Source organism: Ceratocystis lukuohia (assembly GCF_044167205.1).
Source record: "Ceratocystis lukuohia strain C4212 chromosome Unknown Supercontig6_pilon, whole genome shotgun sequence".
Classification (NCBI taxonomy): domain Eukaryota; kingdom Fungi; phylum Ascomycota; class Sordariomycetes; order Microascales; family Ceratocystidaceae; genus Ceratocystis; species Ceratocystis lukuohia.
In genome coordinates this window covers 1,473,988-1,746,943 of record NW_027263525.1, presented here as the reverse complement: position 1 = coordinate 1,746,943, position 272,956 = coordinate 1,473,988, and the positions used below count along the sequence as shown (strand labels likewise).

Below are 272,956 nucleotides of genomic sequence, written 5' to 3'. Positions count from 1 at the left end.
GGTCATCAAAGTCGTTGAGGTCGGCTGTGGAGAGAATAAGTATCTGGATTAGAAACAGTGTTCTTTTTTTAATGAAGCGTATTTAAACGAGCAAGCCATACCGTCATCGGGATCAATCATGTCATCGTCATCAATCGTGGGCTCTTCATAGAGCTTCTTGTTGCTATTCGGCGGGGCCATCGTGGATGTCTGGGGTCTGAAAAAGATGTTGGTGTGGCCGGAAGCTAGTCGAATTAGGTATCTGTTTCTTATCTTAACGGCGGTCGTAGTTTGGCCACTAGTGTTTCCCAAGCAAACGAAGATCTAGTTGAGAAACCCAGAGCAAAGAACACGTTGGTGAGCTTGAAAAAATACACAATTGAAAATAAGAAAATAGTGCCAGTTGTTATCGACCCAGTGTGTATGGAGCGATTAAAAAGAGGGCGAAGGCAAAAAAGATGACAAGCTCTACTAGAGAGAATAGACAGCTGGATCTCGAGCTTTGTGATGAAAGAGCGAAGGACACAAGATGTCGATTAGCTACAATCAAGATGTGTTGAAGCGAGACAAGGAATCTGGAGTAGAGATCCATAGAGCTGCATAATCCATTAACCCATACAGTGTATATTCAGCATAGTGCGTACTCTTTGCACTGTGTGTGTATTAACCCTTAGAGGATTTAGCCGAATGTGCAACAATGCTCCATGCACAATAAATCTGCAGCACTTTTTCCTCATTTCTTTTTTTCAGAATGCGCACTAGCACTGGCCTACTAATTACAGCTGCTTCAAATGGGCTGAAAGGCCAAACGAAGACTGATATAAATGTAACCTTTCTGTTCAACCTTGAAGCACATTAGATAGGACAGTAAGTTCCAGTGATTCGCCCTCCAGGGGCATTTGTTGCTATTGGTTTAATAAAAGGAACGGAGAAAGAAAGAAAATGAGAAGACCTCCCACAAATTACCATCCCAGTCATCTGGTAATTCTCCTGCCATAATGCTGTTCCACTGCTGGGTCAAAGTCGTCGCCTTCACGCCCTATATGTTGTGATTGGAGGGGGCGGAATGTGTACATTTCCTCGGGGGCATCATATGAATCATAAGACGGACTAATGCGGTGATCAGAGCTGTATGGACTTGCGGGAAGGGCATGACTGAGATCCGACGGCGGTCTTGGTGGTTGTGCAGTCGGTATTGGAGGTCGTGCCCGGCGGATTACAACGCCAACTCCATCTGATGTGCATGAAATTACCGCTTCAATCTCCACTGGTTGAAATTGGCGGGGGCTGCTTCGCTGATGGCGGCCAGCACGGGAAATCCATGATGGCTCCCCCTCGGCTTCTATAGCGTCTAGAACTTGGGGAATGGTGGAGGATGGATTGATAGAGGTAGGTGGGGGATAAGAGGTTGCTGGTCGTCGGGACCCATGCTGTACACAGCGTCGTTTTGGAGAAGGGGAAGACTCGTGTTTAATTGGCGCCGAGTTGCTGCTGCTTCCGCAACGGTTGTGTAAGGGCATGTTGTCCTCGATAGATCGGCGAATAGCCTGCCTTTCATGGCTATAGCCGTCATATCTGTAGTCGTCATATTCGTAGTCATGGTAGTCATTATCATCATAGTTGTTGTATTGGCCGTAGCCATCTCCGTAGTCACTTTCGTCGTCAGCTACCCGAGGATCTTGGTACCAGAAGCGGAGATATGCGAGCGAGTCATTTGCCTTGGCATTTTCAAGACAGGTAATTGACTCGGGTCTACAACTGCGATGAACTAAGTCGTAGAAGCTTTTATCTGAGATTTCAGATGACGAAATTCCAAGTATATCGAACACTGAATCTGTAGCAAACATGATGGCTGATGTGCAGGTGAATCGATTGAGAATGAGAAAAGCTCTGGGCTCTCGATCCATGGGCGGCATCTTGTACTTGGGAGATAGTTGCTCAAGCATATGGTACATTGGATCTCTGGACGAGCACTTGAAGAGCTGTCGGATACGAGGCGCATCTTGCGCGCGGCCTGTCAACCTGCGGTTAGCAAAGCTGGGATTTCGCGGGTGTCGAGGGTTGTGCGGGCCCACTTACGCTCACTCCTGACGTTGTGTTCATAACGGCCAACACGAGATACTAATACATCTTGAACGATGGTGAAAGAGCATTCACACCTAATATAATCTCCCCCTTTCGTGAGAAGATACAAGGTGTGCAGAACTGTGGCTTTGTCAAGCAGGGCAGCTCGGCTGTAGATACGCCGGGCGGCCTCTTGTTCAGCGGGATGAATGAAGTCAAAGACGGATCTATGTTTGGCTTCTTCTGGAGTATAACCAAGAATTTCATAAACGGATTCTGTGGCGAAGATGACTCTGCACTTATCGGTGAGATCTACATAAAAATAATTAGCAATGCAGACTGTCACGTGAAGATCGTTTTTGTGAGACATGACGCCGATATTTAGAGGGAGGAAGATGGGGGGGAAAGCTATGCATGGATGGTACCGGGATAAGGGCATACCGTTCATGGTCATGAATGTGACCTCCATCTTGAGAAGGCTTGGCGCATCAGGATGTACGCGACTTGGGAAACAAGAGGAGTAGTGTGGCACGGAGATTAAGAAAGAGGCGGTAGGATCATAAGCTATGAACGGTGATATCGGGAATCAAATGGGGGGGGGGGGGGGAAGATGGCGAGAAGTGAAAATATGTGTGCGACGCAGAAACAAAGAAGGAATATATAGAACTAAACGAGGGCTAAAAGAGCAAGAGAACTGGCGGATTCCAAAGCAGAAACCAGCCAATTCGCGGACGAAAAGAAAAGAGAGGAGAAAAGAAGAAGAAAATGAGGGCTCGGACAACCGAGCTGCACGGACCGGCGGGGTGGATGGTAGGTGAGAGTAACGGACTTGGCCGGATGGCGAGAACGCGAAGAGGATAAAGAAAGTTGAATGCCTGAGCTGCAAAGAGGCACTAATAGCTGAAAGTGGAAAATGAGAAGAAGAAAAGAAGGGGTGTTAGGAACAAAGATATGATATAGTGATAAAAATATTGCGCTGGAGGAGAGAGGGATTGAGAATTTAGGCAATATTAATACCGCCTCAGCGGGTAGAAATGGGGAGGGGGGGGGGCTTGATTTGATACTGGTAGAGAAGACGAACGGACGGACTTGCTTTTCGTTATATGTGCAACCTCGGGCCGCATGCATGCAACAAGGCAAAGAAGGGAAGCAAAAGAATAAAACACGGTAAAGAGGGGAAGAAGAACAAAGCGTGCAAGTGTTCGTTGAATCTGTAAGTAAAGCAGATATTGTTGGCAATCCCAATCAAGAGTGTTTTGGCGTTGGGTGAAGGAGGCGTGCGGCAGTAGCACTACATATAAGCCCCGAAAATGATAGGCGAGCTGGTGACTTCGAGTGCTTTTTTATTTTTATTTTTTCTTGTTGCTTTCTTTACCTCGTCTATTTTATATATTTTCTTGGCCGGCCTGGGTCTCTATGTGCATGTACGTATATATATATATATATATTTGTAACAAGACGACGGAGAGGGGAGTGTTCGTTTCTTGTATAGTGTGCGTGTGAGGAGTGAAGCGTATTTGAAAGCCGTCAGTCACACCACAGAAACAAAGAAGGGGGGTGAGGGTAAATGTGAACGATAAGTGGCCCATCACTATAGGTCTTTAGGTGAGTTATGAGTGAGACAAAGAGAGAGAGAGAGAGAGAGGCACAAGCGAGAAGGAGTTGAAGAGGATAATAGCCCACCCCCACCCATCCAGAGCAAAGAAATCTAAGCATTAAATAAGCCGGGGGTAGGCACTAAACAAGCAAGCATGAACGAAGGCAGGCATAGCTGGAGTCATGCGAATAGAAGACTAAGTAAGGGTGTAGTACGACAACGACATCGCCAGATGTGAGAGAAAACAAGGGCAGGCAGGGCGCACTTCAGGCTAGCCTTGCAGGGAAGATGGGGAGGCGGTATTAGTGGTCAGAAGGCTTAGGCTGGCTCATCCATCTTGTTAGCGAGGTAGTAGTATTGTGGTATTAAATAGTAGTATGGAGTGCTGTATGATAGCTTTGTAAGGTCTAGCTAGGTCTGTTTAGGTCTAGGCCTGGGCAACCCTGTTATGGCTATTATGGGTACTGGCGATATCGCAACCCACAGGCCGCAAACACACTGACCAACGGATCCGCAGAATGTGCCAATCATGACTCTCTCGCCCATTTTCCCGCACAGCTCAGGCTCACTCAGGTGGACTGCACGATAGCGATAGCCAGAGGGAAAAAGCATAAGAGGAGCAACATAAGGGAAAAATCGAGCAAACCTGACAAGCCTACGAAGAGTTTGGAGTCGGGATTGGAGAGTAAAACGGGAGGGGGAGAGAGGAGGGGCAACGAGAAAAGAGAGACGGATTGGGATGGGGTTGAGCTTTGGCTGGTGGCATGTATGTAAGCAAGGCGACTGGCATGGGGTTGTAGTTGGGCGTGTTTGCTGGAGGGCTTGACTGCAGGAGTGTAGTATAGGCGAACGCGGGCAATAAAAAGCAGCTACTATGTGCAAGCTACGGGGAAGGCCTCTATTGAGAGACGGGGCGAGATAATAGACAAAAGAACGGCAAAGGGTTGGACCTACCTTGAGCTTGAGCTTGGGCTTTGGCTTGGGCCCAAAGTCAATCTGTTGATTTCAAATTTCCCTTTTTTTGAGTGTGGACGGACGGGCTGCAAAGCAGGCAGGAGATTCGAGAGAGAAATATGCAGACACGGCCTAAGTCACTGGATTCAGCAAAACGCCGAGCGGCCAGACAGGCATTAGCGGTAGCCACAGCGGAATGAATGAGTGAAATGCAATGGTGGGATGGTGGGATGGTGGGATGGAATTGGTCGATGGATGGCCAGCCAAGTCGTCATGGTCATGGTGAGGGGTCGGAGCAGCACTGCCCCCAGCTGAAGGGTGGAAGGCCACAAAAAATGGGGTGCTATAGAACGGAGGGAGTATGGAAAAGCCGAACAAGAGACGTGGATAGAGATGCCAGAGAGGGCGAGAGGGCGAGAGAGCGAGGGAGAGGGGAGGAAAATAGGAGAGGGCATGATAGAGGGAAAAGGAGGGCTTCCCTGCCTTGCTGCAGTGTCAAGGGCAAGGCAAGGAAGGAAGCACCTGTAAATTTAGTGAAACACGCCCTGATGACATGCGCTTCTTGGGGGGATAGATTCAAGCCCTTTGGCTGCTGTAGACAGGCAAGTTCGGCTGAGACTCCGGTGTGGCGTTGTGGCCTTTTTTTGTGTATTGTAGCGGCTGTGGTTTTCAACTGTCGTGTTCTTTCCATTTTCTGCTCTATGCCTTTTCGGTTTTCTCTTTTTTTTTTTTTTTTTTTTTTTTTTTCTTTTTTTTCTTCTTTTTTCCCCCCTCTCAGTCGAGTTGCTTTTCTCGTTCTTGTTGTCCCTTTGCTGTCTGTCTCTCGTTTGTGGAGTTTTGAGAAAAGAAAATGCGGCCAATGAGAGGCATAGACAGAACAGAATCTAGACTCTTAAAGGGGTGGCACAGAAGGCGATGGAAACAGAGCCGACATGGACAAGCGTGCGAGGTTGCGTGGAGATGTGTGTTAGAAAGGAAGGCGCGGGATAGGAAGGGAAACAGCTTGCGTATTCTTGTCTGCGGATGTTTCGTTTTCGGTGAGCATGGGGAGGGGGCTCTAACGGGGCGGAATCCCTCTCGTAGGTGGAACGGGACAGAAACAAAGCCTAAACTCAAAACTCAAAAACTCAACGCAGACAGGATCCAGCGGCCTGGCCAGGCTGCGGCGGCGATGCATTATGTGCTTGATGTATTGTGTTATGTGTTCTGGTGTTGATGTGTGATGTTTGGTTACTTCTTTGCTTGTCTTGGGCGTGGGAGGGGCTTGGTGCAACTCCAATGTGGAAGGCCAAGCCAAGGAGCCAAGGAGCGAAAGAACACAGCGCCGGCAGACCAAGGAAGGCGGAACCTGGGTAAAAGAGGCGAAGGTCTCGCCCCCTCCTCCTTGGACCTCCCTGGCCAGGAGTTAGTAGTTGGTGGCAGTTGCACAACGCTAATAACGCTAATTCTACGGAGGGCTCAGAGAGCAAAAAGCAGGCCAAGGCCAAGACCCAACAACAATGCAATCGAAAAAGGACAGAAAAGAAAAGACAATAAAATGGCTCCTACTTGAATTCGCCGTTACCGAGACTACAGCCCCTACCTTACGTGCGTAACGTGATATATGTACATAGCGCTGGTATAACTACCTGCTCGTATGTATATGAAGGAGGAAGGACTGACTTACAAAATAGGAAATACTGGATAGTTACATGCGGACATTGATGGATGGCTGGCTGTGTCTCGCATGTACTTATTTTTGCCAATATAAGCATGTGCGTAGCATGTACAATGTACAATGCCTATCTAAGACGGGCTCTTGCTTGATTTGTTTTGCAGACATACTGTACCTACTCGCATACATATGTCAATATATGTAGTGTCCAATGTAACTCTGTAGTAGCCAGCTACCAGTTCTTGACCTATACTTGATTTTCTGTTTCTCAAGCTTTGATTCGCGCTTTTTTTCCTTTTTTTCATTTTTTTTTTCCCGGTGATCTTCCAACTGAGGGGAAAGTTGCGTCCAAAGCTCGGGTTTCAAAGCCCACCCAGTCTACTTCACTGTAACCAAGCATCTCATTCCCAGCCCCAACAACATCTAACACAGACACAGGTCATCACAAAGTTAGCATGCATATGCCTTTGATCTTCGTTTCCACAAAGATGCCGATACGATACAAGCACTTTCCTGCAGACGCCGAGAATACCATGAACACCGCTCTCTCACCGCCGCTAGTGGCCTTCCAAAAACCAGCCACATATCAAGCCATAAAGCTGCTACTATATAATTCTTCACGCTGCCTAGCTGCCTGACAGGTCATAAACGACAAGAATTATCTCAGCCTTGGGTAACCTCCTAATGCAGACCTCCTTCTGATCCCCCTTCATCCCTCCACCCCTTCACCCCTTCCCTCCAAGCATCCAACAACGTCACTGTCTGTTATATGCCTGTATTTCTAAACATTTCTCCAGACCATCCGGAGTTGTGGATCTTGCAGGTTTTCAAAGAGGCTGTGAGCAGCGGCAGAAGCGTGGACAGTTCATACTTCACGCATCGTTGATAAGCGATCTCCCTGCTGCGAAGAAAATCAGTGCGTGTCTTGTTCTTGTTCTTCCTTCGTCTTCGGATGTTTTCTCCGTGCAGGCCTAGGCTGTGTTGCCCCCCTGCAATTACTCGTCATTACCCCCACCCCAATTCACGATGATTGTTTTGCTATTTGTCCAGAGCCAAGCCTACATATCCTGACCCCGAAGTCCAGAATAGGCCTACGCCGGTACTGGCGTATTGATTTGTGCTTAGCTGTGGGAACGCCGGCACTTGGATATGTAAGTCAAGTCTGCCTAGGATACCAAGACAAGACCACACCCTTGCAATGCTCCACATCGGCTGTCGATTCTTGCTTGATGCGGCTTTATGCTAGCAACAATCTGGACAGACTGAATAAGGCTGCTCATTTCGAAAAAGACAGACTTGTCACCCCAATCCCTGCTAGATTTTCATACACGCCCCCCTCTTTGTTACTTTGGTGGTGTGGGCCGAGGTGGTGTGGCGCTGTGTTCTATGGCCATCATCGCATCATAGGTTACAAAAGTTTGTTGCAGAAAAAAAACCGACTGCACAATGCCAATGCCAACAACGGATTGTCAAGGCAAAGTGCCTGACTTGTTTCAAGACAACTTGTGATAGTGTCATGGGTACGCGCAATAATAGGTGAGTGTGAGTTGTTGGGTTTTGATGTCGGGATTTTCAAGCAGGCTACACAGTGTGCATCATGGTTGTTGAACACAGCCTGTTCTGGAATAACAGGCAAGTGGAATCACTGACTTCTCACGAAGCTTGAAGCTTGTTCTTTTGTTGTTCCGATACAAAAGCCTTTTGGGACTGTGGCCAAGGCTGTGGCCGCGACCACAGGGTTCTTTCGTTGGTGGAACTTTGCCATTGTCATGCCCTTCTTCCCGGACACGTACACACACGGACACATACACTAAGCCATATGCATATGTGCATGGGCACAGCCAACAGAACACATACGCAGTACTTGTATATGCATGATAAATTCTTCCTTATTTGCCGTATAGCCGTTACTTTTTCTTCCCCTTCCTTACGGCTACTTGCGTCATACGCCGTCTTTATATCCTGTTCCTCTGATGATGGCTGGCTAACGTTTCGGGGGTTGTTTAGCACGGCCGCCAATATGCATACTTGCGCCGTACCATTCACGAGCCTCAGTCATGTAACTCCGTAGAGAATGTTCCACTGCTTCATAGAGTTTACGCAGAGTATTTGTCCAGCAGTGTGTTTATTCGGGATGTTTTACCTGTTCTACAAAGAAGTAAGACAACATTTACTGCCGAAAATGGGGTTGAATGACTTGAACCTGGACCTATTGACGTCTACAGGGATCATCACCAAGACCAAACAACGCCGGGATAGCCCTCTGCAAGATTGAGTATGGGTTTTCGGCGAGAGACGGCCAACTATTGTTACTGTTGATATTGAATTATTTCACGTCTATCTACTAATTTTTCGCAATACGACAACAGGTGACCAACTTGACTTGGCTTGACTTGAACGAGCAGAATGTCAACTGCTGCCGAACTTGAGTTTGAATAGTTGGGCTTGAACTTGTATATATTTAACGCCTACGGGAACGCTGTTTGTCTGAATCTCTTAACGCCCAACTACTGCTTTTCCACGCAAATATGATGGCGTATTCTGAACGCAAGCGGCCTGGAGGATGCCGTCCTCCGACATCACTTACGGACAGTCAGCCGTTGTAGGTGAGTGTCGGCTTCAAGGGGCTTCTCTGGCTTTTTAGGGTCTGGCTTTGCAATCTGGAGGCTTTTCCACCAGATGTTGCCCGAGGGCTTCTCTGCTAGGCAAGGTTTTAGGATTGGCTAGCTGTTGTTTTTTGGTTTATGGCGCCCTGCCTGTTTAGTAGGCTAATAGCTGTCAATCTACAGTACTGCCCCTAGCAGAGTGGAATGGAAAACTTGGGTTGTGAGCAACCTGAGACTAGCCGCCGTACTTCTGCATTCACGTGGTTGAGCCGCACGTGATACTCTTCAAAATCGCTGTGTCCGGAGCGCGCTGCCAGGGTTCGGGAGACCGTACCTCTGTGTAGCCCCTTCATCCACCCGATGTCATATAGTTTTGGGTGGTTCAGTGCTCCACCGAGATGTCTGATCTTCGGGCAGTTGTCTTTGATCCAGTAGTAGAAGTCTGCTTTGAAGGCCGCGTTATTGCGTCTTTTCGCTGCTGTCAGTGACATTGCCGCCCTTGGAGCCAAAAGGTTTGCAAACCGCTTTAGCTAGCTGGTCGACCCACATATTCAAAGCAATATAGCAGCTACTCCGGATTGTCTCAAACGGCCAGCTACCGCCGAAGCTCCCCTAGCCCAATGGTAGGGCGTCAGACTTCTAATCTGAAGGTTGCGGGTTCGAGTCCCGCGGGGAGTTCACTATACGGATCGCGATACGTGATGTTATTTTTTTTTTACCCACTTCCACGATCTTGAGCCTAAGCTTTAACCTGAATTTTGTGGGGACACTCACAGTCTACTCCGATGGCTCGAAAGACGCGGATGGAAACACAGGGGCAGGATGGGTCGCCACCACAAACGGAGCTACCCTGGAACCAGGACACAAAGCTCTAGGCAAATGGGTGGAGGTGGCAGATGCAGATGCATATGGAGCCTGCGAGGCAACTGAGCGGGCTGTAGCACACATGGACGTCCAGGAAATCTGGATTTGTCTAGACAACCAAGGAATAGTCGATCGACTACGCAACCCGGACATCATTGACGAAACGAAACGGAGCCTGAACATATGGAAGAGCAAGAGTGACAGGAGACGCGTCCAAGTGCTCTGGGTCCCAGGAAATGAACACGCTGATGCACAAGCCAAGCTTGGATGCCTCGGATCCAACCGCGAGCCCCGCGTCAGCCTGGCAGGGGCACAAAGGTGAAAGAGAAATCAACTGCGCACAGAGTACAAAGAGTGGTGGAAAGAGCAGGAGTGATACCGTCCACTTGATGTATCCCCTGCGGCCCCCCCTTTTCGAGCGCCGAGTTATAAGAACTGGGACACATCCTGGCAACCAGGACGGGGCATGGAGACTTTGATTAATGCCGTGACCTCTTCAATCACCAGTGTCTACGCAAGTGCACCCACTGCAACCAACCAAAGGAACGGGGAGACCTACGGACGTGCAGCATCTTTCCAGGGCCGCCAAGCCAAAGATTTACGGACAAGTTACTGAAAAACACAAAAGCAGCAAAGTGCGTTGCTGGCGGGCTACATCGGAACTTGAAGCACTTATAGCTGAGGTGAGAATTGCAACCCGCACATACACAGAACACGGCTGCACGCAGTGAAAACGAAAAGAAGAGAAGGAGGAGAAAGGGGACCGAGAGGGGCGGCTAGGTGAGGAAGAATGGAAGAGAGGCAAGAGCGGGAGGAGATGTCGAAGGGACTCTGAAGCGAGGTTGGAGGGCCTTTCTCCCTCCTAACGTCCAGGGTCTACTTTAAAATGCGGCAACCGCTTCGCCGAACAGAGAACAAAACCGACGTACTCCTCCAGGGCCAACACCCTAGGCCTTCTTAGACCACACTACTATATAGACAGGGCGCCACAAGCCAAAAACACTAGGTAACCAATCCTGGGAACCTTCCAGCAGGGAAGCCCTCGGGCAACGTCTAGCGGAGAAGACTCCTGGCCGCAAGGCCGGACCCTAAAAAGTCATAGGAGTAGATTGAAGAAGACGCACACCTGCAACTGCTGACTGCCCGGAAGGGGCGTCGGAGGACGACTTCTTCTTACCCCTTTTGCGCCCAGAACATGCCGTTGTTTTTCTGTGGAAAACCAGCAGGTAGATGTTAAATAATACAAACAAACAAAATTAACTTGAATTTATTTAACTTCTGTGGGAGTCATCAAAATCAAAAGACACCGGGCTGCCCACCGGACAGAATTAGCTCTCTGCAATTTTCTAACGTTATGGATATCAAAGCCGCCAAACTAAGCACAGAGGTAAGAGAGTCTATTATCTAAAAAAGCAAAATTAATCAAAGAAATACAAACAACAGTTCAAGTCTCCAAGGGACATCAGGTATAGGCATAAGCCCATTCAATGATCTCCAACGATAGTGGAGCCAGGCCCAGAGTCACTCCCGGAACTACTACGATGAAGTTGGTGCCTAACTACTGGGGCCGGAGCCGGAGCTGCGACCTGGGCTGGAGCTGATGTCAAGACATCGTTGCTGATGGGAATGGCCTTTTCCTCATCAGCAGAGCCTGGGAGTTCTTCAGGATCAATGTATGCATATTTAGAATGAGCGCGAATGCGAGCACCATACACCCAGAATAGAAATGGAATTAAGCAGCAGGCCAAGGATATGAAAGCCAAAAGGGATGATGCCCACTGATACCCGAGACGATCGTACATTTGGCGCGTAAAGAGGACACAGCTAGCACCCCAAAGAGACCGAATGAAGGTCTTTGCGGCAAGCACAGATGCTGCTTGGTGTTGGTATGAGTCAACAAGATAGTTGTTAGCAGAGTTGTAGAGGAAAATGAAGCCAAAGCCGACAGGGAAACCACCAAGTGCGGGACCAGCCCATGAGAGACGTGGGTAGGATGACCAGGCAAATATAAACAAGCCTATGGGAATGAACCAGCACGCGCACATCATGGGGATCAGACGAACCTCGGCCGGTGGGCGGCCATTGTACTTTTGCATCAGCTTGAGATAGTGCTTGTTGACCAGTGGCGAGCAACAGGCCGAAAGCATCACACCTACGGCCAGGGGGATAAACATCAATCCTGTCTTGCCGTTGGAATAACCTTTGCCCTTCCCGTACACAATCGGAAAGGCAATGAAGAACATGTACAAAAGACCGTAAAGAACTGACATATAAAGAGAGATTAGCAGCACAATGAGCTCCCCAAACAACAGACGGAAAGGCCGCAGGATGAAGATGATTAGAGTCTCGCCGATAGGCCGCTTATCTAGCTCCTGCTCAGTGACCCACTCTTGACTGCCCGTCTGTTTTCGTAATCTGTCGGCGCGGCGAGCCAGAATAGTTGGCGTGTACGTTTCAGGCACGGTGAAAGTGATGAGAATCCAAATGACAGCAGCCAGGATAATTTGGATATAGTATAGCCAGCGCCAAGAGGTGCCGTCGTACAGATAGCCACCGACAAGCGGGCCAATCGCGGGACCGAGAAATGGGGCGGCAGAAAAGGCGGCCATGGGGACGGCCCGCTCCTCGTTCTTCCACATGTCTGCTAGAGTGCCACCAACAAGAGTCATAGGGGCTGAGAAGGCGATGCCGTCAATCGCACGGCATACAATGAGAGTGGTGATGTTGGTGGCAACGGCACAGGGGATAATGAAGATGACGGCGATAAAAAGAGTGATACCACTATATAAAGTATAGAAGTTAGTAAGAGTATGTGGGTGATTCTTAATGGTTGCGGTGCCTTACTAGACAATACGGCGACCGTATATTTCAGATAGAGGGGCAAACACCATAGGTCCTAGAGGTGCATGAGTTGTTAGAAACGGACAGACGCAGACCTAGATACAACCATGGCAACTTACCAACGCCGAATCCAACCACAAACACGGTAATTGTCAGCAGCGCCACTTCGTCGCTCACATCGAACCGCTGTTTAACGCCGGAAATGCCTGGCGTAATAACTGACGACGAAAACGCAACAACAAAACATGTCACTGCCACTACCATGGTGCAGTACCATTTGAATGCCTTGCTCCAGTTTTTGGGGTTCTCAGGGTCATTAGGCTCAAAAGCCACTAGCTTGTAACGCTTGCCACTAGTACCGGGTATAACAGGGCCAGGAAGCTGGCCTTTGAGCACTTCGCGTCGGTATTCATCGAGGTTGGCATCTACCGATACCGTGCGGTACGGCAGATTAGGGTCGTTTTGCGGATCGTAGATCTGCTTTGTAGCAGTAGATCGTAGCGTATGCAATGAGTGGCGTGTGGCATGGGACCCGCGTGAGGTGGAAGGGCCAAGACGAGACCCAGACATAGGAGATGGGTCGGGGTTGTCCTCCAGATCAGCGACGGGGCCATGTGTATGAGAGGCGGACTCCATCGTGTATGATATATGGCTAAGAAATAAAAAGAAATGGACTATATGCAACAGAAAGACGTATATAATTTAGGAGCCAAGGAAAACATTGGCGTCACAACAACAGTGAAGTAGATGAATAGGTATACGATGGTCTGACGAGTAACACAGCCCAGCCCCCGCCTCTAATAGAAGACGGGCGGGCCATCCCCAACTATTTATCCACGACAGGCTAGAGACACTCGTCATATATTTCTTCTTGCATCTAGATACTGACTTACCAGAAACGGCAAGTTGTGGGCGTTGATGCCGATCCAACCACGGCCAGGCATCACCCTCCACACCAAAAGGGGTTCTTGTTATTGTTGTTGTATCGGGCAGATTTCGGCTAGCCGGAGAAGGCCTTGTCTTGTATACACAGATACACAAGCCCACAATAGCAAGATTAGAGCCAGAAGCCGGCGGGAATCTAGAATGTTGTCCGACGTCAAAGTGAGGAAGGGCGCTGGATATAACCCGGATTTTACCTACGTCTTTCCACCCTTAAGCCTGGCCTCAAAAAAAGAGGCTGGCTAGCCGGCAGAGCGGGCATTTCCCTTCTTGTTGGGTGCCCCCCCTCCCCCGTGTTCGGCCTAGTATCGAATTGTTAGCGCAAAGTCCCTTTCAATTGTCTCTCCGAGCAAATGCCATGAGACCGTGGCCAACTTCGGGCTTTATCGGGGGTTCGGACGGGAAGGCATAACCTTAATGGCGAGCTAGCGTCTGGGCCCTTTTTGCCTGCCTGATTTGTTTTGCATGACAGCGGAAACTCGTCCTCTGCTAAAATGCGTATGAAGGGACAAAGGGTAATTCTCAGCTCAAGGTCGTAGCTGAGATGCGTTACTCAAGAATAGTTGTAGCTCCTCAAGGGATGCTGATATCTCGTGATTTTCCACATTAAGAGACAGAAAATGCCAGATACGGATACTAGTAGGGAAGCATGGACAAAAGAAGCAGTTGCCCTAGCAGTTCGATCCGAGGACACATCGCCTTCTCCTGTTACTTTGAATGTATAGGGAAAGAGCCCGTTCTTCTTCGGCAGTAAGAATTACTAGATCAGATCAGTCTCTTTCGCCTCTGTGGCGGTTATTGCTTTGTATAGCCGATCCTTGTTTGGCCCTAACCCTAATGAGACATGCAATTTACTTTACTTCTACCCCCATGATCGAGTGTCTCGTGATGGTCGAGTGTATTTTGCAGCCAGTCACATCTTGGCTCCGTGATTTTAGTAACGTTCTTTCTAACAAGGTAGCCCTTTACGATCTTGGAAGCACCGATGCTATACACAAGCGCAAACTCTTGGAGAGGTTGCTCCTCATAGTCTCCCAGATCTGACGCTGATTTAGTAGTGCTTCTAGTGGATTCTCGTCTTGGCAGCTGTGTTAGCCTAGAGCTAAGTTGTCACGATGAGTATTTTCTACATTATCACCCGGCAACAGAGGTCCTTTAGTTCATGGCTTCCCAGGATTGGTCTGAGGCTTTGTGCCGTCCCGAATGTTGCAGCGAGAGAAGACATCGTGGCCAACTTGCGTGATGACCGGAACCGCCAGGATTCTGCCAGTCTTGCTCAGACAAACTACAGCAACCGCGTTTTAGTTTTCTTACAAGTTAGGCTTGTCGAGGGTACCCTAGATGTTGTTGGCCGTGCGAATAGTGGCTACAGAGATCATATAGGAAACAATGGGCTACACAAGGCCTGAACGTGTTCAGCGTTAGAGCAGCTGGCCTATACTGCCTTCAGAGCAACTCCCGAGCGGCCAGCAGTTGTCGACGCACATACATTTCGACAGCAGCAAGATTTGCTGCTTTGGTGTTTCTCGGAAGCTTGCCTGCCAGTACTTGGATCTATGACCTTAGCAATGCTTTGCATGTCCATCGATGGCCTCGTTCTTTGAGCTGATTGCAGGCCTTGCACCTAGGTGGGAAGCTGTGTTACAATTGCCTACAGTACTTATAGAAGCCTCAATCCCTGGCTCTGGCCTCCGGGGCATGTTCTGGCTCTGTTCTTGTGAGGCTCTTGTATCGGAAATGCGGAAAGAGGACTTGGTGGGAATACTAGCTCTGGGCAGAAGATATCTTTACTACTCTTTCTACCCTTCCTTATAGTAGAGGCGCGATAGGCCCTTTCTCCTGTGTAGCTAATGTGGTGTTATGCCATCAATCCTTGACACACGAGCTTTGCTTGAGTGTTCAATAGCGAGCTGCCTTGTAAGTCAAGCTGGTCTTCCAATCGTCTCATCTACATAGTCTCTTAGGACTCGACTTGCCTCACTCACAGTTCCCTGTGGTCGTAGACGCCGGATGCCGGCCAACTAAAGTCGGCTATAATGTCCGATAAGGGCCGTATTTTTCCAACATACGACCATAGCCTGTGGAAAATACGGGGTCCCGTCTGCTCCCCCTTAGTCAAGCCACAGAGCGCCGAACCAGTAGTATGGTGGGTGACCACATGCGAATCCTCGGTGTTGTATGTCAGTTGTTTCTTTTTTGCACTCTCATGATGTGAAAACATTCTCTATGGAAGGCGATATCTCACAAATCTTCCAACATACGACCATAGCTTGTAGAAAGCACGGGATCCCGTCCGCTCTCCCCTAGTTAACCTACAAAGCGCTGGACTAGTACTACGGTGGGTGACCACGTGGGAATCCCCAGTGTTGTATGTCTTTTTTTTCAGCTCTCTTTTTGTTGCGCTTTTGAATGTGGCCTTAGATAGCCTAAAGCAGCATGAGATCTCACAGTCGGCGCACTCGAAACCCTGGAGCTTCTTGAAGAGATCTATCATGACGAGCATGCAGAGGATTGGCGAGGCTAGTGAGCCTTGAAGTAGACTACTCCCTACCTTTCTTTCCATTGGGAGTCCTCCATCTACAGATGGGCTCACCTACCTGTCCACTTACAGAGGAACTATGGCCATCTTTGGCTTCTCAGTCTGGCTACTAGCCTTTCCTTCTTGGCCGCGTCAAAGGCGCCCTTGATATTGAAGGTGACTATTGATGTGACCTTCTTCAGCTTTGACTTTCGCCGAGGCTAGCTTCTCCCAGAGTCTTGCTTTCGGATTAGCTTCCTACTTCACCTCCATCCAGCCACCAGTTGGGTGTCGGTGTCTAGGAGGGCTTCGGCCTTTTCCCGTGGTGTTTTCTTTGTACCACCGTTCTGAGTTAACGAGGGGGGTCCTCCAGCCGAGCCTGGCTTCCCAACTCGGTTAACCGTTTGAGCACGTCGGCAGCTTCCGTCATGTTCTCAATGGTCTGCTTCCATAGCCCCCATTTTGCCGATCTTATCTCCACTTGGAACACCCTCCTCTTTGTCTTGTACACCTAAAAGCACGTGTTGATGGAACTTCCCTCTTCGGCTCTCCGCCACGCCGAACTCATCTCTGACCGCAGCCGCACATCGCGAGTTCCACCACCTTTTGCCCGTGCCTTTGCCTAGAGCTTTGGGTGCTGCCTTGTCGAGTGCGCTAGCCATTGCTTTGATCAGGTTAGCTGCGAGTTGTTCGATGTCGTCCTCCCTTAGGGGTTCTCTTGCGTGTATAGAGTTGCTTTCTCTTGCGCAGGCTTTTGTGAACTTCTCTGTGTCAAGTCTGTTCATGTTGCATCAGGTGGCCTAGCTGCGTTGTCGATATGTATGTCGTCGATTGAAGGCTATATTCGGCATCTAGATTTGATTTGATTTGGATTTCTTTAACGTCTACTGGAATCACTGAGATCAAACGACGGAGATATTCAGCATCTATTTTTTTTTTTTTTTCGACGCAAATTCATCGCCACCATTATAATCCCAACTATAGCACGATTCACTGTAGGCAACGTGCCTGAGTGGTTAAAGGGTATGACTAGAAATCATATGGGTTCGCCCTCACAGGTTCGAATCCTGTCGTTGTCGAAAATTAACTTTTTGTCCCCATCTCATGATGGGGAGGGAGTCTTTTGTAACTATAGTCTCGATTTCAACTAATCTTTTCATTTTTTTTTCCCTCTAGTTATCAGTACAGTCTCTAACGTCTTACGGAGAAGGCTCCTGGCCGCAAGGCTGGACCCTCAAAAGTCATAGGAGTACTTCGAAGAAGACGCACACCTGCAACTGCTGACTGCCCAGAGGAAAGGTCGGAGGACGACATCTTCTTACTCCCCTTCCATCCAGAACATGCCGTCGTATTGCTGTGGAAAACCAGTAAGTAGACGTTAAAAAATACATACATACATACAGTATAGTCTCTATTACCCATCTACTCCGCCATCTTCTTCGCTGCAATCTTCTCCTCCAGTTCCTTGACATGAGCCTCGATTTTAGCTGCCTGCCATGGCCATGCAACCACATATAAGAACGGGCGAAGGTCATGGCGGTTGTCATCTGGGTTATAAGAAGACAAGTGTATGCTGGGAGTCAGCACAGTGGCCTTATGGCGATTCATAGCATAGAAGCGATAGAAGCGCAGCACACGGGCAGCAATCTCACGCGGCCCAAAACCTGGCCGCTCTTTCCACTCGCTCAACAAGCGCAGGTAACAGCTCCATGGTCCCAGGCGGTGCACGTTGCGCATGATTCCGAATATGCTGAGCTCGGCATAAGTCAGACCCATTTCGCCTTCGGACTCATCACTTTGCACACCAGCAGACAGTGGGAGGAGCTCGGCACTGGGCGTGGCCTCGATAAAGCTCTGATAATTTTGTCAGCATTCATTACTGCTCTCAAAGCTATGGCGCGAACAATATTCAAGAGCAAAGGACTTACTGAAACTAGCGGCATCTCCCATGTCTTCTGAACCCACCGCAAAAAGTCTTTGGCATCGTTCTTAGATACACTGCCCAACGGGGAGATATCAGCAGATGAGCAGTCGTACTTGGTTAGGTACCCACGCAGAGCCTCGTCGACATTGGCTGAACTGAGAACAAGCATGCTTGCCCCAGCACGCTTGGTGTTTCTAGAAGTAGTCGATAGAGCCGCCAGTTCGTAGGCCACGATCATACGGTTACGGGCTTGAATGTTTTGCTTGGCAAGGTTTTCCTATAACATAATTAGCCATGTGAACCAGGGATAAAAATGGTTAAACGAGATCAAGCAGGCGACTTACCGCTCTCGAGCCCCCGTGCACAGAAAACTTAGGCTTGAAGTCAAGAGCCTGATGGATAATTTCTTCGTGTGCCGCAACGGCATTGTCAATCTTGATCTCAGAGTGGATACAACCAATGGTCTCCGCCAAATGTCTTGCTCTCAAGCGAGTCTCATCACTACTGTGCTCGGTGCCCATGTAGCAGGTGTGTAGGACTCTGGACATAATTTCTTGTGCAGTTGTTGGCATGAAGTCTGGCTCGCCAGTAACCCGTCTCAAATCTTCCAGCGTCACAGTCTCGCCGTTCTGGATACTCTTCAATACCACCTTAGCCATTCCATAGACGAATAAAGCCACAGTAGCACTGTCCAGGCCGCCCGAGAGAGCGAGGAAGTAGCCAGGAGAATTGGTGCGTGACAGGTACTGCCACAAGTAGACGGCTTCAGCCATATGCATCTCTTCCATGGGATCTAGGAGCCGCAGGGCCTGAGAATGGGTCTTGTGCAGCTCATCTGAGAGATAGATTTCGTCGGCATGGCGGGCAAGCTTTAGATCGCACTCAACACGCGGGATATCCGGTTGTTCAGCTCCCTGGACATTGCGTGAGCAGCTAGCACGGAAGCTGCGCACTTCCTCGATATCAATAGTAGCAGTGATGACATCTACGGGGCGCTATTGAAACAAGATTTAACTATTAGTTTCATTTGTCCATTCAGTACTTTTATTCCAATGGGTTGGGTCAAGCTTACAAGAGAGTACTGGTCACTTTGGGCAAGAACTCCGCCGTTGCAGATGACCATTGAGGAGCCATCAAACATCATACGGGCATCCCCATCTAAAGTATAGTTAGGACCAAATAATCAGGGACGCAATAGAAAGGATGAAGCGAAAACATACCAACGCCGCTAGCATTGGCGTAAACATAGACGCCACCGAGTTTCCGGGTCGAGTTGGTGATAAGATTCAAGCGAGTCTCCAACTTGCGCAGCTCGGCATGCGAAGCACTTGAGTTAAGGACAATCTCAACGCCATTCAGCCCCATGTAGGTGGAAGGGTTAAGGGGCTATATGTATTTGTCAGAAAAGGGTCTTTCGCACTCATTCACTACAACCGTTCCATGCCACTTACAGTAAATAGCTCTTCACAAGTCTCGCAGCCAATAGCAGTATCGGGAGTTGAAAGCACAACATCACCAATGGGAACGCTAGTTTGGCCGGTGACATCGCGAATGATGGTCTCCAGGTAGTACTTCTCCGTAGTGCGAGGCTTGACCCAAGCAGTGAAGTGGCGAGTTTCGCGGTACAGGCCGTCGTTAGCAAGTGACATTTTCGGCCGGATAAGGAAGATCTTTTTGTACGTGCAGAAGACGCGACAGTTATAGCGGCTGCATTTTGTTAGAACAGATACGCAACAGCAGCAAGTAAAAACAGTAGCACTAGAATGTCGAGGATAACTTGCACATTGCGGTGACGCACGCCCAGACCAAGATCGATCAGCATATCCTTGCAAATGGGGTCCGAAATGATCTCTGCAACAACCTCCCAGCTATGGAGGAAGGTGTCTCCCTAGTAGCAGTATTAGCCAGTGGCACCAAAAACACAACAGCAGACGAAGTTTCTTGTACCTCAAGATGATGATCCAGACATCCATAGCCAGGCACTTCCTATCAGGGCATTAGTCAACTTGCTTGAAACGAGTTAGGATATACTTAGCAGTGAGGTTGCCGTACCAGTTCGGGGCCAGTACGAAGAAGAGCGCCCTTTTCCTTGGCAAGACGGATAGAGTCGAGAATGCGAGCTTTGTTTCCCTATACCCAGCAGTCTGTTAGTAAAAATATGAACATGGCGATAAACCAGACATTTCCTGGTAGCTGCAGTACTAGAGCGGAACGCATACTCCAAAGTCCAGAGGGACGCTGGGCAAAGTTGCAGCTGCGACTGTGATAAACGACATGACGATTGATGAAACAGCAGATGATCTTTTGTCTCAAAACAAATAGAGAGTTGGAGCTTAGTCAAATTCCGCGGTTCTTAAGAATACAGCGCAAGTAGAGTCAACTTTTGGCAACGAGTGGGGTTACTATTCAAAATAAACCCTAAACATAGACCCTAAGAAGCAAAGATACAATTGTTCAGCTCCAGGACTGAATAGAAAACTTATGGTTGGTATAAAATAGAGAAACTACACGGGCCCATGAGTTTTTACAGGCCAAGGGATCTTCGAGTGTCCCTCCAGCGACCGTTCCGCATCGGATCAAGAACTTCCAATTTCCCGATAAGCCCAGCGAGCTCGACTTTTTCTTCACTCAGAAGGGCGCGGCCTTGGATTTTAGACTTGTAAGGGATGTACTCTAACAAGGCCTCGTAAATCCACTTGATATCCGTATAATCCTCTGCGAGATCTTGTATGAACTCTAGCACTTCATCAACTATAGCGTTTGCATCTTCGGACAAGAGCGAGGGAACGAATGACTTATTGGGATCCGAGGAGATCACGTTCGACATGAGAAACTGGTGGTAGTACCAGAGAGACTGGTCCTCAGGTCCGACATTGAGAGCGTTGTGCACCAACTCAAGTTCTATGCGAGAGATTTTGCTAGATTAGCTCGCGTGCCTTGTTTAAACTTGTCACAAAATATGCTTCCTACCTTGGTTAAAAAGATTTTTGCGATCCTCGCTGGTCGCTGCGCGTTCTATCAAAATGCGAGGGATCAATGTAGCGCGACGATGCCACGCAGAAAAGTTGGAAAGATCTGTGTTGATTTTCTCCGTGGTATAGCTAAACTCTGCTTGCGCCATGCTTGACCCGAGAAGCTCTGAGCTTTCGAGTCGTTCAGTGAGCTTTTGACGATACCCCCAGGCATGGAAGTTACGGCAATCGCGTAGCAGCATCTTGCTATCTAGAGCAAGTTCTTCTTCCCATATGGCACGCGCCATCTTAGCAGGGAGTCTCTTGATAGTCTGCTCTAGAGCCCAGACGCGATGATCCCAAATCCAATAGCATTTGGGATGGTTCATGAGCAGCGGAATGGTAAAGAGGAGCTCGGTTTTGAGGATTTCGAGGTCCTGGTTGTGAGCGGCTGTTGGCTTGTCAACTGTTGTACCAGGCTTCCAAGTCGGCGGGGATTCGGGGCTGCATTGGGTCTCGTGGGACGAAGAACTGGAGAAGCCGGCGGTAGAGGGCGATGTTGTGAGAGTCGGCAATGAATTCGGCGATTCCATCGAGGAGGAGGAGCCATCCGACAGTACGGATAATAAGCTCGAGGTTATGCATCGCCGGCGCACGTTCCATATTGTGTAATACTCAGGATTGAGACGAATAAGGCGAGTTGTGTGATCAAACGTGTCGGGCGAAAAGTCTTGGGCTTGGGCCTAAGGAACCTCATCAAGGGCGAGAATTAAAATCACGGGACACATGCATGTATATATAGCTGACCATGTGATGTTCAGGTGGACGGACTTGGCGAGAGGGTTTTTTCATACAAGGTAAACAAAGGGAGGGTAGTCCGTGCAGCATGCATGTCTCAGTCATCATTGAACAAGATCTTGGAGAAAATGAAAGAATTGGGGGGATCAGGGAACGGAAGCATAGGGGAAGTACGATGACATCAGACCCTAAAAGCTAGTGACAAATACAGGAGACGGCCGGGGTTAAGGGTTTGGTCAGGGACAACAACCTACCCGTGAGCGAATCTCTCCCTCAAGCTTATGGTACTTGTCGATCTTTTTGAGATCTTCCTGGCGTTGTTGTTCAGTTCGGACATGAACTGAGCGAATTATGCCGTGCTACTTGAGGAAAGATGATGGTCAAGTTAGAATGGTAGGACACAAATATGAGCAGGTTGGGAAGAAGAGTGAGAATTGAATGGCAAGCCTACCGAGGCCATAGCTGTCGGTCGATATTACGAAGAGTAGAGGAAGAGGAAAAGCGTAGTGGAAGAGAAAAAAAATGATGCAAATCCAAGGCTAGAGACTGGGGGCGCGTAGTTGCAGTGTAAAATAACAATAACAACACAAATAAGCGCTGGTGGCGATGCAGGCAAGAAGAGTACACTAATGAGAAGACGTGTTGATAAGGCTGAATGGCAGAAACGGCCATTTACTAAGGAGTTTCGGTTATTGGTAAAAAGAGCTAGTACATGTCACTAAACTGCAACTATTAGATGGAGTCGTTTGAGCACTCTAACGTTCGCCAATCTTCATTTACATCCACACCCAATCATGGAACGCTTTGCGCAAAGTCAAGCTAGGCTAACGTAAAAATGCGGCAATCTAGTAGATCTATCGTTCACCATATAAACCAAAAATTACGCAACCGCAAAGCAAAAGAAACAAAAGAAAATAAAGTATCAGAAGCAGCCTCTAATCTAGTTTGGCTACCTTCATGAGGCCGTAGCCCAGTGTCAAGACCACCGTTAAAGAGATAATTGAGCTGGGCACGCCTCTGCTGATGAAATGCTTCACCTGCAGGTATCGCTGACCGGTAGCATCTTCCTTCATGATGGCAGCTATAATAATAATTGTTAGTATATGTGTATATGTACACGTATATTGACCGGGGTGAAGATGTCAAACTTACTCATATTGGGGAAGCCGCTTGTAGGTAGGCCCATGGCTGCACTGCACATCAAGACGCCGGCCATGACTAGTAGATTAGGAGCAGGAGTGTCCATCTCAATACCGACGTCGTAGACTAGAGGAAGCACAATCAGCGCAGCTACGGTATGGCTGATGAACGTGGCAATTATTAGTATCAGGGTGGAGAAGACAGCAAGCACACCATATAGGCTCATGTCTTCAACACCCTCGGAAACTAGGTGGGCTACCGTGTCTAGCAGACCAGATGACTTCACTGCCTTGCCCAGAGACAGGCCTCCAGCAGCGAGAATGATTATTGTCCACGGAAAGTTGTTGAAATCTTCCTTGGTCAGGATGCCAATGCCAAAGAATAGAACAATGGGGATAATGGCAATGACGCCCATGTCACCAAACAAAGGCTCCAGGCTCTTACTAGCACACCATAGACCAATGGTACACATGGTAACAATTGCAACGAACCACTGCACCCCGGTGAAGCTCTCACGCATCGAGCGAATGGGGCTGATGGTGGTGTTCTTGCCAGGGTTAAAGGACGCGATAAGAAGAACCCAAATCAGCAGAATTGACGCGATACCAACAGGAATAACAATGAAGAACCATTGGATCCATGTAGGCTCTGGCTGCATAATGCCCATGGCTACTACGTTCTGCGGCGATGCAATAGGAGAGAGCATGCCGCCAATGTTGGAGGACAGCGCAATGCCCATGATGACGGCCTTGGACATGTTGGAGTCCGAGGGCAGTGTACGAAGCATCGGCTCGATGATAGAGAAGCACAGCACAGGAGCAGCAACATTGCTAATCAACATAGAGGCAAAAGCCGCAACAAACATATTGGCCAGAAGCACAGTGCTAGGTTTGGTGCCAGCCTTGCTAAGGACAAAAGTTGCTAGACGCTTATCAATCGCACATTTGGACAGCGCAGCAGCCAGGGCAAAGCCTCCTAGAAGAAGCATGATAACAGGCGTCCACATAGCAGAGAAAATGTACGAGGTTGTTTCCTTGGCTGGGAGGCGGCGGTGCGTGCCATCGTCCGCCAGCACCACACGGAGAATGACGCATAGGAACGGAATCATGAGAGAAGTAACAAATAACGGAATAGCCTCGGTAGCCCACAACACTGAAACAAAAACTAGCATGGCAAGGCAATTTTGCTGCTCAGGCTTTTCCATGATAGGAATGATTAACAGGGCTGCGAACAAGAAGATGGACACAAGTAGGGTAACCATGGTGCTGCTGAAAAGCCACGCAGGTAGCTGATAGCGACCGAATGGTGTGCGCAGCTGTTTCCTAGTTGGCGTTTTGTCATCATCGCCCTGCAAACGCCGGCTTGCGGCGTCAGGGCCTAGTAGAGTTTTGCCGAGACTGGCCGCCTCAGCACGACGTTCCATACCAATCATGTCTCGCCAAACTGTGTTGCGCTCCCAGACAACATGCTCGCGTAGGTGGGAACGTAGATCCTTGCGTGCGAGGTCGATGTTACTCTTGGTAACAATCTCAGCATATGCTTCCTCCATACGACGGATGCGCGTTTCTAGTGCCTCTAGTGCCTCAGGGCGAAAGGGATATGCTGGCTCAACGGTACTGGCCATGTATTGTTCACGCAGTTTCTTGTCCAGGATCTTATCGAACTTTTTGAGAACTTTGCGGAAACCAGTCTTGTTGAGTTGCACGTAAGACTTGAGCTCGCACAGTTGCACATACAAACTAATGATGCGCTTCTTGAGGAGGATTCCCGACGAATAGAGATAGCTTCGCTCGTTGGATTCGTCCATGGTGGTGCTCATGCGGCGCCATGAGCGTGTAATTTCAGTAGAGGCTGTGATATCGGTGCCGGTATGCATGGATGAGTGCATTGCATTTGCAGGAGCTGTGCGACGACGACCGAGGCTTAGACGAGATTTGTTCAAGCCAGTGGTTTCATCATCCGAGTCACGCTCATCCGAGTCTTCAGCAGCGTAGTCATCTTGGGAGCGAAGGCTGCCCACACTACCGGTGCGGGGACGGCGGCGGTCATTATCAGTGGGGTTTCGAGCATCTTCAAGTTGGTCAGCAGCCTCTTGGTCGTAGTTGTCGGCATCGTGTAGCACCTGGCTCATTTCATCGTCGAGTTCGCCTTCCTTGGCGACAAAGAAGGACGAGATCTTCTCAAGCTCGACATCGAGGGCGCGAGTGAACACGACCTCGGGATCTTCGCGTGAAATCAGGGGCCGCGATTCGGCATCACCGCCACTTGCTAGATGGGTGCTTTTTTCGAGGGAGTAGATGCTATGGGGTAGACAGTGTCAGTACCGGATGCATGTCGGAGTCAAAGCTATAGAGATAGGAGACCAACAGTTTTTTCAGGTTACTGTAAGCGATGTAATGACTGCTCCAATCAGGTACAGCATTGAACTGGATACTGTGAGAGAACCTCATTTCGTCCTGCTGTAGAAGCCGTTGCCTTTTGTCGCGTCGTTTTTGTTCTCGAAGAGCCTCCTGGGCTGAGCGTTGAAATTCTAATGGTGCAAGTTCAATGTCGTCGGTGTGGGTATAGTCGCTCCCTCCTCCAAGATGCGAAGTGGAAGCAGCAACAGTGCTCGAGCGTGCGGGCGGCGTGGTCGACGATATGACTGTAGAGGAGGGGCCTGAAGAGCGAGGTAGGGACGGAATGGTGAATTTTGAAAGATGAAGAAATAAATAAAACGGAGAACTGCTTGATTGATAGGGTGATAGATTGAGGGGTTAGTTGATTAAGAGCGAGAGCCCGCCAAGTTGGATAAATGTGGGAGGAAAGAAGTCAGTGCTAGACTGTGCCCAAGCTTAAAAGTTGTGTACATCAGCTTCGCCCCCATCTAGTAGCCTACGAGCTTTTTAGCTTTCTGGAGGTTGACGATAACGGACAAGATAATGAGCAGGGGCCACTAATGGGTCGTAAACTTGTGACTGTCAGACCAATCAGTGACATGTTTTCAGTGGAGCTAGGGGCTTTTTTTTTAATGACTAAGCAAAGACGGCCCCGTGACTTTGGGTAGTGTGTAGTGTAGAGCCTCACATCTTCAAGTCTTGGCAAGAACAAGTGTTGTTACAACTGCGAGGCACAAAATTAGAAACACTAACATCAACTAGCGAATTTGCGTCTGTGCATAAAATGGCACAAGGGCGCTTGAGATTCAAGCCCCTTCAGCGATGAGCCTCTAGTTTTGACTTAGTCTGGATTTTTGGAAGCTGGCCTAGAGCCGTGTGCAACCAAGATATAGCTCAAAATAGGCTAATAAATGGGTTTTGTGGAGACGGGCTGGGCTCCCGCATGCAGAATATAGGAAGTACTTCCTCTTCAATCGCATATATGCATATCACAAGTAAATATTCATGTAAGCGTGCTTGCTGCAGTTTTACAAGAGTAACATTGATAGAGTGTTTTTCTCTATACGTATCTCTATCCTTTCTTATTCCGCTCTCAGTATTTATTCCCCTCTGACTTTAATTACAAATATTAACATGAAACATAGAAGAGAGACGCTCATGTGCTCAGCATTTGGTGTGTGGCGTTGTTCCGGTAGGTCTCATTAGTTGCCATTAGCTCATCGTGAGTTCCCCGAGCGACAACCGCGCCCCTCTCAATCATTAGAATCACATCGGCCTTACGGACGGTGTGAAGACGGTGTGTAATAGCAATAACAGTGATCCCTGCCGATGCCTTGTCGATACTGTCCTGCAAAACACGCTCGCTCTCGGCATCAAGGGCCGAGGTAGACTCATCTAATAGTAGAAGGCGGGGCTTTCGGACAAGAGCGCGGGCAATGGCTAGACGCTGCCTTTGGCCACCCGACAGACGCGAGCCGTTGGGCCCACACTCGGTATCATAGCCATCGGGCAAAGCCATTATGGTCTCGTGCATATTGGCCAACTTGCAAGCAATGATGATATCTTCTTGCTTAGCTTCGGTTCCAGGTCTAGCACCCAAACCGACATTGAAACGAATGGTGCCATCAAATAGGGTTGGGTCCTGGGGTACGATCGCAGTATCACTGCGGAAAGTAACATCATCTCTTGAGATTTCTTTTTCACCCAGAGTGATGCTACCAGACGTGCAAGAATACATGCGTTGGACAAGCGACATGATGGTTGACTTTCCGGCTCCGGATGGACCTACAAGACCGCAAAATTGGCCAGCCTCAATACGGAACGAAGTGTCATCAAGAATCTTGATGTCAGGGCGAGCGGGGTACGAGAAAGAGACATGTTGGAATTCAACACTCACTCCCCTGTGACGACTACCCTCAAGGGTAAGGGTTTTTTCGCCAGTAGCAATGTGTGACTCCTCATCTGGATCTTCTCTGGAGTTGTCTATGCTTAGATTGCGGTCTAGGTTGCGTGCGGATTTGCAATCTGTTGATCCCATGTCAATAATCCTGATAAGACGGGAGGCTGCAGAGCGAGCACGTGAAACTTCGGGAGCTAAAGCAAACATCTGACCCCATAGCTGGGCACCCACAAGCATGGCAATTAGAATAATGAAAAATTCAGCTTGGGTGGCATGGCCGGCAATGATCTGCTTGGCCCCCCACCAGTACGCAAAAGCATAAATGATGTTGCCAAGAGAGTTGGCTAGAGCTAGCCAGATGTTCGCGAAAGCCGCCGCAGCAAAAATTCCTTTGCGAGGCTCATCTAGAGCACGGCGGTAGGACCCGAGAATCTCCTGATCTAGGGATAGTGCCGACACGGTTTTTATAGAGTTGACGGCTTCGACCGAAATGGCCACAGCACTGCTAAATGCACCGGCATAACGCATTTCGTACTTTGCAAGTTCGCGATATTGTAGAATACCGGCCCCCAGCATAAGTGGGATCACAACAAGACAGACCAGGGCAATCCTCCAGTTCACGATGTGTGACAGGATAATGGCAAAGACCAGGTTGACAAACACGGCAAAGCCTTGGCCCATGATAGAGCCACTGAACCCGCCTAAAGCTGACGTATCCTTGGTGATGAGCGATAGTAAAGTAGAGGGGGAGCGGTCCTCGGACTCATGGAAGTCCATGCCCTGCTCAAATAATGACCGGAAAGCCAAGACTCGAACGCGGAAGAGCAGCTTCTCAGCCACATATCCGAAGGCAGACCACGAGACAAGATTGGCAAAGAATTCGATCACGGCTAGCATAAACATCATACCGCCAAATAGACGGCCAGTGTCTCTGATATAATCAGGCTCATGACAAGGGCTTAGACGGCCAACCGTGTTGCCAAAGATAATGCCTGCGCCAGAGAACACACTACCGACTAAAGTTGCTGCAAAGAAGGCAATTAACAGCCACATGATGTCGGGACGAATGAGGCTGAAGAGGCGTTTGAGTACAGTGCCAAAAGAGAGCTGCTCATCGAGCTGCAGTTTCTTGATGACCTCTTCTTCTTGGTCAGCCTGGGATTTGATAGAGATCTTGGAGGTTGCTAGATTAAGCCCGTTCGTGGACTTTGCCTGTGCCATTTCGTCATTACTTAGGTCAAGACTTGAAGAGTTTTTGATAGATGTCTTGTCATTGGATTCATCGCTAGATTCTTCGCGACTGATATCTTGTAGGTGGACCATCTTGGAATATAAACCACCTTGAGCCATGAGCTGAGAATGAGTGCCCTGCTCCTGAATCTGGCCATCCTTAAGAAAGACAATGTTATCCGCCTTTTTGATAGTAGATAGGCGATGAGCAATAGAGATGATGGTGCGTCCACCTTGAGCGACTCGGTCAATGGAGGCTTGAATGCGTTGCTCAGACTCAGAGTCTAGTGACGCTGTAGCCTCATCAAGGATGAGAATCTTGGGATTACGGATCAAAGCCCGAGCCAAGGCAAGTCTCTGGCGTTGACCACCAGAGATCAAGCCGCCCGAGGACCCGACATTAGTACCATAGTTGTCCTGCAGGTGATCAATAAAGGCGGAAGCATCAGCCATGTCAGTGGCATCTTTGACAAGGCCTGCAATAATAGCAGTATTGACACTAATAGCCTTGGCTGCAGTCATCATGTCTTCGCCTTGACAAATCTTGTCTGCAAGAGCCTTGAGGTTGGTCCCTAGTAAGGTTTCCTGGAGAGCTTTGTGCTCGGGACGCGGCGAGTTGACAAGGCCAAGGGCAATATTTTCTAAAATGGAGCGGCCAAGTAGCGATGGCTCCTGCTGTACTATGCTGAACATGCTTCGAAGGCTGCGCAAGCTCACGCAGCGCAGATCACGACCATCAAAGGTGGCAGAGCCACTAGTAGGGTCATACAGCCGGACCATGAGGCTAACAAGCGACGACTTGCCACTTCCAGATGGGCCAACAATAGCTGTGTGCTTTCCACTTGGGCATGAAAGCGAGAGGCCGCGGAGAGCTGGGTTGTCGGGCCGGGAGGGGTAGGAAAAGACGATGTTGTTAAATTCCAAGGCTCCAGGACTGTCAACAGATAGATCATCGAGAGACTCGTCGTCGCCATTGATCTTGCATTCATGCTCAATATCCTCAACAAGGCGGTCAAAAGCCCCAGCAGCAGCTCCAAAAACAGGTAGAAGAGGCGCGATCTGGCCGAGAACAATGCAAGCATCGACAAGAATAAATACAACCGAGTAGATCTGCCCCACGGACGAGCCCGAAGTCTTACCGGCAACTGTATCCGCGATCTTCATTGCGCCCTTCCAGTAGGCTAGCGCATTGGCCGAGTAGGCAATAAAGTACAGCAGGCCAGCCTGAATGGCACTAGCTACTGCCTTTTTAATACCCGCCTTTTGCGCAGCTAGAGTGCTGGCAGCGAACTTGCTCTCCAGACGCGGCGCCGCCCCAAAGGCTTGAACTACGGCAGCATGAGATAGTGCTTCTGACGCAATCGACGCTGCTTTGGCTAGAGCCTCAGACATGGAAACAGCAAACTTTTGCGTGTACTTGGACCCGAAGAAGCCCATTAGCAAAAAGGCTGGCAATGCTGAAACAAGCATACCAGCAATCTCGGGGTCGCGTGTGAATGCCACAACATAAGCAGCTACGAAAAAGGACAGGCTGCCGGTAAACAGGCCAACCTTCTCACTTGTCCCGGTCTGGATAGTCTGAATATCGTTGTTAAGCTTGGATGAGACTTCGCCAGCTGGTCGTGTGTCAAAGAACTCGGCATCCTTACGCAGAAGCGCAGCAAAGTACCGGTCGCGAATACGATGGGACAGTCTTTGGCTGAAGAGAGACCACGATACAGCATAGATGTAGATGAGAAGGAGGCCTGCAGAGGCAGCGCATAAAAGGAGCACTACCTTGTCGTTAACTTGGTCTTGATACCGGTCCTTGGCCTGTTGCAACTCAAGACTACTGCTGCTGCTGCTGCTGTTTGAGTCATTGCGGGCACATGTCATATCACTCATGTCGTCTATGAGTTCGCCAAAAAGGATAGCCATCAGGGGCATTGGTATGCCGGCAGCAATAGAGCTAAAGAAGCCGGTAATGAGGAGGAAGATGTCGAACCATGTTGGGTTGGAGTATAACAGGAGCCGAAAGTAAGAGAGACCCGAGAACTTCTTTTGAGGCGGTATCTACCATACGAAAAACAGGTCAATAAAGATTGTAAATGGACGAGCAGATTTGAGGCAGCTACTTACTATGGCTACAGACGTTGCTGTGTCCTTCCCCTGGTCAGCTGCATTAGATGCAGGCGATCTTGATCGCCTTGATGCCATAATCTGAACGTTCGTCACAGTTTCGTGTAGAATCTAAAGCTACAACAGTGGAATATGACTCTGGCTCTTCATAAAGCCCCAAGAACTTGAAAAGGGGAAAAAGAACAAAGGTTGTATGACAAGATAGTTATCAGATCTTTTTAGCTAGGGCACAAAGGCTGGCTAATCAGATGGCTCTTGTCAAAGAGGGAAAGCAAAAGAGCAAGGAAAAAGCAGGGGGAACAAACAGCTGGTGGTATGTTTCTAGCTTGTCTAGAACTTCGTTAGTAGGCTGCAGCCAAAACAGACCTTAGCTCCAAGCCCAGCGATGGTCCTCCTCCTTTGGACCGGGTCCTAGCCTGGTTCGCTTGTCCTAGCATTCTCTCACTGCCATGTTAAATGCTGTTACATTTCTGGCGTCCTTTTGCACTGCGACTTCGGGCCGGGCGAACTCAAGGGAACAGAATGTCCGTAGTTAATATCAAAGTTTGATCAGATAATTTGCCTTGGCATTTTGTCACAAGCCAAGCTAGCAGGCAAGCTCATCCTTCACCTAGCCAAGCTAACAGTCACATCAAAGTTCCAGCTAGGATGGAACTGAGGTTGAGTAGACTTTAGTGGAGTAAATGAAGGCCGGGTGTCAATTCGAAGTGCCGGGGACCCCTCCGATGTGGTATCGAAACTGGGGCAAACGTAAGAAATGGACCGGCTAACTGCTTCTTTAGGCAGCTACCCTAAACGGTAAGGTTGCAGAGCTGTCATTGATCCTACACCAGGCACGAGCGGGAAAAAGACTTGGCAAGAGCTTTTTTGTACCACTTGCTCTATTTGGGAAGCTGCCCCGTGTCAAATCTAAGGGAAAGAATCCTTTTGCCTCGGTGTCAGCATGGGCTGACACAAGTGGCAGGAGCTCTGATGCTGACCGACCAATCACGCTTTCCCGACGGATCTGATAATTTTTGCCTAGGGGGGAGGGGGGAGAGAGTGAGGAGAAAGGGCCTGTTATTCATTCAATGCATTTTTCTTTCGTTTATTATAGGCCCGAGCCGAGCTGCTAATTATGCTATGCCTATCTGGGACACAGTAGCCAGCGTTGAATTAGATAAACGCATACGACGACGAAGGAAAATAGGAGATGTGTTTAGGCTTGGACGACCCATCAGGATCCGAGTCCAGGCTTCTAAGTAACTTTGTTCCATGTCGCTATGAGCCCTAACCTCGGGCAATCACTCATCATCCTGCTACGTTTATCCCATTTGTTCATTTTACTTTTGCTGTGCAGCACCGGTCTCGCAGTCCTTTCGTTGCCCGACCACCCCGTAGGACTAATTATTCCCTGCGTCTCCGGTCTCAGTACTTTTCCGTTTTGCTCCTTTCAACACTCCTGTCCCCTTTCTCTCTCGGGTGTTGCCTCTTTGCCCTCAGATCTCCGGACTCATCATACTCATACTCACACTTGTGCTGCAAACATGCCCGCTTTGATTCGCCCTGCTACTCGCGTTCTGGTTGTTGGTGGCTCTTATGCTGGCCTCTCGGCTACGGTCAATCTGCTTGATCTTGCGAGTGGCCTACAACCCCGTATTGGCCATTCCGAGTACAAGCACCACCCCGAGGCCAAGACCCTACCCATTGAAATCACCATCGTAGACGAGCGTGACGGCTTTTGTGAGTGCCGAGAGCCTAGAAAACTGCCTTGAGAAAAGCTTACTACTAACACCTATTGCAGTCCATCTCATTGGTGGTCCCCTCGCATTTGCATCTACTAAGTTTGCCGAAAGGTTCTGGGTCAAGTTCGCAGATATACCAGATATTCAGCGGCCAAATGTGCGCTTTATCCACGGTAGCGTGCAAAAGATCGACCCAGCGCAGAAGAAGGCCACGATTTTAGAGCACCTAGCGCAAAAGCCCCGCCAGGAGAACTATGACTACGTACTGTGCTCATCTGGCCTGCGTCGTCGCTTCCCGAGCGTGCCACTTAGTCTCACCCGTGAAGAGTATCTGGAAGAGGCTCAGGGTCAAATTTCTCGGTCGACAAAAGCACCCAAGGGCGTGCTTGTCGTTGGTGGAGGTAAGCAAAAGAGCAAAGAAAGAAAAGGAGAATCACCAAATATCTGGTAAGTTGGCGAGCTGGCTTGCTAACCCTCTCTTCTTTATAGGTGCCGTTGGTATTGAAATGGCTGCAGAGCTCAAATCGGTTCAGCCCGATGTCAAGGTCTGGCTTGCACATTCTAGGACTAAGCTATTGTCTGCTGAGGCTCTCTGCGATGCAGCCAAGGACGCATCGTTAGATCTGCTGCGCGAAAGCGGCGTCGAGCCCTTGATGGAGCACCGCTTAGAAAGCGTCAAGGAGACAACAGGAGCGGACGGGTCTGTCACCAAAGAAGTCACCTTCACAAATGGCCACAAGCTGGAGGTCAGTGAGGTTATTATGGCTTTATCCAGCCCAACAGCGACCTCCAGCTATTTACCCAGCAGTGCAGTGAACTCTGAGGGGTACATAAAGATTGAGCCCAGCCTGTGCTTCGTAGAAGACACGCCCAATCATAAGTCACACTTTGCCCTGGGCGATATCGCACAGTGGAGCGGTATCAAACGCTGTGGCGGCGCGATGCACATGGGGTACCACGCTGCCTACAACGTGCACCAATCTATCTTGGCCGATATATTCCCAGACTACAAGCCCGAGTTCAACAACCTGGACGAATTTCCTCCTGTTATTGGCTTAGCTGTCGGGAAAAAGGCACTGGCGACCGGCGGGCCAGATGACGTCAAGTTTGGTGAAGATGTGATGGAGATGTACTTTCGGGACGATCTTGGCTTTAGCATCTGCTGGGACTATATGGGACTTGGTGGTAGGGTAACTAAGAATAAAGAGAATTAGGTTGTCGTATAAGAGAACTGCAAGCAAAAGGGGCGGCTACCATAAGAAGAAAGATTAAGTAGATTGCTGGCTCTAGCTCTCCAACAACACCCAACACTTGGTCTAATACTCAATATCCAAGACTTCAATGCTGGTCTTTATGATAGGCTAACCTTGCACTTTTTGGCCAACACTTTGATATCCCTGCTCCCTACAGCTTAGCCACAAGCCCAATACGCATTCCACCCACAACCTTCTCGTTCTCTCCCAGCGGGCAAATCTGGAAGAAGCGCTCGCGCGAGCACTTGACAAAAGCACTGCGCTTATGAGGCAGGTCCACAAACTTTTCTATGCCAAAGCCATGCATCAAGTCGTATGCTACTACCGTATTGTTGGTTTCCTTGGGCTCGCCCACTACAAACCGCGTACGGCAGTCATCCAGGAACAAAAAGTGCATCAGCGAGCTCCACCATGCACTCACACGATGTGGCCCACGGAATCTCACGTCGCCGACGAGTGAGTGGCGGCCACGATCATAGTCGTCAGCAGTGTAGTAGGCACCTAGGCGATCCTCCTATGAAAATATGCATTAGATGAGCGGTATTCTTGGAAGAAGTTGAGGGAAACTTCATGTGCACATACCTTGCCCCAATAGATTTCAAAGTACGCAAAGCATGTGTCGTCAAAGCGTGCTAGCACCGAGAATTGATGCGGGTCTTCGTCTATCCGACGTAGATACTCTCTATGCTCGTCTAATGTACCTGTTTCGTTCCAGCCTTGTGAAACACGTGGATCGTTCTGCCATTCATGGAACAGCTTCAAATGCTCTGCATTATGGTAGTCGATTGCTATCATGGAAAAGTTTTCCTTCAGATGAGGGATGTAGCGCGAGTATACTACCGTTCCTGGGACTGGCTTGGAGGGCCGCAGAGGATGCCAAGCTTGCTGATAGCACTGGGGGTTGAAAGGGTCGCCCGCAGATGTCACTGTCATGGTGTGCTGCAGTGGTGTTGTCGGGAAAGTATCTAGTGCGAGCCCCTCGCGAGCTAGTGACTCGGATGGCGTCCACACCGATCGCGGGCCAAACGGCGATCCCGCACCCTGCCAGAACATGCTGCGCAGAACCAGCAATGTGGTATGGCTAGTACTTGCGCTGTCGCTTTCAGAGCCACCCACCTGTTGCGGATGGTCGACCGCCAGCGCTACAGCCTTTACTTGAGCACATAGCACTGATGCACCATTGCCCTGCAGAACAAGACGAAAATGCTCGACGCTTGGCCGGATGGTAAATAGCACATAGACAGCCAGCCATAGCTGGGCCATGGACGGCGGCGATGAAGCAGACCAGGAGACAGTGCTCAAAGGCGACCGGCAAGCCCGTGCCCAGGCGCTGTTGTTGGAGCCGACAGGTGTCTCGCTACTCTTAAGCTCAGTGAAATTGCTAAGGCGGATGTCGGAACGGACGACTGGAGCCGGCAGGGCAGACTTGGGTGCATCTGTCTCGTCGATGGCATATTGGCTATCAGAGGTCTCGCGAAGCGTATATGCAGAGAGGTACGGATGTGGCAGAGCCAGAATCGGAGAGCCAGTGGCCGCAGTTGAGAGCGAGAGTTGCTGCGTAGAAGGTGCCATAGTGGGGAGAAGCGCCTGGCGATTGGGACTGACTGCGAAAAGGGCAAATAAGCAGCGATGATTTTTTGAGGAGAGAGAATAGATAGCCAGTTACTTTTGTTTTTGACTCGGCGTCTGTGTTAGTGGCTTTGACGTGCTGTCATATTAACACCAGGTACAGCTACTATTGGTACCCACTTCGAGATTCCTTCCAGTTGCCTGTTACAAATCATGCAAATCCTACAAAAAACATGCAAGCATTGTAGTAATGACCAAGGCTCTCCTACGGAATTCCGAGCCCGTCGTATATCCGGGAAGGCTTCGTCAAATGCAATAGCTCCATGATAGCTGTGGACTTGGGTCTCTTATAGTGTTGTTTAGATGTTTCTTGCCGGACTGAATCAGGTTCTTCCACCAACTACGCGCATACGTATCGCAAGTTTATCCGGTATTCTTCCGGCCGGTCAGGGGTCATCACCCATTCGCTTCTGCATTTGGCAAGTGGGGTGAAATGGGCTTGACCCATAAAATTACAGAGGTACTCGAGATCCTACGCTAATATTAGCCAACGTACCCTGTCCTTCGCGTCAGGCGGGATGGGACTGGTGAACAGGAAATATTGGCTATATTTTATATACAACAGTCTCGGGCACTATATTAGCTCCACCAGGCCTATCCAGCCCCTAGCCAACTCACTCACTACACGACGGTTCCTTTGACCTGTTTGTAGTCCTTCACGTTGTAGTCTCGCCAGACAGCAACACAAATAATGGAAAAGGCCAAGACGGCTGATGTAACTATGAGCATCACGCGCTGGGTGCTGCGTTAAGAAGGCGCAGTTAGCATAGTCTACATGAATTAAAAAAAGGGAAAAAAGAAAGAAAAAAAATCGGCATCAGAATGACTTACTCAGCATAAGCTTTCTCGATGGCATCTCGGGCTGCAGACCCTACGTGGTAGCTTTTTTGCACCGCTATGCTGCCAACAATCTTGGCTAATTCAGGTTTGACTTCGTCGGGCAGGTAATCCTGTAGCTTCTGGGGAAATGTATGTTGCCAAATCGCCGAGGCTATCGTCGATCCAACAGCGCCACCCAGACTAGCAAACATAGCCTCTACAGCCAAAATGATGGCGATTTGTTGATGCGAGACCGCGGCCATGACGGCCATTTCTTTCGTGATGACGAGAGTGCCGCCAGAAAGCGCAATAAGAATCTGGCACATGCACACGTAGCCAATATTAACTCCAGGCTGTCGGAATTTGATCATGAGTGACACACCAAGGATAGTTGATGGCACGCCGAAATACAGAGCAAGCCCCCTGAAGCGGCCGGTCTTGCGGATTATAACACCCGTGACAATTGACCAAAGACACGATCCAATCGTAAAAATATTGGAAACGTAATTCGCCTGAACAACATCCAAATTGTTGACGACCTGCAGAAACGACGAGAAGTACGAGTTCCAGATGTAAAAGCAAGCCATGAGAATGGCAGAAAGCGCAAACGCGCCCACTATGGTGCGGTCCTTGAAAAAAGAGTACGGGATGTACTTGACGGGAGCGTAAAATACTTCATATATCACGAATATTCCTGTCAAGGCGCTGCCTACGGCGAGCATGGCAATGATCAGGGGCGAGTGCCAGCCCTCTCGTTGGCGGGTATAAAGATTGAAAGGCAAAAGGAGCAGCGCCGAGCCTGTTACAATCAAAACCAGGCCAACGACATCAAAATCTATCAAGTAGCCTTTAATCCTTTCCCACCGGGCTCGAGTGTTAGGCCTCACGGGGACAAGGCCGGCTTCTTTGGCTGTCTTGAGCTTGCGCCACATGAGAACAAACAACGGCATGGTGATTGCGGGTGTAATAACAGCAAATACGCCGTATGCCCAGCGCCAGCCAGGCCCTCCTAGAAATGCATCTGCTACAAAGCCGCCAACAAAAGTAGTGATCAGATACGGCGATGTAGAAAAGGCAAACATCAAGGACCGGTTCTTGAGTGCCGAAGTATCAGCAATGAAGATGTTGAGAGTATACGAGAGGCCATTGTAGCCCACCCAATAAAATACTTGGCCGGCTGCAAACATTCCCACTCCGTTACAAGCCGCCATTGTCATCAGACCAATGGTCAGCGTAGCCACAGAAATGGCGTATCCCTGGGGCCGGCCCCATGTGTCCAGCACTTTTGCCAAGGTTGGTTTCAAGAGTCCGCTGAGCAGTGACGAGACCACAGTTGTTGCAGCAGTAAGGGAATGGGCTGAGAAGTCAGACGTAACCCAAGCAAGGAGATTACCGGTGGTTGTCTGCTGAAGGGTGTCTACCAAGTAAATGAACCAAATCAAGGCATACGCAATCTTGAGATCACGAATAGTCCAGATCATTGTCACAGCTTCAACTCCGGCAACTCCTGCTGGAAGATCGGCAGTGGCCGCGCGTTCCTCTTCTATTGGCAACAGCCCGTGCTGCTGAGAGCTTCCGGCACTTTGGCCGCCGCCCAGATTCTCAGTTCCATAATCTGTCTTCTGATGCCGCGGACTATAATGTAGGATAGGCGCCCTATCAGACATCCTCACAGAGCGGCACAGAAGCAAGGTCGGTAACTAAATGATGTGGTGATAATGCTGCTATGGGGAGAAAAGCAAAACGCTGAGCTGCAACTGCGATACAATCGATACAGCTATAGAAGCAAAACGAATCTGTCAATGCTCAGGATTGCAAATAATCGCTCACTGAAAGTAGGCAGCCCCAAGACTTGGCAGGGAAACAAAGAGGGCAAGAGTGGCCTGACAACAAGGTAACTACCAAGATGAATTTCACCAAAAAATACAAAGAAAAACAAGAATAAAACGCAGTGGGCAGTACAGGAAAAGTCACAACCATAAAACTCGCAGAAAAGACAGATAATCACTCTCATCTGCTGCAGATAAATCTGCGCAGGAGTTGCAGCCTCGGAAGCCCGACATCCTCTTGGGCTCTTGGGCCTCTAAAACGGTTAAAATGTTCGTTGTGCGCGTTTCTATAGAGGGGATCAAAGCTTTTCTTATCAGATCCTGGGGTGGTACAGTAAGGTGAAACATATTGTGCAAGGACCCATTTTTCATAATATTGACTCCATCTTAGTTGTGCATGCACAAACTACTACGCTCTGTTTTTTCTCTCACAGCTTGGATACTGGTTTGCCCTTCGCCCTCCGCACCAGTTCGGTTCCTAGGGCCGCCATCTCGAATTTGCGCACCTTTCCGCTGCCAGTCAGCGGCACTTCTTTTGGTATCCCGTTTTGACCCAACCAAAACACGTGACTTGGAGCTTTGTGCTTGCCAAGCCGCGTCCGCACCCAGCCACGAATCTCATCCTGGGACGGAGCCGCCTTCCCTACGCTCTCCTCGATCTCGAGAAAGGCGCCAACTACTTCGCCATAGTGGTCGTCCTTGATGCCGACAACAATGGCCCGCGAAATAGCCGGGTGATCCATCAGTCGCTCCTCGATCTCAAGCGGGTAAATGTTTTCACCCCCTCGAATAATGATGTCCTTGAAGCGACCTGTAATCGTGCAGTAGCCATCCTTGTCAAACATGGCTTCGTCGCCCGTGTGCAGCCACAATGTTCCAGCGACATCGCGCACCATACATTCATTCGTTTTGGCCGAGTTGTTCCAGTAGCCTGTCTGCAGCTGGTAGCCAGCCATGCACAGCTCGCCACGCTGGCCGATAGGCACTATTTTCCCGTCATGGTCAACGATCTTGGCCATGGCATGCGGCATCAGAGTCCCCACTGTGGTCAGCCGCTTGCTGAGGGCATCGTCGGTGAAGGCATTGAAACAGGTTGGCGATGCTTCGGTTAGCCCGTAGCTACTAGTGAACTCGGTCATTCCGAGAATGCTGACCAGCTTCTCCATCAAGTACCGCGGTACCGGCGCCCCAGCGATAATGCCAGTTCGCAGGCGTGGCTTAAATCCATCTGGCCGGGGCAGCGACAGCAGAGTGTCGAACATGGCTGGCACGCCATGAATGGCTGTGCATGCTTCATCTGTGATTGCTTTCAAAGTGGCAGTGGGATTGAACACCTCTGCTGGATAAACAATCTTAGCTCCATGAGTAACCACACTGAGAAGCCCCAGAACAAGCCCGAAACAGTGGAAAAGGGGAGGGGGGCAGCACAGAATGTCATCAGGGGTGAGTCTCATTCTATCACCAATGAAGCGTGCGTTGTTGACAAGATTGCTAGGTGCTGTTAGATGCAAAAAGGCGCTGGGAATAATGGAAGCAAACGGGGTGCATTTCTACTTACTGATGCGTCAATGTTGCAGCTTTTGGATGGCCTGTTGTGCCACTGGTAAACTGCATGTTGGCGACTTGATGAGGCAGAACCTTGGAAGCGACTCTGACAAGACGCCGGTGATCTTTCGTTTTGCTTTTCTCAACCAGCTCCTTGTATGTGGGGTACCTTTCATCTTTGGCACCGCGTAGCATGATCACAGCCGGTGCGTTTACAGTGTTATCCAACTCAGTGAGCAGCTTTGCGTTGCTCACATGACCTATCTTGCGCGTGGTGAAGAAGACTTTGCATTCTTTTTTTTTTTTCGCCGCATTAGCACTACTTTACTTGGTACCGTTGAATAATAGTGCTGGACTCACCAGAGAAACTCAGACCATACATTGCTTCGGTAGAAGTGTATGTGTTGTTTAGAATCACAAGTACGGCACCGATTTTGCATGCCCCGAAGAATACGGCAGCATATTCCTCGCAGTTTCCCGCCATAATCCCCACTCTATCGCCAACGCCAATACCCATATCCAGAAGAGCTTGGGCAATCAAACAGCTTTGGCGATTGAGGTCGTGGTAGGTCCATCTTGCTCCAGTCCATGGTATCACCAGACACTCCCTGTTGCCATACTGGTAGCCCTGGAGCTCGAGGAGATCGCCCAAAGTAAGGTCTACCAACGGGACATCCGTTGGGCCGTACAAAACTGATAGCATCTGGCGCTGGGTGGACGGCGCAGGCGTATCAATGCGTGTCTGAGTAGCCATTAGAAAGATCTGTGCTGTGGTATCTGTAATGCGGTCTTGCAATAGGTAAACAACGAGAAATCTCGTAGGTGGAGGCGAGGCGTCAAGCTAATTTCAATCAGGCCGGACAGCCTCCTCTTGTTAGGGCAGAAAGCATTAGATGCAGTAAGAGCTAAAGCTGTACAAGAAACAGGCCCCTTTCTGTTCTCTTAAAAGATCTGATAAAAAGTGAATAAACGTACGTATGCCCGTACCCGGGCCGCCTTCCACATGCAGTTAGAAGTACCTTCGGATATAATTTAGCCTTCGTTAAGTAGATAGAAAAGCTTGTGACATTTGACAAGTTCTTGGCGATTGATAAATTCGATAAAAGGTTCAGAATTATCTGATCATCAGATAATCAGTGGAATTGATTAAAAGATTGATAATGATGATCAAATCTGATAAAAAGTTATTATGGTGTGCCCCGCCTGCCACATTTGGATAGCGCTATGTGCTAATTTGGCCGCTGCACAGCTGCTACAATTTTATTGCGTTTTCAGGACCAATGATTATTTCACAACGCACGCAAGCAACAATAAAGTCGATAAATCCGAGAGTCAAACACGAGGTGTAGAAAGCATCATGTAGCCAAGACAAGCTTAAAATCGATGACGTCTCCTTCAAGCTTGCGGCCTGCAAGTCTAGAAGCATTGACAAATTTATGGCTAGGCCGTGCGTACCACGACCGCCGGACTGGACCGTACGCTGGAAGGCTAGTTGATTGCTGAAACTCTCGGCCTCTCTCCCTGGAGGCTTTTCCTAATAAAAAACCCTTCCTCGGCCTATCCCTATTCAGGCACTAAATGCTACATTTCTCGGAGGCATGTAAGACATGGCTTAGTTGGTTTTCGTGATCTTACACAGCCAACATTCAAGGAAGGCGCTAAATTTCCAGGAAAGTAGTACTGTAACTCTTTCCTTTCCTGGAGCCTTCATGGAAAAGATAATATTCGTAGTAGTTACCTGCAGGAGCACGAGGCAAGTATTTTCCCAACATCAGCAAATCTCCTGCGTATCTCAACCAGATTCATCATCTCAACCCGTGGCATCCAACATGTCCAAGCTCTGGCAAAAGCCATCATCTGGTCTTGTTGGTAGCAAGGCTGGCTAACTGGCAAGTTGTTCTTCACTCTTCATGTCCCCCTCCCCTTCCCCTCCTCCCATCTTAATCTAATTTCCCTTCGCCATCATCGACGCGAAGTTCGTGATGTGTATGGACTGCTCCAATTTTATCTGATCAAAGCAAGAACTATTGCAGGCGGGGATTTCACCTTTACCTCAAATCCTGCTTTCTTCCTCCCTCCCAATCCTCGAGGTCTCAGGGTCGGACTAGCCTTGGCACCTGGGCTAGCAGCACCTCGGTCGCAGCACCTCGGTCGCAGCACCTTGGTCATATTCGCACCCGTCCACGCTTTGGGCAGTGTTGCTCTATTGAGAAACATGTACTTTTCGGTCCAGGCTGGCCAGGGACCTGGCTCCCGAAATCGGGGCTTGCCAAGCCAAGGAAACGGCATCTGTAGTAGACTTGGCCCGAATATGCCTAATCCCAGCATTGCCCCTCCTTCCAGCGGGTAGTCCAATGTCGACCATTCGCTATCCCTATGGATGTCTTCGCATTCGATGGATGGTCTACCAAAAGAGACAAAGAGATGGTCTGAGCTAGAAAGATTCTATCTACTCTCTAGCCGCCGCCAACCCCGCCCTTCCAAGCTGTCTCCAGTTCTACCAGCAACCAAGTAAGCCCCTCCTATACCCTAGGAGCCTCATAGGCGCTTTCTTGTGTTTAAAGCTCCAGATACCAGGCTCCCCCTAGACCCGGACTTCCAGAGCAGATGTCCAGTCATTCATCCTGACTACATACTACTCAGGCATATTAACCTGTGTAGTTGGTGCCTTTTTGCCCCTCCGGACCCTTTTCCTTCTACCTTGCTTTTTCCTTGCGAGCTGTTCTCTGTATTTAATACCGCTCTTATCTTATTCACCAATCTTTCATCTTTCGCCGAGTTTCACGCCTCTTTGTCAACTACCGTCTTTCTTTCCCCTCGCTTCACAATGGTGTCAGCTTGTGACGTCGAAGCCCGCGGTAGTAGTGCTACCTTTGAGCATTCTCAAGCAAGCTTATACATAAACTACGATGCCTCTGTCTCTGACCTTCGCCCTCGCTTTCTCTTGGCATGGCTCATAGCCTTTTGTTTTGACAGAGACTCGGCTCTCCCCTACATCACATTCGAAACTGCGTCACAGCTCAATGACGCCAAAACACAAGAGGTTGTGCCCTCAACCATCATTGACCTCCCCCCCAACGCTTCCCTAGCTTCGTGCTTGAAGGACCTAGAACAGAAACTTAGTCCCAGTCACCAGTCTTCCACGCTTCCTGTCCCCAAGACCATTGTCTTCTATGAATCTACAGTGGACCACGACCAAGCTAAAAGTTCAGTGAGTTTCAGTCAAAACCCTCAGTATGGAGCCAGAACTCACATGTTTCTATCATTCTAGTGGACTTATCAGCTCCAAATTTCGCCTGACCCACGTTGTGCCTCCATGTCTTTAGTTTCCCAGTCGCGAAACCCCGCCTTAACACCTCAAGCCAGTGATCGCCGCCTCCAGGCTTTCTCTAATGTTCTCAGCGACATTCTCAACGCTTACACTACCAGCACTGTCATTAGCTCGATACGTGCACGCTCCGCTGACTTAGACCTCGTCTGGAATTGGAACAAAATCGTTCCCCAAACAGCCACTCGATGTATGCATGATGTCATCAGTGAGAAAGCCAAGGCCTGGCCTAGCAGTGTTGCTATAGAGTCGTGGGATGGCAACTGGACTTACGCCGAAGTCGACTCACTCTCCACACGCCTTGCTTTCATCCTGTTGCAAAATGGCGTGCGCTCAGGGGATGTCATTCCTCTTTGCTTTGAGAAATGCAAGTGGACTATCATCGCAGTGCTTGCCGTCATGAAGTCCGGAGCCGCCTTTTCACTCACCGATCCCACACAGCCTGAAGGCCGTCTACGGACAATTGTCGAACAAACCCACGCCAAACAGATCATTGTGTCTTACCAGCAGGCCGAGTTAGGTGTCAAAATCTCTAAAAATGCCAAGGTCATTGTGCTGGACACAGCCCTGCTTCTGGCCCCTTCTCTCTCAATGGCCACCTTACCCAAGGTACCGCCAACAACACCCATGTACGTTATTTTCACATCCGGCAGTACGGGGAAGCCCAAGGGCGTCATCGTTTCCCATGAAAACTATGCAAGTGGTGCGCTTCCTCGAATCAACCAGATAAATTACCAATCTTCGTCACGTGTCTTTGACTTCGCGTCGTATGCCTTTGATGTCAGCATCGACTGCATGATTTGCACCTTGTCAGCTGGCGGCTGTCTGTGTATCCCCACTGATGCTGAGCGCATGAATGACTTGAGCGGCGCCATTCGCAAGGCACATGCTAATATGGCCCATATGACTCCCTCTGTTGCCCGGGTTTTAGATCCCGACATCATCCCATCTCTCGACGTCTTGGGCCTTGGTGGCGAGGCTATATCTCCCAGCGACGCTGCTAGCTGGAGTGAGCATGCGAGCATCATAATTGCCTATGGTCCCTCGGAGTGCACTGTCGGATGTACCATCAACAATACAGTCAGTGCCGACTGCACCAATCTAGGGTACGGCGTTGGAGGCGTTATGTGGATCGTCGATGCCAACGACCATGAACAACTCATGCCTGTGGGAGAAGTTGGCGAGCTTGTTGTCGAGGGTCCTGTGGTTGGCCTAGGATATCTCAATGAGCCTGAAAAAACAGCTCATGTCTTTATTGATGCGCCTGGATGGCTGAAAAGGGGCTACAAAGGCGTCCAGGGCCGGCATGGCAAACTATACAAGACTGGTGATCTCGTCAAGTATGACCCAAGCAACAACGGCTCCATTGTGTTTGTAGGTCGCAAAGATCAGCAGGTCAAGCTGAGAGGTCAAAGAGTCGAGCTTGCTGAAGTCGAGTTTCACCTCCGCAAGGCAATGCCCCAGGGCATCAAACTCGCCGCTGAAGTGATCAAACCTGGCGGTACTGACCCGATCCTCGTGGCCTTTTTAGAATCCAAGGTTGATACTACCAATGCCAGCCCACCCCCTAAATCGTCGTCTGCGTTGGCACCCCTCTTCTCGGGGTTTACAGCCCTCGTTAGTCAGGCGATCATTGACGTAGATAAAAACATGGGCGTCGACGTGCCTCGGTACATGGTACCCGCTACCTTTATTCCGCTATACAACCTGCCCTCGTTAGTGTCCGGCAAGATCGATCGCAAGAAGCTCCGGGAAATAGGTGGCAATATGACCCGCGATCAGCTAGCGAGTCTCCGTGTTTCAAGAACCAATATCAGCAGCCAAGAGATCAGTGTTGAAGCGGCCCCTGAAACGGCAATGGAGGAGAAGCTGCTTATTCTCTGGAAGACTCTCCTCGGCCCAAAAGTCAAGGTCAGCCTGTATGACAATTTCATGAGTCTAGGCGGCGACTCTCTGAAAGCCATGAAACTCGTCGGCCTCGCTCGTGAAAACGGCATCCAGCTCAACATTTCGACCATCTTTCAGTATCCCACGCTCAAGGAAATGGCCTCCCACGCTCAATTCGCCGCTGATAATGCACCTGAAAAGAAAGAAGTGCCCCCCTTCTCTCTACTCAGTCCCGGTCTCGACGTAGCCTCGGCACAGCTGCAAGCTTCTGAGCTATGCGGTATTCCCATGCACGAGATTGCTGACATCTACCCCTGCTCACCTCTACAGGAGGGCCTTATGGCCCTGACGGCAAAGTTTAGGGATGCATTCGTTGCCCAGCGTGTTGTCGAGCTCGAAAGCGATGAAGTGGCGGCTAGGGTGGTCAGTGCCTTCAACGAGGCCACAAAATCCAGCGATATCTTGCGCACTCGTATTGTCCAGCTTCCGAGTGAGGGCCTGGTACAAGTTGTTCTCAAAGGAGAAGTTGAGTGGACTCTTTCCACTACCCAGCTACACGAGTATCTATCCTTGGATCGCGACGACCACATGGATCTTGGCAAGGCTCTAGTTCGCTATGCCATCATCACTAATAACGGCCGCAAGTACTTTGTCCTGTCGATGCATCACGCTCTCTATGACGGTTGGTCTATGCCACTTGTCATCGACCGTATCAATCGTGCCTACGATGGTCTTGACACCACTCGTCCATCTTCTTTCAAGGATTTTATTGCCTATCTCCGCGGTATTGACCGCTCATCCAGCGAGCAGTTTTGGAAGGGCCGGTTAGACGGAGCCACAGGACCACAGTTCCCTGCGCTTCCCTACCCGTCATATCAAGTGCAGTCTGACTGTCTACTAGAGCAATATGTCACTCTTGGCAACAGGCTGCCAACAATCACAACTGCCACTGTGGTTCGGGGAGCCTGGGCTCTAATCGCTAGCCGCTACTCGGGCTCTTCGGATGTCGTTCTTGGCGAAACTCTTACTGGTCGTAATGCTCATATTGACGGCGTCGAGGATATCGAAGGCCCTATGATTACAACCGTTCCTGTGCGTATCCAGGTTCAGCTTCAAGCTTCTGTCATGGACTATCTTAGCAGTATTCAAGCCGCAGCTACTGAGCAAATCCCCCATGAGCACTTTGGTCTCCAAAACATCCGTCGTGTCAGTCCCGATGCTTTGCAAGCTTGTGAGCTTCGCACGGGCTTGGTAATGCACCCGAGCATCGGAGATGCTTCCGAAGTTGACGCTTCCCGTTCTCTCTACCCAGCAAACCGCTTAATGCCAGCTAGCGAATCTGAGGCCGCTCGAGAGTCTCTCAAATTCAACACGTTCTCCCTAATGCTGGTTTGCTCACTAGATCCTGAGGGCTTCTTGGTCATGGCTAGCTTTGATCAGAAGACAGTTTGCTCTAAAGTTCTAGCTAGAGCCCTACGTCAATTTTCTCATGTCGCCAAACAAATGGTCGAGTGTAGTGACAAATCTCTTGAGGATATTCAGTTTCTGATGGATGAGGACATTTCAGAGCTCAGCAGCCTCAGCAAGACTGCTGCTTCTACCATTGCCTCTGCTTATCCCAATGTCGAGGCCGCGTGGGTTGTTGACCCTACGGATAGTTCCCGCCTTCTTGCACTCGGTGGCGTTGGCGAGCTTGTCGTTCAGATCTCTAGTGGTTTAAGTGAAAATATGGAAGGCTTCGGGGCAGCCCAGTTGAAGCAAATAAACACGCCACAATCCATTCTCAGCCTGAGCCCTGAGGCTGCTAAAACGGTTTACGAGACTGGAAAGCTAGCCACCATTGATGAAAAGGGTCAGATAGTTCTGAAGGGCAACAAGAATCAGTCCTCTATCTCCGCTATGCTGCCCAAGACAGTCTCAAAAAGCAAATCTGTTTCTGTCACCTCGTATAAACAGCTCAAACTGCGCAAGCTGTGGGCAGGCGTGCTCGGGATGCCAGAGGACAAAATTAGTCTCGGTGACAGTTTCTTCCAACTGGGCGGTGACTCAATCACGGCCATGAAGCTAGTTTCAGAAGCGCGTTTATCTGGCATCACTTTGACTGTGGCCAAGATGTTCCAAAGCCGCACTCTCTACGACATGGCCAACGCTATGGAAGAGCTCCAAGCCAACGAGACAAGATCCAAAGCAACTATTCCTTTCGTGCTAATCCCTAAAGAAGACCTAGGTGAAATCAAGGCCTCCGCTCAGCAGTCTCTCCGCGGCAGCCAACACAGCAATATCACAGACATTATCCCTGCTCGTCCACTTCAGGAGATTGCCGTCGATGGTACAGTCCATTTTCCGCGATTCTCGGCTCGTTACGAGATGATGTACTTTGATCGCCCTCTAGATACCAATAAGATGGCCATTTCCTGTAACGAGCTAGTCAGGCGTAACGAAATTCTACGCACGGTATTTTTCCGTGATGCTAAAAAGAAGTGCTATGGAGCTGTCCTCGACAAGATCGATGTGCCGATTTTGTACCACGATGTTGACGAACAGTTCGATCTCAAAGACTTCTGCCATGATCTGTGCAAGATAGATGTCCGGTCACCCATGCCTCACGGGTCTTCGTTTGTCAAGTGGTTCCTCATCCAAGCTTACAATACTGACGGTGAGCAAACAAAAAGCGCACTCATCTTCCGCGTCTCTCACGCCCAATACGATGAGATTTGCCTGCCGCTTCTCCTGCGCGAGCTGGCTGCGCTCTACCAAAACCAGCCCACGCCGCAGCTCCTCCCATTTTCCGCCTTCGCCAACCATGTTATCAGAACAATTCCCGACAGCATGCCATATTGGCGTGATCTGCTCCGGGGCTCAGAGCCGACTGTTCTCAGACCAGACACTCCACTGGTTCGACGCAACCACTACTGCATTGAGCGCGAATATGACATATCCGGTCGTCCAGCCGAAATCACCACTGCTTCTATCCCAACAGCCGCCTGGGCCCTGTGTCTTGCACGCATGCTAGGTAAGCGTGACGTAGTCTTTGGTGAGGTTGTGTCCGGACGTAACACTGCATTTCCCCATGCAGATACAGTAGTTGGCCCAACATGGCAGTATGTGCCAACGCGAATCAAGTTTACGCCCTCCATGACAGCTCTAGATCTGTTGCAGCTTGTGCAGGACCAACATATGGCCACCTCGGCACATGAGGGTGTAGGTATTACAGAGCTGACCCGTGATGGTTGCTGGCCTGCCTCGGCGGAATGGTTCGACACTGTTGTGCACCAAGATGTGGAACACGTAGACAGTCTTGGGTTGGTCAATGGTCTTGGAGGCAGGACAGAGACCCTTTATCTGCACGAAGAGCCGTTGAGAGAGTGGAAGATCCAAGCCTTCCCTAAAGGCAACAAGATGGTTATTGAAGTTGTCACGTTTGAGTCCTGGAAGGAGACAGCCGCCGAGCTGCTAGATCACATGCAAGATATTTTTGCAAGACTACTTGGCCAGGCCACGGGGCCCTTGTTTCCTGAGGATCTCACTGCAACTAGCGACCCAAAGCATCTTGGTGAAATACCGTCTGCCACCGACACCGCTGTCCGTTCTCACTCCCCCACCACACCCGACTCTGAGACCTCTTCTCAATACGACGGCCCGCCTACACCCTCCAACGAATACGACCAACCTCCCATCCGCATCCACGTGCCCCAAGACTCCATCTCCCCCATTTCTATTAAAACAGCTCCCTCTGACTGCTCACCAGCAGACACGCCACCCATCATGGCATCCGTCCCAAAGGTCAATGGTAACACGCCAGATATCGCCCATGGCTTGAGTGCGGCACAAAGCTCTCTAATCCATGCTCTAGAAAGAAAACTAGCTCAGTATGACGAGGTCAATCGCGAGCTTCGGGAACGGGTAGAGAAGGCCGAAGCAGCGATGGAAGAGATGCGGATGGAGTTTGAGGTGTTGAAAGCCAAGCTTACTTGAGGGGGAGGATACAATTTCTTTTATTTTTCTGTTCTTTGTTCTTTTTTCCTTTCCTTTCACCGTCTTGCTCTTCATTGGCTTTTTCCTAGTATATTCTCATTATTTCCCTATTTATCGTCAACTTAACCAACCCTTAAAAATGGGAAAGCCCCCCCTCCCCTCGGCTTTAACTTCTCACGAAGACTAGCAGTAGTGTTGGCTATAGTAACAAAATACAGTTCAAATTGCAATCAGTTCTTGTTCTGCCAAGGCCTCTCTAGCTCCATGCTTCCATATCTACAGCATCACTGCTCTTCGGCCTCTCAACAGAAGCACTAACCATGGCGAAGTGGTCTTGTGCATCTCCTTATATAAGAGCATCTTAATAATGTCTGTATCCTGGTTGGTCGGTTGTTCTAAGCAGCAACTGCTTAGCATGTTCAGATGCGATGCCTGTCTTACAACACTTGCAGCTTTCTGCCATTACCTACGCCAAGTGCTAGTGACGGTCGGTGTCTCGAAAGGGAAAGAGCGCAAATTAGAGGAAAAACCCCTTCATTCTAGAGGGAAGGCTCTATTCTGAGTTTTCTCAAGTTTATGATTGCATTAGACCATCTACGCCCTAACCTGATTCTTATTCTTGAGGCTACGTTCCACAAGGAACTTCAAGGCACTTGCCCAACACTTCAATAAATGAGATAGAATTAATTCATGCTAGAATATCGCCAAGTGCTACAGGCAGTAAGGGTGAGGCTATTCACATGCATGCAGGAGAATATCTGCTATGCTGCTTGCCACCTACAAATAGCTTGACTGACTCACTGCGATAACCTGTCCCTCTCCTTCACATGGAAAAGGTAATGTTTTTATGCCGCTCAGATCTAACAACGGGCTTGATCCCTCATAAACCAAAGAAAAATAAATCCAACACATTGCGACGGCATTGGCATAGTCCACACGTTAATTACATACCGACCGCCGTATGGGAACATTTTCTGTCTGTTTGACAAAAACCCTCTCTTCTCTTGCCTTCTCCAATAAATACCCTGGTTTCATAATCTGAGCTCCTCTCTTCTCCCCCATACTTTTGTTCTCCCTTCCCTACAGAAAAGGGTAAGAAAAACCCCAAGCCCCCGTTCAGTGGCTTCCGTTACAACCCGTCTCCTACGAAGCTTGGATCGCCAGGTCATCAATCCAACAGAAGTAAAAATCAAGAATGTATTATTACAAACGACAAAAAGAGAAAAGTACCAATGCATGTAAAATTTAATAAGTAGCAGAGCATATAATAATGTAAAGAAGCAAAAGCAGTAGGTGTTCAGTAGTTCCAGAGAAAATGAATACATGTCTTGGTCTCGCTGCGAGGAACTCGGACTATAAAGAAGTCGAGGCAGACAAGACAGATTTGGGGGAAGAGATAAGAGAAGACAGGAAGCGGGATAAGTACTGGAGAGTTTGGCCGCTCCTCCAACTTGGATATCAAAAAAAAGCAAAAAACCAAAGTCAACAAATGAGAAAAGAAGAGAAAATGAGGAGAGGCAAAGAGCAAAAAAAGAGGGTTTCTACTACTCGGCCGCACTGCCACCTAGGCCTAGTACTTTTTGAATGCCTCTCCGGAACCCCTTTGACACACCTGCACCCTCCTCTTCTCGTGTAAGGAAGCCAAAGCTGCGCCTTCTTGGGTTTGATGCCGCCGCCGTTGTCTTGCTGCTGCGCGCTGGTGCTGGAGAGGGAGGAGGCGCTGTCTTAGGTGGCCATTCGCCGTCACGCATCCACCCAGCCACGCAAGCCGGCAACATGTCTGACAGATTTATGGGACAGCTGGGCGTCATGGATTGAATGATAGTCCGATCGTAAAGAGCAAGGTATAGCTTAGGGCTGATGGATGCACGCATAGGATTTTGCGGCGGTAGGAGCGGCGGAGCAACTGGGAGAAGTGTCTCAACCGGATATATCTCATGTTTAGAGTCCGACTGATCGATCTTGGTGTTGCCGGCAGCGCTTGTGGAATGTGATTCGTTGGTGTCAATTGAGGCTTTAGATGTGGAATTGACAGCGACATCAGAATCGCTATTTATCGAGGTTGCGTTGGTAGATGTGGGGGAGCCAGCCGAGGCAGTACTATGAACTGAATGGCGGAAGAACAGCCGACGAGGCGAGCGGGGAGAAGTCGAGGGCGATGTAGCATCGGCGATAGGTAGAGTTGTAGTTTTTGGCCTCAAGCGTGCGACTTTGGCGCATGTCCATTTATTACGCCGGATTTCAAAACAGGCAAGGCCTTGGTTCCATTTCATCTCCTCCTTGAGAGCTTTACGGCGGCGTTCCTTGTTCAATAATATGATTTCATGTGGGGAAGCAGACTCAAGCAATTCTGGGCTAATGGGCTCCAGGACTGAATCGATTGAGGATAATTCAGAGTCCCACTCGAGTCTAGGCTTGAACCGAGTCTCATCCTCAGTCATGACGGAATATACTGACTCATTGTCATCATCGTCACTAGAATATTCATTTTCTGAAGCGGAGTCGGCTTCTTCGCCAGAATCACGTATGGCAGGGTTAGCGGCGCTTGCAGGCTGTCCTTCTCGTCTTTTAAGTACCTGCGCAAGGGATGTAGTGGCAGCTGGTTCAGACACAGCAGGATCGTGGTAACGAACTTCAGTTACGGCACCATTGACGACTTTCCGACGTACAACAACTGGCAGCGCTGGTACATCTGTGCGAGTCCAGGCAAACTCCCAATCGTTCTTCACATTCTTGGCCAGATACTTGCGAATAGCCTCTCGCTGCTTGCTTTTGTCACGGGAAAGCAAGTTGGGATCAAAATCTTGAGCAGAGGCATCGTTGGGAGTGGCAGTTGAAGACTGGCTGCTCCTCACTTTAGACAAAGTCGCCCTCCGAGAGCGATAAAGCTCTGTAAAAATCATGTTGGATGCAGATGTAGGGGTTGCACCAGATAAAGAAATGTCGAAATCGTTGTTAACCGGGGCAGGAGGCGCAGGATGGTCAAATGAGTTGAATTCCTTGGGTTGGTAGAATTCAGGCTTTAAGGTAAGAAGCTGTGGTTCGGGAATATGTTGAGGGTGGGGATACAAGCCTTTTTTTGAATCAAGAGGAGGACAAGAAGAGGAAGAAAAAGAAATGGGAGGAAAAGAAGTCAAGGATGTAGAAGTAGTAGGATGAGAAGTCGAAGGCTGGTCCTTCGTCTTATTATCACTGTTTTGGGAGTTGTGTGCGCCAGCGCCAACAGCGGCAGTGGCAGCGTCTGTGCTAGTCGTACCCCTAATAAGAGCAAGAGTGTCTAGCTCTTGAGTTTCTGGCGAAATTCCTTCTGTTGTTGTATTAGCTTTAGATGCTACCATATGTGGGGGGTATAGTGGCAGGCGGTCACAGCGGAGGCTTTCGCAATCGCAATGCCCTTGTCTTTGTCTCTTCTTGAGGCCCTAGGTGATGGCAAAGACAACAAATCTGTTTCTTTTCCCTTTGGGATGGTATAGTGGCAAGGATCAAAAACAGAGAGCCCGGTGAGGTTATAGGCCATGAGCCAGGCCCGGGCAGGGTACATGGGAAAGATGGTAACCTTGGTTTTAGATTTTTTTTTTTTTGGAGAGGAAAGAGGAATGGGCGCGTGCATACAATAGAAAGACAAAAGAGATGGAGTAAAAGGAAGAGGGCCAGACAACCAGTGAGGAGGGGAGGGGAGATAAGAGGCAAAAAGAATGAGTGCAAAAAGAGCGAATAACTCTCTCAAGACAATGCGGACCTCATTCCCCTTTGGGCCACCTCACTATGAAATAGAGTGATGAAGAGCAACTGATCGAAAATGAGAGCGTGTAAGTGTACTTCAGGACAAATACAGAGCAAAGGGTAAAGGTAAAAGAGGGATAGGGCAAGAATCATCTGACACTTTGATCTGAGGTTATGTAGAGGAAGCCAAGGTTTACACGACATGTCAAGCCCAAAAGCACAACCAAGGCAAGACAGGGCAAAACCAGGCAAAAAGAGAAATAAGTGGAGGCTGGTTATGGAAAAGATCAGGGGCCTTTGGCTGGGCGGGCGGGGCCCAAGACCGATGGTTTGATGTAACTAGGCTCGCCTCATACGATGCCACCACACCATCGAAGACCTAAGGCATAGGCTAAATAACAAAACGAAACACTTGTAGGCAGGTTAGGTGTACATTGAACTGAGAAGGAGGAGGGTTTTCGCGGAGCAGATTGGGAAGAGATGTTTTGGCACGAAGTTAGACCATGTCTATAACGCCTCCTAGGTCGAAAAAGCAAAATACCGCCCGCCTAAGAAGGCATAGTACTATAAAAATAAGAGCAAAAAAGGAGAGACAACAAAAGCAAAGACGGACGATGGCTGAGAAGGGCACAAGCCACTTAACTTGCCACTTATCTTTCAGCCAGGCTGTTCTTAGCCTGTTCACCGACTTGCACTTGCTTTTGTCGAAACTTTTTGTTTCCATGGATAAAGGGAAAAATGATGGACAAGAATTGCTCACCAACTAAGGTAATACTTGCAGAGTTGGAGAGAAGGGTATATAGGTAAAACACGCAAATATGGGGAAGGAGAGGAGCACATATCACAGATTGGACCTACCGCCTCGGTTCAAAATTTCCCTATGCACAGGCACAGATTCAGACTTAGGTCTAGAAGATCTAAGTTTGGTGTTCTCAACCCTTGCTGTCTGCCCCAGATTTTGGCTTCTGGCCTGGTCCGGCTTCTGGCCCGGGCATGGCTGGATCCCAAAGCCGGGCATGGCAGTAGAGGCAACAGTTGATACTATGACTGTCTATGTTTTGGTATGTCAAGGTTCAAGATAAACCACGACTTAAGAAACAAAAGCGGGCCGCAATAGTGTCGAAAACGGTATGCAGCGAGGCAAGTTAATAGATGCTTGTTAGCGATGAACGGTGGATGATTCTGGAAGCAAACTCCCAGTTGTCGTTTCAGTTTTTTGGTGCCTAAAAAATCGACTATCGTTTCGTTTTAATAATGAACTGTCAAGTAATAAGGGAGCCAAGTTAGTATAATTAAAAGCAACACGGTCATCTTGTCTACGACTTGTGGTTGCAAGTCTTGGACATGAGATCTCTGACGCCCGTGACCCCAATGCTTAATTCCCCAGACTTCATGTAATGTCCAAGAGGTAGTCGTGGTAATAAATAGTGCTGGTGGCAGTCTGGGTACAATGCAGTAGGTGACAGGCGGAGGACCCCCAATCCTTCCCCTCAGTCCTTGCCCACCCCCCCCCCCCAATATCCTACAACTACAGCTATTGCAAGCATAAGTGTAGTACAACAATCAGTGGCCATTTTCCGTTTCTTTCACGCTATTGGGCCAAGTCACGATTGGAATATCGCATTGATGGCCGGGGGCGGGGGAGAAGCCAAAACATGCGAGCGCGGGGAAGACGACAAGATAGGCAAGGAACAAGTAGGGCTTAGTCTAAGCTGGAATGGAGCATAACAGAGCAATAAACGAGAAGTGGGCCACATGACAGCGTCATTCCGCAAGTCCTTGTGGCCTCACCCTTGAAAGGGAACTGGGTTTCTGGGCGTTGGGATAATATTTCTTACCGTGCTACTGCATTAAGCAAGCGCAGCAGATCCAAACAGATAAGCTAATCCGTTTCTGTATTGTAGTATGACCAAAGAGATACAAAGCAGTCAAATTAGACCGTAGAATAATAAATGGGGTGTAAAAAAGATACACTCTGACAGACAGGAAATTGAAATGCAATGGAGTCCTCGTTGCCGTCGTCCAGCGATGGCAAACGTGGTGATGTGTAGTCGGTGATGTGTAGTCGATTGGCCGATCTCAGTACAAAGACTTGGATGGATGGTTTGGACTGGAGATGACAAGGCCTCCAAACGAAGATTTATAGGGTCATGAGAATGAGGATGTGCGTCGTAAAAGGGCAAATCGCACAATGGGCTGATCAAAAGATAATATTGTTATGTATGACGTCGTTAGTTAGAATCCAGTTGCTGGAAATAAATGTTGCAGAGAGCAAAAAGCTTGAGTGAAAAATGTAGAAGAGGGGAAAATAAAAGGAGGGCTTTGTAGACAAAGGCAAGAAGTAAAGGAGGGCGGGCTAAGCGTTTGCACGAAAAAAAAATTAAGCGGCAGAAAAACGGTGATGGAAAGCAATTGCAGAGAAACAAAGAGAAGGGATGATGATCTGGGTGAAGCCGTGTCATGGGTCCCTTCCAGATAGTCAGCTCCCTCTATCTTAAGTACTTTCCAGAGACGGTAAAACTTTTCACTGCGCAGCCTTTTGTGGGACTTGAGAGATCGTGCATTCTAGGGTTGTGCACAAACCCTGGCTCGGGATTTTCACTGGTGCTGGTCATGACAAGTACATCATCAAAGAGTATTGCAGTTATGCCACTTCACACTATGTCACAACTTCCAATGGCCTGCTTCTTAATCCTCACAACTGTATAATCGCTATGCTTTCTGTTTGAACCATGTAGTTCTATGCAAACAGTCGGGAGGTGCTAAACGCCGAAATCTAAGTGAAGTGACACGAGAAGAAGTATGCGTCAATGTATCAAACGCTAGGAACCGCATAAAGAGAGACACCATGGCATCAAAGAAAACGTACCATTTAGGCGAAAGGAAGGGCAAGGCTCACTGGAGTGATAAATAGCGAGAATAAGTAAGACGAATAGCATGCTCAATTGCTGCAAGGAACGAGCAAAAACGGGATTGGAAACGCAATAATTCAAATAAAAGGCTAAGTTGAAGAAGATGCTGCTATACTGGATGAAAGAATGTTTCTAGGGTGTGTAATGAAACAGACATAAAGCTTCTCTCAGCCCACAGAGCCTCCTCTGTCTTCATCTCACGTGTGCTTCTTCTCAAGGACATTCTTAGGAAAGAAAGGAAAAGACTAGGAAAAACAATGTACTGAATAAATAACAGTCGTAAGTCATTTTCAACCGCCATCTCAAGCAATCTCCTCAATCATCTTGCTTGAAGCAGAAGATGACGGCTTCATCGTATCCTTAAACGCTTCATTCAGTGGACTCTCCAGCATCTGATTCGGTACAGATACAGTAATTCCTACCTTGGAGCTCACCCATCTGATCATTCTGGGATCAGGCCGCCTTGCCTCTGCTTCCGCTAGCTCTTCTTCTGCTGTCTTGACCCTCTTGTTTGTCTTTGGTGCCTGCTTTTTCAGCAGTTTATTGATTGTTTCCATCTAGGGGATGATCGGCTGTGTTAATGCAAATGTGCAAGTAGATATAGGCGGGCCTTATCCAAGCATTAGTAGACATACCTTGACCTCCTCGTTACGCTTGTCGCTTAGATTGCGACGACGTCGGGCCATCTCAGTGCGGCGCATTGATAACTCCTCGGCAGTGAAATGCTTCTTCACTTGCACCTCTGTAGTCAAATATTAATAAAGACTCGCTTTCAACATCCCATGCTCAGCACACAAACTTACCATCAGATAGTTTCATAAATAGGCCATCTTCATCAGCGAAACGCGCTCGCTGCCGCTTTGTCATGCGCGACAGATCGTTCGGATCGCCTCTACTCATGTCCATATCATCATCACTGTCGATTTCATCGTCCTCCTCAGCATCATTTCCACGTCCCATTACCGTCGCATCAACATCGTCGTCCTCCTCGCCTTCAGCATCCTCATCAACGCTCTCGTAGCCAAAGTTTGTTGAGTCCATGTTTGGGTCGCTAAGCTCATCATCATCGTCGTCATCGTCATCGTCTTGTGTACGAGATGTCGTCTTAAGGATGCCCTTGGGTGCAGGCTTTGATGCCTTTCTTGAAGTGGGAACAGGTGTCGACATGTCAATATCGCCGTCAGCATCGGCATCGGCATCAAGATCATCTTCATCTTCACCTTCGGCATTAATGTCATCGTCGTCATCTTCAGTAGAGTCGACTACGTAATTCTTTTTGCCGCCGCGATTCCTTTTTCCCTCAATAATGTCACCACCGGCATAGGGGTTAATAGCGCCACGGCCAGCACCACGGCGAGATTTCCCAGAGGGCGACGAGGAATATGATTCGACCATTTCAATAGTGCTTGCCTTAGATGAGAGAACCGCTTATATAGACGAGGGGTACCAGAGCTCGCGTATTTTTCAGGGGCGATACAATCTCAATAGGAGCATCCAATTGAAGATATTCCGGTCTCCAATAGAGCAGATGATAAATCAAACTATGGGTTAATGTTAGTAAAGGCCTTAATGGTTCCAAGATGAGACTACACTCCATAGAGTACAAAGTACATCTTACAATATAAAGTCGCAATGATGAAAATTTTACCAAATAAAAGTATATGATGGCGCTTTCGGCGAGAGGCAGGTCTTTAAGAGGAATTATGAAGGCAAGACCCGATGGCCAATATTGCGATCTTTCTGATTGAATTCAACGTTTACTGATTACCCAGCGCGCCTGAAGCTGGCGATTCCAAACAAAGAACAAGGACAGTATTCACGTGACTATCTGAGCGTGGGTAACCCTAAGAGATGCTTTCCTGCGAATACTTAACGCTTTAGACAATCACTACAATCTTGAATAATGAATAAAGTTGTACCAGAAAGCGCTCATCATGGACTGTAATTAGTCTTTATTTTTACTCTGTAAAATGCTTAGACTGAAGTCAACTCAACGAGCCGAGGTTGAAGATCGGATCGCTCCTAGATGAGGTCATAACCTAGTAAATACAAACCCTAATCAGGCAAGTCAACAACCTGACCGTGTCCAATGAATAAAACAACAAAGTCTAGCTCTATTTTTCTCTTATTTCCAAGTCAAGCCACTACTATGAATCCCCACGACGAGCACAAAGCACCTCAAGCGATCACGCAACCACTAACTGGTACGGATAACGATACTCCTGATGTGGCATCTAATGCGCCTGTAGTAGAACAGGATGAGACTACCCTTCTGGAGACTGCACGCCGATTCCTTAACAGTGATCTTGTGAAGGACGCGACACAAGAAAGAAAAACAGAATTTCTTCGCTCCAAGGGTCTCAATGAAGAACAGATAAACTTTTTGCTAGCAGGCGACACAGCCATGGAAGCCCTACCTGATAATGTGAGTCGTATGGGTAGCTCTCGCGCGTGATCTAAGAGAGGTTAGCTAATGTTTATATGCTTGCAGAAGCCATCTGAAGAGCATGCGGCTGAGATCGAGGTTATGGCTGAGTCGAAGGCCGTACGCCAGCCTGAATCTGAATCCACATCAGATGCTACAATCGACTCCACCGAAGAATACGAACAATCAGTTACCGAAGACACCCAGCCCTCATATACGATTCCCGTAGAAACATATTCTGAATTCTTCACTTCGCCCCCACAACGCGAGCCCCTACTCTCTACCAGAACTCTCCTTAACACTTTGTATGCCTTCACAGGCCTCTCAGTCCTGGTATGCGGCACTAGCAAGTACACTGTGCAGCCTATGATCGCTGCCACCACCGATGCGCGTACCGACCTGCACAAAACCGCGTCGCGGAACCTTGATGATCTTGTGCGTCTTCTTGAGAAAAGTGTTTCACACGTGCCTGAAGGCGCGTCATCTACTACTACCGTTGCTCTTGCCGGAGATACTATGAGCGATGTTGATGACCCTGCCGAACTATTTAGTCGTGACATGGGCACACAGACCAGCACACCTGTAGGTCACAGTCCTGCGACAGCATCAACAGTAGCGGGCAGCAATAACATGATAGGGCTCGGGCTGGAGTCTGGGTCATCAACAGCATTGGTCTCTCTCGAGCCGGTTATTCAAACACAGCTAAAGAAAATTGCACGTGTGTCCGATATGTCGGAAGACCTGGCAGAACTGGGTGATCAGGAAACCGGCATCGCGCGCGATTTATGGCAAGAAATGACGGACTTTGAGCAGCGCATTGAGGACATGCAGTCATCACTGGACGACAACAGCCTGGGCATCCGTGGTCATTATGGATACACTGTTGGTGTAAAGAAGCAAAACGATGAGATGCAAAGTGCGCGGGACAACATTCGCAAGTTGAAGGGCATATTGTTGAGCTCGAGAAACTTTCCGATGGCGACAAGATGAGTGTATGGAAAGTAGAGATCTTTGCATGGACGGTGTGTTGAATCAGTAGTAGTGACTAGAGGGGTATATTTATATATGTATGTATGCAGAAATGTAAAGAAGGTCTTTATATAACGTAATTAAGATACGTTAATATTTCCATGTTCCATCAGTTTGGCTAAAGTCTTGCAGGGTCATTTCACCATCACGACCTCTACCTATGTCTCCCCCTTTTTCCTATTAAAAATACCAAGATTCTTGAAGGCCTGCCCCCAGGACAATACCATGATGTGGCTATAATCCCTTTGTTCATAACGTAGAGACTTATACCAAACTGTCGTTGGCATGAATAGATATTTGAATACAGAATTCCTCCCTTTTTTTTGTACCGCTTCAGTAACGGCATCGTAGAAGTGATTACGATACTCTGTTGAAGTCCCATCGGATTCAAGTGGTGGTGGAGGGTGCACAACCATGTACTGGGGCTTGTTGGTAGGGGGCATGGAAGGCTCGGGGCCGGTCTTTGTGGCCGTAAATGAATCGGCGATTGATGGTGGTTGCGCATTCGAGTCCTGGACTTTGATAAAACCTGCTTGCTTCAGCTGGGCGGGAGAGCTTGGAAGAAACTCAATAGGCCGTTCCATAGCATTCTCGATAGTGAGAAGAGTAGCATCAATAGGCAAGCCGTGATAATGACTGGGCAAGTTGAAGCCTGTGATCCAAACAGACTCAATGTAAGTGCCCTGGCCCTTTATGGCTGCTTGATCTTTAAGGAATTCAATGAACTGTTGATGAGCATTATCCAAGTCTGAGATAAATAGTTCCTCTGTTTGCCTCTTTGGTAGTAAGTAGGCGTTGGGGTCCCATATGATAATTTCATGGCCACCATCCTCCGAGTGAGAATGTAGCCAGCGTGATGGGTGTGCTGGGCGATAGATGCCGATCCATGGCTTATTAGGGGTAAACTTCGAGGTACCCGAGTCCAATTTTGCAGGAGTATAAAACATGCCAGCGTATGCTCTTTTTTTCCAGTTAAATGGGCGCAAAAACTTAAACCATCCGTTAAATGTTGTAGAGTAGTCGGCCCAAGGATCATCGAATTGATTGCTGGTTTCTATATTGTAGCAGGCAACAGGCTTATGATACAACAGTAAGAAACTGTCGCGATTTTTATCATGAAGCTTTTCAAGGTACCTATGAATTGTTGCTCCTCGATCATTAGGGAGAAGTCTACTATTAAAGGCTCTTGGCCCGGTTGGAGGCCCTGTTGGTGCATCAGCCATCTCTTGATCATCCAAAGACCGGAGAGCAGTGAGGGACGAGGACTCATAAATGGTATTGGGGGTTGATTTTGACGGGGATTTGAAGTCAACAGGAGGTAGCACAACATGGGTGAAAGACCTGCGATCTGTTTCATGTGTAGCTAAAACAAAAAACTCGCGATGGCGGTCAATATTCAAAATGGACCAAGTAGAGAACCAATTGATCAGACTTTGCTCATCATATGGATGTATGAGATCTGGAGCGACAACTACCTTGGAGCCACATAGATCGTCTTCAGGATGAATGCCTTCTTCTGTGAGCTCACATAGAAGCTCCCAGGCCCTATATCTATCTTGTCTCACATTATTGGTAATTCCATCTTGAGCGGCTAGTTCCAGCATTAGATCAGTTACCCCGGCAGGAACAACGATCCGGTAGGCCCAGTCATCAGATGACTTATCCTTAAACCACTGGAGCAGGGGAACGAAGCGATGAGTCTTGAACAAAATGAAGGTGGGGGTTACGAGAATTGCGGCTCCTCGTTCAAGGATAGGAGTCATTGATAGCTTTGCAGGAGAAGAGCGGATACCCGGCTCAGTGGTGGACGGAACCAAGGGAAAGAGTTGGCTGGCGTCACTAAAGGACCAAAAATTGATGGCACTGTTGTTAGTGGCTAGCAACACAAACATGGTTGGCACGTGGCGAATGAGAGAAAGGGCGTTGTCGTGGATGACCAAAGTTCCGCACTTTGCCTCTCGTCTGAAGATGTCCATGTGTCCTGGTTGTTGAGACGTTAGGATTCGGCACTTGGGATTACATTCTCTTAGCCAGCTGCAAAAGGCACTCATCATGTCTATCTTGGAAGGGGGGAAGACAAGATAGAAGGCATGGGAGGTATGAGGATCTGACGCATTCGTAGGTAGAAGCCTCTGATAGTCAAATGAAAAAAGTCGTTCGTATACAAGTTTGCGTTCATGGAATTTAGGGTCTGGCACTGGATCGATAGGCAGCATGGGAGGCACGGCTTCTGGTTCTATCTCAAAGATGAAATAGTAAAGGCTAGCGTCGGTGCCAGTAGGCTGTTCTAGGCCAAAGCTTCCGAGCCTCATTACCTGGCAGTGCGACGGGTATATTACTACGAAATACCGGCCTTGGAACGAAACGGCGCAGAAAGCCCCTATTCGTAGACGTTGGGCAACATTTTCTAGAACGTCAGGAGTGGAGGTAGATGTGATGGCCCCTGATGAAAGGTGAGTTTCACTGCGCCATATATATTGAATTTGCTTCTGGAGAGCTTGAATAGAGCATAGGTGGGAAAACTCAAGGCCGGAAAGGGCGTTGAATGCTTCAAACCATCCAGGGACAAGGGCGGTGTTGACGCCTGAAAACAAAGCTTCTATAGGTTGACTAGATGGAAATACTGGGGAGTCGTTTCGAAAAACTACGTGTTTTTTGATGGAAACCACAGATGGAAGCACGGTAGAATGAGCATGTTCCTTCTGGAGAGTAGACTGGAGCCGGATCGAAGACCTGGGATTAAGAGCCTGGCGATGGCGAGGGATGTTCTGAACAGACTTAGTTGCTTCTCCTTTGGCATCCACGGCGTGGGTGGATTCGCAGTCCCAAGTGTGTGGATTCCTGTCGAAGCGAACCATCTTTTCAAATGAACCTGACTGGCTCATGAGCACTACGTTGTCGTTTGTGTCGACTACTGTGGTCTCGGAGTCAAGTTTGGGGTGGGTTGATCCAACAGAATGACTATCGGCAAGCCCGGTTTCTTGGATTTGCGAGATCTCGAATAGCTGGATGCTTTCAACAGGTGCTCGATCCCGGCGCTTCTTCATGATAATTTTTCTAGAAGTTTCACGAGATGACTCTGAAGCTGCCGAGGTAAGCCGCGTGTCGCCATGTGGGGTGGTAGGTGAAGGCGCATCTGGACTAGTCATAGAGATGCTCGACCGCTTCTTTTGCGGGAGCCTCCCTGAGGTGAAGATGTTGCCACCCGCCTTGGTGGCATGGTCGGCATTTGCATGCTCTGCTTCCGTGGCTGTTGCTGCTGTCTTGGAAGTCATGGAGGCAGATCTTCTTCTGGCTAAGGGTTGTGATAACACCTTGGGGAGGAAGGGAGACTTGGGCTTGGGCTTAGACTTGACGATGCCACAGCCGCTAGGTGATTTAGAGGCGATAGCCTTGGCCGGAGCAGTTTTTTTGGAGGGAGAAGGGAAGGGCCTTGTAATAGAGGTGATGGTTTTTTTGAGGGCAGGGGGCTTATCAGATAAAGTTCTGGGGGCAGTTTTGGGTATAGTTTCAACTTTGGTTCTGGGGGTAGCCCTGGCTGTATATCTGGGCGTAACGTTAACTACGTCTTCATGTGCAGATTTAGGAGCAACATGTGGCGTAATTTTTGGAGCAGGCTTCAATGTACATGTAGGAGCAGATTTCTGAATAGATGCACACGACGGTGTATTAGAACTGAAGCAGAAAGCCTTAGTTTCCGCTGTAGGCTGTGATGGGCCCTTGATCAATTTATCGTTAAGCGAGCGGATTTGTGGGTGACCCTGTTGTTTGGTGGCTAAGAGGGAGCGACTTTGTGGTTTTTGCACTGCTCCATGCAAGGTAGAGGTTGAGGATAAGGTAGCCGATGATTTCGGAGGTCGAGTAACGATAGCTGTATGACGTTTTGGGCCCGGCTGCCGTGGGTCTCGGAGAACTTTGGGAAGAGCAAATGATGGGATTACCCTGGGCAGATTTTTTTGGCCCAATGTAATTTGTGTGCCATGGGTGGTGCGTTTTGCCAATTGAGAAGGAGGTTTGGAAGGAAGCCCATAATTTCCTTCGCGGCTTCCATATTGGGCATTCTTGGTGCTGTACATCGTTAATGATGAGATATTAGAGATTAAGATGCACAGAAAAAAAGGCAGTGACGGAGGATGCAGCGCCCCGAAGTACATGTATATATACACACAAAACTACATGATTTAATGATTCTGATATTCAAAGCAATTGTTCAGTAGCGCCATGGAAATCAGTTTGCCATTTGTCACTAGCAAACGGACGGCGGGGTGGGTCAACAGATCAAATAGGTCTCTGTTTGTCCTATGTCGTTCATCGCAATTCTGAGCGACGGACATGTAGTGCGAGCATGCGAGCATATTTTCCTATTTGCATTGTCACATACGGGGGGAGAGCATGGTTGTCTAGCATGTTCGAGCTTCGAGCCCATTGTCGCCTGAGACATAGATGTCAACACCATGGAATGGAGAGCACCGAAGGTATCGAAGGCATGGAGAGCGTTGATGGCTTGATATCAATGGGTTTACAAGATTGGCTTGCTAGCTCGTGGTAGGCGCCCAGCTTAATGCGTCGCATCAATTCGATTGTTTCGTTTCGGATCCAATCAGGCTGCCGTCTTGTGCTGTGCATTCCAGCACTTTTAAGTGAAAAGTCAGGATGTTTATCCAATACCGACGCACGTGATGCTGCACACACGTGATTCTGTTGGTGCTATTGTGGTAGACTTGTATAGTGGTTGCGATGGCGGCAGTTTTGAGTATCAATCTAGCAGCTAGTCTACGCTTTTATCAAGCCCATCGATTTAGTTTCATTTCCTTTATTATACCTGTCCAGTGTGTTGTTGTTGTTGTTGTTGCTGTTGACAGCTAGTAACCCCTCCATTGATCACCCCTCTTTTTATCTTTGGCTTAGGCTTAATCAAGGATTTTCCACACCTCGTAGCGCTGTTCTCTTAGCTCCAGGCCCTGCTGTTTCAATGCTTTAGTGCATCTGGTCACTGTAATGCACTAGCTAGGGGTCCACAACAGCTAAACTATGGCAGGCAACAGGCATAGCTTAACTTTCTTCTGCCTTGTGATGGGCCTGTCCTGCTGCTTATCCCCTTCCCTCCCATTCCTTTGGCTCCCAAAGCTACCAACTGGGCTGGTCTTGGTCTGGCCCACTCCACTCACTCTCACTATCTTGCAATCCGTCCTTCTTGTCATGTGTCGCCAACAAGAACCAAAACGTATCTGATTCTCTCTACATAATTTTCCATCGTTTTTTTTGCCCCGTTGCATTCTGCGCCGCCGAAACCTTCACCATCGCCTTTCATTTATCGCTTGTTTCATTCCATTTCGCACTCATTTCCATTATCCTTCTTCTAAACAATCATTCACCATGGCTAACGACGAGTATGATGTACGTGGCGCTGCTGTTCTTTCCTGTCCTGTCTTGTTCTATCCTATATCTGCCCCTGAAGTGCATGACGGCGAAAGTTGTTGATGTCGTCTTGACCATAACTGAGACAGGCTTTCCTTTTCCTTTTATTGAGATCCTGTGCTAACTTCTGGCGCTTTTATCGTGGTTGAACAGTTTCTATTCAAAGGTTGATATCCCACCCCCTCCCTCATCCCCCCATCGATCTTCACACAAATTGTCGTCGCCACTGGCCAATGAGCCCCTCGTTATAGCTATTCCCTGTCGCCCTTATGCTCCGAACTTTTCATAATGATGTCTCTATTCTAACTATGCTGCTCTCTCTCTCTTCAACCAAATAGTTGTCCTGATTGGAGACTCTGGTGTCGGAAAGTCCAATCTGTTGAGCAGATTCACCCGCAACGAGTTCAACCTTGATTCCAAATCCACCATCGGTGTCGAGTTCGCAACGCGTTCCATCCAGGTTGACTCCAAAACTATCAAAGCTCAGATTTGGGATACTGCTGGCCAGGAGCGGTACCGTGCCATTACTTCTGCCTACTATCGCGGAGCTGTCGGAGCTCTTCTCGTGTACGATATCAGCAAGCACCAGACCTATGAGAACGTTACTCGGTGGCTCAAGGAGCTGAGAGATCATGCCGACGCCAACATCGTAATCATGCTCGTCGGAAACAAGAGCGATCTGCGACACCTCAGAGCCGTGCCTACTGAGGAAGCCAAGGCTTTTGCTAGTATGTTTACCATTTCTTTTCTTGGCCTCACTTCCCCCTCCTCCCCCCCCTTTTCATTTTTCTCATCGCCCGTTATTCACTCAAGTTAATATTGACCCCTCTCTTTGTAGGCGAAAACCACCTGTCTTTCATTGAGACCTCCGCCCTCGACGCCAGCAACGTCGAGCTTGCTTTCCAGAACATTCTGACCGGTATGTGACACCATGTTTCAACAACTGTTTGGCGCCCGTTCATAGCCTGCTCAGGTACAAAGTTGCATTTTATTAACACAGTCGTGCACAGAGATCTACCGCATTGTCTCCAGCAAAGCCCTGGACAGCGGCGAAGGTGCACAGGCAACTATCGGTGCTGGCACCAACATTTCGCTGAGCAAGCCTGCGGACGATGCCAGCACAAAGAGCGGCTGCTGCTAAATTCCTTATTTCTTTTCTTGCTGTCCCTCGTATTATCTTGTCTCGTCCCTTTCTTTCTGCGTCTTGTTTCCCTCTTCCCCCTCTCTTACACTCATGCGTTATGCTTTGATATGCTGCTATTCATGAAGTTCTCGGACACTTCGCTTTTTGCCGCTGTGCCCATGTTTTTTCTTTTCTACCGGCTTTGGGATGTGCGCAGGGCAGCCTCGTGAAGTTGATACTTATTGCTAACTAATGCGAGCTGGTGCCCGTCGGCAAATTTGTTGTCTTGTCTCTTTCGTTTCAATTGCTATTCTTTTAGATGCCTTTATTTTCCTTGGTTTGCTGTTATCTGTGTCCTTGGTTCTATGGGCTATAAACGTATAGCCCCTAAACTAGTCGTTATGTACGGCTCTATCTTTATCTTTTGTCTACGAAGATGTAGCTCGCCTTGCGCGGCAGTTATTTTTGCATTGTGATTGAGGGGGATTGTCACCATTGGTTTCTAAGGAGCAAACAACACGGCCATCGTAACCTTATGCCTTGACCTAGATGCTGGAGGGAAGAGGAGGAGGGGGGGCTTTTCTCTTTGGTTGCGAGCTCATCAACGAAAATATTTCAAAGCAATATCTCTCGTAAATTCGGATTTGCGGTGAAACAAAGCGACACTTGGCCGGTCCAACTACTTATAGACGATTAGTTGGCAGATGGCTGGATGTTATTGGTCCTGGCCTGCCTATTTGGTCCTGGCCTGCCTATTAGATGGCGATAACGGATATAACGATATCAACTTATGGCCTTGCATCTTGCTGGCGTAGTACTTCTTTGTTCCTCTTCCCTCCCCACCCCTCCCCCCTCTGTGAAATCTAATTGAATATATACATAGTAGTGCATTATTAAAAAAAATTGGCTTGGACGTAAATTTCCTCAAGGCCATCGTCAACAACAGCTCTTCGATGTGATCATATGTCTTTATACTTTTGACTTTTGATCTCCACATCGATAAGCCCTATCTTATCAGATAACAGAACATCCTTCCTCCATTGCCCAAAAATTTCCCTAGGCGAAAAAATAGTTGAGCACCTATCCATCACGAACCATTGACCAAACAAACTTTGCATTTAACAGACAGCCTCTACACATCAGAGTCTCTTTTGGCTGGCGCTGCTTATAGCTCTTCTTTTATACTCCTGTTTCTTCCACGCTGCTCTTACATAGCCTTCTCTCTGATAATACTTATAATGGCTGCTGTCTACAAATCTATTGCCAAGGCGAACGGTACCGAGGGGAAACCCGAAGTTTCCAGCACCGGACCCCGCAAGAACAAGCAGAGAGTCTTAGTTCTGTCATCACGTGGCGTGACTTACAGGTGTGTATCAGCCCGTAACAAAACCGGCGCATTTGATTTTCAATGAGCGCATCAAGATTGCACTAGTGAACCTCAAACTAACTGCGCTCTAATCGACTCATTCAGACATCGTCACCTCCTCAATGATCTTGCGCAAATGATGCCTCATGCCCGGAAAGACGTCAAATTCGATTCTAAGTCCAAGCTGTACCAGCTGAACGAGCTGGCTGAGCTATACAACTGCAACAATGTTTTCTTCTTCGAAGCCCGCAAGGCCAAGGACCTCTACTGCTGGTTCAGCAAGATTCCCAACGGCCCAACTGTGAAGATGCACATCCAGAGTCGTACGTTTCTCTCTTCTCTGTCTTCTATGGCCAAGGCTGCCTTTTGGCCTCGTTCAAATATCCCTCTACTAACACAATCGTGCGCCCTTTTGCTGCTTTTAGTGTACACCATGGAAGAGCTCCGCTTCACCGGAAACTGCCTGAAGGGCTCCCGTCCCATCCTATCCTTTGACTCCGCTTTCGAGAACGAGCCTCACCTCCGCCTGATTCGCGAACTCATGTTCCACACCTTTGGCGTGCCGGAAGGCGCACGCAAGTCGAAGCCCTTTGTCGATCATGTGATGGGCTTCAGCTATGTTGACGGCAAGATCTGGGTTCGCACATACCAGATTAATGAGATTGAGGCTGGCAAGCTTGCGGCTGATGGTGCCGAAGAGACGGTCAAGAAGACAACCAAGAAACATACGGGTATGCCTGGTTTGAACACTGATGTTCAGCTAGTCGAGATCGGCCCCCGCTTTGTCATGACCCCTATCATCATACAGGAGGGCTCGTTCGGCGGTCCTATCATCTACGAGAACAAGGAGTTCGTGTCGCCAAACCAGGTGCGTTCAGACTTGCGCAAGGCGCGATCTGCTAAGCACAACACCCGTATCGACAAAGCCCAGGAGCGGCAGTCCAAGAAGAAAGACCTTGGGCTGCGCTCCGACGGCCCCGCCCAGAAGAAGGATGCTCTAGACAAGCGCGAGTTGTTTGCATAGACACGACAAGAAAGAAGGAAAGTAGCAAGAAAAGGACGATAGAGTCTGGCTATGTTTGCGTCATCAGTTTGCCGGCGTCAAGGGATTGATTTCTTTTTGGGATAGGAAATAATTGTATGCATTTTGTGTTTAGTTTGTCCTTTGTCTGGTCTATCCTATGTCTGTTGGTCTTTGGTGTTGGTTTACCGTACAGTACGTGTCTAAGCGCTGATTTCACTGTGCAATTCCTGGTCTCCGAAATAACACCGTACACCGCAGGCCCATCTCCTACAAAGATGTCAAGAATCGATGCCATATTATGGCTCTTGGCTAAACACCGTAGTGCATATATATTTACATGGAGGCACCAGCTAACTTGAACTATTTCGTACGTTTAGCCGTTAAGAAAGCCTATTTCCCACAATAAAATCAAGAAGGGTGGCATGGTATGCAGGCAGACCATCTGTGATACCCTTGTAAAAGGAACCCAGACTTTGTATCTTAAGCTTGCAAGATTTGAAAGATGGATTGGTGGTAGGCAAATTCAATTGAAGTAGATATACGAACAGACTTACTTCTCTCTCGCCGTCTCACTGTCTACTGCGCAATCTCAATCTTGAAGTTTATATTTGTGTTGGCTCAGGTGCAGACAGTGTGCATCACCTATAAATTATAGGGCTATGATGCTGAGTTACAGGGCCTGTCAAATTACCACTAAGGGTTGTCCTGTATCCAAATCATCCTTTCAACTCGTCAAGCTCTCTTAAATACAAGTCCTCCAAGGTAGTCTTTTTAATTTCTTCTCTCTACAACATCACCAGAACTCGCTCCAGGACAGGTTAAGCCCTGTAAGATAGATATAGTGCTCGCTGTAAGTTCCCATCTCACTTTTACCAAACTTCCCTGCCTTTGTGCACAAATGTATATGGGTGGCCTTGGTTCAGCCTCGTCGCAAACACCTATTTGTCTGTGAATACTGGGCGCGTGGGATAAAAGGCCGAGTAAGCCTCAGTTGCAGATATCTTATTGTCCTGCTAGCCCGTTTAGTGCCCTTCCGTTAGCATGCGGGACATTTGTATGCTTATTGTATAATGTTGAAAATACCGGCTAACACTACACACCTAGATCCCCTCCATGACTGCTTGTGGCTACAGACCCAGTGTTGATAGGTAACCCATCCAAGTAAAAGAGCACCACGGCAGCTCCTGGTCCGTGTCTTCCTTTTACCCACTGCGCGCACAACGTGGGCCCTGTGACAAGCAAGCCTCGTAAAGGAAGAGTTATGGACAACTACGTCAAAGGGGATGTCGACCACCCTATGAGCATGGGCGATGAGCCGGCCTCTACTTCCAATGGCTACAGCCGTCAGACTTCTCGGGAAACCACAGATTTTGATAGTACAACCGACTCAGCTGTAAATGATGACGACTTAACCCTCCTAGTCGGAAGCTCGCTAAAGCAAGTTGTCAGACGCGGCCTACTGCCCACAGGGTGCTGCTACGACGATCGCATGAAGTTACACGTTAATGCTGACTGGAGTCCGCACCCGCATCACCCGGAGGATCCACGGCGCATTGAAGAAATCTTCAACACTTTCAAGAAAAACGGCCTCATTTACACAGGCCCACCAGAGAGGCTACCCGAGATCTTGCGGGACAACCCCACGCGCTATATGTGGCGCATCCCCGCACGCGAAGCGCGCCAGGACGAGATTCTACTGGCGCATCAACCAGCACACTATGCCTTCGTCAAGAGTCTCACATCCAAGAGCTACGCAGAGCTGCGGCGTTTGACCAAAGAGATGGATCAGGGTCGAACATCGCTGTATGTTGGTAGCATGTCGTATTATGCAGCGCTTTTGTCTGCAGGCGGTGCAATCGAGACCCTCAAGCACGTTGTTGAAGGTCGCTTGCGCAACGCCTTTGCTGTCATTCGGCCCCCGGGTCATCATGCCGAGAAAGACGAGCCCATGGGCTTCTGTTTTTTCAATAACGTGCCCGTGGCCGTGCGTCTCTGCCAAATGGACTACCCCGAAACGTGTCGCAAAGTCATGATTTTAGATTGGGATGTACACCATGGCAATGGCATTCAGAATATCTTTTATGAGGATCCGAACGTCCTTTACGTGTCTCTCCATGTCTATGAAAACGGTACCTTTTACCCTGGGAAACCCAAAGATGGCGTTCCCGATGGCGGCCTCAGCAACTGTGGTAGAGGGCCTGGTATAGGCCGTAATGTCAACATTGGCTGGCATTCCCAGGGCATGGGCGACGGCGAATACATGGCAGCCTTCCAGCGCATCATTATGCCAATTGCACGAGAGTTCAACCCTGACCTAGTAGTGATTTCAGCCGGGTTCGACGCTGCCGATGGTGATGAGCTAGGCGGCTGCTTTGTCACGCCGGCTTGCTATGCCCATATGACTCATATGCTTATGTCCTTGGCTGAGGGCAAGGTTGCTGTTTGCCTTGAAGGCGGCTACAATCTCAAGGCCATCTCAATCTCAGCACTATCAGTTGCTCGTACACTAATGGGCGAGCCACCGCCGCGCATAGAAATCCCTCGAATCAACAAAGAGGCATCACGGGTACTAGCCAAGGTCCAGTCGTACCAGGCACAGTACTGGGATTGCATGAGGCCGGGAATCGTTAATATCCGTGACGATGTGTCAAAGCTCAACGCTTCACGACTCCATGATGTAGTCCGGAATCACCAGAGACAACACTTGCAGCAGAAGCACCAGATGGTTCCTCTCTATATCCACCGCGAAAATATGTCACATGTGTTCGAAAACCAAGTTCTAGTGACGCCAAGATTGAGCGACGCGAAACGCTTATTGTTTATAATTCACGATCCGTAAGGCATAAGCATATAGCTAACTTATTACACGAGCTGCCGCTTACTAACTTAACTATAGCCCCCAGCTTCTTGCACAACCCGATGTAGATGATAGCATTATTGAATCTCATAATGCTTGGGTAGTACGACTCCCCACTTTCCCTCATATTTCAGTGCTTCGAGCTTGCTAGCTGACTTCACACTATACTACAGGTCGACGAGCTCGCTCAGTACATTGATTGGGCCATTGAAAACGGATTTGGTGTCATGGATATCAATATCCCTGGCTACATTGCAAAAGACGATGTCCGTAAATCCACCAAAACAACTGCAGCGTGTCACACATCTAACATGATAACAGGAGCAACAAGAGGCTTTTATGCCTAGAGTCGCCGAAAGAGTCCTGGAAAGCGAAATGAACGATCTAGTCTGCTACATTTGGGACAATTACTTGCAGTTATACGACCAATGTGATGAAATATTCCTCATGGGAGTAGGCAACGCATATCTCGGCATCAGAACACTTTTGACCGGCCGTGGTAAGTATAGCCATTAGTTCAGCTACAGCAAAGTCCCTTTATGCTAACACTTCTTCTCCCACTCACCCCAGTTGACTGCAAGGAGCGCATCTCGGGAGTTGTCAACTTCGTCACTGGGACACTCAAAGCAGTCAAGTCGGACGTTGATGAGGGCCTTTCAGCCTGGTACAAGGAGAACTCGCGCATCTACGTCGGTGCCGACCATGCGTGCTGGAACGATGAGATGCTTAAACGCAAGGTCACCAAGCGTCGCTTTGGGACGGTTATTGAAAGCAAGATGAATGGCCTAAACCACATGCTGCATGAACACGCAAAAGAGGCCCAGGAATGGATCATGGAGCGGGTGGAAGTGGCAGGGGAGACAACAGAAGACGACAATATGCTACAAGATTAGGGCTCAAGAGGGAGACAGACCGGCGGGATACAGGGTTACAATAGGGCATGTTCAAGCTACTTGTGCAACACTCCTCGCAGCTTCTTTATGGCGTCACAGCAGCTGTGACTTCTTCTACAGATATTGTTAGAAACAAACAATTGAAGGCAGCTTTCAACGCTTGCCACACACTAACCTTTCCAACAATTGTGTAATGTTGTTTTTGCTATGCTTGCTGTTGCATTTCCATCGCATGTCGTCCCTCGCCTGGGTTGCACACAAAGTTAATAAAGGTCACGTGACTACGAGACCCGCGTTTTCGCTTTGTCGCGCCTTGACCTAAAAAACAAGCCAAGCCGTCAACCTTGTTTCGAGCAACTGCCTTGCGATTTTGATGAGTGGACTTTTAATTCTTTTTTTTTACATTTGCCTCAATTCCCCCAAATTTCGAAGCCTTTTTGTTTCCAAGGCACTTTCATTCTTAGGTCTTCATATTTATCGACGTTCTTCCAGTAACGCCTTCTAATTGAGATCAAAACTATTGCTTCGAATTAATTATCACTTTTTTTTTTCTTGGTTGTTTAGAATTCACAAGCAATTGTCCCGCCAGCCACCCATCATCCGCCGATATTGCGCTGTATCTTTGGCATCAAATCTCGACGTTGCTTGTTCTTTGCCTAACAGACATCGGGTCTTAGTCTTATCGCTCGGCTTCCTAAATTTATTATTGTTATGATGGACCGAGACCGGGACCGGGATAGAGATCGCGACTCTCGCAGTCGGAGGTACGTACCCTCCTGTCCCCTCATTTTGTCTTCATATTTCAAGACTGGTGCTGCCAGCCTTGTGGCCCAGCCGACCTAATATGTCTCGAAAGCCAGTGACAATCAAATCATCGCAAGCTCTTATCTAATTGGCAATAATTCATAGATACGATGACGGCGAAGTTAAAATGTATGGTGCTGGCGAATCATGGCGACCATTCAACAGAGATCGCTCGCCTAGGCGACCGAGAAGTCCAGTTCGTGATCGCGATCGCGACAGAGCACCGCTAGCCAGTGAACGACTGAGCGACCGCGATCGCCTGCCGAGAAGCCCAAGGCCCTACCGTAGTCCTCGCCCACGCAGCCCTCCCCATGTTGCCTCAGACAGCTACGTTCCAGGACGATCTCCGCGTCAGCACAGTTCGCGTAGCAATGATCGCTTCCGGAGGGATCGCTCACGAGGCGACATGCGAGATCGAGATAGATCCCGAGACAGATGTGACTGGAGGCGCAGGGACCGTACCAGGACGCCCCCGCCTCCTCGACGATTTTCTCCTAGGCGCGCCTCAGTCCACCGTAGAGTCTCTAGATCGCCACCGCTACGAGAAGAACATGATCGTCCCGAGAGAGGTAGAACTCCCCCCAGGCGAGACTGGGACCGCGACATGCAACGTGATAGGGACCGCCTACCCTTGCGGGACAGAGATCGCGAACGAGACAAAAACCGTGATATCCCGGCCCCCCCGTCAAGTGTTTCTGACAGAGATAGAGACCAACCACCACGCGACCTCATCAGGGATCAGCCACCTCCTCGCCCAACAGACCGTAATATTGATCGGGACAGAGAACGCGATAGAGACAGAGGCCGGGATTGGGGCCGTGGCCATTTTCGTGGCAGGGATGACCCTCCCCGATTTGATCCTAGGGATAGTCCTAACATCAACATTGGACGCCCCCGTCGGTCTCGTTCTCCACCCAGCACGGCTGACCGGACGCCCATGCGAGCTCGTTCTCCCAGAGCCTTAGCTTCCTCACCGGTTTACAGGGCCCGGTCCCGTAGTCCGATAGCCCGTGGTGGCGGCGGTGGCAGTCGGATGACGGCTCCATTCCGCCCTCGGTCTCGCGACCACAAACCCAACTTCAATTTCAACACCCCCAACGGCCGACGATCTCCGTCACGTTCTCGTCCACGTTCAAGAGGATCTGCTGATTCTCGACGATCCAGCAGAACAAGATTAGATCGCCGCTCTAGTGTAGCACGCTCTCCGGGGATATCCCGACAACAATCACGCGATCACTCTCCTCGGCACACCCAAACGAACCGCCCTACATCGAACGATATTTCTAGTCAAGATACACACATGCCCTCTCCCAATCGAGGCTCCATCAATTACCGCAATCCCACTAGTACTTCAACCAACCGTCTGCCGCTCGGCTCTTCTAACACTGGTGGTGGCCGATCCGTCTCGCCCCATAGCCGCCAACATCCGCCCTCAAACAGAGACCTTAACAGCACCTCTAATCCTCCTCCTGCTGGCCCTCGTGGCTATATCCCGCCACCCAACCGAGGGACCTACCCACCCCGAAACTCTCGCCAATCATGGGGACCCAACCAAGGCAACGGTCGCCATGGCATCTCCAGCACCTCGGGCAGTTCACACAGCACGCCACTTAGCTCTAGCGCAGTTCCCATAGGTCCACGTAACGGTCCACCCTCGGGTGGCGGCAACAATGGCAGCGCCACAACTTCCAGTCAACAAAGGCCGTTCAACCCCCCTAACGGGCCAAAGTTGACACTAGCACAGACTCATCTCGCTGCACTAATACCCATAATTCCTGGGGGCAAGCTAGATCCTGCACATACAGCCATTTCATTATACAGCGTAACACGTGAGCAGGAGCCTACCATGCGTAAACTTAAAGAGGAGGAAGAGAGACTTCGCGATGACTTGCGTATCAAGCAGGAGCGGCTGCGCAAGAGCTTGATGGTCTGGGATAAAATGGATCGCGAGTCCAAGGCATGTGCTATTCGCACAGATGAAGCCAGGCGGAGCTTGGAGAAGCTAGCAGATGGAGAAAGTTCGGGGCCTGCGTTCTAGAGCAACCTGTGCTCTAAAGCAAGAGGAGTTGAACAAGAAGACAACCAGGTATCGCGAATGTTGAGTGAACGCATCCCACTAAACTAGGGCAGGGGTGTATCTGAATGGTTAGTTCGAAAGAAGGTTTTTGGTAGTTAATGATATCCCGCTGGGCGCACACATGTCCTAGATTTACTTTGCACCTGGCATTTCCTCTTATTCCAAGGTTGTACGCGCGGCGCGTGTATGTGCAACAAAAAAAGACCCGTGAGTTTTATTTCTCTCAGTTGTCCAAATTATTAATCAATATAGATAGATAACTACAAATGTCACAAAGAAAAAAAAAAAAAGCCCCCAGAAAAAAAACGAAATGTAAAGGAAAACCAATAAGAAGACAGGAAAATATGACGATCCTACAGCAGTACTCTTCCTACTTACTCCACGTAATCGCTGTCAAAGTTGTCAAAGTCATCATGCATCCACTCATCAATGAAGTCTTCCATGCCCAGGATTCGCTCGGAAGGCTTCATGTTATCAACCATAAAGTCTATAGTGTGCACTTGTCGGGTGGCTGGCAGCTTCTGCAGCTGGCCGTAGATGTCCAGGCGTGTCTTTCGGAAGAACTCCGAATTTTTGTCATGTGAAATCCATTCCGGATTGTCAATGTCAAGTTTCTGATAAGCCCATTCCGCCATTTCTCTTATCACATCTTCCTTATGGCTTGAGCCAATCGTGCTACCGAATTCATCATCGGTGACGTCATGGGCTGAAGACAAGCTTGAGTCACTTTCGCTATCGAGTTCCGAATATTGCTTTTTTCTTCTACTTTGGCCGTCTGCCATGTTTTGGCAAGGGTTAGACATGCCCTTTTCTCTGCCCATCTCCACAAGATCGGTCAATTTAATAATCTGCCCTCCTTCACGTCGTGCAGCTGCCGCACGCGAACGCGTCATTTTTGCAGGAGAGCTACTATTAGATGAGGAGCTTGACGAGTGGTTGCATGAAGAGTGGGTCGAAAGAATGCTCGATTCTTCGGCATCATTGCTCCGGAATAATGCTTTGTATTGGGCAAGCGAAGAGTAGGGAAGAGGCGGGTCAACCTCACGCTCAAAGACATGTCTTAGAACGTCATGCCACCTTTCTCGGAAACACGCACGATCACGCCAAACCGAGTCCATTGTGATCCTAAGATTTATTCGACGGAGGTCTGGCACTCTATGAGCAGAAGCCACGAGATCAACCAAGATAGACTCAATATCTTCCATCCTGATGCCTCTTATAGGAGACAACTCAAGGACTCTAAGTTTCTTGGGCCAGCTGATAGGATGAGAGGGAAGCCATTCTCCAAACTCCGGGTCTGCATGTGCGCTGAAAGGCCAATACCTCACTATGCGGTCCTCTTCCCCAGAAAAGGAGCCATAGAACTCTTCAAAGTCCGGGCAGCATTGAGCAATGCTACCAAAAACACGCAAGGTCAGGCCTATATTATCACGTAGCTTCAGAGTTTTCAATGAATGTCCACGCAACTTGAGGTATTCCTCGAAATCCACACTTTCTACCAAGCTTTTGGTAATTGAAAGATGCCAAAGCTGCGATGGAAGATGAACCAAGAATTCGCGGGTGGAAGCGCAACGGTCTAAGGTTAGGGTACGGAGATTTTTAAGTGCTAAAATCAAGCTATTTATCTGGATGAAGGGGGGGTGCTGAACAGGCGTCGAATCAGACAAGTCTAGCCAAGCGGACGGGATGCCCTCAAGGTGCAAGGTTGTGAGATCGCGAAGAGGGCCTACAGTGTGCATTTCATAGGCTTTTTCAAAGCTGGATGTTTGGGATTCGCTTTCTTCGCCTTCCTTTGGTTCTTTATCCAGGAAAATGGACCTGTAAAGAACAGCCACATTCCATCGCCAAGTATTGAGTTGATGGATGGCCATTTTCCGATCAGTCACTCGTTTGACCAAGTTCGTATTGAGATCCTTGGGATATCTGCACTTATCAAACAAGACTGGGTCCTCAGGGAAGGCAATATCAATCTCGGTGAGCCGTGGAAAAACGGTGAGAAGCGAAGAAACCCCCTCCAACGACTGGGTCTGCAGGGGCCCAATGCGGAGACTACGGGTCATGGAGATGCGGTGGTGCATTTTGTTTTCCAATGTGTTCATATTTTCTGGTGATGGGAGTCCAAGAGTCGACATCAGACGAGCGCCTACACGGGGACTGCTGATCCACGGATGAGACCAGATGACTTTGTTGACACCATATGCAAAGGATTTGCAAACAGTGGCTGCATTCAAGAGCCACGATATATTTACCACGTCCTTTTCGTTGACTGAAGCGTGATACAAAATAAATGCCCAGCAATCAAGCATAGGCTCGTTGTCCCAAACCAGCTCCTTCTCTCGAGCAGAGCTAGGAGGGCTATATTCTGCCGCATCTTCAATAAAGCTATCGGCATTGGCAAAGCCCTTAGACCGATGCTGCTGAGAAGAGTGGTCCGGAAGCATACGCATTTTCCGACGTTTTGCTGTACTTCGAGTTTGGCGCCGGGTGCATCGTTTGTCGCCAGAACGCTTTTTTTTGGTATGTTGTTCTTGTTGTGATTCAAAGACTACAGCGACAGCAGCGGCATGGCTCCGGGCACGGGTCCGTTCAAGCTGAGGAAGGATTTCTTCTGGATCGACCTCAGGACTTACACGGGCAGCATGGGCAGCAGCACTAATGGCAGCTATACGAGCAGAGCGCCTACCAGACATACTAGGTCCGAAAAAGTTCTTGGCGGAAAAAAGGGGACGGATATGCACTCGTATTGACGTTTTCGTTCAAACCTTCAAGTGTTTGCCAGACGGCCTATTACACGTCACTTTTCGGCAGAAGGCAGGCAGAAGGGCAGTGGCATTAGGAGGAAAGAGAAAAAAGCGAAGAAGACAGAGTTTGTGTGATTTTAGAGGCGAAAATTAGAAAAGCGGAGGATCATGAAAATTTGCACAGGATGTTCACGATGATTCGTGCATTTGTGCTGAGAAATCGGGCGATAGACAATGAAAAAGATGGCGTCTTTGATGGTGGATCACAATAGACATCAAGGCAAGTCTCATGCTGGGAAAAAGGGAGGAAAAAAGAGACCAGTAGCAAAAGAAGATGGGATAGAAATTTTGAAAATTATTTTGTGCGCGTATGACAAAGCAAACGCAGGTTGGCGTAAATGGTAAGAACTTGATTTTAGTTTAGGAATTTGATATTTGAATGACCCCAACAGCTTGTTTTAAGAAGCGGGAATCTTAAGCTTCGTGATAAACGGAGCACATCATGAAGGCTAGAAAAAGAGCGGGGCACTGCGGCTATGCGGCTATGTGCAGACATGCGTAACCCTAGATAATGTGACCACTAAGGGTCTACAATAGTGTCTAAAAACGCCATGAACACTCACAACGCGTCACTGTAGGTTACACACGGCGCGCAAACAAAGCCGGCAAGAAATTATCACCAATTTATAGTGGAGTTATGGCAGTATGCTCTGCTGGCCCTGTGTTTCGTTGTTCGCTGTCCTTTTAAAGCCTTGCAACTAAGCATATCATCCCTACAAGTTAAGCTGCGGCCTTTTTATTGGATTCGTCTTTTTTGCTCTATTTCGATGCATATCATTTCTTCATCTGCTCTCTTTTAGTGCTTTTCTGTTCAATGTTTCTTTCCCCCAATGCAGCTCCAGACCGCCTTGAGCTCCCATATCTCAGTCGCTCGCTCAGGCGAATGTTTAAAATGCATTCTAGACATGAAAGCCAAAGACTTCGGTCTGGAGATAGAGAATCTGCAAGAAAACGTTCGACAATGAGTGTCACCAGAAGCTCTTCGCTCGCTACGGATGGTGGTTCATTGACTATGTACGCTGAGCGGGGGCTTAGAATCCATATTACACGCATTGTAGCTACATCAGGGCCATCACATGCCTTAGACAATCCATTGCCTGCCCCGTCTACACCTATTGAATCTACTAAGGCTCAAGTCAAGCTGAGGATTCTAGATTGCTCGTCTGAGAAGCCCGAAGAGCTCATCACCAAGCCTCTAGAGTGCTTGGTCCTGACTCATCAGTCCAAGGACACAGCCGCACAAAAAGAGCCGGAAAACATGATCGTGCAACTAGGCAAGATATTTATTCCCGAAAAAGAGCTTTCAACCTTTCTGCCTAGCGGCTCTTTTGGGCTGTGTCGAAGATACCGCCTCGATGTATACATAAGCGCATCGTGCAGCAATATCTGGCCGCCTGCTGGTATACTCAGTGGGGATAGTTCTAGGGCCTCAAATCCGAAACGGTTTTCATTTATTGCTAGCCGCATTGATTTGTTCTCCCGGGGTCTCCAACATCGCACTATGTACGGCTATGATTATGAAAGGCCCGCTGCTAAAACCCAGTATCGTCTTGAGGTTGACCTGCAATGGTCGCTGTCTTCTGTCCGTCCGGTAGCACCCTCGGGAAATATCACTGTGCCACCTTCTTTAGCTATGTCTGGTACAACGGCTAGGCCCCTGGGAAACGAGTTGGAGAGCCCATCCCAACAAAGACCCGCTAGTTCAGCCATATGGACAAGCGCGACTTCAGCTCCTACTTTGCACAGCCAACTGGCTCTGTCGCAACCTCCCACTATACCTCTGAGCTACCCAGCATCAGCTCTAGGGATAAGTTCAGGCACAGGCACAGGCACAGGCACGGGCATAAGCGCAAATACAGATACAAATATAAGCACAAGTACAAGCACAAGTACAAGCACAAGTACAAGTACAAGTGCAATTGCGACAAGTACCACAAGTACGGGCACAAGCACAAGCGCGGGTGTAGGCGCAAGCGCAAGCGCAAGCGCAGGTGCAAACATAAACACTATTGCAAAAAGAACTAGCATTACACCCGTGGCCCAATTTACTTCCCCATCATGCGGATCATCGGTGAGACCTGAGACAAAACCTCTGAACCCCGCTCTCGTTAATCCAGGTCTTCACGCGGAGGCACATGATCTTACTGAACCTAAATCAGTATCGCTTGACGATCGTGACGCTGCACGACGTGCTTCTTCAAGTGAAGAGGCCACCTCTACTTTTCAGGCCACAGCTACAGACTCAGGCTCAGACCCAGACCCAGACCCAGACCCAGACCCAGACCCAGACCCAGACCCAGACCCAGACCCAGACCCAGATTCATTTCAGCATGTCCCTCATATCGGCCACCTACCACAAGATGTCTGCATGAATCGCGAAAGCTCTTGCGACAGCGAGGAGCCCAGCCAGCGCAGACTGCGCGAGAGGAAGCAAATTTCTACTTATAACCTCAAGCAGCTTTCTAGCTGGCGCTTCTACGAAAGCACGTTGACAACAAGCGACTCTAATTCCATCGTAGCCTCGAAGCCTAAGAGGCCCCAAAAGACGCCTGCAATTGGGACGGGCATGGTCAAGTACTACTTCGATCACTGCTGGGTTTCCCGTGACCGTTTTCGCTGTTTGCCTTGTGGAAACCCCCACATGTCGCTGGACAGCCTATTGCAGCATTTACAATCGAGTCACAAGAATGTAGAATTCCATTTAAATACACAATCAAAATTGAAGGAAACCCCGGATAGCGATTCAGGGACTCCGCCCAAGATTTATATCCGGCCGTTGCCTCGACTTTTAGACGAGTCGGCCCAGCACAAGGCATCACTACTTACTAACCCCGGATTCATAACTCCTATGACTGACGTCGAGCCTTTGGTATGTTTCAATCCTCTAGAATCTCAATCGCCCCCAAAGCTTGCAGCCCAAACTGACGTGTGAGTCGTAGTCACTTCCACCCGAAGCTCTAGAAACCTTGACTGTGCCCAAAAATGGCTTTCCCATGTATGATCACATAACACACAAAGAGCTCACTCCTGGGACCCAGCACATCCAACACCGGCTAGACAAATCATGGCTAATCCACCGCCACCAATGTGCATTGAGCGACTACACCGACATCACCGGCGCTGAAAAGGCCTACATTATCGCCTGGAGCACCTATTCTCTCGCCCACGACACCACACGCGCCACTGTTGCATGTGTCTGGCTGTCCTTCCTACACGACCATCTTGCCTGGCTCATTTCATCGCGTGACCTCATGTATCAGGTGATGCATCATGCCAGCACGCTAACAGCCTGTGACGTGCTTGATATGGACACACACGATGCCGCTCTCCGCTTGGTCCAGCAGGCCTGGGATTCCTGGACGGCCAAGACCGTTGGGATGACCCCGAAGCAGGAATGTCGTGCACTTGATGATGCCGCCATGCTGAATCCTGTGAGTGCTGCTCATTCGCCCCAGTCAACACTGCTTTGTACTGTGTGTGCAACGCAAATTCTGGCGGGCGCATGGGTTGTTAGGTGTGTTGGCTCGCTTTGCAACAAGGAGTTTCATGGCCGCTGTTTAAAGGAGAAGGGCGAGAGGGGGCTGTTCTCGCAAGTGTGGAGATGCGACGAGTGCAAGAAAGTTTAGAATATTGAGGTATACCAAAATCAAAGCTATAGGTGTGACGTGTGGAGTGTTGTGATATATGGACAGTAGTACTACATTACGCCCGGTATAGATAGAATAGATGAAAATAGAAGCAAAGGAAAATGAACTAAGGCAAAGCAAAGCACAAAAGAAACAAAAAAGAAACCCCAGCCCTTTCTAGCTCCAAAACTCCGGAAACCAACAAGCCCAAGCCAGGCTCAAACAAACAAAAAACGAGGACGAAAAGCAACCAGAGCGAGGAAGGGCCTGTCCTGTACTAGCAGTAGTTCATCCCTTTCCTCTGTGCTATCCCAGTCTAGCAACAACCCGCCCCCTCTTCTTGCATGCGTACATCTCTCCCTCACTTTTTCTCGCCGGGAGTCTTTTCCTTGGCTCCTGTTTCTAAAACCGGTACTTGGCCGTTTTCTTCTTCTCCTGCCTCTCCTCATCAACCTTCAAACGCTTCCGTGATTCTTGCGCAATCATATCTGCAATATCGTCATCATTGCCGCCAGGCCCCCCCCGCCATTGGGCACCAATGCCTTCACGGGCTGAACTCTCGGCAAACTTACGCTGTAATTCGTCCTTGCCTAGGCCGCCACCAGCTGCCAAGGCATCAACATCGATGGCCACATCAACATCACCCGGCTTCTTGCGCTTGCGCGTCTCGTCGTCCACGCCCAGCATAGGGTGTGCACGAGCTGCATTGAGATCGTACGTTCGCTCACTGCCAAAGAGGCCAGTAGCACCAGCCCCCGATACGCGCTGTTCTGGAAGCACAGTATAAGCCGAACGTGGCCCTGAATGTTCCTCAGTTTCAATGCCGCGACGTGTCTTGCGTAGGTCCATTTCACCGGCAATGGACGTTTCGACGCCGGTACCATAGTCGGCTGGCGCATTAGTGGCATACCCGCTGGGGGATTCAATGCCCGAGGGTGAAGCAACATCATTCTCGTCTTCATCGTCTGAATCCTCCTCTTCGTCTGAGTCCTCGTCGTCCTCTTCCTCTTCGCGAGGCTGAAGTTCTCCCCAAACTGCGCGATCAATGGCTTCGGGCGCCGCAAGAGCCAGCTGCTTCCCGTTCATGTCCGTCAGACCGTAAACATCACCGCCATATAGCGGGCGGTTATGCTCGTCAACAGGCACTTTGCCCCATTGACCTGGCAGGAAGCCCCAGGAGCCCCCAGGTGGCGGTGGCGCATTCAGACCGGGGATCTTGAGAGTAGGATAAGAGGGCGGTGGGCCAACACGTTGCTGGTTTATAAGCCACGGTGGCGGTGCGCCTGGAGGCATGCCGAGTGCTTCCTTAGTCTCATCACTCAACTCGCCAGGCCGGAAACTATGATAGTCTACCTCTAGCTCCTTGCCCTCATAGTAGACCTCTCCAAAGCGCGTAAGCTCGGGCTTTTCTTGAAAGCGGAAAAAGGCATCATACAGCTTTTGATAATCAATATCCAGTCTACCCATTTTAGGCTGCACACGCTCGCGCTGCTTCTGTTTGAGGGATTGTGCATCCTGCTTTTCTAGTACGGCATCGCGCATCTCCGTGATGCCAGTTTCGGCGATAAATTTTGGCAGGCGGAACGGAGGCTTTTCCACACCACGCTTGGAAGAGAGATATTCGCGTTTGAGCGACCAGTGGCCAGGCACAGGCACGACGTTGCGCTGGGCCTTGATCTGGACAAGCAGGCGCGGGTCCGGTGAGTTGACATCCTGCCACTCAACAACCTCGGGGACTTTGACGAGCGCCTTGAGCTCAGCGATGGACAATTGGGCAAGCATCTTGCGCTTCTTTTTAGACATACGCAACGGCTGTTCTTCGTCGGGGATTTCATCGTCGCTGTACATGACTTCGCCCTGGTTTCCGGCATTAGCCTCGCGTGCTACCTCATCCTGCTCGAAATCAGCACCGAACTTTTTGAATATGTCTTTGAACATCGAAAATGCGGGGTTGTTATCAACGTCGGGGATTTCGATTGCTTCGTCAATCAGAAGCGCCATTTCGGGGATTGGCTCAGGCTTCACCGTGGAGCCGCTGTCTTTTGCGGCAGTGGCCGCGGTGGTTGAGACAACATCTTCTTGAGGCTCTCCCTGGCTAGAAGCCGTCTTCTCTTGCTTCTCGGCAGTAGACTCCTTGCCTACAGTGATGGCGGCCTTTTTCAATTCCTTCTTTTTGGCGCGTCGCATCTGGTTCTTGGTCATCTTTACGGCTGCCATGATGGGCGATTTGGTGGGTGGCGCTCGCACGACACGTGTAGAGAAGGGAGAGTCGGGCGAATACCAAGAGGGTGCAAGTTCAGGGAATTGCAGAAAAGATCGGGGCTGGCTGGTAGTCCAAGTCGATGAGACTGGTGACGCCGGGGAATCAAGTAGTATTAGTAGTGAAAGAGTCCTGAGAGGCCGGAAGGTCTTAAAGTTTTGTTGAAGAGCAACTTCGTAATTCCCCTTGGAATTAGGCGCAAGGACTTTTGCGCGGGCAGCTGAGATATAAGCACAGCGCTCGGTAAGGCTAAACTTTTTTTCGTCGTCGGCTTTCTAGTATGGTAAAGCTTCGTAGCCTTGTCGACAATTCTCAGACAAGGCTTCGCTCAAAAGCGCGACGTGCAGTGCAGATGTCGTCAGGTGCCATTACGAAATGACTGACAGGATTTTGGCAGCTGGCAGGATGTGACTCACGTGACATCTAAGCTAGGCTCCACCATTCGGAAACTCCTTGATCTACCCTTGATTGACGGATGCAGGGGTTACTATAAAAAGACATCAAGGCCAAGTGCTCTTCTCTCTGCTGCAATTGGTGATGATACAAGTCAAAGCAGCTAAGGCTAAGCACAACTACCGAGCTTTCATATTCGTATGCGCGTATAAAGATCACTACGATAAATTTTTAGAAGGCATTATAATCGCCAATTTTCTCACGAAAGCTCAGGCTTAGACCTGGCCATGGCTATTCTCTCTTGTCATGTACCTGCTAGAGCACGTGGTAACAAAAAGAACAAGATAAGTGCAGGTATATTTCCTTCCATTCATTTAGCCTGTGATATTCCGGTGATACATATGTACACTGATACTTGTACCTTTTCTCAATTAGTTTTCAAATCTTTTTTTTTTTTTTTTTTTTTCAATTGAGAGTTTTATTCACGTATTTTGAGAGTTCTCTTTTCTTTCCACTTCGTCCCCCCTTCAACGCCTACAGTTTCCACGGCCCAGTCTCTCTCTATTCTCTTTATTATTCTTTGCTGCCGCTGCGCTTTCAATTCTTGTCTCTCGTTTATATTGCCTCTGTTTTTGCCTGGTTGTTGTCTAGTTCATATCTTCGCTACCCTTCATATTCGTGGCTAAAAAGAAGTCACTGCCCAAATCACGAGTCTGTCGTTTATTACTCTCGCATGACACGCCGCCCCATCTATATATCATCAATCAATACCGCCCCTCTTTTTCTCTTCCCCTCCCCTATACTCACTCATAACCGAGTCTCCCTCGTCCGGCTTCCCACCCATCATGAGCCATCACGAAAAGATCGACCGCTTTCCAGACTTTGTTGATACCACTAGCCATGATACCGCTATAGGCAGTGCCCAAAGATGGACTCCCCGTCGCGATCACAGCAGAAGTTCTTCGTCTCGTGAGAAACTCGATGGCTCTTCGTTACCTGGTCGCCGTACTAGTCTTTCAAATGCCCTAAGAAGGGTCCGCAATAGTAGCATTAGCCAGGCTGACATTGCCGGAGCTCTGCGTGCGCCCATCTCACCTATGCTTGTTGTAAGTCCTGGGCATTTTCTATGCTCGCCTTATGCTCTCTTGTGCTCTTTATCTGCGCAAGTATAGGTTCCGTAGTTTATCTTGTCACTAACCCGCCGTCCCTCCTCATCCAGGTCCTGTGCATCATTTGGTGGACAACTTCGCTCCTCACGAACACTTCCTCCAAGTCAATTCTCAACGCCTTTCCAAAGCCAGCGACTCTTACACTCGTGCAGTTTGTCTTTGTCTCCTCGTACTGCCTGCTCTGGTCGTGGCTCGCCTCTATTTTCCCCAGACTCAAGCGCATCATTCCTACCTTGAAGTATCCCATTCGCAAACCCTCGCTCGACATTGCCCGCACCACACTTCCCATGGCTCTCTTTCAAATCGGTGGCCACTTGCTTAGCTCCAATGCGACCTCCATGATTCCCGTCTCCCTCGTCCACACCATCAAGGGACTTTCACCGCTCTTCACCGTCTTGGCCTACCGTCTGCTCTACAACATCCCTTACCCTGTTGCAACCTACGTTTCGCTTGTCCCTCTAACCCTGGGCGTCTGCCTAGCCTGCTCTGGAAACATCACGTTTGGCGGTCAATTTCTAGGCGTCATCTACGCCCTTCTAGCGGCCATCATCTTTGTTACCCAAAACATATACTCTAAGCAGCTCTTCAACGACAGAGCTAAGGCTGAGGCTGAGGGCATGGGAATGCAAAGCAAGAAGCTCGACAAGCTGAATCTAATTTGCTATTCATCCAGCATTGCCTTTTTTCTCACCCTCCCTATCTGGTTCTTCTCTGAAGGTTGGTCCTTGCTTGCTGACTTCTTCAGCGACGGCGCAGTCGACCTCAGTGGCCGACCTGGAGCCATGGACCACGGCCGCTTGACACTCGAGTTTTTCCTCAACGGCTCATTCCACTTTGGCCAGAACCTAATTGCTTTTGTGCTACTCGGCATGGTTTCTCCTGTCACGTACTCCGTGGCCAGCCTTCTCAAGCGTGTCTATATCATAGTCGCGTCTCTGATCTGGTTCCGCAACCCCACTACTCGCATCCAAGCCTTTGGAATCACCCTGACATTCCTGGGCCTGTGGCTCTACGACCGCTCGAATGAGGGCAACAAGGCCGATCGCAAGGTGCGCACCATGGCAGCTGCCCCCAATGCTTCGCCCCTACTGCCCATGAACACCTCATCTACTCCCTACGTCTCCGGGCCTACATCCTCCTCGAGCTACGGTATTGTTTCTGGGAAAGAGTCTACGATGCGACAAACGCAGGCTCCGACGTGGCTGCCACCTGGAACTAAGCAAGAAGACACGTGGCGCATAGGAGACCAGCAAGCAGGAATTGTGAACAGTGTCAGTGCATAGCTGTCACCTTCTGTCTAAATCGTTGTCTTTTGTGTTCTTTTGATCCCTTTTTCACGTTTCATTTCTTATTCTTAGAAGGCTCGCTGGGTTATTTCATAGACTTATTTTTTTTTCGTTGGGGGAGGAGGGTCTGTTTTCTATGGTTTGTCTTTAGCTTACGGGTTTGAATGAATGCGCCTTATATGTGCCAGTTCCTCTCGTCCCCTTTTCGCACCATCAACACGAAGTGAACTAACTTGGCTTAATATGCTTGAACGGTGAAAGGCGAGGGGCGGGAAGGTGCAACAAGTAGCTAAAATCATTGTTTGTGCTGATGCGTCATTACAAGTAAATTTCCTTGTTAAATACAATACACCCCTTGTGGGAAAACTCAAAGCAACATCTATTCAATCAATAAAAGGCTTTTTCTATGCTATGCAATAGCCTCGAAGCCTGTGTCAATTATGTCGTGTCACATGCCACCAGAAGCCCTGATTGCTTCCAAATATGCAAAGACGGGTAAGGTGGTACGGTACACTCTACCTATTCGCTTCGAAATTATACGTCCTCTACTCCCGCTAGTCGTTTACTCGACTAGCCAGTCCTCAATCTCCAGGCCAACGCTCCGCCCTATTGACCTAACATCGTCCCAAGTCACCGTAATCCTCCATCTTGATCCACGATCTAACAAATCTGAGCCTGCACCAACTCTCACTAACAACCGCAAGCTCGTCAATGTAGCCATAGCTAAACCGATATCGCCATCAATACCTGTGGTCTGTTGCACCGGTAGCCCCACGGCCGCAGCCCATTCACTACGAACAGCCGCCAGGATAGCCATCATCCGTTCCATGACGAAACTGTGTGCCCCGAGCAGCTTTCGCGCAATCTTGCGGTGTTTAGAGCGTGGTGCTCGTTGTGGAAGAGTACTAGCCAGTCCACCGCGCTTTTTTTTCTTGCCATGGTGAAAGGTCGAGAAAACCGTTATGTCATGACGTACAGGGTTGTGGGAGGCGAGATACGCAGCAATCAATATCAGTCGCGGCATTGTGGGCAGGAGGACAGCGAGGTCTTTCTTAGAAGGCATAGGATCAGAAGTAGGCGTAGTAGTAGCAAGAACGGAACTAGAGGAAGCCGCGAAATCCCCAGTGAAAACCTCTGTGAACGGCAAGATTACAGGCTTGGTGAGTATTGGCTGAGCGCTGACCAGCGATGGGTTAATCAACGCCTCGTCCTGGAAATGCATACGGGCTGCGATAAGTAATTTCGAAAACTCCTTTGCATCATGTGTCCCCAACTCGATGGGCGCCACAAACAGCGGCCACAGGCGTTCGCAGCTACTGCGTAATAGAGGTAAAGTACGAATAGCAGCCTTGGCCAGGGAGTCGTGCACCGTTCCGCAGAAGCGGATCCACAGGTCGTGTGTCTCCTGATCGCTTAGGTCGGCAATAGATGGTGGTGTGGATAGAGCGAGGATCTTGACAAATTCGTGCTTAGCATAGTTCGGGAAGTGTACATTAAGGACAGTTGTAGTGCGTAGGAACGACGGTGGGGGGACCGGAGCGATGAAAACGCATACAAGACACGGGACCTATCCAGCGTAAAAGACATTGTTAGTACAGTCATCCCGCGGCATGAGTTGAATCCAACTAGACACTAATGAAACATACAATCTCTGCGAGTCGTGCCAGGCCCGCAGCTAGCGTGCCGGTTGCTTCTCTCTGTCCTTGAATACCATCAAACACTAGAGCAAAATGCCGTCTAGCTGGACGTACATCTGCGCCTTCTGCTGTCCACATACCCAGGATCTGCGACAACTCACTCGTGAATTGTGCGAGGTTATCACAACGCGGAACCTTTTCTTGTATCCCCAAAGCCTCCTGGATCAGCGCCAGACTTCTCTCAAACATGTGCCGGAGAGTAATGCATTGCACTGACTTGACAATTGCACACTTGAACATCCATTCATCATCAGACGCCTGTGATATTCGCGAGACTACGCCTTCGACGATGGCTGATTTCCCCGACGCTTCGGGTCCGTAGACAACAATGTTTCGTGCTATCGCAGCATTAGGCTATAAGAAGAAAGAAGGGAAACCTCAATAATTAGAGATAAATCTTTGAAAGAGCCTGGCTTGTGTTGGGGCCACCAGTAGGTTTCCTCTTACATGTAGAAGGGTTGCTAGAGTCTCTATTTGCAATGACCTGCACGGGTGTGACTGCAAAAGATCCTGCATCAACTCAAGACCTGGCGCCTGGAAAATAGACATTGTTGCTTGTCGTGCGCGAGTCGCTTAATACAACTAAGTTTGAAATCAATTTAACTTTGGTAAATTGAGCATCACTTTTTAAACAATGCCATGATCTTGTGATGCCATGTGTATGAACGCGCTAACAATACGCGCTTAGTAAGTATTATGACTAAGCAAAAAGGGATCTTAACCCTAGTCCACCAGCATATTATTTTTTTCAGGTCCTCCATAGCATCAATAATTTATGACCACTGACTGTAGAGCCATGTCCATCAACACAAATTTTCACATGGTACAATTATGGGTGGTGATTATAACGAGAAACAAATTGAATGTCTTGTACACAGCTCATGGAAGAGACTAGATTCAGGGCCTGATGCCGCTTTGAAAGAAAATAAAAGCATTTTCAGAGCCCTGGAATTCTATACACAGGGTGCGCTTTTTCACTCCCATTAATCCCCTTTCCTCTTTTCGCAGCCACGTTCCATTAATGAAGTCATAGGAAACGCTTAAGCGTTGAGCTCAGCTAGAATCTTCTCAGCCTTGACCTTGGCGGAGGCGAAGTCACCAACCATGTAGAAGGCACCCTCGGGCAAGGAGTCACCCTCACCGTTCAGGATGGCCTTGAACGAGGCAATGGTGTCCTTCAGGTCGACTAGGGAACCCTCGATACCAGTGAAGACCTGGGCAACAGTGAAAGGCTGCGACAGGAAACGCTGGATCTTACGGGCACGCTCGACGGTAAGCTTGTCAGCCTCCGAAAGCTCGTCCATACCCAGAATAGCAATGATATCCTGAAGAGACTTGTACTCCTGAAGAATCTGCTGGACCTTGGTGGCGGTCTGGTAGTGCTCCTCGCCGACAATACGGGGGTCCAGCATACGGGACTTGGAGTCAAGGGGATCGACGGCAGGGTAGATACCCAGCTCGGAAATACCACGAGACAGCACAGTAGTGGCGTCCAGATGGGCGAAAGTGGTAGCGGGGGCGGGATCAGTCAGATCGTCAGCGGGCACGTACACAGCCTGGACGGAAGTAATGGAACCCTTCTTGGTGGTGGTAATACGCTCCTGCATACCACCCATGTCGACAGCCAGGGTAGGCTGGTAACCGACGGCAGAGGGGATACGACCCAGCAGGGCAGACACCTCAGAACCAGCCTGGGTGAAGCGGAAAATGTTGTCAATGAAGAGCAGCACTATTGAATTAGTTAGCAATGATGGCTTAAAGTTGTCCGCAGAGGTAATAGGAGAACTCACCATCCTGTCCCTCGGCATCACGGAAGTACTCGGCAATGGTCAGACCAGTCAGGGCGACACGGGCACGGGCACCAGGGGGCTCGTTCATCTGACCGAAGACCAGGGCGACCTTGGACTCGCCATCCAGCTGAATGACAGAGGTTTCCTGCATTTCGTGGTACAGATCGTTACCCTCACGGGTACGCTCACCGACACCAGTGAAGACAGAGTAACCACCATGAGCCTTGGCGATGTTGTTGATAAGCTCCTGAATGAACACGGTCTTGCCGACACCGGCACCACCGAACAGACCAATCTTACCACCACGGGCGTAAGGGGCAAGCAGATCGACGACCTTGATACCGGTGATCAGAATCTCGGCCTCGGTTGACTGCTCGGTGAACTCGGGAGCCTCGGCGTGAATGGGGAGATGCTTCTTGGCGACGATGGGGCCACGCTCGTCGATGGGGTCACCAGTGACGTTCATGATACGGCCTAGGGTCTCAGGGCCAACGGGAATGGTGATGGGGGCACCAGTGTCGGCGGCCTTAGCACCACGGACAAGACCCTCAGTACCTGTTGAAAATTTTTGTCAGTATGGAGATTAGACAAGAAAAAAGCCACGCAAGCTAGAAAGGGTATAAAAAGCAAGACAGGCTAGAAAAACACATCATTGACTTACCATCCATGGCAATGCAACGGACGACACTCTCACCCAGATGTTGCTGTAAATGGCATTATTGTTAGACACTGCTTTGAAGTAGTACATTTCGGACCATCGGATCTGGGAATTCCGAGCTTACCGCGACCTCAAGGACGAGCTTCTGGCCATTGTTCTGGGTCTCGAGGGCGTTCAGAATGGGGGGCAGCTTAGAGCCATCGAACTTGACTGCAAAAAAAGAACAAAACGTGTGAGCTGGTGAAAATCCAATTGAATAATTGCTGTTGTTGATGGGGGAATTAAAGCAAGATTATGAGGGGGCAGTTGGCTGATTTAACACGAACCATCAACAACGGCACCAATGACCTAAAAGATTTTCTCAATGTTAGCGGACCAATTCCTTGATGGAGAAAACTAATGTTCGGTAGATATCGGACAAGGCCACCATGCCATTGAAATGACAGGCCAATTCGATGAGTAGACAAGAAACAGAACATGGAACAAATTGGACGATCAAGACTAACCTGGTGAATCTTTCCGTGACCAACACTGGCAGTGCTGGCAAGACGGTTCAGCGCAGGGAAGGGGGTGCGGACAGCGCGACGGGGCGCCGCCGCGAAGGCAGGGCGAGCTGCTCTCGCGAAGGAAGAAATGCCGCTATGAGGGGGAGAGAGAAGACATAGGCAATGGTCAGCGTCAATTGAATGGAATTGGTGCCCATTGGCTCGCGAAAATATGATGATGATGAAAACACACACCTCTTGAACATCTCTACAGACGGCTGAGAGCGTATCTGAATGGGGGTGGAGATGAAGGTTGGGTAGTCGGGAGAGGGACGTTGGAAGAGAGTGAGCAGAATTGTCTAGAGAAACCAGAATGAACTACGCCCGTCGAAGATCTGGAGAGCTTGCTAGAATGTTGGTCACGTGATGGCCTTCTTTGGCCGAAAATTGCTCGAGCGCTAAACCTGATTGGGTAACAAACAAGGTTTACCCGCTGTTTCGCCGCTGGTCGGGAGCCATTTCTTCAATTAACATTGGGGACAACTTTGATGGCAGGGGTTTTGGGGCAGCAGAAGGGAGGAGAGGTGGGGGCCCTTGGAAATTTGTCGAGGACTGAATGGCTAGATGGTTGACGGCCTAAGGCGTAAAGAAATTCAAGAGCACTAGGCCAAAGTATTGCCAAATTCCTGTTCCTGTTCCTGCCAAATTTTCCTGTGGCGCTTTGTCAACACGTTATCAACAAAGACTACTCAATGAATCTATAATAGAACTAATTGCGACGAAATTCGTAGCATCCTCTTTTAGCACCGTGTCACGAGAAAATAGAGGCGATGGAATTCCTAATAGATGCATTCACACAGTTATCGTTGGCGTGTTAGTCTTGACATGCACTACCTCCGCTGTTTGCCCTCTGTTTGGTTTTATGACTAGTTAGTTTGATGGTGATAGAGTGTCTATGTTTATTTTTGTTAGTGGATTTGGGGAATTTCAGTCTAGGCGACAGCCTGCGACATACACCTCAATGTTTTTTATGCTGGCTGTGCAAAAGCATCTTCATCGCCAACTCGATAGCCTTCTTTCTCCTTACTCCGTCAAAAGCTGCAAGCTCCAACAACTTCCTTCCAAATCTCCTACTCCTTTGCCAACACCTGAAAAGAAATATAATGTTAGCCGAATCTGTGTTTGCGCCCAGCGTCACACATGCAATACAAGAGTCCGCATCCTAATGTTCAACTTACAAAAGCAGTGCGGCATGGAATGTACACCTGCACAGAGTTCCGGCGGTTGTTCCATTCCTCTGGCTGGGTGAAGAAGCGAGTTGTCTCTTCAAGGCGTTTGTGGCCGCCAAATTCTTCTAGATCTGTTTGAAGCACCATGCGGTATACGCCCGCATCTTCGATGCCAATACGGTAGCCTGAATAGCTCTCGGTAGGGTGGAAATTGAACACAAATACATGTCCATTACGCTCAAAGACAATAACCTTATCACTCTCATGCTTGAGAGAAACATAAGCCTGGGGAGAGCCCAGCCAGCCGTACTTGTCCTCTGTTTTGTTCATGGCAGAGTCGAAGTTGTTCAGGAACTTGTAGCGTAGGAGATTATCCTCGGTGAGGTTGAGTTGTCTGCGGGCGTACCAAAAAGAGTTGTTGTTGCCATCCCGAGGGAAGTCTAGCCACTCAGGGTGACCAAACTCGTTACCCTCGAAGTTGAGGTAGCCCTCGCCACCAAGGCCATGCACTAGGAGACGAATCATCTTGTGAAGGGCAATGCCGCGGTCGATGACGGGGGTAAGGGGACTTAGAGTCGACATGTTGGTGTACATTTCAGCATCGCAAAGATACATCATCAGAGTCTTGTCGCCAACCAGACTGCACCAAAGGTTAGTATACGAGTTGCATCAGTTCATCAAATTCGACTCACGCTTGATCGTGGCTCTCGGCATAGGCAATTGTTTTCTCGCCATGGCGGCGATTGGTCAGGATCCAGCAGATTTTGGACATGTCCCACTGGTCATCGCTTAGTTCCTTGAGAATCTTGATCCACATATCAGGAATAGCCATGGCCAAGCGGTAGTCAAAACCAACACCACCAAGACTAACAGGCACGCATAGAGCAGGCATGCCCGATACATCCTCGGCGATAGTGATGCAATCTGGGAATTCCTTGTGCAAGAGCTCGTTGGCGACCATCAAATATACAACAGCCTCCTCATCAACCTGAGAGCCAAAGTACTCGTTGTAGTCACCGGAAAAGCCACTATGATGTTACTAAATGTCAGTATTGGCGATTCAAGCGAAGGGAAGATGAAAAGAGCCAGGAAATCCTATTGACACTCACGTTCCAATACCATGGTGGACGTATAACATGCTAGTGACACCATCGAAGCGGAAGCCATCGAAGCCGTACTGGTCCATCCAGAAGCGGAGATTGCTCAAGAGGAAGCGCATAACTTCATGGTGGCCGTAGTTGAAGAGCCGGCTGTCCCATAGCTCGTGGCGACCCTTTGGTCCGCCGTGGAAGTACTGGTGATCAGTGCCATCAAACTCGTTGAGCCCATCCAACACGTTCTTGGAGGCATGGCTGTGCACAACATCAAGAAGCACGACAATTCCCATGCCGTGGGCAGTATCAATGAGCTCTTTGAGGTCTTCGGGAGTGCCGAATCGGCTGCTGGCGGCAAAGAAGCTGTTGACCTGGTAGCCGAAGCTAGCATAGTAGGCGTGTTCCATGATAGCCATGAGTTGAATAGTGTTGTAGCCTAGGTCGCGAATACGGGGAAGCATATTCTTGGTGAATTCCTTAAACGTTGTAACACGTTGCTCCGGGGAAGAGATACCAACGTGAGCCTCGTATACACGAAGACTCTTGGGCTTCTTGGGGCGGGGGTTTTTGGCCTTGTACTGCTCAGAAGGAGGGGGGTTCCAGAAGCGAGCATCGTATGCAGGGGACACGGACAGGTCTTGTGTCACATATTTTATCCAGGCAGGAAGACGATCAATTTGACGCCCGTCGGGCAGGTTCATGGCAATCTGCGAGCAGATTTGTGGTGTTAGTCTTTAGTACTAGACAAGTTTCATATCAAGGTATATCGGATAGAGAAAAACGAGACCTGGGCAGCGAATTTCGCGTAGAGGCCCTAGTCCGAGTTGCTTCCGGTGTCATCGTACCTTGAGCTTGCTATTGTGCGGGATCGCGGCCTGGCCGTTTTCAGCCTTCAGAGTAATCTCGAAAACGCCAAAGTCATTGCGTTTCATGGGGTGAGACTGTCTATCCCAACCATCTACACCACAATAATGTCAGGCTTGTCTGTCTGTGTATCGCTCCAGAAGAGCCCTGTTTCCAGCGGCGCGATGAAAGCCAATAGCATAGCAAGGGAATAGGACAACTCACTAAAATCTCCGATCAGAAACGCTTGGGTGGCGTTGGGAGCCCACTCGCGGTAGACGATGTTGTTGTCCTGGTCGACATTGAAGCCAAATCTTTCATAGCCCTGTTTTGTGTGAAAGTGAACTAGATATTAATATAGCGATACTTTGGAACATAATGTCACACCTGGCATGGTTTGGGGGGGGGACTCGCCTTGGCGAAATTGGCAACACCACCCTCAGTAGCGTCGAGCTTCTTAAGCCACTCCTGGGCTTTGGAATACCGACGTTTCAAGGCATCTCTGTGAGGCTCAAGATAGGGGTCCAGAGAGATGATGCCTAAAAAGTGACGTTAGTTTCAAGCCCGACAAAAAGTGCAAGACATTTTTTTCTGTCCACTCACCCGAACCATCCTTGGCCACATTATCGAGGTCAAGCGTGACGTTGGGAGCTAGCTCAACGAGCGTGCCCTGAGTAGCAGATGGCATGATAGAATTGATAGTTTACAAACTGTGGTGAATGAAGATGTTGAAGAGCTGGAGGTGAAAGGCAAGAATATCAGATTTGGTAAGGAAGGATGAGGATGTTATTAGATGTGATACGGGCGGGGGTGAGGAGCGAAGGAAGAATGATAGAAAACCAAAATTGGTGAGCTTTTGTATTGCCTGGCCTGCTGTAGATGACTGGCCGCTGGAGAGTAAAGCCAGATAGAAACAAGAGAATAAATGAAGGGAGGAGATAAAGGGAATGGGGGATCGAGGGAATAAGAATCAATGCCGGGGGGGACAGAGACACGGCGATGCGATACAAGCAAGGGGACAAGGCAAGTATGGGGGACACGAAGGATATGAGGGGAGGGGGGGGGAATGTACAGTTACAAGAGAATGAGGCTCCTCAAAAGCAAGGAATGGATTGAGGGGGAGGTTCCCAAGCTATTATATTACTACCACACGTACATATATGTACAGAGAGGCAGAAAGCAGGAAAGCGCAACAGGAAAGCGCGGCAGCAAAGCAGTGGGTAGAAAGATATGGAGTGAGCTTTTGTTGGAAGGAAGAAGGACGCGGAAGGAGGGCCTGCCTTATCCTATGCTATGGAGACGAGCAACGTTAAGAGGGAAGGAGGGTCAGAAGGGCAGTAATAGTGTAAGTACCTCCTACTTAGCTACTTTTTACTACGTACATACCTTGTCTGCACAGTGTAAATGGGAATAATTGGCGTGTATCCACCCGCCTGCAGTTCCCACGATCTTGCTCTTTCTGCGTTGACAATAAGTAGCAAGTACAGCTCGAATACTTGGGGGGCACAGCGTAGCCTAGAATGCTGTCGCTATACACGAAATGTAGAATGCCACTACATAGCCATGTAGCGATTAGCGCAATAGCTACGTGCATGTATGTACCAAGCTTCTGCATGCCACCCCTCCCCTCCAGGGCTCCTCAACAATGCCCAAGCTTGGGCTTTGGTGCAAGATTGAAAATTTGTAAGATTCATACATAAGCCAGTATGCACGAAGCTGAAAGGAGAGTGAGGTTGGGACCATGAGGAAGGGGTGGTCACAGTATGGCCAAGCTCATTAGCCCCGAGCAGCAGGTTTAACAAGATTTGGCAGCACATTACAGACTTCTCTCAATGCTGTAGCGATGCATTTATTACCCACTATGCATTTATTATCAGGAGGGGGGGCTTCCCCACGTTTGTGCCTAAAGAGAAGACATCGGCGCGAGTCGTTTTTGTCCTATTTTCTCGAGAGGAAGGGCTTCCGTTAAACGCATGTGAGTAAGTGCATACATATGTACGTACGCACGTATGCACATAAGTACAGTAGCACCTAACATATATACAGCTCCGCCTAAAATAAAATTACCGTATGTGGGGTGGCAAAGTCCATTGTATGTGTGGAAGAGGCAGATGGCGAAACTTCCGCCAGTCAGATGCGCCCCGAGATTGAGAGACAATAAGTTGGTTATCGAACAATAATATATCAGTCTACTTATCACGTACGATGAGTTCCCAAAAGTAGCCTGCTTGCATTTGTCTGTCAACAAGACCTCCCCTTTCATTCTCTTGTGCTAAGAGTCCTACCCTAATAGCCGCGGCGAAAATAAGTGGGGTAATAATAGAAAATCAGTGCTCGGGCTCCCCCCCCCCCCCCAATCAAGAAGATAAAGAACCCCAAGACAGACCACAAGACAGAACGCGGGTCCAGGTCATAAGACAATGAACGGAGGTAGGCTGAGATTGTTTGAGGAGTCTTGCGCTGGCAGTTTTTCGAAATGAGGCAGAGCAGACGCCACTAAACAGCCTGACTCAGGCCTCGGATGATGTCTGAGAAAGGGAGGGACTAGAGCTCGTAGCCCTAGATGAAGGTGTAGCTTCTAGACCCTATTTAGCACTAAACCCTATTGTAGACACACCCACCCTTGACTTTTTTCCATGCGTAACCACCATCCCACTATACCGGCATTCTGTCGCCCCGTACACGCCGTTTCTGTAGCTGCCCCTCTAGCACTCACAGTCCCTGTACCTGTCTACATTCAGTGAATCAAGCTCTGTAAGCTATCCCTGTAACAATAAGCACAATTGCCATATCTGGGATCATCAACAAAGCTCCCATGACCGCACTCTCTCTACTACTACTCTAATACACTTACTACTACCCTCTGTCTATTCCCCAACGATTTCTTCTTCTTACAATATCTTCCATCATTACTACTTTTATGCAGCCGAAATCGTTCTATTCGTCCCATATTAATATCATACCGGCCTCTTTCCCCTCGTCTTTATATTCGCATCCAGCCCGTCATTACAACTTAGTCTATCACTTATTCAACTGTCCCGCCTTGACCCTACTCTGTTAGCCCTCTTTGTCTCTGTTTATTCTCTCCCTTTGAAGTCTCTCCTTGCCCTCTGGCTTTGCGCTTATTATAGCCAAGATCGGCTTGCGCTATATCAGTACAATTCTCTTAGAGTCCTTTTCTTTTACATCGTATGCCCCTTATCACCATAAAATACACATAAGTCTCTGTATCTCGCCCTGTCCGTCCACTGACTTGCCATTTTTGTGTTAATCATTTTCTACTTTTTATTTCCTCGGCCTATAATGACGTGTCTTCGTGCTTCTACCTCCGCCAAGTCCCATCTTGGGCCAATGACGTCGTTGGCGTTCAAGCCGACATCGCCTGTTGGTTTGGCCTTACCCCCCGTTGTAACAGTCGCCTTCAATAGCCATAGTACAAACATCACACAATCTCGACTTAGGAACAAAGGCCTTACGATATCGCGGCTTGCATACACACACAACTATGGCCCACGACTCTTCTCGTCATCCGCTATACGTCCGAGTGCCGCTCGGTGCACTCGCGACTTTGGCTCCGGATTCAGCAATAGCTACGATCCAACTGTTGAAAGCCGTCGTGGACCCATCTTTAAGAACAAAGCCACCGGCGTTCCTCCGTTCTATCCTCGCGACCTCAAGGCAAAGGTTGACGACTACGTGGTAGGCCAGGACCGCGCTAAGAAGACCATTTGCTCAACCATCTTTAACCACTACCAAGCTGTTCGCCGCCGGAATGAGTTTGAGATCGAAGAGCGAAGTGCTCGCGAGAAAATGCAAAGACAGCAGCTTGCTCGCGACCGCGAGCTACGAGACTTGAGAAACGCAGATGCACTGTCTGGCGCCAGTGGGCCAGACCAGAATGGAAGAGCTAATGACCCTGTTTACTCTCAATACGATCCTGAAGACTCGACACCGAATGAATACACCATGAATGCATCACAAAAACCTGCAGCAACACTTCCAGGGGCTTATCCACGGAATCATATCCAGACTACTCTCGACACTGCCCTATCGTCTCCTCTCCAGCAAACGGAAACCCCAAATATGCCAGACCACATCAATATTGACAAGAGCAACCTGTTACTCATTGGTCCCACCGGTGTTGGTAAAACATATATTTTAGAGTATGTTGGTCTGTGCTAAGAAAGACATGTGCCTATTGTCGAGCTAACTCCTTCAACCCCCGACTCAGAACACTAAGCAAAAAGCTGAAGGTGCCGTTTTCTATATCCGACTGCAACTCATTTACGCAAGCTGGGTATATTGGGCAGGACGTCGAGACGTGCATTGAGCGCCTTTTGATTGAAGCAAATTACGACGTCAAAGCTGCTGAAAATGGCATTGTAGTTTTAGATGAGTTTGACAAGATTTCCCGCCGTGAGTCTAACAACGGTCGAGACGTCGGCGGCGAAGGTGTTCAGCAAGCTCTCCTAAAGCTTGTTGAAGGCTCCAAGGTGACACTTAATATTAAAGACACTCGGTCATCACGCACTGCTACACCTATCCCTAGCACCTATGGGTCAGTCCCGCCGCCTCCATCTCTACCGCCCCAGGGAGGCCAGTCCGGAAAGACGGAACAGTACATAGTAGACACGAGAAACATATTGTTTGTCTTTTGTGGTGCCTTTGTTGGCCTCGACAAACTGATATTGCGGCGAGTCTCTCGGCCTGTTCTGGGCTTTGGTGCTGATGTTAAGTCCGGCTCTAAATCTAGGGGCGCTGGCCCCGATGTACTCCCCCTTGAGATGTACAGCCACCTGCCTCACCAGCCTATACAGCACCCTGGGTCTGCTGATCCCAGCTCCAAGTTTTCACCATTGGACCTTACAACACCCGTCGATTTGCAAGCCTTTGGATTCATTCCTGAGCTGATTGGACGTGTACACAACATTTGCGCTCTGAGCAACCTCTCAGTTGATGATCTATATCGCGTTCTCACTGAACCACGTAACTGCTTGGTATCGCAGTATACCGCTCTCTTTGAAACCTACCCGTCACGGCTGTTTTTTACTCGCAAGGCTCTCCGCGCCATTGCCGAACGGGCAGCTAAGTCTGGCACTGGCGCCCGCGGCCTAAAAATGGAGATGGAGCGCGTCCTCTCAGAGCCGATTTTTGATGCGCCAATGCCCTATGTGCTGATCACTGAAGCTTGCGTCAACGGCACTGAAAAGGCCGGGTACTGGGGCAAGGATGGCCGCTTTGAGGTCGAGCGCCAAATGGCAGATGAAGACAAACCGGAAGGCGATGCGACGGGCCTTGAAGACATGGTGATTGATGACCAGCAGAGCAAGATAGCTGGGCTGGGCAGCGCATGAAGTGCTTATAAGGTATTGCGACCTATTAATCTACCTTGTAAGTCATCTTGAGTCGGTAGAGATACGACTAGCCAGCATAGTCGGCTGACTTTTTCTCAGTGTTGTTTTGGTTGTTTTTGCCTGTCTGTTATTTATTGTTTCCTTGGCAGCACACCCATAGCCTTTGATTGCGTTTTGTTTGTTTTCCTGCTTGTTACTTGCCTTTCTCCCCAAAGCCTTGATGTCATGATCTTGGTTGATTGATCCCACAGCGTCATTGATGGTATCGTATCCGACAGTTGACTATGATCCGTTCTGCTTTTTGCTTCTTGTCTGGCTACTAGCTTAACTCGACATGGTGCTTTTGTCCATCCATAATGAATTATAAAAAGACTGTGGATACAGTGTCATTAGCTACCTTGGCGGCGTTGTATTGGGACCATTGCCGTATTGATGTAATATTGGTGCTACGATGACGTCCACATGCAGATAAAAAGAACATGGCTAGTTGTACAGAAACAGGCATTGATGTATAGTATTTTCCTTCGTTTTTCTCTTTGGGGTTCGGGGTTTTTGGTGATACAGGCAAAGGATAGAAGAGAAGCATAGAAAAACAGATAACAGTCTTTTGAGTACTTCTAGTTTTCCGTACAAGAGCGTAGGGGTAGATGATTTTTTACACAGATGAACAGAGCCATCACAAGTAGAGGCCGACTCATTTATAGTGGAAGGGAGAAATGGGTAGAGAAATAGATAGAAGGCGGGAATGGGGGAAGGGAAGGTAGACAAGAGGAAGAAAGCCAGATGGTAAAATAGAAGAATACAAAAGAGAGAGTTCGGTGTCATTGGCAGGGCTCTGCATCTGTATCACGCGGAAGAAAGGAAGGCTTCGGTCTATCGAGAATGGGAACGAACAGACGAAGCCAACAGATGCAAAGGAGAGGAGAAAAAAGGCCGTTCGAATGAATAGTGACTGATATCTAGAAAGTAGCTTAATTAATAGCGGGGAGGCGACTGGACCTGGCCCTTGCCGGTGTAGCCGGGAGACGAGATACCGGTGATAGGGTCGGCGTTCTGGCTCTGCATGGGGAGTAATTGCGTTAGTGGATGTTGCCAAGGAATGAAGAATAATTAGTCGAGGTAAAGCTTGTTGTTTTGTAGTGTCGACTAGAGTATTAGCATTGGTAATACTGTGAGAACGCACCTTGAGCTTCTCGTTGGCAGCCTCCTGCCACTGCTGGCTCATGGACTCAGGGCCAGGCTTGGCGAAAGAGCGGATGGCTAGGAAAATGACGAGGCTGATACCAATACCAATGAAGGTGCCAGTGAGAACGCGGGCCTTTTCGCCAGCAGGGGCTTCAGCCCGAGGGCCATGGGGACCGAATGCAATCCAGTAGGCTAGAGAGACAAGACAAGCAGTTAGTTTTCCGGAATATTCCTTTCGCACGGAACCGAAGTAGAAAAAAGAGGCTGCTTGCGGCGCAATATAGGTCACAGCGGCTGGTGCATTTAGTGTTGTTCTGATGAGCGAGATGAGTGTATCGAGTGACGGGGTTACATGGGAACTTATCCCGGCCGAAAAAAAATACACACGATGCCCAAAGTCCGCTCGACCGCGTTGGCTCTAATGGCTCGGGTAGAGTAGACCAATTGGGGCTCATTGGTGTCCATTGATTCTAGGATGGACATCTCCGAGTAAGGTGTATCGGCCGGGAGCCAGCCGGATAGTGGGTTTATTTATCGTTGTTTCGGAGGCAGTTCGGCATGTATCGTCCGTCTCTCGAGGGGAGTAAGCGATTCGTTATAACGTGAAAAGGACAATACCCACCAGCCTTCTTCTCCTGTAGAGTCAGGTCTTTCCAGTTCTCCTTCATGCGGTCGCGCAGAGACATCCATAGCTCGGCCTGCTCCTGCATGGGCATGCTCTCCCAGCGCTTCTCAATGTTGGCTAGAGTAGGCTTGGACAGGGCGGTTGAGGCAGCACGGGTGCTAGTGGTAGGCATGCCAGCACGAGCAATGGTGCGGCGAAGGAGAGTCGAGGTCGAAGTGCGGATCATTTTGAATGTGTATGGGTTTTAGGGCGTGTTTGGTTGATTCGAGAGGAGGGGATTTAAGAGAGGATAAAGGAAAAAGAAGGAAGAAAAAAAAAGGTCCGGAAGAGTGGAGAGGCGGCCGAAAGGCAAGGCTTGCGTTAGAAAGAAGATTGGATAGAACTATAGTCAATATCGGGGACTAGCAGTATCAAGCGATTGATGTTCGTCGTCACAAGATAACGTTCAATAGACTTTTTATTTTTAATCACTGAGAAGGTTTTCTCTATGCAAACTGAAGTGAGAATAACGGCTTAACAATCGTATGATGAAAATCTCGTGGATCCTGATTGGGTGGCACGGTGCTGAGTCAGCAGGAAGCGTCTTGACTTCACGTGACCCGTGGCCTAACGTTGTCTTGAGAAGAGATCCGCCCTATATGTTGAAATTGAGATCAATTGGCATAGAAATTGGCCTCCTCGATCTGATATTGTCTCCTGGGTGTTTCTCTACTCATAAACTCTAACCTCCAAGTCCCATTGGACTTCAAGAAGTGTCCTGCACATCTAGCACATCAAATCCCAAGTACATAGACTAGGCCCCACCTTAAATCTAAATTCAGTAGCCTTGCAGTTCAGCCTTGCGCAACTTCTCGCCAATACCAGTGGCCCTTGTCTGCGTCGTAGTCGAACACTTCCAGCGGCCTTACTGTCTCTTTTCTCCTTGATGCCTATAATCTTCTTTTCTCATGCCTTGAGTTAGAATTTATCTGCGCACCTTACCTCAACAACACCCGACATATACACAATATGTCAAACTCTAAGCCATCTTCGTCCAGTAATGGTTCGCGTGTTGTCCATCAGGACTACATCGCGCGTGTGCGCTACTCTAATACGCTGCCGCCACCTTCGCTCCCTCCAAAGCTGTTAGAAATCCCTAACACTGGGCTTTCGAGCGGCCACTACACCGGCCCAGGATTTACATCTCGGATGGTACGCGAGCAGCAACCCAACATTGAGGCTGATGCTGAATTGGGGATGCCGCTAGACCTCGTTGGCATGCCTGGCGTGTTTGATGGTGACGAAAGCTGTAGGTGCACTACTAGGCTATTGAAATGCAAAAATCTTGAAATCGCCAACTTGCTAACCCCATCCTATATAGCTATACAAGCTCCTGCTACTACACCTGCTATTCATCCCCGCGACCGCCCTCTATTACGCCCCATTAACAGCTTAGGCGCCCCTAAGCCTGCTGATGTGGCCGTGTCCTTCCTGCGTCGTACCGAGTATATTTCTGGCACAACTTCCAAGCGCACCTTTATAGACAATAAGGCAGGCCCTAAGCGTATTGAGAAGCGTCGCGCACCCGTCGAGGATGATGACTCTCCTGCCGGCATACGCCGCAAGATCGACAAGAGTTTCGAGTTCGCCGAGGCGTATCGCAAGAACCCCAGCTCCGTTAAACATCCTGAGAATCGCAATCTCAAATTGGTTGACGCTTTTCCGATCCTCCCTGATCTCGATGCCTTTCCCGATTCTGGAGCCTACGTCACAATCAAGTTTCTCACGAACCCTGTACCACCTAGCACACACTACGATGACCGTCTTATCAACGGTCTTTTGAAGCCTGTGGAAACGACACCATCCGAAGAAGCAGCCTACCACCAAGCCCTAGAGTTGCATGAACGAGACCCTCTAAACTACAGCAAGCCGCCTCCCATGATGAATTACGACTTCTTCCTCACGCACTCAGCCACTGACACGAAGCGCTTCCGTGCCAAGTTCGACGTAAACAACCCAGAAAACGACGACGATGCGCTCTACTCGCACAAATCTGACAACGGACCCTGCTTTCGCTTCGAACGTGTGCGTGGCTACGAGACCGCCAAAGAGATCGAGCTCAACCACACTACGAAATACAGTGAGGAGCTTCTTGTCGCTTTTACCGATGGAAAGGACTCTGAGAGTCAAAAGGCCATGTGGTATTATCCTGTCATGCAACGCTCATCTATCCGTCCGCAGCGCCAGCGCCGTCTTGATATCCGCCGTGGTTTTACCCAAGATGACGACCGGCAGGATCTTGACGCGCTAGATGTGCGCATTGAAGAGCCGCCGGAGGACATGCGCGAAGCCATGCTCGCATTCAAGGAGAATCCCTGTGGTGAAGAGGTTGGTGATGGAGATGGTGATGCGGAGGCCGATGCGGAGGCTGAGGCTGAATACCAAGATAAGAGTATGGCTGACGAGCAGAGAGGTACACGGGAGGAGCATAATGACGAGGTGGACGATGAGTAATAGAGCCATAGTAAGGTTCTAATGCAGGTTGTCAACGTGATGTTTCTATAGACATGTACCAGGAGACATGGGAGTGAAAGTGCAGATACGAAATGACTGTTTATATTCGGAGTTTGGAACTGGGCGTCTTTGTTTCTTTTTTATGGTCAAGGCTGCCATTCGTTCGTTGTTTGAGCTTTATATCTCTTCGGCTTAGTTTTACTATCTTTCTTTGTGACATAGAAATGAATAAAAAGGGATTGATGTTGTAGTTCACATGCAATGCCTACATAAAATCGCCAAATCAGATAACAAGTGCTGTGGTATTTACATGATGTATGCGATTAAAATATACCTACCTTTTCTTGCTTGCGTCTATAAATGTATAAAATCATTTGCCAAATCTTCGGTGTATGTGCATGTACTGTGGCTCATAAAAGTACTTTCATCCCCTCCCTTCTTCCCACTCTATGCCATTTCAAAGCCGATCTTCTCCCGATCGTCGTCAATCACACGGCCGTACTCTAACAACAGCCTGAAGAACCAAACTTCCATATCCACCTGGCGAAGTGCCTTATTCGCCCAATCCTGACCAGCCACCGCCGCCTTCTTGGCCCATTCACGGCCATCCTTCTCTTTTCGAAGCCAGCGCAGCAATTCCCACCATTCTTTGCCTTGTAGACTTAATGGCACGTAATGCAGCCACGCCATGATTCTCTCAGAGTGCCACTCATGGGCAATAGCGTACTTAAGGGGCAGGCTGTTGCTTTGTAGAAACGCATAAAAGCGGCCTGAAAAAGCATTGCCGTCCATGTCAAGTAAGAACTTGTGAGCCCAACCATCCTCTCGCGATGCGTACTCCTCGATCTTAAAGAAGTCCTTTTGCGCCGTGCAATCACCAGTATCGCATTGGCCAATATGACTGAATGACACGTTGGTGGCATCGACAAGCATTGATGGGACAACGGGCATTTCAACCCACGCAGGCTTGTCAGCTGTGCCGTTGTTGGTGAGAACCTTCGCATCAACAGGTGCAACTGCGAGACCCTCAACCAGCTTCTGGCGATGCTGGTGACGCCAACCTCCCAGGCGAGAGAAACCGCCAGTTGTCGATCCACGCCAGTACAAGTCATCTGCTTTGTTCTCCCAGCTTTGATCCTCAGTTTCGTTATACTTGACCTTGCCTACCCAATACCAGGGAGACGGATACAAAATATCAGCTGTTGTGGAGTATTTAGACTGCGAAAATATGGGAATTAAATCATTTGAGAATGCGAAGGCGTTAGGACACACGAAGAAGCCATAGGATGTGGCTAGTGATGGCGATCTGCAGACGTCAGAAAAAGCCGTCATGTTGGCGACGAAGCACATATCGGTGTAACAGGCCTCGTTGAGATCATCCTGGGCATCTTCCTCTAGGCTACGAGCAGGACTATTCGGGCTACAGCTCATTCGTGCTATAGACCAGCTGCGTTGACGGGGCATCTCATTGAAGCGTGTAGTCTTGTGAGCAAGAAATCCTCGACCCGCGCCCATGTCTTCTGGTCTTTGGCTGAAAGTTCGTCCAAGGTCTATTGCTTGGCTAGCCTTTGCTATTCGTACATCGGCGGCTTCAAGAAGACGGGTCATGTCATCATGTTGTACATGTATTTTTGGCTCATCGTTGATGTTAAAGGCCAGGTCCATATCAGGCAAATATTTGACAAACTTCGATATCATCTTGACGGTAGCGTTAGTCTGCCACTCACGGCTCCCAGTGGCATATGTCACTTCGCCGTTGCGGATCGACACCGCAAGAAGGTCGTTACTGTAGCCAAGTGCTTCTACCGTTCTCTTGCGAATCGTTGCGGGTTTCAGTCCCCAGAATGGTCGTAAATTATGGTGGATAGTGTCAAACTCGTCAATAAGCTGAAAGCCCGATTCACTAGCAAAATTAAACCAAGTGTCGAAGTGTGGAGGTGGAGGGATGCCATAACGGCGGCGATAAGTGGCTACGGCCTCTTCAAGAGTTTGCGACTGGCGAGCAGTCGTCTGCTGGAATGAAGACTCGGCCTGATTAACAAGATGCATGGCGGGGTGCATTTTCGGGTCTGGAGGATGAAACAGACTTTGCAGAGCTTCATCCTCATCGGCTTCCACAGAAGAGAGTGTGCCATCGGGGTTATATGAGGGTGCTGTTTGTGATACAGGGTAGTCCAGACTATACAGGCAAAGAACAGCTAGTAGCAGCGAAACCACCACCAATTTCCGTCTTTGGCTCCAGACGCCCCTGAAAAGAGATAGCCGCGTAGGTGCATAGAGCCCACCAGTAATTACGGCTTTTGTCGACTCATGGCTAGAGAGTAAGCCGTCGATGGGCTTATCAGAGTCCTGCATACGACTGTCGATCGTCATGATGTGAGAAAAAAAAAAGGGTGCTATGTATGTAGAGTAGTTGTTTTGTTTTCTTTTTTCTTTTTTGGGGACTGGTGTAAGTCTACAAAAGAAAACAAAGCAATGGCAACGGGTGGCGAATTCCAGCTAATTGCTGCGCATGCAAGAGAAAAATAAGAGAAAAAGAAAAAGAAACGAGGCATTCATTCATGAACGAAGATGTTCAAGCCTCATGAATTTGTACACCTTGTAAGTTTTTTGTCGCTGACATCGAGACGAAAAGAGAAAGAGTAAAGAAATGAGATGAGATGAATGTTGAAGTTCAAATAGAAATTCATGTGGAAGTGTTTTGGGCAACGCCAGTAATTGCTCCAGCAACAGGAAACGTCCTTTCCTTCATATTTTTGGTCTCGTTTGGCAAGGGCTGTGCTGTGCTACTTTGCTACTTACTTGCTGGTTTCTTCTAGAGGGCTGGCTCCCTGCTAGCTGCTAGAACATGAACCAGCTACGTCTACATTACGTGGTTCCTTCCCAATAGATCCCAATTAAATTTAGACTTACGTATGTACATACGACTTCCTCGAGTTCAAGTTCTACTAGTTTCCCAGCATTTCAGCCAATGTCCCTTCACAAGACAAACATATGTATGTATGTCCAGGTCTGCAACTGATCTTTGCTAATCACTTATGCGTGGATCCTTCCGTGCAGAGATCCCACTGAGCCTCAACCGGCTCCTCCGTTTCTTTGAATTACAACCATTCATCACAATATACCAGCCAGGGCTCCAATCCTTCGGGAGACAGACAAATAACTCAATTTTGCCATCGTGGAATCACGAGTGTTGATAGTTAGATGGTGATGAGCAGGTTCTTATCCTAGAGCTTCATCCAAGCATTGATTAAGATGCATACAAGTTCCCGAAAACGCCATGCCGCTGGACCCGTCCGTAGATTATGGGTCCCCTTTTTAGTACACATGTCCCATAAACGAAGAAAAAATAAGACGTTGCTTTTTTGCTTCATGAATAAAAGTTCCTTTTTATTTTTTTGTTCCCGAACCCCAAGGCACTTCTTAGTAGAAGAAGCCAATGACCTTGCCAGAGACGTGCTTGCGACGAGCCTCCTCGTGGTCCATGATACCGGCAGAGGTGGTCAGGATGACATAGCCGAACTGACGAGCAGGCAGCAGCTTGACAACCCACTTCTCAAGATCGGCCAGACGGACGTTGTAGCGGGGAGAGATGACACCGGTCTTGTTCAGGCGACCGTTCAGCTGAACGATGATCTTGCCGGAGCGGTGGTCATCAACCTCCTCGAACTCGCCAATGTAACCTAGTGAAAGTTAGAAGAATGTCGTGGCGATTTAAACGAAAAGTTGCACAGAAGAATAAACGTCAACAGCCCGTGTAAGATCTCCACAGTTGATATATCGGCAATTTATAGGGGCTGTGTCGTGGGAATTAAGACGTTCGCCCTAGTTATCATGCCGAATGTGAGAGGATACCTGTATTGATCCAACGAGGCCGTTGACGTTTATTCCGTTGTGCACATTACATCTGTCAAAAAAAAATCATGAATGTTCTTGCTTACCGTGCTTCTGCATGACCTGCAGGAACTTGATAATGACCTTGGATGAGGGGCGGATCATGACCTGGCGTTTGCCGGCCTTCTCGGCGTTGTTGATGCTCTTAAGAGCATCGTGGAGAACGGAAGTGCGGACCATTTTGGCAGTTGTGGGGAGATTCTCAAATCGGAAGATGTGATGGGGAAGTGAGGTATCTGCCAACGCAAAAAAAAAAAAAGAGTTTGGTTAGCCTTTCGTCGAGGCTCAAAAGCGAGGAGAGTGCCCTCAATCAATGATTGAATGATGACGAGGAGGGTTCTGCCGCTCAGTGCTCAAGAGGAGAAGCGTATCAGGTTTCCGGCTGATTGCCCATTGAGAGCACGACATGGCTCGGCTCATCTAGATTTGTCGTCGAATGTCTTTCGCGATTGATGTTGATGAGACGATTGGTAGTGCCTAATGCAGCTCAGACTGGTTGTTCATCCGGCCTGATTGCTCTCCTCTGCCTTCGCGAAATGGCCGACCATATTCCTGTCGGACAATTCAATCGTCTCTAATTGAAGTTTTATCTCAATGGTGTTGTCTTCACATACCTCTGGTGGACGCTGAAGTCGTTAGTGTAATCAAGGGAAAATCAAGATAGCCAGAGAAGCAAGAGCAGCTAAAAACAGAGGAGCCAGTACTAGGCTAGCAAATTTTGTCTACCCACAAAAACACCTCAGCTCAGTTCTGACCCACATTAGTTTGCCCTCTTGTCTACACCCCAACCCATGTCTTGCTGCACCATAATTTTTGCTTGCCCTAAAGCCACACTTCAAGCCAAAATGAGTGGCAGCATGTGGAGTGGCGCTCAACACTCGGGCCAATGATTACATTTGTGGGGCTTCTAACCCCACAAATTCACACACAGCACCTTATAGGCTAGGGTTTTCAGCAGCCTGTTTAATGTGGGCAAGCTAGTGTGGGCAGTGGAAAATCAAATCCCAGGTTTTCTGTGAATGGGATGCAGATTTTGTGTACATTCTCTTACTTTATCTTTTCCTTTCCTTTCCTCCCTTATTCAAACACAACTTTCTTCGAGGATCGATCCTGACAATTCTTTGAGAAACGAACAGTCAAGATGGTGAGTTGAGTTGTGTATTTGTGGACGGTCGTTGTCTTCACGATTACGACTTGTTATCTCTTTTTCGATTTATTGTCTCTTCCCATCACGACAATCTACGGCGACGGTACCATTCGGCGTTTCGACTTTACGATCTTCCTGTGAGGTCCTATTGAGCCTAGAGCGTCAACATGTGATGGGATAACAGAAATATCAAGTCAATCACAATACTAACCATATATCCTTCTTCCCGTACAGTCGGACGTAGAAGATAACACTGCCCAGGAGGTCGAGGTCTCCGCCGATGCCGCCGCCAAGGGCCAGATCACCGTTCTGGAGGCCCTGAAGGGTGTCCTGAAGCTGTCTCTGATGCACGATGGTCTTGCCCGTGGTCTCCGTGAGGCTTCCAAGGCTCTGGACCGTCGCCAGGCTCACATGTGCGTCCTGAACGAGGCCTGCGAGGAGGAGGCTTACAAGAAGCTCGTCATCGCTCTCTGCTCGGAGCACAACATTCCCCTGATCAAGGTTCCTGATGGCAAGGAGCTCGGCGAGTGGGCCGGTCTTTGTAAGTGACACCCCCATCCACATTATCTCCCTCTACCACCATGCCATTTCGAAGGGGGAAGCATTCAGCCAACCCAGCCAACCCATACCCCTCCAACAATACACACAATCCAATAACTTACGGCAATTAACACATCATTCCATAGGCGTTCTGGACCGTGAGGGCAACGCTCGCAAGGTTGTCAACTGCTCTTGCGTTGTCGTCAAGGACTGGGGTGAGGAGTCTCAGGAGCGCAGCATCCTGCTCAACTACTTCCAGTCTGAGCAGTAAGCGTGTATGCCTTACCCATCCAAACATAAAAAAAGCATATAATGCTGTCTTACGACGTCAGCATATAAATGGGGGAAACCGGTTATCATGGGACAATGAACAAAAAGTTTTCTTCGACCAGTACACGTATTTTGGGGACACCCCTCATGTGATCTATGTTGAAATATGTACCCACATTGAAATATGTCTTGCATACCCCTCCGCTCCGAATGAATGTCTTTGAGCTAGTCTCGTTCGGTGTAGTAGTAAATTTCCGGCTCGGTGTAAGCGAAGTATGTGAACTGGCTATCACGTGGGGAGAAGAGAGATTGGCTGCTATGACGTCGTTGGGCTTAGATAAAGTGTTACATAAGAGAAAGGATAGGGGAATGATGTCTTGAACATAATAGGACATCAACTGCAGCGTAGATCAGACAAATCCAGGCTGAGCTTCTATCTCGCTGACGTGAGGGACTTCCACTGTTTTAGCATTTGGTATTCGGTCTAACACAAGAGTTCAAAACAAGACCTTTTTTGGAGTCTCCTGTATGCCACAAGACACAACTGCAATTTATTTCCGGCCCTCAACCTGTAATCTTGTTAGTCAATATCCTGTACGCAGACATGCACAGTAGAATCTGCTGGCATGAATGTCTTTCGCAAAGAGCGTGAACAACGTACCATGATAATGTGGTATCCAAACTCTGTCTTGGCCTCCCCGACCTTGGGGCTAGCCGTCGTGCTATCAGCCAGAGCATATGCAACCTCCTCAAACTTGGGGTCCAGACTGCCGCGGGTCTTCCATCCCAAGGCGCCACCTATGATAGCAAAGCGTTAGATTTCTAATCCTCCTTGGTTTCTGTAACAATTATTGACAGCACATCATGTTGTTGAAGACACATGGGACAAAAACTCTACCTTGTCTGGCCTTGTCCTCCGAAAACTGCCGGGCAACCTCGTCAAACTTGACGCCCTCAGCAAGCTTGGCAAGTGCCTCTTCTTTCTTCGCGTGCTTCTCGCACTATATACAGGATGTCAGTTAGCCATACATACACCGTAAGGTAAGCGTTTATTCCGCGTTCATTAACTGACACCCACCAACGCCAACGCTAGTGGGCTACTACTCATTTTCCTGTGTATGCTCCCTCAGCTCGTTCCCCTCTCCCCACGTTCGCAGTTTCGTTATGAGACCTTACCAAGATATGGCGCACGTTGATGCTCTGCGCGCCCTTCACCTTGCCAGCTTTCTCGTCTGCCTTGCTGCCCTTGGCCGCAGCACCGCCCTTGGACTTGCCCACATCACCTCCCTTTTTCGCCATGTTGTGAATCAGAGAAAACACAGTAAGGGAAGCAAAGACAGAGAAGAAAAGAAAGACAAAAAGGGCAAGATAAATATACGGCGTAGAAAGAAGGGAGGGGAGATGTAAAAGTCTGAACCTTGTTCGTGAGGAGGGGCAAGTGTTGAAGGACGCCTTATTCTCAACTCAACAAATGGCAACAAACACCTCGACAAAAAGCCCTAAAAAAAAAGGCGTGATTTATTAGTTGTAGTTTGTTATCGGATGAGAGGGAATGAAGTTCAAAAAATTCACACATCGTCTTATAAAGATTCAGCTTGCAAAGAGGGGTTTATTAAAATATGCACTAACCCTAGTGTTGGCTTGAGCTGAAAGCGAGCCCCTTCTTTAGCTTCCTTCATGCTTACACTTAACACAGCTTAGAGCAGATCTGTTGTTACATCGCTGTCACACGACATACGCAGATGCAATGATCTGGAGTCACAAAGGTTATCTTGATATCGCACAACTCCTGCTTCAATAAATAGACAAGAGAAATATCGCAAACGACATAATTATTTGAAAAGAGCGAGAAAAAAGTGTTCATTTGAAGTAGTGTGCTGTTTAATATCTAGGTCTGAAGTAAATCGTGCTGTGGTCCTGTAGAGCCCTATTATAGTTGAAAAGAAATGCCAAAAGAAAAAGCAATATAGTGCCACATATATCATCATGATACGTGATCCCCGTGCGATGCCAAATGAGCCTAAACTACCCCCAAATAAGACCGCCGTGTTATGAAATAGCAAGCGAAAAAACCAAAATGCTAATAATAAGAGCAAGAAGCACAAATGCAAATAGGTAGAGGCTATGGGGAGAGCTTGTAGGAGCTAGACATAGCACTCCCGCGGCGCTCCTGGCTCACGTTGAGAGCCTCAAGTTCTTCCTCCATTGGGTCTTCGGGAATTACGGCAGGTAACATTCGTACAGCATCCTTTGCAGGCCCTGGAGGCGGGATTGTTGTGGGTGCCGGAGGAAAGAACCGCGGCATAGGAGGCGGTGGTGGAGCAGCTGCACCTGCAGAAGGAGGTGAAGGTAGTGTGATTTCAGCAGAGGAAGCAGACGATCTTCGCGAGTACTCCCGAGTCAGTTCGTGCATGAGGTCGCCGCGGCTCCGGCCAGAAGAGTCGGACATGGCCTCGAGGCGGTCATACAAGATCCAGTCTTCGACTTGCGACTGGCGTGGGATGCGACGCAGGTCATCGATGCTCGTCTGACCAATAACGCGCTGAAGAGTTATTCTACAGCAATGTTGGCTAGTTTCTGAGTCTAAGTTGCAGCCATACTGAATGACTTTGTAGTAGCCGTCAAATCGCACACCGACTGATGGGGCATAGTGCGAAACCAGTTCAGCGCCGCGAAGAACCATGATGACAGAACCAACGGCAGAAATAAGTGAAAGCGGCATAGTAGACCAGGGGCCGTAGCGAGTGTACTGCGAGATACCATCTTCGTCGTTCATGATGTTTTCGGTGCCGGTCATGAGGGGAAGGACACGTGTGTTGCTGAACCGGCAGCGAGAGACGACTTCACGAGAAGCACTAACAATACCATCATGTTCGGCAGCATCAAGAGTCATCCACCAGCTACATGAGAAGAAAAGGTGGGTGTTAGTTGAAAGTTGGTATAGGAGAAAAGAGAAGAATGAAAAAAAAAACTCACTATCCAGGAAGAAACTTGATGGAAGAATCTGTATCTGAGTGACGGCGTTCCAGCACATTAGAAGCTGTATTTTCATGGAGGTTTGGTTGCGAAGATGAGGATCTTATGATTCCATGGGTCTGGGGTGCCTGTGTAGGCGAACTTCCCGACGGTTCTTCTGTGGCTATAGTGATGGTGGTGATTTTTCTATCTGAGAGCGAGGGTTGGGAATGTCTATGTTGTACAGCATGGTCAACAGTTTTGTGTTGTCGATTTTGTTGGTGTTGATGAGTGGCATCACCACGAACTTCAGATATGAGATCTGGCAAAGACTCGTGATGTGATATGTGAGGGCTGGTGACTGGGCTGTGGCCTGGGCTGATGCGGGCCGAGTGAGGATTTATACGGGGAACATCGGTACGTAGAGAATCGGTTGATAGAGAGGTCAACGTTGGAATTTGGCGGGGTGATGTGTGACTATCAAGGCCGGATTGACGATGTGAAGAGAATTTCTTAGTCCACGAGGGTGTCCTATAATGTGACATGTTGTTGAAGAGATTATGGGATTGACTTTGGCCTGTGTTGACGTGGTTTGGCTGAGAATTAATATGGACATTGGCCATATCGATGACGGCATCCGGTATATGGACAAGAGCTGTATCGGGAAAGGAAAATGAAAAAAAAGAGGTCAAAGAGACGAGGTGGTAGTACAGACAGATGGGTTGGAAAACAACGACTGGGGGTGTTAACCAAGATCTTGAAGAACGTGGGGGAGTTGAGCTTTAAGAAGGCCAAGCTGAAAGATAGAGAAAGCAACAGAGGAGGGGTGTAGTTGGAAAAGACGAGAATGTGGGAAGATAAATAAATGGAAAATAAATAAAAAGGGAACCAAAGGGTAATCAAACAATTAACAAAGTTGCCAGCTTATAAAAATAAAAGTACGAAACGTCCTAGCAAGTGAGACAGTGACGGAACCGAAGACAGGGCCGGGGGAAGCGACAAGAAAAGAGAGGGAGAGGTTATAGTGCAACGAGGGAGAGAGATGCACAGTTAGGAAGAGGAAAAGAGAAGTAAACAAAGTGATAAAACGTAAACGAGCAAGGAAGACGAAGATAAGGAAAAACGGAGCAAAAACAAGCTAGGCTCTAGGCCTTGTTTGTATGGCTGTTGGCTGTTGGCTGGAGACTGGAGGCTGGCCGAGGCTTGGTTGGTTGGTCGGTTCAGGCAAAGGGTTCCGATGCGGTGTGATGCGCTCCTTTGATTCCTCTTGCAGGGAAAAACAACACAAACTCCGGGACTAGTTGTTGGGGCGTCTGGCTGGGATATTGACGATGGTGTTGCTTTTGGTTGTTCCAGGCGCATAGGATGGGATGTAAACGACTACCATCAGTAGACTTCCGCAAGAGAGAAGGGCGGGTGATACCCAAGGTGTATTTTCTTGAAATGTCTTTGTTGGGCTTTGTTTTTGAAAGAAGAGAGAAGGGAATTGACTTGGAGCGACGGCTCGTTTAAAGTAAACAAGTTGGTAGGAAAACAGTAAGGGTGCTGGAGGGACGAAGGTAAAATGAAAAAAAAAAAAAATTGACGGCAAAAAACAATAGAAAAAATCCGAGTAGATCAAATCAAGCAGCCATACAACAGCAAACAGACCAGACCAGACCAGGATCCGGGCGTTTTCCGTGTTTCCGCAAGTAATTTTGTCTTCTTTTGTTTTAGGTATAGCGGCTCAAAGGACAAGCAAAGCCAAGTTGTAGCAATACTAAGACCGGGGATGAGAAGGGCCAGGCCAGCTAAACATTGAGAGAAAAACAGGCAGTTCTAAGGGCGCAACTAGAGAGGGCTCTCGTGTCTTTTTTCCCAAGGGGTTTGGAATGAAGGCTTTGCTGTCTTTGAATTCGTGCAGTTTCTGATGCGAACCCGGATCGGAGAGGGTAACCCGAAGAGGGAATCGAGGGGAGAAGAGGGGAGGGATTTCTGCAAGAGAGAATTAAATAGAGAAAAGAAGAGAAAAATTTCTATGTGCGGCATATGATTTGATTGACTGATTGATGGGCCAAGCACCGATAAGCAAAGGGAAAAAGGCAATTGCCGCTGTTAAATAGGCATCCAGGTTTTCCAGACAAAAGATTGCAGTCTGACGACGACGACGAATCACAAAGTAAGGATAAAAGGTCTTGCTGCAACGGTTTCAACATCGGCTTCTTCTGGTTCTTTAACGAGCTTTAGACGAAAAAAAAATCGTGTGTGATGTTGGCACAAGATAAGATGTGATGCGATGTTGATGGAAAAGCCTTTTTTTCTCTGGGTGCTTTCGTTTGATCGCAGCGTTAGCAAACGACCCGTTTCCTTGGTCTGTGCGCAGGGCCAACAAAAGAGGTAGAGGGCAAATTGAAGGCAAGGCCAATCAAAAGGCGGCAAAGGAAGAGCAAAGGCCTAAAAGGACCAAGTAACAACGAGCAAGAAAGCAAGAAAGCAAGCAAATGCAACTGCAAAGCACGGAGAGCCAAGGTCAACAGCACAGGAAGGAATCAAAATCTTTGAAGCCTGGGGGAGGAGGAAGAGGAAGGAGCCAGTCAGTCAGCCAAGCCAGCCAGCCCACAGAGAGGAGGTGGCAAACAAAGCAGCACGTCCAGCCCACTGACTAGCCCAGTTGACGGAAGCTTCCCAACTCCCAACATTAATTTTGCTACTCCTTCAAAGCAACTTCCCTACCACACCGACTTGTCTTCTAATGCCTATCTTGCCTGTCTCCTTATGGCACACGGTATACGTAGAAGCTACTTGAAGAACTAAGAAATAACTTGTTCCTTCCTTAGCCTGGGCCTAGCTCAAGCAGCAAATCTATCCCATCTTCTTGTTTCAACCCGCCTTCAGCTGGTTGGCTAGCTGAGCGCGGTGACGCAACTTTTGTAGCCTTCCTTCCAACGTCACAAGCGAGGTGAGCGTAGAGGCAAAGCAGGGCAGGAAGTAAAAAGCCAAACGGAAAGCGGCAAGCGGGAAACGGCCCGGCCGTTCTTACCTTGGGTTCCAATAGGAACAGCAGTAAATTTACATCAGCTCGCTTACTTAACCAAGCAAGCAAGTACTTGTGTACATGTGAGTACTTGCTTGGATATTATGATCTGTTTGCAACCACTTGCTGTCCGCGCCTTCACTTGTTCCTATACAAGCAAGTTATGCACATACCCAACACCAGTGCCAATTTGTACTGCCCTTGTACTCGCTCGCCCTCGCCCGCCCTGCATTTTGCCGTGTGACTGTATGTTTGTCTATGACTAAATCTCCACCCAACTTTACTCGATTTTCCCGTAAGCGTTACAAGCTCCGGCTGTACTAACCCTTGGACGAAGAGGGAATTTGCCGTTGCCCTTGCTCTGCTTTGTTAGACCAGCCTGGTCCAGCCTTTGGAACTTGACGTTTGACCCGGCTTGACTTGAGACTCGCCTTGGCTTGGTCTTGGCTTGGCCTTGGCTTGGCCTTGGCTAGCTTTTTATCTTCCGGCTTCCGGAAAGCCTGTCGTACCCAAGTTACTTCAGAACACAAAAATAATGGTACTATCTGCACCAGCTTTACTTTGGTCTAAACCTCCAAGCGATCCTCTCCAGTTGGCTATTTAGCTATACAACATATTATTATAAAGAGGTGCAGCAATTGCCAAATCTCACTCTAGTCTTAGTCTCTCTGGCCTATAAAGCCTCACCCCTCTCTTGGCTTGACCTTTCTTGCTCATGTCGGGGGTATTCACAGCCCCATTTGAAAGATCTACTGCTACTATTACTGCCGCTGCCGCCGCTGGCTGCTGCTGCTGCTACTACTACTACTGCTCCTTCCTATTCCTAATTCTGCTCCTGCTCCTGCCCCAATAGTCCTTGTATATTCCTTCCAGTCATCCCTTATGACCCTGTTATTTTGTGGCCGAGGACGTCAAAGTTAGCCTCTAGCTCAACCAAGAGAACAACGAAAAAGCAACAACCTCTTCAGAGCTTGGATGCTGTTGCTGATAGCATTTTTGCTAAGCATTGATCAAGTTTTTTTTTTTAACGTTACGTCCAGGAGCACAGAGATCCCCCAGTCCAGGATAAACTTCTGCAAGGTCACATCTGCTTTGACTTGATTCGTGCCTTTCTCTTTTTTTTGGCCGGGCTCCTTTTTTGCCATTTTATTTTGGCAGTCTAGACCAACTTACACGAAGCAAACAAAATGAGTTTTTTTTTTTTTAATTCAGCATTAGTTGGCGTCATGCAACCACAGATAAAGTATACAAAACAAGGCCCATGACGTCGGTGGTATCACACATTTTCTCTGTTGATGCATATATAAGGAAAGGAAGGGTTACATTCAAGCCTACATTTTCGGCACAACTATTCAAAGTCATGTTCACCTATTCTTACGGTCAAAAAATGAAATAATAAAAACAAAAAAAAGATCGTCGCAGCATGACGGCGACCCTAGAAAATTACAAAGGCTCGTGTCGTTGTTTCGTGTCCTTACCTATCCTATTTGTTTGCAAATCGTATCTTATAGGAAATTACCTCTTATTCGTTTATCTGGCCATTAATCTGCAGTGCTAGATCTTGTCCCCCACACGAAACCATTTTGCTTGCATCAGTTTTCTCCACCTTCCACCCTCGACCACATGTTTAGACCTCACCCAAAATCGGCAATCCATACATTTGATTTTAGTGGCCCCCCCCCCTCCCCCCCGACAACTGGCAAAATTTTCTTCCTACTTTGATCATCTCACTCGCCAACCCTCCATCTTCTCAAACCAGCCAGCCAACCAACCGGATTCTGTCGTTTGCATGTTTCGAATCTTGGGCAAGCCTTAGCACACCCAAGGAGAAAAGGTGCGAAAAAAAAAAAAAAAAAAAAAAAAAAAAAGACAGCAAAACGTCATCAAGTATGTCTTTACGCGAGTGTACAGACGAAGACGGTCAAGTGTGGATCCCGTCACATGTACTAAGTACTGTCGCTACTTCATTCACAACCCCTTGGCTACCTCTACTTTCAGGTACCCTTTGTACTATACTTAGGGTTAACTGATCCTACGGGAAAAAAAGTGCATCTGAAATTGCGGCTTGAAAAATTGCTAGCTCAGAGAAACCTTAGTTAATCCGCTTGATAATGTTCATAAACATTTGAGATCGTCACACAAAATCACATGGGCAGTGTCATCGCCCTTGCCTTTCCAAGTCTCTCTGATATCTAAGCTTTGTGTTTGATCAAGCCTTGTCTCCAATATTTTTTCATTTGGCCTCCCTCCGGACAGCATCCTCGGACTCTAGGCCTCTCTTCCGGCGCCGCATCAAGGACAAGCTCCGTCTGGTATTCTCAAATACGGCTAATCCGAACGTCTTCTATACATCTAGCCCACGCCTGGCCAACCGCCCCTCAGCCCTACATCTTCTAATCCTCACTAAGTGTCAACCAAACCATGTCTAGAAGTCAGAACCAGAATCAAAGATCCCCTCCGGATGATGCCGCTATTGGCATTACGGAGCGAGTCAGTTCCTCAGAATTCTCGTGGTCTGGTACGTTGAGACGTAGGTATGGTTTGTTGGGTCAAATCTACCTTTAAATAAAAAACAGCTCCTGCTAACATGGCCATCTTTTTGTGTCCTTTTAGATTCACCGATTTTTTGGTTAATGAAATCCAGCGTGATGGTACCGTTTTGCACCTGAAAAATTTCACGCCTGTCGAGGTCACCCATCTGAAAAGAGGACAGAAAGAGGCTGTTAAGGAGCAAGCCATTACTTCGGCTAGTGGCGATTCTAATGTTGCCACAGCTGCTGGTTCTGAAACTCCCATAGAGCCCGTAGTTCCTGAAGCTCCAGCCGTGTCCGAAGATGACAAGGCTGCCTTAACTGAGTTGCTCGGCCCTGAGGCTGCTGAGTCCTTTTTGAACCTCTACTCTTCAAGTTTCATCCCTAATACCCTAGCTGGCCGTAAGGGCCCATCGGCTTCTAGTCCTACTATTAACGATAAGGCCTTGCGGTCCAAGATTCATCAAGAGGTACGCCGCATCTTTAACTCTGCATTGGACACAACCACAAACAATGACGGTGCCATAGTCGCTACTATAATGCCTAAAAAAGGCGGTAGTCGTGGCGGCGGTAACAATGGAGCCTTTGGCGGGATTGGTCGTCGGGGTGATGGTGGAGGCGGCCGGTCTTCGAACTTCCGCCAGATTGACTGCCCGGGCACGGGCGACTACTTGCACTTCAACTTGTACAAGATGAATCGCGACACGATGGAGGCAGCTGCCCAGATTGCCAAGCAGCTGAACCTTAAGCCTCAAATGATTCAATATGCCGGAACAAAGGACCGCCGTGCAGTCACCGTGCAGCGGTGTTCTGTGCGTCGCCGTAAGCCACATGAGCTGGACCGCCTCAACTCGCGCCTGTACGACATTTGCATTGGTGATTTTAGTTACAATCCTGAGCCTGCTCATCTCGGTATGCTTGCAGGCAATGAGTTTACAATTGCTCTTAAAGGCTGTAGTTTTTCCAATGACACCCAGCTAAGCACCGCCGACAAGGTTTCTAGGCTTGATCTCAATATCAATGCTGCGCTAGCCCACATGCATGAAAATGGTTGGATTAATTACTTTGGGCATCAGCGCTTTGGCACTTTTGCTATTGGAACTCACGACATTGGCCGCATGATTCTGTCAGGAGACATCAAGGCTGCTATCGATGGGTTGTTGTGGTATGACGATGCATTGGCCAACCGCCTTGATAGCTCGGACTGTCCTATTGAGCGCTCTATTAAAGATGAAGTCATGCGTAGCTGGGCTTGCCGCATCTTCCGCCAGACTGCTAATGCTGAGGAGGCCCTGCGTCGCCTCCCACGTCGCTATGGCGCTGAAACGACAATTATTCGTCATCTGTCCCAGAACCCCACTGATTACATGGGCGCCATTTTGCGTATTACCCGTGGTTTGCGCACCATGTATTTGCATGCGTACCAAAGTTACGTATGGAATCATGCTGCTAGCAAGCGTTGGGTCTTGTACGGCAACAAAGTAGTGGCTGGAGATTTAGTGTATGATGCTTCTGCACAACAATCTAAAACTGGCGGCAATGGAACAAGTGCGAACCGGGAAGTTGAGCTAGATCAGGATGGAGAAGAGGTCCTCAATGCTTCTCGTGACACCAACATTGGCGATGAGGATGATGACCAGTCATTGTACGCCCGCTTAGTCACCCCCGAGGAAGCTGCCAACAACACCTTTTCCATCTTTGATGTTGTGCTGCCGACGCCAGGCTTCGATACTCTGCTTCCCGCCAATGAAATTGGCGATTTTTACCGTTCATTTATGAAGCAATACGGAGGTATCGATCCGGATAACATGGTACGGCCACAGCGCGAGTTTTCGCTGGCTGGCCGTTACCGCCGTGTTATGACGAAATTCTTGGCGCCGCCAAGTGGGTTTGTCAAAGCCTGTGCTGATGAAATGGAACAGCTGGCACCTACAGATCTAGACCTGATCAAGGAGAAGCTCAAGCAAAAAATCGCCAATGAGACTACGGCCACAGCTGAAGTTACGACGATGGATATGAACAGCTCTGCGGACACCAAGAACGAGGGAGATCCTCTTGAGAGCAAGAAGCGTCCTAGAAGTTCTTCGGATCTTGATCCTAGCATCGAGAAAAAGGTCAAGGTGGATGAAAGTGGAAAGGCTGTCACTCCGGAGGCAGAGGGAGAGAAGAATAGCATTGCTGCGGTCGTCAAGTTCCAGTTAGCTAAGAGCGCATATGCCACAGTGGCACTACGCGAGTTAATGGGTGTCCCTCTAGCTGTTACAGAGGGCGTTTGATCTATTTTAAGCACTTTTCTGTACGGCGTTCAGGGCGAAAAGACAAAATAGTAGACAAAAGGGAAGATAATTAATCAATTCATAGGAAGAGTCAATATGTTATGTTAAAATTCTGGTATATAAGTAGGCATTTATCTAGTAGCGATTTATCAAGATAGACCTCCAGTGATATGTATCTCCCAGAGAAGCTAAAATGCTGAAGACATGAAATGATATGTACAAAGCGGCAAAAGGGGCGAGGGAAGGTTTGAGAAAAGATGATCATGGAACTCAAGAAAAAAGATAGAAAGATGAAAAAAAAAGGGTAATAGAAAGAGAAAAAAGAAAGAAAGGAAAGGGGAAAGGGAAAAGGGAGAAGGAGAAAGAAATAGATAAAAATACGATGGCTATATGAAAAAGAAGGAGGAAAAGAAAAACAAGTCGCTTTGCTTCCAAGTACATCATAGGCGGTGGGAATAGATTTGGTATATATGTGAGTGGCGGAAGAGAGCGAAGATGGCGAGGATAGATGGAGGCGAGGTTATATATCGCTGCTGGTGCTCTGCTGCTGTTGTAGATCGGTGGCCTTGGTGCTGGCAAAGATGGCAAGAGAGTAGAAAGCAAGAGAACTTGGCTCAGTGGCAGGCCTGGGACAGCAGGTGTCGCGAAGAGCCGGAGAAGGTGGAACGATGAGAAAGAAAAACGGCTTTCCTGGTGCAGTGCAGGTAAAAGTAGGAGTGTGGATACGACTTGCGATTGCCGGGAGCATCTGCGAAACAAGGCGGATAGGGTTTGATTATATGCAACAAGAGCAGAGTTGACAATCTAAGCGGAGATATGAGCGATGAGATAAGGCACGTAGGTATTGTATCGTATCAGCCGTGGGAGACGAGCGAGTCGGGACAAGTCAAAGGTAGAAAGGAGGAAATAGAGCAGAACGGTTGTCCTGCTAACTCGATGAGAGGTTCAACGATCAAGCATCCCAGCCCCAGACCTGAGCCAAGTACTTCTCCATATTGACTCTCTTAGTCTTCATCTCAACCATCCACGGGTGTTCGAGCATGCGCCAAGGCGTGGCTCTGCGGGCGGGATCCTTCTCCAGACTGAAGGGCGGGTTAGTTAGCAAACGAGGCAGGTTTTAGTTTTTACTTTGGAAGGGGAAATACAAGACTTACCAGCACTCAATAAAGTATTTGAAGCTATCACTCCATACTAGCCCACCATCTGGCTCGTCCTTAAGTCTAGGGATGGGTTGTCGGACAATGTAGGTGAGTAGATCGATCAGGCCAGCACGAGGCTGCATCTCGGTACCGTCGGCGGGGAAGGGGAAGCGGTGCTGGGCAACCTCGAGCAGCGTAACACCCGTCGACCACACATCAGAGGTGATGGTGTACGACTGGCCGGTGATACGTTCGGGGGCCATGTAGTAACTAGTACCGATAAAGGTGTCGGCCTCACCTTTAGTGCCAAAGTCACCTGACACGCCAAAGTCACATAGCTTGACCTGGCCCTTTCGCGTGAGCAGGATATTTGACGGCTTAATGTCTCTGTGAATGATTCTCCGGCTGTGCAGGTAGGTCAAGCCGCCAAGGATTCCTTCGGCAATCTTTCCCAGCACCTTTTCACCTGTCCGGCCGCCTAGACGCTTGACTTCCTTGTAGATGCTGTCAAGACAGCCACCTTCACAAAATTCCATGGCAATTGATATGGTAGCAGTGGAAGGGTCGACGAAAGCACCCCAGTAGCGGCAGATGTGTTCGGAGGCGCAGTTTTTGTTGAATCCAAGTTCACGGAGAATCTGTTTCTTGACATCGGGGTCGGGGTTGGATGTGATGACCTGTATGGTGGTGGTGAAGAACACAGTTAGCAAGTAGCTTTGGGAAAGTAGGGGAAGAGAACTAATGGGGGCGAGAAAGGGAGAAAATCGACGAAAGTGTGCCATGTTCCTTTTTCTCTTTTCCTTCTCCTTCTATAGTGTGTGTGTGTGTGTGTACGTATTTTCCATACCTTTAAAGCAAATACGGTCTTGCCACCATCTAGCTTGCACTTTGTCACAGCACCTCCAGCACCTTCACCCAGGCTTCCTAATTCGACGATGCGACCTACGGAGCTAGCAATGCGCCAGCCCTCGTCGTCTAGTTCCTCGACGTCTTTATCGCGGATTTTCTCCATCAGAGACAGCTTGTCCATGCCTTTCTCTATTGCTTGGGTGCTGCCATCACGCTCCATAGTCTCGCTACGCTCCGAGTAGAGCGAGCCAGCGGCAGACGTAGGATCAGGGGTTCCCTGTGGCCGAGTAACGCCGATTCCAAACTGCGAAGCAAAGGAAAGAGCAGAGAATTGTGAGGCTGCGGAGGTGGGGTTGCTGGCACGACCGTCTAGAGGGCCGAAACTGCCCGATCTAGAGTGGGCAGCACTGCTTTCACTGCCACCACTAGCCGACTGGTTTAGCTGGTTGGTGGCTAGTCTGGGAGGTTGTTCATAGGGTGTGGTCTTGCTTCCTTGAGGGGTGGCTACTTTAAGGGTGGGAAGGACAGGACGGGAGCCGGGGGCATTAATAGGCTTCGCGCTGGGCGGGGTGGGAATTGATAGGCCGAGCCGGGGGGTACGGTTAGCACTACGGGCGCCTCCTAGGGCCGGACGAAGCATGGGCGGGCCGACGCCTAGGTTAGGGATAGAGGGACCGGCAGCAGGAGGGGTAGGCATCAGAGGCTTGACCTTTTTTTGGGGGGAGATCATGTCAGCAAGGTAGACGAAAAAAAGACAGAATGGGTTGATGGTATCATACAGTAAGACTATCCGCCGGCGTTGGGTGGGAAGAGGCTTGGTCGGCCATTATGGCAGATTGTATCGGCAACTCAAGACGGGGGGAGGGGGGGAGGAGGAGGGAGAGATGAAGAAGCCCGCTTGCTTGGCGATGGAGGGTGGTGGTGATAGTATCAGGCTGATGGTGGAAACGAAGTGGTGGCGAGTCGAGAGAGACGAGAGGTGGGTGATTGGATTTATTTTTAAGCGGAGCAGCTAGGAGGGTCTCTTTGAAGCAAGCAGCAATCGAATAGCAAGCAGAAGTCAGCAGGCGATGTGTCTGGATGGTTGGTTGGGTTTATGGTCGAGTTGATGAGTCGAGTTTTTCCGAAGATGTGCCCAGATTTTATCGTGAAGGGGGAGGGGGCAAAGCGGCAAAGCGGCAAGGCGGGCAAGGGCACAGGAAAGCAAGGTGAAGTCGCAAATAAAAATAAATACGGAGGAGGAACAAAAAAATTGATCAGCAGAATAAAAAAAGAAAGAGGGAAAATGGGAGAGGAAGAGAGAAGAGAAGAAGGAAAAGGGATTTTGAAGGCTTAAAAAAGGATTGTAGGCGAAGTTTGGATGGCTCTGTATCAAGATGCCTGGAGCGGGTTTTAGTGTGTGATCAGGCTTGGGGTTTCAAATTCACGGGGCCTTTTAATTATTCTTTTTAAGAGCAATTTGGGGGGGGGGGCGGGTTTGAAAATCCAGGGAAAAAAAAATAGTTCTTTTAAGATCGGGGTTTAATTTTTTTGCACTCCTGTTAAGAAACGAAGACAAACTAAGGCGATGATGTGAATATTATCCCCATCGTGTTCTATTCCAAGCATAAGGCAGGGCGGATACAGGGCAGATACAGGGCATTTATACAAGGCCTCTCTGTCCTCTTCCTCCTGCTAGAGCCCACTAAATAAAGCACATATATGCACAACACAGCCTGAAAGCCTTGAAAAAAAACAAGCTTTTGCTCTGTTCTAGCCTTCTGGTTGGCTCAGCAAAGCCATCAGGGCTGCTAACTGAAACTTTTAATAGGAGCAGCGGTCGTAGCAGTGGCAGTGACAGTGGCAGTGAAAGTTGCTGTGAAAGCCTGCTAGTTGTAGCTCAATGTAGCTCAGTGCTCTCACTGCTAGGGCTCAGTGCGCTAGAGCCCAGTGCGGTGCTGTGTTGTGTATTTTGGTACAAGCTTCCAGTGCTTAGCCAGGAGTCCAGCCAGCACTTGGTCAGTGCTGGTCGCAGTTTGTTGCCCTCCCCAGTCAGTGCCGTGCCATGTTACGATACTGTGAAGGGCTCCAAGTGCTGCAAGTCCCCGCAGGGTCATGAAATTTCCGACATCATCAGGGATTGAGCGAATGGAAGTGACGAGGGCAGCAAAGTACCGAGAGCAAAGCTTCCTTTTTGTGTTATCTGTACCCGCATCTTACACCTTGCGTCCTGGGTCTTGTCTCATTATCATCATTGCTATCACTCCTACATTTACAGTCACGTCACAGTCCACAGTCCACAGTCCACAGTCCAGTCCAGAGTCACAATTACAGTCCACAATCCACAGTCCAGTCCATGGTCTGCAGTACAAGCCGCAGCCCACAAGCCGCAACCCACAACCCACAACTCCTCACAACCCATAACCCACAACCCACAATCTACAACCCCCAGCCCCACAATTCATGACCACCACGCCTCCATACCCTCTGCCCAGTCCTATACAAAGAAAGCACAAGCCCTTAACTTAGTCTCTCCCTACCACGTCGTTATCCCCTCCCTTCTCCCTTCAAAGCAAATCATTATGGCCCCAAGCTCGGCCGACCGCTCGTGCACGCACGCCCACCCGCCCAAACTCCATCGTGGCCGACCTGCCCCAGCCAGCTGGTACTTCACAATCGTATACCAGCCCGCCCTCTTCTTCATCCTGTGCCTTTACACCAATCTTCAACCCATCCCGTTAGCAATGCTGTGCAGGTGGAGAATGGACGCAAAAAGCACAGCTCAAATGTCGCACGTAGTGTTCCTCCCGCCGCCCTCCATTCATTGTCCCGCTCTTGCTGCTTAGTATTGATTGGCATTATAGGAAAAAAAAGTGACAGAGCTGGCACACACACAAATCACCATTTTTGCTAATACTAGCCCCTTAATGCCGTCTTAACTTCTTTCATCTATCCAGCCCAGTCTAGTCTAGTCCGTTCCAGGCCAAGGCCAAGGCCAAGAGAAGTACTTGGGACTGTTACTTCAATTCCCGGATCGACCAAGCACAAGGCCTAATCTCAGAGATATCCCACCCCCTGCCTAGTGTCTTCGTCTTTTCCTCGATAACCGCTTAAATCACGTCCCTGGGTCTTTAATCCCCTCCCCTCCTCTCTCGCTTCTTAGAAATACACCACCCCGTACTGTAGCACTTGTCCTGAGATTTGTCATTACTACGAAGAGGAAGGACAGCTGTGTTTGTCGTGTTTTTCTCTGCCCCGTCTTGTCTCCTTTCTGTACACTATGAACAATACATAGTACATGGACATATACATGAACATCATGCTCATGCCGCCCACCTCGTCTTGCATCTTCTTTGTTATACAGTCTATATTTATTCCCACGCTCGCTATGCTATGCACTATGCTATTTATTCGTCAATGCTTGCGCTAGCCTAGCCTAAGCTATGAACCTCCCCCCCCATTGTGCTGCATGCAAGAAGAACGGCTTTGGGGCGGGAAGGGGAAGAATAGGGTCTGTTTCAAGGTTACAACGCCATATCCCTTCTCTATGTTTCATCTTGCTGCTTGCTTGTCCTTCGTACCATTCGTACCCTTGTGCCCTCGTAACCGCCTGTAATGTCTGCTATAGCCCCTCCTCATACCCTTGCTTCTATCTACGAACTGGTCTGTCAATGGCTAACAGGGCTGCTTGTTGGACCCGATAAGGAAAAGAACAAGCAATAGCAAGAGCACACTACAACCCCTTCTTTCTTTCAACTCGGCCTCTTCGGCGTCGGACCCCAGAGAGAGGCCGGTACCCCCAAGATGGCAACTCAGGAATGGGATATTCTTCTGCACCTGCAATATAAGGTAAACAATCACCCAGTCTCAAGGCGCTGTTTTGATCTGCACATCGTCCTTGTCTCCAGTAAACGCGCGTTTATTTATGTGATCATGTAGCGCTGTTGTCTCTGATTGGCTGCAAGTCGTTGTAATTTTCTAATACGGACCAACAATTTGTCTTAGCTTCCATATTGCAGAGATCCAAGACACTTGAGTCTCCTCAACAAAAAAAAATGATAAAAAAGAAATCAAGGCTAATGGGTTCACAGCAATGTAGGCTTTGCTATTTTATCTTAGGGTTAAACAATCGATGACTAAGCAGAAAAGCCCAGATGGCACCAGGTACATCCACTCCCCCATTAGGTACCTCCACTCCCTTTTTGCTTACTAAGCAGTTTTTTAGCTTGTATATGCAAGACTTTGCTGTGTGCCCTTAGCAGCACTTAGCAAGCAGACTATAGATACAGCAGATGGAGGCAAACAATACAGTGGAAATTATTTATTCAGTAGATCAGAATACCCAAGGGGGCATGTCTTCGAAGTCATTATATGGCCAACCTGATGACACTTGCTACATCTTGGAGCTTTCCTTTTCATAGGCTCAACATTCTCAAATCCAGACAGCTTGCGCCTCGTACTTGTGGCCGGCTGAGTAGGTTGTCTGAAAGTCGGGGTCTTCAATGGCTCTAATATAGGCTTTTGCTGAAGTTGATTCCGTTTGGGATGCCAATGGGAGTGAAAATATTGAAGGGAAAGACTCTGGTTTGTCTCTTGAAGTAGCTGAAGAGTGTGGACACATTGTAGACCAAGAGAAGAAGTGAACGAACGGGTACAAGCTTTCAGGGGCTTTCTAGACCTTCCAGTTATAAATACATAGCCTCGAGGCTTTGCCCAGGCATTCACAGCAGCAAAGAGAGCTTGGCGAGACTCGTAAGTCCCTTCAGGCGGAAGGACATCGTCCAGAAATTGACTGATTTGTAGCGCCTCTGCTACGTCGTTTACACTTACAGCATTTAAAGCGTCTGATACAGCGTTTGCTTCCATCTTTATCTGCTATCACTGGTGTATCTGGTGTATCTGATGTATCTAGTGTAGTGTATCTGTAGTCTGCTAAGGGCACACAGCAAAATCTTGCATATACAAGCTAAAAAACTGCTTAGTAAGCAAAAAGGGAGTGCAGGTACCTAGTGGGGGAGTCTGTGTACCTGGTGCCAGCCCAGATCTGGTGGTTTACACCATGACTTTACAGCCTCTTATTGGCTGAAATAAATGGGACTGCTATCCTTCACCGAGACTCCTCACCGACATCTAAATTTTTCTCCAACCGAAAAAGCAAAGAAAAAAAAAGAAGTGACAACCAAGCCATCAAGCCTCTTATCAAAAGCTGCACAAGCTTGTTTTTTTTTAATATGCCGCCTATCAACGATGATGATGCATTGCTAAGCGATGTCAGTTCGGGCTCGGGCTCGGGCTCAGGCTCGGAGTCTGATCATTTGGATAGTGCCGACCCACGAAAGAGGCGCCGTGTTGCGACCGACGATACCGATATAAAGCTGAATGAAGACGACTCTGACTCCGACGATGGCGCGCCAATTCTGCTGGCCCCCAAAAAGAGCATCTTTTCCGGTCTAGCTGCGTCTACCCGAATCAAGAAAAAGGCCGATGTAGCTGCAATTCCCAAGATCGGTGGTCCGGATGCGCCCGAACAACCGCCTATCAGCGAGATCATGACTGCCAATCCCATCCTGGCCCCTACAGACCCCAACTTGACCTTTGGCTCGCTTGAGGTGCGCCCGTGGTTAGTTCAGTCGCTGGCTAATATGGCCATTAAGCGCCCGACGGGAATTCAAAAGGGCTGCATTCCAGAGATTCTCAAGGGCCGCGACTGTATTGGTGGCAGTCGCACTGGATCGGGTAAAACAGTCGCTTTTGCTGTGCCTATGCTACAGAAGTGGTCTGAAGACCCCTCGTCAATCTTTGGCGTGGTGCTTACCCCTACACGTGAGTTAGCACTGCAAATCTTCGAGCAGTTCAAGGCCATCTCAGCCCCGCAAACCCTGCGGATGATCCTGATTACCGGCGGCGCTGATATGCGTCAACAGGCAATTGCACTGGAAAAGCGGCCACATATCATCATCGCTACTCCAGGCCGACTGGCTGATCACATCCGCACATCAGGCGAGGACACCATCTGTGGGCTTCGTCGCGTCAAGTTCATCGTGCTGGATGAGGCCGACCGATTGCTCCATGCCAAAGGCCCTGGAAGCATGTTGCCTGATGTCGAAGAGTGCATCTCCGTGCTGCCACCTCCCACCGAGCGCCAAACACTGCTCTTCACGGCTACTATGACAGCCGAAGTCAAGGCACTGCAGAACATGCCAGTCAAGAAGGGCAAACTACCAGTGTTTGTGTGTGAGGTTGACACGCAGATGCTAGCAGTTCCCGCAACGTTGAAGCAAATGCATCTCAAGGTGCCTGTAACTCACAAGGAGCACTACCTGCATATGTTCCTGCTGACCGAGGCTAACATTGACAAAACCGTCATTATCTTTTGCAACCGTACAGTCACGGCCGACTTCCTGCACCACATGCTACGTTTGCTTGACCATCGCGTCACGTCTCTGCACTCGAGTCTGCCGCAACGCCAACGTACCGACAACCTGGGACGTTTCCGTGCTGCTGCAGCCCGCATTCTAGTGGCTACTGATGTTGCGGCTCGTGGTCTGGATATCCCCGAGGTCAGCCTGGTCATCAACTACGATGTGCCACGTGATCCCGATGATTATATTCACCGTGTCGGTCGTACAGCCCGTGCTGGCCGAAAGGGTGAGGCTGTAACCTTTGTCGGCCAGCGTGACGTCGAGCTAGTTCTAGGCATTGAGAGCCGTGTCGGCAGACCAATGGACGAATGGGTTGAAGAGGGTGTTAACCTTGAGACTAGAGTGCTACGTGATGCCCTCAAGTTGGTTAGCGAGAAGAAGCGCGAGGCCTTGCTGGAGGTTGAGGAGAACCGCGAGGTTGGCGGTAAGCGCAAGCGCGCAAAGCAGAAGCTCCGGGCTTAGATTCTTGACGCTATATGATATAGTATTACAGTTTAAAGATTTAAGAGGGAGCGGCAAGTGGCTTTACCAGCACATGGCATACCTTCTTGGAGCTAGACTGAGAACTAGAGCTATAGCTAAACGCCTTAACCCCTCTGTGCCGTGACCTCATCATGGGAAAGCCCCAGTCTGGCCTAGTTCCGGGCCTTCAGACTTCCATACTGGGGACACACACATGGGAATTGACTAGGAATATTTGTTTGCGGGTATCATAAGAAGCGGCGATTTCATAAAAGCTTTTTTTTTTCTTCATTTTCATTCTGCGTTTTACATTTCTTATTGTTTCATCTTCTTAATAAACAGAGCAAGGCAAGTCTTGCCATCAAGCTCACATTAGCTGAACGCAAGTCTTGCTAGGCATCTTGTCCATATTGGTTAGCCTTCCATCTCAGCTTACGCGTGCCATAAACACGGCTAGTCTTGCGTCTCACAGGCTTGGGGGCCCAGGCTTACCAGCTAAAGAAAATCCCGAGGTAAAGGTTTGTCCTCAGGGCCAGTAAAGACAAAAGAAAGCCCCCACAGCAAAAGTCCCAAGTAGTAGCTTGCTGCTCATGCTAAGAGCAGATGACGTCATGTGAGAAACTATCAGCACGGAGACACGATACTCCAAGGATTGTACGTTACTGGGAAAGAAGACCCTATCCTCTATCGTGCTTAGAATAGAAAATAGTTTAGCATTACTATTGCTTCTCCTCTCTTTTCTCAGGCTTGTCATCGCCATGTTGGGATTACCATCTCTTCCTTCAACTGTTGTCATGAGGGACAGCACATTAGGCCTCAACTACATTCAAGCGCTTAAATTCCTATGCTCGTAAGCGTGAGGCCGAGAGCCCGACATGAGGTTTCTTATCTTGAAGCTAATATATGCATACACTGCGGCAAAATAAACAAAAGAGCCAATGTTATGTTTCGGTAGACGAGGCTTAAGAAGGGGCGGTGGGAAGGAAGACAGAATCACAGACAGCAGAGAAAGTATTAGCGGAAAGTAAGGGAAGCAGAACATCGCCACACACGCACACACACGCACACACACACACACACCCTCTCTTGCAGTTCCGCTGTGGGCCGAGGAGTTCCGCCGTCCTTGTAGGCTTGTGTGTACATCGCCCTCTATGTACAGCCCTCTCGGAGCCTGACACCACTGCGTCTACCCGTTATTGCCGCTTTCTGGGTGTGTCTGGCTGGTGAGAGTCGCCAAGCACGGGTAAGCTGCTTGAAGATTCGAATGCAGGAGAGGGGAAGAGGAGGGGGACGGGGAACGGAACTCTTGTTTATCCAAGCTTGTCGAGGCAACAGATGGACATACTTTTGGGGATAGCTTCGGAAACCACTAGGAACAGCAACACCGACAAAGAGGGGGATTGGAGAGGAGGAGGGGAGAAGGGCAAATCCAAAGCTCTTCTCACATAATATGAGGGGTATCTGCCAAAAATAAACCTACACCAACCACCAAAGACGGAACGGACGTCCAGGCTAGGCTTAATGGCTCAACTCACGATCAACCCTATTATCTAAAATAGACACGGGACCGGGTTAGCACACACATTCTCTCCCTCTCTCTCTCTCTCTCTCTCCCATACGCATGTTCTTGTCCCGGTAACTTGAGCTTGGGCTCCCGTTGGCTCACCCACACATATACACACGTATATATCCCCAGGCAACACAGCCATATGGTTGGCTCCCCGAAACCAAAACAAGAGGTGAAGACGTGGTTGATGGATGGTTCTTTTGTCAGTGCAAAGGAATTCCCAAAAATAGCAAGCCAGATGGCAAAGTGGGAGGGAGCTTGCAGAAAAAAAAAAAAAAAAAAAAAAAGTAAAGTGCTTGCTCCGTGCACCACAGAAGTACCTACCAGCAGGAGAGCAAAACAGAGGCAAATAACGAAGGGAGAAGAGAGATATGTGGTGCATCAGTGAAAAGGGAAAAAGAAAAAAGGAAAAAATTGCCCGTGTAGACGTGCTCCAGATGTCCCGTTTAGTGTTGCAGTCCGGGAATGAGAAGGGAGGAAGAGGAGCATTGGTCCAATGATCGCTGTGCACCTGGGCCCTCTTCTGCGCCCCCGTCTCTTGCTCTTGCTGTGTCTCGGTCAATCGCTCTCATGGTTTTTGTGAAGTTTCTGTTTAGACTACCAATACTGACAATGCCGAGAGGATTTGTGTGATAGGTACGACACCGCCCCCAGGCCAACGAGGAGCCTATAACCTACCACGGCTCATTGGCTGGTCCTACCACAAGCTCTTGAAGCATCGAGGGGGGAGACATCGTTTCTAGTTTTATCGCTGGGCTTGAACTCTGACACGATGCTTGTTTGTTTATTCCCCTCTTTGCTCTTATGGTCAATCCAAAAACCCCGCTCTCATGACGAGACAGCAGCAGCTGATATAGCGCTTTCTGCAGCTGGAAGCGTACTCTTTGCTTGCTATGCAACCACAACACCTTTGTGGCCGTGTAATGCACACTGCATCACCATTGTCGTCACCACAAGGATGCAACATATGATGCAAAATTATATACATGTGCGCTCATTGCTGTCTGTCTGTATTACACTCGTTGATAGCTGGGGGGGGGCAAGGCCTGATAGCTAAGTCGTCGTCGTACTTGACTAACCAAAGCCCCGGTGCTTGACTGACCCGTCTCTCTAGGAAGCAAGAAGCGTGCGTTTTGGGTTCCACTAGAAAAGGCTTAGCCAGGCCTTTTCTCCGCGTCGTCGTAAAAGGCGGCCAGCCAGCCAATCAAGCTGTTATAGCACCCAGGCTGGGTGGAGAGGAGAGGGGAGAAGGGGGCTAAACAAGACCTTGACAGGACGAAGCCGTTGGTTGGCGTCTGTTGCGGCGAAATGGCGGGCAGAAAAGAGAATAGAATGACCGTTATTTCCGCAGTCCGAATCAAGACTGGCGCAAGTTTTTTTATGGCATATTTGCAGAATAGGGCCATACGAAAGTAATACACTAAGAAGCCAAAATTCTCTATCAGGCAACAACGGGCTCTTGTTCATCCCAAGTATCGACACAAAAATAACAACAGACGAGAGTAATTACAATTTTCGCTAGAGAAACAGCCCGAAATTCAGCGTCGCACTTGACTTGCTAGTTTCTTCCTTCCGCTTTTTTTTTTTATTTCGCACTAACCAGGACTTCTAGAAGGGCTTGGAAAAGAATACCAGTACCAATACAGAGCGACGGGGTGAATCAAGTTGAATCGAAGGGCTTGTAAAAGTAAAATTGCCAAGACCTAGGCCAAGACTAGATTTGCGGGAAGCTGGGTTTTGGGTTTTCTCTTTCATTCTTTCCCAAAACCTCGGTGCCTTCAAATGAATTTTAACTCCGATCCGCACCACAAGCCACCCAGCTTGGCAGTAATGCGCTGATACCAAGCGCTGCTTGTGTGCGTATGTGCAAACGCGTTTAAGGGATGTCCCGGGCAAGCAAAGGTTCTTAGACGCTGGCCATTGAATGGAGAAGAGCAACGGAAAAAAAAAAAAAAAAGCCAGCAGAAGCCTATGGATCTCTTTTTTTTGTTGAGGGGGGAATGTTATGGGGGTGCCACGTAGTATGCCTTGTCATCCACCTCTGAGGTTATTTCTCTTTCTGGATAAAGGAAAGAGAAAATAAAAAAGGGGGGGAGGGCGGGGTTACAGACACTCAAGACAAGAAAAACAGCCTGAAGGGAGGAAGAATTACAAGCAAGAAGAATCCCCGACGGCCCCCCTCTTTTCCTCGTCGGTAGACACAGATTCGGACTCGGTGTGCTATTTTTTTTCGCTGTTTTCTCGCAGAAAGGCGGTCGGTCGGAGGATTAGTACATAGGGCAGCGGACTCTTGGTTTATTTCCGAGGACTTAGGGATCCTGTACTGTGCCTCCTCCTCCTCCTCCTCCTCCTCCTCTAGTCTTCCCTAAGATCGGATATCTACACTAAAGCCAAGCCAGCAGGTCTCTAGGCTTCAATTTGAGCCTCTTCTTCGTCTTACGGCGGTCGAGCCTCGAATCTTGAGAGCGGAGGACAGTTTCGCCTTTGCGCTTCTCGCCCTGTATTTGAAGTTCCTGCTTGGGCCATTATTCTGTTGGCATGCTATGCTGGTGCTAGTGAGTGCGGCTCTGTTTGATACGAACCTAGACAGGCAAGTGGCAAAAACGAGGAGAGAAAAAGAAAGGTAGGCTTTAAACACAGGGTCGGCGTCTTAGCACAATCACTACTAGGTGGGTTCCAGCCATAACTACAACGACAGCAGGATATAGCTACGAGAAGAGCGCGTTCTAGACTCTGTCGCAGGGCAATTCTAGGCCTTTGTTTCCAGTCCAATGCTTGCTTCTGCTAGCCGCGAAAAGGAAGCCCGTATATGAGCTCTTTTGTATCTGCCTTCCTTTTTTTGCTTGCTTATTAACGTGGATATATGGCACCATGTTTGCTGTAACAGAACATCATGATATGATGGGTCGCCGTGCGTCTCCATCCCCGAGTCCATCAACTAACAATAGAAATAATTAGCATAACAAGAGCGCACATATGGTCCTGCCTCACATCCGAGAACCCCAAAAACCAGGGCTTGTCTTGGCCCTGACCATCTCGTGGCCCGGGATCGACGACTGCTCGGCGTGTTGTAGTTGACCGCTGTTGCCTGCCGCCAGCTTGAGGAGCATGAGCCAGGCGCAAGACAGAGACGCAAGGGAAAAAGATTTTTTTTTTTTAAAATAAAAAAAAAATAAAAAAAAAGGGGGTGTGTCTATGTGGTTTGTTTTTCTTGGAAGAATATCGTTGAGGGAGATCGCTCATCAATGCCCAGAGGTTTAGTGCGGTATATCTGCGGCCAGGCAGGCTTGGCAACAGGCTCTTGTACGTATATGATCTTGTGCATACATACATCAACCGACATGATCAAGATCCCATAATGAATGCGAGGGCAACATTTACCTGACCATGTATGTAGTCTTGTTTTTTCACCAGAAATTTTGTTCTTTTTTTCTCTTTCTCCCTTGTGTTTCTTAACCCACAGTAACATATATTCGTCCTCTACTCCATAGTCACTGTTGTTGGCCACTGCACTGCCCTCTTTGTGAGCCTTTTCTTTTTGCAACACAGACCAGGAGGTGAGTTTTGTGTCCTTTGTAGCCCCGAAGGCCCGTCCTTGTCTATTGTCAATTAATAACCCATGAAGAACCTCATCAGCTTTGTGGGGTAAAAAGCCCAAGGCCCTGGCCTGCTGGGCCCCCAAGAGGCCAAGAGGGGAGGACACAGAGGAAATGATAGTGCCAAAAAGAGCTTTGTATGCAATGTTGCTGACAAAGGCCCTGCCCTGCATTGAATCTACCATGCACTTACGGATGTATATACACATGTACTTTGCATCTTAGCTGGACTCTACCTGGTTCGTATGCTGTAAAGTGCCGTATAGCGTAGCACACGTATAGAATCTGAACTGAACACAAGGATAGCCAAGCAGCCATGCTCAACAATTGAAATCAACAGAATTCATGTGGCGGCTGGCTAGCTATCTCCAGGAAGCATCTTATCTCCTTAGTTCTGCACGCACGCAGGTATTTTAGTCCTATTGGTCTTGGTCAGTTCTGTATGCGTTCGCGCTACTAGGCAGTAGTGGCCAGTTGTGTATTTCTTGTTTACTTTTTGGCCAGGCATTCACCCTGGTCATCGTGTCTTGCTTTTGCTTCTCTTGATTTGCCGTACCACATTTCTGTTCTTGACTTATTAATGTGATGATGGCACGCCCTCCCCTCTTCTCCTCACCCAATATAGGATGCCTCTTCCGCCCCCTGTCTTTGGGCCTGGGTTTGTGTCTCGTTCACATTTAAATCTCCGCCCTCAACAATCCGAAGCGGGCCAAAAAGAAAAAAGAAATTATAAAAAAGGAAGAAGAAAAAAGGGAGGGGATGGGGCGAGAGGGTGTGCGGAAAGCAGCAAAAATAAAAAGGGACGGCGGACTCGGTTATTGGTGCGTGAAGATTAGGCGGAGAGTAAGGAAATGCCGTGGGAATGGAAAACGTTAGTCATCAGGGCAAAGAAAGGAAGGGAAGGGGAGAAAAAGGGAGCTCCCAGAAACATGGATGCATGGCCCAAACAAGGCAAAAGCGAAAGCGAAAGCGAGGGAAGGGCAGGAGCGAGAGCCGTGGGTTAGCAAGCGGCAAGGCTGGCGTCGAGGATCGTGAACTTGGATGTGGCCAGTTGTTGGTTGCTGGATGCGTGCTGTGAGACTTTTAGCGGGTTCCCTTTTTGAGGCCGCTGGAACCGTGAAATTAGCTATATTACATTGCAGCACACAAAAGTAAAAAAATCCTGTGTTTGTTATTGAGGCCACAAAGGGGAGGGACTACGATGTGTAGCAAAGCCAGAGCCAGCACAAGGCTGGGCACAGCAAGGCTTCCGAAGCACAGAGCATATACTATGCCAGGAGACTGTTCTGAAAAGAAAAGGGGAAGATCACTGCATAATAAGTCGGATGGGTGCAAGCCAAGGCGAGCAGTGGTTGAAATGCAAGATTTCATTTTGTTTCGGAAGCACAAAGCTGACAGAGCCGAAAGCAATATCGTGAGGCCAGCGTCGCTGCTCTCTCTCTCTTGGGCTGCACATCGCGCCATGTTTCTTGTTCAAATTCCTCAATCCAGAGCCGGGGTTTGCCTGTGATTCAGAGTACAGAATCCGAGCTTGGGCATTCTATATTTGATGATCGTTGGCTGGCTAATTAGTGATTATATCCAAGGAGGCGGCGCTGTGTGCGCTCTAAACGAAGTTAAGATGTGGGTTGGGAAGATGACAAACGAAGTTTAAGCGTTTAGCGCGCAAGGGTTATCCGCACGAGGGTTAGCCTCCTTGTTTGCCCCCTTTCTCCAGGAGTTATCAGATTTCGGGAAAATAGAGACTCCGACATGGCGAACGTCCTGTGTGCTCTGTACATGCCGAGGGAACTGCGCTGGGGCTGTCTTAACTTGTCTTGTTTGGGGGCCTGGGAAAGAAGCTGATGAATGTAAAGTCCGCCTATCTCCAGAAGCACAGCAGGTAGACATTGAGGGGAGGGGCATGGGATACGGGATTGTGGAAGGCAGAAGAACCTTGATGATTTTTTTTTCTTGTTCGCTTGGGTGCCATCATTTTTATTTTAATTTTTATTTTCATTTTCATTTGCATCTCTATCTCCATCCTCATTTCCGTGTGTTTTTTTCTTTTTGCCTGTTTGCTTGCTTTGCTCTATTTCGTGGCAACAAGAGCGAGAAAGACGCCTGTGATTCCTGCATTTCTAGTTAAATTAGTGTATCACTAGAGCACTTCTGGCTTAGAAATCGCACAGGGCGTCGGAGTTCATGCGTAAGCCAAAAATGTGTATTTGAAATTCCGAGGCTTGTGATGAAGTCCGGGGTAAGAAAACACACTGAGGTCGGATTTCGTTTTGTCCGCGCTGTCAAAGAAGATGCTAGAAAGATCCAAGTCTCATGTCCAAAGTCCTATTGATACTGATGCTAGCGGGGGATGCATACATGTTTCTTGGCTTCCACCTTGTCGTCTGAAGTTTTTGAGCGGGAATGCCGGACTTCTAGGCAATGCGTTTGGAGCACAAGGCCCTGAAAAACAGCAGCCTACGCTGTAATGCTGGGCAGAGAGAGCTGTGGACAAAAAGATTACAGTGGACCTAGTGGACCTAGTGGACCTTGCAGTTGGCAGAGGCTCGACAGCAGGCCCACATGGCCTTCCTAGGCGCTTAGTAGTGAAAATTGTCTGCAAACGGCCAGCTTCTTTGTTTCTGGATTCACGTTGCAGGCCAAGCAACAAAGGAAAGCTTATGGGCAATCTGCAAAATAGAGAATCGAAGGGAACCTAGGGCATCAGCAGAAAAAAGGTGAGACCTAAGGAGCTTGGCTCGAGTCATGGAGAGGCGGAAAAGCAAGTGACGTAAGTTCTGAAGGCTAGTTGCGCCCAAGGCCAAAAGCCAACTTGCTGCTAGTGCAGCCCTTTGCTTGACTCATGCGTTGCTGCGATAACAAAGCGGCTACAAGAAAGCCGCTATTTCCAGCTGGCGGAGTAGCAGGAAAAGCAGTTCTAGATTTCACAAGCAGCTTAGCTCGGCTTTGCTTTAGGTAACTAGCTATAACCGTCATGTGCTATCACCTATCGGTGACAAGCCTAGAGCCTACGAAATGAAAAAAAGGCCTGCCCTGGGTGGCACAACAAGGGCATGCCTTCGGCTCGGCTTGGTGTTAAAAGCCGGCGCCAGCTAACAAACAGAAAAGAGGTTCAGACATCGTTTAGGTTAATATTGGTTTAAATGCCGAGGTGGATTAGTGGATTAGCCAGGCAAGGCAGCAGGCCAAAGATAGCAAGCAGGGCAGTGAGTTGGCTTCTAGTGCAAGCTAGGCTTAAGCCATAGGGCAGGCAGAAGCCAAATGAAATATATGTGTTGGTATAATGCAGCAAGGCCAGCCTAGCCTCCCCTTGTCTTCCTTTGTTTTTGCCTGCCTAGAGAGACAATGACAGTAGTAGTAGTAGGGAACAGACAGGAGAAACAGGAGTGAGCTCCCCAGGCAGAAGTCTAGGAAAAAAAAAAGGAAAACAAAAAAACAAGAGACAAGTCCTACTCTGCAGGTATTCAGGCATCAGCAAGAGGGAAAGAAGATGAGGGTCGCACCAATTGCATTCTCACTTGTCTTGTCTTGTGTTATCTCGCAGCTCATTTCGCTCTATTAATTCCGTCATCGTGGGCAATTGGTAATACTTCTTCTCTTTACTCGCCGATTACCAAAAGCGAGCACAGCACGTCAAACTATATCATCATGGTGACTACTACAACACTACTTTGATTTCAAACCCGACTGAAAGTACCTGCCAAGTACTCCGCCCCGCCATTTATGCAGCGAGAGATACCAGGCAGGTACTTTAAACGGATAACGGAACAGAGCTAAACACAAAAACCTCTTCCCCCCTGCTAGGTCAGATTTCAGATTCACGATGAGCCATCAAAAGAAGGCCCAGAAACAAAGGCCCAGACCAGAAGCAGCTTTAGAGAGAGCCCACAAACAGAGACAAAAGGGTCGAGGCTCACAGCATAAAAGTGATAAATACACGCCCTTTTCGGCCTCGCTTAGCTGGCCGTCCAGTACTTTTTGGACTGGGCCCGCAAAGGATAACTAAGGGGCATTGAAAGCTCCGTGCCGCCGAGATACTGCAGACACGCCCCCTCGCCCATGCTGGCCCATAGGCTTTCCTTTTGTCCTACGTCTTTCTCGCTGTAACCGAGCCCGTCAATAGAGAAAATACACTAAGAGCTAGGCCAGCCATTTATTGAGTCAGAGTTTTTTTTTTTTTTTTTTTTCCCTTCCTGCGTTTATTGTGGGGCCCGGCCAGCCAGAAACGAGGAAGGGGCGTGTTGGTGGAATTAGGAGGAGAAAAAAAAAGGGCGATGACAAAGCCTCTGGCGCTGCCCATCGATAAATTCTGCAATTTACACAAAATGCTTAAAAATACAGCGAATTTATAGACGCCTCGGACGGAATTTGTGTCTTTCTAGCGAACAAGAAACGAACATCCACGAAACTACAAAAGTATCGCCGGCCCCCGCTCCCTTACTCGTTCTGGCTTCTTGCTCTACATCTTCACCTCACTTCGTTTCCTTCCGCCATCTTCGGACCTTCCTGATTCTGGCCTCAACTTGGTGCATCGAGATTCTCATCCGGCCTCTTATTATCTGCTTCACTGAACCGACTTCTCTTTGTCTATTTCCTTCTTCTGCTATTGCCCTCTCCACTGCGCACTGCTGCCTATATCAGCCCTGTCACTCAATTAACGGCCAGTGCTCTCTTAGCCGTAATAAAAACACACATACCAACCAGATTTTTCGAGACCCTATATATATATAACCCATCTACCTCTGCCTCTTCCCTGCATCTTTTCTCCTCCACAATGATTTCTTCACCCTCATCCAAGCCAACCCGCTCTAGCCCTCTGGCATCATCTTCCTCTGCCGACTCCACATCGCCTGCTTCATCAATCTCCTCTGTGTCTTCATTATCCCCCGTGTCTGTCAACCGTTCTACTATGTCCATGACTCAAACCTACTACTTGGCTCACCGTGCCCGTTCGAAGCTTGGAGCCGAAGCCTCTCGCTCCGACCACAACCTCCGCGTGCTTGTTGGCCACGCTAACCTTCTGGATACTCTGATGCTGGAGCTTGCCGAGGCCGAGCGCGAGCAGGAGACCTGGTACCACAACTCGCCTGGGGCTAGCAGCAAATCAACCTCAACTACATCTACTTCGCCCTCCCAGGCCCGCCACATCCAGTGGGCCGACCAGTACATCAGCCAAGGAGACTCTGATTCTGATTCATCTTCGGACGATTGGGATGTATCCTCTACCGAGGACGAGGAGGAGAGTGACGACGAAGATTTTGCCGACCACATTCCCGAAACCTCTTCTTCACTCCAACGCATGCCCAAGAACGCCGCTGCCTTCTCGCCGTCGGTCGTGACTATTTCCGCTGTTGAGTCCGACTCCGACTCTGACTCCGAGTTTGACGATGACGAGGACCTGTCACAGCTGGGTCTAGTCCGCACACCCTCTCACAGCGGCGCCGCTTCCGGGTCTCCGCCTGAGCTGGCCCTGGACTGCGACCTGGACGACTCCTCGGACGACGAGGCTGACATGCCTCCATCGCCTCCCACAGCCATCATCGATATCTACCGTGCTAGCAGCAAAAGCAGCGGCAAGGAATCTCTATTCCTGACGGTGCCACCGCGGAGCCCGTCAAGACTGGTGAGCAATGTGTCTGTGTACTAGACAGTAGCATGCAGAAGTTCATTGCTCCTGGTTCTCTTTTTTTTTTTTTTTTTGTTTTGTTCCATCTCCTCTCTTCACTTCGCTTCTACTCTCTACTCTTGCATTCTCTGCATAAATTTGCCTGCTTCGCTGCTGCTTGTTATACACTATTCAGTGCACTGTTTGCGCACTTGACGTCTTATGACTTGTTTTTATCTCTTCGGAGCCCGGGCCCCGGGATCCCAGGACTGAGTGCATATCCGCACCATTGTTTTCTTTTCCTTTCTGTTGTCTATTTTTTTTTATCCCTGTTTCAACCAACTCTTGCATCTGGGCAAAGGCGTTTCATTGTTTTCTTCTGTTCAACTAGGAGAGAGCTGTTCTTCTCTTCATATTACAGTACCGGGCCCCGTTTTTGCTTGCCGAGTAGGCAACTCTGCATCACGAACTCTGGGGGAACTTTTTTTCTTTTTTTGCTTTTTCTTGCTTTGGGAGGACTTGTCGGATTTTGGGATATCATTTGCATAGCTCGCTTTGCTCGAGTCATTTATTTATATTCTCCCACTCTCCCAGTAACATACCACTGGGCAAGGGCTTGGTCGAGTCACTATGGTTTTACTTTTCATTTATTTCATCTTATTTTTTGCTTTACCGCAAGAACATACCAAGAAAATACAATAGGAAAAGACGAGCCTCGTCTTGTATTGCAATAATTCTATCCTTGGCCTTATCCATTGTGCATGTGTGTGTATCATTAAGCAATTCCCTGTAGTGTAGTGTGTGATCGGGCGACGCTTGGCTTTGTTCGGGCTTGGCGCGCTCGGGTTCGGTTTTAAGACGGGGGTTGAAATCTCGCTGGAAAGCCGACGATTTTCAACGAAACGGTTGTCGTGCTGTGCTGTGTTGTGTGGTGTGTTGCGCGTTGCGTGCTTGCTGTGTGATGTTTGTATTGGAGTTTGATTGATAATACTTGGGGCTGCCAAGAAACTTTTTTGTGTCCGAATTTATTGCGGATTTATTTTATTTCATTTATTTTTTTTCCATTTTTCACTGCTTTTCTTTCACCGCTTCATCTACGCTGTACCGTCAGGCTATAGCAGCGCTGTTATTACTGCTACTTCTAGGAGCCCAAGTCTGGTTTGCTTTTTCATTTTTTCCTCATTTATCATCAACGCCTTACTTGTTGAGTTCTTGTTCCCCCGGTTCTTGCTGACAGTAGTCTTGTCTTACGTTTGTTTTTCGTCTCCCTGGCTTCCCCTTCGTCGTTATCTGTCCAGGCCTCGCTCGCCCTCTATCTCCATGTCTCTCTCGTCTTGCAGGAGATGACCGGCCGCCTGATCTTTGTCCTTCATGGGCCTCAATTTGCTTTTCCCTTCCCCTTTTCTCCTGCCTTGGCCTTTTTGTAGGAAACTAAAGGGAAAAAAAAAATCTTCCCTGCCGTAAGAAGAAAACGACAGCCCACCTTTTGCTACTCCTTGTCAACTCTCCATTTCTCTTACAAATCTCACGATCCTCGCCAAGCTTCAAGTCAACTTTTGTGCTTGCTTTCACTTTGTACACCCCCCCACCCCCCAATTTTCAGTCTAGTTCAGCTTCTCCTGCTGTCTCCGGTGGCTTCCTCTTTCTTTCCGCTCCCCTACTTACCCGTCCTTCTGTAAACAATCCCTAATCCCTTTCCATTCTCTTTTCCTTCCTCCTTGCGGCCACACATGCAGCATTCATTGTATTTGAATGTTCATGTGACCTCTCAGAGAATTCTACTAGAAAGTCCAGCAGGGTACTTCTCCACTTATATTTCTCCACTTCTTCATATGTTGTAAAACTGCCTTTTTAGGACAAAACCTGGCGGGGGTAAATTTTTGTAGCTCAAACCCAACCTTGATTCCAGGCCTACCTTGACACGAACCCGAATCCAACCAAAACATAAACGAACGACCGGCGAAACAACAGTAGAAAGTATCAGTATGAAATGCTGTACTAGGGCTTCTGGGGGTGCTTTGTTTTCGGTTGCTTGAACGTGGGAGAGGAAGAACGTGAGCCGCCATACGTTTGTCTTCATTAAAAACTTGCAACCCCACGATGTTCCCGGCAGAGCTTGGGCCTTGGAAGCCTCACGATGACAAAGCCAAGAATCTTCCTCCGATGCCTTAGCTGAGTGCTTCTATCCGATTGCAGCTATGTGCATGTCCAGGCACTTTCCCTCCCCTACCCTTTAGACCGAGACACAGCTCTATGATATTGTCACCTTTTAGCTCCAACTACATTAAGCTTTAGCATAGCTATTTAGAACTGCCATGCGCTAGTTCTAGGCTGGTTGGGCTATTGAAAGTCTTACAAAGACACGGGCCAGGACTGCTTTCAAAAAGCCTTTGGAAGGCTAGGCATACAAGCCTACAACAGAAGCACCTAGCTTTACTCTTACCTCTGTTGTCTCGCTGTGCGTCGGCAGGCACTTGGTAGTTGGTGTCTGAGCTGATATGGGGCGCTACGTACTTATCTAGCATCATATCGGCAAAAGCCTTCCTAAAGATATCTGATGTGTATGTAAGTCAACAACTCCAGGCTATTGGCCCGGCTGGCTGCTCGATCTGCGGCCACGCTTTTAACAGCAAGCCTACTTGGCGTGAAAGAACATGGAGAAGGTGCACGAAGATCCCTAGACAGACTGCCCCCTTTTCCCCCAAGCCTCACCATAGCTAGCCTGAGAAAAAAAAGCAGGGCCACAGAATGACCAAGGCCTAACCTCCTGTGCCCCCAAGACCATCTCGGACTACTCGGCGCTGGCTTCTCTCCGGGGACAGCGCCCCCATATCGCTAACAATCAAAAAAAGTCTGTTTGCTAGGCAAGCCTAGTAATGGGTAGAGTTGTCACTGAAGGGGTAGTAAGTGGGCCAATATCTTGGCTTATTTGTCACACATTGCCCGAGGAATGGTTGGATAGCCCCCATCCTCCAGCTCTAGGGTACGATAGAGCAGAAGGGCGTCATTAGCATCCTTTGCTTGACAGTTGGTTAGCTGCTGCTCTGCACTTTCCGGATTATCGCCCTTACCCTCCCCTAGAAAGAAAAAGGGTAGTATCTACCCGGCTGCTATGGGGAACTTGACCTAGCTAAACTCGCGATGAAAGCGATTCTCGGGAAACTCCCTAGAAGCCATGCGCTTCTCCTAAATAAACTTGGCGGTGGGCGCCTTGGCGGGGTTGAATCGGCAATCTTCATACAGGAAAATGCAGTTATTGGCCAAGGTATAGATGCATATGCCTACGTCACCTCCCTCAGGGTAGAAATAAGAGCAATTCTGCCCAGTGGGTGGCCTAAAACGGCCTGCGGACTTCTCGAGCTTGACAACGAAGAGCAAACACGACAACCATATTGCAAGTGTCAGTGCTGCACATGACAAACTATCGATCGATACTTGTCACTGCAGCAAATGACCGGCATACTCTTCCCATTCTCCTTCCTTGCCATCTTTAGGCGGCTTCAGAGGATAGTGAGATTTGCTAGAGCCTCAGTCTCATAGGTGTAGTTTGCCTAACCCGGCCCCAACCTCTAGCTGTAGCCTTGTCGAAGTGGATAGGCAATGGGATCCTGAGACAGGAGAGAGAAGAGTTGGGATTCAGGCGGTATGGAGGTCTTCCATATAGTGGTGACAAACACTGATTTCCCTTCTTCTTTGTTGAGCGCAGAGAGGATCATTATCGTTGTTCCTTTTTCCAGTGCTCTCCTTTGCTCTAGTCTCGTAATTTTCCTGCCCGCAGGTTTTCCCTGACTCACCCCTGGGAATACACCATTTCTGTCTTGTTCTTCGCTAAGACGCATACCGGGCTTTTAAAAAGCTGCCTCCCCCGCCTCATGGCTACTCGCACGCCCCTCCCTGGTTTAGTCGAAGTCCAATATCCCCGGTCGGGTTTTATACAACCAACTGGCCGGTTGACCAAAAGTTTTAGATCTCCTTGCTCCCTTGCACTTTCACCCGAGCTGAGCTGGATATGTATCATCATTGCTTCTTTGTTGTTGAGCTGTCCTTTTTTACTTCCATTTGTTATCTCTCGCTGACACATACATTGCGCACAGCTCTGGCAAAACGAAACATCAACGAGCACGAGTAAATCCACTAAACTCAGGGCTAGGCTGGTCCATTTGTAATCTCGAATCCCTCAGACTCAGAGAGCCCATCCCTAATCCTTCTGCCTTGGGCTCGGTCTATACACATACGTACGGACAAGTACGCAAGCTTGACTAAGCGGCCTTAGCTTGCGTAAAGAACACATGAAATAATGATACTTCCCAAGAACCTTTCTAACCTCCCCTTTGTCGGCTCGGTCGAGGCGCGGCTAAAACAGCAATCAAGGAAGTCTTCATGTCGGGATTAACAAAGAAGGGCCTGTAAGCGAGGTGAAAGACAACATCAAGCAAGTTGGTCTGCATGGGTCGGAATTTGGGCCCGCTCCTCAATCTAGACCAGGCCTTGAGTTGCTCGAGCTTGAAACAACAATAGGTCGGAGCTAGATCGTCTTGTCCTGTGCGAGCTGTTTTCTCCACTCATTGATCTTGATTCGGCCTCTTTATTTATCTGCTGTAAAAATTCCATCTGCAAAAGGAGAAATAGCCACACACATCGCCACATAGACACATACATAGAGGCGCACATAAAGGCCTATCAAACGTCCCAAGACATCCGAGGCGGTGAGCCGCCCTATGACAACATACAGTCTGAGACACACCGAGATTATGTATGTCTGTCGGTATGAGGCATCACATGGAGCTGATACGAAAACATTGGCATGGAGACCAATTCACGTCTTTCACTAGAGGGGAAAAAAGAGCTTGCAAGAGCGACGGGAATGGCCTGGCCTGGGGAAGGGGGGAAGCAGGAGGGGGATCAGAAGAGAATCTTGCACTACAAGCAAACAAGCCACAAGCCACAAGCCGTAAATCACACTCTAAAAAAGACTGGACGGCACGGGGTTTCTTGAGTCCCCGACTCCAAGGCACAAGAGGAAGAAAGTTAATAAAAACGGGGATACCATCAGCCCGCGGATCTCGCACCCCCCTCGGGTCATCTGGAAAGAGGGAGGAAGGGGTTGTTTCCCATGTGATCCGAGTTTCCCGGCTTTCAGGCTGACTATGGGTTCTCTTTGTCTGCCTGCCCGCCCGACCATCCGCCTTAGCCCTAGACAAAGCTTAAAAGAAGAGAAAACATGCTAAAAGGCATAAACTTTGGTGTCTTGATTTTTTCTGTCTCGTGATGGTGTCAGCTTGGTTGTCTGGTGACTTACCTTTATGTTACAAAAATGGCCCGACTGTCCTTTGCTTTTTCGTGTACATATACCACTGCAGGATATATATCTGGCGGTGCAACGGGTAGTGAATGGTACTATCTTGTGATATTTACATGTACATTATTATATATACGTGGCTGGTGTTGATTGATAGTTCTTATGGTCGTGTCGAGCCTCTGCTGCTTTCAGGAAAACTCGGGGCAGGTCCCTTCTCTTGCTTACTCATTACTAAGCAATCTCTTATCGATAAATATCCGCTCCTGGTTAAATGATGTGCATCCGCAACTCCGCCAGTCGGATTTGCTGTCTCATAGCGTAAACAATCTCGTCTAAACATGCATCATAACCTACGCTTTCAATACATCTATAGTTTCGCACATCGCTCGCAATTGCTTCCACATGTTTCTCAACACCTGTCGAAACCGATTGACAGTCTGATAGTCTTTTGTCTCCCGTTTTGGGTCAACAAAGAAACAAGGTTTGAAGCCCGTCTCAAAGTGTAAAGGCCCCACAATGCTGGTGGTGCGGAGTTGGGCGGCAAGCCAGGGCGGGGTGGGTTTTTCCCTGGTCAAGGAAGTACATGTACATATTTTTAAGACCCACTGTTTGCATCTAGAGTAACTGTAGAGAGTGTGGTAAAATTCGAACAGACAAGTGAACCTAAGAAATTTATACGTGGTAACCATGATATCTACAGAAAACTCTATATACATGATTCAACCTGAGCGTGTCTTGCCATTAAGCCTGGGCTTGGAGCGAGTCCGCAAGCTTAGTGTACGATCCCTTGGTGATGTCCTCAAGGATCGGCGTTTCCTCCGGCTTCCATCCGAGCTGCTCTCTAGCCTTACGACTGGAAGCCCGGCTCGATGACGTCAGGAATGTGACCATCATAGGGGTAGTCATGCTTTCCAGAGTTGCCTTGGGAATGCTCACCACTGGCACCTTGAGCACCTCGCCAATCGCCTCCGAAATCTGCTTAAACGATACATTATTGTCCGATACTGCGTGATAAATGCCCGATGTTTGCTTCTCGGCCGCCAGCACGTACACTTCGGCGCAATCACGCACATGCACCGAGCTAACCAGGGCCGAGCCTTCATCGACATACGTCGCCGTTTTTCTCTGCGCTGCCGAAGCCATCATCATGGCCACACCGCTGCCCTGCTCTCCGTACACGAAGGCTGCTGGGCGCACGACATTGACCACCACGCCATGCTCCACGCCCTTGTTAAGCGCATATGTTTCGTTCTGGCCGCGTAGGCCAAACACAGTGTCTGCGTACGGGGCTGTCTCGTCGGCCTCACTGCCGTCAGCTGGCTGCGTGGATACTAGCACACCGGTAGTCTGCACAAACACCGAACCAGGCCGCATCGCGCCAATCACGGCGTCAATTACGATGCGGTCCGTGTTCGAGGCCTCTTTGTAATCAACGCTTGGCTTGCGCAGGTCAAGGTCGTACGCCACGTTGATGAAGTAGTCGGCCTTGGTAGCTTCAGAAGCTAGAATGTCAAGAGAGGTCAATTCACCACGAACGGGGGTGGCACCAAGTGCAGTTAGCTTGGCATCGCTTGATTCGCTGCGGGAGAGGCCACGCACGGTCCAGCCGCGGGCAATGGCCTTTTTAACGATTTCAGAGCCAATGTAGCCGCTACCACCGGTGATGAAGGCGTTCTTAGTGGACATGATGAGTGATTTCTGCGAGTTGAAGCAAAGTGAAGGGTATATATTAAATGGCGTTGGTGGGAATCTGCTGAAAAGTGTGAAGATGGATGTACGATGATAACCGAGGAGAACAGAAGCAGCTAACATTGGGAAGGTTCTTCCTCTTTATAGACATCTGAAATCTCAGGAGTTGCTTGCTATACTCATGGCAGTCGCTTGTCCATATCTGCCTTTCCTTTTTTTTCTTTTTTCCCTCCCTCCCGCCATTCTCTAGCGATACAGACAGCGTGTGAGTCTGTGTCTGTGTTCTGATTTATAAGACATGTACACTAAACGTACCTATTAGATTTATGAAACGGGCATCTGTGAAGGCTTCTCCCAAACTAGGGCTAAAGGAATCTGATGAAAAGCTCCCTTGGGCGGAACTTTCCCCATGAATCAAGCATATGGAATATAAAATCCCATGCCTTGATTTTCTCTTGGCTGGGGTAGCTTTAGGCAGCTTAGTCTTAGCTAGCTCTACATTTCCTGTGCAGAGCTCGGACAAACTCATCCATTTCTGCGCCGTTAATTCAGGCTGGGTAGTTTGTAAGCTTTCATGATAGACGCATGGGTTAGGGCAGCGGCCGCACAGGACGGGGGTTCTGCTTAGTCTAGCACTGCTTGGCGAGAAACACGGGTTGTCTCTCACAAGCGACGTAAGAAGCTTCAGGCTTATAGGGACAAGCATGAGGATATCTAGACATAAAATGTCAGAGAAGCCTACGGTGTCTGAGATGTCGGTCGCGGGTGGCTGGTTCCTCCCCGCGATCTGTTGTCTAGAATTAGGGTTAGAGGATAGTTGTCGGCTGAATAGAATTATATCATGTACCTTTACAGCCTCTCATGCTTTTAACATAACTCGGGCCTCTGAAAACCATCCGTTCCGAAGCCTTCGGAGGCCTTTTATAGCCGACATTAGTAAACCCTCCTGTATTGTGGTCTATAAGCAGCGGGCAAACTGGAGCTTCAGTTCCTCCGGTCATCCTGAGGTTGACCATCGATACCAATAGGACTTTCTACTGCGTGCAAATTCGTGCAGCACTAGAGCTTGGAACTAGCCATGAACTCCATATTTTGGGTTTTGACTGCTCAGCTGCATTAGTGTGCACAGCATGTCTCGGCCAGTCATATCTACAGTGACGCGCTGCTGGCAACGGGGCACTCAAAGATCTCGCTCGGCGGTTGCTTCCTGGCGCCCCTGCTCTACGCATAATTTCTTTCGCGGGTTTTCCTCTGCCAACTGAAACTGATTGATAGCCAGTTGTGCCCTGTTTTTAAGCCAACCAAGAAACAATATCAGAGTACAAGAGGCCAATAATGCCGAGGGTGTGGGATTGGGCGAGGTGAGTCTTCCCTGCCTAGCCTAGAAGGTACGTATCTTTTCAAGACCCACAGTTAACAACTTATGAGGAGACAAGAATGTCTCATAAGAGTATTCGTATTGATGATGGTATCTACAGAAAACTCTATATACATGATTCAATCTGGGCATGTCTTGCCATTAGGCCTGGGCTTGGAGCGAGTCTGCAAGCTTACTGTACGATCCTTTGGTGATGTCCTCAAGGATCGGCTTTTCCTCCGGCTTCCATCCGAGCTGCTCTCTAGCCTTACGTCCAGAAGCCCGACTCGGCAACGCCAGAAATTCGGCCATCATAGGGCCAATAGTATTTTCCATAGTTGCCCTAGGAACGCTCACTGCTGGCACCTTCAGCACCTTACCGATGGCCTCCGAAATCTGCTTGAACGACACATTATTGTCCGATACTGCGTGATAAATGCCCGATGTTCGCTTCTCGGCCGCTAGCAAATACACCTCGGCGCAATCACGCACATGCACCGAGCTAACCAGGGCTGAACCTTCATCGATGTACATCGCTGACTTGTTCTCCGCTGCCGAAGCCATCATCATGGCCAAAGCGCTGCCCTGCTCTCCGTACACGAAGGCTGCTGGGCGCACGACATTGACCACCACGCCATGCTCCACGCCCTTGTTAAGCGCATATGTTTCGTTGTGACCGCGTAGGCCAAACGCGGTGTCTGCGTACGGGGCTGTCTCGTCGGCCTCACTGCCGTCAGCTGGCTGCGTGGCGACCAGTACATCGGCTGTCTGCACAAACACCGAACCAGGCCGCATCGCGCCAATCACGGCGTCAATTACAGCACGGTCCGTGTTCGAGGCATCTTTCATATCGATGCTTGGTTTGTCCAAGTCAAGGTCGTACGCCATACTGATAAAGTAGTCGGCCTTAGTAGCTTCAGAAGCTAGAACGTCAAGAGAGGTTAATTCACCGCGAACGGGGGTGGCACCAAGGGCAGCTAGCTTCGCATCACTAGATTCACTGCGGGAGAGGCCACGCACGGTCCAGCCGTGGGCAATGGCCTTTTTGACGACTTCAGAGCCAATGTAGCCGCTACCACCGGTGATGAAGGCGTTCTTAGTGGACATGATGAGTGATTTTTGCAAGTTGAAGCAAAGTGAAGGGTATATATCAAATGGCGTTGGTGGGAATCTGCTAAAGAGGTTGGAGATGTATGTATGGCTATAATCGAGGAGAACAGAAGTAGCTAACACTGCAAAGGTTCTCCCCTTTATAGACGCACAAAGACTCACGATTTGCTTGCTATACTCATGGCCTCCTGGTCTGTATGCACCTTTCTTTTCCTTTTCCTTATCCCTCTCTATTTTCACCATTCTCTAGCGATGTAGTCAACGTTAAGTCCGTCTGCTCTGATTTATAAGACATCTACACTCTATCCGCCCATTGGAGTTGTGGAGCAAGCTCCATGAAGGCTTCTCCTAAACCAAGCTTAGAAGGATGCGGCTTTCGCGAGCTAAGCTTACCTTGTCAAGTCCTTTTGAATAGAACTCCACCCATAAATCAAGTGTATCCAACAACGACGACGGCTTGATTTTGTCTTGGCAAGAGTAACTTTGAGTACAAGCCTTAGTTATCCTTATATTACCCATGCAAAATTCGGATAAACTAATCAGCTTCTCACCGTTAGCCCCGACTAGGCGGTTTGTAAGCTTCCCTGATAGACACAGAATGAGGGGGCATTGCTTAGTCTAGTACTGCTTGGCGAAAAATGTAGATTGTCTTTTGTAAGCAACACGCAAAGCCTTAGATACGACGCAATGTTGGAGAAGGCTATGGTGCTGATATATGTAGGCCGACTCATCTTACATAATGCTGTAGTGCGACTAGGGTTAGAGGGAAATCATCGGCTAAACAATACATCATTTACCTTCACTAATATTGCTAATCACGACGAAGTAAGCTTAGCGTTTCATTCTTTTTGACCTTGCTCTCGTCTCTAGAAAGCGTTCATATCAAAGTCTTTGGAAGCCTTTTATGGCCAACTTTGACGAGCTCTCTCATATTACGACCTCTAATCAGTGGGCAAGCTGGACCGTTGATTTCCCCGCTTATTTTGGGCTTGGTCATCGATACTAATAGAGCTTTTTTTTGTGTGCAAATTTGTGCGGCACTAGAGCTTAGCATTAGCCATGAACCTCTCACGCTGCATTTTGACTGCTCCGCTCCGGAGCCGGACTGCATTAGTGTGCACCACGTGTCTTGGCCGGCCACTTTCACAGAGACGTGCCGTTGGCAATGCAACCCCAAAACCCGCCGTTGAGCCGTTTCTTTCCGGCGTCTCTACCTTGCCAGAAAGACGCTTGATTTCCGTTTCGGGTCCAGACGCAGCCAAGTTCCTCAATGGCGTGGTAACTGCCGAGATTAAGAGCGATGGGCCGCATCCTCCGGTGCAGTATGCAGGGTTCTTGACTGCACGTGGCCGTGTGGTCAATGACGTGTTCATCTATGCAGATATCCTGGGCATCGGCAAGGACGGGCCTGAGGCGTCGTTTCTAATTGAGGTGGATGCAAGCGAAGCACAGGGCTTGGAGAAACTCATCAAGAAGTACAAGCTGCGGGCAAAGTTCAACACACGGCTGCTAGACCAGGGCGAGGTGGGACTATGGGTAGCGTGGAATGGGAAGGGCAAGGCAGCCTTGAATCGCAATGTACTGCAGAGGTACTACGGCGGCCCGGTAATTGCTGCGGCTGATGCGCGCCTGGCGCAGCTAGGATCGCGCATTCTATCGCCCTATAGCTACAAGTCGCCTGCTGGCGTATTGGGCATAAAGAGTGTCCCGCCGGAGGCGTATCGTTTACGGCGGTATCTACACGGAATTGCGGAGGGCCAGGCCGAGATTTTAAAGGCAAATGCGCTACCGATGGAGATGAATATGGACATTCTAAACGGAATCAGCTTCAGCAAGGGCTGCTATGTCGGCCAGGAGTTGACGATCCGCACCAGACACCGCGGTGTAGTGCGCAAGCGGCTGTTGCCGTGTGTAGTATACACCGAAGAGCAGACGGCCCCGAAGGGTCTTGAGTACAGCAGCCATGGTGACCTGGCGGCCAACATCCCACAAGACACAGGTATTTTCCGAGCAGCCAAGAAGCGGAGAGTCCGGTCGTCAGGCAGGTGGGTCGGCGGGGTAGGAAACATTGGCTTGGCACTGTGTAGAATCGACTCCATGGCAGGGCTCACAATTCCCGGAGAAGAGCCGGATGCTCCGGAGGTATACAACCCGTTTGCTGAATTTGACATGAAGTTCCAACCCAAGAGCGAAGTAACCATCGAGTCCCGTGTCCCTAATCCCGATGGCATTACCGAGGAGCCGGTGGACAAAGATGGGGGCGCGATAATGGAGGCTCTTTCTCTTTCGGCCAATGACAGGGTTGAACATACGTTGCGCGTAAAACCGTTTGTGCCCGAGTGGATGAGAAGCGCATTGGACCAGCAGCTGGGAAGGGCTAAGGACGAGGAAATTGAGGATGAAGCAGAGGAGAAGGAAGAGCAGTGAGTAGTGGTCAACGGTGCTATGAGGCGCCACTAGAGAGCTGTTGGGGCTCTGTGTATTTTGTGTACTTTTAGTATATTAGCAATTAGTGCTATTGTCGTCCAATTAGTATATGTATGGCTATAGCTGATTTGCATAATCCACAAAGTGAAGCCGTGGCATGACTGGTTGTAATACATACTATGATAGGGAAGGCCGAGAACGAAGCTGTGCTGGTCAGCACTGGCCAATCACAGGCTGCAGATGAGCTTTTCTAGGAGCTCAAGTGAAACGGGGAGAAGCTTTACTTTTTTACTCTTGTTTTTCAACTTCTCTTCTTTTCATTCTGCTATTTTGCTTCGTGGTTTCCTTTTTTGTTTACTACCTGCCGATCTTTTGCAATTTGTCACGTGAGAAGCTGCTCTTTCCTTTACTGGATCAAGAAAAAAAATATTTACCATTCTTATTTATCTCTTCCCTTAAGGTCTCCTCCCCCCTCCCCGACCTTATCCCGCCTTAGAAGAAGAACCTTGCCGATAGAAATTTGTTTATCTAGATCTTGACCCCTCTTTGGCGGACCAACTAGACGAATCAACTGTCCAAAAACCCGCTCTTTCCTACAATGGCCCGATCCGCCGCTTCTGCCAGCCGCTCTGTGCGGAAGAATGGCCCACTCAAGACAACGTATTTGGTTGCGTATAACTTGGCATCGCTGGTTGCTTGGATGACTGTGTTGGGTCGTGTTGCTGCAACCCTGGGAATGCGCGGTCCGGTATTTGTTTATTCGGCCGCTGGCGAGTGGACCAAATGGACACAGACTCTGGCACTGATGGAAGTTGTGCATGCGATAACGGGTGCGTACCTCTTCTTGATTGGCTAACTGGCCACATACTAACGAGCTATCTCGCTGCAGGTATCGTCCGCACTTCACCTCTGACTACCCTTATGCAGGTGGCCTCGCGCATCCTCCTCGTCTGGGGAGTCGTTGACCTGTACCCTTTCCTGGCCCGCAACCTGCCATACTCAACCATGCTGCTGGCCTGGAGTGCCACTGAGGTCATTCGCTACGGATATTTTGTCATGTCGCTGCTCGGCTCCGAGCCGTCATTTGTCGTCTGGCTGCGTTACAGCACTTTCTATGTGCTGTACCCTATTGGCATTCTCAGCGAGTGCTCCATGATCAAGGATGCTATTGTGCCAGCACGTGCTATTGGGCCTGTGCCGCCGGCTGTATACTATGCGATTCTGGCTATTTATGTCCCTGGTTAGTTTGCTTGCCCTTTATACCTGCATGTGTCTAAGGGCATTTCTGCACTAATATCGTTGCCTGGCTGTTTACTGACTCTGGTGTCTTCAATCTCCTAGGCTCGTACATCCTCTACACCCACATGATGTCGCAGCGTAAGAAGGTGCTTGCTCGTCTAGCACAGGCCGATATCAAGAACGAATAGGGTGCTCTACCACCGACTACTACGAATACACGAATACTAGTGTCGATATTGACATCAATTATTCGTGGCTAGATGGCCGACATCTCTGCGGCCACTTGTACTTTATCTCAGGGACTATGTGCATACATATACACATTCAAAATAATGCCATCTCTTTGTATCAGTAGTAATCTTGGAAAAGAAAAAGCCTCCTCTGCCCTTATATCAATGATTCGGATGCAGATTTTATTGCTTTTTGCCCAGCCAACTTGTACCAGTCTGTTGTTTTGACCATGGCCGCAATATAATCACTAGCCGCCACCACCAAGTCATCATATCCTGAGTTTTTGCTTGACTCAAACATGTCTGTAGTTTAGCAGTTAGCTTCTGTGCCTCCACGAGATTTCCCTGATGCCCCTTCTCGTTCACGGCCTAACTAACCCACTAAAATACCCTATTTTTGCATGAAAACTTACTTATATGAGCCGTGATCTCGTCGCCGGCCTTATTGTTCCTGACTGCTCTCCACGTCCCGCTGGGCGCATTGCCTGTAGGGAGCACACAGAAGGTGCGGTCTTGACTATACAACAGCGACGCATAGTTTGCCTTGGCCGCACCGTTGCCGAGTAGCGTATACATGTTCACGAATCCCGTTCCTTGTTCCTTCTGCAGGCGTACCATATATGCCACACGCTTGCGTAGCTCTTCAGGCTTCCCCAGCACGCCGACAAATTCTAAATGAGAGCCGACCCATCCGATGCCTGATGAGATGTTGTCGCGGTTATACCAAGCCGCCCCTGCACCAGCTGCAACTACCGCGGCACCGCCGGCTGCAATAGCAAGCTTGCCCCAAGTACCCCAACGCGATGAGCCGGTGGCAGCAGCAGCCGCAGTAGCTGCGGCGGCAGTAGCCGTAGTAGCGGCACTCGCAGATTGGCCTGAGGCGACATTACTTGCACTTGCAGCGCTTGCAGCAGCAGGCGCATTACGCGACCAGAAGTCGCTCAACTGGCCGGCAACAGATGAGGCAGTCATGTATTTCTCTTCAGCTCCATGGGCGATAATCCCGGGCGACAGCCCAAGAAACGGCGTATCGAAGGCAAGCACGCCTTGCACGTAGGGGAACATGAGACCATTAGAGAATGGGACACTAGCATCGGTAGCTCCAGTTGTGCAGCCAGTGGCATCGGAAGTACTGGCCGCGTTTGAATCGGTGCTGGAAGTAGGAAGGATGGGTATGTCTGATGTTAGGGCGATGACGGTCTCGGCAGCTACAATCCCGCCCATGGAATGGCCGACGAGGATGGTATGGACCGAGGGATCGATAGTAGGCGACTGAGTGCCGGCATCGACTTCTAGATCAATCACTTTTTCTTGTAGCCTGAGTAAATGAAGCCATGTCAATCTAACAGAATTCATATAATATCGCACAGTGAACATGCACATACAGGTGAAATAGATGCAAACTCACCAGTCGCGAAACCGACCTACACACTCGCCGAGGTTTCCTCGGGTCTCATATCGAGGGTAAACAAGGGTTTCGATGTTGACATCCGGTAGCTCGGCAGCTACAATGTCTCGTAGCACCTTTGTGAATCTGTAATCCTCGCCAAAGGTGCTCTCGTCCCCCTAATAGCGTATAAATAGTGATTGCCTGTTAGCGAGCAAAGCTACGGCCGGGGGATTTGGTGGATAAAAGGGCTACCTTAAAACCGTGAATAAAGCAAAGCAAAAGGGTTTTTTGCTTCATCTTGTTCTTTATTGTTGGGTGCATGTTACTGGTTAAATACAGAGCAAATTTACATATGCGCTTGATGCTACTCTTGTGCTTGTTGATGAGACCCTTGATAACCCTAAGATAAAGCTATAACCCTATATGGCTAGTAAGTATCGGCAAGGCGCTTGGTTATGTATTGTCCGCTGTTGAGAAGACCGTACTTCTTCTCAGACTCTGTCGCATACGTGCCTGGAAGAGCCTCGATATCACTGTCGAAGTTGGGGTTGCAGAAGTAGCTGTATGGTAGCACAATCAGCCTTGTGTTCCTTTGTGTCTCTTGCGTTCTTTTCTTTTCTTTCCTGTAGCTAGGAGACTTACGCGATGGAATAGCGGGCAGGGTACTCGGCGCTTTTGATGGGCGGCTCAACGACACGATGCACAGTGCTCTTGATAGTGTCGTTACTCCAACGAGCCAGAAAATCACCGGCGTTAATGACTACAGTGTTCTCAATAGGTGTAGCGTCGATGAACCTGCCATTAGGGCTGCAAATCTGCAGGCCACCTCTGTCGTCCTGGAACAAGCTGTAGACGTAGAGCGAATACATAGACATTATCAGCATTGCCTCCTGTTATACCATGCGACGTGTTGCTGTCAAGTTTGACTTAGGTTAGGCTATACTTACATCGTAATAGATCCGTAATCACTATGGTGGCCTGCCCGCACAGCTGTCTTGAAGGCATCGGCCTTGACGGGCGGGTAATGAAGCAGACGAAGAGTGTTATCTCCCTTGTCCACATAGGGGTCGAAGTACTTGTCGTCTAAACCCATGCCGATGCCGATAGCGCGCATGATTTCGATGTATAACTGCTTGCACTCACTAAAAAAGCTTGTCATCTTAGCCCTAAAGCCTTCTAGCCCTGTTCCCTGCTCATCGGGCCAGAGGTTTGGGTGACCTTCTTCGCCCTCACGGCCGATTTCCAGGCTTTCCTTGATGTCGGGGGTAGTGTTACGCAAGGCATCAATCTCGGCCTTGTCCGTCAGCAACGATGTCTTCTCGCGGCCAAAAGCCGAGTAACCTCGATTAGCTGCGGGGGTTGTCCAACTGAGAGCTAGCTTGTCCTCTTCAGGAAGGGTGAAGAAATGAGACGACATAGAAAAAGCAGTAGCTCTAGACTCAGCTGAGATAGGAATATTCTTCAAGTAGATAAACCCAGCAGTCTGGAAGCCCTCAAGAATGGCCTTGGCTGTTTCCTTGCGATCGACTTCGCAGCCGTCAAGGAAGCCAGAGAAATCGATAAGCTTAACAACATGTTAGTTAGATGCGTGAAGAAAAAGCCAAAGCGGGGTGCTCTAACCGGGATGACAAGGCCATCCTCGCTAACAGCGTTTTGGGCCATCGTGATAGAGTCTTTAACAAGGAGAAACCTTTAGCACGGGTGGAAACCAGCGATGAAGAAGCGGGGAATATAAAAAAATAGAGGAATAGTAAGAGAAGTTGCTAAAACATATCGGCTTAAAAAGCTTTGTGGCTGCTATTTATCGGGCAGGACTACGGCTATTATTATAATTGGGCTTATCAACAGCAAAGTAGATCAGTTATTTTGGGTATCGGTTATACCACAGTTTTGGAAGGAACGAATGTCGTTCCTCCCTTTTATGAGACCAAGTTGTTCTACAATGGGGGAGCTGCAGCCAATCCTGGCTAGCTCTTGTAGAACCCACCCATGGCTTATCTATTCCCTACATTCTTATTGGTGAGTCTTCATGGCAAAAGAAACAATGGGCAGGAAACTTCCTAATCGTGGAACCAAGTGTTGGAAGGCGGGGTACTAAGCTGTTTGGAAGGAAAGAGGACCTCACTCCAAAGGGTAGGCGACCCAAAAAGGCTGAACGGGGTGGTCACGTGTTTGCTATATCTTATTTTATTGTTTCTAACTACTGTCTTTAGGCATCACCACTATAGCTTCAAGCTCTTAGCCTCGCCCACCCTCTATTGATCTTTATCTCAGTCTTGGGATATTATCAAACCGAGTTCCAACTCAAGCCCTAACCCCGTCTCTAGCCCCAGCCCAGCTTCAATTTCAGTCTCAACCTTAGTGGCTACTACAATATCGGTTACCGGAAACAATGGCCACAAACACCTCGCCCGTTGTGGATATCCACACTCACATGTACCCTCCCTCATACCTTTCCATGCTAGAGAAACGGACCACCATCCCTCTTGTGCGTTCGTTTCCTGGTGCTAATGAGCCTCGCCTGATTCTCCTCGAGGCTGAAATCGAAAACCTGGAAAAGGCTGGCAAGGACGCTGCCGTTGGACTGCCTGGCCGACCTTTAACATCACACTATGCATCTTTGGAACAAAAATTGCACTTCATGAACACACACAAGATTGACATCAGCGTCATTTCCCTTGCAAACCCGTGGTGCGACTTTCTGGAACCAGAAAATGCTGCACCTCAGACTCGTGCTACTAATGTTGAGTTTAGCCAAATGTGTGCGGCGCATCCTGGTCGCCTGTATTTCTTCGCAACGTTGCCTCTAACGGCACCCATCGACCAGTTGCTAGAAGCCATAACTGAGCTAAAGACGTTGGACTATTGTCGTGGCGTCATCCTGGGCACTTCAGGTCTTGGTTCTGGTCTGGACGATCCCAAAATACTGCCCATTTTTTCGCAGCTAGCCCAAAACAAGCTGCCCGTGTTTCTACACCCACATTACGGCCTCCCAAACGAGATGTGGGGCCCTAAGGCTAGTGCTGAGTATGGACATGTACTCCCGCTGGCCATGGGTTTCCCGATGGAAACTACGATTGCAGTAACGCGGATGTTCCTTGCCGGTGTGTTCGATGCTGTACCCGACTTACAGATGATTCTAGCCCATAGCGGTGGCACACTGCCCTTTTTGGCAGGACGAATCGAGAGCTGCATTATGCACGACGGATATCTTGCTGCTACCAACAAGACCGGCCCAGGTCGGCGGTCATTATGGACGGTTTTGAGGGAGCAGATATATCTGGACGCGGTAGTTTACTCCCCCGTGGGACTAAAAGCTGCTGTTGACGCCAGTGGCCCTGGTCGGGTCATGTTTGGCACTGATCATCCTTTTTTTCCTCCTCTCAAGACAGATCCTCAGGGCGAGTGGGAAAGTGTCAGTCTGAATGCTGAGGCAATAGCCCTAGCAGCGAGCCCAGGGGCGCAATCGGCCATAATGGGAGACACTGCCGCACGGGTGTTGAACTTGACGGGTAAATAGAATGGTCAAGTTCCAGATAGCCTCTACCAATAAATCAAATATGACGAATGCATTGACAGCAATCAACCATGTATGAAATGACTCTTTAACGGTGGATGTCATGCAGCAATGCAACGCTACGAATCCACATCCCGACTCTATACTGCCGCCGCATCGCGCAGCTTCTGTGCCTCGCGCATTTTGCTCAACACACCAGTGACCTTTTCTTCGTAGCTAAGCGTTGGATCCCGCGTAAAGAAATACGAGCTAGGCTTCTTGCTCTTTTTCTTGGCCTTCACTTTGGCGTCAGCCAGCTTCGCATCCGACCCAGATGCCTCCGCACTAGCCGCCTCCGACGTAGCAGCACTCTTCTTGGCCGCTCGTCGCTCCTTCTTTTCTTGCAGCTTACGCAGCAAGGCAGCCTCTTGCTCTTCTAGCGAGTCGATGTCCTTTCTGCGTTGGTCGCGCTCGGCCCGTTCGGCCTGACGTTCGGCGAATTCGTGCTCCTCGGCCTCAGCCTGCATGCGCATGCGTTCGCGTTCCAGCTCGACACGTTTCGCCTCGTCAGAATCGCGCTTGAGCTTTGCTGCGTTTTCAGCTGCTTCTAGCTCGTCAATCAACTTACGTCGACTCTGGTTGAGGGCGTCTCGTTCGGCACGGCGTTTGGAAAGCGCGTCGCGGGCATCGTCATAAGCTTTACGTGCGGCAGGCTCGGTTAGGATGTCTTTGGCACGGCCAACGAGCTCGTAGATCACCGGATCGAATTTTTCGCGGGTCTTATCCGGGTGGTACTTGAGGTTTTGCCGACGCCAAGCACGGTGCACGTCTTTGTCGTTGGTCGTGGTGTCGATTTTGAGAACATCGTAGAGGTCAACTTCCTTGGAGGCGTAGTCTTTGGCAAACTGCAGCAGGTCTGCGAGTGATCGTGCGCTTGTGTCTTCGCTCATTTTGCAGAAATCGGTAGTCCGTGTTTAAGGATGGTGGACAATGAGGCTTTCCTCACGCAAGATATGCCTTGGTCTCATATTCTAACCCAGGTATCAAACTAAACCCTTGGTGGTACTCCACTTTATTTATGTCTAGATTTTTGGTGCGACCTAAGTCAGCAACTTCAAGTACGAAAGGCTCCACAATGATCATGAAACCAACGCTATTACTACTACCTATTATTCAATATTACATAGTTTTTTCTTTTTAAAAAGTCTATGGTTATATCCTTTTGCTTCCCCTAGCTACCTACTTCCTCTTTCTTCATGACAGCCATGTCAGACTCTTCGTCTTCCTTGAACCCCCCAGCAGCACTAGTGTTCCAAAGACTCTCACCAATGATCCCAAGCGCACCGGGTTTGACCCAACCCTAGCCTGGTACGAGAATTTATTTCGGGCATGTACGGGGCGGATGACACCTGAGGGTATTGTACACTACCGCGAAAGCCGTTACATTGCTAACGAGGCACGTGATTGTGCGCGATGCGAGGAGTATCGTGACTGGATGTTCAAGTTTTCGCCGATAGTTCGCTTCATGCAGCAGAAGATTGGCATGTTGCACGGCGAGCTAGATGAGCGCAACATAATCTGCCGGCGTTGCCCAACACGCATGACTGACGATGGCAGCATACATCGCATTGGCGGCGGGTTTAGTCCGGACCACGGCATTCTTATTTGTGCAAATGAGGTGCGCAATAAAAAGCACATGGAAGATACACTGGCACACGAGATGGTACACGCATGGGATCACCTGCGGTGGAAAATGGATGCAGAGAACAACTTGCGCCACGCAGCCTGTACAGAGGTAGGTTGCTCCGCTGTGCTACTATAACACCGGATACTGGCTAACAAAGAGTAAATTGGCTTTAGATTCGCGCTTCCATGCTAAGCGGCGAGTGTAGATGGACGAGAGAGTTTTTCACACGAGGCAACTGGAGTCTTTCTGCACAGTTCCAGAACTGCGTGCGCGATCGAGCAATACAGTCTGTCATGGCTAGAGCCAAGTGCAAGGATAAAGCACAGGCCTCTAAGGTAGTCAACGAGGTCTGGGACTCCTGCTTTTCAGATACCCGCCCGTTTGACGAGGTTTATAGATAGGCGATGGTTCCTGGTCCCCAAGACCACAGTTTTTTTTCTTAGGCTCCGCTTGAGGCCGTGTACTATATTAATGTGTCGTTCCTCATGCACTCAGTTGTTCTCCTTCTTGTAGTCTAGGTTATATAACAGCATAAGCAGCATGGGATGGGCAAAGTTCTTATTCATTTTCACGGAAAATTCTTGATATTCAAGGCAAGCGATGTGACTATGTGGCAAACAAGCAAACTGTAAACGACTCAGTGAACAATAGAATTGAGGAAATTGAAGACTGTTACTCTCCGTGCATCAGACTAGTTGGCTCATATATAGGCCAAATGCCGCGTCATAAAAGAATGAATCATACGTAGGACCGAGATGACCCTAGGTGTCGCGCCAGTGCTCATGAACTAGCATATGTGGAACTTTATGTATATGGGATGCGTGACAAAAGTGTAGGGCGCGGTAGGCCTTAGGATGTCATGCTCCACGGGTAATTTATATACCTTTAGCTCGTACGTTGTAGGCCTGTTTGAATTGATTCCATATGAGCTGGTCCAATTTGGCCATCCCGCACAGATATCATCATCGTGAAGCTTCGCGCATAGCCGCTCGCTCACCCTTGACGCAATGCTTGATGATCCAAGGATGCACTTGGACCTGGTCTAATGGTAGACGACGCTCGGGATCCAAGACCAGTAGCTGCATGTTGTGTTAGCAACTAACTCGGACGATCGGTTTCTGGGAAAATTCTCACCTTTTTGATGAGGTCTTTAGCCTCTGGACTGACCCACGAGGGAACCGTCATATCACACTTCAGAATTCGTCTATGGGTCATGATTTGTGTATCTTCAAACGGCGCCTCACCCACCAGGAATTCATAAGTTAGCACACCCAAGCCCCATAAGTCGATCTTTTCATTGTATGAATTGTCCGCGCTTCCTGGCTTAATCATCTCTGGTGGCAGATAGTCGAGTGTACCACACATTGTCCGTCTGCGGCTGTTAGGGGCATGGACGCTCCAACCAAAGTCAGAGATCTTGATTTCGCCGTGGATACCCATAAGAATGTTTTCGGGCTTGATATCGCGGTGAATGACATGCTTCCGATGTAGATAGGACAGGGCTGAGGCCATTTGTGAGACATAATGTGCGGCCTTCCATTCGGGAAACCTCCGCTCTTTGCGGAGATGTTTGTAGAGCTCGCCCTTGCCAGCGAATTCCAGAATGAGAAACACCCGCTTGCTGTCATGAAAGTGGCCGTAGAGCTTGAGGATGTTGGGGTGGCGTAGATTGCTCTGGATTTCAATCTCACGGCGAACTTGTTTCTCCACTCCGCAGCCGACCTGCAACTCAGCCTTGTGCAACACCTTGAGAGCGCAAATGAAGCCGCTGGTGCGCTCGCGGGCAAGATAAACACGACCGAATTTTCCCTTGCCTAGCGGTCGACCAATTTCAAACATGCCTAGATGGAACTGCTTCGGGACAGCCGGTTGCTCAACCATGGTTAGAGAGCGGCGTTCAGCTTCAGCGGCATCCTGGCGATGGTCTCGATCGCTTTCTCGTAACCGATCTCGTTCGCGATCTCGATCTCGTTCTCTCTCTCGTTCTCTCTCTCTTTCTCGCTCGGCGGCTTTAGCAGAGGCCCCTGCTGTAGATGCAGTGGTCTTTCGTAGCGGTGAGTTGGCTACAGAGGCGGTGGAGGCCGAAGGTTTCCATTGTGAGTTTTGGTGCGAGTTGGTGGTCTGCGATTGGAGTGCAACCTTCACAAGTGTTGGTCGTGTAGCTTTAGCTTGCGAGGCCATGGTCTAGCAGCGAGCCGAGGGCAAAGTAGGAGAGTCAGTTTTATGCGGGCTTTTCTTGATTTTAGTGTTGTTGTTTTTTTTCTTTGCAGACGTCGCTTAGCCACAAATATGATGGGCTGGTAGCGGGGGTCTATTCTCAGTGGGTTCTTATCTCACTACTCACCTTGCCCTTGCTATAACTGTCGGCATTCTCGTCATGCACCGACATGCGCTCGAAACGCGTTTCCAGCGTGCGAGTAGTCATGACGAGGATGGATTTGGAATGGAGAAACAAAGGTGATGGGAAGGCTGTTGGGTCGTATTAAACGCTTTTTTTTGGTGTGGGAGGGAATATAACTGAAGCCAGATCTAAAGGCGGTAAAGGTACAGAGACAGAGCAAATGAATGGATAGCGGAAGCAGCGGCAGAAAGGTAGGAACAAAAACAGTAATTACTTCTAGCTCGTGACAGCAACAAACGGATGGATAATGGATATCATGTGAAGTTTGAGGGACAGAATCGTAAACATTAATGAAAAAAAATAAAATGGAATTTCCAACCAGTCGCTGGATTCTGCGCCTATAAAGCTGAAAGCCAACAAGCACAGGCAAAATGTTCCATCGTGTTTGCTCATCACAAAGAAGAAATCCTGAGACACCCTGGTTTCTCTAAACAGGGATAATACGTGGGTTTTTGACCAGTAGTGTTGGCCTAGCAACGGCAGCAAGGGCTATGGAGAATTGTTAGGGTTAAACCCAGCACGTAGCTGCTGAAGTAAGTGGCATCTTTGCACTGCATGTAGACGAAGATCTGTCCCACATCAGTTACCCTGAAATCCCACCTGATGTTTGTCGAGCCGTGTCGCATGCTTGCTCTTACCTGTTAGCGCTTTATTATACCAACCCTCGGTGAACATCGGTGAGATCACCCCACCTCAAGCTAAAGTGCCCCACCTTGCTCAACCTAATCTTGCAGAAGCAAGCCAAATGAACCATACTTGTAATTATACAGTCTGCATGTTGTCTTTATCTCGGATCTCTTACTCTATACTTGCATAGAATATACACGATAAACGCAAAGCCTACTGCCACTATCTCTGTTCGAGCCGACCAGACTTCCGCCCGCCGCCTCCGAGATCATGACTACCCTTTCAAACCCCATGGATACCAAGTTCCCAACGCCAGGCCGAGGCTCTGCATCGACCACCACTCATACACAGGGCAACTTTCGCATCTCCACACGTAAACTGCCTATATCCAAGGCCGGGCCCATCAGTGAAATGGAAGCCAAGTTGCGGATCCCTGTGCCCGAGATGATCTTTGGCGATAATATGGTGGCCATTGAGCACGTGCCATCTGGATGGAGCATCGAGTTCAACGCTTTCGATGCTTTGAATGGCGTTGAAAAGACAGCTAAGAATATGCTGCAGGTGTCGTATGCGCGCGATTGGTCATCGTCACGTGAGACAAGCAATTCCCATGTACATGAGGTCGTTAAGCCCTACGATTGGTCGTACACTACGCCGTATAGCGGGACGTTGGATGCCAAATCTGCTGCTATGATGCAGGAGGGCAAGACCCTGATTCCTCTGGAGCTGCTGAAGCGCAGAGACCCGATATTGTTCTTCGAGGATGTGGTACTCTATGAAAGCGAGTTGGACGATAATGGCATTTCGCTCTACAGCGTCAAGGTACGAGTGCATGAGAAGCGCATGCTTCTTCTGGCTAGACTGTTCATGCGTTTAGACAACGTTCTGGTGCGTATCCGTGATACACGGGTTTACGTAGACTTTGAAACAGACAAGGTTATCCGAGAGTACACCATCAATGAGGCGCCCTTTGACTCCGTTAAACAGGTAAGCTGCCTTCAAAACCCACATACCCGGGATTTAGACGTATATTTCTGACATGGCGACGTAGTCATTGCTGAGATCTGGACGGTTGCCGGATGAGATTACCATGTCTCTACGTGACTCCAACATTATCGCCTCATTGATGAAGCCGATCGACGGTAAACTTGACGAGGTAAACCTCAAGAAATAAAAGTGTGAGTGGCGATCAAAGAGATAGGGTAACGACATAAAATAACAGGCGAAGATTGCAAAGGTCGATGATAGCAATAATAACAAGCGTTGGGTTTGGGTATATTGGGCAACGGCGTTTTTCTTGGATTTCTCATCTCTTTATTTTCTCTTTTTTTGCGTAAACTATGCGTATTGATTAACCATATGAAGCTGTATACAGGCATAATCAATCAGTTCCGAAGAGTTCCTGAAATGACACGAGGGTTTTACTTCTCCCAAATCGTAGTACTCATCGCACTCTAGACAACACTGATGATGGTGGAGAAGGGGCATTAGACATAGAATATAAAGAACCGGTCCTCCACTAGTAACAACTCCTGGAAACTACCGTGCATTTGGTGGTGACTCAGGCTCTGTAACCTCCTCAAACTCCATCTCCCACCGATCCACTTCTTTGAACTTTTTTACTGCCTGCTTTAACTCTGACGACTTGCCGTTTGACGTAGAACCCGAGCTAGTGGCATCGTCTTGTGTAAAGGTATCGTCTGGCAGTGGCTGGAACGTGCTCCGTTCCGCATTTTCTCCCTCGTATTCTGCATGCGCTTCCCCATCTGGTATGCTTACGACATCTTCTTCACCATCGCCGTGCGGCACTGAGGTGTGCGCATTTCTCGTGCCGTATGTCCGGCTGATGCGCCGTGATGGCTCGAATTGCATGCGTTTCCGCTGGGCCAATGTAGTCACGGGTGCAGCTGGGGCAGGGGTAGTTGGGGTCGGGCCAGAAGATGCTGCATTGCTTCTGCTAGGCGGTCGGCCAGTGCCCTTGCGCCGAGCCGGACGAGACAGCTCGTCCTCGTCGTTGTTTGGCTCTGGCTCGTGCACATTAGAGTGCTGCGTGCGCGTACGGCGTTGGGGAAGAAGTGTCTGGAGCTCAGCGGTCAGAACCTTGGGTGGTGGGGGTTTGTGTGTATGGCGGGATTTGCCCTTGGCCTGGCGCGTAGGCGCATAGTTGGGTGAATGAGTGAGGGACGGCGGTGAGGATAATGGGGATGACCCGCCACTGTCTACGTGACCATGAAATCCTTCACGTGCTCGGATTGGGGTTGTCGGAGCGGCGATACGACGACGACGGGCAACATCGCGGATGGGGGGCCAGGCTACAGGAGAGCCCGTATCTGAGCTACTACTCATAGGTGGTGCCATGTCTGTTTCGTTGTAGACTGGAGTGGTGGGTCGAGCCGCCGTAGTTCTATGGGGAGCAAGAGGCGAGGGCAACGACTCCTCATCAGAGGTAATATCGCTCAGGGAATCGTCATTGGCATCAACTTCCATTGGTGCTATGGGTGCTGAAGACTCTGCGATAGCTTGTATTGGGGCTGACGACTCAGCTATGGTTGGGGGCGGGTGGGAAGCAGGAACCTCTATCTCTGGACTTGCCTCTGGGAGAGGCGCAGAGGCTGGAACTTCGACCTCGACTTCAAGTTTTTCTTGGACATCAAGGGTAGGTGTTGTTTCCTTTTCGATGCTTTCCTCAAGTTCGTCCTCTGGTCCAACTCCAGACTCGTCCTCAAGGCGCGGGGCCTTTTCAGCTTGTAGATTCCCCAGGTGTGATCCTGAGCTCTTGCGTTTTTGCGGAACGGTAGATGGCCTAGTCGCCGATGCAAGAATACTAGGTGATTGATGACGCGTGCTTCGGCGTTTATTTAGGGGCGTCGATATCGCATCTGGCTTAAAGTCGGCCATATCCTCTGCATCGTCATCTGCCACCGGATCGCCATTGTCGCATTCCATATCTGTGCCAACATCTGTGCCAACATCTGAATTGTCTGTGGCTACAGAATTGGCTCGTCGTCGATTTGCACCAAGAATACTTGGTTCGCGCGCCCGCCGACGGAATAAGCCGATATTGAACGTAGATGCGATTGTCGAGGAGTTACCAGCGCCGCGACTGCTTGGCCGTATAAGGCCAGACGTACTGCCGGCAAAGCTTGGCTTGCGCGAGCGCCCGCGCCGCTTGAACTGACTGACGCTTATTGTCGATGTATTTGCAGAAACAGCTACTTGCTCAGAATCGAGTTCGGTGTCGTCAATATCTAGGTCTACATCGAGGTCGCCTAGATCCGAGTCCAAATCGTCAAACACCTTGTCGTTGAGATCTACGCCTGATGTATCACGCCGTGAGGTGCGGCCTCGGCGTACAGATGGTGGCTCATTTTGTTGTGCCGTTGACCTTGTACCAGCCTGAAATTGCCGACGAGGGTGTGACCTTTGTTGCACTTCTAGTTGTAAATTTGCATTGCCTACACTACTACGGGTAGATCGTTGAGTCTTAGTTTCTGTTGTCGCTAGTTCTGGCTCGGCATCTTGTGTTTCATTGGGTTTAGGGTCAACTACGGGAGGCGGAGTAGCACCATAGATGTCACTACTGATGCTTCCAAGGCGCGATGATACACCGGATGAGGCAGCGGCTTTTTCGACTGGGACAGGAGATTTTCGGGTGGGGTGCGGAGCTTCAGCAGTCGGGGCTCCGCGCATGCGGCGTGTTCGAGTCGGGCGAGGCATGGTGTGTGTATATTTGTATGTATGGGGTGAAAGAGAGGGAGAAAGAGAGAATGTGACGCTAAGAGTGGAACAACATGTAGAAGAGGACTATAGTAGTGAAGGAGACACCGAGTCGAGCAAAAACCAATTCGGTGAGGAGCTTTAGCAGGCCATAATGCACTTAAATAGTGAAGTGGTGTTATGTAATAAATAAGATATAGGAAGAAACCGAAGGGAAAATCCGCCACATAAAAAAATAGAAGCTTGAGCTGACCTGACCCAACCTTGAGACTTGGCAGCCTGGCCTGTTTTGGTAGAAACGCGTTAAAGCTATCTTAATCTTAACATAGCGCGTCTCAAATGCTTCAGACGCGTTCCTGTACTTTGTGTGCTTTTGCTGCCAGCCCCACTTTCTCATGTAATAGTGCTGTTATCTTATCAATCGTGATGATGCAGCCAACATTCAATTTGTCCTATCCAAGACTGTTCTCGTTCAAGCGCTCAAGCATGGAAATACAGAACCTCTTAAAATGTAGTTCAATTCTAGACTAATCTGCGACACCAAAGAAAAACCCAAATATCGTACAAGTGCCCGGCCCACTATTCCAAGTGCACACAAAAATACAAATACAAGTAAGCAATCAAATAAGAGCTTGGCCCATAAACATACTGTTCTTTACTTCCGCCACTACATCCTTGCGGTCATCGTTGCCGACAAGGACAACACCACGGCCACGGCGACCCATCCGACCAGCACGGCCTAGGCGATGGACGAAGTCAATAGTAGTATGTGGCACGTCGTAAAGGATGACGTGACGCACGGCAACCGTGTCAATGCCGCGAGACATGAGATCAGTGGCTACTATAACCTTTACATTTGGTAAAGACTTTCCGGGCTTGATGCCAGTCAGGCTTTCCGGTATCCGAATGGGTTTAGAGGTGGTGAATTCATTTAGAGCCTCAGCTTGATAGCGCTGCTCCAGCGTATCACGATTCAGTGCCACGGCCTTAATTCCCTTGGACTTGAGATATTCAGCCAATTCTTCCGTCTTTTCACGCTCATTGACAAATACCATGATTCGCCGTACTTCATGCGCGCCGTCCTTGGAAGTAGCGCCCCCGGTGTCTTGATTCCGCATGGCATCTCGGCCAATGCTGTAGATGGCGTCGGCACAGGCAAGGTCCTTATTGTTTCGGTAGGGATCACGTGAAACGTCGATAACACCTAGCTGTACGCGGCGAGGGATGGCGTGCAGATTGGGTGTAGTAATTCGGATCATATCGGGATAATGTTCACCGAGGTACTTATCTAGGCGCTTAGGAATGGTGGCCGAGCAGACGACTAGTCGCTTAACTGAAGGAAGCGACTTTTCTAGGATAGTAGTGGTGACAGGTGTAAATGACCGGTCAAACAAGGAATCCGCCTCGTCGATGATGAGATCAGTGACGCGAGCAAGTACATTGGGGTCTGATTTAACGATAGACGCGAGTAGATGCGGAGTGGTAACGATGAGGTCGACTCCACGGGGGGAGTATAAATTCCTATGGATAACAAGGGGGCTCAGTTGCGACGAGAGCTTTTCTGTTTTAAACTTGGCTTCGTGGGCAAGGGTCTTGGCCACATTGCCAACCTGATCGACAAGCTCTGCTGTGGGAACAAGCACAACGACCTTGGGCCGGGCCATGGTGGGATGTGGCTCATCAAAAGGAGCCGCCGATTTGTTATCCTTGACGCTCTCTGTGGCAACGCGCTGCCGTTCTTTGTAGTCTGCGATTTCCGGGTCTTCGCTTTCGGCAATCTTGAGCGCATTAATAGCAGGGACCAGATAAGCAAGTGTCTTGCCCGATCCAGTCTCCGCAGCAATCAAGTACTCTCTCCGAGTCTTAGCCTTGCTCTGGGACAGTATAGCCGGGATAGCAAGTCTCTGCGCCGGTGTGGGCTTGATATCAACCAGACCCCGTAACGCATCTGAAAAAATGGCCGAGCGAACCTGGGGTAGCAGGTCGAATTGGTCGAACGATTCAAACCTTACCATTCTATCTTTGATGTCATTGCGCCGGCTGTACGGCATGGTAGATAGCGACTGTTGCATTTTGAGCGCCTTGCGGTCATCCCGGCGAAAATACTCGCGTTGCTTTCGCTCATGACGCTCATCATCCTGTCGCCGGTGTCTCTCTACGCGAGCGGCTTTGGACGGCAACCTGGCAACAGTCTGGTTCATACTGCCAAAGGGGCCTTCGACCATACGTTTGTTCATTTTGCCAGCCTTCATAGGTGGGCGATCGACGGTCTTGGACAGGACCATGCGCGAGGGCACAGTCCGGCGACCGAAGGCATAGCCACGGGTAGAGCCCGCAACAATGGTAGTAGAACTAACACCGGGTAGGAAGGTAGCAGCCGATAGACGAGTAGATATGGCTATAGGCAACGTGCACTTTGGGCACACTGGCCGCAGAAGTGCTGAAAGCATGTTTGTCTGTTCTGGGTGCTATACAGGTAATTAATAGGCCTAGGGTTCGATGGGAGTTTCCAAGGTGGGCTGCCAAACCTAATACAGTGACGTCGAAAAAAAAATTCCGGCTCTGTGAAACAAAGGCAGCTGGCAGACAGCTGGCAGCTGTGAAACCAACCTAACCTTAAACTTGTTCCTAATCTTAGTACTAGAAGAAAGGTGACACCAACAACAACAGGACGGACTACCATGGCTAGCTATTCTCACGAATACTTCCGATACAAAGCGTCATATGATAATCGATCGCCCAATGATATGGCTCACTTACTTCCCTGGCGATTGTTTGTTAGACTCATTGGGCTTGAAGCTCTGAAGAGAGGATTCAAGATCCATTTTCTTGATTTAGCACGCAGCTCTATTTTTTGGAAGCTTTTCTACATAATCAAATGCTCATGGGCAACGCAGAAATGATGGTCAAGGGAACTAATCATACTTGTGCTTGCTCATCCATGATATGGTTTGTTTCAGAGCTCCACATGATCGGCAGCTTTCTATACCATAGCACCGCATGCTGTGCCCCACATATTATTATATCATACACTCGACATCGCACCGTCATTTATACATTTACATACATTGTACAAAACATCTCAGAAAGTCTTGTGCCTTCGTACACAATAGAAAACAGCCTTTGGTAATATTGGTCGCCTCAAATTGCAAGCAAGCCCCAATAACCCACCTAGTGTTCTTCGGTTGCTACTTTGAAGTGTGTATCACTAAACGCCATGTAACCGACTACTTCAGTACTCCCGGATATTGCCCTAGGAACATAACCATACTAGCTAGTCTAGGGAAAGCGGATTGATAGGACAGCTCAGTGGCCTATGCCCAAGCATTGCTTTCTATCTTAGTCTAGCAACTTGTTACTTGTAAGGATTTACATCATGGCATTTGGCACCTGCTACGTCGTAGGTAGCACTAACTAGACTTGTCAATTTTCCCGTATAATCAAACTGGCTTCTCAGCAGATCAATATTTTGACGCGCTGGCTTAGTATTTTCAGTGGAATGCTCAATTGGTATATAAGCTACCCTACACTAGAGACTCACGGGTAGCTTCTCGTTATCTAAGCAATCATGCATGATAAAGCATTCACTAGTCGCCAAGTAGATATAGATGCTGTACATACATTATTTATGGATGATCTAGAAAAATAACCAAATCTCCAGATCACGAAGCAGCACTTTACATGTATTACAAGTACGTAAATCTAGCTTCAAAGCTTCAACCAAGCTTCCCACGTTCCGTACAAGCTAGCGGATCTAGATACTACCGCCAAAACACGACGACAACTACCCCCATCTCAGTACTCAGACCGTCTACCGCTATTTTCCTAGGCAGTTCGATACTCTAGCAAACATAGAAACGCAGGAGGCTTTTAATTTGCTCAAAAATAGAGCAATGCGCAGCGCAAATCGCTATAGATAATGCATCCTAGATTTGGACTGTCTTACCGCAGGACCCTAATGCTAACCTATGCTTGATATTTGAGAGTGTTACTGCTGCTACACATTTTTTGCAGTCCTTCAAAACTTGTGGACAAGCGTTTCAATTTGCTTTCTCTCTTAGCTTCGGCTTGATTCAGATTGGCTCTCCCCAGTCAGATCGCCGTCTCATTAAGCCATCCGTAGGGCTAGATATGGGGGCTCGTAGAAAAGCCTGCTGCCAAGCAACTTTGGCGCTGTTCTCACATGAGTAGAAGGGAAGGGGAGGCCATTTCTGGCGATGTCTCAAATGTTCTATAATGCTTTCTCCTACTACAGCATGTTAAATCTTGACATCGAAGTCCTTATTATCACTACAGCACCAATTGCCAAATGAGCTTGCGTAATTGTTATCACGGAAAGCCAAAGACAGGACCCACGAAGCCAATGGCCTTTTTACACTCCCCTTGTCCAAGCCATGGCGATGGTATTATCTCTTCCAAAGTGATAGATCGACATATAGCCAAGGTATTAGCCGATCCCCCCACAGAGCTGTGCATCTTCCGACTGAGAGATATGTTCCAACATTCACCTATAAAGAATCAAGTCAGGTGGAAGCGACTTCAGTCTATACAAAATGCGCTACTTGAAGATATTCATTCCAGAAAGTTTTGGATAAACCAGAGCCATCCATTAGATCAGGTCAAGGTGCATCCGAATCATAGCCTTTCGCTCGTATCAGACCGAATTTCTTCGATATCTGGCTAGCTGCAACTTCACACGGTTTACTTGTCGGCCGAGGGCGTAGCAATGAAAATAACTAGACATTGCCGATCCACGCCACGCCCATCTCAGGCATCCACGATTCAGATGGCATTTTTCAGGTTCGGGTCGTCCAACATACCAGTCACCATCTCACAGTTATCATGCCAACCTCCCCCCCCCCCCCCCCAATAGTTCAAGAGCTCTTTCCCCGTTTAATCGTAATTCATTCGGATGTGCTTGATGAGTTGCGGATTGCAGCGCGCAGTGTGGTAACCCAGATATCGGGTTACTCGGGATAATAAAAAGAATCACAAATTTTCTAAGGTGTTGAGTTTAGGCTCAGTGAGACGTAATCATCAGGTGCATTTAGGGAAAGAGCAAGAAAGAAACCCTACTTGCGTAGTTAGTTATTACAGAGCATAGAGTGGAACTTGTCGGCAGAACCCTATTAGTATGGTGCAACTAAACCGAGCAACTTCCTAAAGCAGCAGGAGGGAATATTGATTCTGTGCAGCAACGGCTTAATTGACGGAAGCAACTGCTAGGGTGGAGACACGGGTATTTATAGCTGAACTCCAAAGAAGCCAGTAAAAAGGCTGGGACGCCCTGCCGTATGAATTTATAAATTTTATCATGAAACTTTTTATTTATCTTTATTTTCTTTTTCCCTCAGATAAATTAAAAGTTTTATCGTAAACTACAAGATTTTGCACTCATCTTTCTTTTCTTCCGTGATTCTTCGTACTAGTTTTTGCTTTCTTGCCTTTGCTTTAGTACCCTCAAAATCCATTCGCAGGATTTATTCTTGTCGATCATCTCAATAATTGTTTCTATCGCATAAATATCCATAACACCCACAATCAACAGTCCCTAACCTTGTCCTCCCGTACATTGCCCCCCAGGGTTACATCTCTCTCGACTTCTCAACCCACGCCGCTCGACCCGACTGCCAGCTTCACAGCCTCTTTCAATATGAGCACCGACCCATCATCGGCCAGTGAGCGTAGTCCTCTGCTACACTCCCTCCAAAGCCCACCTTCGTCCCAGGATCCTCCACCATCATCCTCGTCGTCTCTGACAACCCCCGAAGCCAACATCGCCCCCCATCATTCCAGCAAACAAACCCGCACCGTCAGTTTCGACCCTAATCCTGTCACACGCACCTTTGAAGTCGAAGCTTTAGAACATCGCCGCCAGCGCCCACGCCCCTCCTCACAATCGCCACACGGTCTCGGCGGTGCGCCTGTCATGGCGGCGCTCAATCTCAACAGCAAACTTCGTCGCCGCAATAGCAGTACACCATCGGGCACTTCGCCGGCCTCCTCAGCTCTCGTACCACCAAGTGCTCCCGTTCCCAAGATTGGCCCACAACGCACGACCAAGAACGCGCAAAAACTCAAGATCTTGCCCAACCCCGAAGTTGACGATGGTGACCAGGACTACGAGAGCGGCAGAGACGTCTACTCACAGTACACTCGCATCAAAGACCCAACAGCCCGTCGTGATGCAGCGCGACTCGGCAAGGCCGATCGCAATAGACTGCCCCGTGTGACAGCCTACAGTACGGCCGAGCACTTCAATATGGAGTCTATCTTGCGTTTCCTCAAGGGCAAAAAAAAGCGAGGCGGCAACCCCAAGTTCTTTGACGAGTGCATATATTCCCCTTATTCATACACGCATCTGATAGATGAGGTCTCCTACTCCTCGACAACCGCTCATGGCCACGGCCCTGCCAACGACCACTATATACAACATCCCGATGACCCGGTACAGGCATACGAGCGTCGGCACAGCACAGGCAGCGATATGGACGGCAACTATAATCGTACCGACCTATTGAATCTTAGCCCAGAACATTGCGATGACTTGGCCATCGATGACACGCCAACGCTCGACACCAAAGTGCACACGCCCGAGGTCTTTGTCTTTGAGTATGGCGTTGTTGTCATATGGGGCATGTCGGAGATTGACGAAAAGCGCTTCTTGAAGGAAATAGCCAAGTTCGAGATCGACCCACGCAGCAAAGATGCTATACAACTAGAGCTATTCAATTTCTACTACACCAATGAGTACCAAGCACGCATATACAACGACTTCATTACGCTGCGCGACCGTCAAAACTACATGATCAAACTGGCCATCTCGCATGCGCTAGCGCAAAGTGTTCAAGTACGTACCAGGTCTCTGAGGATCGTGATGAAGCTAACCCCCTCTAGACGTCTCTTTTCGAAGACCTCGTGGGCCTTGCAATTGAAGAATGCAAAGATATTCCCTCCCAAATCGCCCTAACCGGCAAGATCGACCTATCGAGGAAACAAATAAACATGGCCATCGCCGACCTGTTCAACCTGCGCATTGGCATTCACCTGACCGGCTCTGTGCTTGACACGCCTGAGCTGTTTTGGACAGAGCCTCATCTTGAGCCAGTGTACCAGGCCGTTCGTGAGTACCTTGAGCTGGACCAACGCTTAAACGTTCTCACCGACAGGTTGGATGTTATTGCGGACCTACTAGCAGTTCTCAAGGAACAACTGTCCCACGGCCACGGCGAAATGCTAGAGTGGATTGGTATGTGTCCCTTTGCTAGTCTGCATACCGCCGTCTTGTTACACGTACTAACTAACTGTCGTGTCATAGTCATCATCCTTGTCGCCATGGAGGTGGTCGTGGCTACGATCAACATCATTGTTGATTTATATGTATCTCCAGAATAAGTATATAGCGGCACGGTCTATGCGCCTGTGTCTTGCCCGTGTCTTGCTCTTCCGGTTTGCTTTCGCTTCTTGATATCATGATCCTAGCTCTGCCATGCACTCGTCGTTTTTTTCTCTTTTTTTTTTTTACATACCCACATACAACATCGCAGAATTCAATCATTAAAATTCAAATTCTTACAGTGACAAGAACCAAAGAAAAGAAAAACACATTAAACAATCCCTTCACATAAAAACATGCCAAACAGACATCCCAATAGGTCTAGAAGAAGCACGGCCACGAAAGCAAATAAAGGGCCGGCGTTTAGAGACAAGAAAACAAAAAACAAAAAAAGAAAAGAGGAAAACACAAACTGAATAAATAAAGAGAAAATTCATCTTCCCCCCCCCCCCCCCGGACATTCGCCCAGGACACTTTCAAGAAAACGCCGTTCTTAGTCGTTCTTAGGCGACGCAGGGCGCGTATCCGGGCCGTCGGCCATCTCAACGTCCTCATCCTCATCTTCTGCAACATCAACCTCAGCCTCAGCTTCACCCTCGGATACCTTAGCCTCACTCTTAGACTCGGTATCTGCATCAATATCATCCACATCTGCATCAGCCTTAATGTCGGGTTTCTTAGTATCTTCGTCAGCCTCAGGGTCGGCATTTGCACCTTCCTTCTCCTTGTCGCCTTCGATAGCCTTTCCGTTTATTGACGCCGGCTTGCCTTGTTTCCCTCTAGCGGCGACACTTGTGCCAGATCCAGCAGCCTTGTGCTTTTTCTGGCCCTGATTCTTCTCGGCCTCCTTGAGAAGAAGCTCGTACTTCTCCTGGTAATCCTCGCGCAGCTCGTGGGGTAAGTCCTTCCAACCACGCTCTAGCTCATCCTCAATGTTGAAATCAGGCTTGTCGATGTTATCGGCTGTGAGGTTTTGTCGCATGGACGAGCAGTACACCTCAAAAGCATTGGCGGGAATAGATCCTAGGTCGGCATCGGTTTCGGCGTCAGGCTTGGTGCCGTTTGTCTTATTATCGGCTGTTGGAGATGCGGGTGCAGTGCCGTTTACTGCGGCCCCGGGGCCGTCATCAGCAATAGAGGGCTTGCGATGGCCACGCTTAAGGCGCAGGGGCTTTTCTTTAGGCTATAAGCAAAGAGAGAAAATAAATATGTCAGTACGCATAATTTGACAAACTAGATGAAGCAGTGATAGCTGGGCCAGTGCAGGAAAATGGCATTATTAGAAAGCTAGAGACAAGGGCGGAGAAAGGGCCGTGGAAATGTCTAAAAAGACTGCGCACCAAAACTTGAGGAGAGAAGTGTAGACGTACTGTCGGCGGTGGACTAGGGCTTCCATCTGAGTCCTCAACATTTGTACTCGTTCTCTTAGCCATCTGCTCCAACAGAAAAGCCCGTTCCAGACGCAGCTTCTCGACCTGGCGTTTAAGGCGAGCAAGGCGCAAACGGCCGCTATCGTTGACCTCTTCGATTTCGTTGGTGCGGTGCCGCAGATAGCGGCATTTTCGTCGGTATGCTTCCTCTACGGACGGCGGCAGCGGATGCGGGATGGCACCATTGCCTGAGGCCGAGGACTCGGTTAGAGCAGCGCCGACCGATGCTTTTTTGGTCCGCGGAGCCATTGCGCGATGTTTTTATGTGTGTGGAACGGAGAGTAGATGATGCGGAAAAATAGTTCGTGATGGGGCGGGATAGCGAAGAGCTTGTCGAACTAGACGAGTCGCGACTGGGCTGGTTTGTATTTTTAATCTAGCAAAGAACAAAGCTTTAAAGTCGAAGATGCGACGCGGCTTCGAGTTTTCGAGAGCAGTGGGATAAAAAAAAATAGATGGAAGACGAGCCGTGTCACGGAAATTCAAGTACCATAAAAGATTGAAGCCAGGAGCATTACTGTGCAAACGTGCAAGATTAAATAACGCTTTTAAACCATGAAAAAGACATGAAGCAAGCGACAAGTCAATTTTGCTTTAGAGTCTGTTACGAAAGAGAAAAAGAAAGAAAAAAAAAGGTATACAGCTAGGTCTTCGAACGCAGCAAGGAAAGATGAGAACAGCTCACAAGGCTGAAAAAGTTAAACAGGGAATTAACGTGAGTAGCTGGTGATAATTTCACAGTCAAAGCCTTGTGTTAATTTCCACCCACGTAAGCCTCAGTCTTGAAATTTGTTTTTTATAGTTCAGAGACGACTGGAACTGCCTAAATCACCAAGTTCTGTTCTTTCCTGTCTCCAAGCTGGATTCAGTTCCATAAGGTCTCTCTTATAACCCTATTTACTGCTGGCTCGCTCCTGAAACCCTAGCATCAGTCAGCCCGGCGCCTGCCCAAAACTACAGTCAAACCCGACGGCCTAAGACACTTCTTTTGTCTTCAATGCGCTCGATGTAGCAACGGAGCGGAGTTACCCAAAGCCTGTCACAGAGCTGAAAATTTTGCATATAAGAAAGCATCGTTTCTGGTATCTTTTGATGCCTTTTTTTCTACTGACTTTTTGGATTTTTTCACTATCTATTCTACTGTTTCTATAACTGAATCGCTACAAAGTTACATCTAATGACGTCTTACAAGGATCATAGCCGTCAATACGACGTTGTTTTGCTAGGTGCCACAGGTACACAAACCCTAAGCTGCCTGCTACCCTTATAGATATCACCTTTGTGCTAACCCTCGCTCTTCAAGGTTATACCGGTCGTTACACTTGCGAATACATCGTCAAAGAATTTCCCCCATACTTGAAATGGGCTATTGCTGGCCGCTCAGAACAGAAACTTCAGAAGCTTGCGAACTCCCTAAAGGAACTTGACAGTAGCAGGGAGTTGCCTGGTATGTGCTAATACGATGATTCTGGTGTTAGCACCACACTACTAATAATCAATTATAGCAATTGAGATTTATGACACCAACAACGAGGCTCTAGTCGCCCTGGTCCGCAAAGCTTTTATTGTTGTCACTTGTATTGGGCCGTACCATATCTACGGTGAGCCTATTTTCCGGGCTTGTGCTGAAAGTGGAACCCATTATGTTGATGTTTGCGGCGAGGTGGTACACACCAAAAAGATGTCGGACTTGTACTCCACTGATGCCTCTCAGAGCGGTGCCATAATGTTACCGCAGTGTGGCATTGAGTCTGCTCCTAGTGATATTTCCACATGGGCGTTGGCCCAAACACTTCAGCGCGAGCTCGGTGTCGCCACCGGACCCGTCACGATATCCTTAGAACTCCACGGTTCTCCGTCCGGTGGCACTTTAGCTACAGTCCTATCGATCCTTGATTCCTTCTCTATTGCAGATATCAAAAAGGCCTTTATGCCGTATGCTTGGTCACCACATAGTCGGCATAATCCGCCTGTAACTTCACAAAGCTGGTGGAGCCGACTGACTGGGCTACGTAAAGTCCCGGGTCTTGGCCTGTTGACAACATCCATAGCTGCTCGCACTGATTCTGCGTTGGTAGAGCGATCGTGGGGCTTGATGCAAGTCGTCCCATCGCTCAGGCCTTTTAACTATGGACCGGACTTTTCGTTTGATGAGTACTTCCGCCCGAGCGGCGCGCTACATGGTGTCATGGTTCATTTCCTTGCGGTTGCCATACAGGTCGTTATGGTTATTCCGCCGCTAAGAGCCTTATTGAGATCCCGCGTGACCCAACCAGGTGATGGACCAAGCAGAGAGCAGGCCAACAAAGAAACTGTAGAATACAGAGGAATTGCTATTCCATCGCCGGACACTACGGGAAAGAGAGCCTTTTCCCGTGTCAGATATACTGGCCCTATGTACTACTGTAAGAGCCTGTATTTATCTTGAATATGCAGCAGGTCGAGTACTAATTCGTCTAATATAACTCTAGTAACTGGCCTCCTCGCTATGGAGGCTGCCCGAGTCCTTCTTGAAGTCGACACCAAACTTGAGGGCGGAGTCTATACGCCAGCCTGCCTTGGAGACCATTACACCGCCCGCTTGGCTGACCATGGCTTTAAGCTTGAAACTAGTATTGTCAATACAGAGAGCTCGTAGCAGCCTACGAGTGTGAGATGATAAATTTCTAGCTTCCAATATGCGCTATGATAGTATTTGATTACAGCCAGAGAGAAAAAAGACCTACGTTTTATGAATGGGCCTAAATAAGTCAGACTTGCTCATGTTTAAAATAATATTTTTAAGGCGTCTCAGTCCCGTTATTCGCCAGTCCCAAAAAAAAAACAAAATATCGAGAGTTGAAAACAGCCAAATTCCAACTTAGTTGGCCATTAATTCATTAACATCATGCCGCCAGAGATCATTCGTTAGTATGGGGAGGCGATTTGACTAGTCTTCATCCCAGTTCTGTGCAAAGCCATTAGTTAGTTTCTGTGCTACGATTATTTATTACCTTGCGGTTTCTGTGAAAACTTACAGGGTTGGGAGCCGGCGGCTTCGGGCCGCCAGCCTGCTTGGCCACAATAATCTGATCAACGGACAGCACCGTCCGGACAGCCTCGGTAGCAAGCTTGATGGCATAGTGTTTGGTGATTAGAAGATCCAGAATGCCCTCGTCCTGTACATTCAGAGTGCCGTTCTTGTCATTGTTCTCAATATCGACACCAGTGTCCCAGTCTGCAGAATCGTAGTGGGCAGCGTACAGTCTGCTTAGAACCTCAGTAGCATCAAGGCCAGCACTCTCAGCTAGCGAGCGAGGGACCACTTCAAACGCCTCACCATACTTCTTGATAGCGTACTGTGGCAGGTTTGATGTCTTGTCCCCAAAAGCTTGTATCCGCTCAACGAGCTGGATCTCTGTAGCACCAGCACCTGGAACCAAACGAGCATCACGGGTGATGGCCTTGACAACATTGACACCGTCATCGACAGCACGTTCAACATCATCCAGGTGGTTCTGAGTGGCTCCTCTTAGCACAATGGTAGCCGTCCGAGTAACCTCGTCCTCCTGGCGGAAGACGGTCACACGGTCACCGCCAATCTCCATGGTTTCAACGATATCAATGTTACCCATTTCATCGGGCATAGGAGCGCCAAAGCGGGCCAGAGGTGAGGCGCCAGCTACACGGCAAATTCTCCGTAGTTCAAACTTGCTAAGAACACGGATAAGGAGAATTCCGTAGCGGTTAAGGTAGTGCAGAGCGATTTCGCCAACAGTAGAGCCGGCAATAACCACACGTACACCAACATCATGAAGTTCCTTGACAGCAGCCTCAAGTTGGGACTCTTCGCCCTTGGTAAAGTCCAGCATCTCTTGAGCATTCTTCAGCAGAACAGTTCCCTTGGTCTCAGTCTGACTGATGTCGATAGCGCAAGTGAAAACGGCCACCTTGGCCTTACTGGCCTTCTTAACGGAGCCAGCGGGCTCCTTAGGGAAGACCATACCCTTAACCACACGACTCTGGTTAAGACTACTGCCCATAATCTTGACGACTCTAATGTTATCCACGTTGAAATGAACCGGGTTCTTGGGAAGAACAGCTAAAACAGCCTCGGCAACAAGGTCACCAAGAAACTCCTCATTTCCAGTCTGCTTGCTCGCGATGACAGTGCGAAGGGCCTTGCTCAGCTCCTCCTGCGACTTCATATCGTTGACCTTATCGACAGCAAGCTTCTCAAGAGTCTCAAGGGCAAAGTTCTGAGCCATCTCATATCCAGAAACAATATCAGCAGTCTTCAAGCCCATGCGAAGCAGGTCCTCAGCCTTCTTGAGCATTTCGCCAGCCAGAATCATGACCAAGTTGGTACCATCACCCATCTCGGCCTCCTGTTGTTGAGAAGCCATAACAAGGAGTTTGGCACAGGGATGGACGACGTCAAGTTCCTTTAGGATGGTGGCGGCATCGGAGGTTAGGATCATCTTCTGTAAGTGGTTTATGACAATCTTGTTACGGCCAAAGGGACCAAGAGAGGTTTGGAGTGTGGAGGAAATCGAGCGGCAAGCTTCAATGTTGCGTAAAACGGCGCCATCTTCGTTGTCATAGCTATTAAGGGCAGAGGACAGAAAAAGTTAGTCTATGTATGGTACAAGATAAGGCCAAGCATGAATCAGCAGTCGGTAGTAAGTAGCTAACATCCAGTGACTCTCGGCCAGATTTACAACACTGCCGCAATGCATGACGGAAGCAAAGCAATTGGTATCTGGAAATCCAGCTCTCACTCACCTGTTATAACCCTGCTTGAACAAGCCCGCATTGGGCGCATTGGGAATGTTGAGAGACATGGTGAATATGTTTTCGCAATCAGAACTCCCTTATCAAGACAAACGTCACGAAGAGATGCCGTCAAATTATCTGCAATAGGAGCTTTGTCTATGTTCTTCCGTCGAAAGGCTACCATATGCCATTAGCCATCAACCCAAAAAATCTCCCTTGTTACCTGATGGAGGGGAACTAGCCAATTAGCGCGTGGTACGCGTGCCCCGCCATCAGCTCTCTGAGGTCCCCTGAGTTTCCAGCTAGGGTACCTTGGTTTAACCGCAATTTTAGCGACATAGACAACCAGACCCTTTTTATGGGACACATTTTAGGGACATGTCCATGGAGTCTAGAGTGATGACTGTTTATAACCCCACAATTTTAGAGACCCATCTGAGTCACGTGAGTGCCCTTGATTTTTGCGCACAACGGCTAAAATTATTGTGCGTTCTTGGAACCTTGGATATTTTCACTGTTGCAGAGATTCTCCTCTTCCGCATCTCAAAGACAATCAATCGTCAGTCTCCTCAACCAAATCACATATCAAAATGGCTAAGCGCACGAAGAAGGTCGGCGTTACCGGCAAGGTATGTTATCAATATCCAAGTGACGATGCTATCGTTCTGTTTAAACGACCGTTAAATCACTGAGTCTCCGATGCATTCATCATGAACAAGATTTACTAACACATCTTCTATAGTACGGTACCAGGTAAGAAAGGCTCCTCCCCAAAATCGAAAACTCGCGCGGGCTCCAATAAGTTCGAAAGGGAAAATGCAGTCTTGTCTCGTTGCTTCGGATTTATCGAAAACAGAATTCGACATCAATTACCCCAGCCATGATGCAGTCAACTTTAGACTCGACGACCTTGATTCCCCACACCTTATCGATGACACAACTTATTCATTCTGCCATGTATAGCAAGCAAGATGTTGGTGTATAGACAATCAAGCAACAGATTATCTTGCCCTGCTCGGACTTCCGACGACATCCATACGCAACCAAGACCAAGCACAACCATACTCTTTGCCAATTTTGGAGTCCCGCCCATCAAGACCCTAAATACTAACCCAACTGGTAGATACGGTTCCTCCCTCCGTAAGGTCGCCAAGAAGGCCGAAATCTCGCAGCATGCCCGCTACACCTGCGCTTTCTGCGGAAAGGATAACGTGAAGCGTCACTCCGTTGGTATCTGGAACTGCAAGTCTTGCAACAAGACTCTGGCTGGTGGTGCTTACACTCTGGCGTATGTTCTCTCTCTTCCCGAACTTCCTTGCCCCATCGCCACATTTGTGCTCACTGCTTGGGAAAGTCCCGAACGACGTCTCAGGTCTTCCAGTCCTTTTGGTGATGGAAGGCTGAAAACGGCGCCAGGATTTAGAGCATTCAGTGACGAGAATTTCCTTGTTTACTTTCATCACATGAAGCAAACTCAGACACTAACTATTGAATCTTTTCTCCCTCTACAGTACCCCCGCTGCCACCACCATGCGCTCGACCCTGCGTCGTCTGCGTGAGATTGCCGAGATTTAAACAGAACAATGCAAATAAAAATTCAAAATGGTCTTGTTCTTTCGGTATTCTAGTTTCTTTTTAGGCAAAAATTATGGGCATGATGCAAATGGCGACACTATCGTCAATGATCCAGGCATAACGTAACGGGTAGATTTTTTCTCTAGGTCAAAATTTATTCAGACTCTAGATCTTTTTTTCCACAAGATTTGGCTATGTGTATAAGCCCTTGATCTTTTTAACTTAAATTTCTGGGGTCTTTTTTTATCTTCGTTCTTGGGAGAGGTCGATCAAAGACAGGCTGTAAACCCCGTCTTTGAAAAAATCCTTGTCAGGCTATCTGTCTCTAGGGCTTTTGGCGAGGCCGACGCCAGTGTTGTCGGAAGAATTGTCTTGTCTCGCCTGTATCTGCCCGTATTTGTATCTATATCTGCCTACCTGTCTCTCTTGTTTATGCTTCTGGAAATGGGGCAATGAGAGGCGCGAATAATAGCGATACACGCACACGCACATCCCGGGCAAGCCAACATGAGACAGGTACTTGATGGCAATATCGGGTTTTGCGTAGTGATGATCTCCGTTATCAAGTAATAGGTAGCTGAAATACATACAAAAGGGAAGGTTTGACAATAGGAAATTAGGAAGAAAGTCGGCGTGGCTTTTTTGAAGTAGTTGATCTCTTCATATCTGTACCGGCGAGTGTAGCCTAGCTTCTTTTTTTATTTTCTCGTAATAGGTCATCAAAAAACGAACGGTAGCCCAAGAGAGCAAGCTTATTTCGTCTACAATAAGACCTTCTCGGGTTTTCCTTGTGATGTTGTCAGGGTCCGTGGCAGGACAATTAGTGCAATATAGGCTCAATATTTAACTCGGGTGGCACGTCCAGGAAGGGGGTTTTACCATGACCAAAAGAATGAGTATGCTTGGGCCAGGATAGAGAGAGAAGTGACATGTTATCATTGCACATATAAAAGAAAAAGAAGGGAAATGAACAGCACCCAGGCCAAAGTAAATCATAGGTGGTGCTGTCGAGCAATCAATAGTACTAGTATTACATGGACAAAACAGACCCGCTCCACCCTTCTCCTCTCTTCTTAAGTCTCATTTGGCCTTTTACCATCGCTTTTGTCATTGCTTGTGGTGGTTGATCAGGGCTTCTTTAGGTAGCAAAGACGCAGACAATGAAGCTTTTGGGAATGTTGCTTCGTCCAAAGGGTTTGTGTGGGCAATAGCAACGAAGTTTGATGATGGAAGACAGTAACTCCAGCCATCTGAGGGTTAACTTTTCCTTTTGACAGAGAAGAAATAGGTGCTAGAGTAGGAAGTAATTTGGACAACAGAAAAACGCAGATGGCCTTGTGGATACATGCATATCTGCCAAGGCATATTTGGAGGCCCTAGAAAACAAGGGATAGTTGACCTATTAGTAGTAGAACAAAGGAGAGAAAATTGAGCAAGATATTTGGATAGCCAGGCCAGGGCTGGATCAGGTCAGGGTGGAAGAAGGGAACCCAGGTCAGGCCGGGGTGGAAACAAGTTGTCAATGACAGTATCAAACAAATATCAGGACTTTTTGATAAAGTGCAGGTAGCCCTTTGACATCAAGTATGAAATCCAGGTGCGATTCAGGCAGCGGAAGTGGTAGGATAGGCTGAAGCCTGGGGGGGGGGGGGGGATGATTTGGAGAAGCTTCTGCTCAGACCAGCACAGCAATAACTCCGCAGCCAGAAACAAAAAATTAGACTCGATGGGAGACAGAAAAGGGATGGAGTGCTAGGATGGGACAGAAATTGAATTGAGGCTAGAAGCTGATAGTTGGTGGGCAATGTATGGAATGGGCAGGTGATTGGTAACTAACTAGTGACTACGTAGCAACAGAATCAAGTACTTGTACATACAATGTTTTCGTAATGTCCCCCATAGTGTGTATGGTAGCTATAATGTACTTTGTATGACTTGATTGATAGAGAGAGTATAATGACTCCAACTGAAGGTAATTTGCTTATGTTATAATATGTATGTCCTTGCGCAAGTAGACGGCAGCGTTGTGAATTTCGCAAGCAGCTGCCTGCCCCAAGCCAAAACCTCCGAGGTTGATAAGGGAAACTGCTCTAATTTTAGGATTACTTTCACACAACTTGGCCAGGCCAAGCAGAGCGATCTTTTATCCATATTCGCATCAACCCCTGCTTTTTTCTCTCATCTTTCTCTAGCCCTGCTTTAACCCTCTCTTCACATTTATTGCTTGGACTTGTAGACCTGGCTTGTACGCCATGTTCTCTACATGCCGTTTTTTATTATGTTATCCTAGAACCAACCTTTTACTGCTACCTAATAGTATACACTTGTTCCTTGCACTTTCCTCCGTGTAGTTGAAACGGGGCTCTATCCTATTCTAACAATGTCGTAGCGTCTTGAGCGTCTTTCTTCACTCCGGCTAGCTTTTGCTTTTCTACTATTTAAAATAAAGCTTATTGCTGGCTCGCCCCGTGACTCGTGACTTCATTTAGTTGGCCGTGACCTTTTTATCCTCTATTTTATCCACGCTTTTGTCGTCACACCCTCCTCCATAATAATGAAGGAGGCCCCACTAATTTCGATTCGCCCAACCCACTAAATCAGGGCCAAAAATGCAAGAAGTGGTAAGAAAGCTGGAGTGGCACCTTGATATGACAGCTGCCACCACTTGGTCATCTCTTGGTTTCGCTCCTTTCTCAAATACCGATAGCTGCCTTGTCTCTTTCTTGCTCTTTAACTCGTCTTTTACTCAGCTCCCAGCTAGAAGCCCCCAAAAGAAGCCAATAGTCAAAAGGTGATCCAACTGGAAAAAAACACACGCTGCACAAAACCCGTCTTCGTCCCCCGTTTCTGAACTTCTCTCTTAATCCTCACTTTCGACCTCTTCTGCTCTCTGTTCCCATCATCATTCTCACCACCACCCCTACTCATCCTCAGCCTATAACTAGCACCTCTAGATTCTACGGCTCTTTGTCCTCCTAACGCCGCTCTTTTTATCTTCTCAACTTCTCATTTCACCTAGCTGGCCCTTCTGCAAAAACATGGAAACAGCAGTGGAGGAGGAAAGCTGCGCTATATGCCTAGAGGCCCTAACAGTGGCTCCCGCGTGCTCTACAGTGATCAAGGATAGCGCCGACACTATCAGCAATCCCCTTGTTGCAGCAGCAACAGCACACTCGACCTCCATTACAGGGCCTAGCAGCACTAACAGCACTGCCACTACAGAAGCTATTACGGAGGTCGCCCTCCCCGTAGCAACACTAGCCACATCGCCATCATCTACATCTACAGCAGTAACAGCGCCAACATTGTCAGTCGCCTCATCTTCAACTTCCATCTCCGTCTCTCCATCGGTGGACGCCACTACTCCTGGCGACCCTCCCAGTTCTTTTCATTTCTTGGACCTTGCTGCCACCAAAAACCTATACATTGCAAACCTGGATTCATGCGAACATGTTTTCCACCACTCTTGCATCATGCCATGGACCAACATCGCCAATTCGTGTCCAATGTGTCGAGTTGAATTTCACAAGATTCATGTTTCAACACCACCGCCTAATCGTAAGTCTCTTTTTGTTCCCTTGCCGCTAATGACCCACTAAGCAGGACAGGGCCCTGTGCTTGTAGATTAAGTAGTGGCAGTGAGCACTGTAGCGCTGTATTTTGTCTTTGGTTTACGGAGCCCTATCGCCCTGTAAAGCTACCTGTATCCCCTGTACCGTAGCCCTGTCCCCCCTCCCGTTCCACAGCGTTTCCAACACAAACTTCTCTACCTGCACAACTTTCTCGCTCTCAAATGCCCACCTCTACATTTCCGCTATTCCTTTGCTTCTCACTAACATTTATTAATTAGAAAAACTGATCAAAACCTACCGCGTGGAGGACAAGAAGCAACCAGTTCAGGCTAACGACTTGGACTCTTCCATTTCTGTCGAGCTAGAAGACTCTCATCCCTGTCCCATCTGTCTTTCAGCTGAGGATGAGGGCGTCTTGCTTTTATGCGATGGTCCTAATTGCCGTGCTGCCTACCATACCTATTGCATAGGTTTGGAAGATGTGCCTTCTGGCGACTGGCTCTGCATGGAATGCGCCCATCTCCACTCACAAGGTCTCATCGCCTCCCCATCTGATATCGACAATGGAGCCGCTATTGAGGGCTCCCGTCCGCCCCCTAGACGACGTGCTATGCGCACACGTTTAGGCCTACGCAACATAACCCACGTGATCCGAAACATTCAACCAGAGTCCAACATGCCTTGGGCCCGCCTGGTCAATCATGTCTACGAGTCCACCAACATTGACCTTAATACAGGTGATGACAGCAGCGATATTGATATTTTGCGTGAGCGACGATCGGCTATTCGCCGGCGCATTGAATCTGAACGTATTAGAGAGCGCTCTCACACCTCAAGAGTTGCTCTTCGTGGCCCAGTTCGTCCGCCTTTGCCTGTAGCCACCCGCGTGGCTACCCCACCCCCCGTTACTGCACCCGAGCCCTTGAGCCAAGAAGTTGCCGATGCATGGGGAGCGCTTGACGAAGCTCTTAGTACCAGCAGTTCTGGCAGATCTTCTTTCAACAACCTACGCCCCGCCCAAAACTCGACGATTAAATCTACTGCATTGCGCCGTAGAAAACGCACTGTCCCTGATACCAACACCACATCCCCCAACACAGCTGAGCCTCCAGTTGAGCGCAAGCAGAAGCGCCCCTGCACACGGCCACCTCCCAAGGTTGCTGAGTCTACATTAGGCTCCGGTGCTGCTTCTAGTTCATCCTCTGCTTCAAATACCGTAACTGCTCCAACTTCTAGTGCTGGATCTCCTGCTGAAGAGCGTCCATCATTCGTGTCAAGTCTGCTTAAAGAAGTTGGTCTTGAACATAGTACTGACGACGAAAAGGTCGGTCATTATCTGCGCCGTGGAACTTGTGAGATGGCAATTTCCCCTGTTGGTTCTCCTGACCGATCTCGGGGCAGCAGCCCCATGTCGGGCTGTCAGAGTCCTCCCTTTCTCGTCAACAAATCAGGGTCGCCTGGTTTGACCTCGCACATTGAGCCAGATTATAGCTCGGTGACTCAGGTATTTTCCGATACGCGTCGAACTCGAGATGGAGAGACTAAAGACCGACGAATTCGCGACCCGGAAAAGAGGGAAAAAGAAAAAGAAGGTGGGCGTCGTGGGCCTGTTGCACCTCCGTTGCATGCTAGAAGTAGAGTTCCTGCATGGCTCCAAGATGCGCCCAAAGAGGCACAGCTTGTGAGCGAGCCCGTGTGGGTTAGTAGAGCGGCTTCTTCATCTTCCCCCCCTCCGTCTAACATGGCTAGCACCGGCTCTAGTAGCCAGGGCGCTCCCTCTACTTCTTCCTCATCTTCATCCTCGTCCACGGGACCCTTTGGTTGGCGGGAAAGTGAAGTGGCCGCTTCTAAGCGCAAAATATTTGAGGCCATGACGGCGCTCGCCTTCCCACCTCACATCTACAACCGCGACCCCGATGAAATCACGTCTGCCATCCAGCATAGCTTACGCCAGCACATGACGGTAGCCAGCACCCTGACTAGCGGCCAGTTTGGTCAGATTGGGGCTCAGGCTCTTGCCACCGTGCGTCAGCAACTTCGCAGCGTTGACCCAGACGAAGCAGGCTTTGCTGATAAGCTTGTGCACCTCGCTACGGTCGAGGTTCAGCGCCGGATTGACGAAGCCACGATTGGGACGAGTTCGAAAAATGCAGCTGCCGCTAGCGTTGGGGGTGGTGCAGGCTCAAGCGAAGCGTAAGAATTTTCGGTGTTATTTCTCTTGTGTGTATTTGTACATGTTTCTGCTCAAGCGTCATATTGTCCTTTGTCTTTAGACCTTTGTTTCTGTTTTGTTCTCCCATGTTTCTTGGTTGGGCTGTCCTTGTTTTATTCGTGGTTTCTTTTCTTTCTTACCCAGGGCGCGATGTTGCTATGCCGCAGCCCCAGCTAGTGTTTCTTCTTTTTTGTCTTGTTTTATCAAACGCGCTTGTTTCTTCTTTGGTTCATCTACTGCTCAGGCTGGTGATATTTTGGTTCTTATTTTTTTCGGTGTGCAGCGGAAATTAATGTTGTTTCTTGTGTTTGGTGCAGATGCATTTTTTCGTCACAAAATCTCGTAATGTTAGGGTTATGAGTACAGAACGTAATGAAAAGACCTTTCTCGTGAGCTACATTTTGCAATCATACGTCAACATCAAAATTTACGGAGATGAGGCGAGGCCATGGTCACAAGAAAATTGGTTAGGTACAAGAATAATGTGAGCAGAAACTATCCAGCAGAACCCAGTAGGTTGGTATAGCAAAACAATGTTTGCACGAGTACCGCTAGCGAAAAAAGACTGCAACTATTAATCTTGGCACTCATAAACGGTCAAAACACTTTGGGGGTATTAAAATAGAAAGTAGTTTCGATGATAAGGAGTGCCGGTAAATAGAAGATGAAGAAGAAAAAAAAGAAAAAGAAAGGAAGAAGAAAAATTGGGATGCATCTCTGCGGTTTTGATGTCGCTGGTGGGTCCAGGAAATTGACGCCTGAGGCGCTAACATTTCTTAAGTAACCCTTGAGACAACCCTTGAAATAATGCTTGTTCTTGATGTTTATAGCACTTGCACCTTGGTCTTTGATGAGAGACATGACATGCCTTTCTTATCATACTTAGACATTGCTGTTTAGTATACTATAGTTTGATCATAAATGTTTGCTTGAGAAACTTGTACGTTGTTTATTTTCATCAGATTTAGCCTAGCCTACGTTCTCATAATACAAAGTGTATTCATACTTATGGCCATGCTGACTAACAAGGCTAAGTCAATATCGCGAAAAAAGTTCAACCTCAAGCCAGCAGTCCAGGCCGGCCTAGCTATTAGTGGGCTGAAGGGATTCGCAACCCATATCTTGCCCGTCTAGCTATCTGCCGTGTGTGAGAGGGATTCGGGTTGATCTACGGAGCCCAATACACCACTTTTCTTGCAGATTCTTGCCATCATGGCGTGCAACAGATCACTGGCCATATCGGCCACGCTACGAAGTATGTCTGCCCGTCAACCACCCATTGGCTCTCTATCAGACGAATACCACATTGCCCATCCCTACATGAATCGAATTAGCTATAGCCGTAACTGCTGCTAGACGTGCTCATTGACTAATGCTATATTTCAACTAGGGACCCAGTGTCTTCCTCAGATGCCCCGTGGCATCTCCATCCGTACATATGCCGCTACTACTACGGCCACGACTATAGCTGACTCCACACCGCTACCCAGCACCACGGTCCCGACAGCTACACCTTCGCATGCGATAAAAGCAGGAATTATCCTGACTCGTGCCCCGCTGCTGACAGCTGAGCCGACAGCGTTTGAGAGTGCATTCTGGTTCTATCAGAAGCGGCTCAACGAGCGCTTGTCTTTGCCTTTCAGCCAGCGCTTCTACTTTAAACCTGATACACCGGCACAACTGGACTGGGCCATCAAACTGCGCGAGCGTGACGGCTTGGTGGCCCGTGAGGTTGGAAAGTACAATGGCAAGAGTGCCAATTCCTGGAACGACGAATTGCTAGTCGGTGATACTCTGAGTGCCCCCGAAACACTGACTCGGACTCTGCTCAAAGATGCCGAGCTTCGCGTGTCAGAGGATGCTGAGGAGATCCCTGAGGAGGATAGACAGCCGGTTGAGAGCCCTCAGCCAAGATTGTCCGAGGCCGATCATAAGGGCGATGTGCGCAGATTGGATCGCAAAATGGACCGAACACTTTACTTGACAGTCCAGCAAAAGGATGGCACTTGGGAATTCCCAGCTGTCGAGTTGGAGAAGGAGGAGAACCTCCATCTGGTATGTCTACTACATTTCTTTTCCGCTTGATTACCTTTCCCTATAGGGACCATATACTAATATATACGGACAGGCTGCTAAGAGAGCAATGGACACTTCTGCCGGTCTCAACATGAATACCTGGATTGTTGGTCGTGTGCCTGTCGCCCACGTTGTCCAGCCCACCACCAAGACCTTTTTTCTCAAGGGCCGCATCATGGCCGGCCAGGCCAACTTGACAGGCAACCCGCTAGGTCTCAAGGATTTCAAGTGGTTGACCCGCGAAGAGCTGGAGACTACCCTTGCGCCTGAGTACTTCAAGGGTGTGCGGAATATGATGGCGGACCGGTAAGCGTTTGTTATTAGGGAATTGGAAGAGGCAGCATGAGCTAATATCCTTGCTATTGGCTCTTTGGTTTTGCGAAACTCGAACCTGTGAAACGGGCTTGTAGGAGTAGAAGAGGGGATTGGGGGAAATAACAGGGCCTTAGTTGTCTACTGAGGAGACGGGAAGAGCCCAGTGTACACTGTACTATATGTCTAGACTTGTAACAATGTAAAAGTATTAACTGACTCATTGCTCCTCATATGTGAATGTATTAGTTGTATGCGCAATATCTGTAGTGCTATGACAGATTCTAATCGGCCTCCCTCCACCAAGATTGGTCTTCTTAGGCGTCATTCCTCAACCCAAGCCTGTTTCGAAACTCCTTCAAGTTGTCGCCATTCCAATCGCCAAGTCTCTGGCCTGTGTGTTCCCTGATAATGGAGATAGCGACACAGGCTGTGATGTAACCTGTAAATTTCCGTTAGCCTAAAGCTTTCATTTCTGAAAAATAAAGGAAGGACTCAATCCTAGTCTTACTGTCATAGGCGGCGTCGTGTGCAACGCCACATTGAAATGCATCGTAGGGAATCTCAACTTTGATCTCAGGAACCGTATTTGATATCCGGCGCCATATGCTTGTTAGGCTGTAATTCGTGAGTGTCGAGTCTATTGTGCTAGTCATAACCTTGGTATCCAAGATCCTCGGGAACATTGAATGGATCGATGTTTGGAACTCATCGTAGCACTTGGGCAAATCCCGGACGAAGCATTGATGCAAGAATGCCAAGTCCCAGAGAATGTTGTGGCCAACAAGGTATGGGAATTCAGGATTTGTTTGAGGAAGTGTAGAGTATTCATCGCAAAGATCCTGTAAAGTCGACGTTGCCTCCGACATGGCGGCCATATCCTCATCACATACATGAACATTATGAGAAGCGTGGCGATGGCCATACCAATGGCAGTCAAGATATGTCCCTAGGTTGGGGTTGCCGGCTAGTGCTTCTATGATTAAGCGAAGCCCTACCCATATATAAGGTTAGTCTAATAGCTTCTTAGCAGAATTGCATCGTATAGCGCTCACCAATACAGTGCTGAACGTCTTGACGCATTGCTTGTGCTTGTTTTTTAAGTGTCTATCTGAAGGTGAGTAAAAGAAACACCACCAGACACTTTGCTAGAAGCTCACCTCATCTAAACCTCCTCTTTTGTGATGTCTAATTACTAAGCAGTTGTTCTTGCAATCTCGAATAATAGTAACGGCTAGATTTTCAGGAATGATGCTGATGGCCATGTCTCGGTGGCGATTCGTGATTTGATAACATTCCTCGGGATAGCAAAGAAGAGTTTTGGCCTAAATGTGTCTTACATGTTAGAAATCATGCCGTAATGCACTTAGGCTATCACATACCATTCCGTTTATAATCCATTCAGAAATACGCTTTTTCTGTTTTTCGTACCATGGCTTCTCGGCCTGCTCAATAACGATATTGGCGAACTGTCCTGGAAGTTTAACGCCTAATTTTCTTTGAACGTTGCGTTCAATTAGATCATTGCTCTGCAATCTGTCTTGCTCCTGGCGGCTAAGATAAGGCACACCAGTCTTGAGAGCCTGGTGAAAGTTGAACCCAGTATTCATTAACATCTCCATTGACGAGGCAGAAAATATCAGTCTTCTCTCCAAGTCACGAGTGCGTGCCTGTCGTGTGCTAGCATTGTCGAGAAACGATAGGAATGGGGTAACCATAAAAGAATAAGACTGCGTCTTATAGTCACTGCCATCGACTTGGACGCATGTCAAACCAAGCTGCACAGGAAAGTACGTTTGTGCCATGTCGCGGATATGTTCCTATTCTTCCTGCGGGGTCCGACTATCCAAACGGACCTTCTGTGTTGTTATAGTCGACTTTATGCCGGAGAACTCCAAGTCGATGCTGCAAAATAGGGAGCTTTTAATGTGAGTTAGAATCTGCGGCAGCAGCTTAGGAAAGTTAGCAGCGTTGACCTCCATGGCTGAGAACTGACACCGAGAACGGCGGTGGCGATGTGACGGCGATAAGGACAAGACAGAGGTAAAGAGAGGTTATGTTCAGGGTCGAAGTTCATGGCGATTATTCAGCCATGTCTTGTTTAGAAGGTAATCAAAGGGAAAGGTATAAAATAGAGCCCAGAGACCCAGAGACCAAAGGTTTTGCCGCCGGCGGAAGTGTGCGTCATATCAAAGTTTTACCCTGACTCAGTGGGAAGGTGCAAACAAATAGGGTGTTGAATATAAAATATAGTAGTTGCCTATTCAATGTGGTTTCCTAAATTGATGCCACACCCACCTTCACAAAACATAAACCAAACATAAAGAGCGTTATGCATGAACAAGAAAGACCCGAATATACAACAACCAGTAGTACATTCAGTGAATAAAAGAGATTGGTAAATAAACACGCATAAAAAAACCCCTTAGACTCCATTCTCCCAGTCCATCATATCGCATCACCCTTTCGTCGACTTTTGAATCCGTTATCCTAACAAGGCTGTAGAAACACCAATCGCCTAAGACTTTTGACCCTCCACAAAGCTCAACGCCTCCTCTGTGGTCACGCAGTCAATGCTACTTGTCTTGTTGCGGAAGAGCACACCATACGCCTTGTCAGCAGTATGCACAATTTCCGGGCGAAAAGTTGTGCAAATGAACTGCGTTCCAGCGTCTGTTGAAATACTTTGAAGTAGAGCCGCCACTGCAGTACGGTACTGGGCGTCAAGGTTAGCATCAACCTCGTCAAAGATGACCATAGGCGAACTCTCAGTTTGTTGCAATGCAAAAATGAGGCAAAGGGCGCATAAACCTAGAAGATAGACTGTTAATAGCCGAAATATATCTAAGATGTAGGGGGTAAAGAAAAGGAAGCTCACTCTTTTGTCCACCGCTGAGCTGCTGGATACGCTGTTGTTCGTCAAATTGCTTCGAGTTGAATGACACACTGATGCCTACACCCGTGTAGTTTTCCACCATGCCGCGATTTTCTACATCAGACTCTTCTGCATCCTCTTTACGACGGTCAGCCCGGCGTTGAATGACTAACCGGCCATGCCCAGCCGGCACCAGCTTCTCAAATATGGTGGCGAACTCTTTTGACACTTGCTTGAAAGTACGTTCAATCGCCTCGTCTTTACGCTGGTCAAGATGGGCAACAAGCTCTTCAATCGACGCTTGCGATGCTTCAAGTTCCTTGCGGCGCTTCATGAGCTGGTCTTGCTGCTGGGTGAAAGAATTGTACTGCTCAAAGGCCTTCTTGTTGACATGCTTGTATTTTTTCAGAGCCTCATTGACTCGTTTCAAGCGAGAGGTAATCTAATGCACATTTATTAGTATCATCATCTAGAAAATCACTGATTCCAGGAAAATCGAGACTTACCGTCTTTGTCTCCATCGACTCGTATTTCTCAAAGGCCTCCTCGGGAAGCACTCCAAGATCACGAATGTTCTTCGCACAGTCTGAAAGCTGCTGTGTCAACATAGCCTTGCGATGCAAGCTCTTGTCAATCTTCTTTTGGTGTCTCTCCAGTTGCGCTGCAATGTCATGTTGAGAACGCTCCTGCTCGGCCTTTTGGTGTTCAATCTCCTTGACCTTGGTTTGCAAGTCATCTAGTTGCCTGAGTGTGGATTGCAGCGTTTTCTCCGTAGTAGCTGACTGTTTCTGTAGCTTTTTGAGCTCGCGTTGAGCCTCTTCTACAGAGCCAGCGCCACCAGCAGTTGCAGAGGCACTTTCAAACACCATCGAGGTGAGCTGGTCTAAACTAGGCTGGAGCTTATGGCGAAGATCAATCTCCAATGCTTGCTTGCGGGTCTCAAGTTCGCGACGTCTCATGCTCGTTTCATTCCATTCTTTTTGTAGCTGCACAACATCTTCCTCGAGCTTCTGTAATTGTCTTTCTTCCTCGTTAGTTAAAGCCTTTTTAAAATCAGATGCAAGCTCAGCTTGATGGGCATCGAGATTGCCTATAAACTCCTGAAGATTGCGCTCCATCCTGTCACGGCGCTTGATAGCTTCATCCAGTTGGTTACGTTGCATCTCCAGCTGATTGACATGAGATGCCAAATTGTTTCGCAGTGGCTCCAGTCCGCGGTCCATTTGGCCAAGATTCTGCTCAGCTTTGCGCAGGTCACCCATCGCCTGGGAGATCTCCTGGTCAAGCTGCTCCATCTGCCGATGTGTATCTTCAGACTGTGCGAGTAGACGATCGTATTCGTCACGCCATTTGCCAACTGCTTTGACAGTCTCTAGGCGTGATTTCCGAGGATCAACATAACCACCAGTCATAGCACCTCGCTTACTAGTTGTGTCACCATCCATTGTTATTCCATCTACGTGGTGACTACGAGCGTATTGGCCGGCAATATTCAAGTTAGGGCAGAGTATGGTGCGGCCAAAGACTTGCTGGAAAGCCTTGTCATACTTGGCGTCGTACTTGATTTTGCTAATGATGGGGATTGCATCGGCGGTTCTCGGCATATCAATTCGTCTTGGCTTCAGGCGGTCAAGGGGCATAAACGTCACACGACCACCCTTTTGGCTTTGGAGAATTTCCATGAGCTGCGAAGCAGTGTCTGAAGTGTCGACAACGTAGTGGAAAAGACTAGCACCTGCAACCTGCTCAACAGGAAGCCTGTAGGCATCAGGAACCTCAAGGAGTTCGGACAGAGTACCATAAGCTCCTGGAATGTCTCTCTCCAGCTTCAAACGGCGGATTGTTGCCAAACCACGAGCGGTAGCGCCATCCATTGATTGAGACAGTTCCCTTTCTGCATTTTCCCGCTCGTTGCGGGCGTCTGCCAGAATTGACTCTAACTTGTCGTCCTCTCGACGTACCTGACGTCTAGTATCTTCAAGTTTGTCGACTACGTCTCGTGCCTGTGCAAGCTGCTCATATCTGGCATTACGCTCGTCGCCCCATCCATTTAGTGACTTTCGCAGATCATCGACTTGGTTCTCAAGCTCAGAAATGGTCTGTGTAATACGCGCAACTTCTTCGTCGGCTTCTGTGCGGTGAGCTTTTTGACTGTTAATGTTCAAGCTGAGGTCCTGGATTTCCTTGTTAAGCCAACCGTCACGCTCAGCCTTGTTGCGAAACTGAGAGCTGCGCGACTGTTTTGTCAACAAGCGTGATCGAGCGATGTCTGCTGCATCAAGATTTTGTCGCGTTTTTTCTTCGGCTTCTCTTCGACGGGTGTATTCGGGGATGATATTATTCAATTCCTTTTCTTTGGTAGCGATCTCTTGACTAATGGCCGCTAACTGAGCCGCTTGTTGGTTTCGAGCTGCTTGCTCTATAGACTGGCTGTCAATTAGGGTCTTGGTGGAAAGTTCAGCCTTGGCTAGCGCTTTTGAAGTGTCGCGACGATCTTCCTCGAGCTGGCGCTTATCAATTTTTAGAAGGTCGATTTCACGGTTAAGGCGGTGGATTTCAGTTTCCATTTGCGCTATGGCTTTTTCGCCCTGAATAAAAGCCTGCCGAGACTCATCGGTAACATCTTTGCCTTGGTCTCGAATGCGCTCGATCTGGTCTAAGGACTCTTGTAGTTCTACCTGCTCACTGTGAAAAAAGGCGTATTCCAGACACCGACGTTCACGATCTTTGTCCTGGAAGCCACGAAGTTCTTCTTTTTCTTCTTCTAGCTCCTTCAAGCGTTCGTCAATGTACTTGAGTAGTTCGTCAATTTTCTCGCGCTTGTTATTGGTATCGTGCATAATCTTCAGTGATTCAGTGCGACGGGCCTCGTATACCTGGGTTCCGGCAACCTCTTTGAGCAAGTTGAGACGGTCTGACTCTTTCATGTTCGTTAGGGCTGTGACTCGACCCTGTGGCACAATGTAGTAGGGATTAGATCGGGAAAACCCAGCGGCCTCAAGCAGGTTGACGACATCTGACTTGGTGACGACCTTGCGATCAACAGAATACTCGTCCTTCTTGAGGCCGATAGTGCGGCGCAGCACCACTTCGGGATGGCCAGTAGGGAAACGGTCATCAGAGTTGTCGAAGATGATTTCGACATAGGCAGACATGACAGCAGCTCCAGAGCCTTCGTGAAGGAGAGCCTGGCGCTCTTCACGGCTCATTTGTGTATAAGCATCGCTGAGAACAAAGCGAATTGCAGCAAAGAAATTACTTTTGCCAGCACCATTGCGGCCAACAATGACATTTGTTCCTGGAGAAAAGGGCTCTATGACAATTTGTTCTTTGTAGCTACACGCGCCGAGGTGACCTCAGTTAGTCATTCCATTCATTACCGAAGTTTTTAGTTTTGCGACAAGCAGGATAGCGAGAGCCCTGACGCCTAAAAACACACCTTTTGAAGCCCTGGATGATGATTTGTTTAATGTACATAGTGAGCTACTGTGTATACAGAGCCGTCTCAGGTCATGAGTCGGATGAAGTCGGTGTCGTAATGTTTACGTATGTAACTATGCAATTGGCAAAAGTAGCCAAACGCGGTCAGGGACGTTACAGGAGTAAGCTTTGTTAGACTTAGTTCGGAAAAGTTGGCGTCTAAAGAAAGATAGCAATCGGAAACTTGAAGTGATGTAGCTTTGCAGTATGTTAAATCAGGTAGGGTGTTGCTTTAAGGCTTGTATAACCTGTGATGCGGTAGGAGAGAAAATAAATGAGGGGATCTTGGCTGGACGTTGTGACAAGCTTGCGACCTTCAGCCTTTCTGCTCCTTCCAAGAACGCAGACGACTGCAAGCGCGTCAAAGTGCGGGTTGTATAGCAGGAACGCGTCTGCCCTGCCACGACAGCTTAAGAATAAAGATTCTGCACAAATTTGCACAAATCAAAATTTTGCATAAATTCGTGTTTGTTTCATAATTGTTCATAAAACTGGATTTATCAGCCGAAAGGGGTGGTGGCGCAGTTGGGAGCGCGTTAGACTGAAGCTACAAACTTCGGCCCTCTCGTATCAGAGTCATCTAAAGGTCACCGGTTCAATCCCGGTTCACCCCAATACTTATATTTTTGATGCCTTTGCCGGCTACAGGAGCTATTGACTTTTTTTTTTTGTCTGGTAGGTCTGCAATAACTCATGTGGTGTGCAAATTCACAGAGTTTAACTTCCTACCCAGTGAGCCCTCACACAAAAAAAAAGAAGAAAAAAGACAAGAGGGGAAGGATATGTCGAAGGGCCTTTGTCCTGACGCCAAGGGTCTACTTAAAATGCGGCAACCACTTCGCCGAACAGAGGACAAAACCGACGTATTCTGCCAGGGCCAACACCCGAGGCCGATAGCCGTTAGCTCTTAGACTATACTACTATATAGGCAGGGCGCCACAAGTCAAAATACCGGGTAACCAGTCCTGGAAACACAACCACCAGGAAAGCCCTTGGGCAACGTCTAGCGGAGAAGACGCACACACCGGCAACTGCTTGTCGGAGGACGACATCTTCTTACCCCTTTTCCGTCCAGAACATGCTGTCATATTGATGTGGAAAGCCAGTAAGTAGACGTTAAATAATACAAACAAACAACAAACAAACAAACCCAATGAGCCCTTGTGCCAGATGTTGGAAAGATACACTAATCTCGCCGTCATATTTCTGTAGAAAACCAGTAGGTAGATGTTAAATAATACAAACAACCAAATTCACAGTCAAAAATGCATCTTTCCGGTGTGTCCGTTCCGCTATCCCGTGTCCATGTGACTCTTGATGACGCTATCTATAAAATATGTTTGCCAGGTTGTATTAGTAAGTAACAACATCCAAATCAGTCGCAAAAAGAGGCTTTTATGTTTTTAATCCAAGCTATAACTATCAAGCAATTCGCAGCACGTGAAAGAAAATCAAGTCCAAGCTCAATTATCAAGCATTGAGGCCAAGGGTTAGCTCAGCTCAACCCAGTCAAGGCTTTTTGATTGCTGGTATTTAGAACTTATCCTCTTGGTCAAGTTTTCAATCCATGTGACAAATAAAAGTAAGGCTACTAGATGAGATGTCGTCAGCGAGTGCCTGTTTTCACATTCTTCTAGAAGGCTTTTTTGTTATCGATAACATAAGGGTACATTTAATCGAGGCAAGGCGCAAGGCAGCGTGATAGCGACAAACATGCCAGCACATCATTCGAGGTTTTCACTTATTCCTTCAGACGCTCGCCTCGCTTCATACCCCTCCATATCGGAAGCTCCTAACCTTCCGGATTTCATGTGCTCACACCCACAGCCACATAAACCCCATGGTAACTTGTGAACAACAGAGACCTACATATATTCTACGAATTGAAAGAGAGGTACGTACCAAGTCCTCAGCACGTGACGGGTTCGGACACTTATTTTCTTAACTATGAATCATAACCAGGTGTACCAACTTAACATGTAGTCACTCAATATGAATATGTCACTATTTTCCTCGGCCGATTTCCCCTCCTTCTCATCAAGTAAAACGAGGGAAATAAGAAAAAACGCGTTTAAGAACCATTAGCTGCAGGTCCATTAGTGCTCCATAGCAGGTAGCCATCTACATGGCATGAGTCTGAACCTAATTATAACATTCAAAGTCCTAAAATCATGCAGTTCAAAATCCGCCCAGCGTAAAATCAGACGACAGACAGGACGGCGGGGGCTAGGAAACAGCAGTAAGCAAATAGTGAGAGAAGAATTAGATCAGATATTCAAAACCTGTGCATGTATGTGCAGCCCAAGCTAGTGGAAACAGATAAGAAAACGAAGCCAAGGCCAGAGTCAAAGCGAGCTAATAAATGCTTGGGACAAAATGAAATCAAGATACTTGTACTCTGGTCGTGACGTGAAATCGAGAAGGGAGAAGGGCAATAATACACGGTAACGAGTAAGGTAAACTATGAGGCAAAGGCCAAAATGAAGAAAGAACGGAAGGGTAAGCGTGTGTGAGGTAACAATATGCAAGTCGAGTCGTTGCAATTAAGGAGAAAAGAGAAAAAATCCCACGGGCAAAGATCTACAGCAGGCGCAATCATAACACCAAGTGTTGAAACTGAAGCCGTCGGTTTACAGAACGTGCATATATACAGTACAATAATACTCTTCTCAAGAAGCAGATCTGGGGTAACCTTTTCGCGCTCAGGGACGGCAATATACCAATATGAACAGACATGAACAGACATAAATGAAGGTACACTCAACACCAAAAGAAGGACACCTTGGCTTCATCCCGTTGTAACACAAGAAGGCACTCAGGTATGTGTAGGGTGGAGAACTGCGCCTCATCTGTGGAGAGCCCTCGCATGAGGAATATCGTAAGGGTTAAGGCTAGGGAAAACATGAATCAGTTACGGAAGAATGGAAGCTCAAGAAGGCAACGCGTAAAAGTAGGAGAGACAACAAGATGACGGAGACCCTGGAGCGAGAGTGTTGCAAGCAATCCTACAGAATCTCTCAGCATCTATGATGGATGATGGATGGGATGGCAGAAAGGCTCAATGTTTTGACTTGTCCGTACCTCTTCATCTGCAGAATCAACTATTGACCTGTGTAAATGAATCCTGGCTAGCGACGGTACGCTTGTCTTCAAACTCTTTACCTTATTGTCTTGTCTGAGCTATGCTATTTCTATGAATATCTTTCTGCGTCACGAGATTCCACTCCACGCCTTTCATCGGTCAGTTCATCGCCCCCCTTTTTTATGTTCCAGGTCGGGCCACCATCAAGCCTCCTAAACCCACAAATAAAAAAATTCCCTTGACTGATTGTGATTATCGACGATCTGATTTGCGGAACGAAGGGCTCATGATTGTATTTATTTCCTTTTCTTTCATCAACTAGACTAGAATCGGCAAGTACGAGACACAAAAACCATTTCATAGCAGCAGCAGACAATACAAATCAAACTACGAAAAGTTTCCCTTGGTTATGGCGTGGATGATAGCCCCCAATTGAGAAAGGATATCCAATTTACTTTAGCCTTGTGATAATACGGGACAGGGCTGAGATAAGAAAGACTATGTAATAGACATCTTATTCAACAAGGAGGAGAGAATAGGAAAAAGAAAAGTCAGGGCTAGAAGAGCTTCATGCTAATCGGTGAATGTGAAAATGGGAAAGCACATGCCAGCCAGAAAAGAAGTGGATATAAAAAAAATAAAAGGCTTGGAGAAGGAGCGAAAGAAAAACCAAGTTGCAGCTACCGCTTTGGGCACACTAGCCTCAGGGAATGGGAAAGAATAGTAGAGAATTACCCAAACGAATGAACAGATTAAGAAAACAAAGGCTAAATTTTTTGTAACAGCAAGTATAGAGACGTAAGTGTTGGTAGGATAACCATCACTAATTGGGGGAAGTAAACATCGCTAACCCGAGAGTAAATAGAGCGGGTGTTGCCCAGATGAATGCTCCTAGTTTGATAGTTATGAGCAGAGGTAAAATACTTGCAGGCTTGCCCCGGTTTTTTGTTTTCTGTCTAGGATAACACCGAATGAGAAATAAAGAGAGACAGGAAAGAAAGAAGAAAAAGCACAAAATCGTAAAATGCAAGCGAAAGAAAGTAGTAAGTGCAAGCAAACAGGCTGGTGGGAGGGGGGGGGGGGCTGGATGGACTTGGCCCTTGGCTAAAGAAGAAGGTAGAAAAAAAACCGCCATACAAAGGAAAGAGGAAAGCATAAAACGGTAGTAACTGAGCTAAGTGATGACCTTTTTTTCTTTTATTTCTCTTTCTGACTTTTTTCTCATCTTTTTTGGAAAGAAGTTGGGAAGAATTAGGAAGGAGAAAAGATGACAAGTACTCCACATGTACCTGGGGCTAAAGAACAGGGGTCGGGCAGGCATTGGCAGGTCTTTTGTAGTCTTTGGTTGGCTGCGTTTGGTGTGTTTTGGTGTGTTTGAAGCCAGGAGTGACCAGGAGAGAGTAGGGGAAAATGGGCAAGTGGGCAACAACGCGGTACTTCCAGGGTACCGCATGACAGGGCCCCGGTCAGTCCTATGAATGGGACCCAGCAACACGTATAAAATAGCATGTGCTATACTTATAGAGCGGCCTGCCCCTCGGCCCCCTCGCCTTTGATTCTTCTCGCTGATTTATTCTTCCCATCTTTTTTTTTTCTGGCCCCAAAGCAGCTTTTTGGTCAGGCGCTTTTTGATACGTGGCAACCCTTTTCTCTTGTGTTCGCTCCCAACCAAGACTTCCATTCCCATCTCTGGACTTGCCAGGTCTTTTTTGCTGTAACAATTTATCTGTAATTGTTCCTTTTTTGGTGGGATTTCTTTCCTCGTCGCTTGTGACGATATTTTTAATTCTTTTTTATTTTGCCTTTTTTATTTTTTCTTTCTCGACCTGTTTCCTTTATGACGACGACTTTCCCTATTGCAAGTCTGATATGACTCTTCCATAAACCCTCTTTTCGTGTCTATTTTCTTTTTACGCTTTGGACAAGATTGCCTCCTCCCTTTCTATTCGCGATAGCTCGGCATCTTTGCTATCCTGTCTTGCTCTATTGAAGCTGGCTAGGTCCAAGCTAAGAGCTAAAAAGGAAGCCTGCAGCTTTTGTGTAAGCACAGCAACCCACTATAATCAGTATAAATGCTGTGTACCGCCTGCTTGCTGATTCTGGCTGCATGCTTGGTTGCCTATTAGATATATCAACCAACAGCTAGCCCTTGTGCAATGCACATGTCGACTTTCCTTTTTTATTTCTACATCAGCACTATATACATTTGTACACTATAGAAAAAGCCTAGGGCTCTAACAACTTGACTTGTAGACCCGGACTCAAACTTCCCGCCTTCCTGCAGCAAGGCCGGCCTGTGATCTGAGGCCACCTTCCTCATTATCAGCTTCACTTGCACTCTGTAAGTCTCAGGTAGACACATGCATACACATATGCATATATGCACCCCGGGCACCCCATCCTGACAGTACATTAACATTTGGAGGTCACACTAACAATACTATGTCTAGGCAAGCCAAAGGATGACAAAGCTGCCTTGAAGGCTGAACAAAAACCATTCAACCCAATCACCTTATACTACCATTTACAGCCTAGCTCACCATGGCTTCAAGGTGAGTCGATTTCCTTTGTTTTTTTTTCCCATCCGTCCGCATTAGTCGTGTAACATTGTATACTAATATCTCATATAGACTCGATCGCATTGTAACGTGAGTAGAAACACTAGCAGCTGATCTCCTTTGTTTGTAGCTGACATTTGTGTCCCATATCTAGACTACTGGAAACAGGTAGCACTCGCCTCATTAGAGAGACTGCCGTCAACCAACTTGCCGACTGGCAAAAACAACAACCCGAAGAACTCTTCAATCTGCTTGCTCGCGTTGTGCCCTATCTCAGACATAAGGACTGGGAGACAAGAGTAACAGCTGGAAATGCCATTGGCAAGATTGTCGAAAATAGCGTCCTTTATGACCCCAACGAAGATGAGGATAGCTCCTTGGCGCCAGTTAAGACCCTTGATGACGATGCCAGTGCTGTGAAAAAAGAAGAGGACTCAAGTTGCACAAGCACAACTCCTAATGAGGGTTTGTTTTCATTTGATACTCTAAACATAGCCAATGTCGCTCTTTACGGCCGTGAATTGCTACGTGGCGGTCCTGTTGATGTGAATCTGGCATTATTGGACTCGATAGGGCGTCTGAATCACTTGAAAAAGACGTTAAATGGTCGCCTAGGTCTGCTTGGCCGCAAGTTTAACGACGAGGAAATTCCCGTACCCATTGAGGTCGGTAGCCCCATGCACGTCGACGGCAGTAGCAACGGTGCCTCTATTAAAAGTGAGGGTCCTTCTGGAGCTGCTGGAGATGAATCGGGCCTTAGCACTCGCCAGCTCAACGTTTTGAAGCGCAAGCGTAAACGCGAGGCTCAGAAAGCTGCTCAAGGTAAATCTGGCTTTGGCGATCTGTCAATCCGCAGAAGCAATCCCACCACCATTGAGTCCACAGGTGGTGCTGATGACGATGAGTCAAAAAAGGGCAAGGTGAATGATTTCTTCAACCTCGACCGCCCGACTGACGTTGACGAGGATTCAAAAGTGGTATCGGAGTTTAAGGGCCCTGTTGTGCCTATCAAGTCAGAAATTGAGGCTGAAAATGTTCTCGAAGGCTCCGAGTGGCCCTTTGACCGGCTTTGCGAATTCCTCAAGATGGACCTGTTTGATACCAACTGGGAGACTCGGCATGGTGCTGCCATAGGTCTAGGGGAAATTCTTCGTGTACACGGCGCTGGTGCTGGCCGTCTCCGCGGCATGTCGCGAGACAAGAACAGCCAGCTGAATAAGCAATGGTTGGACGATATGGCGTGCCGCCTCTGCTGTGTCCTCATCCTAGACCGCTTTTCTGATTATAGCTCCGATACTTCCGTAGCCCCCATCCGCGAAACTGTCGGCCAAACTATGGGTTCTGTATTGAAGCATCTGCCAAAGTCTTCCGTCTTGGGCGTCTACAAAATCCTCTACCGAATGGTGATGCAAGACGATCTTAACTTGCTAAATCCAAGTTGGGGCATTTGCCATGGTGGCATGATTGGTTTGCGCTACGTTGTAGCTGTACGTAAAGACCAGCTTCTCGCCAACAAAGAAATGGTTGATGGAATAGCTCAGGCGGTTATGAAGGGGCTGGCCGATAACGATGATGACGTGCGGTCAGCTAGTGCAGCCACTTTAATCCCCATTGCCAAAGAGTTTGTGGACATGAGACCTTTGAGTCTTGACTCCTTGATCGACATTGTGTGGAATAGCTTGTCGAATCTCGGTGACGATCTTAGCGCCAGCACTGGCAAGATTATGGACCTCTTGGCCACTATGTGCAGCTTCCCTGAGGTTCTCCGCATCATGCAAGCCACTGCTGCTCAGGATGCCGAGCGATCCTTCTCCCAGCTTGTCCCGCGTCTTTACCCCTTCTTACGTCACACTATCACTTCGGTGCGGTTGGCAGTGCTCAAGGCACTGGTAACCTTTGCTAACTTGGAGGTCAATGCTGGTTCAAATGCTTGGCTTAATGGTAGGCTTTTGCGGTTGATCTTCCAGAACATATTAGTTGAGCGAGACAAACAGACCTTGGAAAAGTCTATGGAGGTTTGGTCAGCTCTGGTCAGCACTCTGTCCAAGGATTCCCAGGTTCTTGCCGATGAGTTTGGCGCCCATGCTTCCGACCTCATCGAGCTAACCCTGTGCCCTATTGGCACATCACGCAACAATGTCCCTATGAAGGCACATCTCTTCCAAAAACCCTCAGGGGGATTCTATCATCTTCCAGGCATCCCGGCTTCTACAGCTAGGAGCTCACCTGTTGATTCCTCGGCTCCTGGAGACAGACCACAGAAGCGCCGCCGCAAATCTACCAAGGTTGAAGAGCCCCCACCCGCCATGTCTAGTACAACCCATGACGTTGATGGCCACATGATGCAGGGCGATGTTGACTTGGTGGGAATGGATACTCTTACTCGATCGCGTGTCTATGGCGCCCGTGCTCTCGGCTTGATCCTGGCTGTCCTTCCCTCGAATCTTACCCAGTCTTTGAGTTCCTTGATTGTTGAGGGTATGAATAGACCTTACTCCTCAACTCAATGGACTGCTGCCATGATCATTGATGAGACGGCAAAGAACAGCATGGTCACTAAGATCTTTGATGTCTTCATCCCTAATCTCCAGAAAGTCATTGATTCCGAGCGTCCCTCATCATATCGCGAGCTTGTTGGGCACTTCCAAAGAGTCCGTTCTCAGTGCCAGCAAATGTTTAACATTTTCCGTGACCATGGCAAGGTTTCTGCCAGCCGTATGCCTCTATTGCCCGTTATTGTTCAAGGAGAGGCTGAGGCTGGCCCTAGTGCCTTCTCTCTCACTCATGCTGAGAAGGCTATTGCCGAAGACTTCGAGAAACTCAAGAAGCTGATGTCGCCTGGGCATCGTATGATTGTTGCTCCGCAAGTTGAAGATGCCCGCATCTTGACACGCAACTCTATAGAAGAGGCCTGTTCTGCAAAGATCCTCCGCGATATACGTGTCAAGGCAGCAGCAGCATCGGCCCTTGTTGCTATTCGGGCCCTACCTAAGAAACCTAGCATCCTCATCAAGTCGATTATGGACAGCATCAAGTCAGAGGAGAACCTTGTGCTTCAAAACCGCGCTTCCGCAACTATCGCCCAACTGGTGCGCTTGTTTGTTGAGCTTGGCCGACGTGGTCCAGCTGACAAAGTTGTCGCTAATCTTGTCAAATTCTCTTGCATGGAAGTTGCCGAGACACCGGAGTTCCCTGTGCATGCTACTAAGACTGACTGTATCTTGTCTATGCTAAAGGAAGAGGATAGACCAGATCACGCTGATGCTATTCAGTGGGCCAAAGAAGTTAAGGCTGCACGGATCACACGTCGTGGTGCTAAAGAAGCCCTCGAAATGCTGTCTCATGCGTATGGACCCAAGCTTCTGGAGATGGTTCCTAGCTTGCGGCAATTTATGGAGGCTCCTCTTGTGCAGGTGTTTAGCACTGATGAGCTCCCCACTGCTGTTCACGATGCCGAAGACACTCTGGGCCAAGATGTGGTCGATGCCTTGTCAGTTATACGCACCCTCACGCCTAGCATTGCCCCTGAACTCCATGAATTTGTGCTTAGTATGCTTCCGTACATTATCAAGGCGTTACATTCTAAGCTGTCTGTCTTCCGCTACATGGCTGCCAAGTGTATGGCAACGATTTGCAGTGTCATTACGGTCCAGGGTATGACTGCCCTGGTTGAGAAGGTCTTGCCTTCCATCAGTAACCCCGTCGATCTTCATTACCGCCAAGGAGCTACTGAAGTCATTTATCACTTGATTGCCGTAATGGGTGATGGTATCCTTCCCTACGTCATCTTCCTTATTGTCCCAGTATTGGGTCGCATGAGTGATTCCGATAACGACATCCGCCTTATTGCTACGACATCTTTTGCAACACTAGTGAAGCTGGTGCCTCTTGAGGCTGGAATTCCCGACCCACCGGGTCTTTCCGAAGAGCTCCTCAAGGGCCGTGACCGCGAGCGTACATTTATTTCACAGCTTCTCGACCCCAAGAAGGTGGAGCCATTCAAGATTCCTGTTGCCATCAAGGCAGAGCTGCGTTCGTACCAACAAGAGGGTGTCAATTGGTTGCATTTCCTCAACAAGTACCATCTCCACGGTATTCTTTGCGACGATATGGGTTTGGGAAAGACACTGCAGACCATCTGCATTGTATCTAGTGATCACCACCAAAGAGCAGAAGAGTTTGCCAAGACTGGAGCTCCTGATGTCCGTCGTCTACCGTCACTTATTGTTTGCCCACCAACACTGCCTGGCCATTGGCTTCAGGAGCTCAAGAACTATGCGCCATTTTTGTCGGCTGTTGCGTACGTTGGTTCCCCTGCCGAGCGACGTGCTATGCAGAGCAAGATTTCCGGTTATGATATCGTCATTACATCGTATGATGTATGCCGCAACGATATCGGCTTCTTGGAGCAGTCTACGTGGAACTATGTGGTACTGGATGAGGGTCATCTGATCAAAAACCCCCGTGCCAAGATCACGCTCGCAGTCAAAAAGCTAGCGTCGAATCATAGACTGATTTTGACTGGTACTCCTATCCAGAACAATGTGCTTGAGCTGTGGTCGCTGTTTGACTTCTTAATGCCCGGTTTCCTCGGTGCTGAAAAGGTTTTCCATGATCGTTTCTCCAAGCCTATTGGCGCGTCTCGTCATGCTAAGGCATCATCCAAAGAACAGGAAGCCGGTGCTCTTGCAATTGAAGCACTGCACAAGCAAGTTCTTCCATTCTTATTGCGTCGTCTCAAGGAGGAGGTTCTCAACGATTTACCACCCAAGATCCTGCAAAACTATTATTGCGACATGTCAGAGCTACAGAAGAAACTGTTTGAAGATTTTGTCAAGAAGCAGGGCAAGAAGATTCACGAAGAGGCTGGAAAGGAAGACAAGGATTCTAAACAGCACATCTTCCAAGCCCTACAGTACATGCGCAAACTGTGCAACTCGCCGGCATTGGTGATGAAACCCGGCCATAAGTCGTACGATGACACGCAAAAGTTCCTATCTAAGCAGGGTACTAGTCTTGAGGACCCAAACCATGCACCCAAGCTGACTGCCCTACGAGATTTGCTTGTCGATTGCGGCATTGGCGTTGAGGGCGACAACGGGAACGACCCGCTGTACCAGCCTATCAAGCCACATCGTGCGTTAATTTTCTGTCAGATGAAAGAGATGCTTGATATGGTACAGAACACCGTGCTTAAGGCTATGTTGCCGTCAGTTTCGTATCTTCGCCTGGACGGCTCCGTCGAGGCCAACCGCCGTCAGGACATTGTCAACAAGTTCAATGGAGACCCATCGTATGATGTTCTCCTTCTCACCACCTCGGTTGGTGGTTTGGGCCTGAACTTGACTGGAGCTGACACGGTAATTTTTGTCGAGCACGATTGGAACCCGCAAAAGGACCTGCAGGCCATGGATCGGGCACATCGTATTGGTCAGAAGAAGGTTGTCAACGTGTACCGGCTAATTACACGCGGCACGCTGGAGGAGAAGATTCTTAGTCTGCAACGCTTCAAGATCGATGTGGCTTCGACAGTGGTTAACCAGCAGAACGCAGGCTTGGCAACGATGGACACAGACCAGATTCTGGATCTGTTTAGCTTGGACGATTCAGGGCCTAGTCTCATAACTGACAAGCCTTCTAATGGCAACGACATTGAGGGCCGTGAGGAGGATATGGTAGACGTGGAAACGGGCGATGTCAGAGTTCCCGGAAAGAAGGCCTGGACAGATGGTTTGGGTGAACTGTGGGATAACAAAGAGTATGAGGAGAGCTTTGACCTCGATGGCTTCTTGAAGAAGATGCAGTAGTAAAAGGACGGCGCAAGGCAATAGGGAAAGTATGGCGGTGTCTATTTCCTCGCGTATTTCTGTGTGTATTGCTTGTTTTAGTGTAGTTTTATCTTAGCATGGCGTTGTCGAGTACGTGTTTTGTTTTCCCGTTTTGTTTTCTCTATTTAGTTAGCTTTGCTATCTCTTTCTGCCAGCAAATGGCTTTTATCCTCTCTTGTCCTTGGTCTTCTTGTGATGTCAGACGAGGCTGACGACTTGACCTCTTTCAGCCTTGCCCCACACCAGCTAGGATACTTCTCCCTATTTGCTTTTTATTAGTGGGATGATGAACTTTTTTGGTGGGGTAGCTCGTTCTGAAGGGTTCCTTGGCCTTCTAAATTTACAGACAACTAACCATTCTTCCCTTCAACCGACACCTTGTTTTTGGATCACGTACACAAGCTTCCATCTTCTTGTGGCATTCTACGCTTATTTTCCTTTGGTTATATGGATACAAACTGCCATTTTATTGTGTTCTAGCTCCACAGCTGCATATCCATATACATACACCTATTCTTTACAACTAACAACCATCAAGTCATCATAAGCTATAGCTGCAAGATGCCCCTCAACTATAGCAAATGGGTACGAGTCCTCTCTCCACAACATCTATCATGTGCAATAACTCACCTGGTTCTATTTCTTCTCTCTATTAGGATGCCCTCGAGCTCAGCGACGACTCTGATGTCGAAGTTCACCCTAATGTCGACAAAAAGTCGTTCATTCGAGCCAAACAGAACCAAATTCACATGGAACGTGCGCAGCGAAAAGCCCAGATCGAAGCTTACCACTACGAAAAGATTGTCGACACTGGCCTACTATCGCGCATAGAGGCGCTGATCGCTTACCTCAAATCCAACTCTGCCGCTATTGCCTCAGGCGAAAAGAATGCCGGCCAAGTTGCATTTGCTGCTGTTATGGAGACAGCGCCTAAGGATAAATCTGCCGACAATCCCCCACCACGCCCGCAGGTCATGCAAGAGGCTGACAAGAAGCCGCCGACATATACGGAGATGTTGATGGGCCTCCTGGACCAGGTAAACAAGACCCTTGAGGAGAAGAAGGTGGCGACTGAAGGGCGGTTCAACGCGATTATCGAGGAACTTGGGGTACATGTGGCCAAGATAAAGCAACTTTCGGCTGAGAATGCAAAGAAATGCGAGGAATTAGAGAAACTGGAGGGCAAAAAAATCACAAGCGAATCGTACCACACAGGCTTTGATAGCTCGCATGTCAACAAGAATAAAGAACCTGCTGGCGAGTCGTCGAAGGCCAAAGAGGCCCAGAGCCAAGTCGAGCTGATCAACCCCAACTTTGACATGAACACTGGCCGCGAGAAGGGTGCCCCGCCCTCGGCCCTGGAAAACGACGACGAGGAAATTGCTGCATCTCCGCTCGCTAAGCAATTCGCCCGCATCCCGCCCAATGACCATGCCGCTGCGCTTTCTTTCCTACGTGCGAACCCGCAAGTACTCTCGGAGCGTGAGCAGGATGGCCTGATGGTCGATGCCTTTGATGCAGCCTTGGAGGGCCGCGATGATCTGTGTCGGCAAAACGTGCACCAGGCGTTGCTGATCCAGTATTGCCGCGCATTGGGCAAGGATGGCGTAGCCATGTTCTTCCAGCGCATTACGACACGTGGGCATCAAGCTCAGGACGTATTTTTCAAGGACGTTCAGGATACGTACATGCGCATCCGCACACGGGCACGCGAGATTGTGCGCGAGCGTGCGGCTAAGCCCGAGGGCGTGGAGCAGATTCAGCTTGAGGCTGTGGAGCCTGGCACGGAGATTTCCATCGAGGTTCCGCCTAAAGATAGCGCGGACCCTGAAGTACAGGCTAGCAGAATAATCTTTGAGAGCTTCTCAGAAGATATGCAAAAGGCGCTCGAGAGTGGCAGCCTCGAGAAGGTCAATAAAGTTCTAGGCGAGATGAAGGTAGATGAGGCCGAGGCGCTAGTGGGCCAACTGGGCGATGCAGGCATTCTGGGCGTCAATGAGCTCATCGATGCTACAACGGAGGAAGGGAAGCAGCGCCAGGCGCAGATCAAGGAAGAGGGAAAACAGGCTAAGGAGGCGCGGGAAAAGGCTGCTGCCGAGGAAGAGGCGACATTGGCACCGGAGGCCGTGCCTGACCCGGAGTAAGCTAGAGCATATGAAGAAATAGCGCTGAATGCTAGTCTACGAATTGGGGGTTTATCGATGGGCAGTTTGAATGAAGAGCGACTACAATGATGCGCAGTGATACAGGCTAGGGGCAATGAATCTTTCTATGGGTAGTAAGATAAAGCTGAAGCTGGTAGCTTGTCTAGCCAGACGGGAAATTAGTCTACGAAGATGACGCGAAGGAAGTAGAGGGAGAATCCCTGCGCGCCTGAAGGGCTTTGTCCTAGTCCGTTTTTGACGCGATAAGAGCGAGTGGCCGGAATGAGAAAAGCCGACGTATGACAATGTAGAGGCAAGGGGAGAGGCCAAGCGACTTCCGCAAACAAAACAAAGGACCCATCTCTCTTGGACTTCACCTAGTTCTCCTGGTCGGTATTCCCTTCCTCCCGCTTGACGCTGAAGCTATTCTTGGCTTCATTTAGATTTAACGAGACCGGGAAGGGGGCCATTTTCTGATGACCGATGAAGCTGGCGCATGAAAAAACGCGACAAAAAGAGGAGACAAAAAGAAGCCATGACCAAAATTCATCCAAGTAGAGTCTGGTAGGAGAGGAGCACAAGCCACATGGAAGCCCTAGTGTGATACGTTTACTGCAATTTTTGGTCTTTGTGTTTTCATGTGTGGATATGGAGTACTGATCCTATGTTGTTCTTTTGGGCAAATATAGCAAAGAAGGCTAAAGAAGGACGTAGAATCTATATGGTGATATGAATGAGGCAAGGCACCTTGGGTATGGCTAGTAGAAGATGAGAAAAGAAACTCGAGTCATAGTGCTTAGCGATAAAGATCCTGGTAATTCTTTCCCTCCCTGGCTTTGACGTCACGTCACGGCATATGTAATGGTAATGCAACCAAGGAAGGAAGCAGGAAGGAAGGAAACGATGCAAGGGAAGGAAGTTAGAAAAGCAGGGTATGTACGCTGTGCTGTAATGTAAGTACTAACTATAACAGAAACACGGCGCTGGCATTGACTGGTAACGGAAACTAGCGTTCTCCCCTTGTTTTGCGCTTTTGTGCTTATTCGTTCTTCTAATGTTGTTCCCGCTTCGACTTTGCCCTCTTGTTTTCTTGGTCTCATTCCCTTCTTTGTAAGATTGATACGATACCTATTTTTTGGGTAGTTTTGTTGACTTCCTTGTTTCCTGTCACTTACTCGCCCTCTTTCCTCTTTGGGAAGTAATATCATATCCACACCTTCTATTTCTCATCCAGCTTGGCCCGTTCTTGCCCTGTCTATCGTCTTTCCTTCTTATTTTCTCATCCACCTCTTGCTCTTTCTCTTCTTTCTTTCTCCTCAATATTTTTTCCCCTATTATCGTGACATTTGGTGCCTTTTTTATTTTTTTTTTTTAGCAGCCTCTTGGCCTATCTTCTTATCGCAATTCTTAGTTTTATATCTTACCATAAGTCTCGCTTCGCGCTTGGCATTTGTGCCACTTCTACTTGTTGACATTCTACCGCCCATATTGCATCATAGCCTTTTCATTACTATCTTGCGGTATCATTAGCCTAAGTCTTCAACGCACTCGCGAATTATGTCCTACAACCACGGATACGCTGGTTATCCTCCCCAACAGAACGGCTGGCAGCAACCATACCAGCCTAATCCGCCCCAGCCAAACTATAGTAGTTATCCCCAGCAAGACTACAGTCAACCGGCCCCTGGGAATTACCAGCAGGCGCCTCCACCTAATGGGGCCCCGCCTGCCTACAGTTTCTACCCGCCGACGAATGAGAACAAGGAAAACTATACCTTCAATGATGCCTTCAAGTTGCAGCAGCCTAAATACAACGATATATGGGCTGGTATACTAGTGCGTTTGACTTGGATCCTGCCTCTTGCGCTTGACTCTCTACTAACCTGCAGTCCTTGAAATGTAGTTCCTCGTTGCCCAAGGCGGCTTCCTTGCTATTGCTGCCCTAGCCCTCACAAGCTACACGGGCACTAACCGCGCCGGTCATGGCATCTACGACGGCGACTCCAGCTTTGGCTTGAACACTAGCACCGCCATTCTGTTCGCATTCTGTCTTGGTGTCGCCTTTGTTCTTGGCTATCTATACATCAATGTAGCACGCGCGTTTCCTAAACAGTTTATTTGGGTCACTGGTATCCTCAATATCGTCCTTGCCATTGCAACGGGCGTGTACTACCTTTGGGCGGGCACAACGTACGCTGGCGTTGTGTTCCTGGTTTTTGGTGTCCTTCAGATCATCTTCTTCATCGGATGGCGCAAGCGTATTCCTTTCTCCGCCTTTATGCTTCGTACTGCCACTGATGTCGCCAAGGGCTACGGTCATGTGTGGATGGCTAGCTTTTTTGGTGGCCTGGTTGGTATTGCCTTTGGTGCGCTTTTCTCTGCGACACTTGTTGGGCTGTATGTGCGTTACGACAAATCTAGCCATTCACAACTGATCGGCTTTATTGCTTATATTACCTTTGCCATGTACTGGTTCACTGAGTGGCTCAAATACACCATCCACACCACGGTATCTGGCGTTTATGCTTCATGGTACTTTAGCCCACGAAACTTCCCTAAACATGCTACCCGCAGCTCCCTGCGCCGTGCTGTTACTTACTCTTTCGGCTCCATCAGCCTTGGTTCTCTGATCACGGCCATCATCCAGGCCTTGCGCCAGTTGTGCTCCGTAGTACGTAGTCAGGCTGGCGCTGATAACAATATTGGCTTGTGGATTCTGTTTTGCTGTCTTGACTGCATCCTGTCTTGCATTAACTGGGCTGCCGACTTTATCAACCGCTTTGCCTTCTCCCACATTGCTCTCTACGGCGCGCCTTACATACAGGCTGCGAAGGATACATGGAACATGATCAAGCAGCGCGGCATTGATGCCCTGGTCAATGACTGTCTTATTGGCCCTGTCTTTTCTATGGGTGCCATGATGGTCGGCTACATTACCGCCCTGCTAGCCTATTTGTACCTGCGCTACACCGACCCCGTTTACAACAAGGGCGGAGACTACACGGCTGTCGTCATGGCATATGCCTTCCTCATTGGCTTCCAAGTCACTAACATCTTCACTACACCTATTTCCTCGGGCATTGACACCATTTTTGTGGCCGCTGGTTGGGACCCTGAAGTAATGCGTCGTGAGCATCCCGAACTATGGGGTGAAATGGCCCAGACGTATCCGGAGATTATGAACGGCTTACACGGCTAGGAAGCGCAGTTTTCTTTTGTATAACAAGCGCTCGTTCTAAAATATTTAATATAACCAAGCTTTCATATTACCCTTGTTCCTTTTTTAATTTATTTTGGATAATAAGACACTAGAATAGCAAACCAACAAAAAAGAAGATATACACTACTTCAACATACAAACCAACTCTATGCTAAGTTACCATGAACTCTAAAAAGTAAAGGTATCATCACCTGCCCCCACTCGGAGTCGAACCGAGGACCTTGTCATTACGAGTGACACGCGCTACCACTGCGCTATAAGGGCTGCTGCTTTCGGCTGATTGGGCGACAGAATTTGGCATATATTAATGAACGAGTCGGCCGGCGGATGCAGATTCCAGTAGACGTTAAATATATTCAAATCAAATCAAGCCGGCGGATGCAGGAGAATGAGTTGCTAGAAGATGACATCAGCCAGCAGCTCCTGTCCGGAATACGCCGTCGTATTGCTGCGAAATAACAGTAGGTAGGCGTAAAATAATACAATAACAATAACAATAGCGGATGCAGGAGCTGGGTACCTCGTCAAATATATCCAAGTTCAAGCATGAAGCCTGGCACTTCGCACCTCGAAGGCGACAGGATCCGCCGCATCCTCACGAAATGGGAAGGCGGATCCGGCAACCTAGCCCTGGAAAAGCCAGCCGGCAAAGTGCGCTGGGTCCAGAACACTGCAAAGTCCCAGGTAATGAAGCAGTCGACCAACTAGCCAAAGTGGGTTACAAGAGCAAGGACCTTTTGATCCCAAAGGCGACGATGTCACCGAAAGCAGCGAGATGATAGGGCAACAGAGCCTTTAAAGCAGACTCGCACAACTGAGTAAAAGATGACGGCCCGAAGATCAGATATCTCGGCCAAGCGCCGAACCATCCGAAACGATATGATATCGGCTGGATGAAGAGGCTATACAAAGTTATGACCATCTGAATCTTGACAGCGCGCTCCGAACACGGCGACTTCGGAGAATATCATGGGAAGCTCAAACACGTGAGCAGAAATACGATGCTAAATCCAAGGTTGTGAGCAAGCCAAGACCTCTAGCCATCCGTGGGAATATCGGGGCAATGGCAAGAAGCCACCCACGAGATTTGTGTGAAAGCTTCTTGCGGAAGACAGAAGGTACAGATATCTGGTAGAGAAACTTGACCCTAAGTAGAGGGAATGCCACATTAGCACTTGAAAGGGGACGGCATGGCGGTCGGTGTGTTTTCTCAGAAGTGGGAGAACAGCAGGAGAGAAGGCGACGAGGATGTGAATGAGGAAGAAAGAAGCGAAGGGAGAAGAGATAACAGGGTTTTTTTTCCTTCCAGAACCAGAGTGAGATGTCGATGAGGGCTCTACAAAAAGGTGCTGCGATAGGGGAGCTCTGGTTCCAGCAACCAGCAAAGGAAAAAATATCATGAGACAACATCTATGCATATGCATATGAAAGGACAAATCAGCTGTACTCTATTGGGACCTATCCCCGTGCCGAAATTCTGTGGCCGCCCGGGAGTGGTCTCCATTCGGAGTATGTCGTCGTGTTGCTGCCAGATAATAGTACCAAGACTCGAGGCTGCTGATAATACCTTTCTTTACCCTACCATTCAGGCTCATATTCTCCTTTCTAAGAGGTCTTACATGCCATTAACTGTAGTAGAAAGATGGCATATAGGAAATATATTTATAGATAGAAAGTATGAAAATTAGATACTCGGCTCTAGAGCTTCTGATATGGACTGCGAGACTGATACTCGCAACTGGTGTGACCAGCAAACACCTCCGATTAACAAGATCAACGTAGCAAAAAAGAGAATAAGACAAGAGGAAGAATGGGCTCAAGTCTAAAACCCGTGCTAAACCGCCTATACTCTTATGCATAGCGCTCCCTTAAAGTCTTCTCCTTTCCACCCCTACCACTCATCGTCTTGCGTGCCAGTTCGACTAAATCGCCTGGCAACTTGGGCATTCCAAACTCGAATGTGGTAGAGGGTCTGGTAGTATCCGCATTACGTGAATCATTCATAGGTACTACGCAGAAGCTTTGAATCGGCCGGTCTAGGTCGGGCCACAGATCGCCAGGCAATGAGTCGCCGTGGTCGGAGCGAAAGCGTTCCGTCTCGGTGGCATCCAGCTGCATAAGGCGGTCGACCTGTTCGCGTGCCTTGGCCCATACGTGGTGGATACGCTCCTCTACGTGACGACGTCGATCAGCCTCAACAAGCAGAGCATGGTATGTGCGATGATAGTCGTCAAAGCAGCGAGTTAGTGTATCCATAGAGATGAGATTCTCGCGGACGTTGCGCTTCTCTAGCGCCCAGCGCTGCGTAAACAAGCGTTCGGCTTCGATTAGTTCATGAATCCTGGCACCACTTTCTTTAAGCATGACAAAAGCATCTAGTGTGTGCAGGTACCGTGCCTGGACATCGTCAAGTTTGTCACGCATCTGGGCGAGAGCCTGTTCGATCATACGAGTTTGTTCGTTTATTTGCGCACTAGTGTCATCAACAATGGTGGAGTCTTCCACCACAACACTAATGAGTTGCATGAACTCCTGGGCTGTGACAGGCTTCATCTGGTCAAGCGAGTCATGCTGCTGAGACCAGATTTCTGGGGCACGCTCACGAGCCAAGGCGAGTGCGCCGGGCATGCTTTTAACAGCTACTAAGCAGTGATCAAAATGCTTGGATAGAGAGTCAAGACTTGTGGCGATATCATCAAGGTTCGATTGCGCCGAGGTTTGGAGCTTGGTCAGCTCAGGATCATGGGGCTTAATAGCTGAAGATAGGCGCGTTTTTTCCTTGTCTGTTGCGTTTGGGGCGGGACGGATGCCGATAAGAACCTCTAGAGTTTGGATATCGGCTATAAAGCGGTCACATTCATTTTGGAAGGCTGATCGTGCATCCTATATTTGAACGAGAAAAATGGTTAGAATATGGTATGAGCTTGTCAGTGACGTCATAGTTTAGTCTATGCAGCTAAGCCTTGATCTGACTTACTTGGAGTTCGTTGACAGCAACGCTAAGATCTTGTTCAATGCTCTTAACGTTTTCTTCCTCGGCGAAATCTAGCAATGTGCGCGTCTCTTCATCTTGCGGTCGCAAAGCCTTGTGGACTGCAGTCTGGTTAAGCATTATCAAACGATCTCGCAACTGGATATTAGCTTGCTCGATATGTGCTAGTATCTGTTTGAAATCCGCATCGGCAAGCTCTAATGTACTCAGCATACTGTCTCTAAGCTGCTTCAGTAACCTGATCTGGCTCTTAATGCCCTGGGTTACGAATGACGTCTGTGTTGAGGTGACGACTGCATCTTCTAGTAAAGCGGTGACCTCGGCAACGTTTCCAGTGGCGTTAACGGCGTTGGCAACAGAAGCAAGACTACTTTTGGCGGCCAGTAGGATATCAATTAGCCTCTCTGCGGAAATAGCTGGCTTTGGAGGTTCAACAAGACTCTGCCGACGAGACCGTGCATAGTTGTGTGCTTGTGTTTGAGATAAAGGCTGTTGTCGTGACTGCTTGGCATCGGCCATCTTGAAGGCTGCTTCTTTAGCGGTATTCAAAGACCCGTTTTTGAAGGCAGTGGTAGGGGTGGTGCCAAAAGCCGGATTGGAGCCCCGTAGACTAGCCATGGCGATAGGATAGCTGAAGCTTGGGCGTTTGAGGCGTTATGGTGGAAAGAGCTTAAATTGTGCAAATCCGAGGGCGTAGGCTTTGCGCTTGTATTTAGTGCTGGAAGTCTGATAGACAGCCAAAAATCATTAAACCTCGTTGAGTTGCTTGCTAGGTGTCTTTTGAATCGTAATTGGGCAGTTTAGGCTCTAAGGTCTGCCCGTCACATGGCGCATCAAAGAAGGGGCGCACAGCACGGCAGAAGCAAAAAACGGAGCCAATCGGCGCGTTGTTTACGTATAGACAAATAAAGGGACGGTGGAAAGTGGCCTTGGATAGCAAGGCATTAACACTGTCGGCATCGGATTTTCTGCTGATGGAAAGCGTGGGTAAGAGATGGAAGAAACTTGGGGGTGTATTCTTTTTATTGTTGTGTATCTAAAAGCAGAATGACGACAAGTTTGTTTTCAGATTAGGAGAGGCACATCAATAGATGCATGAGCCGCGGTAGATGCATATTTACTTTAGTAGCCCCGATAACAACGTCCTTATTCTGTGTCACCTTGTCGTTTTCTTTCCACCTCCAACTTAATGTACTTGTCTAGGTTTGGGCCTCAGAAAACTCAAACTTCGAATGGCCTTTTTGTTTGAATTCTTCGACATCTGTCTATTGCAATCCCACAACAATAAAACGGCGTATCCTAGGCGGAAGCAGTTGGCTGATGTCATCTTCCAGAACAACCCCCAGGGTGCTCATCGGAGCCTCGTCGACTAACTCGTCATGACTATTAGGATGTATTCTAGTTTTATCTTGTCCAGCCCTTTGTAATAGAGTGCACAGAAATAGGAGCCATAGGGATGGCTTTGGATGGGCGATATTTTTCCTGCCTCTTTCACCACCCTTCATGCTCGGGACATGGCGCCTAAGGCTCGTTTTGTTTTACCAATGATATCCGCTGCCCTGGGGTTATGTGGTAACTCCATTTGCGGCGGTCACTCCCTCAAGTTGTCTATCTTCCCGTTCGAGACGATAAGTGTCCCTGGGGGCCATATCTACTTCATCCTGTCTCTCTGCTTCTTCTTGTTTGATGAGCCACATTCGGGGCGGCATGTTTTACCTGTTAGCTTCAGACTTCAGCTCTGCGGAGTTTTGGACTTTTCTAGAAGCACCTAAACTTGAGCATATTCAACGCTTACGGGAATCGCGGAGACCAAACGACACTTCGCTAGAAACACGTTGCGCACTACGATGGCGGCGTTTTATTATCAATATTATGACCTTGTTTTATACCCAGGCTTAAACTTGAATAAATCTAACATCTATGGAAAACACAGAGATCAAACGACACCAAATTAACTACAGGACAAAATTGATCCTCTGCAAGGCTGAACGCAGGTTTGGGGCGAGAGAAGCGCGTATGCTTCCAAGCAAACTTGTTACTCGCCCTCATACTGTAGTCGTTGGAGAACAAAAAAAGAAAAGAAAAGAACAGGAAAGAACAGAATACGTGCCTACAAGTAAAAACGAGCGCTACGCCCGTCTCCGTGATAGCTCGTCCCCTGTTATGCGTTTGCTCGATACGCCCTCCATTTCGGGTCAAGTTTCTCTGCTAGGTATGTTCTCCAAGGAGTTTCTTCGCAAACCTCCTTGCTAGCTTCGTAGCGTTGGCCATGCATTCCCATGGGCGGCTGATGTCCTTCGGTTTTCCATAGTTTGGCACTTGGCACTTTGTCTAGACGCTTAGATGGCTGAACTAGGAGTGGTATTGCTGGAAGTCGCCATGCCATGTCTGGAGCGCGCTACCGAATATTTAATGACGCAGCCTCGGTGCGGCCCTTTCATCCAGTTCACATTGGATGGCTTTGAGAGTCCCAGCGTCTCTCCAAGGTGATCAGTCTTTGGGCAATTGTCACTCAGCCAGTCGGACTGTCTAGCGCTAGGCTTTCCAGTTTGCCTTCCGACCTTGCAAGAATGCGTCGGATCTCGTCGATATCGGGCTGAGAAATGCCCGATTTCCCCACTCACTTGCTGATTCACTTTGCTACTCCCGGGTTATCTACACACGCAGATTCATGCCTTCTGCTTATGGTGGGCAGCTTCAGCTCCAGTCTTGACTGCTCTGAGAGCCACGGTTGCTTCTGCATCTACCGCATTCCCCGCAGCCTTGTTCCAGCACCGTTCCTCCATGGTATACGGCCCAGACAGCTCCAATGTCGCCGCTGCTGAGTACATCCAGATTGTGTCCTGTGATTCCTTGTCGAGTAGGCTTAGGTGGGTGGACCTTGGCCGCCTCTTCTTTGCCCAGTTTCTCTGCGAGGCTTGATTTGAATATATTTAACGTCTACTAGAATCACTAAGATCAAACGACGCCGGATTGGTTACCGGACAGAATTGACACTCTGCAAGGCTGACCACAGATCTCATGCAGGAGAAGCTCGTATGCTCCCAAGCAAGCTTGTTACTCGCCCTCCTCCTGTAGCCTCTCTGCGAGACATTGTATTGTATTGTATTGTATTATTTTACGTCTACCTACCAATTATTTCGCGGTAATACGACGGCATATTCCGGACAGGAGCCGTTGGCTGATGTCAGCTTCCCGTGACTCCTCCTGGGCGGTCAGCAATTGCAGGTTTGCTTGGATTTCGAGCGCCTCCTATGACTTTTTAGGGTCCGGCGCTTGGGCCAGGATGGCTCTCTGTCCAGCATTGCCCTAGGGCGTGCCTGCGGGGTTCCAGGTATTTTTGGTCTGCGACGACCGCGTGTAATCTAGTCTAAAAGGCCGCCGGCTTTCAGCACGGGGGGTAGGCCCCGGCAGAGTACAGCGGTTTTGTCCTTCCGTATGCATGGCTGCTGCCGCATCATTTTTAATATTTTTCCCGTTCTGCTGGTGGTTGGTAGCAGAGCTCCCTCCACACCTTCACACGGAGCCCTCCTCGACATCTCCTTCCTGTCCTGCAAACGTTTCCTCGTCCTATCTCTTCTCTCTTCCCCTTCCATTCTCCCTCAACTTCGCCCTCCTCGTCCCCTTCTTCGTTGTTGCCCTTGCTGTCGTGGAGTTGGTTGTGTCATCCTAGGCTGCCCTTGTTGTGGTCGCTCCCCTGTAGTCTGCGGTGGCAGTGACCTGCCTCTACGCGTTTCTTGAGGGGGGCTGCCTCTGTGGTGTCCAGACAGCTCAGCTCGGGCTCGGGTTGTTGTTTCTCTTTAAGGAGCATCAGGTTGCGGCGAAGCACGTTGGCGACATAACTTGTCGCTTTCGTGTTTTTAAGGAGCTTGTCCGCGAACCTTTGGCTCCATGGTCTGGGTAGTGCCTTGCAGGTCCACCAGTGTCCTCGTTCCTTGGCTTGGTTGCAGGCTCTGCATCCAAGTGGGCAGTTGTGTCCCCATCGCTCGTGGTATCTGTCGAAGTCTCCATCGCCAGTTCTAGCCGCGAGGATATGGCCCAGCTCTATTCGAGTCAGCCCTTTGTAGCGGGAGTTGCGGAAGGGTGGTTCAGTGGGGACGCCGGTTCCAAGCGGACGGTATCCTTTTTGTTCTTTCCACCACCCTTCGTAGTCGAGACGTAGCTGGTCTCTTCTCCATCTCCGTGCTCCTGCAAGGCTGAAGCGGTGTTCCGTTACCAGTCCCTGGCATCCCAACTTGGCCTGGGTATCGGCTAGCTCATTGCCTTTGATGCCCATGTGTCCTGGGACCCATAGCACTCGGGCGAGCCTTCCGGGTGTCTTGTCTGCCCAGGCTTTTAGGATTCGTCTGGTTTCGTCTACCGCTTCCTGTGATGTGCTGTTTTTGGTGGCTGCATTTCGGAGTCGGTCCACAACTCCTCTGTTGTCTAGACACAGCCAGATTTCTCCAGCTCCTTCGCGAGCTGTTGCTCGCTTAGTTGCCTCGAGAGCGCCAACTGCCTCCGCATCTGCCACCTCCATCCACTTTCCTAGAGCTATATGGTTTGCTTCTTGGGTAGCTCCGTCTTCTATGATAGCCCATCCTGCGCCCGCGTTGCCACTTGCATCTTTCGATCCGTCGGAGTACGCGACGAGCGTTCCTGGTAGGGTATTCTCTACCTCTGCCTGGTGTCGCTTCGTTTCCTCCTCTTTGCTGAGCCACGTTCGGGGCGACATGTCCGGTCCTTCCCAGAGCGGCCTCAACCTAGTGTGTTTCTCCATTTGCGCTGGGAGGAGTTTGCGTAGCCTCGCCACCACTGGGTTGTAATTTGGCCCTCTCAGAATGTGCCTATCATCTAGTGTGTGCCACCGTATGGCTTCCCTCCTCTTTTCATCCTCCAGGAGGATTTCGAAAGGAGGAATGCCTGCGGCATGGTGTAAGCATTCCCTTGGTGTCGTACGGTACATGGGGAGAGCTGCTCGGAGGCACTTCCTCAGCGAGATGTTCAGCTTCTCTGCTGCCTCTTTTGTTGTCTCTAGCCCAGACCAGGCGCTCGCTGCAAAGAGCGCTTTGCTCACGGCGCAGGCTCGTACCGCTGTGAGCATGCTCTTTGTGTCTGCTCCTTTGTAGCAGCCGGCTAGATACCTCAAGCCATTTGCCAACCGGTTGACACTCGCAATGACCTGTGCAATGTGCTTGTTGAAGAGAAGACTCGAGTCCAGGTGCAGTCCAAGCCATCTCATTGATTCTTTTGCCGGGGTCGGTTTGTACGTGCCTAGGCCTTCCACGGTCACGGATGGGCTTCCTGCAATCCTCCTTCTGCCCTTGATGTGCAGAAGCGTTGACTTTCCCTGGTCTATTTCTAGACCGTTGAGCGTGGTCCACTCTACCACTTCCTTCATGATGACTTCGATTGAGCTGCTATTTTCTGCGAAGTCTCGCCCACTGACCACTAAGGCCCCGTCGTCTGCATATCCCAGTAGCGGGGGGATGTGTTTGTAGAGCGGTGCCATGAAGAGCATGTATAGCACTGGGGAGATTGGCGAGCCCTGCGGGAGAGAGCCTCCCACGAGGGTTGTAGTTGTTTCTTCGGCGTGGATGCTCGCCTCTCTTCCCTCCATGAAGCTTCTGACCCATCTGCACAATTTTGTGGGCCAAAGGCACTCCACCATCCTGCGTTCCATTCTCTCCGGGTCTACCGCGTCAAAGGCTCCTTTGATGTCGAACGTGAAGATTGAGGTTACCTTCTTCCATTCCTGGGCTTCCTCTATCTTCCCACGGAGGTCAATAAGCAGGTCCGTTACCGCCCTTTTCGGCACCGCACAGATGTAATTTCTAGGGATGATTTCCCTATCAATCGCTTCCTCTGCGAGCCTTCTCGCTATTGATCTTTCCAGGCCCTTCCCCAGCGTGGGGAGGAGCGAGATTAGGCGGTACGAGCGTGGTGCCAGTCTTGGGCGACCTGGCTTTGGGATCACCACGAGGTTGGCTTTCTTAAAGGAGGCTGGGTGGTGTCCTGTTTCTAGGCACTGGTTGTATAATCCCGTTATAACTTTGCCCAGTGGCTTCCAGGCCCTCTTCCACACCTCGTTGGAGATACCATCTGCCCCAGGAGCGGTGTTCGTTGGCCTCCATATGGACGCCTTGACTTCTTCCTGGGATAGGGGTGGCCATTCCCGGGCCCCCACGTTGGGTTCCTGGTGCTGCCATTGTTCCCCTGTGTGGGGCTTCGTGTGCGTCTCAAGGAGCAGGGCCACAGATTCCGCCGTGCACGTGGTTCTGGTTCCGTCTGGTTTCTGTAGTAGTGGGATTCGTCTGTCCGTCTTCTCATTGGCCCACTTGATGGCTCGGTAGACGTCCCTTGCTTGCGTTAACCCTGCCACAATCTTGCTCATGAGGCTTCTTTTTGCCTGGACGACGACCTTCCGCATTACTTTCTGTTCTTTCGCATATGTTGCTTTCAGTCTTATGTCGTCCATGTTCGTGCGGTGGTTGCTTCTAGCTTCTCTCATCTTGGCGTTTTGCTGTCGGCATTTATCGTTCCACCATGGTTTGAGGCTGATATTTGAGGGCGTCTTCGGTGTCGATGTTTCCAGTGCCCTCTCCACTGCTGCAACCACCTTCCTGGCGAGCTCTTCCGTCGCGTCTGGTCCTTTTCTCTCGTCCGCCAACATTCGGTCCAGCTCTACAGCTTCTCTTTCGCAGGCAAGTACAAAGCGGTCTCGATCCATTTTGCTCAACCTCCATCTTGTTTCCGGTCTCTTGCGTGCTGCCCTTGCCTCCACCTCCACTTCCAGGATTTCATGGTCACTTGTACTTCCTGGGACGAGTCCCATACTCGTTTCCAATCCAACCATTGCCCTCTGCGGCATAACCACCAGGTCTATCACTCTTCCAGCTCTCTGTGTTGGTTCACTCTTCTGGTTAAGCACTACTAGGTTGTTTTCGGTCAGCCAGTTTTCCAATACTCTCCCTTGCGGGTTTTCTTTTTCATTGGCGTCCCAAGTGCCGTGGTGGGCGTTAAAGTCTCCTAGCGCTATCCAGTTGTGTTCCTTCTCAATGAGCCGAAGTTCTCGCAGTGCTTCACTAATCCGAAAGCTCTGTTCTGGCGCGTTGTAGACTCCTAAAAGTTGGAGTATGCCCTTTGTTGTCTTGATACGTATTGGGCATAGGTCTGGGTGTGCTTGGTGTGTCTCCAGTACCTCTATATCCCTTCGTACATAGGCGATGCTCCGGGGCCGGTTCACCCATCCTTCTCTCGGGCTGTGCCGGGTGAAGTCAGGGTGTTCCTTCGTTCGGTCCTTACATGGTCCGATCCAGGGCTCTTGTACAAACACGACATCTACTTTCCGCTTCGCAGCTTCCAGTAGAGCCTGGTCTTGTTGGGGCCCTCCTCTTCCCACGTTGACGCTCCATATTTTTAGACCCCCTAACATTTACGAGGGGGGTCTACGGTGTTCTCGGTGTCGCTGGCGTCTTGGTCTCCCGTGGCGATTCTCTTCCTCTTCCGTGCCGGGCGTTCCGATCCGCGTGAGGTTTTTTCTGTGGGATCATGCGTTATGGGGCGCGATGGGCCACCCCGCTTACACACTGGCTCCCCTGCGGAATGCCCGGGTGTCTTGCAGACGACGCACTCCGCGTGAGCCCCTTTGTGGCCCCCCTCCTTGTGCTCTGTGGAGCCGCATAGCCTGCATCGCGGCTTTCCCTTGCACGATGCCGTGGGGTGTGCCTTCCAGCACTGCCGGCATAGTGGTGTGGACATGGTCCGGCACCTCTTGACTGTGGCACTGTTGGCGCTTCCGTCGAAGGTCAACGTTTTTGGTAGCGGTTGACCCTTTGGAAGCTCGAGAGCGATCCGGAGTGTGGCGTCCTTGAACTTCTCCGTTTCCAGCTGCCATTTTATGGACTTGACGTGGCCGCCAGTCTGCTTCTCGATTTGTTCCACGAACCACTCTTCCTTTTTCTGGGTTACGGGGCCGTTGTCACTCAGAACGTAGAAGTCAGCCAGGTTAGTAATGCGGGCGTGTGTCCATTTCTTTTCCAGTTCGCACACTCTCGCTCCGCAGGCCTCCCTGATTTGGTCGAGCTTCTTGGCCGTGGCTGTGGTTTTGGGAAGGTTGAGAGCCCAGCCCGAGTTCACCTTCGTCATCTGTATCTCGGATGGTTTTCTCCCCACGGCTTTCGCCACTTCTTCCCCGGCGGTGCCTTCATCGGCGGCCGTAGGTCCTCGGATGAAGACCCTGACCATCGGCTTCTTTTCTTTGGTCGCCGTTTTAGTGGTGGTCTTGCTTTTCAGCTCCACCGTCTTTTTCGTCCCTTTGTCTCCCTGGGACGCGATCGCAGCGTACGATATGGGCCCTTTGTCCGTCTTGTTTCCTTTCTTCTGGATCGGGGCATTGGTTTCCTTCCCTGTGTCTGCGTGTTTTGGGACGCTTGCCTTAGGGTTGCCTGTGGTCTGGCCTCCCTGGAGGAGTTTGAGCATCACTCTGAACTCCGCGGAGACGTGGCCAGCCAGTTTCTTCACAGTGGCGTCTCCTTTGGCCATTGCGATGGCCTGGTTGCATACTTCCGGTATGGTTTCCGCCAGCCAGAGTGTGGCCTTCGCCCTCATCTCGAACTGTCTCAGTTCCGCAGCGATGCCTCTGCGTGCTAACGCTATGTTGCGTTCTTTTTCCGTGGCCCGGCCATCGCGGGGCTTGGTAGCCTCGTCAGGCGTCTCTTTCTCCACGGCCTGTCCCTCGCGGGGCTTGATGGCCTCGTCAGGCGTCTCTTTCTCCACAGCCTGACGCTCGTGAGGCTTGTTGGCTTTGTCGCGCGTTTCTTTCGCGACCTTTTGCACGGGTGTGTTCACCGGCTCCTCGCCTGTGACCACGGTGTCATTCGCGTCGGTCATCTCCACCTCGCTTTCAATGGACGCGTCCGGGCGGCCATCGTCTGTCTCGTTCTCTTGGGTGAGGTCCGGCGGGGTGATCCCTGGTGCAACCTCCCACTCCATAGTGTCTTCGTTTTATCTTGTTTGTCGTCTTTGTCGTTGTAGAGCGTATATTTGTAGGGTTGCTTAGGGTTACCTCCTTTTCCTGGAGTTGAAGGAGGGAAGTTTTTTGGTCTACCGCTTCCTCTCTGCGAGACTTGAATTTGAATTTGAATTTATTTAACGTCTACTGGAATCACTAAGATCAAACGACGCCGGATTGATTACCGGACAGAATTAACCCTCTGCAGGGCTGACCACAGATTTTGGGCGAGAGAAGCTCGTATGCTCCCAAGCAAGCTTGTTACTCGTCTTCCACCTGTAGTCGTCAGAGACAAAAGAAAAAAAAAAAAAAAAAAAAAAAGGAAATCCCCAGATATACCCTAAGCGCAGAAGTAGTGGGGCTAACCCCCAACTTCCCCACAAACATTCGTTCCTCTGAAAAACCTGCCACGCTTCTTGAAGTCGTGAAAATCACGAGAGCAAGACGGCGACGTCCAGTGCAGCCTGGGAAAACCCCCCAAAGAGAGAAAAAACCAAACTGTGTGAGCATCCGAGGGCTCGTGATATATCCTTCCACTTTTCTGGTGGCCGCTGCCTTGCGCGTGTGGATGAGGCGCCAGACAGCCCCCTTTCTAGTGACATGCCACAGTCACCAGTCTATCCGAGGACAGAGGAGCGCAAGAAAGAAAACAAAACAAAAGAAGAAAAAAAGGGTGCGGACTGTGTGAACTCTCAAAATTCAGTCCTGAGCGTGAAGGTGAACTCCTTGAGTTGGAGTGGTGTTGCGGCGATGAGGAGTTGGCGATCGCGAAAGTTGTCGTGAAAAAGGGGGCGAGTCGACGACGAGGTTATCCTCAAAGTTGGGTAAGTGCGGCCTCAAGGCTCCACAGCTCATTGTCAAGAACCATGACAGAGTCAAAGAAGAAGAAAAGAATGAAAGACGCTTATCAGTGTCATAGACGTCGTCCTCCAGCAGCCCGGAAGAAGGGGAGGCACCAGACCTCAAAGGTACCCCCCCCGAGGGTTGTAAGAGGGAGAGTTGTCTCTGCGAGACTATTACTTAGGACTCTATATAAACTGCAATAAATGGTCACCAATATGTTCATTCACCTCTTGTAGGCCCTATGGCGCAACGGTAGCGCGTTTGACTCCAGATCAAAAGGTTATCCGTTCAAATCGGGTTGGGGTCAACGAAGCTCGCACTCACAATGTGCAGTTTGATGCTTGTCAGTCATGACAAACTCCTTTCGGTAGATACTGCGTGTTAGTCACGCTCGTCTACCTATGGACCATTTTTTTATCTTCGGATCAAAGCAATCTATATCAATATATACTATATAGCAGCTGAGCCCATATTACCCCCAGGCTTGACAACTGCTAGATCTTGAGATTGAATATTGAATATCTATGGAATTACTGGAATTCAACAGTATAGTGTAACGCCCGCACAGGTGTATATGGGCTTTCTCTGTTCTTTTTTTTTTTTTTTTCTATCATAAAATGTTACCATAAAATTAAGCCGTTTGGCAGTTAGAGATTTCACTGGTTTCAAAGGGCTTAGTGCAGAACTGTGCGTGCGCAGATTGTCTGCTAGATCAACAATATGGCATCATCTTGTCTTTGCCTCTATGTGGAAACCCCGGATTTGTAATTTTTGGGCGAAACTGATAAATATGGCATTTTTACCATCCTATACGAGAAGCAAAGGCCCGCGCTTTACGTGTGCTATGATAGAATTAGCTCTGTAGCAATCGTTTTGGTGTTGGCTAGGCTCGGTTCAGCTCCATTCAACTACCGACAATGTTTTACTCCAGATGGAGATATGCTTCTGCAAGCCTTCCACATAGCGCCCTGTTCTCTGCTCTATAATAGCTTTTAGCTTAGGAATTTGTGCGGAGAAGACAGAGCTTGGGAACGCTATGGAGAAGACAAAGTAGAAGATAACACAAAAGGAGAAAGAAGAGCCCGTTTCTGTAGCTTGACTGTGCGCAATGCGTTGATCTCGCAATTCGGGTGCGTGATGGCAATGTGAAAGGTCTTAGACAGTTGTATATGCAGAAATGCAAATATGAATGCAAGAGGAAGGAAAGCCTGGCTCGGAGCATTATGTACGAGCCTCAAAGTGGTAGTCTGGAGGCGATATGAGTCGGAGGAAGAGACATATTGTGAGACTGGATCATAGACATGGGATAGGTAGAATAAATAAGGATGGTCTAGTTACGAGGAGGTAGGTGAGTGATCGAAACCAAGCTGGGCATGATAACACTTGCTTTGAAAGGCCTCCCCCCGAAGGTTTAGACCCCCTTAATACCGTGGCCACTCGAAAATAAGCGGTAGCGTCAGCATATATCTGTCGCGAGAAAAAAAAGATAAGGCATTTATTACATGGCGACCATGATATAAGAGAAAGAGCGGACCCGTTGAAGTATGTATATGGTAGTAACATGCACACAGCTATAGCAAACAATGGGACCCGGGGGTTGCATTGTTGGAAGCCGTCACTGAAGCATTGTTTACTTAATACAAAAGTTGTATGAGTACTTGCATACTGGCGCAAGAGAGCGAGAGAGAGGGGGAGAGAAGAGGAACAAATAGGAATCGGAGGAGATCCTTATCGTCGTTCCGCAGATATGCACTCAAGCCATGGGGGTTGAAAGCCTGCGTATCTCACTAGAACGAGGCCAGCGATTGTGCATGGATGATTAGATTGAGATTGAGTTGTTAAATAAGCAATGAGTTTCTAACTTGCTACTCACATCCATCCACAAGACAGGTCCTTCGTTTAGGCTCCCTGGCTGGGTAATACAGGACGACCTGTTAGACCCTGTTCTTCTGATTATAGTGTCTATGGCGCAAGGCGCAGTGACAACTTTTAGCTTAGGTGACACGATTACTGCAGGTTTTGGCCACTAATGAGCTGCCGGCCTAACATGCAAAGAAGAACATGACGGATTTAGGGGTTTGATGGTCGATGAGGGAGACATTCTAAAATGGCGTCAATGTCAGCGTTTATGTCGAAGAACCCTAGTAGAGCCCCACAAAGAAGCACCTGGCGAAGAGCTGTCAACAGCTGCCCATATACTACTTGGTGTGAGAAATAAAGAGTCCGTGCAGGTTTTAACCTCGCGACTCGATCGATGGGAGAGGAAAACTCTGGCAACTCTTCAATGCAGCCGAATAAAAAAGGCTGCATAAAAGACAAGAGCAGCTATTTGAGCCACCAGGAGCAGACTAAGAGATAACAAAGGCGGTGGTGTGCTCGGCAAAGAGAAAAATGCTTCCTTTCCTTTGATAACGCCATCGCAGTCGAAAAGCACTACAACCTGCTTTTTTCTCTTTCGGGAACACTTGTCATTTCAGCGAATAAGAAACCTCGCCGGATACCTGCTAATTGCAAGGCTTGAATAGACTTGCTTCCTCTCAGAAGCCAAGAAGCCAAAGTTAGACAGACCAAGACGGCCGGGCTTAGCTGATTTGTGCAAGCTTTTGTGCAGTGAATGCTCTTTGATCTTTTGGCCCTGTTTTCTAGATGTTGGCCTGCATGTGCTGTTTCTGTTTATATTTACTACTTTCCTCTTCTCTCATCAAACTTTTCACTTCCTTCCGCATTTGCATCGCCGCAGCCCAACTATCACCACCAGCCTTTTCCTATTATTTCTCTTTCTCCCCTTCTCCCCTCCACTTTGGCTACTCCAACGTCAAAATCCTTTACCTTCTACTTGGCCTCCCCGCCAAACAACCTTCTCAGCTTTTCAGGACCGCATCTTATCGATCTTATCGCTCTTCTCGATCACCCTTGCCTCCTGGCCCCTGCTGCACTGAACGTGTGTTTTTTTTGTCATCCTCGCCGACAATTTCCCCCTACAACTCTGGTCTTTTTTTTTTTCCTCATCTCTGTTCGCCGTCACAGTGACGTGCTTGGAGCTTTGACATTAAGCACTCGATTGCACATTGCAGGTGCAGCCCAAGGAGAAAATAAAGAAATTAAAAACAGAAAAAAAAACAACCCTGTCATTGTGCTGAGTGAGATCGTCCAGGCCTGCAGCTAAGTCGAAGTTTCAATTCAACTTGAACATCATCTACAAGCTTCTGTCTCAGCCACAACTAGTGCCCATTGCCCGTTACGTTGGAGTCGAGGTTCTCCTTTAAGGCTAATTCTGTGTTTTCCTCGCTTATCCCCTTTATTTCCTTTCGTTATTTTCTCTACTTGGGCTTATTTTTTTTGTTTGCTTGGCCTAGCTCGCCTTTTACCGCTTAAAAGTTCTCCTAGTCCATTGCTGGCGCATGACGCAACACATGACAGAATCCTGTCCGATTTTCGCGCCAGAGCTTGGTAGTCCTTTTCTGTCTCCTTGCCTCTAACTTTGTTTCTCCTGTCCCTGACTTTCTAAATATTTCACACATCCACACCCACAGTCGCCTGTTAATCTATAATGGACCAGCCACAGTTGTCTTTGCCTGCAATTGCTGCTGCGGCTCCTGAAGCTACGTCTCATACAGCCAACACATCTCCATCTCATACTACTTCTCCTACTTCTATCGCTTCTTCTACTACTCCTACCACCACTACTCCCGCCACCACCGCGTCATCTACTGCCACCAAAGCGTCAATCAACCATAATCGCAGCCACAATAGCGACAACAACAACAGCCACCACAGCAACGACCACGACAGAAACGACCTCTACCATCACGACCGGCAGTATCACGACCACTTGGATTCCCACACTGTTCACGACACTGATAACAACCCGGCGTCTATCCAATCCTCCTTCACCACACAGCGCCACTCTATCCACTCCCACTCTCACTCTCACCCTCACCCTCACCCTCACTCTCACTCTCACTCACATTCACACCACCACCACCATCGCCGTAATCATAACAGTAGCTTTCAACACCACTCACACGACAACTATTCAGGATCTGCTCCCACATCCCGAAAGGACCGTGACATTGACGACTACCGCCGGTCGGATGAGGCTGATTCTTCCCGTCTTGTCCAAATGACTACTGCACTTGCTGGAAATACAGTTTCGCCCTTTCTCCAAGACCACATTCCCTCCCTCTATGCCCCTGTTGGCAAGCCTGATTTATCCATAACTGGTTTCGTTCGTAAAGACAAAGACCCGAATAGCAAGTTCTGTTACAGACACGCTCCAGGATCCAAGTGCCGGCGTGCTGCTGATGAGACCAAAATGGCTATGATCCAAAACGTGAGTAAACTAACCTGAGATCAGAAACGCAATATTTCTCTCCGCCCTTTCCCTTTCTTAATCTGGCCTTGCTTGTCTACAACTCAGCTCTAACTTTTACGTCAACTCTCCAGGAACTTGATAAGCTTCCTCCTAATGACCAGCAGGCCATTACACATGTCTGGTCTCTATTTTCTGCAGCTCCTTCAAAACACCGCGAGCTCATGCTGCAAGGAATCATCACCCAATGCTGCTTCCCCCAATTGTCAACGGTTTCCAGAGAAGTCCACGAACAACTTAAAATCGACTTCATTTCCGCTTTACCACCTGAGATCTCATACAAGGTGCTCTGCTTTTTAGATACCGTTTCTCTGTGCAAGGCTGCGCAAGTAAACCGTCGGTGGAGAGAACTTGCTGATGACGATCATGTGTGGCACCGTATGTGCTCTCAGCACATAGACCGCAAGTGCACTAAGTGTGGCTGGGGTCTGCCTTTGCTAGAGCGCAAAAGGCTACAAGAATGGAAGCCGCAAACCAATGCCCCTGTCATCGATGTTACGGATGAGCATGATGCCGACACGGAGAACAATGGTATCACTAACAATGATACTGCTGATCTCGGAGCTGGGGCTAACAAGCGCAAAAGGAGTGAAGCCGATTGCGAGCGTCGCGTTGTTCAAAATAAAAAGCGCCGGGAAGAAGAGCGACGATTGTGGAAAGACGTATACAGAGAACGTTTTGAGGTCGGATCAAACTGGAAATACGGCCGCTGCTCCATCAAGATTCTCCGTGGTCACCAAAACGGCGTTACCTGTCTCCAGTTTGATGACAACATCCTTGCTACAGGATCATATGACAGCACAATCAAAATCTGGAATGTGCAAACAGGCGAGTTGATTCGCACGCTCACCGGGCACACTAGCGGTGTGAGGACGCTCCAGTTCCATGGTGCCAAATTAATATCAGGCTCTCTTGACAAGACCATTAAAGTCTGGAACTGGAATACCGGCGAGTGCATAAACACTATGGCGCCACACCAGGACGGCGTAATTACGTTGCATTTTGTCGATAACTGGCTTGCGTCAGGCTCGATTGACAAAACAGTTAAGCTTTTCAATTTCCATACACGCCAGTCATGGTGCTTGCGCGGGCACACTGATTGGGTCAATCACGTGCGCATTGACATACAGTCAAGAACAATCTTTTCATCCTCAGATGACCTAACAATTCGCATGTGGGATATGGATACTCAAGAATGCCTCAAGACATACCACGGTCATGTTGGTCAAGTACAACAGGTTTTGCTTATGCCTGAAGATTTCGAGCCTGATGAGATCACCAACATGGACGATACAGCGTCTGTTTCTAGCAGCAGCCGCGATTGCAGCCCCGTCCCAATGCACCAACACATGGGCTCCCATGGGCCGAAAATCAATGGTTTGGATGATGGCCAAAAACACGGCTCCTACAGCAATTCCTCACCTCCACCGGATATGCGTGCGATCTTTGGACATTGCTTCGAGGAAGACCTAGCACGGCCTTTGCCCCCCTCATACATGCTCAGCGCAGGACTGGACAACACCATTCGGCTATGGGACGTGGCCACAGGCAGATGCCTGCGCACCATGTTTGGCCACGTTGAAGGCATTTGGAGCTTGACGGGCGACACGTTGCGCGTTGTCACTGGCGCTAACGATTTTCTAGTCAAGGTGTGGGAGCCGCGGTCTGGCAAGTGCGAACGCACATTTGCAGGGCATTCAGGGCCAGCGACGTGTGTGGGTCTGAGTGATAGCCGGATGGCAAGTGGGAGTGAGGACGGGGAAGTACGCCTATATACATTTGAAGGCAACACCAAGGCACTGGTGGAGTGCGGGACCCCTTCGTAGTGGGCATTCTTCGCTGGAAGGCCACATGTGAAGGTACGACGTGTACTGATGATTTTTTTCTACTTTTTCATTGCTTCGTTTTTCTTGGGAATTGCCAATAGGCGTTTACAGCAGGATTTCCTTGTTTGTCTGGATTTACATGTTTAATTTCTTGGTAAGGGTCAGGGTTCGCTATGGGCTATAGTAGGAGGGAAAAAGGAACAACATATGTACATGAAATATGATGGAGCCACAGGACTTTTTTTACTTGTTTTTTTCTTTTCCCTGTTTTATTTTCTATTTATACATCCACTTCTCCAAGAGTGATAGGCTTTATGAAAAGCCGATACTTCTAAATCTGAACGGGCGACGGCATCTGAAAGAAGACAAGCCTAAGCCGAGCGGAAGGATTCACTTGTTGCCAGCGACGACAACGACAACGACAATGGGACGGCTACCACGACAATGGCCCGGCATCACGGCCGACAATTTGTAGGGCTTGCGACTTTGCTCCGTGATTTAGAAAAAAGCGAGTCGGTGAGGTTAGGAAGGACTAGTAATGCCGAGAGCCGTATGTCATGTCATGTTTTATTAATATATTATTAAATTGATAATAACCGTTCTTTTTTTTTTTTCCAAGCACCGCTAGTTTACCAAAGTTTTAGTCATACCAGAGCCGGCCACACAAGAACGATTACAGCAAAAGCCAATGCAGAAATACGGCCGGCATTGGACATGTAGGATACGGGTTCCCAATGCGCTTGCCTACACATGGCTAATGTGACCTGATCATGCTGCCTAGGTTCACATGTCGATCACGAGAAGTTGAGGTGCGTGGAATAGCGCGAAAAAAATCAGGCAAACGTTAACGTTGAAAACCTATGAAAATGAGAAAGAAGAAGGGAAAAGAAAAGACGGGAAAGAAAGGAAAGAAGGCAAAAACCAGCAGCGAGCCCGTGTTTCCTCTTCCTCGTAGCTAGGACTTTATATTAGTCACAGTACGCAACCAGCAGCTAAAGCGAAACTAAGCACAAGCGGTACCTTGTCTGTTAGCTGTTCCTAGACCTTGTCGGCATCCGAAGTCAACGAAAGGCGTGCCTTAAAAGGCGTGTGCACTTGACTGATTCGACTTTTTTGTTCCTTGGCCTTTTTGCCGCCCGGTTGAACCTGTTTTAGTGTGGACTAGGCCTTCTCTTCTTCTAGCAGAATTTTGGTTATAAAAAAGAAGCAGTTGTCTGTTTTTTCCTCGTGGTTTTTGAGATTCTTCTGGTGCTCGTTCTCTTTATTAGTAGAAAATTCCTCGTCTTGGTGACAAGTCTCATCACATGCAGTTATTGGCAAACAAACCTCTGGTCTTTTCCCTTCTCGTTTTCTTCTTCGTAGCATCCCTAGTATGACAGCATCTGAGATTGTTGGTGCTACCAACCAGGACTCTGTTGTGGTGTTGCCAGGTGAGTTTTTCTTTCAATAAAAATCAAAAACCGTCAGTCGGTCGCCAACTTGGACTTGAGGATCCGCTAACACCATTAACCCCCTGCTGGGCAGAGATAGAGACAGAGCCAAAGGGCGATCCTAGCCTCATCATAGTCGCTTGGGATGGTCCTAATGATCCGCAAGACCCGTTCAATTGGTCTCTGAGGAAAAAGTGGCTGGCTACAGGCCTTGGCCTCTTTGCTACCTTTATCTCGCTCGTGAACGGCAGCATCATTACTGTTGCTCACGAGGCCATCAACGACGAGTTTGGGGTCTCAGATGCAAAATTTCCGCACTCCTACTGGCCTGTCACTTCTTGGGGTGTTGGAGGCGCCCTCTTCTCGCTAGTGATTCTGCCTGTTATGGAAGACTTCGGTATCCGAACTGTGTTCTTAATCACATACTTCCTCTTCATCTGCTTCCTGGCTCCCATTGGCCCCGCAAACAGCTTTGCCACTCTGGTCATTGTGCGTTTCTTCAGTGGTGGCTGCGTGGCCATCTTGGCCAACACTGTGGTCGGCATTCTCACCAATGTGTTCAACGGCGACCGCGCCCGCTCGCCGGCCATGAGCCTGTACATTCTGATCTATCTTGCCGCATCCAGCTCGGGACCCGTGATTGGCGCTGTGATATTTGATTATCTGGGCTGGCGTTGGCTGGGCTATGCCGAGTTGATCTGGACAGCGGTCTTTATGCCGCTGTTTGTATTTGGCATGCCGGAGAGTCGGAGCTCGGTCCTGCTTAGGCAAAAGTCGAAGCGCATGCGGGCAGAGGGGCTCAATGCGTACACTATTGAAGAGCTCGATACTACACCCCTTGTTCAGATTGTCGCAAAAAGCGTCCAGCGGCCTCTGTACATGCTTCTCACGGAATCTGTGGTGTTTGTCTCCACCATGTGGTCTGCCTTTAGCTTGGGAACAATATACCTGTTCACCCAATCAGTTGAGCAGGTGTACAACGAGCTATACGGATGGGATGCGGTTCGGTCGGGATACATCCAGGCTGCTATTGTGATTGGCGAAATCCTAGGATGGGCGTTTTGCCTCATGACCAACCACTGGTACTATAACTCTGCAGCACGAAACCGTGAAGCCCCAGGAAAGCCAATCCCCGAGGCTCGCCTCTACCAGGCAGTCATTGGCGGCTTTTTCGGCGTGACCGGCGGTATGTTTGTGTATGCGTGGACTGCTTATCCAGACACCCGCTGGGAGGCACCTACTGTTGGGCTGGTCATTATAGGCTTTGGAAGCACGGCTGTGGTGCAAAGCATCTCAAACTACCTCATTGATGCGTACAGCAAATACGCCGGCAGCGCAATTGCGGCCGTCTGTCTGGGTGAAAACATGTTCATTGCCCTGCTGCCACTGGCTGCCACATCAATGTATACCACCCTTGGTCTGCACTGGGCAAGCTCGTTGCTTGGGTTCATCTCTCTAGCCATGGTGGCGGCGCCATTAGCGGTGTTGAAATGGGGCCGAAAGATCAGGGATCGCAGCCCATTCATGAAAGAGGCGACAATCGAGGACCGTAAGATTGAAGAACCAGTAAGCGAAAATGTCTAGAAGACTGATTTGTTGGTCTGTTTTTTGTTTGTCTTAACCCCGTAATTAGCCAGCTAGTTTACCAATGTCTAATATGCAATATGCAAGGAAGATTCTTCTTGTCTCCTGCACATCCCACCGTAGCAACACTTGATTGATTCTCTTGAAACCCAGGAGAAGGGGGAGCGCTCGTTAAAGTGACTCCTGAAGTCAAGAAGAAGATGGAAAAGTCCACTAGAGTTTTAGGCCACAAAGCAGACATGGAGAGAAATGCAGCTTGTTAGACCTCTGTGTGTCTCTCACACACACGTTCTCTCTGCTTGTCCCTGACCCTTGTGTAAGTCTCTTCTGGATGATTCGGGAACCATTAGCATGTAGGCAGTATCGGTCTTGCCCAGAGTGCTTGGCCGCCCACCGCCAGGAATCATTTGCGGATACAAACTATAAAAAGGCATGCAGTCAACACCTTCGCTCAGAGGGAGGGGACTGTCCCTCTCTCAAATCGTCGACACACACCAGCATTTTCCATACCGCTCTAAGCCTTGAAAAAACCAGCTTCCACAAGACCTTCTACTTACCCATACCTTCCGACCCCATCGCCATGTCGTCAATCGAGAGCGGCGCTAAGACTGCTGACGCTAAGACGTGGTCCCCATTAGCGGAGATTGATATGCTGATGCTCATGCTCAACCTGAAAAACTCTACCAAAGGTCACGACTGGGGCGAGATGGTCAATCAGATGGCTAAACTCGGATGGAATTTCTCGCGTGAGGGATTGCGGTCAGTAAGCTAAAGAAAAGTAGCCGTCGCAAGAGCCAATTTAACAGTTTCTATCCCCTTATCAGGAAACACTTTCAAGCCACGATGACCACCAAGTTCAGCGTCAAGTGCGAAGAAGGCAAGCTTGCCATTCCGGTCGAAAACGACGGGGCCAAAGTCGTGAGGCCAAAGGCAACTCCTCGAAAGCGTTCTCGAAAGCCTAAAGCTGGGGAGGCTGACGAAGACAGGAGCGTTGATGATGATGCGGACCCCGCCACGCCATCTAAGAAGCCACGCGCAAGTCAGAAGAAGAAGACAGAGACTGGCGGGGGGCTGGAGAAGAAATCAGCCAAGAGCTCAGTCCAAGCGGAAGAAAAGAAGAAAGACGGGTCAGATTTGTCGGATGGGCCTGAGGCTACGGCAGAGGAGTCTTCGGAGTACGGCTCAGATGACAAGCAAGGATAAGAAGGGGACAAGAATAGCATGGAGACGTGGAAACACGGGGGGGGGGGCCGAGAAGGTGACTTTTTTCCTTTTTCTCTTTTCTTCTTGCATTTCCTTTTGTTTTTTCCGTTAATTTCTACAAATAACCGTTCTTTGACGGCCAAATACAGCCTGGCCTCGGGTAGAGAGCTTGAGAGAGCAACTTGACGACAGAAAAGATTAAACTCCGACCTGGTGCTCGGTGAATCTCGGAGATGAGTAGATTGGTAGATCAGTGTATGAGTACGTCTAAGAGATAGCATATATGACTGTCATCAAATAGAGAGCAAGCAAGTACAATGCCACTTACCACAAGACATCTTGTGCACCGAGCCCAGGGTCCAGCCTAGGATATCAGCCGAGGCCTTTGCATATGACAGTTCCTTGCGCTATGATTGAATCCTTCGCTCTGCTTGGCTCCCATTTTCTGGGGAAAAGGGTCGGGATACCGGGACTGGCCAGAAGGGGGCAGGGAAAGGGCAACCAGGACGGCCTGTGTAAGTGAGGACAACAGGCGGGAGAATTCTGCCGACCACGAAGGTTGGTTTTGGTGCAATTTTGTTGCCGAGGGAGGGGCTCATGCTATACTAGGGTTTGGCGCCTAGGGTTAGCACGCGGAAGTCGCAAAGCAGCCCAGCCTCAAGAGTCCCATCCGTCCGGATTGCTCTAGGCAAAAGTGGAAAGTAAAACGAATAATTCTAATTAGACTCTGAGACAGCGGCGAACAGGAAGGGCACGCGATCGTTGGATAGGCCGGGTTTCCTGAGCTGCTGCTTTGCTTGTGACTTAATGCGGAAAAGCAAGATTGCATTAACCCCAAAATGACCACTTCTAACCCCACGATTATCGTCTCGGGCGACTCTTAGCCGCTTAATCTTGACAGAGGGATAGCTATCATGTGAACACCTCGCTACAGAAGCTTGGGCAAGTCTAAGGGTTTTTTTTCTTATCTACTTTGCTCTTTTCCATTCCTTTTTGGCAAAGCTCAACTTGCGCTCTATCTAAGCAAGTAGGACCCAGAGAGACTGACAACAAAAAGCGGTATAATGAACGCTGTCATAAGACTTGCGCACTTTGCAGGCTAGAGTCGGTCTATAGCTTAGGCTCCATATATTTCCTGTATCCTGTATCCCGTAACCACGTGAAGGCTATGTGCTAGGCCAAGCTGCTAAAAGGGGTGAGCGGCAAAATTCCCACCTATACAAACTCGGTCGCCAGGGCTATTGCCGTGTGGCTCGGCTTCTGGCTTCTGGAAGAAGACTAGCCGGGCTTATGTTGCGTGCAAACCCTGCCAACTCCGTTGTATCTTGTGAAAACGAGACTTGTGGTCGGCTTGGAGAGCTGGGCCGGCAGTCGGGTGAGCGAGCGCATACATGCATCAGTGGCCTACGTATATAAGAGACTCCCCAGCGACCTGCTCGTCCCTTTCCATTAGAAGCTCCCTAGATCTCGTTCTAGTTTCCCCTGCTGCCACCAAATTTGCTCTTTTGCCCTTTTCTTATGTCTCTCCCCACCATCTCCATCTTTTCGCTTAGTGTTGTTCTCTTTCTGTAAGCGTCCTGGGTCTCCTAAATTGCCGGCTTATTCCATTTATGCTCCAATATCATCATCTACTTCTTCTCTTCTTTTCTGGCTGCTATTCCCCTCGTTTATCAAGTAGGCGCAAAGCGGTGTTGTTTTATTAAAGTCAAGAGCAGCTGTTCTCGCCATCGTCGAAGTTCACTCTCGTTCTCCTCTCGCAATGACACAGCACAGAAAGAAGCCCTCGGTGGCAACCAACATGATCGGTACGAGGATCGGCATAAAACGTCGCTACCTTTTGGCGCAAAATGGGAAGCTAACGGCCATTGCTTTATAGCTGGAGGCGGCGCTGGTATGATGGAAGCTCTCGCATGCCATCCGCTTGGTAAGGCTTCTCTTTTCCGCCCTTTTATCTCTCGGCCTACCCCTAAGTCTAATCCTCTGCATCAATAGACACAATCAAAGTCCGCATGCAACTGTCCCGCCGGGGCAGGCAACCAGGCAAGCCAGCAAGAGGCTTTATACGCACCGGCACTGAAATCGTGAGGAAAGAGACCCCGCTAGCGCTATACAAGGGCCTTGGAGCTGTCATGACCGGAATTGTGCCCAAAATGGCCATCCGTTTTACTTCTTTCGAAGCTTACAAGAGCTTTCTCGCCGACCCAGCCGGCAATGTCTCCTCCGGGAGCACTTTCATCGCTGGCCTGGCTGCTGGTGTTACAGAAGCCGTAGCTGTTGTCACACCCATGGAAGTGATCAAGATTCGCCTGCAGGCCCAACACCACAGCATGGCCGACCCACTAGACATACCCAAATACCGCAATGCTGCACATGCGCTGTACACCGTCGTGCGAGAGGAGGGTGCTAGTGCACTGTATCGCGGAGTTTCACTCACTGCTCTGCGCCAGGGAAGCAACCAGGCCGTCAACTTCACCGCCTACACTGCCTTCAAGGACTCGCTTTCTCGCTGGCAGCCAGAACTGGAGGGCAGCAAGCTGCCCAGCTGGCAGACTACCCTTATCGGCCTAATCAGTGGTGCTATGGGCCCACTAAGTAATGCACCGATCGATACCATCAAGACACGATTGCAAAGGACTCCCGCTGAGCCTGGTGTTAGTGCGTGGCAGCGCATTGCTGGAATCGCCAAAGACATGTTCAAGTGAGTCCCCTTTCACCCTTGCTGGCTTTAGTCCCAAAGCAGCCGCGCAACCGGCCGGTTTTATGGAGGGCTTTTTTTCTTGCTTCGGGCCTGCGGAGCCATGACGTCATGGCGTCATTTACCACAGTCCAAAATTCACCATATTGGGACGATAAATTTACTGACCTTTTTTTTTCCTTTCGTGTAGACAAGAAGGCTTCCATGCATTCTACAAGGGAATAACCCCTAGAATAATGCGTGTGGCTCCTGGGCAAGCCGTTACCTTTACCGTCTACGAATTCCTGCGTGAGAAGATTGAGAAGTCAGACCCAGCACACCATGCTGTCAATTACGAGGAGTGAGACAAGGGTTATGAAATATGAATAGCTTCGACATGGAGATAGAGAGGTAGTGCATAAGATAGAAATCTGTGTGGGTGTTGGATCATTGAGAAGAGTGGTGAGTACAGGCACAACCAGCAGGCCTCAAAGACAATGGAAAGGATGGCTTTTTTTGTTTACGTGCATCCCAGGTTGGACACGTTAATTTCAGAACATGTATCTAATCATGTGTGCAACAATACGACCTCGTTTACGCGATACCATGCATAGAATCCATCGTAAGCTATTCGCCCATTCACCGGCCGGGACGTTTGGGCCGGCTGAAACCCGTTCGTACCGCCGCCTTGGGGTGCAAATCAGACAAAACCGTGGCTTCCGTGATTTCGGTAGGCTCATCCACCTCGAACTTCTTATCGACTGTGATGTTAGCCCCGCTAGCAGCCGCCTCGAGAACTGTGCGCTTCATCAGCGGGTACAGCATACGGGCTTTGATGGCACGGGTACCAGGAGTGGCAGGGCAGGTGTAGAGGAATAACAATGGGCTCTGCTGGGTGCCATTATGCGTATGGTGGAAGCGATAGAAAGTGAACCGTGGTTCGGTTGTCGAAATGCTCTTCACGACCTCATCGATAGACGAAGGGGAAGAGGTAGGAGCGGAGTCGAGCTCAACAGTCTCCGTTGCCGAGTTGATTTTCTATCAAAGCCCTGGTGTTAGTCTGCCATATACTCTATCTCATACGCAAGCAAAAGCAGAAGAGGCCCTACCAAGGAAACCATGTCTAGTGATCCACTGCCAAGCTGATTGAGAGCTTCTAGGGCCTCGTCGTTGAAAGGCATATCAAGACTTTTCCCGAGGTGAATCTCCTGCCGTCCTGTGCCTCTGCTAATCTCCTGTTCGGCGCGCTTGACAGCCTGCAGACTCTGTTCCTCTTCGGTCAGAGGCGCATCTATAGCAGCATGCGCATCTTGCTTGGCAAAACCAGCAGCCGACAGCTCCTCCTTGGCATTGGCAAACAGCGTATCACGGAAATGCTCGGAGCCGAGTTCGCGCACAAGCGTCAAGCGAGTCGAGGCAAAAAGAGTCTTTTGGCGCACCTTGGCCAGGTCAGGCACGAATGTCACAGCGAGGAATACCGGATTGGAATCATAGCGCTTAAGAATAACATATAGGGCTTCGTTGTCACTAAGGTGGGGTTCCAGTGTAGAGAGATTGGCGGTAAAGTCGGGAGAGGTGCGCTCGAGCAGTCGAATAGGCTCGAGTTTTTCGTTGGTGATGGTTACCAGGAGGCCAAAGTAGCTGTCGGAACTTTGGAGCTCCTTGAACTGGGAGAAGAGCTCCTGCGAAGCTGTGGGGAACGAGATAAGCAGTGGCTAGTTAGCAAGAAGAAAGAGAGCCTTTAAGCTGATTTCGCCAAGGCTGTAGCCGAAATAAGGAAATACTCACCTGAGATTCCAGATTGCATGATTGAGCGTTAAAATGGAAAGCAGCACAGTTGAAAACACTCAGTTATTAGACAAAACAACGACACGTTCACGATGGGTTGTGGCTGAGACTTGTTAGGGAGCTAGACTTGAGCTTGGGCGTCGCAGGGCGGGGCGGGGCTACAGTGTAGGCAGACGAGTGTGAACTGTGTGTATATATATTTATAGGCTCAGCGGCTTTGAGAGGTAAGTATAAGTACAGTCTCTGAAGCAGTCTATTGAGTCTGAAATGCTTCTTTGATACATCTAAAAGAGCCAGTCAACAATTGGATCATAGTTGGAGCCTTTAAATGTTCTACACTTCACGAAATATTTGTAGATTCACTGCATATTGTATATCAAATAACACAGCATATTGCAGCCCTCCCTGACTGGTGATCTCATACTGCTCCACTCCAGTGACAAGATAACAGCCCCTCCCCCCACTAAACTCCCGATAAGATAACAAACCCAGTAGTACAGTCTCTACCCCTCTATGGCCTGGAAAAAATTGACTGGTCTCGCCACAACGACGTGCTGCATCAAGGCTGCATTTGAAGATCAGAACTTGCAGGCAGCAAATAAACCAGATGTTGGGGTTAAAGCAAAGCGTGATTTTTAAATTTCGAACCCTTGTTCAAGTATTTTCCCAGGGTCTTTTCACGTACTTTCGCACCTTTTGCACCCTCGAGTTTCTGACACCCAAGAGCCTGTCTGTATCCTCTACTACTACTAGCATGGCTACATTTGAGAGTGATAGCATCGCTGTAGCGGCGGCAGCTTCATCAGAAGTACCTGCTCCAGCCCCAGAGTCCAAGTCCGAGTCCGTTTCTGTCCCCGTCATACCTACCGTTAGCGAGCCCGCCCCCGTCAGTTCCGCCGCCATTCAAAATTCCGTCGATGAGCCCTACAACGAAGAATACGACGACGAAGATGACGAATTATCCGACATTGAATGGGTCGAAAATTCTGCTGCCTCTAGCAATGCCCGCCGCAACCCCCAAACTGCAGGAGCTGCCTCCAAGCCCACTGTCAACACAAAAGCCCGTGTCGACGACCAGATCAGTTCTCTTTCGCACCATGCCAGCAAGCTGAAGATCGGCGCCGAGGGTGTGAGTGGCCGTGACCTTAAGACTAGAGATAAGAGCGACCGCGCGACATCGGAGCTTGTCATGGACCAGCGCACGCGTATGATCCTGTTCAAGATGATCGAGCGAGGCATCTTCAGCGAGGTGCACGGAGCCGTGAGCACTGGCAAGGAAGCCAATGTCTATGAAGCCATCCTGAACCCTGACTTGGCTGATGGCGATGCCGACGCCCGTCCTGTGCATAAGGCAGTCAAGATCTACAAGACCTCCATCCTGGTCTTCAAAGATCGTGAACGCTACATTGCCGGCGAGCACCGCTTTAGCAAGGGCGCCGACAAGAGCAACTCGCACAAGATGGTCAAGCTCTGGGCCGAAAAAGAGTTCCGCAACCTTAAGCGCATCTATGCTGCTGGTATCCCGTCACCCGAGCCTATTGCCCTGAAGAACAACGTCCTGGTCATGTCCTTTCTAGGTGACCGCAAGGGCTGGGCCTACCCGCGCCTCCGTGATGCCCCTATCGACACTGAAGAGACATGGCAGGCTATGTACTTGCAACTGCTGGGCCTAATGCGCATCATGTACCAGGTTTGCCGGCTAGTGCATGCCGATTTGTCCGAATACAACATTCTCTACAACAAGAACAAGCTGTACATCATCGATGTGTCGCAGAGCGTTGAACCCGATCATCCACACTCGCTCGAGTTCTTGCGCATGGACATCAAGAACGTAGGCGACTTTTTCCGCCGTAAAAGCGTCAACACGCTGAGTGATCGCGTCATCTTTGACTTCATCAGCCACCCCAAGGGACCTGTTGACGAGGCTGGCATGGCCTCGGAGCTGGCCAAGCTTTATGCCAAGCAGCCATTTGCCGAAGACTCGGAGAAGGCTGCCGCTGAGCTAGAAGTTTCCAATGCTGTCTTCAGACAACAGTATATCCCCCAGACGCTAGAGCAGGTCATTGATATCGAGAAGGATGCTATGAAAATTGGCCAAGGCCAAGGCGATGATCTAGTCTACCGCAACCTACTAGCCGACAAGGTCATTGCCAAAGAAGAAAGCAACGAGGAGGAGGAGGAGGATGATGATGAAGACGAAAGTGGTAGTGATGATGATGAGGAGTCTGGCTCCGCCGATGAGGGTCGGTTTGCGAAGGGCACACCCCGCGGCAAGAAGCACGAAGACAAGGAGGCTAAGAAGGTAGGTTCTTTCCCTCTCCCTTTCTTACAACGAACGCACCGTTTTAGTCTCATGGTAACTAATTCCCATTTTATTTCACAGGCCCATAAGATGGCCGTCAAAGAAGCCAAGCGCGACAAGCGCAAAGAAAAGATTCCTAAACATCTGAAAAAGAAACTGGTGTCAACCTCTTCGCGCAAGAAAAAGGCTTAAGCCTAGCCTTGGCTTCCTTCGTCGTGCCGGTCTCTACCTGTCTACCACCATGAGACGTACCGAAATTTTCTCTTGCAAGGCTTCTACATGAGCTAGCCTCCTAGCTTTGCAATAGTCTGTTGGCATATTGCAAAGCAGTAGTTGTCCTATACGTTGTGGCTCCAGCTGTGCTATTCTCGCTGTAATAGCCCTTCATAAGATAGGCCTTTCGCCATATCTTTCTGCATTTTCCTTGGCAGATGTCCCACATAGAGCCGGAAACTCTACTATGTTCTGAGCTTACCTGCCTATGGTGTGCATGTGTCTACCTAAAAGTTGTTCCCCTGAAAAAGGCGTTTGTGGCGTTATGGCTCACTTCCTTGTTTGCTTTTTTTTTACATCTTTGAATGAATCTACGATTCCCATGCGCATTTTGTTTTTCTTTCCATTTTGTTTCATTTTTTTGCTTGGTCAATTAGCTGTGGGCCAGCCTCTGGTATGATGAGGAACTACATTTGCTGTCTATTCTTCGCCTCCCTGTTGATGGTGACTTGTCTGCTGTTAATATTGTTTGCCTGGCTTCCGTTTTACCTTCGTTGCGCTGAAGAGGTTGTTTGCGTAGTGCATGCTGTGTGGAACCCTTCAGCTTGTGGATGAGACAGAGCCTGGATGAGAAAGCATTCGAGTTACAATGTCCGCGGGTGGGAATGATTGGGACAGCCAGATCCGTGTCTCGGACTTGATTGAACAACAATGTAAAGAGAGCTCTGACAACGCTGTGCTAGAGCCTTTGGCCAAGAAAACAATGGGACTAACTGTAGTGCATGGAAGCAAGCCGCTTCCCGCTACAATTCATTTCTTCATGGTACCTCTGTCTATGAATCTTCTCCCTTTATCCATTCACTGTGAGGTGTAACTTTATTGTCTCGCAATCTGTACTTGCTACCCTCCCGGCTTTGTGCCAACAAGGACTTTTGACTGTGTGAAACTTGGACCGAGAGGGTCTTTTGTTAGCAACTTCTAGGTAAATGGCCGCATGTCTGCCTGTATCCGAGCTGCTCTCATAGCAAAAGGCACAAAGGACAACGCACAATAAGACAAAAAACAACACAATCTAGCATAAACAAATGCCGCATGCTAGCCATGACCCCGACCACCGCATATGCAAGTGTCGATGTAGGTCCACACGTGATGACCATTACATTTGCAGTGGCATGGAAAACAGTTTTGAGAAGCGAGCAAGTAGAGAAGTCATCTAGCACCCAACCTGTACAAGGGAGGCAGAAACTAAGAGACAGGTGACACAAAGCACAAGCCGGAACAACTAGGCATCGGGATAGCTGCACCTAGAGGTCTTAGAGACTTGAAAGCCAGCATAACGCCCGAGTTAGGTGGTACTGACACTTAGTAGCAAACAAACGCCACAGTATTGCTGACAACTTGATAGGAATTTTCAGGCCAGGGCTTTTTAGACGACATTCTAGTTTTTTCTTTCTCGCCCGCATCGGTCTCAGCGTGATGAGTCCCGTATAACACAATACTTCAAGTTACACATATTCCTTGTGTAACCATACAACATCACAGCATCACGGCATATGCAGCCGCGCATTTTCAGATGACACTGGCGGGAGGGCCTTTTTAGCATGTCGCGGAGCTTTCCTCAACCTCTGTAAATTGCCACCGTGACTCATCTCTAGGTCAAGAAAGTTCTCCTATGGCTAAGCCTGTCGCTCTGCGTCAGTCTGAAAAGTTTAGGTTATGAGGTGTTTGGCGAGGGGGGGAGCCAATAAATGGCACATGGCCTCGCACAGGGCAAACACAAGGTAGTTGTAGCTGCTGCCTACGGTCTACACGACTCTGAGCGGGAGTGTATGTGCAATGGGCAGACTATGGTTCGTATCTCTACCAGAATCGGTACAGAGTGGCATGCACGTGTTATCAGTGCCGTGTTGCATCCCAAAGGGAAACACGTCCTGTGGTAGTCATTCATTTCCTCCTGTGCATCCTTTCGGCCCCTCCACACCGTCATAGCAGACAAACCGTAGCCTTCTTCTTTTTTTTGTGCCGGACGACCTTTTTGCTTCCCCTCCTTGTTTTGTGGCCCTTACCGACAACGCACAAAGAAGTATGCTAGCCTTCTCGTCAGTAAAGACGCTAAATAAAATAGCCCGTCCGTCACTTCCCGCCATACCTCGTACTCTTTTATTCTCTTTTTCACCATCAGCCCTTCGTGACTTGTTCTTGAATTGCTTGACAAGCCTCCCCATACCCATCAGATATTCTACAAAGAGAAAGACCATGCAGCTCCTCTATCCCATAATTCTAGCCCTCGTGGCTCTATTTGAAGCGGCTCTGGCCCAGAGTCAATATGCCATGTCTGGCTTCAAGTACGACGGCTGCGTTGAGGCTGATCCGAACCGCTTTGATGTGATGTACGCACATCCTGCTGGTGGTCGGACGCCCGAAGATTGCCAGTACGTCTGCCGCGGCTACACCTATGTAGGTGTCTTCAATGAGTAAGTCGTCAAACCAAACACACAGAACCAACCGATAAGGGACCACCAGTGATTAACACACATAGTGCTTGCCGCTGTGGCAACGATGCGGGCGAGCTCAACCGCCAGGACGAAGATGTCTGCAACAACCCATGCAAGGGCGACTCTTCTCTTGGCTGGTGTGGCTCCTCTAGCCCTACGTGCGGCAAATATGCGAACCTGTACTGTGCCACATCTAAGCAGCCCGTGCCGGATAGCCCGACTTATGAGCCCGATGGTGACTGTGATGCATCGACAAGTACCGAATGGACTTCGCTGGACAGCTACACCTATGGCTCTAGCCCGACCGATAAAAGTGCCTGCACACCGACACTTCCGCTGACGTACTCGTACTGGGACTCTGACGCTAGCGGGTCGTACACACTGACGACGGTGACATCAACCCTCGGCACGTACACTCACACGGCACACACAACTACCGAAACCAAAGAGTGGACAACAACACTTAGTGGCGCTACGGCAGCGTATACCACCGTTACATTCACGAGCGCCCAGACGTCGGTCATTACAGGAGACTACACTAGCACAGCCGTGACTACCTATGTGACTACCACAGCAGCTTCTTCTTCTTCAGAGACCCAGACCCAAACTCAAACGGAGTCTCTTGCTAATGGAGGTCCTAACAAATGTCTAAAGGCTAGCTTGATGGCAGCAGTTGTGGCTATTATGGGCGCAGCTTTGGTGTAAAGGGGGAGGGGAGGTGATGGAACGAAGGCGGATGCCAGGGGCGGACCGGAGACAATGGCCCTATAAGTTGGCCCTAATATGGATCGAAATCGGACGACAGGGGAGTGGAAGCTTGATGTTTTTTTTTGCCTCAGACGTGGCTCAGGTCTGATCGCCAGCCACTATAATACGATTTTTACGTTGACCCTAGCTACTAATACCTAGGGGTACAAGGGCCCGGAATCTTTGTCTAGGCAAGCTATGCTACATTTCCCGTATTCCAATAGGACGTTAATGAAATCCCCAACTTTTAAATTTAGGCTTTAAAGTTTGTGTTTCAGAAACGAAGTAGCGTGTTTATGGAAGTCTATACAAGCGTCCTGAGGCATGCTGAGAGCATATAAGACTTGCCGTTGTGTTGTTCAGCTCTAACCCTGCTCAAAATTAACCCCGTGAATCCTCATCTACCCCCTTTATTGAGGGCAGTAAGCGATCACGCAGAAGCCATAAAATCATGATAAAATCCGGGAATATCAGCACAGACCTTAAGCTACTATAAGCCGCCTGGGCCGGTATTGTCTACATGCCGTACCAGTAAGATGATTAGATCGGTGGCTTGGGATCGCCCTAGATGTTGAATCTGGGTGAACATCAAGGTGAGACATTGGCCTTTGGGATGCATGAAATAAAGGGTTTTTCATTGGTATAAATACCGCCGCTGCCCCTATCTCGTTCATGTCTGTTGTTGAGGTTGACTGTCTTGGTCACTCAATCAGTCTGTGCTGGCGCTTTCACTCACTCGTTATCTTACCACAGTTGATCTTCTCGGCATCTCTCCTCTTTTTTTATTCGCTCTTTTCAGACACATGAGCTCTCTGCCGGCAGATTATCTTTTCTCTCCTTCTTTCTAATCACAATGCGTTTTTATCCTAGCCTGGCCCTTTTGGCCGCTTCGTCTCTTTCGGTTGCTATGCCTGCGGGCGCGCCAAAGTCGTTTCCTCCAAAGGGCGGTTCCTTCTTTGAAACCTCCGGCGCCGCCAAGAAAATCCGCGCCCCAGCTGGCCAGCGCAAGCTTCTCGTCGGATCACCTGCCAACATCACGTTGTTCTCCTTCTCCGCTACCGACGGTTTCGTTGCCTTGACTTCAGACATTCTGGCCGACAGTGGGCCTAGCTGGATGGCGCTTAAAGCCCCCAGCACCCTGTATGCCGTCAACGAAAACTCGAATACCATTCGCCAGTTGGGCATTGACACTGACACCGATACTCTCACCCCTGTAACCGAAGTTGCAGCCTCCTCGGGCGCCGTGCATCTGGAATTCGCGCCTTCCGGTAACCAGCTGATCTCCTCCGTATACGGTAGCGGTGTTGTTGATGTTTTCAGCATCGGCGACAACAATAACCTGGCCCTCCAGAGCACATGGACCATGGGAGCCAAGGGCACCTCAAAGCCTCATCAAACTCTCATCGACCCTAGTGGAAAGTTTGCCGTCACCAACGACTTGGGCCTCAATCAGGTCATCGTCACCCCAATTGATGCCTCCTCGTCTGACAGTTCCAAGCGATTCTCCGCACCCGACGGCTGCGGTCCGCGTCATGGTGCTTTCCTGTCTGGATCTAACGGCGCTGTGCTGTATGCCATGGTCTGCGAAACTGGCAACATAGTTGTCATGTACACCGTAGCCACGTCTGGTGCTGAGCTAACGCTCACACAGACACAGACCATCAGCACCTTCCCCGAGGGGGTCTCCAAGCCCGATGCCCGAGCTGGCGAGCTTGTGGCATCATCGGATAGCAGGCACGTTTACGTCTCTAACCGTCTTTCAGGCGATGATCAAGACTCCATTACGCATTACCTTGTGACCGATGATGGCAAACTGGAGCATAGCCAGACAGTGCCTAGTGGCGGCCTGCTGCCTCGCATGATGAGCCTGGCGACCAAGTGCAATGACGAGGATCTGCTGTTTGTGGGTAATCAGGGGGGCGAAAAGGGTCTGGTGGCTTTCAAACTGGGCGATGAAGGTGCTATTGGCGATCAGGTAGCTTCACTGCCGATTAGCGTATGGGGAACTGCCGAGAATAGCGGCCCGCAATTCGTGCAGGAGATTGCCTTGTGCTAAGCTGCTAGGACTAGATAGAGCACGTATGTTTGTAGTATGTATACATGTATGAAATTGTATCAAGTACTTGGTCTCAGCAACAATCTTGGTTTGAGGCCTAATATGTGGCGGCTGTCAGGCTGTGATGCGACAGCTGCCACCCAGCATGCGGCACCTGGCAAAATATACTTACTTAAGCTTACCCTGAACTTCTTTCTTCACCCACGCCACCTAGCCTATGATGAACTAACCAATCATTCGGTTGTCAACCTTCGGCTCATCGCTATTGAATCACTATATACTTATATTGACTCTAAAATGGAAGCCCAGGCCAACATCACTAATATGCTGGGTACGGACATATCCCCTCTTCTTCTATCTCCTAACTCACCACCCACCAACTAACCGTCTTCCTAGACTACCACAACCGGCTCGTGGCCGATGTTCTTGCACGTTTTCGCAAACTCTGTATTATCGCCACGTCACGCGCCGCAGCAGTTTCCACTGATTTATCCTCCATGTCCATTTCGGGCATGTCCATGGACCTGGAATTCGAAGGTCTTAACAAGTCGATCAAGGAGCTGCTGACGCTCAGTCGCCGTATCAAGGAACTCTGGGTGTTTGGTCCGTTGGGCCAAGAGGACATCCATGCACGCGAACGTGCTGCTGCAGTTGAGCTTGATGTCAAGCACATTGCTCAGATTATCAGCACTGCTGAAGATGGGTGGCTACGTGGTGTAGTTGAAGAGGCTGGGGGCTCTTGGATGCCGATGCCTAAGGACGATGAGGCACAAAACTGTCCCAGTTAAGACCGGCGATGACAATGGCATTTTCATATGGTTTACTTTACGGCGATACGGCGTTTAGATTTCTCCTCTTTTCTTTTGTTTCCCACGTGGATGGAGTAGTTGGCGTTTTAGGTTTCGGATACATCACAATAGCTTCTTTTTTTTCCCTTTTTTACAACTCCCTCATGTTTATTGAAGATATATTATCACCAAGTCCTTAATCTGCCATGGTTTGACGCTAGACATTGCTTAAAATACCGCACTCGGTGTATCCCATATACAGATAAAAACATCACACTCTAGCGTTAGTCTCTACAAGTAGCGTCTAACCATCCCCGCACTCTACATCCTCCTCGTCATCGTCACCCTCTAGCTGCTTGGCTACGGCCTTGTTTGTAGCATCTGTCACCTTTCCGGCACCAGCCCTTGCCGCCTCTAGACCACCAGCCGTCAGCCACAAGAAGTATGATGACTTGAAGTTGTCTACTTGCTGGAAGAACTCATGAAAGCTATTGTCTTTTTCCTCGACCTCATAGATCCGATTGTAAATGTACTCGTGCTTGAACGGCAACATACGGTCTTCGTGCTTGGAAAAGTCCAGTGAGTCGCGGCCTAGTTGTGTCGTAGCCTTGTTGTTGTAAGACTCAAACACGGGCCTCTCCAACAATAGGCCTAGACTAGGTGCCTTGGGGATCGCCATTTTCTCACCCTCGTACGTTGTATCAATGATGCTCAACGGCGAGCCGCAGCGTGTGACGAGACAAGCCAGGCCCACCATCTTGCGAATCTGATGCATCATGAAGCTCTGGCCGTGCACTTTGAGTGAGATCCACTCAGTCTTGCCAATGACGATAGGCGTCGTGTTGGCCACAAATGACTTTATGTGACGCTTAGCCGCTGCGTCCTTGAACTCAGTGCGCACCGTGTAGTTGTAGAAATTGTGTGTGCCAACGTACTTGTCGAGTGCTGATTGCAGCTGCGCAAGACGCTCAGGCGTCACCCGGTACCGCCTCTTAGCATTGATATAAGCATACTTTATATCACGTAGTGCAAAATCTACGGGCGTCGGTTCGTGCGGGCCAGTGGGCTCTTCGGCAGCAGCAGTTGTGGCGATAGGCTCTTCGGTGTCAGTCTCAGTCTTGAGAGGCTTGGCCTCAGAAGTAGTCTCAGTCTGGCCATTGATAGGCGCATTGGTAACAGCCGGAGCAGCAGCGGCTTTAGCTTCGGGCTCGACAGTCGCCTCTCTAGAGGCCTGCTTAGCTTCAGCCTTTTGCTTGCGTTCAGCAGGCTCATTAGCAACGGCACCATCAACCAGCCCGCCGGTCAAAATATCCGAGGCATGCATCCTTTCAAGCACAGCAGTGCGCGTTTCAGCATCAAGAGACTCTAGGATAGGCTTGATTTCTTTCTCGTCGACCTCATCCCAGAAGCCCTTGACATCGGCATAGCGCTCGTTGAGCTCATCTAGAGTGCCCTTTGCAGTGGCGTGTTCCCAAACATTTTTGCCAAGGAAAGTCTTGGGATGGGGAGGGAGAAGGCAATAACTAGGCAGGAGATACTCGTACCAACGCGAGTCGCAGCTCTTGTAGCAATTGAATTGGTTATTGGTACGCTGAATTCCCCACACGCGGATCTGGTTAGGCAGATGGCTGTTGACCTTCTCTACCGTGTCTTCTTCTAGAATCAGCTTCAGACTAATGACATTACCAGCGGCATGCACGCCCTTGTCAGTGCGAGCGCAACGCATCAAACTAGACTTTTTGTGATCATCAGCATTAGCCTTAGCAATGGCGCCGGCCGCTACAAAGGCAGCGAACAGATCGCCTTCAATGGTCTTTTCTTGATCGTTGATCTGCATGCCCTTGTATCCCGTGCCTGAGTAACCGATCAGCACAGCAACCTTCTTCTTTGGCTTGCGCTCTTCGCCAGCAATTTCTTCGGCAGTAAACGGATTCTCACGTGGCTTGCGTTGCGGCCAGCCGCCCTCGGGCTCGTGGTTGCGTGATCGCTTGTTCGTATTTTTCCATTCATAGTCGGCTTTGCGTTTCTTGTGGCGGCTAGAACGGGACGGAGGAGCTTCTGTTAGCGGGAGGTAGGTTGGCGGGTGTGCTTTTAGAAGAAAACAGAGCAAGAAGAATAGAGAAGAAAACTATGGAAGGGAAGAAGGTGATTGAGAAAAAAATCTGCTTGCGTCTGCTTGGGACGCAGACACAAATCTCTGTGAATCAAGGCATTAGACCTACCCTTGGCGTTTTCCTCTATCGCCTCCATCGCGGTCTCTACCGCCGCCATTCGACTTTGGCTTGTCTGCATCGCGGGATTCAGAAGCACCAGGCTTCTGCTCAATACCGTTGGTCGCATTTGTGGAAGAGGCCGGAGCAGGAGCTGGGGCTGGGGCTGGGGCTGGAGCTGCAGCCGGGACAGCCGTAGCAATGGGTTGGGAAGGTGTGTTTTCTGACGCCATGCTGAATTCAAGTGAAGGCTTGATCTCATGGCAAATGAGGGGAATCAAAAGACAAGGGGATCAAGAAAAAGAAGAAGAGAGAGGAGAGGGCCTTGTCGCAAATTTGGCGAGCTTCGTTCTTGCCGTTTTTGCGCTACCAAAAAATTACTAGAAAAACGAGCTTATCTTATCAGGGAAATCTTCGGTTGATTTCTCCATACAGTCTTCATCTGCCCTTGCCCTTCGTACGCTGATGTAGAAATATCAACCCCATTTGTCTGCTCATGAATACGAAAAAGTCTTACTGTTTCTATTTATCCCAATGCAAAAATCTATCTTGTGATAGTCTAACCTTGCCTCTCTCTTCATACAATTCGACCATATCGCTGTTTTACCCAATCCCCAATAATCCCGAGCTCTAATTCAAGGCAAATAGTACTGCGGCTGCTAGAGACCCGCTCTAGCAGTTCACCCCAATGATTCCCTCTGCCACGGGACAATCATTCAACATCAATGATACTCTGCGACCAATGATTCCTTGGCCGCCAATAGCCAGAGAGCAGGGCTGTGGCAACACAAACTCGCTAGCATCATCCTGAGTTGAAGTGTGCTGTTTTCCCAGGCTATAGTCGACCAGCAATCCACATTGGTCCACCGTCTTGTGCAGTTCGCCGGTTTCACTTTGAGATCTCTTGTTAGCCCGCCAAACTTCAGCATAGCTTGGAATCTTTCTATCTCTTACTGTATGATTACACGGATGTCCTTCTCAGATCGTAAATTCTTGGACTCCATTCGCAAGTGAGTGGCCGTCAGTGAGCACGGACTGCCAGGTGTGTAAAATATCAGATCGCATTCAGTGCAGTCCATGATACCAGGAGCAGACCGGAGGGCAGCCAGAGCGCCAACACGGGGCCGGGTGGAGTTATCAGGACCACACATGGCTGTTTGATCGACGAACAGAGGGGGCGAGGTGAGTCAAGCGAAAGAACAGTGAACGAACAGTGAAAGAACAGGAGTGAACAAGGAATATACCAGAAGAAATGATCAAGCGCAGCGAACAAAGTGAGGACAGGTAGAAAAGAAAAGAAGTGAGGGAAAGAGTCCAGGGGCAGTTTGAAAAGCAAGATCGCTGATCTAAGACTGAACAGGAGGCCGAGAAAATGGACGCCAAAGTTTATTTGTAGTGGCAAGAGAAGAACCCTGGTAGCATCTCTTCTGCCAGCACTAACAACGCCGCATCTGCTTTCTACTAGTTCCACAGTAGCTCCGTATGTATGCCTGTGTGTGATACGGCGGCAACCTCCTCGAACCTGCTCATATGATCTTGAGCTAGTTTGGCACAGCACGTGGCCATACAAATAAGAGCGGTTTTGAAACTGCCGCAGCTATATCAAGATCCGGACCCACACGCCATTGTCTCTGACACTCGTCGATTAACTGCCAAGCTTGCCACCAACAATGTCGATATGTGATTGCAGCTATCTAGACTATGTGCTATCAGTTATTTGCGCAAGTTTATGGGCGCGAACCCTGATGAGCAAGTTTGCGCCTGTTTATAGATAACCCTAGGGTTAGTCACTTACACCCCCTCCATTCATAGTAGTACACCGTGCTAAGCCAAGCCGCCAGCCCCACAACCCGGATGGCTGGCCATCAAGCGAATCAGAGGACACTGGTAGGCGACAAGAAGAGAGGCATTGTATTGCTGAACATAAAATGAGACGTAGTAGGAAGACGAAACAAGGGAACTAGCTGTGCTTGACCCCTCATCTGACCATGGCCCGTAGGTTTGTCAGCAGAATGCATTTGCATAGAGCAGCGTGGTGTTGTGGCTTTGGGGTGACTTGATAAAGCCCGCATCAAATTCCCCTCTCCTCTTTTCTTCCCCTTTTTGTAAACATCACCATCATCGAACCTTCTATATTTGTGCCTACCAAACACCAAGCTTGCACTATGTCGTCCCCTACTTACAAGCTCCCCGCTCTTAAATATCCCTACAATGTAATTAGCTTGCCTACCGCACTCTACATCCACTGCCACTCCATGAAAATGCGTGCTAATTACCTGTGACTTCTCTAGGCCCTTGAGCCCAACATCTCTGCGCAGATCATGGAGCTTCACCACTCCAAGCACCACCAAACCTACGTAACCAATCTCAATGCTGCCCTAGGGTCACTTTCCACTGCCATTTCTACAGCCGACGTGCCCAACCAGGTTGCTCTCCAGGCTGCCATAAAGTTCAATGGAGGTGGTCACATCAACCACTCTCTTTTCTGGGAGAACCTGGCACCCACCGGCTCGGCCGCTACTGACCCCAAGTCAGCATCGCAGCTGTCGGCAGCCATTGCGAAGACATGGGGTGATCTTGAGGCTTTCAAGAAGGCCTTCAATGCCACATTGCTAGGCATCCAGGGCAGTGGCTGGGGCTGGCTAGTCAAGGATACCACGGGCGCTCTCCGCATTGTGACCACCAAGGATCAGGATCCCGTGGTGACGGGCGAGGTTCCCGTGTTTGGTGTTGACATGTGGGAGCATGCGTACTACCTGCAGGTGAGCAATATTGAGTCGAAAACAGAACAAGTATCATTGATGAGCAGATATACTGACCAAAAAATGTGGCTGGGTTAGTATCTCAACGGCAAAGCTGCCTATGTGAATAACATCTGGAATGTTATCAACTGGGAGACTGCTGAGAAGCGGTATCTGGGAACCAAGGACTCTGCCTTCCTGGTGTTGCAGGATTCCATCACCAAGGCGTCTCTGTGATCAAGTATAGGATAGAGGCAAATAGTTATGTACAAGTAAATTGAAGAAAGAAAAAAGGTCAAAAAAAAAGTCGAGACTTTGTTAGTTAACTCGAGGTTACTGGCAAAAAGTTATGAATAGTGTAATGTTGACAAGAACGAGATTCGAACTCGCGCGGATTGCTCCACTGCGAAGATTTTGCAACCTGAACACAGCGCCTTAGACCGCTCGGCCATCTTGCCTTTGGTGAACGGGATAAATGCATGTTTGAAGTGTATAAGAATTCTATGATGTGGAGCCAGCTGGGTCCGGCAACTCCAGGAAAAGGAGGTAACCCTAAGCAACCCTACAAATACACGCTCTACAACGACAAAGACGACCAACAAGATAAAACGAAGACACTATGGAGTGGGAGGTTGCACAAGGGATCACCCCGCCGGACCTCACTCAAGAAAACGAGACAGACGATGGCCGCCCGGACGCGTCCATTGAAATCGAGGTGGAGATGACCGACGCGAATGACACCGTGGTCACAGGCGAGGAGCCGGTGACCACACCCGTGCAAAAGGTCGCGAAAGAAACTCGCGACAAAGCCAACAAGCCTCACGAGGGTCGGGCCGTGGATAAAGAGACGCCTGACGAGGCCATCAAGCCCCTCGAGGGTCAGGCCGTGGAGAAAGAGACGCCTGACGAGGCTACCAAGCCCCGCGATGGTCGAGCCACGGAAAAAGAACGCAACATCGCGTTAGCGCGCAGAGGCATCGCTGCGGAATTGAGACAGTTCGAGATGAGGGCGAAGGCCACACTCTGGCTGGCGGAAACCATTCCGGAAGTATGCAACCAGGCCATCGCAATGGCCAAAGGAGACGCCACTGTGAAGAAACTGGCTGGCCACGTCTCCGCGGAGTTCAGAGCGATGCTCAAACTCCTCCAGGGAGGCCAGACCACAGGCAACCCCAAGGTGAACGTCCCAAAACACACGGACGCAGCGAAAGACACCAAGGCCCCAAACCCGAAGAAAGGAAATAAGGCGGACAAAGGGCACCAATCTTACGCAGCGATCGCGTCCCAGGGAGACAACGGGACAAACAAGACGGTGGAATTGAAAAGCAAGACCACCACCAAAAAAGCGACCAAGGAAAAGGAAAAGATGGTCAGGGTCTTCATACGAGGACCGACGGCGGCTAGCGAAGGCAGCGCCGGGGAAGAAGTGGCGAAAGCCGTGGGAAGCAAGCCAGCTGAGGTAAGGATGAAGAAAGTGAACTCGGGCTGGGCTCTCCACCTACCCAAAACCACAGCCACGGCCGCGAAACTCAACCAGATCAGGGAGGCCTGCGGAGCGAAAGCGTGCGAATTGGAGAAGAAATGGACGCACGCCCGCATCACTAACCTGGCGGACTTTTACGTTCTGAGTGAAAACGGCCCCGTGACCCAGAAAAAGGAAGAATGGTTCGCGAAACAAATCGAAAAACAGACTGGCGGCCACGTCAAGTCTATAAAGTGGCAGATAGAAACGGAGAAGTTCAAGGACGCCACACTCCGGATCGCTCTCGAGCTCCCAGAGGGTCAACCGCTCCCCAAAACGTTGACTTTCGACGGAAGCGCCAGCAGCGCCACGGTCAAGAGGTGCCGGACCATGTCCACACCACTATGCCGGCAGTGCTGGAAGGCACACCCCACGGCATCGTGCAAAGAAAAGCCGCGATGCAGGCTATGTGGCTCCACTGAACACACGGAGGGGGGCCACAAAGGGGCTCACGCGGAGTGTGTCGTCTGCGGAACACACGGGCACTCAGCAGGGGAGACGGCGTGTAAGAGGGGTGGCACACCGCGCCCCATAACACAGGATCCCACGGAGATAGCCTCACGCGGACCGGAATGCCCGGCACGGAAGAGGAAGAGAATCGCCACGGGAGACCAAGACGCCAGCGACACCGAGAACACTGTAGACCCCCCTCGTAAATGTTAGGGAGTCTAAAAATATGGAGCGTCAACGTGGGAAGAGGAGGGCCCCAACAAGACCAGGCTCTACTAGAAGCTGCGAAGCGGAAAGTAGAAGTCGTGTTTGTACAAGAGCCCTGGATCGGACCATGTAAGGACCGAACGAAGGAACACCCTGACTTCACCCGGCACAGCCCGAGAGAAGGATGGGCGAACCGGCCCTGGAGCATCGCCTATGTACGAAGGGATATAGAGGTACTGGAGACACACCAAGCACACCCAGACCTATGTCCAATACGTATCAAGACAACAAAGGGCATGCTCCAACTTTTAGGAGTCTACAACGCGCCAGAGCAGAGCTTTCGGATTAGTGAAGCACTGCGAGAACTTCGGCTCATTGAGAAGGAACACAACTGGATAGCGCTAGGAGACTTTAACGCCCACCACGGCACTTGGGACGCCAATGAAAAAGAAAACCCGCAAGGGAGAGTATTGGAAAACTGGCTCACCGAAAACAACCTAGTAGTGCTTAACCAGAAGAGTGAACCAACTCAGAGAGCTGGAAGAGTGATAGACCTGGTGGTTATGCCGCAGAGGGCAATGGTTGGATTGGAAACGAGTATGGGACTTGTCCCAGGAAGTACAAGTGACCATGAAATCCTGGAAGTGGAGGTGGAGGCAAGGGCAGCACGCAAGAGACCGGAAACAAGATGGAGGTTGAGCAAAATGGATCGAGACCGCTTTGTACTTGCCTGCGAAAGAGAAGCTGCAGAGCTGGACCGAATGTTGGCGGACGGGAGAAAAGGACCAGACGCGACGGAAGAGCTCGCCAGGAAGGTAGTTGCAGCAGTGGAGAGGGCACTGGAAACATCGACACCGAAGACGCCCTCAAATATCAGCCTCAAACCATGGTGGAACGAAAAATGCCGACAGCAAAACGCCAAGATGAGAGAAGCTAGAAGCAACCACCGCAGGAACATGGACGACATAAGACTGAAAGCAACATATGCGAAAGAACAGAAAGTAATGCGGAAGGTCGTCGTCCAGGCAAAAAGAAGTCTCATGAGCAAGATTGTGGCAGGGTTAACGCAAGCAAGGGACGTCTACCGAGCCATCAAGTGGGCCAATGAGAAGACGGACAGACGAATCCCACTTCTGCAGAAACCCGACGGAACCAGAACCACGTGCACGGCGGAATCTGTGGCCCTGCTCCTTGAGACGCACACGAAGCCCCACACAGGGGAACAATGGCAGCACCAGGAACCCAACGTGGGGGCCCGAGAATGGCCACCCCTATCCCAGGAAGAGGTCAAGGCGTCCATATGGAGGCCAACGAACACCGCCCCTGGGGCAGATGGTATCTCCAACGAGGTGTGGAAGAGGGCCTGGAAGCCACTGGGTAAAGTTATAACGGGATTATACAACCAGTGCCTAGAAACAGGACACCACCCAGCCTTCTTTAAGAAAGCCAACCTCGTGGTGATCCCAAAGCCAGGTCGCCCAAGACTGGCACCACGCTCGTACCGCCTAATCTCGCTCCTCCCCACGCTGGGGAAGGGCCTGGAAAGATCAATAGCGAGAAGGCTCGCAGAGGAAGCGATTGATAGGGAAATCATCCCTAGAAATTACATCTGTGCGGTGCCGAAAAGGGCGGTAACGGACCTGCTTATTGACCTCCGTGGGAAGATAGAGGAAGCCCAGGAATGGAAGAAGGTAACCTCAATCTTCACGTTCGACATCAAAGGAGCCTTTGACGCGGTAGACCCGGAGAGAATGGAACGCAGGATGGTGGAGTGCCTATGGCCCACAAAATTGTGCAGATGGGTCAGAAGCTTCATGGAGGGAAGAGAGGCGAGCATCCGCGCCGAAGAAACAACTACAACCCTCGTGGGAGGCTCTCTCCCGCAGGGCTCGCCAATCTCCCCAGTGCTATATATGCTCTTCATGGCACCGCTCTACAAACACATCCCCCCGCTACTGGGATATGCAGACGACGGGGCCCTAGTGGTCAGTGGGCGAGACTTCGCAGAAAATTGCAGCTCAATCGAAGTCATCATGAAGGAAGTGGTAGAGTGGACCACGCTCAACGGTCTAGAAATAGACCAGGGAAAGTCAACGCTTCTACACATCAAGGGCAGAAGGAGGATTGCAGGAAGCCCATCCGTGACCGTGGAAGGCCTAGGCACGTACAAACCGACCCCGGCAAAAGAATCAATGAGATGGCTCGGACTGCACCTGGACTCGAGTCTTCTCTTCAACAAGCACATCGCAAAGGTCATTGCGAGTGTCAACCGGTTGGCAAATGGCTTGAGGTATCTAGCCGGCTGCTACAAAGGAGCAGACACAAAGAGCATGCTCACAGCGGTACGGGCCTGCGCCGTGAGCAAAGCGCTCTTTGCAGCGAGCGCCTGGTCTGGGCTAGAGACAACAAAAGAGGCAGCAGAGAAGCTGAACATCTCGCTGAGGAAGTGCCTCCGAGCAGCTCTCCCCATGTACCGTACGACACCAAGGGAATGCTTACACCATGCCGCAGGCATTCCTCCTTTCGAAATCCTCCTGGAGGATGAAAAGAGGAGGGAAGCCATACGGTGGCACACACTAGATGATAGGCACATTCTGAGAGGGCCAAATTACAACCCAGTGGTGGCGAGGCTACGCAAACTCCTCCCAGCGCAAATGGAGAAACACACTAGGTTGAGGCCGCTCTGGGAAGGACCGGACATGTCGCCCCGAACGTGGCTCAGCAAAGAGGAGGAAACGAAGCGACACCAGGCAGAGGTAGAGAATACCCTACCAGGAACGCTCGTCGCGTACTCCGACGGATCGAAAGATGCAAGTGGCAACGCGGGCGCAGGATGGGCTATCATAGAAGACGGAGCTACCCAAGAAGCAAACCATATAGCTCTAGGAAAGTGGATGGAGGTGGCAGATGCGGAGGCAGTTGGCGCTCTCGAGGCAACTAAGCGAGCAACAGCTCGCGAAGGAGCTGGAGAAATCTGGCTGTGTCTAGACAACAGAGGAGTTGTGGACCGACTCCGAAATGCAGCCACCAAAAACAGCACATCACAGGAAGCGGTAGACGAAACCAGACGAATCCTAAAAGCCTGGGCAGACAAGACACCCGGAAGGCTCGCCCGAGTGCTATGGGTCCCAGGACACATGGGCATCAAAGGCAATGAGCTAGCCGATACCCAGGCCAAGTTGGGATGCCAGGGACTGGTAACGGAACACCGCTTCAGCCTTGCAGGAGCACGGAGATGGAGAAGAGACCAGCTACGTCTCGACTACGAAGGGTGGTGGAAAGAACAAAAAGGATACCGTCCGCTTGGAACCGGCGTCCCCACTGAACCACCCTTCCGCAACTCCCGCTACAAAGGGCTGACTCGAATAGAGCTGGGCCATATCCTCGCGGCTAGAACTGGCGATGGAGACTTCGACAGATACCACGAGCGATGGGGACACAACTGCCCACTTGGATGCAGAGCCTGCAACCAAGCCAAGGAACGAGGACACTGGTGGACCTGCAAGGCACTACCCAGACCATGGAGCCAAAGGTTCGCGGACAAGCTCCTTAAAAACACGAAAGCGACAAGTTATGTCGCCAACGTGCTTCGCCGCAACCTGATGCTCCTTAAAGAGAAACAACAACCCGAGCCCGAGCTGAGCTGTCTGGACACCACAGAGGCAGCCCCCCCTCAAGAAACGCGTAGAGGCAGGTCACTGCCACCGCAGACTACAGGGGAGCGACCACAACAAGGGCAGCCTAGGATGACACAACCAACTCCACGACAGCAAGGGCAACAACGAAGAAGGGGACGAGGAGGGCGAAGTTGAGGGAGAATGGAAGGGGAAGAGAGAAGAGATAGGACGAGGAAACGTTTGCAGGACAGGAAGGAGATGTCGAGGAGGGCTCCGTGTGAAGGTGTGGAGGGAGCTCTGCTACCAACCACCAGCAGAACGGGAAAAATATTAAAAATGATGCGGCAGCAGCCATGCATACGGAAGGACAAAACCGCTGTACTCTGCCGGGGCTTCCCCCCCGTGCTGAAAGCCGGCGGCCTTTTAGACTAGATTACACGCGGTCGTCGCAGACCAAAAATACCTGGAACCCAGCAGGCACGCCCTAGGGCAATGCTGGACAGAGAGCCATCCTGGCCCAAGTGCCGGACCCTAAAAAGTCATAGGAGGCGCTCGAAATCCAAGCAAACCTGCAATTGCTGACCGCCCAGGAGGAGCCACGGGAAGCTGACATCAGCCAACGGCTCCTGTCCGGAATATGCCGTCGTATTACCGCGAAATAATTGGTAGGTAGACGTAAAATAATACAATACAATACAATACAATTCCAGCTGGGTCCGGGATCTACCCCCCGGTGCCGAAAGCCGGCGGCCTTATAGACTAGCTTACACGCGGTCGTCGCAGACCAAAAACACCAAGCATCCAATCCTGGAGCCCCGCAGGCACGCCCTGGCTACGCTAGACAGAGAGCCATCCTGGCCCAAGCGCCGGACCCTAAAAAGTCACAGGAGTCGCTCGAAATCTGAGCAAACCTGCAACTGCTGACCGCCCAGGAGCTGCTGGAAGATGACATCAGCCAGCGGGCTTCAGAAGCTCGGGTTTGCTGGTTCCTGAGAGGGCGGTGTCTCTGGCAACGGCAAGACGCTAGGAGACCGATGCATTCAGGGCCGATCTTAAGAACTAGATGAGAGACAACTGTTCGAAGACTGATCATCCTGGATGGACGATAGGGCTCCCAAAGCTCTTCAACGTAAGCTAGATGAAAGGGCTACACCGAGACTCCGTCCCCAGAGTTTTAGCAGCACGCTTCAGACGTGGCGACTTCAAGCAATACCACTCCAGGTTCAACAATTAAAGCGCCGAGACGAAGTGCCAAGTGCCGAACTATGGTAAACCGAGGGTCCTCAACCACCCGTGAGAATGAATAGGCAACACTACAGAACCAGTGAGATTTGTAAAGAGGATCTTTAGAGAAAACAGATCTTGCAAGTGCCTGGCGGAGAAGATGGATCCAAAATGAAGAGTGCGTCGAGTAGATACATGCATAACGGAGAACGAGCTAGGACGGAGAGAGATAGGACGCTCGGGTTTGTTTAGAATCTACGTTGAAATATATGTTTTGTTCTGCTCTGTTCGTTCTTTTCTTTTCTCCCTGCTTTTTTCTTCTCTTCTTCTTTTGCTCTTTAACAACTGTAGGATGAAGGCGACTAATGAGCTTGCTTGGAAGTATATACGCTCCTCTCGCCCCAAATCGGCGATCGGCCTTGCGGAGAGTCAATTCTGTCCGGTAGCTAGTCCGGCGTTGCTTCATCTTAGTAATTCTAGTAGGAGTTAAATAAATTCAAACTCAAGCTCAACTTACAGCAAGTAGCATCAAACAACAAACAGCAAATAGGTTTCACACGCCCTTTGTGTCACCTATTGTCCGGCATGCATGGCGGTTTGCCCCACATTTTCGGGGAGGCTAATCCACTATGCGTCGAGTCGAGTCGGGCCGGGCCGGATCGGCTTGAAGGTGTCGTACAATGCATCCGGCTCCAGGGAGCATAAGCCTCATTCACATAGTGACCGACGTTCCAGGATAATTTACATCACTTTGATCCTAGTGTAAAAGGGAATTGTATCTTGCCTATTCTCACAAAGCCACATAGATCTAGTCTACCAACTAACCTGCGAGCTAGCTCCCGCACCAAAGCCAAGGATGGTTCAATTAGGCTCTCTATTGCATGCTTAGCCTTGGTCCAGACCGCAGGAAACTAAGACGATGGTCTCTAGTGGCAAATACACGCAGCCTACGCCCCTGTTAGCGGTATCAAACCAGCCAATAACCCAACAACTTAATTGCAGCCTAACCATACATATTTGCTAAGTATGGGAGGTGATAGCCTGCTGAACCAAGTCTTCCTTTAGACCCAATTGGTGACCAATAGGGTAAATGGCAGAGAAATGATTTGGGTTGACGTATTGCTGTGTTGAACTGTGCTGCCCTGGTGTGTTATATGAAGAGTAAGCGGCGATAGGACCAGGCCCAGAGCATAGATGACATTCCTTGGCTGTCCACAAACCACTAAAAGCGCAGTTACATTGTCAATTGAGGGATGCTTACACTTTGGCTTCAATCCAAGGCTGTACAACTATCACAACACCTAGACATACAGGAACTAAGCCATCACGGTCGCGATTTCTGGTCTCTTTTCTGTTTCATCGTAGCATACATCCTGCACTTCAGCCCAAGCATACATCACATCAAGCAATGCTCATTGCGCTTCAGCTATTATGTATCTTCTCTCTTAGGCATTCCACTGATAAATGATACATGCCGCATTAGACGCATGTAACTGTAAATCAATACAAAACTCCACACAGCAATGCTAGAGACGTGGACGCCCCAACAGTCTTTTCTTTCTAGGCTGATATTCAGCCCAGGAATTCTCCAATTTTCCCTCCTCTCTTCTCTTGGTCACAAGTTAGGCCTTAGTGCAGCAGCACCCCGTCTACATTAGCAACCCACTTGTTCTCTTGTCCTGTCTCTTTTCGGTGTGTTTTTCACTTTCTCGCTTTTTCCTCTTTACTCGCTGTGCATCCCATCGTGTCGTCATGCGTCAGGATGAGATGAGATGTGTGGATCAAGTGGAAGCCTGCATGCCGAACCGACATGCAGGACAAAGAGACGGCGGAGCTTCCTTCTCGCCCTTCCCATGAGACGCTACCTTTTTGTGTTTTTTTTTTCTTTTTTTTCTTTTAATTTAAGAGGGTCCGCCCGGAGTGGAGCGGCTAATTAAGAAACTGAGTGGGTATCTGGATAATTTCCATCACGAGATATATAGCTATGTATAGATTCGAGTATGCAAAGCATGGGCCCAGGGTTGCATCTAACCTTGGCCACCTTCAAAAACCAACCAGATAATGCACACACCCACACACTTCAAAACACGAAGAAAACAAAGGCAACCTGCTCCAGAACGCTCCACTCACCTGCGTCTTTGTTTGCTGCGCCGAGGCGTCGAATGGACTTGTCGACCAAATAAAGCCAGCCAACTACCCAAGCTTCGCCGTAAATGCCCAATGCATTGTCATGTATAACAAGACGATACTATTGATGGGTGATACATACAGGTCAACTCTAGTGGGGAGAGGAGGGATAGTCAGATATATCCATTATTATTAAAGCCAAATCAAATCCCAAGTTCCTGTCCACCCTTTCTCTACTTGACCTTCTATAGGACAAGATTGTATAATAGTGCCGCCTAAATCGCATGCACCGATCAGCATGACGCCCATGGTAATAAAAGGCAGCATGCATATGCACTACACGCCAGACCAGCTTCATTTAGAGAGAGGTAGCTTCTTAATATCATTGTCTATAGCGGGAGCAATACAACCCACCAAGACAGGCAAAATTCACAATTTAGGCACAAGATTGACGGAAGAAATGGGACATTGTATTAAGAGTCCAGACGTAAAAGCAAAACAAAACAAGAAAAAGCAAACACCTGCAAAGAACAAGCACAGCTATCCAGAACAAAGATTTATAAACAAAAACAGACAAGTGGAACTCCAAGGAAAAACAAGGTCGAGCAAAGTCAAAGCAAATATGGCGCTGAACAAACTTTTTATACTAGTAAAAAAACACCAAAAAAGAACAAAATACCCAGAGCAAAGTAAAACGAGGAATAAGAAAAAAAACACTTGTTCAAACCTAATAGAAAGAAAAGTAATACTTAACTAGTAATAAGACATAAAAAGAGAAGAAATAATGGTAAAACAAAGTGTACCGAAGTTTGCTTTCCTTCTTGCCCATCAAGAGGAAATATGTAAAAAGATAAAACAGACAGACAGAAAAATAAAGATGCATGACCGAGAACAAGACGAAAACAATCAACTTGCAGAATTGCAGCGCCAAGCAGAGCCCTCAAGAAGGAAAAGAAAAAAACGAGTATGCCAAGATGGAGCAAAAACGATAAATAATCGTGATTGGAGACAGGGAAGAGTGAGGGGTAGGTCAAGCGGGAACGATGTGTCAATACATCGTCGTTTGCTCCTTTTTATGGGAGATATTTTGCTTTTCTTTATCGTCATGCAGTGCGTCACCAAGACCAAATATTGTGGTGTGTGTATTCGGCCTGTAGAAGTAGTGTGAAATAAGAGAAAAGCCGAATAAAAGATATTGCGGACAACCGGTGCAGGCTCGTATAAGAGATGCACCAAGCAATGGGGTTTCAACATGTGTCCTAAAGCACAGATTGATATAGCATGTGGGTTAGGACTCATGGAGTATGGAAAATATGGCAGTGATAAACCAAATTTTCGCAGTAGCATAGCCTAGACTGATACTAGGAAAAGAAGCAGGCAGGAAGCACGCCGTAGTAAAAAGAAGAAGAAAAAAAGTAAAAAAGTAGAAAAAAAAAAAAAAAAAAAAAAAAAGAAGACAAAAGAAAAGAAAAGAAAAGAAAATTATCAAAAGACAATGGGCAGAGGGGCCAACAAAGGCTTCCGCCGGATCGAAAAGAAGAGATAAAAAAAGAAAAGAAAAGAAAAGAAAAGAAGAGAAAAGAAAAATGAATGAATGAATGTAGAAGAAACGAAAAGAATGTGTTGAAAATGGAACGAGAAGAATAGAGAAGACGAGATGAAGTGAAGCGAAAAAGCGAATATAGAATCCAGAAAAAAAGAAGCTCATTCCGTAGCTCAACCAGTCAAAGCAGTAGCCCATTGCTCAAAAGGTAGGCGCTCATGCATACCATTGCCGAAATTCTTGACGTTCTGGTTTTCAGCTGCAGGAAGGCCAGTCGAAAGAACAGTCGGCGGTGAAACAGGCGAGCTAGGCGAAACCGAAGTAATAGTAGGCGATGACCCATTGCTAGAGCTAGGAGTAGGAGGCGTGACCGAGCCATCAATTGGGACGAAATCGCTGGCTTGCTGTTGGAGGCGAGTCTGCGGAAGCGGCGGAGGAGGGGCCTGAACAGCTGGGGCAAGAGCTTGCTGGCGATTGGGAGGGAAGCCAAGCATGGCTTGTTGGCAGCGGAGAGCAGCTTCTTGGAGGGGCTTCAGGTTATGGTTCGAGACGGTGCTTGCGTGGGACTTGGTGGCGTAGTTGTGTGGGGTGGTGTGACTGAAGGAGCGGCCGTGGCCAAGGACGTTGGCAGCGGGCTGGACTTGAGCTTGGCAGGAGATGGCGGAGGCGCTCTGGTGGTGGCGGTGTGCCTTGGAATCGGTGCTGGCGCCTGACGGCTTCGAACTGAACTGCGGATCCGAACAAATGTCAGTACTTTATCAAAATTAGAGACACTCAAAACGAAGCACATCCGTCTCATTGGCGGGGATCATTCAACTAAAGAAAAATACTCACGAAACAATACTTGTTAACCAACTCCTCATACGAAGTCGAGGCAAGGGAAGACCGAGCGCCAGACCCGTTGGTAGCAGGCATGTTAGTAGAGGGCATAGCATCAGGCCTAGAGGTGGCCTTCTTAACCGACTTGACCTTCATTTTGTTGGGGTTGAGCTCCATGCGAGCAGCCGACAGAGAAGCCCCAAAATCGTAACGGTTAGCAAACGCCATGCCAGAAGAGTTCTCATTTTTGTCAGGCGAGCCGTTACGCTGGGGCTGCTTTAGGCGGATGGTAATGGGCTCATCGTCCAGAAGACCTTGAATCACACTAGCCTTGGTAGAAGCAGCAGATGTAGTCTTGATATCAGTCGGAGGGGACTTGGAAGAAATGCTAAGGTCCTCAAAGTTGACCCCAGCGGGCATAGACTTGGATCGAGCATGAGACGATCGGGGCAAAGAGTTCTGGGAAGAACCAGTGTTAGGGGCACCCCCCTTCATCCGGTTGGCCCCAGAATTAGAGCGAGAGCTGCGGGGCAGCGCGTTGGGCTGGTTGTGCACCTGCACAGGCTTAGTCTTGTTCCCTTGGAAGGCGTACTTGCCGTTCTGCTTTTGGTATTTCTTGCGGAAGTCGACTTGGAAGTTTAGATGCGTGTTGTTATCCCAGTACTCAGTGCCATTGATGCTATAGCGCATGCAAAGATACATGGTCTTGCTTTCCAGGTTAGCTGTGTCGGACAGACGAATAGCGAAAGTGAAGCGGTCCGTGCCCTGAGCGTACATTTTGGGCACAACAGGGCAGGAGTAGTCGGCAACGACTTCAGATGTAGTCTTCCAGTAATCAAAAGTGAAACGGCAGACAACTAGCTTCTGGAAGGCCATGTTTGCAACGGCCACTGATCCAACCAGCGACTTTTGGTCAGCCGACAACCATACCTTTTCCAGGCAGATGGGTTGAGATTGGCGGTAGACTGATGAAGCAGGGAAATTGCTAGTAATCATTTCCCACGAGAAAGGAGGCTCAGCAACGGTCTTCCTGTCATAGAAGGGATACTCAGTTTCGCTCTCATAATTCTCGTTTGGCGAAGAACCCGCACTAACAGCAGCCGGGCGGTCGACCTGTAAGAAGTGACGAACATGCTCCAGCTGCGAGTCAAAATGGACTGCCTTGGAGAAGGTGGGGGTTCCTGGGGCACTTATGGCACGGCGTGATTTAGAAGAAGGGCGAAGAGCAGGACGCACCAGCTCGCCCGACTTCTTACGAACCATCTTGGGTTTGTAGATCTCCGCATCGGTTTCCTCATCAGTCCCATCGATAGCATTCTCAGACGAAGATCTTGGTGTCGAGACACTGACGTTAGGCTCATTACCATCCCTTTTAGGAGACAGAACGAAGCTAGGGCCGTCAGACTTTGTCGAGTTGCTGTTCGAAATCATGTCTGGGGAGACCTCCATTGCCGGGGGGCAAATAGACATCTTGAGATTCTTTAGGCTTTGGCGGTCACGCCCCCGGATCTCAAGACCATCTTCATCGCTATCAGAAGCAGACTCTGGAGGCGAGATGACGGCACCGCTGGGGATAGCGTGGCCCGGCGTGACGGGAGGGGGAGACTGCCGGACGCTGAGAGAAGCGGGAATGCTCAAGGTCATGGGGGCAAGCAGATGAACAGGAGTGACATTCATAGTCATAGTAGCGGCGGCCATTGTGGATGATGTCGGTGTCGAAGACGACGTCTTGGACGAGGGGTCTGATACCGAAGTGGAAAAAGAGGTGGAAGAGGAAGTCGACAACGACGAGCAACCTTTGCTGTCCTGAACGGACTGAGCTGAAGTGGCGGCAGGGAAAGAAGAATCGACAAGGGAGGCAGTGCCAGTAGAAGAAGTGCGAGAAGGTGAGGGCGAAGAAGGAGTAGAAACTGGGGCTGATGGAGATCTCCTGTGCTTTCTTAAGTAATGTGCAGAGCGGGGAAGCGCTGGTGACGAAGAGTAGGATGAGCGGCGACTCGCTACAGGAGATGCAGCAGGGGAGTGAGAAGGAGGTGTGTAAGGCATTGCGTGGATAACAGAACAGGAGGTTGCCCTATGCCTTAGAAATCTAAGAAGAAAAAATGGAGGGAAAAAGCTGGAGAAAACTTGCGGATGCAAGTAGCAGAAAGTAGCTCAAGATGGGCGTGTGCTAAGCGTACTTCTCGACAACCGCAACACGTGGGGAGGGTGTCAAGCAGAGTAGCAAACGATGCTGGCTACAAGCAGTGGTGATGATGTCGTCTGGCTGCGATGGGATCAAGGAATAATAGTGCTGGGCTGGTAGACAACGAATTGGCCTTGGAGACTAGTCAAAGGCTACAAACCAATACGGACACTGGGGGGGCGTAACCGAGGCAGGGTGACGTGTTAGCTGGCTCGGTTCTGTTAGAAAAGAGAGACGAAATGCAAAAGCAAGCAGGCAGTATGCAGGTGGGAGAAAGCAGAAAACAACGAAGCAGGAAAAACGCAATAACAAAGCAGCAATATGCAAGAAGATGGCGAGAAAGGGGAGGACGGAAGCCTGACGACGAGAGAACGGCGAGAGAAGCGAGAAGACCGGGATCAATTAAAGAGGCGATGTAGGAAACAATGCACACCGGCAAAAGAATACAGTAAAAGACGACGCACGCTATACACCGGGGGAAAAAAAAAAAAGGGCGAGTAGAGGAGGGAGAGAGAAAGAGAGGAAGAAAGAGAGGGAGAGAAGGGGGAGCTTGAGAAGAGCAAGAGGTGGAGTGGTCGTGATATGTAAGGCAATGCAATGCGGTAGTAGCGTGTGTAGTGTCTAGACGGTTGGGGAAGACAAAAGAGGCCAAGGGCGAGACTAGGTGGATACCATCAACTGCATAATATGCAAAAGATAAGCGGCAATAGAGAGTATATCAAAAGTGGCGAAAAGATAGCGTGAAAACGAAACAGAAATACAAGGAAATAAAAGAGGGTGTGTATGCATGTGTGAAAGTAACAGCGGCAAAGGAGGAAATGAAAGAAATCACTTCGATAAGAGGCATTGAAATAGAAGGAACAGTGATAAATGGGAAGAATTAAAAGGACCTACCAAAATTTCAGATAGTGAATAAAAGCCGACTCGGTTCGGTCAACGGATTGCAGATTTGCTGGTCTGCCTGCGTATTTCCTGTCTCTTGTGGCTGTATTTCTGTTGGTGGCGGTGGTGATGATTTGGGATGGGGATGGGCGGTGTTGGGTTTCGATTCAATTCGCTTCACTTCAAGGAAAAAACTTCAACTCAGTTCGACAATGCAGTCAGGCCGTGGCGCTTTCGCTTTGGTTTGGTAGTTGCCGTAGGTTTGATGGATGGCGGGGGGGCGGGGAAAGAGAGGAAGATGCGAAAAAAAAAAATAGAGATAAAAAGAAGAACGAATAAACGAAAAAAAATAATAAACCAGTAGAAACGACACAACAGTAACAGGAAAAGAAGAACCAGTAGGAAAAGAAAAAGAAATAAAAATAAAAAAGACACCTTTGTCAGGGCAAATGGCAAACCTGGGCAATATTCCAGCAGTTCAGGTTGTCAAAGGCTCGTTGGGGAGAAAGGAGCTTAAGAGCGGCCGGTATGGGAGAAAGAAGAAGGGGAAAAGCGAAAGTAAAAAAGAGAAGAAGAATGTGAAAGAAAGAGCGGGCGGGTTTCGTTTTTAATGGAAAAAGCCCAGTAAGCCCGGCAGCGTTAGAGCGTAAAAAAAGGGCGGAAGGCGTGCGAGTCGAGGTGTGAGTGGCGGAAGGCTCAATCAGACTCAGGGCAGTTTAGTTTCGTCGTAACTGCCTCCAAGATTATATGGGCTAAGTTGCCAAGAGGAATAGTCTCTTTCTCTTGATGTCTCCTGTTTCCTTCCTATTTCATGGGCTTTTCCGGCGACTTCCTTTCTTTCTTTCTTTCTTGCCTTGGGGCTTGTTTCCAGTGTGGCCTGATGCTGAGAATTCTGATGTGCACGAGGAAGGAAGCACGCCCTTTGGGTCCCTTTTGTACCTGTTTTTTCGACTTGGTCTCTTTTGTTTCTGAACCTTTTAATCGTAGAAGACGGAAGCAGCAAGGCATGCAAACAAGCAGTCGTCTCGAGGGCAGGGGAAGGAGGGGGGGGAGCCTTCCTGCTCTGGTCCTGGCTGTGCTCCATGTTCCAAGGGAGAAGTCGCAGAGGAGATAAAAGCGAAATCCCACTACGACTACACACTACGGTACGGGGTTTCGAGGGCCAGGACACAGAGAAGGAAATACACAGTATCAGACAAGCATTAAAATAATTAAGGATATAATTGAGGGAAAAAACCTCGATACAAAAAAAAAGTGGCAGACGCCGGCCGTGTGTGTGTCCAACAAAAGTAAGCGGCTATCGCTGTACACTGTACACGGACAGAGCGGTAATTTGGAAATAACAAGACAATGGAAACGGCAAGCACCCACGCAATACAGCCCAAAAAAAACAGAGGGCCTGAATAAAGCTGGGAAGTATGGTACTTGCAAGCTTGCTGCCCTGGAATGCCCACCACGGAGATTTATTGGATGACGGGCAACGAGGGGAAGCGAAAAACGGATAGAGGCAAAAGAACGGCAATAGCAAGAGCAGACAGAAAGGGAGGAGGCTCAGGGCGGGTCTGAGAAGGTGTGTAGATTGCGTAAACTTCGTAGGTAGCTACTACTATGGGCCACGAATGCTAGCAAAGAGTCCAGCATGAAATCTACTATCTCTGCATCTTTGTACCTTGTATCTAGCGTCCTATGTCTTGTAGACACCATGCCAGCATGAAAGAGACTTGCAGATGCCTACAAGCCCACGTCTCATTGCCGTCACACCCAAAAGCCTTTCTGGATACTGTGTGGAAAACTACTGTGACTACGTAGTATTTGAGTGTCGTATGTATTTACTTACATGCATGTGCGTACATTGAAACATGTATACACCAGGAAGAGAGCGATAGTTATCTACACAGGCTGGAAACAGCGCTAAGACGGATTTGCCAAAAATATAAAATATAAAAGAAATTACATACATAAAAAACAATTGATCGGCTGCTGAAAGCCAGTAACTAAAGTGACAATCGAAAACACCGCCATAGACAAATCGATTAGTTTATCAAACTCAATCCGTTTTTCTTACGTGATTCGTCCATGGGCTTGTTTGTGCTGGCCGGTTCTCTGTTGCCTCGTTGTCTCTACCTGTGGCCCTCCCTCAGCAAACGAACCCAAGTCCAAAATGACAAGGCTTTTGCTGAATGCAAGGAGAAAACTTCGCTAAACATGATAAACTCGCGGTTTTATAGCTCAGGAGCCTGGATTATGATTCTTTGACATGCTAGAGCTCTTCATGCTCCGTGATCAGTGAATAATAATAGTCGGTTTTGATGTTTGCTTTTAGCCTCATATGGGCCTGTTTTATATACTGTTCTTTTATTTCTCTTTCAGCTATATCAGCGGGTCAAGACAGCCGCTATAGCGTAGGGAGAAAGTGCAAATAGTCTGCTCTTCTCGTCCGAATTCAACGTGTTTTGGCAAAAAAGCTCCTAATTCTCATGAGACAGCGAGAATTTCTGAACACTCAGCTATATGCTATATGAGAGATGATAAAATACAATAAATTCAGAAACACATAACATCACACCACAACCACCCAACACCCAACACCCAGAGGAGACCGCCGCCAAAAAACATTTGACAGCACGTTACAGCAACTGTGGTAGGCAGAGACAAAAATGACTGGCTGAGCCTTGGTTGTATAGCCATGAACTATTGCTTTTTGAGATGCACGCACTGACTCGAACGTTCTGGCCCATTTCCATACGCATAATAAAATCAATTACTTATTTTTCCATCTGCCTTTTTTCCTTCCCCTTCCCCTACCCGGCTATCCAGCAGTCGCCGAACCCGTAGGTGCTAGAGACCAGCTCAAAGACACATACAAACCAAAAGCCCACCAAGGATAGTCCTCGCCTACCCAACAACAAAAACAGGTGCCCTAATGCCTGTGGCGAGGCAAAGGCAAAGAGGGGGCCCAAGTTCGCACCATTAGACACTAAGGAGGGACGCGTTCTCTTTTTTATTTCCTTATTTTTTTTATTTTTTTTAGCTCTCCAGGTGAATAGAGTAATGTCTATAAAATCAGCAATTAAATCAAAGGATTTCCAGACAATAAAAGAGCTTACTATTTAGTGCATCGATAAATTGTGCTTATATTTTATCTCTGTAGCGTGGAATGTGGCTCAGTTGAGAGGCTCTCTCTCTGCCTGTCTTCGCGTAGGCAGGAAGACACACAGACAAAGGACTGGGGACGAGGAGGAAGGGGGGAAGGGGAGGATGTGGAGGGCTACCAACTACAAAATCTCAAGATGCAAGACGCCAGACAAAGGCGAACGCAAAACAGACGGAGAGGTGCGTGCGAAGCTTGCATACAGATTTATCCAATAGAAGATGGCATCTACCAAGCTGCAAACCTCGCTCGTCCTAATGACCAAATAAAAGTATCACTAGAGCAGCCAATCAGACAACCAAGTCAGAGATAAAGACAGAGACATCATTCAGGCAGAGAAGTCCACCCGTTCCATTACCAACTTTCCTCTCTCCTGTTTCCCTTGCCAGGCTTCTTCTATCTCCCCCTAGTCAGAAGACAGCAGAAGAAGCCAAAAACATAAACATAAAGCACAAGAAACATGGGTCGGCCTTTCGGTCATGCAAGCCATAAGACTACCTACCTCTTGTCTTTCCCTTTTTTCTACCCTATCACTCAGACTCAGGTTCAGCACTGTAAAAGGGATTCGAAAATCTCAAATGCCACTCAAGTTTTATTGGGGGGAGGGAGCAGTTCGGCATTCAACAGAGAGATGAACTCCGAGATCAGACACCAAAAAAGTAAACAAGGACGGGACGATAAAGAGGATGGAGTTATGAAGTTTAGAGTTCAATAAAAGACCTCCCGCCTAATTAGCAGCCGCCTGCCCACTATAACTGCCCAGACGGGCACCTCTGTGAACAACGGTCCGCTGACGGCCGCCAACCCAGGTTGCAACCTAAGCAACAAAACGAACTCCGTCTCCCGGCCTACTAGCATTACTCGTCCGGATACCAGGGGGCAAAGAGAAAATCAGCAGGCTCTCTCCTTCTTTCTCCCCCGCACCATCTCCTGAGCTAGGCCAAACAGCGCCTTGTCTTGCACGCAATGTTTTTCTGTACAAATAACGCACGCATCTACCTTTTGAGGTTTTTTTCTTATTTTGGCCTAGCTTTGTGTTCTCAGAGGCTACGTGAACAAGCATCAAGCAAGTAAGAAACGCAATCGCCCCAACAAACCAAGTTGCCGCTTCTTTTCCCCAAGATAATAACCAATGCCTCTCTCTTAACATGTACTTCCCTTCCCTTGATGGTCCTGCCCTTGGTCTTTTGTATCACTCATCAAAGGCCTGTGTAGCGTTTTTCTGCTTATTGCATCCCTCTAAAATTTTACTTCCCCCCCCCCACACACACCCCCATAAGTCTCGGTGTGTCTCTTCGGTGAGAAACCCAGGCAGGCCTGGAAAACAAAGTTTAACCCTGCTATACAAATCCCCTACCCCCACTTAACATGTATGTTCCCCATAACTTAACGTTAGTTGGCCCCCCACTCAACCTCCTGCCCTTGCGTTTAACCTTATCAAAGGAGCCCCCATGTTGAGTAGGGGAGGGGGTGTTTTTGGGGGTCACACCTTTTTTGGTTTCTGCTGCCCTTGTATTT

General features: G+C 49.0%; 69 protein-coding genes across 69 annotated transcripts in view; 36 read left to right on the top strand and 33 right to left on the bottom strand.

Annotated features, from left to right (window-relative positions):
• The window catches only part of HOO65_060409 (Protein YIP4), a gene marked incomplete at both ends in the record, with an annotated part of 1,091 nt that extends 911 nt beyond the window's left edge, over positions 1-180 (bottom strand). The window contains 2 exons of the mRNA XM_071003971.1: positions 1-24; positions 102-180. The exon at positions 1-24 is cut by the window's left edge and continues 580 nt beyond it. Of these exons, the coding sequence (XP_070857759.1) occupies positions 1-24; positions 102-180 (103 nt within the window). The remainder of the gene's footprint in view (positions 25-101) is intronic.
• A 773-nt stretch (positions 181-953) lies between these two features.
• Positions 954-2,512, bottom strand: HOO65_060408 (uncharacterized protein; the record flags this gene model as incomplete). The annotated part of the gene is made up of 3 exons (XM_071003858.1): positions 954-1,993; positions 2,059-2,355; positions 2,485-2,512. The coding sequence occupies 3 exons, from the start codon at positions 2,510-2,512 to the stop codon at positions 954-956; spliced, it is 1,365 nt and encodes a 454-aa protein (XP_070857758.1).
• An 8,690-nt stretch (positions 2,513-11,202) lies between these two features.
• On the bottom strand, positions 11,203-13,195 carry HOO65_060407 (putative MFS-type transporter; the record flags this gene model as incomplete). The annotated part of the gene is made up of 3 exons (XM_071003780.1): positions 11,203-12,499; positions 12,563-12,614; positions 12,679-13,195. 3 exons carry the CDS (start codon positions 13,193-13,195, stop codon positions 11,203-11,205), a joined length of 1,866 nt encoding a protein of 621 aa, XP_070857757.1.
• Positions 13,196-16,453: 3,258 nt separating this feature from the next.
• HOO65_060406 (multidrug resistance protein 1, 2, 3 (p glycoprotein 1, 2, 3)) lies at positions 16,454-30,536 on the bottom strand (the record flags this gene model as incomplete). The annotated part of the gene is made up of 20 exons (XM_071003573.1): positions 16,454-16,780; positions 17,223-17,373; positions 17,446-17,873; positions 17,948-18,220; positions 18,288-18,938; positions 19,016-19,101; positions 19,164-19,329; positions 19,395-19,650; positions 19,695-19,831; positions 19,891-19,929; positions 19,996-20,073; positions 20,163-20,181; positions 20,472-20,844; positions 20,914-21,637; positions 21,947-22,003; positions 22,646-22,773; positions 22,845-25,132; positions 25,200-25,491; positions 26,492-30,392; positions 30,459-30,536. The coding sequence occupies 20 exons, from the start codon at positions 30,534-30,536 to the stop codon at positions 16,454-16,456; spliced, it is 10,452 nt and encodes a 3,483-aa protein (XP_070857756.1).
• A 1,448-nt stretch (positions 30,537-31,984) lies between these two features.
• HOO65_060405 (uncharacterized protein) lies at positions 31,985-33,396 on the top strand (the record flags this gene model as incomplete). Its single annotated transcript, XM_071003890.1, has 3 exons — positions 31,985-32,180; positions 32,242-32,583; positions 32,672-33,396. The coding sequence occupies 3 exons, from the start codon at positions 31,985-31,987 to the stop codon at positions 33,394-33,396; spliced, it is 1,263 nt and encodes a 420-aa protein (XP_070857755.1).
• A 190-nt stretch (positions 33,397-33,586) lies between these two features.
• On the bottom strand, positions 33,587-40,011 carry HOO65_060404 (Siderophore iron transporter mirB; the record flags this gene model as incomplete). The annotated part of the gene is made up of 7 exons (XM_071003581.1): positions 33,587-33,949; positions 34,018-35,035; positions 35,687-35,806; positions 35,896-37,518; positions 38,145-39,203; positions 39,271-39,550; positions 39,618-40,011. 7 exons carry the CDS (start codon positions 40,009-40,011, stop codon positions 33,587-33,589), a joined length of 4,857 nt encoding a protein of 1,618 aa, XP_070857754.1.
• Positions 40,012-42,084: 2,073 nt separating this feature from the next.
• Positions 42,085-48,447, top strand: HOO65_060403 (Nonribosomal peptide synthetase 4; the record flags this gene model as incomplete). The annotated part of the gene is made up of 2 exons (XM_071003583.1): positions 42,085-42,468; positions 42,529-48,447. 2 exons carry the CDS (start codon positions 42,085-42,087, stop codon positions 48,445-48,447), a joined length of 6,303 nt encoding a protein of 2,100 aa, XP_070857753.1.
• Positions 48,448-49,991: 1,544 nt separating this feature from the next.
• HOO65_060402 (mitochondrial AAA ATPase) lies at positions 49,992-51,785 on the bottom strand (the record flags this gene model as incomplete). The annotated part of the gene is made up of 1 exon (XM_071001129.1): positions 49,992-51,785. One exon carries the CDS (start codon positions 51,783-51,785, stop codon positions 49,992-49,994), a length of 1,794 nt encoding a protein of 597 aa, XP_070857752.1.
• A 3,599-nt stretch (positions 51,786-55,384) lies between these two features.
• On the bottom strand, positions 55,385-56,477 carry HOO65_060401 (PAPA-1-like conserved region-domain-containing protein; the record flags this gene model as incomplete). Its single annotated transcript, XM_071003970.1, has 3 exons — positions 55,385-55,606; positions 55,718-55,824; positions 55,886-56,477. The coding sequence occupies 3 exons, from the start codon at positions 56,475-56,477 to the stop codon at positions 55,385-55,387; spliced, it is 921 nt and encodes a 306-aa protein (XP_070857751.1).
• Positions 56,478-57,231: 754 nt separating this feature from the next.
• HOO65_060400 (peroxin 14 17) lies at positions 57,232-58,497 on the top strand (the record flags this gene model as incomplete). Its single annotated transcript, XM_071003927.1, has 2 exons — positions 57,232-57,507; positions 57,574-58,497. The coding sequence occupies 2 exons, from the start codon at positions 57,232-57,234 to the stop codon at positions 58,495-58,497; spliced, it is 1,200 nt and encodes a 399-aa protein (XP_070857750.1).
• A 197-nt stretch (positions 58,498-58,694) lies between these two features.
• Positions 58,695-62,612, bottom strand: HOO65_060399 (Chromo domain-containing protein 1; the record flags this gene model as incomplete). Its single annotated transcript, XM_071001128.1, has 1 exon — positions 58,695-62,612. The coding sequence occupies one exon, from the start codon at positions 62,610-62,612 to the stop codon at positions 58,695-58,697; it is 3,918 nt and encodes a 1,305-aa protein (XP_070857749.1).
• Positions 62,613-63,912: 1,300 nt separating this feature from the next.
• On the top strand, positions 63,913-65,095 carry HOO65_060398 (Ras GTPase; the record flags this gene model as incomplete). Its single annotated transcript, XM_071003944.1, has 4 exons — positions 63,913-64,009; positions 64,293-64,682; positions 64,793-64,873; positions 64,965-65,095. 4 exons carry the CDS (start codon positions 63,913-63,915, stop codon positions 65,093-65,095), a joined length of 699 nt encoding a protein of 232 aa, XP_070857748.1.
• A 1,220-nt stretch (positions 65,096-66,315) lies between these two features.
• Positions 66,316-67,467, top strand: HOO65_060397 (Ribosome biogenesis protein BRX1; the record flags this gene model as incomplete). Its single annotated transcript, XM_071003957.1, has 2 exons — positions 66,316-66,443; positions 66,549-67,467. 2 exons carry the CDS (start codon positions 66,316-66,318, stop codon positions 67,465-67,467), a joined length of 1,047 nt encoding a protein of 348 aa, XP_070857747.1.
• A 1,261-nt stretch (positions 67,468-68,728) lies between these two features.
• HOO65_060396 (uncharacterized protein) lies at positions 68,729-71,217 on the top strand (the record flags this gene model as incomplete). The annotated part of the gene is made up of 5 exons (XM_071003702.1): positions 68,729-70,302; positions 70,364-70,427; positions 70,498-70,590; positions 70,646-70,823; positions 70,895-71,217. The coding sequence occupies 5 exons, from the start codon at positions 68,729-68,731 to the stop codon at positions 71,215-71,217; spliced, it is 2,232 nt and encodes a 743-aa protein (XP_070857746.1).
• A 931-nt stretch (positions 71,218-72,148) lies between these two features.
• HOO65_060395 (serine/arginine repetitive matrix protein 1) lies at positions 72,149-74,059 on the top strand (the record flags this gene model as incomplete). Its single annotated transcript, XM_071001127.1, has 1 exon — positions 72,149-74,059. The coding sequence occupies one exon, from the start codon at positions 72,149-72,151 to the stop codon at positions 74,057-74,059; it is 1,911 nt and encodes a 636-aa protein (XP_070857745.1).
• A 413-nt stretch (positions 74,060-74,472) lies between these two features.
• HOO65_060394 (uncharacterized protein) lies at positions 74,473-76,788 on the bottom strand (the record flags this gene model as incomplete). The annotated part of the gene is made up of 1 exon (XM_071001126.1): positions 74,473-76,788. The coding sequence occupies one exon, from the start codon at positions 76,786-76,788 to the stop codon at positions 74,473-74,475; it is 2,316 nt and encodes a 771-aa protein (XP_070857744.1).
• Positions 76,789-77,860: 1,072 nt separating this feature from the next.
• Positions 77,861-80,525, top strand: HOO65_060393 (uncharacterized protein; the record flags this gene model as incomplete). The annotated part of the gene is made up of 2 exons (XM_071003684.1): positions 77,861-79,768; positions 79,839-80,525. 2 exons carry the CDS (start codon positions 77,861-77,863, stop codon positions 80,523-80,525), a joined length of 2,595 nt encoding a protein of 864 aa, XP_070857743.1.
• Positions 80,526-80,927: 402 nt separating this feature from the next.
• On the bottom strand, positions 80,928-82,742 carry HOO65_060392 (Pre-mRNA-splicing factor; the record flags this gene model as incomplete). Its single annotated transcript, XM_071001125.1, has 1 exon — positions 80,928-82,742. One exon carries the CDS (start codon positions 82,740-82,742, stop codon positions 80,928-80,930), a length of 1,815 nt encoding a protein of 604 aa, XP_070857742.1.
• A 1,281-nt stretch (positions 82,743-84,023) lies between these two features.
• On the top strand, positions 84,024-85,630 carry HOO65_060391 (putative transporter C83.11; the record flags this gene model as incomplete). Its single annotated transcript, XM_071003851.1, has 2 exons — positions 84,024-84,284; positions 84,452-85,630. The coding sequence occupies 2 exons, from the start codon at positions 84,024-84,026 to the stop codon at positions 85,628-85,630; spliced, it is 1,440 nt and encodes a 479-aa protein (XP_070857741.1).
• A 565-nt stretch (positions 85,631-86,195) lies between these two features.
• On the bottom strand, positions 86,196-87,879 carry HOO65_060390 (uncharacterized protein; the record flags this gene model as incomplete). The annotated part of the gene is made up of 3 exons (XM_071003831.1): positions 86,196-87,200; positions 87,280-87,684; positions 87,778-87,879. 3 exons carry the CDS (start codon positions 87,877-87,879, stop codon positions 86,196-86,198), a joined length of 1,512 nt encoding a protein of 503 aa, XP_070857740.1.
• A 491-nt stretch (positions 87,880-88,370) lies between these two features.
• Positions 88,371-94,117, bottom strand: HOO65_060389 (1,4-alpha-glucan branching enzyme; the record flags this gene model as incomplete). The annotated part of the gene is made up of 14 exons (XM_071003589.1): positions 88,371-89,059; positions 89,121-89,675; positions 89,782-89,824; positions 89,903-89,988; positions 90,105-90,126; positions 90,285-90,417; positions 90,519-90,622; positions 91,502-92,132; positions 92,185-92,520; positions 92,602-93,293; positions 93,432-93,544; positions 93,655-93,754; positions 93,817-93,968; positions 94,033-94,117. 14 exons carry the CDS (start codon positions 94,115-94,117, stop codon positions 88,371-88,373), a joined length of 3,741 nt encoding a protein of 1,246 aa, XP_070857739.1.
• Positions 94,118-96,732: 2,615 nt separating this feature from the next.
• Positions 96,733-98,783, top strand: HOO65_060388 (ATP-dependent Clp protease ATP-binding subunit ClpX; the record flags this gene model as incomplete). The annotated part of the gene is made up of 2 exons (XM_071003764.1): positions 96,733-97,592; positions 97,661-98,783. The coding sequence occupies 2 exons, from the start codon at positions 96,733-96,735 to the stop codon at positions 98,781-98,783; spliced, it is 1,983 nt and encodes a 660-aa protein (XP_070857738.1).
• A 975-nt stretch (positions 98,784-99,758) lies between these two features.
• HOO65_060387 (Cytochrome c oxidase polypeptide 5 mitochondrial) lies at positions 99,759-100,819 on the bottom strand (the record flags this gene model as incomplete). Its single annotated transcript, XM_071003977.1, has 3 exons — positions 99,759-99,842; positions 99,967-100,160; positions 100,591-100,819. The coding sequence occupies 3 exons, from the start codon at positions 100,817-100,819 to the stop codon at positions 99,759-99,761; spliced, it is 507 nt and encodes a 168-aa protein (XP_070857737.1).
• Positions 100,820-101,601: 782 nt separating this feature from the next.
• On the top strand, positions 101,602-103,086 carry HOO65_060386 (RNA polymerase II-associated protein 1 -like protein; the record flags this gene model as incomplete). Its single annotated transcript, XM_071003874.1, has 2 exons — positions 101,602-101,881; positions 101,954-103,086. 2 exons carry the CDS (start codon positions 101,602-101,604, stop codon positions 103,084-103,086), a joined length of 1,413 nt encoding a protein of 470 aa, XP_070857736.1.
• Positions 103,087-103,533: 447 nt separating this feature from the next.
• HOO65_060385 (Beta-1,2-xylosyltransferase 1) lies at positions 103,534-105,459 on the bottom strand (the record flags this gene model as incomplete). Its single annotated transcript, XM_071001124.1, has 1 exon — positions 103,534-105,459. One exon carries the CDS (start codon positions 105,457-105,459, stop codon positions 103,534-103,536), a length of 1,926 nt encoding a protein of 641 aa, XP_070857735.1.
• Positions 105,460-106,509: 1,050 nt separating this feature from the next.
• HOO65_060384 (40S ribosomal protein uS8) lies at positions 106,510-107,160 on the bottom strand (the record flags this gene model as incomplete). The annotated part of the gene is made up of 2 exons (XM_071004069.1): positions 106,510-106,769; positions 107,028-107,160. 2 exons carry the CDS (start codon positions 107,158-107,160, stop codon positions 106,510-106,512), a joined length of 393 nt encoding a protein of 130 aa, XP_070857734.1.
• A 961-nt stretch (positions 107,161-108,121) lies between these two features.
• HOO65_060383 (40S ribosomal protein eS12) lies at positions 108,122-108,938 on the top strand (the record flags this gene model as incomplete). The annotated part of the gene is made up of 3 exons (XM_071004031.1): positions 108,122-108,124; positions 108,362-108,668; positions 108,814-108,938. The coding sequence occupies 3 exons, from the start codon at positions 108,122-108,124 to the stop codon at positions 108,936-108,938; spliced, it is 435 nt and encodes a 144-aa protein (XP_070857733.1).
• Positions 108,939-109,488: 550 nt separating this feature from the next.
• Positions 109,489-110,236, bottom strand: HOO65_060382 (Peptidyl-prolyl cis-trans isomerase PIN4; the record flags this gene model as incomplete). The annotated part of the gene is made up of 4 exons (XM_071004050.1): positions 109,489-109,506; positions 109,599-109,735; positions 109,836-109,938; positions 110,114-110,236. 4 exons carry the CDS (start codon positions 110,234-110,236, stop codon positions 109,489-109,491), a joined length of 381 nt encoding a protein of 126 aa, XP_070857732.1.
• An 823-nt stretch (positions 110,237-111,059) lies between these two features.
• Positions 111,060-111,734, bottom strand: HOO65_060381 (uncharacterized protein; the record flags this gene model as incomplete). The annotated part of the gene is made up of 2 exons (XM_071004063.1): positions 111,060-111,492; positions 111,538-111,734. 2 exons carry the CDS (start codon positions 111,732-111,734, stop codon positions 111,060-111,062), a joined length of 630 nt encoding a protein of 209 aa, XP_070857731.1.
• A 5,592-nt stretch (positions 111,735-117,326) lies between these two features.
• HOO65_060380 (Pseudouridylate synthase 7 -like protein) lies at positions 117,327-119,712 on the top strand (the record flags this gene model as incomplete). The annotated part of the gene is made up of 2 exons (XM_071003715.1): positions 117,327-117,423; positions 117,482-119,712. 2 exons carry the CDS (start codon positions 117,327-117,329, stop codon positions 119,710-119,712), a joined length of 2,328 nt encoding a protein of 775 aa, XP_070857730.1.
• Positions 119,713-120,232: 520 nt separating this feature from the next.
• On the bottom strand, positions 120,233-122,430 carry HOO65_060379 (MAP kinase kinase MKK1/SSP32; the record flags this gene model as incomplete). Its single annotated transcript, XM_071003740.1, has 4 exons — positions 120,233-120,460; positions 120,686-120,794; positions 120,867-121,660; positions 121,699-122,430. The coding sequence occupies 4 exons, from the start codon at positions 122,428-122,430 to the stop codon at positions 120,233-120,235; spliced, it is 1,863 nt and encodes a 620-aa protein (XP_070857729.1).
• A 4,480-nt stretch (positions 122,431-126,910) lies between these two features.
• On the top strand, positions 126,911-128,563 carry HOO65_060378 (ATP-dependent RNA helicase DBP8; the record flags this gene model as incomplete). Its single annotated transcript, XM_071001123.1, has 1 exon — positions 126,911-128,563. The coding sequence occupies one exon, from the start codon at positions 126,911-126,913 to the stop codon at positions 128,561-128,563; it is 1,653 nt and encodes a 550-aa protein (XP_070857728.1).
• A 9,937-nt stretch (positions 128,564-138,500) lies between these two features.
• Positions 138,501-139,373, top strand: HOO65_060377 (uncharacterized protein; the record flags this gene model as incomplete). Its single annotated transcript, XM_071001122.1, has 1 exon — positions 138,501-139,373. The coding sequence occupies one exon, from the start codon at positions 138,501-138,503 to the stop codon at positions 139,371-139,373; it is 873 nt and encodes a 290-aa protein (XP_070857727.1).
• Positions 139,374-145,371: 5,998 nt separating this feature from the next.
• On the bottom strand, positions 145,372-146,316 carry HOO65_060376 (putative NAD dependent epimerase/dehydratase; the record flags this gene model as incomplete). Its single annotated transcript, XM_071001121.1, has 1 exon — positions 145,372-146,316. One exon carries the CDS (start codon positions 146,314-146,316, stop codon positions 145,372-145,374), a length of 945 nt encoding a protein of 314 aa, XP_070857726.1.
• A 1,522-nt stretch (positions 146,317-147,838) lies between these two features.
• On the bottom strand, positions 147,839-148,783 carry HOO65_060375 (putative NAD dependent epimerase/dehydratase; the record flags this gene model as incomplete). The annotated part of the gene is made up of 1 exon (XM_071001120.1): positions 147,839-148,783. The coding sequence occupies one exon, from the start codon at positions 148,781-148,783 to the stop codon at positions 147,839-147,841; it is 945 nt and encodes a 314-aa protein (XP_070857725.1).
• Positions 148,784-149,845: 1,062 nt separating this feature from the next.
• HOO65_060374 (putative folate-binding protein) lies at positions 149,846-151,213 on the top strand (the record flags this gene model as incomplete). Its single annotated transcript, XM_071001119.1, has 1 exon — positions 149,846-151,213. One exon carries the CDS (start codon positions 149,846-149,848, stop codon positions 151,211-151,213), a length of 1,368 nt encoding a protein of 455 aa, XP_070857724.1.
• A 598-nt stretch (positions 151,214-151,811) lies between these two features.
• HOO65_060373 (protein tyrosine phosphatase) lies at positions 151,812-152,640 on the top strand (the record flags this gene model as incomplete). Its single annotated transcript, XM_071004028.1, has 3 exons — positions 151,812-152,043; positions 152,103-152,453; positions 152,555-152,640. The coding sequence occupies 3 exons, from the start codon at positions 151,812-151,814 to the stop codon at positions 152,638-152,640; spliced, it is 669 nt and encodes a 222-aa protein (XP_070857723.1).
• Positions 152,641-152,839: 199 nt separating this feature from the next.
• HOO65_060372 (uncharacterized protein) lies at positions 152,840-155,734 on the bottom strand (the record flags this gene model as incomplete). The annotated part of the gene is made up of 7 exons (XM_071003670.1): positions 152,840-152,985; positions 153,096-154,000; positions 154,091-154,216; positions 154,558-154,632; positions 154,715-154,918; positions 155,020-155,636; positions 155,693-155,734. 7 exons carry the CDS (start codon positions 155,732-155,734, stop codon positions 152,840-152,842), a joined length of 2,115 nt encoding a protein of 704 aa, XP_070857722.1.
• Positions 155,735-156,464: 730 nt separating this feature from the next.
• On the top strand, positions 156,465-157,592 carry HOO65_060371 (2-amino-3-carboxymuconate-6-semialdehyde decarboxylase; the record flags this gene model as incomplete). Its single annotated transcript, XM_071001118.1, has 1 exon — positions 156,465-157,592. One exon carries the CDS (start codon positions 156,465-156,467, stop codon positions 157,590-157,592), a length of 1,128 nt encoding a protein of 375 aa, XP_070857721.1.
• Positions 157,593-157,729: 137 nt separating this feature from the next.
• HOO65_060370 (Pre-mRNA-splicing factor cwf23) lies at positions 157,730-158,518 on the bottom strand (the record flags this gene model as incomplete). Its single annotated transcript, XM_071001117.1, has 1 exon — positions 157,730-158,518. One exon carries the CDS (start codon positions 158,516-158,518, stop codon positions 157,730-157,732), a length of 789 nt encoding a protein of 262 aa, XP_070857720.1.
• Positions 158,519-160,217: 1,699 nt separating this feature from the next.
• Positions 160,218-161,436, bottom strand: HOO65_060369 (Serine/threonine-protein kinase ark1; the record flags this gene model as incomplete). The annotated part of the gene is made up of 2 exons (XM_071003934.1): positions 160,218-160,334; positions 160,390-161,436. 2 exons carry the CDS (start codon positions 161,434-161,436, stop codon positions 160,218-160,220), a joined length of 1,164 nt encoding a protein of 387 aa, XP_070857719.1.
• Positions 161,437-162,553: 1,117 nt separating this feature from the next.
• On the top strand, positions 162,554-163,457 carry HOO65_060368 (TIP41-like protein; the record flags this gene model as incomplete). The annotated part of the gene is made up of 2 exons (XM_071004013.1): positions 162,554-163,270; positions 163,335-163,457. 2 exons carry the CDS (start codon positions 162,554-162,556, stop codon positions 163,455-163,457), a joined length of 840 nt encoding a protein of 279 aa, XP_070857718.1.
• Positions 163,458-163,822: 365 nt separating this feature from the next.
• On the bottom strand, positions 163,823-166,000 carry HOO65_060367 (ATP-dependent RNA helicase mrh-4 mitochondrial; the record flags this gene model as incomplete). The annotated part of the gene is made up of 1 exon (XM_071001116.1): positions 163,823-166,000. One exon carries the CDS (start codon positions 165,998-166,000, stop codon positions 163,823-163,825), a length of 2,178 nt encoding a protein of 725 aa, XP_070857717.1.
• A 620-nt stretch (positions 166,001-166,620) lies between these two features.
• HOO65_060366 (DEAD/DEAH box helicase) lies at positions 166,621-168,450 on the bottom strand (the record flags this gene model as incomplete). The annotated part of the gene is made up of 1 exon (XM_071001115.1): positions 166,621-168,450. One exon carries the CDS (start codon positions 168,448-168,450, stop codon positions 166,621-166,623), a length of 1,830 nt encoding a protein of 609 aa, XP_070857716.1.
• A 3,203-nt stretch (positions 168,451-171,653) lies between these two features.
• On the top strand, positions 171,654-173,395 carry HOO65_060365 (Sporulation protein RMD1; the record flags this gene model as incomplete). The annotated part of the gene is made up of 3 exons (XM_071003818.1): positions 171,654-172,850; positions 172,898-173,249; positions 173,319-173,395. 3 exons carry the CDS (start codon positions 171,654-171,656, stop codon positions 173,393-173,395), a joined length of 1,626 nt encoding a protein of 541 aa, XP_070857715.1.
• A 434-nt stretch (positions 173,396-173,829) lies between these two features.
• On the bottom strand, positions 173,830-175,015 carry HOO65_060364 (hmg box protein; the record flags this gene model as incomplete). The annotated part of the gene is made up of 2 exons (XM_071003942.1): positions 173,830-174,519; positions 174,707-175,015. The coding sequence occupies 2 exons, from the start codon at positions 175,013-175,015 to the stop codon at positions 173,830-173,832; spliced, it is 999 nt and encodes a 332-aa protein (XP_070857714.1).
• A 928-nt stretch (positions 175,016-175,943) lies between these two features.
• HOO65_060363 (saccharopine dehydrogenase) lies at positions 175,944-177,404 on the top strand (the record flags this gene model as incomplete). Its single annotated transcript, XM_071003884.1, has 5 exons — positions 175,944-175,992; positions 176,037-176,213; positions 176,272-176,701; positions 176,753-177,171; positions 177,238-177,404. 5 exons carry the CDS (start codon positions 175,944-175,946, stop codon positions 177,402-177,404), a joined length of 1,242 nt encoding a protein of 413 aa, XP_070857713.1.
• Positions 177,405-177,695: 291 nt separating this feature from the next.
• HOO65_060362 (putative T-complex protein 1 subunit theta) lies at positions 177,696-179,589 on the bottom strand (the record flags this gene model as incomplete). The annotated part of the gene is made up of 3 exons (XM_071003789.1): positions 177,696-177,713; positions 177,784-179,350; positions 179,531-179,589. The coding sequence occupies 3 exons, from the start codon at positions 179,587-179,589 to the stop codon at positions 177,696-177,698; spliced, it is 1,644 nt and encodes a 547-aa protein (XP_070857712.1).
• A 522-nt stretch (positions 179,590-180,111) lies between these two features.
• On the top strand, positions 180,112-181,080 carry HOO65_060361 (60S ribosomal eL43 domain-containing protein; the record flags this gene model as incomplete). Its single annotated transcript, XM_071003998.1, has 3 exons — positions 180,112-180,150; positions 180,264-180,274; positions 180,645-181,080. The coding sequence occupies 3 exons, from the start codon at positions 180,112-180,114 to the stop codon at positions 181,078-181,080; spliced, it is 486 nt and encodes a 161-aa protein (XP_070857711.1).
• Positions 181,081-184,134: 3,054 nt separating this feature from the next.
• HOO65_060360 (Ribosomal protein L37ae) lies at positions 184,135-186,865 on the top strand (the record flags this gene model as incomplete). Its single annotated transcript, XM_071003679.1, has 2 exons — positions 184,135-184,654; positions 184,947-186,865. The coding sequence occupies 2 exons, from the start codon at positions 184,135-184,137 to the stop codon at positions 186,863-186,865; spliced, it is 2,439 nt and encodes an 812-aa protein (XP_070857710.1).
• Positions 186,866-188,092: 1,227 nt separating this feature from the next.
• Positions 188,093-189,266, top strand: HOO65_060359 (mitochondrial 54S ribosomal protein mL46; the record flags this gene model as incomplete). The annotated part of the gene is made up of 3 exons (XM_071003949.1): positions 188,093-188,222; positions 188,271-188,935; positions 189,009-189,266. The coding sequence occupies 3 exons, from the start codon at positions 188,093-188,095 to the stop codon at positions 189,264-189,266; spliced, it is 1,053 nt and encodes a 350-aa protein (XP_070857709.1).
• A 319-nt stretch (positions 189,267-189,585) lies between these two features.
• HOO65_060358 (Poly(A)-specific ribonuclease PARN-like domain-containing protein 1) lies at positions 189,586-191,345 on the bottom strand (the record flags this gene model as incomplete). The annotated part of the gene is made up of 7 exons (XM_071003812.1): positions 189,586-189,710; positions 189,780-190,262; positions 190,324-190,375; positions 190,465-190,593; positions 190,651-191,046; positions 191,125-191,188; positions 191,245-191,345. 7 exons carry the CDS (start codon positions 191,343-191,345, stop codon positions 189,586-189,588), a joined length of 1,350 nt encoding a protein of 449 aa, XP_070857708.1.
• Positions 191,346-191,786: 441 nt separating this feature from the next.
• HOO65_060357 (Chromosome segregation protein sudA) lies at positions 191,787-195,620 on the bottom strand (the record flags this gene model as incomplete). Its single annotated transcript, XM_071003628.1, has 4 exons — positions 191,787-192,091; positions 192,147-192,585; positions 192,650-195,479; positions 195,583-195,620. 4 exons carry the CDS (start codon positions 195,618-195,620, stop codon positions 191,787-191,789), a joined length of 3,612 nt encoding a protein of 1,203 aa, XP_070857707.1.
• Positions 195,621-201,246: 5,626 nt separating this feature from the next.
• HOO65_060356 (TATA-binding protein-associated factor MOT1) lies at positions 201,247-207,070 on the top strand (the record flags this gene model as incomplete). The annotated part of the gene is made up of 3 exons (XM_071003588.1): positions 201,247-201,257; positions 201,336-201,353; positions 201,436-207,070. The coding sequence occupies 3 exons, from the start codon at positions 201,247-201,249 to the stop codon at positions 207,068-207,070; spliced, it is 5,664 nt and encodes a 1,887-aa protein (XP_070857706.1).
• A 582-nt stretch (positions 207,071-207,652) lies between these two features.
• On the top strand, positions 207,653-209,235 carry HOO65_060355 (Hsp90 co-chaperone Cdc37; the record flags this gene model as incomplete). The annotated part of the gene is made up of 2 exons (XM_071003853.1): positions 207,653-207,676; positions 207,748-209,235. The coding sequence occupies 2 exons, from the start codon at positions 207,653-207,655 to the stop codon at positions 209,233-209,235; spliced, it is 1,512 nt and encodes a 503-aa protein (XP_070857705.1).
• A 1,557-nt stretch (positions 209,236-210,792) lies between these two features.
• HOO65_060354 (Protein PNS1) lies at positions 210,793-212,434 on the top strand (the record flags this gene model as incomplete). Its single annotated transcript, XM_071003839.1, has 2 exons — positions 210,793-211,071; positions 211,139-212,434. The coding sequence occupies 2 exons, from the start codon at positions 210,793-210,795 to the stop codon at positions 212,432-212,434; spliced, it is 1,575 nt and encodes a 524-aa protein (XP_070857704.1).
• Positions 212,435-214,306: 1,872 nt separating this feature from the next.
• HOO65_060353 (Autophagy-related protein 17) lies at positions 214,307-216,065 on the bottom strand (the record flags this gene model as incomplete). The annotated part of the gene is made up of 2 exons (XM_071003813.1): positions 214,307-215,338; positions 215,433-216,065. 2 exons carry the CDS (start codon positions 216,063-216,065, stop codon positions 214,307-214,309), a joined length of 1,665 nt encoding a protein of 554 aa, XP_070857703.1.
• A 12,767-nt stretch (positions 216,066-228,832) lies between these two features.
• On the top strand, positions 228,833-231,480 carry HOO65_060352 (F-box and WD-40 domain-containing protein MET30; the record flags this gene model as incomplete). The annotated part of the gene is made up of 2 exons (XM_071003686.1): positions 228,833-229,615; positions 229,729-231,480. 2 exons carry the CDS (start codon positions 228,833-228,835, stop codon positions 231,478-231,480), a joined length of 2,535 nt encoding a protein of 844 aa, XP_070857702.1.
• Positions 231,481-232,852: 1,372 nt separating this feature from the next.
• On the top strand, positions 232,853-235,697 carry HOO65_060351 (putative MFS-type transporter; the record flags this gene model as incomplete). The annotated part of the gene is made up of 4 exons (XM_071003673.1): positions 232,853-232,910; positions 232,948-234,476; positions 234,925-235,253; positions 235,319-235,697. 4 exons carry the CDS (start codon positions 232,853-232,855, stop codon positions 235,695-235,697), a joined length of 2,295 nt encoding a protein of 764 aa, XP_070857701.1.
• A 1,759-nt stretch (positions 235,698-237,456) lies between these two features.
• HOO65_060350 (Succinate/fumarate mitochondrial transporter) lies at positions 237,457-238,736 on the top strand (the record flags this gene model as incomplete). The annotated part of the gene is made up of 4 exons (XM_071003921.1): positions 237,457-237,502; positions 237,574-237,621; positions 237,690-238,395; positions 238,625-238,736. The coding sequence occupies 4 exons, from the start codon at positions 237,457-237,459 to the stop codon at positions 238,734-238,736; spliced, it is 912 nt and encodes a 303-aa protein (XP_070857700.1).
• A 274-nt stretch (positions 238,737-239,010) lies between these two features.
• On the bottom strand, positions 239,011-240,178 carry HOO65_060349 (cofilin tropomyosin-type actin-binding protein; the record flags this gene model as incomplete). The annotated part of the gene is made up of 3 exons (XM_071003951.1): positions 239,011-239,409; positions 239,481-240,061; positions 240,160-240,178. The coding sequence occupies 3 exons, from the start codon at positions 240,176-240,178 to the stop codon at positions 239,011-239,013; spliced, it is 999 nt and encodes a 332-aa protein (XP_070857699.1).
• Positions 240,179-240,913: 735 nt separating this feature from the next.
• On the top strand, positions 240,914-242,653 carry HOO65_060348 (Serine/threonine-protein kinase rio1; the record flags this gene model as incomplete). The annotated part of the gene is made up of 1 exon (XM_071001114.1): positions 240,914-242,653. The coding sequence occupies one exon, from the start codon at positions 240,914-240,916 to the stop codon at positions 242,651-242,653; it is 1,740 nt and encodes a 579-aa protein (XP_070857698.1).
• A 2,277-nt stretch (positions 242,654-244,930) lies between these two features.
• HOO65_060347 (uncharacterized protein) lies at positions 244,931-245,874 on the top strand (the record flags this gene model as incomplete). Its single annotated transcript, XM_071004006.1, has 2 exons — positions 244,931-245,148; positions 245,214-245,874. 2 exons carry the CDS (start codon positions 244,931-244,933, stop codon positions 245,872-245,874), a joined length of 879 nt encoding a protein of 292 aa, XP_070857697.1.
• An 895-nt stretch (positions 245,875-246,769) lies between these two features.
• HOO65_060346 (putative 6-phosphogluconolactonase) lies at positions 246,770-247,972 on the top strand (the record flags this gene model as incomplete). The annotated part of the gene is made up of 1 exon (XM_071001113.1): positions 246,770-247,972. The coding sequence occupies one exon, from the start codon at positions 246,770-246,772 to the stop codon at positions 247,970-247,972; it is 1,203 nt and encodes a 400-aa protein (XP_070857696.1).
• A 297-nt stretch (positions 247,973-248,269) lies between these two features.
• On the top strand, positions 248,270-248,760 carry HOO65_060345 (surfeit locus protein 5 subunit 22 of mediator complex domain-containing protein; the record flags this gene model as incomplete). Its single annotated transcript, XM_071004086.1, has 2 exons — positions 248,270-248,303; positions 248,369-248,760. 2 exons carry the CDS (start codon positions 248,270-248,272, stop codon positions 248,758-248,760), a joined length of 426 nt encoding a protein of 141 aa, XP_070857695.1.
• A 304-nt stretch (positions 248,761-249,064) lies between these two features.
• Positions 249,065-251,203, bottom strand: HOO65_060344 (tRNA pseudouridine synthase 1; the record flags this gene model as incomplete). Its single annotated transcript, XM_071003748.1, has 2 exons — positions 249,065-250,796; positions 250,983-251,203. 2 exons carry the CDS (start codon positions 251,201-251,203, stop codon positions 249,065-249,067), a joined length of 1,953 nt encoding a protein of 650 aa, XP_070857694.1.
• A 1,932-nt stretch (positions 251,204-253,135) lies between these two features.
• Positions 253,136-253,948, top strand: HOO65_060343 (Fe-Mn family superoxide dismutase; the record flags this gene model as incomplete). The annotated part of the gene is made up of 3 exons (XM_071004033.1): positions 253,136-253,183; positions 253,262-253,732; positions 253,811-253,948. 3 exons carry the CDS (start codon positions 253,136-253,138, stop codon positions 253,946-253,948), a joined length of 657 nt encoding a protein of 218 aa, XP_070857693.1.
• A 382-nt stretch (positions 253,949-254,330) lies between these two features.
• On the top strand, positions 254,331-259,702 carry HOO65_060342 (RNA-directed DNA polymerase from mobile element jockey; the record flags this gene model as incomplete). The annotated part of the gene is made up of 2 exons (XM_071003593.1): positions 254,331-255,553; positions 255,916-259,702. The coding sequence occupies 2 exons, from the start codon at positions 254,331-254,333 to the stop codon at positions 259,700-259,702; spliced, it is 5,010 nt and encodes a 1,669-aa protein (XP_070857692.1).
• A 4,872-nt stretch (positions 259,703-264,574) lies between these two features.
• On the bottom strand, positions 264,575-267,266 carry HOO65_060341 (Protein phosphatase 1 regulatory subunit 3D; the record flags this gene model as incomplete). The annotated part of the gene is made up of 2 exons (XM_071003682.1): positions 264,575-265,129; positions 265,236-267,266. The coding sequence occupies 2 exons, from the start codon at positions 267,264-267,266 to the stop codon at positions 264,575-264,577; spliced, it is 2,586 nt and encodes an 861-aa protein (XP_070857691.1).
• Between the last annotated feature and the right edge of the window lie 5,690 nt (positions 267,267-272,956).